This window comes from Nipponia nippon, unplaced genomic scaffold (genome assembly GCF_047370975.1).
Source record: "Nipponia nippon isolate SJK-2023a ecotype South Korea unplaced genomic scaffold, ASM4737097v1 scaffold_26, whole genome shotgun sequence".
Classification (NCBI taxonomy): domain Eukaryota; kingdom Metazoa; phylum Chordata; class Aves; order Pelecaniformes; family Threskiornithidae; genus Nipponia; species Nipponia nippon.
The window spans coordinates 1,701,868-1,956,710 of NW_028262343.1; the positions used below are offsets into that span (position 1 = coordinate 1,701,868).

At 42.5% G+C, this 254,843-nt stretch overlaps 1 protein-coding gene and 2 pseudogenes across 1 annotated transcript; 1 reads left to right on the plus strand and 2 right to left on the minus strand.

Moving 5' to 3' along the window:
* Positions 1-20,186: 20,186 nt before the first annotated feature.
* Positions 20,187-21,402, minus strand: LOC148055141 (uncharacterized; annotated as a pseudogene).
* A 19,848-nt stretch (positions 21,403-41,250) lies between these two features.
* LOC104022969 (synaptic vesicle glycoprotein 2C-like) lies at positions 41,251-152,040 on the plus strand. Its single transcript, XM_087762468.1, has 16 exons — positions 41,251-41,363; positions 45,279-45,336; positions 46,460-46,600; positions 59,777-59,832; positions 64,976-65,679; positions 83,718-83,898; positions 92,352-92,503; positions 110,077-110,210; positions 110,365-110,454; positions 114,832-114,942; positions 117,187-117,275; positions 118,412-118,576; positions 124,554-124,687; positions 125,962-126,165; positions 127,095-127,254; positions 146,976-152,040. The coding sequence occupies exons 5-16, from the start codon at positions 65,100-65,102 to the stop codon at positions 147,157-147,159; spliced, it is 2,184 nt and encodes a 727-aa protein (XP_087618594.1). The 5' UTR covers positions 41,251-41,363; positions 45,279-45,336; positions 46,460-46,600; positions 59,777-59,832; positions 64,976-65,099; the 3' UTR covers positions 147,160-152,040.
* Positions 152,041-221,512: 69,472 nt separating this feature from the next.
* Positions 221,513-233,007, minus strand: LOC148055142 (uncharacterized; annotated as a pseudogene).
* Between the last annotated feature and the right edge of the window lie 21,836 nt (positions 233,008-254,843).

The window sequence follows — 254,843 nt, forward strand, 5'->3', positions numbered from 1 at the left end:
CAACTGCCGGTGCTGGGCTGGATGTTCAAAGGGAGCATCCCCTGTACACATCATGCAACTGATGCTATGTGGAGTAAGTGGGTTGCACTCATCACACAACGGGCTCGAATAGGAAACCCCAGTCGCCCAGGAATCTTGGAAGTGATCATGGACTGGCCAGAAGGCAAAGATTTCAGAATATCGCCAGAGGAGGAGGTGACACATGCTGAGGAGGCCCCACTGTATAATAAACTGCCAGAAAATGAGAAGCAATATGCCCTGTTTGCTGATGGGTCCTGTCGTCTTGTGGGGAAGCATCGGAGGTGGAAGGCTGCTGTGTGGAGTCCTATACGAGAAGTCGCAGAAACTGCTGAAGGAGAAGGTGAATCGAGTCAGTTTGCAGAGGTGAAAGCCGTCCAGCTGGCTTTAGATATTGCTGAACGAGAGAAGTGGCCAATGCTCTATCTCTATACTGAATCATGGATGGTGGCAAACGCCCTGTGGGGGTGCTTACAGCAATGGAAGCAGAGCAACTGGCAGCGCAGAGGCAAACCCATCTGGGCTGCCACACTGTGGCAAGATATTGCTGCCCGGGCAGAGAACCTGGTTGTAAAAGTACGTCACGTAGATGCTCACGTACCCAAGAGTCGGGCCACTGAAGAACATCAAAACAACCAGCAGGTGGATCAGGCTGCTAAGATTGAAGTGGCTCAGGTGGGTCTGGACTGGCAACAGAAGGGTGAATTATTTCTAGCTCGGTGGGCCCATGACACCGCAGGCCATCAAGGAAGAGATGCAACATATAGATGGGCTCGTGATCGAGGGGTGGACTTGACCATGGACACTATTGCACAGGTTATCCATGAATGTGACACATGCGCTGCAATCAAGCAAGCCAAGCGGTTCAAGCCTCTCTGGTATGGAGGACGATGGCTGAAATATCAATATGGGGAGGCCTGGCAGATTGATTATATCACACTCCCACAAACCCGCCAAGGCAAGCGCCATGTGCTTACAATGGTGGAAGCAACCACCGGATGGCTGGAAACATATCCCGTGCCTCATGCCACTGCCCCGAATGCTATCCTGGGCCTTGAAAAGCAAGTCCTATGGTGACACGGCACCCCAGAAAGAATTGAGTCAGACAACAGGACTCATTTCCAAAACAGCCTCATAGACACCTGGGCCAAAGAGCGTGGCATTGAGTGGGTATATGACATCCCCTATCATGTACCAGCCTCCGGGAAAATAGAACGATACAATGGACTGTTAAAGACTACGCTGAGAGGAATGGGTGCTGGGACATTCAAACATTGGGATACACATTTAGGAAAGGCCACCTGGTTAGTCAACACTAGGAGATCTGCCAGTTGAGCTGGCCCTGCCCAGTCAAAACTTTTACGTACTGTAGAAGGGGATAAACAACAATCCAACACCACACACCATCTCTCCTGCCCTGAAAGAGTGTTATGACAGATGGAGCCCAAAGTCATGGACTGAATGAACTCAACGGACATTTTAGAGGGATGGCCCACAGACTAAGGGGATGATACCTGTGTGTATATACCAAAAGACAGGAGAGGTGGTGGTGATTAATTGGAATGTATTGGAAAGGGTAGGACCTGGACATGATGTCGATGGTATGGAATAAGGGGTGGATGCTGTCCTGGTTTCAGCTGGGATAGAGTTAATTTTCTTCCTAGTAGCTGGTATAGTGCTGTGTTTTGGATTTAGGATGAGAATAGTGTTGATAACACACTGACATTTTAGTTGTTGCTAAGTAGGGCTTACACTAGTCAAGGACTTTTCAGCTTCCCATGCTCTGCCAGGTGCACAAGAAGCTGGGAGGGAGCACAGCCAGGACAGCTGATCCAAACTGGCCAAAGGGCTATTCCATACCATATGACGTACTGGAGTTGGCCGGGGGCAGTGACCGCTGCTCGGGGATGGGCTGGGCATTGGTCAGCAGGTGGTGAGCAATTGCATTGTGCATCACTTGTTTTGTATAATCTTTTATCATTATTTTTTTTTTTCTTCCTCTGCTGTCCTATTAAACTGTCTTTATCTCAACCCACGGGTTTTACTTTTTTTTTCCAATTCTCTCCCCCATCCCACCGGGAGGGAAGAGGGTGAGCGAGCGGCTGTGTGGTGCTTAGTTGCCGACTGGTGTTAAACCACAACAGAAGTAAAAACAATAAATGATTTTCAGATCAACAGAGATCATAAATGTGTCTATTTGGTTCATTTTTGGTCCAGAGCAATTGTTCATTTTCACTCCAGAGCAATGGGGAGCAATCTTTACTTTTTGGTGAGTTCCACTGTTCTCAGAAGTTTTCATATCACTTCAAAATGTAGAGCAAGCAGGTCACCCTTCAAATCAAGAAAATAAACACTGTATCCTGACAGTCTGATAAAGAATCCAGAATACTCCCTACACCCCTTGTCACAGCTGTAAATGTAGCTTTATTTTTTTTTCTCTCAAGTAGTATGTTCTCCTTCCAAGTTCAGGGTGTTTAGTCTCCTTTTAAATAGAAAGATCTTTATGCATCTTGCAGAGCTGGAACTAAAACCAAATCTCAGAATATAATGGGAAATAATGTTTTTAATTCTTTATGTCAAAAGGGTATGTAGCCATTTCAATAAATAAATGACTGGCTTGGGATAAAGGAGCAATACACCGATTTAGAAGGCCAAAGTGGTTCTGTTCTTCTTTCCAGGCATACCTATAATTTAATACATATTTTGGACATGAGTATATCCGAGTAGATTTTTGTTCTTAAAAGCATTTTCTTTTATATTTTTTACAGACAGGTGGAACTTTTCTTACATTCCTTCAGATTTTCCAAAGCTTTTGGTTTTTTATTCCATGCTAGCTTCTGACATGTATTGATTTTGTTCTGATTTACAGTTCTCTGTAATTTGGGCCTTTGTATATACTTACTGTAAGCTACATACATTGTTTTCAAAGCAGTGATTTTTTTTCCTCTCCCATTTGTTTTCAGAAGAACTAATATTTAGAGCTAATATGGCTCTCACTAAAAGTAGACATTTGTGTGATGATTATGCGTTACTACGTCTTAATTTGGGAGAATCACCAGTCCTGACCACAATCTGTCTGTTTTTATTGAGAGATTAAATCCATTTTACTTGTCTTTGCTTTAGGGGACGACTTAGCCATCATGTTTTTCAGTCCTTTATTGGCTCTGCTAACCTTACAGTTTTCAGGGAGACACAAATGGTCTTTTTGAATGGTCTGCAGTGGAAGGTCATTATCCAGCCTCATAGGCAGCGTCACAAGCCACAAAAGCAAAATAAGCTGTCTTTTTAAACAAAATGTAGAGGGGAAATATCAGATGCTGAATCTGATGTCCTATGCATCTCTCAGCTCATTGACAACAGTAGGAGTTCCCTATGGATGCTTGAGGAGAGAATGTTTCTAGCTGTTATGACTACATTAGTATTAATAATTACAATAAATATTACAAAAAATCTTTTCCACCCTTGAGAAGCAGCTTTTGCAGTTGTTGTGTTTCAAAAAGCTGCAGATTCAGCATCTTAAAACTTCCAGTAGCTCCAGTTAGCCTATTCTGGTTCTCTTGTCCAGTACAAGAAATATGAATTATGAATAGGGCTAATCAATACATTAAGAAGTGACTGAATTAAAACATGCACTTCACCATGGTACAGGTTTGCAGTTTTGCAATCCTATAGCAAGTTATACTTGCGATTCTGAGTCTTCAGATAGAGAACTTCAAAAGATCTTTTCTGTGAGTAAAATATTGATGCGATCAGAGTCAGATGTAAAACCCTCACTGATTTGAGGAGGCAAGGATTTCACTTCACAAACACCATGTTAACATTAAAAAACAATGGGTGTTCTGCTTCCTAAGCTAAATCATCACTGTGGGCATGTTTCTAATGACTATAACATTTTTCATCTTTTTTTAAAATCGTCAGTCTGGTCAAAATGGTCCACTGGGAGGGGGGAGGGTGAGTGAGCAGCTGTGTGGTGCTTAGTTTTGGACTGGGGTTAAACCACGACAGAACAGATTACAAAACCAGAGTATACATACAATTCGCATTTGTGTAGCCCTTGCAAACCACTCTTTGTCTTCTACAGAAGACTAATTCAATACCATTTCATTTTTCTTTAAATTCCCACAGTCCTTCACACAGAAGAATGGGTTTTCCAGAGGGGCTGTCTGACTCGTCACAAAACACTGCTGCTATAAGGGTTGCTTTGGTTGACATTGTCTGAATGAGTATGGGCCACTAACTTGAAAAGAGCTTGAAAAGCCAGGGCACTATATAAAATCTTGATCTGCCTTAAAAATATTGTTTAAATGATTTTAAAACTTACAGTCTGAAGGAATGAAGAAAAATTAGCATGAGCATTTTACTTCTGTGTCCCCTGGCATATACCTCTGCCTCTTATCTTATGATTCCTTTATATTTAGTAAACCAGAGACAGATTCTGGACATTTTTACATCAAAAAACAGTCTGTGTCCCATTTTTAAACTGGATTATGTTGTCCCAATAAAGATTGCTTCTCTGCCCTGCTCCTGGGCCCTTCTTTATAACTTTGACTGCTTTGAGAAGAGCACGTAGGCATACTAAAGAATAAACAGTCTTTGCATTGTTTCCTACTTTATTGCCATTGTGGGTCAAGTGCCCAGGGAGCCTAAGCTGCTCCACAGAGGCGCAAAAAGCTGACCTTTCCCAGAGAAAAAGATCAACAAGGAAAGCTTTTTGATGTTCCATTCATTATACAGCAGTCCTAAAACAATGTCCTGCCCTTACTTAGAGAAGACTGTAAAGTTATGATCTACTCTAAAATATGAATCAGGGATTTTAACATGCAGAGGAAAAACTTTCATAAGAAGTCAAGAACTATCAAGTGGTTGATAATATGGGTGTTTGGGCTACATCTCGTTAATAAGGCCACAATAAGGAATTCTGTACATACTTGTGGGTTTTCTTATATATCGCTTACAAGCATACAAAGCTTGATTTTTAAACTATGAATGAGTATTCTGGAATATTCCAGAATTTTCCTGCTTCAATTTGCATTGCAGGCTTACCTTTTTCTATTTTCTGTTCCCATTACTTTATCTATCTGTGACTTTTCCAACAAAAATAATCCTGCTCCTCAGCAAAAGTTGCAGAACAATTTCCTCTTATCTTCCTCCCACTTCTTGGCTCAAGACCATCTGCTGGCATTTCTCCTCCGAAGTACTCTGTTTTAGTAGATACGACAGATATTGGTGAACAAGTATCATGGTAAGAGATATGCTGGAAAGGGACAACAAGATGGAAAATAAAGTTGTAATGATATTTGATTTGCTCCTCCTCATCTCTCCTGCATCATAAAGTGACAATATATACAAGGCAAGGAGGGTATTACAGATTAGGAACTACATTTTGTCTTTTGTGCACTCTTGTACTGATCCCCATGAAACCAAGGGAATTGCTATAACCTAAGAGTCAAAGGTCTGCTTTCCAACATGAGTTGTACTTGATACAGCACTGCATTGGGTTCCATCTTCTGTATAAGTACTTTAAGGGATTGAAGTACTGAGTCCTGGACTAAAGGAGGAGGTGATATGCAAGAAGAATTTCCCCATTAAGAGCAAGGAAGGTAGTGTTTCTCTGGCAAACAGAGCTTAAATAAATAGACCCTGCACAGTTTTTAATTCCAGTATGCAGTGCATAGAAGGGGTCAACTTAGATGTCAACTCTGAAGCCTTCTTTTAAATAAATCTTAGAGCTTTCTGTACATTCAAGGTTCTACTTAACATAGAGCACAACTCCTCCTCCTCTTCTTCCTTGCCTGTCTTTACGAAACAGCCTATAGCTATCCATTGCGATCCTCCAGTCATGTGAGTTGTCCCACCATGTTTCAGTTATTCCTATGATATCATAACTTTTTGACTGGGCGTGGAGCTCCAGTTCCTCCTGTTTGTTCCCCAGGCTGTGTGTATACACTTGAGGTGGTTGGTCTTCTGGTTCTTATCTTGTGAGGCAGCTAAGGAACATTTGTTGCTGCTCTGGTTGACCTGGCTTATTCCCCAGTTGGTTGCAATGGCATGAGCATTGCCACTTTGGACCCCGCTCCCCAAGTCCTTCAGTTTAAAGCCTGCCTCACCAAGTTGGCCAGTCTGCTGCCAAAGATTCCTTTGCCTCTTCTAGACAGATGGATCCCATCCCTCCCTAACAGGCTATAGTCATCAAAGAATGTCCTGTTGTCATAAAAGCCAAAACCCTCACGACGGCACCAGCCATGAAGCCAGAAGTTGATTTGCATTATATGTCTATTTCTGTCTGCACCCTTTCCTCTAACTGGTAAAACGGAAGAAAAGATAACTTGGGCACCAGTACTTTTTGCTTGCACCCCCAGGGCTTTGTAGTCTTCCTTGATTCTGCCCAGGTTCCAGCTTGCGGTGTCATTCGTGCCCACATGAAAGAGTAGCAATGGACAGTAAGTAGTCTGTGCTCTTGACAAGTTGTGGCACCCTCTCGGCAACATCTTGGACCTTAGCTCCCGGAAGGCAGCATACCTCTCATGACTCCCTGTCAGGCCGACAGATGGGCACCTCAGTGCCATTTAACAGAGAGTCACCCACTACAAGCACTCGTCATTTCTTTTTGTGGTATCCAGTGTGCTGCTGGTACAGTTTCTCCTTGCAGATCTTGCTCATGGGTGTCTACAGCTGTTAAAGCTTCATATCTGGGTTTGGTTGTAATGCTGGAGGGTGGGGACTGAAGCAGAGTCCTGCTTTTGTGGGTCACCAGGGTCCAAGGTGCCTCATTCTCTGTGGTGTCTGCCACAGGAGCATGGTTCTGAAACCTCTTATCTATCTCCATCTTAGCCACTCTAATACTGCACAGCCTTTTAACTGTTTCCTGCAACTCGGCCACCTGATGCAACATCATCAACCTGTGCACATCTTTTGCAGGTACTTACCTTTTCTCCAGGAGAAGGGTCTGGGCACTTGTTGCAACCTACCGTCTGTACTGAAGTCTCCTTCCTTACCAGTTCTGTCTGAGTGGAAGCATCAGACATCTCAGGGGCTTTCTCTGCAGAAACACTGGTTTTAACTCTGAGGCGAGTGCCCATCATCCTGGCAGAGACCTAGAACACTTCCCTGGGCTGTGGGCCTACAAGCAGGGTGCACGGCCCTTCTGCGTGAACTGCTGCGCAAACTGCGGCGCCCTCTCGATCCCTGTTTGCGCGCCCTGTTCACAGTGCTCCTGGTCGCTAGCGTTCCCTAGGGCCGTTTAAATCTCCCGCGGTTGCTCCTGGCAACGCCCAAGCCGCGTCAGCCTCTCTCGCGAGAGCTGCTGGCTCCTGGCGGGGCTCTCTGCTCTTCCTCGGGTTTCCCTGGCTCCGGGAACCCCCCTATACACCTCGATCTAGCTAGCGCTCAGCCACAGAATTTACCGTTGCCGCAGCTGCGTGCATCACCGACTGAGAGTTCTTTTCTTACGGGTATTGAGCCACTTCCAAGGGATCTGGACATTCGATAACAATGCATATGAATTTCCCCTCTTCTCTTCCTTTGTACTGTTATTTGATTTTGGAAGGGATGGATGTTTCTGGAAGAATAACCTTTGAAACATGAGCCTGCAATACAAAGGTAAGGTGGGTGAGGCAGAGCTGTACATTAAGGTAAGAAAGCTGAGTGATCAATGATGATCATTTTTATATGTTATTTTAGCTTATATGCAAGGCCCCCCCATATATAGTAAACACTTCTTTAAATAAGTCAGTGTTCTCCGTATACTCAGAGAGTGATATCTCAGTCAAGTACTGTCCACACAGTAACTGTAGAGGATTTCTGCCTAAACTGATTTACAGCTAAATACTACCAGGTCTGTGTGCTGGTTTTGGCTGGGATAGAGTTAGTTTTCTTCATAGTAGCTAGTATGTGGCTATGTTTTGGAATTGTGCTGAAAACAGTGTTAATAATAAAGGGATATTTTAGTTATTGCTAAGCAGTGCTTACACAGAGTCAAGGCCTTTTCTGCTTCTCACACCACCCCACCAGCAAGCAGGCTGGGGGTGCACAAGAAGTTGGGAGGGGACACAGCTGGGACAGCTGACCAAAACTGACCAAAAGGATATTCCATACCATATGACATCATGCTCAGCATATAAGCTGGGGGAAGAAGAAGGAAGGGGGGACGTTCGGAGTGATGGCGTTTGTCTTCCCAAGTAACCGTTATACGTGATGGAGCCCTGCTTTCCTGGGGATGGCTGAACACCTGCCTGCCAATGGGAAGTAGTGAATGAATTCCTTGTTTTGCTTTGCTTGCATGTGTGGCTTTTGCTTTACCTATTAAACTGTCTTTATCTCAACCCATGAGTTTTCTCACTTTTACTCTTCTGATTCTCCTCCCCATCCCACCAGGGAGGAGTGAGCGAGCAGCTGTGTGGTGCTTAGTTGCTGGCTGGGAAACTTGTACCTGCTATTCCAAAAACCTGGCTGACTTTTGAATATTGGAGTCACTAATGAAGAAGATACATTGACAATGTAAATATTTTTATAAGCCAGTTGAAGTCCTACTAGTCTGAGGCAAAATAACAGAAAAGCTGATACAGTGTTCAGATGACAAAGGATTAGAATACAATTATCTCCATAATTTTAATTTAATGAAAATATATTTTGTCAAGCACGATTTCTTTTTTGAAAAGGCTGTAAGTTAAATTAATAAAAGCAATGGCATAGTTGGCATAGTTGTAATAACTAAGCTTTTATAAAAGGTTAATTCATTATTGCATAGAATCCTGTTTAAAAATGTCACTATTCTTTAATATTGACAGTTCAAACATCAAAGAACTTTAGGAACTGACTGATGGATCTCAAAAAAATGTTGGGAGATTCATAATTTGAAAGGGTTCTATTTCTTTTCAACATTTCTATCAGTGACCTGGAAGTAGGTTATAAATGTTTAACATTATGGGATTATTTAAAGTGGGTGGAAGAGTAAATAATGAAAATAGAGTCACCTGCATCACTTGGTAAAGTATGTCCTTTCAAACAAAGTGTGGTTTCATACATCCAATCACAATGTCATGGAGCTGGAGACAGGGAGTGGGATTTATATATGCACTATGCAGTCTCTAATTGGGGAATTTGTACAGAGCATCCTATTCTTTTATTGTGAAGAAGGGTACGTAAGAATGCTGAAACAAACTGCCCTGCTCTTCCTGTGAAAACTGATGGAGATTTTAGTATAGATGGAAGTCTTAGCTTCAGGTGTAGGGCTTTTTTGGACCCGTGTATAAGCCAGAGGACAGAGAGGAAATCATGCCAAAACAGTGATGGTTTTCAAAATGTCTTCTTTAGTCATGGCTGGCTGTAGGCTGTTATCTGAAAAACTGCAATAATATTTATGACTTTTGAGCTTTGACAGCTTAAATTTAAACACTGTCTCTGAGCAAAAGAAAGTTCTTTTTTCATATTTTGATTTTCAAATGCAGTTTCAATTTTGTTCTACTTTACTTCAGTAGTACAGATTCTAATATTTAAATACTGTTCTCTGGCTGTTGGCCTATTGAGTCACCTTTACATCAGGACAGGATATTATACTGGCCTATAAAGTACAATCTGTAGTCCGTTGTCAGTCACTTATATCAATGAATGTTGTAACTCTAATTCAGGTTCTTTAGTCTGAAGTCAGCCATGTTACTTAATCTTTTAGAACAGCTGCACAATGAAACCTTCTCAGCTTAATGGATTCAGGCATATCTTTCCTTGGCTGATACCCAGAAATTGATTGTTAGTTTCTTTCTTCTTTTCTTCTCCCTTTAATTGAGAACTGTCTTAGAACAAAAAAATTGCAGAATTTTTGACCGAAATGAAGCCAAGTGTGTGCTTCTTTCCTCTCCTGCGTTGAAAAGCTGTGCCTTTTACCTTTGATCTCCCTTCCACTGGGAGTTATTTCTCCTTCATTATAGAGAGAGCACTTTCCTCTATTAGAATCACTCTCTCACCATTATCAAACTAATGGATTTTTCCTCTCTCTCACGTGCCTTCATAACTCCTCATGTTAATTTTTTCCATATATTTAGCCCCACTTTGTGCACCAATGCCTAGATCTACAAATAAAACTTAAGTGCTCAAGGGCAAAACATGGTTCCCCAAACTCCAGTTCAGCTACTTCTGAACTCATGAGTACCTGGTGGACTGGGCCACCAACGTTTTCCTCAGAAAACTGCAAAAATGCTTGAGTAGCTGTTAATGAGCATGCACAAAAGTACTTCAGGGCTTGCCAGTAGGAAGCAATTCAGTTTCTGGCTCTTACCCAAGCTCACTCAAATTTGAAAGTAAGTATTTCTCTGTCTTAGACTACACTTCTCCAGTTCAGCATAGTACCAAAGGGAGTGACCATACTTTTCCACAAGATCCATGATCACACTACTTATTGTGGATGTGTGGGACCCAATTTCAATTATTTTCTGTCTCTAGAGAGACTGAAGTTTATGTCTCCTACCTCTCAGATGAATTCTCTGCCTGTATGATTAGTAGGATGTTTGAGAGTAAATATCTCTAAATCCTTCTTGCTGCTTTTTTACAAGAAAGGAGGCCTCTTTCATCCTCACCTTTCAGTGCCACAAGCACTTGATTACAAAATCATTGTCTCATCAACTGAAGCCACTTCTGAAGGCCTAAGAGATGCCAAGTGTGCATCCAAATTCATACTTACTCTTTTAAGCTAAAACCAGTCTTCACAATTGCTCCTAAAACTTATGTACATTTTTTATTTTTTTATATAGGAAAATGTAGCATTGAGGAAGGAAATTTGGCAGTTTGGCTAGCTTTCCTTTTGGCCTGGTGCCTCCTAGAAACATCAAAGTTACACTGTGATTATATATATATATATATTTAAAAATTTAGACCAAAAGGGGCCTCTGGAGCTCATCTGATCCATCCTCCTGCTCAGTGCTTGAATCAGATTTTAACATAAATCCTATTTCTCATGTTGCAGAAGAAGACTCAGATAACTTCATCATGAGTTTCAACTGACAGTTATAGGGAAACAAGTATAATTGCAGATAGATTTGGATTCTTTATATAAAAAGTGATTAATAAATTAACTGTAGTGATTTTTCATGAACTAAATGAAATAGGAACACTGTGAACTGTTGTGTGTCACAAACATGAAAACACAGCCAGTGAACTGTGACTCCAGTGACTTGCTGGCTTTCCCACTTTGGAGTTAGTGTTTATTGCTTAAGTGTGACATATACTGAGTGTTTTCTAGTAATTTCTTCTAAACGATGAGAATATCCTAGCTCTCCCTCTTGATGACTGCAGACTGTAGCACCACTTTCCTGAGACTGGTGAGTTGTAGCACTGCCACTTCTCCATGCCTCAGGCTGTCCATAACTTGCTTCTTCCTTCATTATGAAATCCAGAATGACCAATGTGTGCTTAGGCAAACAATTTCATGGAAGACTTCTGTAACTTAAATAAGCATCCTTCCACAATAGCTTTGTGAAGGAAACTATTTTATTTAAAATATTAAATAAATTAAATATTAAATTAAAATATTATTCTTATTTTTATTGTGTTATTTTATTTTATTGCGTTTATTTTATTTTATTATTCTTATTTTATTGCGTTTATTTTATTTTATTATTCTTATTTTTGTTGCGTGGGCAAAATGCACACAATTACTTGAATTGATTTGGGGCTGGGTGTATGTAGAAGTTTTCATATGAAAATGAGAGATATATTATTCACTGTAATGTTTTAAATAATTTATTATGCACATTTATTTGCCCCTCTGTCTACAAAAGTCATGCCAGGTATAATTTAAAAAGTAATCTGCTCCAAGATTGCTCTAAGGCAAACAAGTTTTTATTGTATTAATGTAATTTAGAGTCTACCTGTTTTGATTTTTTTTCTTTTTTGGAAGGCTAACATTGATCAGTGAAATCTTAATGAACATTTGTAGAGTTTCGTGCTTGTATTACCATATAGCAAGCACATATTCAGATTAATCTGAATTGAATATATTCCCTGTTGTGCTGTGCATTCTTTCTAGAAATGAGAAATGTCATATACCCATCTGAAATTAGAAAAGGAAGAGATAACTGAGGGGTTCTTTCCTTCTGTCTTTCTTTCTTTACAAGTAGTAAGCAGAAATATGTTAAATGACTTAGAGATGAGATGAAACAAACCATCTGGCCATAATAAAAATCTAAGTCTGTCCTGAATTATTGCCAAATGTAAATGTGTGCATAGCCTCCATGTCTTGTTCTGTAGCTTTTCTGGTATCTTCTATACATCAATTTACTAAGGCAGGAATTCTATTTCATAGCATGGATCCTTCAGTGTCTGATAATTTGTAGGTGAAAATAGGCCATCTTTAAGGGGCATATCAGAAGCGAGAGATTTCTCTACTCCTTACTCCAAAACTGATAAAATCTGTTTTGCTAAATTTTCTTAATTCTTTACATGCAATTATTTGTTCTTATTTTGGGGAGGTGGATTTTTTTTTGTGGTAAAAAGACTAGTAATTCTTTCAAATGATGTCTCAAGCTTAGTTTTACTCTTTAATCAGTTTATATGGAGGCAATCAGAGCCATAAATATGTGTGTTTGTGTGCACACATGCACTCACACACACATACACACTCAAAGTACCAACTAAATTAATCTAATTTTTAGGAATTTCAAAGCAAAGTCTGGGATTAGCAAGATCTAGTGTTCTAAAATCATTAGGTGGAATATTATCACCACTGAAAGCTAAAGGATTTTAAAATATCTTCTCATTACAAGTTGCTCATTTCTGTAATAAGAATGCTGGACTGGAAAGACAGCTTGTACAGTGTCCAACTGCTTACAGTAACAGGTGGCCCTGTTATACAGGGCATCATTGTTACCATGCTTGGGCTACTCAGGAAAAGAAAATTCAGAGAATGATTTGTATATTTTTTTCCATTTCTTCAAATTATAAGGAAAAATGATTCAATGGCAAAATGAAGCACTGCCACCACTGTCTTTCCTTAACAGCTGTTAACTGCTAGCAATGGGTGGATAGGTTTCATCACTATGAATATTAAGCTTGTTCTAATTTATTCAGATCCTTGATTCCAAAATATTTAATTTTGTCTGGGGAAGTGAAGAATTTGACGTTTACTCTTTCAGATATGGTTAGATTTAGTTTGCCTCCAGGTAGTTGTATGTACTTTTGTATGCTGAGAGAATTAGGTAATAAAATTCAATAGGTCATCTGTGCAAAGTGTAACCTCACATTATTTTTCAGTGTTTTTTATGAGAATTTTGAGTTTTGCTGTTACTGCCACACATTATTATTGATGTGCAGGTGTATTATACTTCCAACTTCTGTAAGTTTTGGGTTGTATAGTCAAATATGTGTATTAAGGTGTCTGTTTAGTAAGTCCCTAAGCCTTTAAGTAGTTAGATGTTTCTGGACATGCAATAAGAAGTTTGGAAAGGCTTCATATGCATCACCCCCTAGCCTAAATTTCAGGGATTGTATTAATAAAGGGAGCATTGAATTTCAAACAGAAGCATTTTAATCTCACCTTATTGGAAGGTGAAATGTGGTTGTGCTACAAATTTTTTCCATATTACAAAACTTGTTATTGAAATAAAATGTAGAGAATAGTGGTTTATCACTCTGAGAAAGAGCCTGTGACCAATATTCATCTTGGGTTTTTTGGAATAAATTCTTTTTTCTATAAATAATATATTCTGTCCTTTGTACTTATGTAAAATGTTGTACCACTTGAACAGTGATTGTCCCATTGTCACTGAAGGCATATTTTAGTGTAATGTAGAGCTCTGAAGCTACACCATTCTGCATTGGTTGTCTGTGCCACCAAGTTCACTTTTATCCTCATCGTTTTGCAAAATTTAGTTTGCCTGCATCAGCTGACCAATGCTTCTGAGCTGCTTTCAATAATCTTTCTTTAGACTGATATTTTGATCTGCATCAAGAAAAGGCAACTAATCAGATGACTGTGGAAAATGGAACCCTATATGTGAAGAGTATCTTAAAGTTGTATTTCTGTAATATTTGCAGTTAGTATGAGAACTTTGAGATTTTAGATCATTTTGTTGCCTTTCTATTCAGTTTTGATTGAATAATGTACATTGTAGCATCGATTATTTTGGAAGTAAATGTCTCAGAATTCTTTTGAATTTGAATAGTTGGGCTCACTATCCTTATTTGAATTTTATTTTATTCATCATCTTAAGAGACTTCACCATCTTTATCATAACATCTTGAAGAAAATGTCTAAATATTCCTTTCCTCATTCACTTCTTACAGATTTCCTGTTATCCGTATGTCTGTGTATTCTGCCCATTGTAACGTGCCTTTATATTAAATCTCTACATATGAGCCATTTATCTCTACACGGCCTTTTTCTTGAAGAGCCATAGTAAATTAGTAGGGCTTCTCCAGCTAAAAAAGACTTAACAAGTACCTGATCTTGGGCTAAGGATTACATTAGATTCCAATAATGCACTGCAGGGTAGATAGACACAATCTATAAATCAAAGTGTTGAAGATGTGGGGTGGTACTGTATGGATTTCTCTGAGGTACTGTGCCAGAGGTAGGCAAAAGGATGCAAGTGTAAAACTAAAGGAAAAGCAGACAATGCAATACAGAAATTGCTTAAGCCTATGCAAAGTTTCCATTCACAGAGAAATTTTGTCTCTGCTTTCAGAGAAGATGTTAAATTATGTCCTGAAGAGGGGGCTAAGTAAATTCATTAAACCAGAAATCCTGCAATCCACAGGAAAGACCCAAAGTCCATTTGCTGAAAAGATCATCCACATTCAGGAAGATGCTTGGAACATAAGGAGCCAAATTTCCTAAGCCAATAATCTTCTACAAGTAATCTTTGAGGAAGATGCTGTCTCTCTCTCTTTCCTTACAAGTGAGATTAAAACAAGTGATGCTCCTTCCCACTGAAATAGCTAACTATATCATTCAGACAAACAGTGATCAATCCAGAAGAAACCTGACTTAACTACTGCCCATTGTCAAATCCTTCTTTTCCCAAGCAAGCTCATGAAAAGGGATCTGAAGTTGTTTCCAAACATTTCTAATTACAGAAAATATCCTAGACCTGGCACAATCTGGATTTAGGTCAAGACATAGAACAGGAACAACATTGTCTCACTGTTGGATGGTCTCCTGCAATTGGTAAACAGTACACAAACCTTTTTGAATCAGTCAGTCATTCCTGAGCTATTAATAACATGTCTGAGGGAGATGGAGGACTTCAGGGAAACAAATTGCCTAATGTTCTTAGTGAAGAAGAGATGTGCTAGTTGTGCTGAGAAACTGTATCTCCCTTACCTCTGGAGCCCCATAAAGATTAATTTGCTGTCTGGCCCTATTAAACATTCATATACACAAAAATTACTGATTCAGCACTATAGGTTGAGTGTGAAGTTGCATGCTTCTTTCTATCTTGTATAACACAGACAATACCACACCACCAATATAGCCCAATACTTTGCCAAGAAATATAGGAGGATACAGATCAACTGGTTAAAACAGAAGCCACAAAAGACAGACTATGCTGATTGTCAGAAGAAAGTGCTCAGAGTTTGTTTTGGCCACAGGATTCTCTCTTTTGATGGAAGAGACATAATTAACTCCTTGGTTTCTTGCTTACTGGTAGACATTCTTCTGCTGACCTTAGTCTAGCATGACCTGTCAATGGTGAGTAGACTACATCCTATCTTGAAAAACAATGGCTACTTCAATGGTATATCTAACTTTGCTATTTCCCAGCTAAATTTTAGCAATATAGTATGAAGCTGTTAGAGCATGTGACACACAGGAAAACATTTCATTTTAACAGCTGCAGCACATCATGCCTGACCTATGTTCTCCATGCTGATTCTCCACAGCATACTGAGAAATCACTTGAATGTTAAGTAAAAGCTTGTGATGCTCAGATTACTAGGGATGTGAAGTGACAGATATTCTTCTCCTTAGAAATAATGGGATGGGCATCAGCAGAGATAATGTCCCTGCATGCAGAAATTAGAAGTTCCTCAGTGAGAGCATAGGAATGACTGCAAAGTTTTGCTTGCTCTTGCTCAGATTGTATGCTGCTATGAAGATGTGGGGCAAGCAAGAGAAACTGTAAAAGTTCAGCATCTGAAAATTTCTTATACCCCTGGTGCTAGCTGATCCTCATGATGCATTGCAACAACAGGAAGAAACCTTCTCTATCCCATGGAGTAGCTATTACCCTTGGGTTTGTCAGCAGGTAGTAATCTGAAAATCTTCCAGATATCTGTGCCACACTGCAGATAATATTTGAAATGGCATGTAAATAATGTGGTGGTCATTGCACCCTAAAGAAATAGTAGTGAGATGTTATTTGATTCTTGGAGCATACACAGGTGAAGTGCAGGAAGCCACCACTTCAAAAGACCTAGCACCTTTCAAAAACTGGAGCCAGTTTACATTGATGTTCCATTCCTTGTACAATTTGGAGGGGGGCTGATTTCTGCTGTGTCCATGGCTAGGTGAACTTGTCCTAGTGTATGCAACAATTTTAATGTATGTTAGCTGAGACAATTGCAGGATAATGGCAGAATGTGCTGTAGGAAGATTGAAAGCAAGGTGCAGATCTCTGATCAGCAATAGCAGTTCAGTGACAAATATAGCAATTATAATCCCTGTCTGCTGTATATTGCATAACATATATGAAACTAAGTCAATTATTTCTGCTTCCATGATATATTTTCAGACTAAGGTCAGGCAATTATAAAGGTTGATTTTCATAAATGAGTAGAAAAAGCACAAAAAGAACCTGGCAATGGAAAAGAAGAAAGAAAAAGGCCCTATAAATTGTTTCTTCCCTTGACTGTTGATTTTGGTATATATATATATGCATATATGTATATATGAATTCTGTGCAATTTAAGTTAGTCCTGTAGGAGAGAGAGGGTAACACAGGCATAGGCCATGTCCTCATGTTTCATTGTGCTAACTTATTAAGTTTTCAGAGAGTTTTGGCAGACTTTGTGTGAAACTTTTATAATCACAATAGGGATAAAATTAAGTTTCTGAAGTGGTACGCTTCAGATTTCACTAAAGATTTGCTCAGTCACTTATTTCTCAAGATGTTGCTGATTACAGTCCTATAATTCTGAGAGGACTTTTGGGCTTGGATGACCTATGAACTCTCTTTCCATGGGGATATGCCACAGTAGAAGTCAAAAAAAAGCCTTAGCAAAATAGCAATAAACAGGAAGATTTATGAAGTTGCTACATTTCTTCTAGTTTCCAGTATATGGAAAGAATACTTCTCCAATCTCACAGGGATTGTTTTGCTTAGATTAGCATATTTATCATATATATACGAAGATTAAACCAAATCCATGCTTTCTGAATGTGTTTAAGAGAGAGTTGTGAAAGGATGTTAATATAACAGGTACTGAGAATTTCAAAAAGTAAATAGAATGCAAAATGTTGACTTTTAATTATATCTATAAGTGCATTCTCTAATGAAAAAGATACAATTTTGATCATAACTAGAAAGTTAGTGAAAAAAAAGCCTTTTATTTCAAGGAATTATTGAACCAATTTCAGTATTCATAGTTAGACACAGAGACTATGCAATATATACTATAAACTGTTGGCGGGAAAAGAATTTGGAATTAATTCCTTTTGCATTTTTACAGCACTTGAATAGATTGTGAAATAGCTCTGAGAAGATTAAATGTTTCCTGCAAGTAAACTCTATCTATTTACATATATAATTGCTTTTTTCATTACCAAGCCTCTATATAAAGGAACACCCAGCAAAGATATAATGGAGTTAATTTCAACTTTGCTTTGTGCATGCCTTTTCAGAAAAGCACACTGAAAAATCCAATTTAGATATTTTATTGCATTTTTCCTAAAAAATACAATGGCAAGGCAACACTAATAAAGTATAAGGTGTCCTTCATTGTGGCTTTCTAGCTTTTCTCCAACTCTGCTGTTTTGATATTAGCAACAATACCGCTGAACCTATAGTGATGAAGTAAATCATGACAGTATTGGGTATGCATGGCAAGGTTTTGGTAGCAGGGGAACTATGGGGGTGGCTTGTGTGAGAAGCTGCTAGAAGCTTACCCTGTGTCCAATAGAGCCAATGCCAGCTGGCTCCAAGATGGACCCACCACTGGCCAAGGCTGAGCCAATCAGCGACGGTGATAGCGCCTCTGTGATAACGTATTTAAGAAGGGGAAAAAAACTGCTGCACAACAGCAGCTGGGAGAGAGGAGTGAGAATATGTGAGAGGAACAACTCTGCAGACATCAAGGTCAGTGAGGAAGGAGGGGGAGGAGGTGTTCCAGGCACCAGAGCAGAGATTCCCCTGCAGCCTGTGGTGAAGACCATGGTGAGGCAGGCTGTCCCCTTGCAGCCCATGGAGGTTAACGGTGGAGTAGATATCCACCTGCAGCTCATGGAGGACCCCATGCCGGAGCAGGTGGATGTTCCCAAAGGAGGCTATGACCCCGTGGAGAGCCCACGCTGGAGCAAGCTCCTGGCAAGACCTGTAACCCTGTGGAGAGAGGAGCCCATGCTGGAGCAGGTTTTCTGGCAGAGCTTCTGGCCCTGTAGGTGACCCATGCTGGAGCAGTCTGTTCCTGAAGGACTGCACCCCGTGAAAAGGACCCACACTGGAGAAGTTCCTGAAGAACTGCAGTCTGTGAGGAGGACACATGTTGGAGAAGTTCATGAAGGACTGTCTCCCATGGGAGGGACACCACGCTGGAGCAGGGGAAGAGAGTGAGGAGGAAGGAGCAGCAGAGACAACCTGTGATGAACTGACTGCAACCCCCATTCCCTGTCCCCCTGCGCCGCTTGGGGGGAGGAGTTAGAGAAATCGGGGTGCAGTTGAGCCCGGGAAGAAGGGAGGGGTGGGGGAAAGGTGTTTTAAGATTTGGTTTTATTTCTCATTACCCTGCTCTGATTTGATTGGCAATAAATTAAATTAATTTGTCTAAGTCAAGTCTGTTTTGCCCATGACAGTAATTGCTGAGTGATCTCCCTGCCCTTATCTTGACCCAGGAGCCTTTTGTTATATTTTCTCCCCTGTCCAGCTGAGGAGGGGGAGTGATAGAGCAGCTTGGCAGGCACCTGGCATCCAGCCAAGGTCAACCCACCACAATGACATACTTTAGTATGTAATTGGGATGACCTTGGGAGCAACTCCTGTTAAGGGAGCAGCAACTGCACGAGCATTCACACACCATTCAGGGAGTCGCACACACACCACCGGAGACTTTAACTGCTAGGACCGGAGTCCCTTCGCAGCGGGCAGCTCCACTGAGCTGATGGGTGCCCCTTTTCGACTCCTTGCTCACACACACACTCACCCTCGGGCGCTTTCTCTCCCCTCTGGCTTGACCCTAGGTTTCTCCAAAGCAGAGTCTCCGATATGATGTACGCCAGGCAACTTTATTGAGTGGTACAGCAGTGAAGAGCAGCTCGAGCTGGGTGCCTCTGGAGAGGGACCCCGAACAAAGAAATCCCTGGGCAATTATACCCTTACAGTCTAAGTTCCCCTCCCCTCATGCGACGGTTTGGTCCAATAGTAATATTTGGGTCTGGGGTCTTCTTGTTCCTTATTGGATCCTTTCCCTGTCTCCAGGCAGGACATTCCTTTTCTTGTCTTGAAGAGTTGCAGCTTCTGCCGATGGTTTCGGCTACCTTATCTTCCTGGTTTGCACTGGTTTCAGGGCCTTCCTTCATGTAGCTAAGTAAGAGTTCAGCGTACGGTCAGCGTATCTAGATGAAAGTTCACAGCTTGCAGTCTAAGGCTTCAACAGGCCTTTAGATCCTTATTTGGGCTAAAAAGGACTTCTACAACAGTCCTCCCTTTGTTTTTTTTTATTAAGCATTCCTGCCTAATATGTCAGACAAAGGTCATTGATCAGTCCCTAATGCTAATAGCGAGGATCCTAAGGGGTGTCCACTTTGTCAGCTGGTTGGCTATCCCTCACTCATTCAACATGCGAGTGGTGTATCCGATTTTCTTTTCCTGAAACTTTAACAGCAAAGTAAGAGCATAGTAAAACAGTATATGTCCCTTCCCATTTTGGTTCTAGCTTAGACTTTCAAGAAAATATCTTTATTAGAACTTTATCCCCAGGCTGTATAGCATGTACCTGTACTTCAGGTGGTGCTGACTGGTACCATTTCAGCATTTTTTTTTTTTTTTATGGTCTGCAAACTGTTTATGCACACTTATAACATACTGGGTCAATCGTTCATCTCCATCCAACAGGCTGGTGTTAGCTGGGATATAAGTCCCTGGTATGGCCAAATGTCTCCCAAAGAGAATTTCTGCTGGTGTTAGTCCTATGGGTTGTCACGAGGCATTTCGCACATCCCATAGAGCTAAGTGCAATGCGTCCGGCCACTTCAAACCAGTGTTTGTGGATATTTTTGCTATCTTTTCTTTTAAGGTTCTGTTCATTCTTTCTACCTGTCCCCCTGTCTGATTCAATTGATTTGGGAATTCCATATTTGGGTATAATTTCCTTTAATAATGCTTTTACTACTCCCCCTGTGTCTGCTTTTCTTGTGGAGAAAGCTTCTACCCAACCTGACAATTGGTCTACTATAACTACTAAATGTTTGTATCCACTGGCGGATAGCATATCTGTGTGATCTATTTGTCATCCCTGAGAAGAGAAGTAGGCCCATGGTCATCCCCCTAACTCTGAGGTCGGCTTGATACTTGAAAAATTTTGGCAGGTTGCGCAGCTACTTATGATACTTTTTGTGGCGGCATGAATTCCTGATGCTGTCCATATTTTTTGCACCTGGTTAGCCACTGCCTCTGCTCCTCCATGAGCTTTGTCGTGAAACCACCTGGCCACGGTAATTAAATATTTCTTTGGCAAACTGGTTTTCCTCCAATCATCCATGTTCCGCTGTCATCTTGTTTTGCTTCCCACTTCTCCCATTGTTTTGGGGTCTCTCAAATTTGGTCATTCATTCTGATTTTTCATTGAGATTGCAACCATACACTCTCTCAGAGATTGCCGGGCTGCAGCCTTCACAGCTGCATCAGCTAAGGCGTTTCCTTTACTAATTTCTGTAGTGTCCTTGGTATGGGCTGGGCAATGTATCACAACAATTTCTTTGGGTAGTTGGACCGATTCCAGCAAATTGCTTATTTCCTCTCTGTTGGATACCCTTTTCCCTGATGATGTGAGATATCCTCGTTCTTTCCATAGCATTCCTATCGCATGGCACACCCCGAAGGCATACTGAGAGTCCATGTAGATATCGACTCGTTTTCTCTTTCCTAGATGAGCTGTGTGCATCAAAGCTGCCAGTTCCACTCCTTGTGTGCTCAGCCTTGTCGGGAGTGGTTCAGCTTCCATCACTTGTCCTTGGCTGACCATGGCGTACCCAGTCCGTCATTGTCCATGCAAATAGTAGGATGAGCCATTTACAAACAAAGCCAAATCTCGATTCTGCAAAGGAACATCAGTTAAATTTGTTCATGGTTTGCTAGAAGTAAGCATTACCCATTCACACTGATGATGTTCTTCCCCTTCATCAGGCAATGGTAACAACATTGCAGGATTCAGGGTATTGCATCTCCTCAGAATAAAATTATCTGCCACTAGGAGAATTAGTTCATACCTATGTGTCCATTGTGGTGACAATGCTTAGGTCACATATTGCTTCAGTAGTATTTCTGCTTCATGTGGGACATAAACTGTCACTGAATGTCCTAAGATAAGTGGGTGACTTTTCTCCAATATAGCCGCTGTTGCCACTGCTGATTTAATACAAGCTGGTGCTCCTGCCGCCACTGGATCAAGCTGCGTTGAATGATAGGCGACTGGCCTGTGATGCAGACCCAATTTCTGCATTATCACTCCACTGGCTATCCCTTTTCACTCATGTACATACAAATTAAAGGGTTTTGTATAGTCTGAGAGTCCAAAAGCGGGAGCTGATGCCAAATCTCCTTTTATTGTTTTAAAAGCTTGCTCCTTTTCCGGACCCTATGCAATAGGTTCTACCGACTCATTACTTGTTGCTTTTGTCAGTGATCTTGTTAATTCTCCCAACACAGGAATCCATATGCAACAAAATCCCACAGCTCCAAGGAACCCTCGCAACTCTTTCTTTGTGACTGGACGTGGAAGCTTTATTACAGCTTCTATTATTTTCTGTGTCTGTTACTCGCTGCCCTTCCCTTAGGATAAACCCTAAATATTTAACTTCCTTCTGACACAGCTGAAGTTTGGATGGAGATGCTGTTAAGTCCCGGTCTGATTGTCAGGCTCAGGGAAGGTTTGTAATGATCCCAAGGGCGAAATTAAGACACAAACGAGGTCCTATGCTGCCAATCAGACGTTTTATTGGGTAAATATAAAAGAGTAAAGCGATAGGAAAGGCAGGAAATATTAGGAGGAAATTAAGCAAGCATTCAGAGAGATAAGCAAAGGATAGCCACCACCATGGATCCAGCGGCGTCCCGTTGGTCCTCAGTCTTCAGTTTTTCGGTGGTGGATGGCCACACTCAGGTTTTGTTGTGCCGTCTTTTATCTGGTGTTGGAGAGGGAGTTTGCCCTCTCGTTTCCGTTTGGTTACCCAGGGCAACATCACATACCCAACACATGCATATCTAATATATTGCTGGTGGGGCAAGCGGCCGGACCCGGATACCAGTTGGTGTCCTATTCTTGGTGCTACCTGATAAGCCAAAGAATGGCCTGCTGCTTCAGCAAGTTTGCACAAGTTTCCTTGCCAGATGGTGGTACTTGATAAGCCAAAGAGTGGTCTGCCCTCGGGTCTTATCAGACAAAAGAGCTGTCTACTGTCCGGTCTTATCAGATAAACACACACAAGCAAGCTTTGAGACAATTGTTCTTAACACTTCAGTCTCTTACAGATGCACAATGACTTTTCTCTGCTAAGGCAGTACATAGATGTATACTTTCTTTTATACAGGCATCCTCATCTTTACTCTGTATTAGCAAATCATCTACATATTGTACAAGAGCCAATTCACCCGGTAATTTTATATCACTCAAATCATTTATCAGTATTCGTGAAAAAATTGTAGGAGACCCTCCAAACCCTTGTGGGAGATGAGTCCAGGTTAATTGCTGTCCTTTCCACGTAAAGACAAACAAAAGCTGGCTGTCCTCACCTAAAGGGATGCTAAAGAAGGCAGCGGTTAGATCAGTCACAGTAAAATCTCTTGCCCAATGCGGTATTTCATAGAATCATAGAATCATAGAATGTCCTGAGTTGGAAGGGACCCACAAGGATCATCGAGTCCAACTCCTGTCCCTGCATAGGACAACCCCAAAAATCATACCATATGTCTGAGGGCGCTGTCCAAATGCTTCTTGAATGTTGTCAGGCTTGGCACCATGACTACCTCCCAGGGGAGCTTGTTCCAGTGCTCCACTACCCTTTGGGTGAAGAACCTTTTCCTAATGTCCAACCTATACCTCCTCTGGTATACCTTCCTGCCATTCCCTCGGGTCCTATCATTGGTCGTCAGGGGTAAGAGATCAGCACCTGTCCCTCCTCCTTCCCTTGTGAGGAAGCTGTAGACCGTGATGAGGTCTCCCCTCAGTCTCCTCCAGGCTGAACAGACCAAGTGACTTCAGCCGCTCCTCGTAGGGCTTCCCCTCTAAACCCTTCACCATCTTTGTGGCTCTCCTTGTAAAAGTGTGGTAGAGGGATGGGGCGCTACTGGATGAGGAGTCACTATGTACTGATTAACTACCCGTACATCTTGTACAAAACGATATTCCAGGTCCCCATCTTCACCTAATCTATTCTTTTTTTTTTCGGGGAGTATAGGAGTATTATACACACTTTCAGAATCCCTTGGGCTAAATACCGGTCTATTTGCTTTTGAATGCTCTTCTCAGCTTCTTGAGGAATCAGATACTGTTTTGCAGCTGGAGGGGGGTCTCCTCCCTTTGTTTTTTTTTGTTTACGGGTTGAGCTGAAACTAGTAATCCTAGTCAGTGCTAATTTTACTCCACAGCTTTGTTGGTACCGATTTCAATACTTCCGGTATTTTTAGCTCATTATTTGGGCTTCCAGTGACTACAGTCATTCCCATGATTATTAAATCTTTTCCTTCAGGTGACAAGTGTAATTCTGCACCTAGAGTCTGTAAGAGATCTCTCCCTAACAGGCACGCTGGGGAGTCCCCCGCCAATACAAATTGAAAGGGTTAAAGCCAAGATAGACAAAGCCACTGCATCAAAATGCCTCCTGAAAGAATTAAAGCCTAGGGGCAAGGAGGATATTTAAATATCTTAGTCACTTAACTAAACAAAAGAAAGGCCTTTGTGATTTAGAGAGTAGTTAGAATGGTTGTAAGATAAGGGGGCTCCGGGATAATCCCATCTCAGACAACTGGGCCTTGGGAGAACAAATGCATGGAAGATAGGAGGTCACAAAAGAATGACTATAACAGCCTTGAAGGACACCGTTTACGTGATCCTAGGACTGAGTTTGCCCAGAAGCAAAGGTCAATCAGTGAACACAGTGAAGAAGACTAGGAGCCTTCATCTGAAGACCCCCCAAAGACCACCTGAAGACCACCACGGGAGACGACTGCGCATGCGGATCGGACATTTGCATATGTTAATGAGTTCCAGGAAACCTCATGTTCATGTAAATGATTTCTCGGAAATCCTGGGAATATGTGGGACTTTATAGTATATAATCTCTGAAAGTCCACCAAATCGGTGGAGCACTTATGGTGGAGAATCCCCAGTGCTGCCCAGCGCTGCAATAAAGGGTACCTGCTTAATAGTAACTTTGTTGCTATTGAGTTTCATTTCAGGGACTCTCTGAATACTCCGTTTCTCCCTTGGGGAGATTCGGACTGTGAGGAGAAGCATCCGTGAATTTTTGTATCAAAATCACCCCCATATACTCTTGTTTCCTATGGTTACTAATAGGGGTTTACTCAGATTCTGCTGTCTTTGTCTTGTGACTCCATATATGAAAATTCTGTCTGTGGTCTGAGACCGTCTCGGGGTAAAATGCAAAAGGGATAATGTAGCTCCTGTATCCACCAAGAATTCGACTTCACGACCTTCAACTTTACCTATAATATGTCTCTGCTGATCCAATTGGGTTACCCGCATATTAAAAATTTCTAATCTTTCTGCTTCAAGATCCGCAGGGTCTCTTTCTTCCAGTCATTGTGATTGCAAATCTTCCCGAGGCAATTCTTCCCGGTGACAATTTCCTTCTTTTGTCCTTTCCCGTGGCCAGAGTGGGCATTCCCACTCTATATGCCCTAAGTTCCCACAATAATAACACTCCTTTCAAGCATTCCTTCCCGTTCCCCTTTCTTCTTTTCCTGGTCTTATCTCAGACCTCGTATCCAGTCTTCTTCCCCCCAGCTCCCATCTCTCACTTGCAAATTCCTTACTAAAGGGTCTTCTTCCCCCCTCAGCCCCTGTCTCTCTCTTGCAAATTCCTTACTAAAGCCGCAGCCAGTAAACTTGCCTCCTGTTCTTTTGCCTTTTTTTAATCTTCTTTTTTTTTTTCTCAACAATTCCCAACTTCTAGGTCTACATCCAGCTGCCTCCTGATGGAATGCTGGGATGGGACCTGGATGGGAAGTGTGCTGTGCCTGCATGATGCTTTTCACGGAAGGCCCGCAGACGAAGAGCTATTCTGTGTTCTGACAGTACCTTCATGGTCTACCTGGGGGCCAGCAATGCTAAACATGTTTGCCTTACAATTTACACTCAATTTTATCGTTCTAGTATTTCAGTAGCAATAACTGATGTGGCAGACAGGCGGTCACCCTTGCTATCATCATTACTATCAAATACTTATGTTGCCTGGCAACTTTATTCAAGGATTAAGCATATATTAGCAAATATTTTGAGTATCATTCTTAGATGTGGGGGATATAGAGCTTGATATACAAAATGTGGACTCACTTTGGAAGTCCAGACTAATCTGACACAGGAAAAAAGCCAAATAGGTAAGCCATATTAAATGAATAAATACAAATAGAGGGTACAGTAAATAATGGTGGCAGGGGGGAGGGGGGGATGTCCTTGTTTTCAGCAGCATGAGAAGTCTTAGAGTATCTTATGTTACAGTGAAATTTTGTGCAAAGACAGGTATGATGACACTACACAGAAGGAAAGAGTCAAAATATGAGTGATAAAGTAATGCTGTTTTCTAGTACTCTTCAGAATATGGCTGACCGTCCTACTACATAGATCCCTGCTACACACATGACACACATCACAGCCTCTTTACACTGCCACCACAGGACTGAGTCCTTGGTATGACCTTTTTTTCAAAAAGCATTTGGACAAATTTAAGAACGAAACATCCATCAAAGTAACTATCCACAAAGAGGCAACCTCTAATTCAAAAGATTCCTAAGCCACAGATTGCTTGGAGTAGGAAAAATGTATTGAAAGGAAATATCACCATACATTTGCCTGTTGTATCCTTCCTCACAGAATCACAGAATGGTTGAGGTTGGAAGGGACCTCTGGAGGTCATCTAGTCCAACCTCCCTGCTCAAGCAGGGTCACATAGAGTTGATTGCCCAGGACCATGTCCAGACAGCTTTTGAATATCTCCTAGGATGGAGACTCCACAACCTCTCTGGGCAACCTGTGCCAGTGCTCGGTCACTCTCACAGTTTTTACTTTAAAAAACTTAAACTTAAAAACCTTTTTAAAGTTCCTAAGCATCCACTTCTGAGCACTGCCCAAATTAGTAGGCTAGGTGGACCTTTGGTCTGACAGCTATGTAATGTGCTTTCTTATGTTTTGTTGCAGAGGTTTTCTTTGCAGGGTAAAGAAAAGGTAAGTTGTTCACCAACACAAGAGATCTCCTCTACAGAGTCTTCTAATCGAAGCACTCCAGAACTCTAGAATTCATCCTGTTTCTCATCCATCAAGCTGCCCCCTAACCTTGAACGTCTCTGTGATTTACAATGTCAGCCTTTTCTCTCTTGCATCTGATTTGCAGATCAAATACAGAGCTGTTTAGCTTTTGTTTTTTTCAAGCTTATTATTAGCTTATCAGGAATCACATTTTAGAGCAGCATTTTGGAACAATACCAAACTGCAATAATCAGATACTGAGGAAAAAACAGTCTAGACTAATAAGCTGAAACTTCCATGCATAAATTGTACATAGAGTTATACATATATGGAATATTGAGTTACTGTATCTTTGATAACTATGTAATACAAGTTCACCAGTTAAAACTGATAAAAGAGGCTGCAATTTCCTTTAGCCTTCTAGAATCTTTTCCTCATAAATTATCATCACTGTAAACAAACCCCTCAAATGCATGAATATAACTTCAGTATAATACTTCAGTAAATTACGGTTCTAATAGTCTTCCAGTGACACAAATGATAGTTTTATTGTAAGCATGTAGCAAGTTTGGCAAATTTCTTAAGTGGCCTACATTTTAGAGTTCAGAAACCAACTTTTCCTCCTCATATGTTCAGCACCAACCCTCCCCCTTTTGACAGTAAAAGAGCATTAGGAAGTGTCAACTTTTTCAGCTTTTGTCTTTGTAGAAACCCATTAGAATTCTGTTTTTCATGACTCTAATCACTACTTAAGGTTTAATAGTAACCAGATGCAGCACTCTGTGATGGATAGCAGTCCCATTTAATCAGTGCTCTTGTAATACTTTCGGTTAATGCATTGTGACTGCTGTTGCCTAACACAAGCATAAAATCCAGTTGAAGAGTGACTATATAGAGTTGGCAGCTTCTTAGCTCCTCTTCTGTATATTCTGGGTTACAACTTCTGGCTTTATATACTAGGGTGTGTTTTCTCTCCTTTTTTTTTTTAACCCATTGAAAATAATATAAATGCCATTGTTGTGTTTTGCATGGACTTAGGTCTATCCAGAGTGTGAATGAAGGGCGAAAGGAGAGCAACTGTACCATGTGGCCATGAATTTTTCTGCTGCTGCTGATACTGCTGGTGGGAAGACTACCATCTCCTTCAGACTTTCAATATTTCTATAGTTGACTTTGCTTATGTATTATAATAGGCCTTGTTTGATTCAAAGAATCTTTATTAAGGGTTATTAGAGGGGCACAAGAATGACCCATTTGATTCTTGAATCTTGCACTATTTTGAAGGCCTGGCAGATTTCGAGTAGACTGGGATATTATTGCAGTTTAAACAGGGTCCAACAATGCTGTTTATACTCTAGTTTTAAAAGTCCAATGTCAGTGACTTCTAGTGATTTCCCTGGAGTGCTTCACAGTATATCAGACCATAATATGGAAGTTTTAAAAGATCAGGCTAAATTTTCTTTTCTAAATTATCTCTCATTGATATAATTAACATGCAGCTGCTTATATATTGCAATACATTATTTTTATTTTACTTTAGGATTAATTGTTCTTCTAGTATTTGCAATCTGGTATGGTGTTAGAGGTGAGTAAATTTTTCACATTTCATCAAACATTTTTAAAGCTGAATTAAAGTGCTACTAAGTTTAAACTCTTTTTGTATTTGCTTCTGCAAGTGTTAGAGCAAGTAAGATTGCTGGCTGAAATGTTCATGAAAACAGCAAATATTAAGTAAATACTAGAGACTACTGGCAAAAAGTAAATTCTGATTGTATGAACTCAAATAACCTTCATAGAAACATGACCCTGAGTACCTCCAGTCAGTTAGGAAACAGAAAGTGGTTGTGATGCTTCCTCCTTGCACTTTGACTTACATTTTAAATATCAGCAATGGAAAAATATTTGTGAAAAATCTTAAGAAATGCAAGACACATACAACATCAACAAATTATGTATAATTAAAACCAACATAGTTGTAGTTACATCAAAAGATGTAATTCTGTACCTGCCACCCCATTTGTTCTCAGTCTTCCTTTAATTTATGTTTACCTTATCTTCTTCTTCTTTGTGGCATGATTTATGGTTTAATCGTAGGATAGTGAAGCCCTCCAGTAGCTTGTGTGGAGGGCATGAAGTCTCAGTCACTGTTGGTCTTTAAGAACAAGTTAGATTCATATGCATATTTTGCTAATGAGATAAATATAATTGACCCTGCTCTGTGGTAGGCAAGATTAGATGTCCTCTTGAGGTTGCTTCCAGACCTGTTTTTCTAGGTTTCCAAACTACTTCTTGAGTAAACAACTCATCAGTGTTATCTCTGAGGAAAAGATTAGATTTTTATTTGCATGTAGTAATTTTAGGTCATTCAATAAATAAATAGCATTAATAAATTACAAAAATGGAAACTTTTAGATTCAGAAAATCTACTTTATTGCATAAAAAAGTTTTTACATTTAGTTCATCGTGAGCAACCTTGACTGCTGTCTTCTGAGAAACAGCATCCAATTTAAACAACTTTTATTGAGAACAAAATAAAGTGTGATAAAAAATTATCCTTGCAATGTTCCTCAGTGTCTAGTAACTATGTATCAAAGAAAGTGCCAGTGAAGTTGGGATGTAGGAGAACATGATGTTTACTTCATTCTCAGTCTGCTCTAGCAGTTCTATCTATTAACCAAATGAAAAGAGTGTGACCTTGCTTGTCTCTGTATTTAAGCTCTCAAAATACTTCCCATGACTCTGCCCATTGTGAAAATAAAAAAGGTCATGTTTTATTTTTAGATTCATATTAGGTAATGATATTATGTTGGCGTCTTTCTACTGTTCAGTGCTTGCCTTGAAATGAGCATACTTACCAAAGTTCCTACTAAAGCTACTTCATTTCTAAGCATGTAGGTCAAGGTCTTCGAAATGTTTTGGTTTTGTCAATATTTTAGCATTCAGCACTTTCTGAACACTGGCCCTCTTTGTGGTATTTCAATACACAAATATTTATACTCAATACACAGCGATCCTTTTTTGAATGCCATTATGATTATTAAAGATGTTTTATGACTGGACAGTAAGTCTGTGATTACATATAGTCATGTAAACATAAGCAGATTACATTTAGTGAGGACTGAGGAAACACACACATGCACACACCTGTTATATGTGTGCTCAGTGCTTCTAAAGGCTCATTTTCATAGACCGAGGACTATATTGATGACTTGGAAAAGTTGAGACAGAAATATGCTGGTTTTCTGCTAAGCCAATTTGAAAATATGATCTGTATTTTATTTGTCATAGAATTATTATTATCCAGATAGTCTACAGATGATATATTGACATTTAAAATGTATGGTGTTATTTTTAACTGTATTATGCCATTTATAAATTTATGCTATTCAAAACTCTTCAGAAGAGGTTCAAGTTAGGCAAGGTAAGTTAAGCCATTTCTGATTTTCAAGAGTATGAAGTCTCACCGCTTACTCTACAGACATCCTTTGTATGGTGTCTTACGAACCACAGTGCTACATCTTAGCCCATTCTTTTTTTTTTTTCCAAGAGCGTGAATGTTTCTAATATTTTGGGACCCAAATCCTTCACCTCAACATGGCACATTAGACTAGCTGAGTTTCTATAGGGAATGAAGTTTAAAAGTTATTGAAGTGCGAAAGTGCTTTGATATGAAAAATACTATTCAAAAGATAGGTATTGGTCATTGAAGGAATATCATAATGTTAAAGAGGAGTATATTTATTAATTTATTCTCAGTGTCATCTCAGATCTCTGTCAGCTTCTTAGACTGACCTGCCTAATAAGTTGTTCATGTCTTTAGGAAAAAAAAAAGCATTTAGGATGAGCTTAATAAATTATGAACAGCTATTATGCTTGTAATTGGAGTCATGTTACCCAAGACCTTACTGGTCCCTAATGAACCCAGCTGTTTTGACATAATTAGCTGGTGACACAACAACATTTTAACTACAGTTAGACAAAATGGAGACACCGTATACCTTGAATATCCAATGATGCTTAGGCTGTGGGGGTAATCCTGTGTGGGTAATCTCACAACAGACGTTTTAATATAGCATGTGCCTGGTCATAGATAAACTTGCTAGTTTATGGCAAAATTAAATCCATTTTCTATCCTGTTTTTTAATAGAATCACAAATATTCTGTTGTCCAGACTTGAATATATTTGACTTACAGCATTTTCCATTGATATAGGTATATAGGTCTACCCATTCTTCCTTAGACCACTTATGCCATATTCACAAACTCTGCAGCTTTGTTTTAAGGATTTTACTAAATTGCTTTTATTGCAATGGATTTTTTTTCTACAACTGTGTAAACATCTTTATAATCTCATTCAGCAATTAACCCTACACTGCAGCATTAATGTTTGTTTTAAGAGTATCTGTGGATTATATGCTATAACTATTAAAACTGAGTAGAATTAGAAAAAAACCTGTTCATTATTCCAACAAAAGTGTAAATTGGGATCTGGGTTCATTAATCTGCTGTGAACTGTACGTGATCTTACAAAAAAGAGGAAAAATAAGAAGGATCTATGATCTTTGGCTTTAATTTTTTCTCAAATTCTTTTTGATATTGTTTGTTGATAAATGCAAGACATATGAGAAAGGCAGTCTTCAGAATTACATAACAATACCAAAGCTGCTAATACTATAAAGAGTAAGACTGAATTTTCACTGAATATGTGTATAGTATGGTGTCTCTAAATATTCTGAAGTAAGAACAGTGGCCTTTCATAATCCATCAAACATTATCACAGTACTATATCATTAGCAATCTGTAACAAAGGAATGTAGTAGTTATGTCCAAGGCTAGCAGAGCTTGTTAGGGAAGTACAAAGCAATCAGAATTTGGCCTCAAATCTTCTCTCTTATACAGCCCATTCTTTATGGTATCTGGATGTCTCAATCACTACTGTACCAACACTTCCTTAACCCACTCAAGTAGGGAAGTACTATAGTCTCCATTTTGGAGATACAAAGCAGATGAAGACTTACTTGCCAGGTGTCACAGGGAAATTTGTAATGTGCTTCTGTAACTGGATTACAGACTTCAGTTCTGTAATCAAATCTCTCGCAGCCTACCCTACCCAGGTAATATTAGCTCCTCATTTTCCTTGTGCAGAAATACTGCTCAAAGAAATGTTACTCTACTCCTGGTGTTTGGGATTCTCAGGGGCTTGAGTGTAGCCTTTCCACTACCCTGCAATGGTCAGTTTAAGGGCTGCTAACATTAAAATCTGAGTTAGTGGAAATAAGTAAGTCTTCCTTGACTGTCATAACCATTCCCAATTTGACAAGCAATAAGCAGCAGAGAGACAGATGCTGCTGAGGTTGAGGAAACAAAATATAAAAAGGCATCTAGAAACATCAGAGATGCATATAGTTTACACACATGAGACCTCAGTGACAGCTATCTATGAAATGATGCATTAGAATTCAGTGCTCCAAGCAGAAGTCCAGTTGGCTGTGATTTTTTCTAAATTCAAGAGACACTTTTTAAAATTTTTAGTCCAGAAAACATGCCTGATGCTTTTTGTTACAAAAAAGATATTTCACAACTGTTTCCAAGTCTTCCCCTTTGGCTCCTTTTCTTTGAATTCAACTTTACTCTGAAAAGTGAAGAAAAAGTGTAACCAAAATTAGATTTTTAATAGGAGAGATTCTTTTAAATATGCTTTTGCATTTTAATTACATGTATTTCTGTCTGTTAGGCTTTTGAATTCTATAGTATTTTGAAAGCATTATTAGCAATCCTTTTTTCTGTTTTTGTTGCTCCTTTCCAGTTTCTAAACAGGGTACATTTAGGAAAAAAAGATCACTTTCACAAAATAAACAGTTGGGTTATTTTCATCATAATTAACCTAATGTTGTACTTATATCATTCCCACTCTTCTGCAATGCCTTACTAATTACACTTAAAGGATAGCTTTTCCCTTTTGTGTTGGTATAGTGATTCACAACTCCATAGTTTTCTGCCAGTACTGCCAGCTGCTCCTTTAAACTTTTACTATGCAAAGAACTCATATTTTCTGTGAAATGTCAAGAAATGCAATTAACCTTGCTTTGACCTTTTATCCTCCTTAAGTATACTGCTTTGGATTCTGTGAATAACAAAGGGTTGTCTTTCACGTTGTAAAAACATGTAACAACTTGAAATACTGAGAATAAGCCTTAACACAAATAGGATATGTCAGGTTATGCATTGACATATGTGTGTGTGTTTGTACATGTTTGTATGTGTAATATTAAAAAAAAGTATGTATTTGTATGAATGTGTATATAATATAATGAATATAAAGGTGACGTGTATCACATATATAAAAACTGCCAATATATTCATAGCATCTGTTAGTACAGGGAAGCATGCTTCAGAAATTTCTCCCCAAATGCTCCATGTCTGTTACTGTGCAAATCTTTTTTCACTCAAAACATATCCTAAACCAGCAAAGTAGATCATAAGTGTTACATTATGAAATACAAGGGACTGCATATTGTGCAGTGGGTCAGCAGAAACCCCACTTTCCTGGTAAGGATGGGAATTAGGTGCCAGGGACCTGAACGCACCTTCCCTTCTGGAGGAGTTGGCTGTTTGGGCTCAGGGCCAGCCTTGGTAGTGCAGCTGCCCAGCCTTGCATCAGGGAGCTGTCTGGAATCCACTGTGTGAGAAAAAGCTGTGAGACATAGGGGCCCTCCCCCTTTGCTTGGGAACTGCTTTTAAGCCCAGGCCCTTGCCCTCGGTCTCCACAATAGCTACCCTGCAGCTGTGCCCGTGCTTGGCTGTGTGCCTCCCTGATCCCAGCCCTGAACTGCTGACCTGCCTTCATCTCAGACCTGCCTTATTTCTGTGGACTTGTCTGGCTGTCACTGGACTGTGGCTGGTCTTGTTTACTGTCTCCAGACCTGGTCCTGTCATTGACTTGCTGACTCGGCTTCCTGGCTTGACCTTGGACCTGCCTCGTGGCTGTGGACTTGTCTGAGAATCAGGATTTTTGGCTGAACCTCGTTACCATCACTGGACCTGTCCTGATCACCTTGTTTGGGTGCTGTGAGCCTGTGCTGCTTCTCAGCAAGTTCACTTCCCCTGCCTGCCTTGCTGTCACGCTTAGCTCCCAGCTTCCCTCACTGAGCAGCCTGCTTCTGCTGCTCCCTGACATTAGCATATAATGATTTTTTTTTAAACCCAGACCTAACCACAGACATAATTTACCTTCATTTGGATTTATGGGTGCTCAACTTGATGATCAGATTCCTAGAAGCATTTCAAGTTGGGCATCCAAACATGGGAAATCCCATTTAGACCAAGTTCTATCCTTTAACATATATGAAGCTCCTTATGTACCTAAACTTTTCTAATAAATTCATGGCTAATAACTAACTAATAACATGGCTAACTTTTCTAATAAGTACCTGATATAAATCAGGTAGCTAGAGGCAGAGGTAATCAGATTTATGCCTATTTTGCAAGTACAAAAGATGTAGGTGAACATCATTTTACCTATTGGTGACTTCATCTCCAGAAGGTTCAGCGATCCCCATTTTCTTATGGTGGCTGTCTCTACGTACTCAGGCAATGAGCTCTTGAATGTGTACTCATTCATCACATGTTTGCCAACATACTCAATGTTGGTCAAAAGCCCCTCCACCCTAGAGTCAGAAAATTTCAAATTGAAGCATACAGGTGCTATTTTTAGTGTCCTGGGAAACAACATTTAGCATTAACTAAACTCTGGTATTTTCTACCTCTCTCTTCTCTGACATCATCCCACTTCCAGACATGTTACTGGAACAAAACAACTATTTGAATGATGTCTCTGTGGGCTTTCTGGAAGAAATGGTTGACTTGGAACAAAATTAGTACAATGAGAACAAAATTAGTAGTGAGTACATTACATGTAAAGAATACACATGATGATAAGTAGATGAAGCTGTAATAACTGAGGCAGCTGGGAGAATACATTGTATGGTGTTGCTCCTAGCAACAAAATTCTCAATTTGGATGTTGTGGTCATTATGTGTATTCAGAAAAATATCATGAGATGAAGAAAAACGAATCCTCTCTTCCTGTCATCTCCTTCCTTATGTACTACTATATTTTATGTATGTGATCTAAGGCAAAAATAAAATTAGCACAATAATTTATAAATTGATAAGTAGAAGATAAGATCAACTGGAGCTGCATATCTTTGTAAAAACAGTGATTAATTTAAATCAAATCCTTGACTTGTTTATGAAACAGCACAAGTCAGAAATCTTTCAGGAGAATATTTCCTATATGGTGCTTTCTATGCAAATTTTTATTATTTTGCATTAGTATTTTGATGTTCTTTGTAAAAAATAGATACATATGTAAAATTCTAATACCCCATTACAACTTGATCAGCTTTGGTTCTAAAAGCTATGCCACCCTAAAGGTAAAATAAATTTGACTTCAGGCAGGCTTTTTATGCAGGTTTTCCATTCTGGGAACTAAGCATTCTTAATATTAAAAATAATATCAGAGAAAGAAAACTAATTGAAGAGCTGCAAAGGACAATTGGAAAAATTATTCAAGACAAACATTAAATAAATTATATTGCCCAGAAAAGTGAATAATCTTAATACATTTATTGTGAACATTGTGATGAAAAGTTAATTATCTGACATTGGAAAAGGCTTGCTGACCATTTTTAGATTTGTTTTGCAAATTATTTAACTGGCCATAGTTTTATAATTTAGATATGACAGGACATCATTAGGGGAGGAAGAGTGAAAAATAAACATCCTTCAGAAACTCCAATGTGAAGTATCTAGTCATATTGGTGACTTGTTAGTCACATGAATACTTACTTAGAGCTCCTTATGTGAATAACTGATCACTGGGAGGAACAAACTGTTTCAAATCTGGCTTTGAAAGATTACATTATAATTATGGGCTTGTGAATGTTTATAAATCACCAAAATGGTATCTCTTTGTGTGTAGGTATTTGATATAGCTGATTCAGATAATTCTAAGATGGGGGGGGGGAGAGTCAGAGTTTAGACTTACCCCTTCTCCAGCTGTGGCCACATTTGCTTCACACTAGAGGATATTTGAATGTTTTGGATTTATGTTGGTGACGCAGCTAGAATTCTAGATAAACCATTAGAAGCCTCCTTATTCTTTGAACCAAAAGTAAGTTAATGGATGGACTCTACAGGAATTCCTAACTTAATTCTATTTTTGAAATGTTTAATAAATTATATTTTAAATGAGACAGTCTCTTGGAACATATTATTTGCACAGAGCCACCTGTACTCTTTAGCAGATTTGAAGCTCAACTTTACTCCTGCCAAAATGCAAAATCTCTGCTAGTTTCAGTGACATCAAGATTTGGCTCCTGATCCTTAAGTATAAAGCAACTCAAGGGTTGCTCTCCTTTACACCACTCATAGCTTGCTCATAACTTACTGTAAACTGATGTGCCTTTCTCCTGGCATGCTGTAAAGTAGTTGGATACGGGGCTCACGATTGCACTTAGAATGTTTGCAAACTGGATGTAACTTACAAAGCAAGGAGGATAGAAGGGAATCTCCTACTAGGAAGGCTGAAAATAGGATGTGATGACCCTTATTTACAGTTTCACTGTGATTTCAGCTTTTGCTCATATGCATGAACTTTCAATGCTAATTTGACTGATTGAACGTACCATGTACATTATTTACCATATTTTCCAGCAGCATGTGGAAACCAGTCACCTCAGAACACCATTGTGCAGGTGTTGTACAAGTATATAAACAAAAGCAACTCTAATACAGAGATTTTGTGTCTTGCTGCATAATTTAGTATTGATTTTCACCCACTTGTTCCAGATCTGTGAGTTTTTTACTTCCCTTTGTACTGAGAAAAGAAGAACAATTCAGTTCTATAAATACTGTTAGGTGCAACACAGGGTTAAAGGCCTGTTTCAAGGATTCATTTTACTCTTACATCTGGAAATCCTAAACCCTTATGTTCTTTTCTGTATCTTTTGACTACTACAGTTTGTTGGAGTGCTGCCCTTCAATGTGAATAGCAATAAGGTCTTTGCCTTTATGCTGGAGAAATTTCCTCCAGTTCCAGGTGATGAGTAGTCTAAGAAGAACAAAATTTGGCCCATATGTTTTATTCCTTTGGACTGAATTGCCTTTTCTAAAAGCAGCATTCAACAAAAATGCATTCTACAGCAGATACACCAGTGTACAAAAGGACAACTAGGCTCAGTGTGAGTCAGTTGGTGTCAATGGAGATACTCCAGTGAGAAGTGATATCAAGAGGGAGTTTGGCCTTTACTTTTAGGAGCAAATAAAGTTATGTGGTCCATGGGGTGGCCAGATAGCCCAATTGCAACATGCTAGCTGAGGTTAAACCACAACAGTGAGTACCGCAAGCAACTAAGCACCATGCAGCTGCTTGCTCACTCCCCCCTTGGTGGGATGGGGGAGAGAATCGGAAAGGTAAAAGGGAGAAAACTCGTGGGTTGACATAAAGACAGTTTAATAATGGAAGTAAAATGAAATAGAAATGAAATAGGTGTTCAGCCATCCCCAGGAAAGCAGGGCTCCATCACGCATAGCGTGGGTCTTCCCAAGTAACCATTATCATGCCAAATGCCCCCCCTCTTCCTTCTTCTTCCCCCAGCTTATATACCGAGCATGACATCATATGGTATGGAATAACCCTTTGGCCAGTCTGGGTCAGCCGTCTTGGCTGTGCCCCCTCCCAGCCCCCCCATGCACCCGGCAGAGCATGGGAAGCTGAAAAGTCCTTGACCAGTGTAAGCACTACTTAGCAACAGCTTAGCACTACTTAGCAAAAACCAAAACATCAGTGTGTTAACATTATTCTCATCCTAAACCCAAAACACAGCACTCTACCAGCTACTAAGAAGAAAATTAACTCTATCCCAGCTGAAACCAGGACAGTATCCACCCCTTATTCCATACCATTTACTTCATGCTCAGGTCCCACAGTATCCAATACATCCTCTTTAACCACCACCCCCCTTCCCATCCTTTGATACAATACACAGGTATCATTCCCTCAGTCTATGGACCACCCCTGTGAAATGTCTGTAAAATGTCCATAAACATCCACAAATGTCCACATAATGTCCACTGAGTTCATTTAGTCCACGACTTTGGGCTCCATCTGTGATGGTGGTCGCTCAGGACAGGAGAGGTGGTGTGTTGCGTGGAGTTATTGGGCACCAAAGCCAGCTCAGGTCGGGTCGCTGCTGCACTTGCACTGCTGCTTGTAAGGCTTCTTCTCCATTGGTTCAGGTGGTTCCTGCTATGGTAATTCCTATAACATGCAACTCAGATCATGGGTTACAACAATTTAAAGGTATTTCCATTACAATCTCCACCCCCGGCCCCTTTGGGCCAGGTTAGAGGGTTTAATGTTGCAATGAACTCCTCCCCTTGCTCCTTAGCCTGGCTAGCAACAAGGGGTTCCTGCTATAGTAATTCCCATAACATGCAACTCAAATCCCGGGTCACAACAATTTAAAGGTATTTCCATTACAGTCTCCACCCCTGGCCCCTTTGGACCAGACCATCGGGTTTAACACTGCAATGGGCTCCTCCCCTTGCCCCTGCTCCATTGTGGGGTCCCTCCCACGGCAGACAGTCCTCCATGAACTTCTGTAATGTGAGTCCTTCCCACGGGCTGCAGTTCTTCACAAACTGCTCCAGCGTGGGTCCCTTCCACGGGGTCACAAGTCCTGCTAGCAAACCTGCTCCAGCGTGGGCTCCTCTCTCCACGGGTCCACAGGTCCTGCCAGGAGCCTGCTCCAGCGTGGTCTTCCCATGGGGCCACAGCCTCCTTCGGGAATCCACCTGCTCCAGCATGAGGTCCTCCACAGACTGCAGGTGGATCTCTGCTCCACCCTTAACTTCCATGGGCTGCTCTGGCATGGGATTACATGGGATTTGGCGTGTCCTGCTCCCACATGGACTCATCCACATTTCACAGTCCCTTTGACTTGAGTTCACACTGGAGTTCCAGCCTATCCAGTACAGCAGCACAGAAAAACAGCAGCGATGCCCTAGCCCTCTGCCAGCCCAGGCGCATGGCCATTGCTGTTATCAAAATGTTCCCAGGCACAGCAGAGTCAGATGATGAGTAGTTCAGCAAGCAGCAAAAGCAAAAAGCAGCCACTAACGAGCACTAGACTCTAATAAGTAAGTAAGTAAGTAAGTAAGTAAGGCAAGCAAGCTCCGTGGCAAGCACAGAAGCCTGCCGATTAACAGGTAAACAGCAATAACAGCTATAAATTCAGTCTAGCACATTCCAATCAAATCTGTCATTATCTCAAACCCTTCGAGCCCCATGTTGGGCACCAAAAAGGACTGTCGTGGTTTAACCTCAGCTAGCAACTAAGCACCATGCAGCCGCTCGCTCACTCCCCCCTTAGTGGGATGGGGGAAAGAATCAGAAGGGTAAAAGGGAGAAAACTCGTGGGTTGAGATAAGAACAGTTTAATAATTGAAGTAAAATAAAAAAAGAACAGTTAAATAGGTAAAGCAAAAGCTGCGCACGCAAACCAAGCAAAACAAGGAATTCATTCACTACTTCCCATCGGCAGGCAGGTGTTCAGCCATCCCCAGGAAAGCAGGGCTCCATCACACATAATGGTTACTTGGGAAGACAAACACCATTACACTGAACGTTCCCCCCCTTCCTTCTTCTTCCCCCAGTTTATATACTGAGCATGATGTCATGTGGTATGGAATAGCCCTTGGGCCAGTCTGGGTCAGCTGTCCTGGCTGTGCCCCCTCCCAGCTTCTTGTGTACCTGGCAGAGCATGGGAAGCTGAAAAGTCCTTGACCAGTGTAAGCACTACTTAGCAACTACTTAGCAACAGCTTAGCACTACTTAGCAAGAACCAAAACATCAGTGTGTTATCAACATTATTCTCATCCTAAACCCAAAACACAGCACTATACCAGCTACTAAGAAGAAAATTAACTCTATCCCAGCTGAAACCAGGACACTCACTAACTTCATGAACTCTTGCTTCTTTGTTTTGTAGAGCATTTTATATTTTAAGTGGCAATGTTTTTAAGCTTATGAACAAGTAGAATGTGTTCTCTCTATAAATACAGTTTCTTACATTTAAAATCACTGCAATCCAATATATTCTTTCTTGGTGATTTAGTACTGTTAGTGTTTGATAAGTGCATAAGGAGAGGAGAGGAGAGGCGAGGAGAGGGAAAGGGAGAAGGAGAGGGAGAGGGAGAAGAGCTGATGAGTTCCTGAAGCACCAAATAATCATCAAATAACTTGTCTTCTGATATAGATTAGGTTGCCCAAATGAAAATACTTCCAGAAATTCGGTCCCAAAAGAACCTTTTAGATACGGATTTATTAAAGGTTCAAAACCTGTCAAGATGGCTCTGAAGATATAATAGAAAAGAAGCCGGTCCAGGATTTGAAGTCCTTTATGCTCAGAGTGTTAAAAAATCAAGGAAAGACTCCTATTGCTGCTGAGCTGATTAGAACAATTCTAGGAAAATCAGATTCTTTCAATCAACTTAATCCAGAATGAGCAATGCCTGTGCAAAGCACACTTGATGTGTTTACTGATGTTTATTTTCTTCCATTTCTTATAAAATACTTTATTGTAGTCCACAGTTAGTCATCCATTTGCACTGCTGTGTATTTTGTATAAACCTACTTGTTAAATCCTGTTATTATTTTATCTTCAGAATTTAAGTTTCTTATGGCTTGATTCTGGTCTCTGATTGATACAAAAATTCACGGATGCTTGTCTTCACAGTCCAAATCTCCCCAAGGGAGAAACGGAGTATTCAGAGAGTCCCTGAAATGAAACTCAATAGCAACAAAGTTACTATTAAGCAGGTATTCTTTATTGCAGCGCTGGGCAGCACTGGGGATTCTCCACCATAAGTGCTCCACCGATTTGGTGGACTTTCAGAGATTATATACTATAAAGTCCTACATATTCCCAGGATTTCCGAGAAATCATTTACATAAACATGAGATTTCTTGGAACTCATTAACATATGCAAATGTCCGATCCGCATGCGCAGTCGTCTCCCGTGGTGGTCTTCAGGTGGTCTTTGGGGGTCTTCAGATGAAGGCTCGTAGTCGTCTTCACTGTGTTCGCTGACTGACCTTTGCTTCAGTTCTGGGACCATGTCCTTCAAGGCTATTGTTGTCATCCCCTTGCCTCCTCCTCGCCCCGCTCTGGCCGCTGCCTGTAGCGGGGATCTACCTCCCCGCACTGCCACGCTTTCAATTATTGATGGTGGCGGCCGCCGCCCGCGCCGCGCCTCGCTCGCCCGCTCGCTCCCTCCCTCTCTCTCCGGCACTGCAGCAGAGGCTTCACCGCAACGCGAAGCCCACGCAGCAACTCCGGTCCGCCCCTCCTCTGGTCTGTCACGCTTGGCGGCTGCTCCGGGGGGCTCCTCGCTCCCTCCCGCAGCCTGGCCGCGCCGCAGCTCCTGGCTGCACCGCCGGTAAGTGATGCTCCGGGCAGTGAGGCGGCCGCTACTGCTACCGGGCAACTTTTTTTTTTTTTATGCTTGAGGCGGGGAGGACTTCAACTTTTCCACAGAACTTATAGGGATTTTGCTTGCTGGGGAGGGGAGGGAGGTGAGCTCTCTTCGGGACAGGTCGAGCATTACATGGAGCGCGGGGTTCCCGCAGTGAGCGGGAGCAGTCTGCTTGGCTGCTGCTCACTCCAGCTCTATCCAGAGCTCGCTTGCTCCTTTGCACAGAGAGAGCAGGTTGCACAGATCTGAGGCGGTATGAGTGTCTAATCTCTGCTTTTGAAGCTGAGTAGCATATTAAGGCTGGCAGAACTTTTGCACGCTAGGGGAGCAAAACCAAAGGGTGTTAAGGTTTGCAGAGACTCCAGATGTTTGAAGAAAACAAGCTTGCAGATGTCCTAGCGGTAAGGCTGGCGAGGAAAATCAAAGATGCAGGAAGGGTGTCGAGATTCCAGCTCCTTAGAGAACCAACACTTTCTAAGATGGGTTTAGAAGGGAACAGGCAGGGTTTCAGACCCTGCAACAGGGAAAAAAAAAAAGAAAGAAAATAAACAATTTAAGTGCTTTTGAAAACTATGTTCCTTTTCTCAGTATAGGTTGCCTTCAAGGATCATGACTCACATTGACTATGTGCGAAGAATGGTTTAACATTTATGACCCATAACAGAGAGGAGGGACTCCCTTACAGCTTCAGGAAAGGACTTTTCCAAAACACACTAAGTTACTGCTTTCCTGGTGCTTTGGGGATTTAGATCCCAATATGCTTACAGCAGTACATGGGGAGGGGAGCATGGAGAAAGGTTGGTTTCTTGGACACAACCTTTACTGAATTCACAGTGGGGAAAATTATAGTCCAGGTCCCGGGGTTAGGAAGAGTCATGGGATGGCAAGGTTTTTTGAGGTGATCACCATCTAATTTAACAAGGATTGCAGGGCAGAAGAGCCTGAGGGATGCAAAGAGGCAAAGGGGATGGTCCAGCAGTACTGAGTGGAGGCAGGACACCCCAGGGACCTGAAGGCCAGGTGACACGGGGGTAATTGAACATGGAGGTCACTGATGAGTCTTGGGTGCCTAATCCTGCAAAGCACTGTGGGTGCGGTGTGAGTGGGGGGCAAGGGTGGGAGCTGAGTCATGCTGGCTGGGGCAGCCATGGCACATCTGTACAGAAAGGGGAGGCCGAGGAGAGAAGGAAGTGATGAGGAAGAAGCATATAAAGATAGGTGGAGAGGAGGGAGATCATCTCATCGAAAGATGCTGAAATCATACAGCAGCTCCTTCATGACTGATAGTATCTGGCTCTCCTTCCCATAAAGGGTTAGGAGGCTCATGAGTGTATCTCTGATGGAGGCGGGGTGTGTGTGTGTGTGGGGGGGGGGGGGGTGTGGGTGGATTGCAGAGGTTAGAACAACACAAGGGAAACCTACCCGTAGACAAACACAATTGGTACTGCTGGTACTTGGGCTGCATTGCACTGCAGTGCAGGGAGCTCACAGCAACTTTTGTCTTAGAAGAAAGGGAGATGCTGAATTGATCCGTAGAGATGTCACAAACTATGTCAAAGATTATTGCTTTGCAAGAGAAATGCAGATAGAACTGGAAGTAGAACTATAAGGAGATTTTGGAAGGAATTCCTGATGAATTTACAATTAACCACAAAGGATTTTAGGGGAAAAAAACCCCAAACCAAATAAAGTTCTCTGATTAGAATAATTGTAAATAGTATACTTCTGTCAGAAGTGTTTTTCCTCCGAGTTCTCTATGGGAAAAAGCCCTGTTTTAACTATGCCATATGTCCTCCTGAATTATTGAAGTTTTACAATGGATTATCTTTTAATGGATTGAGGTCCTTGTGGGAATGAAAACTACCATTGTGCTGTTTCATGCAATAGTCAGCATTTTTTCGCCTATAATTAAGCATTTATTCAGCATTTTCATAGAGAATAAGGCACCGTGGTAAACTGGAGACACTATTCCTTCCTCCTCAGCTAGTCATTTTCTGCAGTTTTACTGAATGATAGCATGCATTAAATATTACTGTTTCGGTGCTTATTTTGTGAGTTTTTTACCTGTTTCTGTAATGTGAGAACAGGAAGCATTGCTTTTCTGAATTCCAAAGAAATGCAGAATTCTCTAAAATATAGTCACAGTGCATTCCAAGTGGACTTTTATATATATTTGGAGGAAAGCTTTGCATAGGCCAAATATTGCAAAAAGACAGTCTGTCAATTAACATTATTGACACACATGGTGCCTCCAAACATCTTCAAACAATACTCGAAGAAAAAGAAGAAACAATGGTTTAATGTCTATATTTCTGAAGCTGTATTCCTACTGCTAATTCAATAAAGATGACCCTGAATATCTGGTACAGACTAGACATAGCCTTTCTCTGATGTCAACTTGATGTAAAAATCACATGTCATTGCATTCTGGAAAAACAGATTTGTATTTGGCCAAATAAGATCAAGCCAAGTGTTTTCTGATTATATATTTGAGAAATCCAATTAATTTTTAATAATAGTAAAATGAAAGAGTTTTAGTTAGTTTTTTCGCAGTTCTGAGCAACATGCAAGAAAGATGTTTGCAACAAAGGAAGATCGCATGAAGCATCCAATTATATTTGCAAACTATGGTGTTACTGCAGGTGACAACATGAAATCTATAATCGAGATTATATGTACCTGATTATATAAACTTGTATAAGTTGCTTGCAGTAATGGCTGATTTCAAATGAATTTTTAAAATGATGTGTTCCAAAGCACAGAGGACAAACATTTATCCACAGTGGTCCTGATCCTCCCATTAAAATCAGTGTGAATTTTATTGTACATTTCAGTGGGAACCAGAATGAATCCAGCTATATAATTATATTTTAAAAATGAAATTAATATTAATATTAATGAAGATATTTCACATTCTCAGTCATATAAAAGTTGTTTCAGCCTCACAGGCAAATCACTTGGGCTGTATGTTGCTGTGGATCTTTGCAACCCATATGCATCACAGGATGCATATCAATGCTTGTTTAAACAAAAGCTCATCAATTAGATTAAATGTGTTTGCAAACCTGTGATAGGGAACCCATAGCTGCTGCCACTGCCTTCGTATTATGTAGTGCATAATATTTTCCTCTTAAAACATATCAGAGTCCTTTTTAAAATGATACAGAGGACTGGATTTAGAGCTTGTTTTCTTTTAAGTGATTGTAAGCAGTTAAATGGAAAAATTAATTGAAACTATGCTCAAAGTATTGACACCAGGAAGAAAACAGATATTTAAATTTTCCTTTTAAATTAGCAAACTGTTTCAGTTTTAAGTTAAATGTGATATATTCTCTGGTAACTATGTTACAAAACATGGTGGGCCTTTTTTCCATAAAACACTGGTTGACAGCTGCAAAAATGAGCCTCACAGGCTTTTAATTTATCTTTGATTTTGTGTATTGCTATGTGGTCCTTCTAAAGACATTCTAAACATGCAGAGTACCTATTCTCCTGTAAATATATATGTTGCCAGTCTGTGATATGTTAGTCAGGCTTGGTCTCAAATTACCATTTTTATGTCAATGAAAGATAAATACATGTGCATTAAATACAATCAAATGCAGATTTCTTTAGTATGATTATTATTGAAGCTATTGTCCCCTTATTAAAAAACCAAACAGAGGGGGTAAAGCAATACCAAGCACATCCTTTCCTTCTCTGTGGTTCAAACTCTCAGTCACTTCCCCACCCAGAAAGGATAATAAAAGTTTAAATGCTGCAGACATAACAATCAAATTGCTTAAGGTGTAATACAGTTTATTGATTAAGATATTCTAACGTCATTTTGTTTTTAAGGCTGAATTCTTACCTCTGTTTGTCTGCATTTCCCCTGACCAGCTGCTGACAGTAAAGACTTGCCACGCATCAACAAAACATCAGAGACTTTCATGATTAGGTGGGCATTCCATTCAAATATTTCTAACTGAACTAAAAATGCACCATAATGAAAATATGAATGATACCTACCATGTAATGTAGCTGTTTCAGCACCCAAGGCATATAGCTTTATATTGATCTGAGACTCGTGAAAAATATGGTGGTGTTGCAGCTTCATGTTTCCTTGCCAGCAGCAAGATTTTTTTTAAAGATAAAGCAGCATCCCTGTAGCTGGCTCTCTCCTTCTCAGTAGGTTATTTTTGTGGTCATGGCTGTATGGGTCTAGTTATGTGCTTTGTTCCAGGATGGTAATCTGCATCTCACAAGCATATCTAGATTTTTGACTGAAAATTCAAGTTACAATGAATGCAGTTGATAGCAGCATTAAAGCGTCCTGTAGGCTTTTTTTCCCCTTTAATGATCATACGAGTTGTGTATAGGGAAGAGCTTCAGGAAATACATCATGAAAACTGATTATTTAAATACAGGTAACCATGGAACTGAGAGGTGACTTTGCTCATAGCATCTCATAGGGCCTCTGGGTCTTTAAGTGGCACCATTTTCATGCCATGTAAAGCTGGAGAATAAACTTCCCTTTCTGTAAGAGTAACAGTGCTAATGCCAAGAAGATGTTTTTTCAAACTGGATTCTACCCTTTCCCCCAACACCACCCCCCGATCATGTCAGTATTTGCTTTTTTTCTGGGAATCCCAGCCATTGCTGCAGCCTTACAAATGAAGTGGTCCACTGAGCTGCTCCCAAGGCAGAGAAATGAGTGGTTCCTCAGAGCAGCACTTCCAGCTGGAAGTCACTCCTCTCAAACATGTAGCTTTTTGTTGTTTCTTTTTTATCTGTGTGTATTCTTGAAATCTTGCCTCTTGGACAGTTGATGGTATGTCTCAGATCCTTGCTGTCTATAAAAATGGGACAAAATACATATTTATTTTCATTAAAAAGTAACGCACTTGAAAATTCTGTCACAAAATATATCTAAGCACCACAACAATAAAGATAAGATCAACCGTATATTTTTCCATTTCCTGGTCATATTGAAAGCTCTCTGCAGGGCATTTGTGATATCTTTCTTGTACAGATATGAAGGCACCAGATGCTATTTGGCATTTTTCTTTTTAACTCTCAAGCCAATGAAGTAAATTGCTTGGTACTGATTATGGAAGATCCTATAGTGATGGCTCGTTGGCGCTCTTTGAGGGAATTTATGGATCTGTGAATGATTGGGGTGCTTCTTCATAAGTCATACAAGGCTGGTCCTGAAAGGAAAGGTAAGACCAAGTATTACCATGGTCTCCTATGATTCTAGAAAACAAGTATTCCTTATTTTACAGAGCAAAGTTCTCATTTTTTACTGAGCTGCATTTGACCTGGTTTTAATTAACAAGATAAAAGAGGATAATTCTAAATGCAATAGGTGAAGATACCACATGTTAACATTTCATGTGTCTTGGCCTCCTACTTTTCATATTGGCATATAGCTGTGCAGTTGATGGTGGCTTTTGCTTTTGGACAGTATTCTTGGTGTCTAGATGTCACCTCTTGTGAGCAGGACTCAGTCTCTCTTCATGTGTAGCTGGTGCACAGACTGCCACTCACACCAGATTCACTTATCGTTTTAACATTCTTTCTCAGCATGTGAGCAGCACCTTATTTTCAAATAACTCAACTGTTATTTCCTCTCAGCTTTCTTAAACAAATCAAGCTCTGACAATAGGGAGAGTATCGAAGAAAAATGCACTTAATGATGTCAGACATATAACCTCATTTCTGTGCCTGGAAATCTTGTAAGGGTGATATGTTCAGAAAAAAAAAAAAAAGAGTATTAAGGCTTGTGGGAGTCTCCTCTATGCAGATGGAGTCTTTCCATCAGCATGCCTTCTCATCACTGGCTGCAGTATGCTGTAGAAAAAATGAAGATGTTTAAAATAGCAGTTTCTGTTGCAGTCTAGTACACCAGTATGATGCTCTGAATGAACCACAAACATGCTTGAGATTATCCTACAGCATGGACCGTGATGCAGATTGATTGCCCTCCATTCAAAGCTAGCTAGCTTAAAGCTTGCAAGAGGGTTTCTGCACAACACTGCGACAATGCAAAAGAATAATGGAATAATTTACATTTGAAGGGACTCCTTCAGGTAATTTCATGTCCCCTTCTAAAAGTAGGGCCAACTTTTATAGTTAGATCAAGTTGCTCAGGGCCTTGTCCAGTCAAGGTTTGAATATCTCCAGGGATGGGGATCCCAGAGCTTCTCTGTGCAACCATTCCCATACTTCACCGGCTTCATCGTGAAGAATTTCTTCCTTATAACTAGGTGGTGGTGAGGGGGGCAAAATTGGACATACTAATCTAGATGTGGCTTCACAAGCAGAGGGGAATAATTACTGCAGATAAAACTTGCTAATGCATCCCAGGATGTGGTTATCCTTTGTCACCACAGGGTGCACTATAGCAGCATAAGTTAAAATAGGGTCCCTTTGCCATAATACTGGTGTTGGTACAGAGGCCCTGATTTTTCTTGTAGAAAACATTTCCCATTATCTCTTAGAAAGATGTTACTGTGCGTGATTTTTGGAGTGTATTAATCCATGAGAAATATTTTGAGACATGTAATACTGAATGCCTATAAAGAGTGTAAAACTAAGTGTCCCACTGAGCTATCGAGTATTATGTAGGGGCTCAAGTGCCAGTTAACAGATGTCTTCCACAGGTGGCTTCACCTCAGTTGTGAGAGGTAGGAAACCACATTAAATTATTACAGATCTACATATATACATATATTGACTAGCTTAGGTTCCAATACACCCCACTGTAATTCAAATGAGGTGAATGGAATTGCATTCGATGTGAATTTGGCTCAGAATCTGTCAGTCTAGAGGTTTTGTTGGATAAAAAGGATTATATAAGTCAATGATCTTTTTTTCTCTGATAATTATTTTCTCTTTGATTTTAAATAATGTCTTGACTACATTGATAAATAAATAAACATTTGACCAGAAAATGTATATCCTCCTAAGATACCATGTATCCAGAGATATCTAAAACTTGAATTTAAATAGAATCTACATGATTAGCCTTGGCAGATATTGTCATGTCAGCATGGAAGAACTCAGATGGATGTGTTTCTCAGTACCATAAATTAAAAAAATCACATTGTGTCCTCTTTGTGAGTGTAATCCTACCTTATAAAACCTTACAAAGGTTATAAAGGCATACATCCAGCTTTAAAGATAAAAAACTATACTTTCTATATGTACTTTTTTATCCTTTTGTAATTGTTTATTATGTCTAGAAGGACTGAAGTTGAAAATGACCAAAGGAAAAATTACTTTTAAAGGAATTAAAAGCCTTTTCCCATATATTTTATGCATTGCACACCATTTCATATGTAGCTGCTCTCACAGATTTCCCCACATATCTTGTCACTTAGAAGGGTTGTGCACTTGCATGGATATGAAGTAAAAATAGGAGCGAGGAAAGCATAAAAAACCAAAGCTACATACATTGTGGTAGTAATGTCAATGAAAACTGGTAGGAAGATCAGTGGTATATCTGCAGTCACTTTCAAACACTTTTTAAAACAGAATGTTGTTCTAGTTGAAGGCATCCCTTTAGTTCCATTTATCATCATGGTCTCATCTGGCCTCATTAGAATTTATGAGGTGTTGCTCCTATCAGTTGCATAAATTGACTATTTACATGTAAAATTCAGAACAAAGCTTTTCCTTATAGCATAACCTCTATATGGAGTGAGTAGTCAGAAGAATTGAAGTTTTGTAGCATTAGAGATATTTTTTAAATGTTAGGATTGTCCTGGTTTCAGCTGGGATAGAGTTAATTTTCTTCCTAGTAGCTGGTATAGTGCTGTGTTTTGGATTTAGGATGAGAATAATGTTGATAACACACTGATGTTTTAGTTGTTGCTAAGTAGTGCTTACACTAGTCAAGGACTTTTCAGCTTCCCATGCTCTGCCAGGTGCACAAGAAGCTGGGAGGGGGCACAGCCAGGACAGCTGACCCAGACTGGCCCAAGGGCTATTCCATACCACATGACCTCATGCTCAGTATATAAACTGGGGGGAGTTGGCTGGGGGGCAGTGACTGCTGCTCAGGTGGTGAGCAATTGCATTGTGCATCACTTGTTTTGTATATTCTTTTATCATTATTATTATTATTTTTCTTCTTCTGTTATCCTGTTAAACTGTCTTTATCTCAACCCACGGGTTTTACTTTTTTTTTTTTTTTTATTCTCTCCCCCATCCACCGGGGGGGCGGAGAGGGTGAGTGAGTGGCTGTGTGGTGCTTAGTTGCCGAGTGGGGTTAAACCACGACAGGATACACAGTGTAAAGGAGGAATGTTATTTCATTTTGTACATGTATATATGTACTTCTTGTGTAAAGAACAGAAAAATATCAAACCAAATCACACTCAGACTTAAAAAATATACATCTTCTGTAAGCGTACAACATCCAGATTTCTAAATGAGTTGAAGTCTCTACATTTGCATATTGAGAGGATAGTCTCTTGAGACCAACTCAAGGGTAACCCATGTCAGAGTGCCGCCTTCTGTTTCATTAAAGGCTTATCAATCACTTTAGAAAATATTAGTGTACTTTGATTTGTGAAAATTCAGGAAATCTTTCTCAAATCCCTGTCTGGGATTGAAATTCATAACACCTTTGAGTAATGGTTCTTTTTCCTATTTGGCTCACCCTCTTCCCTAGGAAGAAGACTGAATTGCTACTTGTGTGATGTTCACTCTCCCTCATAGCATGACAAACTTTCTATGACTTCATGATAACTTATAAATGCTAAGTATCATATACACAGTACTTTGATAATCTTATCATTTCAGATATGGTGAGGATTTCTGTAGAGATCACAAATCACATCTTAGTAATACAGATGACCAACTTGGCACCTGGTGTTGTTTCTGTTCTACCTTCACTCCTTCCTTCTCAATTTTAAACTTTCAGGTTCATTCCAGCTATAGCTTCATGGCAGAAAACTACCAAAAGGCACAGGATTTTTTTTTTTTCAGTATTTAGTAAATGTTTATCCTTCATGTGTTCTTGGAGCACAATATAGAAGATTCCTTGCTATGACCAGCTGTACAAAATGATTAAGTAGAATGATACTCTGGATAGGGAAACTGTTTCTTCCTGGGGAATTAGATATCTCTGAGAAGAACAAATTTTCACTGGAGAAAATGCTTGCTAATTTCTGCATTTATAGTAACAAATGAGTATGGTGACTCCCTGCTCCATAGTCCAAAGGAAACAAAGCTATTTTCCAGTATTTGAGAAACTATTGTAAATCAACTTCTTTCAATGATGTCGGTGATGTGACTTCTCTCTAAAGTAAATGTTGCTCGTAGAAATCACTGAAGAGTCATTTTATTGTGTATATTTGCTGAAGTATAAGTAACTCAAGGGTATGACCTGAAATGTGCTTAACATCCCACTTGGTGTTTTAAGGGATGTGTGTTATTCTGGTAGGGATAGGAAGAAAATATTTACTAAATGTTCTAGACTTTCCTAGTGCTTGGTCCATGTACAGTCTTTCAGAATAGAAGAACTGCACTGTCCACCCAGTGAAGAAAGACACTGACAGACAGTTTATCAGGTGTTTGGGACCCGCGATCCACAAGGAGAGTCTGTGGGTTTGCTCAGCTGGGAAGAGAAAGCCAAGGGAAGTGGGAGGATCTAATTGTTATCTTCCATCATCTAATGAGTGATTAAAAAGAAGATGGAGTCAGAAAAGGGAACGGAAATTTGAACGAGATATAAGGAAGAAATTCTTCACTATGCGGGTGGTGCACAGAGAAGCTGTGGTTCACTAGAGCAGGTGCACAGAGAAGCTGTGGCATCTCCATCCTTGGAGATACTCAAAACTTGCCTGGACATGGCCCTGAGCAACCTGATTTAATTTTGAAGCTAGTCTGGCTTTGAACAGGAGGCTGGAGCAGAAGACCTCCAGAAGTCAAGCTCGAGAAGTGGGCCCATGTGAACCTCACGGGCAAGTGCAAGGTCCTGCACCTGGGTCAGGGCAACCCCCAGTATCAATACAGGCTGGAGGATGAAGGGATTGAGAGCAGCCCTGAGGAGAAGGACTTGGGGGTACTGGTGGATGAAAAGCTAGACACAAGCCGGCAATGTGCTCTCACAGCCCAGAAAGCCAACCGTATCCTGGGCCACATCAAAAGAAGCATGGCCAGCAGGCTGAGGGAAGTGATTCTGCCCCTCTACTCTGCTCTGGTGAGACCCCACCTGGAGTGCTGCGTCCAGCTCTGGAGCCCTCAGTACAGGAAAGACATGGACCTGTTGGAACGGGTCCAGAGGAGGGCCACGAAGATGATCAGAGGGATGGAACACCTCTCCTATGAGGACAGGCTGAGAGAGTTGGGGTTGTTTTTTTTTTTACGCTGAGGGTGGTGAAACACTGGAGCGGGTTGCCCAGAGAGGCTGTAGATGCCCCATCCCTGGAAACATTCAAGGTCAGGCTGGACAGGGCTCTGAGCAACCTGATCTAGTTGAAGATGTTCCTGCTCATTGCAGGGGGATTGGACTAGATGACCTTCAAAGGTCCCTTCCAACCCAAACTATTCTATGATTCTATGATTCTATTATTCTAAGTCCCTTCACACCTTCATTATTCTATGATTCTATGAATCTACTGATATGAGGGGTTACTGGTATAAAGACCTTATATTACTGAAACTTAATAAATCATGGAATTCAGTCTCCCTCTCCTGTGAGCCCTTCTACTCACATCAGAATAGTAGCTGGTCAAGATCAGGGCCTCTTTTTACATTTGCTTATAAATTCAGAAGATGTATGCCTAGGAGTGAAGAATTTATGATCTGAGAGAGAATTTGATTACTCACAGCAAAATACTCCCTGTCGTTAAACTGTATTCCATAAAATCTCATTTTTTGGCTAGAAAATCTTGTACTGGCATAGACTGAGAGGCAAAATCAAGATAATGACCTTGATCAAAAAACTGGTTTTAATGATAAATGAGGCTATTTGTTCTCTTCTTAAAGGGCCAAATTGTAGAACTGCTGAATCATTTCATTCTCTATTTGTGGAGATGCAGTAGCTCATAGTGTCAGCTCATAGCTGGCCATGATTTGACTTTCAGATCTCTTTTCCTAGGGAACTGTACTTCGGAGTACACAGAGAAGATTTGAGTAAAAGTTACTGCACTTTATATTTAAATACAGTTATTCTAAGGCTGAAATAAAATGTTTTGAATAAATCTCATCGCATGGCATCAGAAAACATGGAGACTGTAGGGCTTTTTTACCAGTCTAAGCTGCTTTGTGCTAGTACTTGTTCATAAGATACAAAGTTTACCTGCATTATCCAAGTTCACATCTGACAGGCATAGTTAATTCTTTCCTTTTCTTGGAACGGCATAAGGGTTTTTGTATGCTAGGCTTCTGAGTTTATTCTGACTCATAGGGGCACAAGAGCTCTGGCATATCTTCCTTGAGATTTTCTCATATGGTTTATCTTAAAAATAATGCAGTCAGATGCCCTATTTCATTTTTACCAATATTCACTTTTATAAGCTCGATGGCCAATGTTGTACAGAAGCAGCTTGTGAGAATTCAAAACACAGAAATGTCATTTCTAAAAAACATCTAGTGGAGGCTGTTCCCCACCATTGCCATCCTCTGAGGCTAGGTGATTTACAGGAGTGATCTCTTGTAGTTTGTGCACTTAGCTCCTGTCCCAGAGGAGGGTAGAGGAATATATTGGTGTTCTTACAAATATTTATATATATATATAATCTAATTTATTGCAATAGGGTTGTTTATATGAATTATTTTACTCAAGGGCATAAGTTCTTGCAGAATAAAATCACTTGGCTGATAAAGTGGAAATCTTGTAGCAAATGGCATTGGAACAGGCATTTCAGGCATTGGAACAGGCTGCCCAGGGAAGTGGTTGAGTCTCCATCCCTGGAGGTATTTAAAAGAAGGGTAGACGTGGTGCTCGAGGACATGGTTTAGTGGTGGACTTGGCAGTGATAGGTTAACAGTTGGACTCGATGATCTTAAGGGTCTTTTCCAACCTTAATGATTCTATGATTCTATGAAATGGGTTTTGACAGTATAAGTCCCTGCCAGGAGACAGGTAGGAAATGGAACTGAATTACTGATTAAAACTTTTTCAGTCAAATGTTGATGATTCTTTATTAAATGTGTAATGTGCTTTTGGGTCCATTTTATTTCTGGCTATTGGGTAAAAATGTATTTTTTCCTAGTTGAGAGAAATTGTTGTATATTGTACCTCTTATAAATAAAATAAATGGAAGCTGTTATATATGTCTGTATTTCAATATCTAGTAACAAGAGTGAGATACCAGTTCCAATATACTGCCTTCCTCCATTCCTGTGACTGGGAAAACTAATTTCTGTGATCAGAAGTATCCTGTCATGGTTGAACTCTATGCCAGCATTTTTCTTTAAACTATTGCTTCTGTTAAAATATTAAATTCAACTTTATTTAATATTCTAAAACAGTGGAAGTAAGAATTCTGTGATCCCTTTGGTCTTTAATATTTCAGTAATGTGCATTTTTAATTAGGAAGATCTTTTAATTCAATAAAACTTTCTGAGAAAGTGTATGGCATAACTGGAATAGGGTTGATAAAAAGGGAACTGTTGCTGTACTTCAAAAGGGCTCTGTAAACATGTAGAGGTTTTTTAAAAAAATAAGTTGTTAAAAATACAATTAAGAAAACCTGTTACACGTTCGTTTAACAGTTCTATTAAAAACTGCCTTTCCTTAACAGGAATGTCCTTTTCTCTAGGAGTGCAAGCACTGAACATTGCATCAGCTATACAATCTGCAATACTATAAGTATTTTTCAATGAAAGCTGATACACGTACATTCAAGGAACTAAGCACTTAAACAATGTGATGTATATCCTGAGGCCACCACAACGTGATGCTTTTAAAAAGTTAATTGTAAGCTATAATCAAGAACTAATTGGCTGATGAAGCAAGAATTTCTTTTCTAAAATTGCTTTGCTTATTACATGTCCTGGTTTCGGCTGGGATAGAGTTAATTGTCTTTCTAGTGGCTGGTATAGAGTATAAACCATGACATTACATGTTAACATTTATGACATCTGATTGGGGTTTTTTTTTGTTGTTTTGTTTTTTTTTTTTTTTCCTAAAAAAGGAAAATAACTTTTAGAGCTCGGGTGCTGTGTTTTACTGGGACTTAATTTGTTGTTTATTTTGCCTACTTTGAAGCTATGCCTTTACACACACACACAAGTGAGTTGTTTCTTCTTATACTCTCTTCAGAGTCCCCAGCCACAGAGTAGGCAAGAAGCCTGTTTGGAGCATAACATCAATTTCCTTCGTCAGCTGGCACTGCTAGCGTACAGATCATTTTCTGTCCTTGAATCAAAAGTATTATCTGATATGAGTCATCCAGGGCCCCCCTTGCAGGTGGGTAAGGGGAGTCTTAATGTTTCTTTTGAAAAAAAAAAAGTGATAATAATAGGCTTTTAAATTAAAAAAAAAATGTTTAGGAAACAACTATGAAATTCTAAAAAAGGATTTTGTTTTCTATAGTGGGTTGACCTTGGCTGGACACCAGGTGCCCACCAAGCTGCTCTATCATTCCCCCTCCTCAACTGGACAGGGGGAGAGAAAATACAACAAAAGGCTCGTGGGTCGAGATAAGGACAGGGAGATCACTCACCAATTACTGTCACGGGCAAAACAGACTCGGCTTGGGGAAAAATTAATTTAATTTATTGCCAGTCAAATCAGAGTAGGATAATGAGAAATTAAACCAAATCTTAAAACACCTTCCCCCCACCCCTCCCTTCTTCCCAGGCTCGACTTCACTTCCGACTTCTCTACCTCCTCCCACCGAGCAGTGCAGGGGGATGGGGAATGGGGGTTGCAGTCAGTTCATCACACGTTGTCTCTGCTGCTCCTTCCTCCTCACACTCTTCCCCTGCTCCAGCGTGGGGTCCCTCCCACGTGAGACAGTCCTCCACAGACTTCTCCAACATGGGTCCTTCCCATGGGCTGCAGTTCTTCATGAACTGCTCCAGCGCGGGTCCTTTCCACATGTCTTTTTCATGGGGTGCAGTCCTTCAGGAACAGACTGCTCCAGTGCGGGCTCTCTACGGGGTCACAGCCTGCTTCAGGCGCATCCACCTGCTGTGGCGTGGAGTCCTCCATGGGCTGCAGGTAGATATCTGCTCCACTGTGGACCTCCATGGGCTGCCTCACCATGTCTTCACCAGGGGCTGCAGGGGAATCTCTGCTTGGAGCACCTCCTCCCGCTCCTTCTTCACTGACCTTGGTGTCTGCAGAGTTGTTTCTCTCGCATGTTCTCACTCCTCTCTCCGGCTGCTATTGCGCAGCAGTTTTTTCCCCTTCTTAAATATGTTATCACAGAGGTGCTACTACCGTTGCTGAGTGGCTCAGCCTTGGCCAGCGGTGGGTCTGTCTTGGAGCTGGCTGCCACTGGCTCTGTCGGACATGGGGGAAGCTTCTGGCATCTTCTCACAGAAGCCACCCCTGTAGCCCCTCCACTACCAAAACCTTGCCATGCAAACCCAATACATTTTCCAACTTTTTATATCCTCTTATAAACCATAAAAAGTAACAGGTGTTAAAGATAAAAAAGAAAGAATATGTGTGTTGAGTGAATAGCAAAATGCCTGGAAGGCAGTGGGGTTAAAAAGCAGGGCGTTAAAGTATCTTTTAACATTATGCCAACAAACCGCTACTGTCTTATCAAGGTTTATTGGCCACAGCAGCTCATTCCCCACAAGGAGGGTAATATAAACCAACAGCAGACAATGAGGGAGTTGGCAGACCATATTAGCTCAGAACTGAGAACAGTCTTTGGACTCTAATTCTGCAGGCACAGGGATGACGTGCCCCCGCAGAAAGCCGGCAGCACAGAAAGCTGATTCTTTTAAGAAAGTTTTTCCCAGTGGGAGCTGAGACTGTGACCCTGTATTTCCTCCTGAAATGTAAAGAACGCTTGCCTGTTTTATTGCAGGAAGAAAGGAAAGGCGCTTAATTCCAACTTGTAATACAGGACTGTTGTGGTTTAACCCCAGCCAGCAACTAAGCACCACACAGCCGCTCGCTCACTCCCCCCACCCTGGTGGGATGGGGGAGAGAATTGGAAGGGTGAAAGGGAGAAAACTCATGGGTTGAGATAAGAACAGTTTAATAATTGAAGTAAAATAAAATAGAATAGTAGTAGTAATAATAATAATATAATAATACAATAATAATATACAAAGCAAGTGATACACTATGCAATTGCTCACCACCCGCTGACTGATGCCCAGCCCATCCCCAAGAAGCAGTCACTGCCCCCTGGCCAACTCCCCCCAGTTTATATACTGAGCATGAGGTCATGTGGTATGGAATAGCCCTTGGGCCAGTCTGGGTCAGCTGTCCTGGCTGTGCCCCCTCCCAGCTTCTTGTGCACCTGGCAGAGCATGGGAAGCTGAAAAGTCCTTGACTAGTATAAACACTACTTAGGAACAACTAAAACATCAGTGTGTTATCAACATTATTCTCATCCTAAATCCAAAACACAGCACTATACCAGCTACTAGGAAGAAAATTAACTCTATCCCAGCCAAAACCAGGACACCATGGCAGATGCAAGAAAGTGCTGGTTGTTTTTTGGGTTTTTTTTTGTTTGTTTTGTTTTGTTTTTAATTGGCAATGTTGAGCAATGAGAACTTGCTTGTCCACCTGCTTTGTGCTATTCCCTCTCTACTGAAATGCGGGATAATTGTTTTCACTGTGATTCTGACAACTGAAAATGACAAAATATATTGGATGCACATACCCCGATGAAGAAATTGAATTTTCAAGAGAAGGGGGATAGCTCTCGGCTCCAGTGGGAAATGCAATTTTCTTTTACTGTGACAGTCTGAAAACTGCAGAAATATGTTTAAATGTTTGGTTAAAATGAAAGTTTTTAAATAATGAAATTTCAACTTCCCCAAGATTTGGGTAGTCAGTGCAGGTAGTGTGGGTACAATACGCAATCTCATTAGCTTTCATTGAAGAGACTTGGTTTATGTCATCCAGTCTGGCTTAAATTTCTCCTTGCTTGATTCTTGTCAACACTTATTGAACATGTTCATGCATTTTAGTAACCACCACTCAACACAGGTCCTGGAAATGCTTATTTAAGAGGTCCACAGGAAGCATGGAAGAGTGCTCAAAGTGCAAATTTAAAACCACAGTGCTGGAAGAGCATTCCAAAGGTATTGCCTTTTTGCAGTCACTCATTAAATGAGAACCACATTTTCAGTGTTTGCCATGTGAAAAAAGCAAGTAGAATCTTCAAGTAACCAGACTGTGATCAGACTGATTGCAAAACCAACAACAGCAATTAAAACTCCAGTATTTAGAATCATAGAATCAAAGAATTGTTTAGGTTGGAAAAGACCCTTAAGATCATCAAGTCCAACTATTAACCTAGCACTGCCAAGTCCACCACTAAACCATGTCCCTAAGCACCACATCTACCTGTCTTTTAAATACCTCCAGGGATGGGGACTCAACCACTTCCCTGGGCAGCCTGTTCCAGTGCCTGACTACCCTTTTGGTGAAGAAATTTTCCCTAATATCCAATCTAAACCTCCCCTGGCACAACTTGAGGCCATTTCCTCTCATCCTTTCACTTGTGACTTGGGAGAAGAGACCGACCCCCCACCTCGCTACAACCTCCTTTCAGGTAGTTGTAGAGAGCGATAAGGTCTCCCCTCGGCCTCCTCTTCTCCAGACTAAACAACCCCAGCTCCCTCAGCTGCTCCTCATAAGACTTGTGCTCTAGACCCTTCACCAGCTTCGTTGCCCTTCTTTGGACATGCTCCAGCACCTCATTGTCCTTCTTGTAGTGAGGGGCCCAAAGCTGAACACAGTACTCAAGGTGCAGCCTCACCAGTGCCAAGTACAGGGGGATGGTCACTCCCCTAGTCCTGCTGGCCACACTATTTCTGATACAAGCCAGGATGCTATTGGCCTTCTTGGCCACCTGGGCACACTGCCAGCTCATATTCAGCCAGATGTTGACCACCACCCCTAGGTCCTTTTCCGCCGGACAGCTTTCCAGCCGCTCTTCCCCCAAGCCTGTAGCGTTGCATGGGGTTGTTGTGACCCAAGTGCAGGACCTGGCACTCTAGCCTATTTGAACCTCATACAGTTGGCCTCAGCCCATCAATCCAGCCTGTCCAGGTCCCTCTGTAGAGCCTTCCTACCCTCCAGCAGATCAACACTCCTGCCGAACTTTTGGATTTAACTCCATTCACCACAACTCTTTGGGCCCAACCATCCAGCCAGATTTTTACCCAGCAAAGAGTATGCCCATCCAAGCCATGAGCAGCCAGTTTCTCCATGAGAATGCTGTGGGAAACGGTGTCAAAGGCTTTACTAAAGTCCAGGTAGACAACATCCACAGCCTTCCCCTCATCCACTAAGCGTTTCACCTTGTCATAGAAGGAGATCTGGTTAGTTAAGCAGAACCTGCCTTTCATAAACCCATGCTGACTGGGCCTGATCCGCTGGTTGTCCCGTACCTGTCTCGTGATGGTACTCAAGATGATCTGCTCCATAACCTTCCCTGGCACCGAGGTCAGACTGACAGGCCTGTAGTTCCCCAAATCTGTGGGAATAAATGAGATTGTGTTTTACTTTGACGAGATGCAGCTGTGCCCTTGAGGCTTGTTACAAACAGGTTCACAGGGATGCAGCTATGGCCTTGAGGCTTGTTACAAACAAGTTTGTGAAACTGAGAGGCAGACAAATAAGGATGAGATTGGATACATCCCTGAAAGAGGAATTCGCGTGCACCAACTTGAAGAACCAATAAGTAACGCTGAAGAGACGCGTGGACGCAAGACAGTAACCAATGAAATAAGTTTTGCTTGCTCGTGAACACTAGATCATATTATAAAAGGGATAGATTGTAAAAATAAAGTCATAATCGCTTGTCTTCACTTGTCTTCGCTTGTCTTCGCCTAAACTCATATGCGGAGTCCGTGTTTAATTGCCACACGGATCCTCCTTCCGGCCCTTCTTGTAGATGGGCATCACGTTTGCTAACCTCCAGTCAACTGGGATTTAAGCACAATAAGGCAAATCAAGGATGCAGGCAATTAGCATTAGATTTTTAAAAACTTACTATTAAAGTTGTTTTCTTTGTATGTGTTATTCTCTGTGTTATTAGTTTACTGTGTAAAAGATACCAAGAAATTTGAAAGTATCTCCTATTTTTTGTTCAGTCATCTTTTCCTAGAAAAGTAAGCTTTTTATTAAAAAAATTCAAAGGAAATGATCACTCCACTATAGAGTCCTTACAGTTTTGCTGCTGTAATTTAATTAATATATATGACTATTTCAGTTTTGTTACATTTTCTAGTCCTTCTGTTGGGGGGACATCGAGCTGAATCTACTTCTGAGGAATTAAACGGGTTGGTAAGTATTACAACCAAATAGTAGATAGAATCTTCCTTTGCTGTCAGTAATGAAGCTATTTTGTAGGTCAAAAGAAAGCGTGAAAAGAGCTTAATAAGAGAGGGTAGACCATAGATGAATCCTAAATCCAGATTCTGACCTTAGGTGGAAATGTGGATCAGAGGGGTTTAAAAGCCTGAGTGTATTTAATGACGGCCAGCTGAATTAGACATATTTATGTCACTATTTAAAAGGATGGTGTTGCTCATAAAACTTATCAGCATTGTGGCACCCTTCTTCAGGATATTCTTTGAAAGATATTCAGAGCATAGAAATAATACAGGGAGGAGTAATATAGTGCAAGTATAAAGTGAAGAATGGCCCTCCTCCTGACTTTGCAGTGGAGCATGTACCTATCATTTTCTACACCAGCTCCCTTGGTTAAAGGAGAATTCATTTTTACATTATTGAATTTTTATCACAGATGATTCAGTTTAAGTTAAGGTTTCCTGATTTTCATTGGGTAGACTTTTTCATTTTTTGGTCTCACATATGCATTCAGTCTGAGTTCATTGCGCCAGTAATGGGATTTGTACTGTTTTAAGCAGAGCTTTTGCAGATCCTGTTTCTGTGCTTATATATCCATCTGTAAGTGAGGAAGAATTAGGCCTGTGATCAAAAGCACTGTGAAAAAAGAATTAGTAATTTTGCTTTTTGTGATATTTTAAGGCCCAAGAGGCAGTTAGTGTTTTTTGTTAATGGTTGATGTACACAGAAAAAATGGGCAATCTTTCAGGCAAAAATGTTCCTTTTTTGGCTGATAAAGGCTGTCAAATTTCAAGCAAAAACAGGTTAAAAGCCATTCCTCTGGTTTTATTCTAATTAGGTGAATTAGTTAAATAGTTTAAGAGAAGCTGGGCAGATAGAGCATATAGTGCAGAGAGAGAAACTGTTATCTCTGCTGCTTTAATGAGGAATGAAAGGAATAAAATGGGAAGGGAGAGATTGCAGTGTACTCCGTCTCTGCTGAGCTCATGATCTTTGATATGCACTAGACTAATGAATTCCCAGGCTCATTTTGTGTATGTGTTTTGTAGATGCTCTGAGGATGAATAGTGAAAAGCGCTAGTACAGGACAAGTGGTGAGAATCCTGTCACAACTGGAAGAGGGTTGGGGACTGCCACTGTTGGTGGCACTGCAGCCTTACAGTGATTTACACTGCTTTGGCAACTGCAGCCTGAGATAGAAGAGTTGCAGCCTGGGTGTGTGTCTCTCTGACTAGAAGAGGCTGAGAAAATTTGCTTAGACTATAGATGCCTATCTTTTAATCAACTAATGTTGGCTGAAAAGAATCCCACCCTCATCAGCTTTGGTGCCAGCTCTTATTTATGTGTTGAAATGAAGGTATCTATTCTTTATCAGGGCATACTGAAGCAAGTACTATCCCAGGACAATAAAAGAACAGCTCTTCTAGGACAGTTTTGTGCATGGAGAGATGGGGAGGAAGTCCATAGGTATCCCAGTAAATTCAAGGATGAGTTGTACCTCTGTATATGGCTCAGGTCTGTGGTGACTTGTAGGATTGTATCCTTTGTGTTATTTGAAGTGTCCCATGTAAAAATTGTTGGAGAACTTCAGTAAAATTTGAATACAAATTCAAAAAAAAGCAGATGCTATACTAGGTCCCTAAGTGTGTCATAAATGCCATAGCTCTATTTGAGTGTGACTTCCAGTTCTATTCTGAAAAATTTATTATCTGAAGATATGCATATAGTTAATATCATGTGTTGTTAGTAACCCATAGTCTTCAGTGAGTCTTCTCACAGCTTATGTTAAGCAAAGATGTAAGCCTTTGTGGGAATGGGATTTCTGACATCTCATAAATTTACATTTTCATGGGACCTCATTGATTTAGTTTGTAATGTCCAACCTTTATTTTAGATGTAGCACAATGTGTACCAAGTGGTAACTATACAGAAATTTGTAAATATAATGGAATGGAAAAGAATATACATTAAAGCAACCAAATAATTTTTTTTTGTTGTGCATGCATCTTTGAGTGTTCTGGAAAAATTATTTGTAGGTATTACTTGAAATAGTGTTTTTATGTCAGGTGAAATCACTATTTTCCTGGGAAAATATTATTTTTTTTTTTTTTTAATTAAAGGAATTGAATAGGAATGTGGTGTTTAGTTTAGTGAAAGTAAGCAGGCTTGTTGGGTAAGACAGATGCCACAAACGAGTATATGGCTAGACTGTGCTTTAGCTGCTTTATGCTACTCAGGTAGTCATTAATCCTCACTCTTTCAGACTTTCCAGTTGCTTACTTGTAGTTGATCAGTCCAACATAATTAAAAGGGTGGGGAGCTATCATGCATGAGCTGTAAATAATTCCTTTTTGTACTTATCACCCTTAAGGCAGGGATTTCAGTTCATTGAGAAAGCAAAGCTCTTTAAAAGAATAGTGTTCAAACCAGGTATGCTGCTTGGAAACTAAAGATAAATTTCTCATTTCATACTCAGTACATCTTTCTCTCTGCCCAGATAGAAATCTGACTTGGTTTATGTGCAGTTTTTTTGCTGGTAGAGTTATGCTGTTAATGAATTTGAACAGGTATAATTCCTTATCGACATACTTGATCTATCATAAACTACAGTTACACTACAGTATAAGCTCAGTCGCTTTTTAGAGTCTGCTGAATTCATGAGATAAGTGTACTGTAGGAGTGCAAAGCACGGTTTTGCCAGTGTTGGCATTTAGACTTTACTTTCATTCAGTATTCCTAAACTGCTGTCTTCCCTCCATAGACATACCCTACAATAAAATTGAATTTGACAATATCAATACAACTAAAAATCCTTAAAAGAAGGCTGTAATCACTGAAAAAAACAGTAATCTAAGAATCAGAGCAATTCAGAGTTTAGGTTAAATAGGGTGCATGCACACCCTAAAATAATCTAAAATGGTCAAAATCTAGGAACACTTTGTAATCATTAAGCCTCACAAGAGTACCTGTTAGGAGTTCATGAAGTTCTTGAAAGTATTTGTAGAAGGCTACAGCAGACCCAGTGAATTTTTTTATGCATTGTATGTTCAATAACAGCTAGTAGATACTGTAGTCCACACACAGGTAACAGTAAGGATCAGATGCTTAATTCAGTACACAAACAATAACTTCTAAGGAGCACCTTGAAAACTGAAAAGCTGTAATTAGAGAAACTGCCTTAGCATAAAAGGTTCACCAAGACGACCTACTTAGAAGGATCATCATGTACTTAAAATCAGGCTACAGTTTTCAGTCATAAATATGCATCCCAGCTTTTTTAAGGCTGCATTTCTCTTCCAGTAAATGCTTCAGTTTGCATTGAATAGTTGAAGCATGCTATCACATCTGATTTTTTGAGAAACATTCAGAGTGTATGAAATTAATCTAGAGGAAGGGACTAAAAATAAAGACATTAATCACTATAGGTGAATTTCTATAGTCATTATAAAAAAAGAGCTAGGGAAATATCTTTTTGCTTCTTAAGTCATATTACCTGCATGTTTGTGTGATTTTTTTTTTTTTTTTTTAGGGTTGGTTTTCTTTTATCAGAAGTACACCATATCCTTAGTTTATCTGATGCAGTCTGTAATTCTTTCTATCCCTCAAAACGGTATCAGTCTTAAAACTGATGTCTGGAATATGCTTCTGGGGACAGTATTTACAACTGAATGAGTAAAGGGCAGCTTCTCAAAGCACTACCCTGGTCTTCTCCCATGGAGCTCGGGGGACAGTTCACAATACTTTAGCAAGGGGAATAGGATTTGCTTCAGAAATTTCAAGCCATTTATTCTTACTCCTGCATTACATCTCACTGCAGTAGCTGTGCTACTGCAGCTTTTTCTGAGGTTATGTTGGAAAATAGATCATTAAAATGGTCATGGTTAAAAAATAACCTTTTCCCCAAGCTGGAAGCAGGTGGTGTTTTCTTGGAAGCACTGTTACAGAAATTTTAGCCTGCTTTTTCCCAGAGGTGAGACTTCTGCAATCCTGTTGCAGTGACCAGACTCACCCCCGCTTAACTTTAGACACATGAGTAATGTTGCAGTTTTGTAATTGATTTCAGCTGTTCTAACTATGGACTGTTGCCAAAGAAGGATCCTGCATTTCTTCCCTCCTTCTGCTTATATGCTGCTGCCATTTCTTTCTGCTACCCCTAGTGATTGTGCAGATGTGTGATGAGCCAAGTTGCCTTGCTGATATGCCTGAAAACTGTCCAGAAAAAAAGGGAATAGTTAGTGTTCAGTCAAATAAGCAAGATGCTCTTGACTTGTTGTGTCAGCATTTGTGATCCTGGGGTTACATAAAGGAAGAGATGAAAAGGTACAGCAGGGGAGCAGGAAGGGGGACTGGGATGAAATGTCTTGGTGCTTTCATGCAGTTAGATTGGTGTGAGCTCATGCTGGATGTATTAGCTAAAGATATACAATTGCTCCAGGCTTCCTCTACTGTCACTATGGACAGGGGAGAGAGTGATGTGTCCGTCCATGATTTAGGTATTGGAAATCTCCAGAGTGTGAAAGTGCCACCACTTCAATCCACCCACCTCCCTGCGCTGATATTTTTTTTTTTTTTAGAGTGGGAGTACACATTGCTAAGACTCAGTGTGAATGCACTGTGAATTCATTGGCCAAGCTGAGTTAGCTTTGAAAGGCTGGTACATATCTCAGGGATATTAACTACCTACAAGATTTATGTATGTGGGAGGCTGGACAGGGGACAGAGATTTAATAGTAACTCATTGAGAGAAAAGCTAATATTTGTAGCCTTTTATTACATAGCAGGGATTTCAAATGGGGAATGACACTGGAGACAGTCAATACGATGTATGGTGCATGGAATTGCTTGTTTTCTTTCAGAATAAAACCCAGTATCCATTGAAAGACTAGAGTGTAATAAATTTCATTCTGAAAATATGTAGAGATATTAGATTTCTCTTTAGAGTATTTTCCTTGTAACCTGGGATATTTGCATCTCTGAAGAAAATCCATGTTTGTATATTTGAAGTCCTGAATTATGGTGTCCAGTGCTTAAATGAAGATTGGTATGGTATTGTATCAGTATGAAGAAGCAAATAAGAAGGAGCAAAGTATAAACTTTTTTCTCTCATATTTTGCAGGTCGCATATTACAGCTTCACATGTTCTTGGGCTTTTTCTATTGATGTCCAACACGCAATAGGTATTGAAAACGGTATTCGGCAGGTCCCTCTGCAGCAGAACAGCAATCTTTCTTTGATACAAAATGGAGGAAACATACAAAGATAGGACTTCATTAGTGAAAGGGGCAAAAGATATTGCCAAAGAGGTGAAGAGGCAAGCGGTGAAAAAAGTGAATAAAGCTGTTGACAAAGCTCAGGATGGCTACACACAGAGATCCTACAACCGATTCCAGGATGAGGAAGATGACGACGATTACTACATCCAAGGAGGAAATTATGGTGTAGAAGCTAATGATGATGAAGAATCAAGTGAAGCAACTGAAGGACATGACGAAGATGATGAAATTTATGAAGGGGAGTATCAGGGAATCCCTAACATGGGGCAGGGCAAGATTGGCATGGTGGCCCTCGAGCAGCCTATGCGTGATGAATATAAGGATCGTCATGAACTGGAAACAAAGAGGAAAGCTGATGAAGAAGAGCTAGCACAGCAGTATGAACTGATAATACAAGAATGTGGCCATGGTCGTTTCCAGTGGGCCCTCTTCTTTGTGTTGGGAATGGCTCTAATGGCTGATGGGGTTGAAGTTTTTGTAGTTGGATTTGTGTTGCCCAGTGCTGAAACAGATATGTGTATACCCAATTCTGGATCGGGATGGCTCGGTGAGTAAAGTCTTTGCTCTGTCTTTGTGCTGTTACAAGTGTTGCTTATAATATGCCTAAATATGAATTTGCCAACACTAATGCTTATATAAAAATATGTTTGTATTGAATATAAATTAGAAAGCCACAAAGTGCATTAACAGCTATTATTAAATTCATTAATTTAATGAAGATTATAATTTTCTTTTTAGATAATTTTCTTTTTCAGTCAGCACGTACGTGGATCCATGCTGACCTCTTGGGCTCTGGCACTGATGAGGCAGAACTGTACCTTCATGAGACAGGTTGTAGGCTCAGGCCTAAAGACGTTGTTTTAGCTCTTTGCCTGCCTGCATCTTATCCCTTTGGTTTTACATGCAGCTCAGAACTGGACTGATTTTTGGTTAATTCTCTGGGCTCTGATTTGGGTGTACCTTTCTACATAACTTCGTTTCTATGTCTTCGCATGCAGACTGTTCTTAAGTTTTATAGATTTTTTTTTCTATAAAATTTAAATTACAGCCTTTTCTTTCCTCAGCATCTCTGCATCTGAAATAATGAAACATTCTTTTCCCTAAGCTAGGCAAAGCTAGCCTTTCCCAGCTATATCTGTTCAGAATGCCATGCCACTGCTGACCATCTCCTCACTGGTTCCCCCATGGGACCTGTAAGTGCTCACCTTCATGTGCAAGACTCTTGACGGCTGCACTGCTGTCACCATTGCTAGCAGTGGGTACAGGCTGACTCCTGCTTCTGACTGCCCCATGATGCCAGTCTTTGAGGCCCCAGTTGGCACACTTTTTCAGACAGATACCTCCATCCCTTTTTTGTACTTTATCCCCTCAGCACTAGAAAAAAATTCATATAAAGGTCCCAGGATTAAGTGATTATCTTCTTTAAACCTTTTTTTGCATTCATGCCAACAAAACTGGACAACTGGTTAACCACTCATATGCTATGACTACCATCCTTTCCAGAGGCCAATGGTTCCTCATTGCTTCATCATATTCTCCCTGGTCTGTTTTGAATCCATATATCATCCCCCATATAAAGTTTAGACTGAATGATCTCTTGAGCATGAATAGCCTTTTTTGTTCTGTGTTACTTAACACATTGCTTAACACAATGGTATCCAAGTCCTTGATAAGGGCTCACAGATAGTACAGTAACAAAAACAGAAATAATCTTTATATGTAAAAGATATTCTTAGTTGATTAGCCATACAGACAGTTTCTTCTATCTAAAAAACTCAAGTATCATGGTAAATCACTGGGCTGATAACACAGGTATTGTGAATATGAAGAGCAACAAACAGCTTGCTTCGGAAATCAAAGGATTTTCTGAAATCCCATGTTTAGTGTCAAATAATGCCTTGATGCAATAGTTTTCTCTGATATCAGAATATAATAATCACATTTTGTATAATGTTTGTAGGAAGAGGAGTATCAGAGGCATCAACTAGGTCTTTTGGGCTAAAGTAGTTTTCATTTGGGACAACAGGCATGTGCCTACTACTTCTGCATTGATTGCCAATTTCCATGTTAGCTGGTTTGATGCAATGCTTTCTACATCTGCTCCATCATAAAACCTACTAAATGTAATCTAACATAGTTCTAATCTACACAGTCTTTCCTCTTACATGGGAGGAAGTGCTCCCCAGAGGCTAATTGATGTGAAGTGCTTATAAACTCTGCTAAGAATACCAGACTGAAATTTTTTCCCCTGTAGTTTAAAAAAGTACTGGCTTGCCAGATCTTTGCTACTTAATTTCATTGTCTGTTTTTTGCACTGATCTTCTGCAACAACTTTTTTTGATATTCACCAACAAATGCCTTCCATGAAATTTATCAATGATGAAAAATACAAGTCCTTCACATGGGACAGAATGACTCAAATCACAGGCTAGGCACTGACCTGCTTGGTAGAAAAATAGCTCTGCAGAAGAGGATCTAGGGCTCCTAGTAGGAAACAACTTGAACATGGGTCGGTGAGCAGTGCCTTGCAGCAATGAAGGCTAACTGCATTCTGAGCTGCATTAGCAAGTGTGGCCAGTAAGTAGAGGGAAGTGATTATTTTCCTTTCTCAACACTAGTGAGGCCACATGTGTCCTGTTGTGGAGCCACCTGGTAGAAGAGATGAACAAATTAATGCAAATCCAGTAAAGGACCACTAAGGTGGTTAGAGGGCTGGAATACATGGCATATAAGAAGAAGCTAAAGGAACTGGGCTCATTTAGCATGGAGAAAAGAGGTCTAAGAGGGGATCTGACTGTAGTATTTGGCTACATAACTGTCCCTTGCCTGGTTATGTAGGGATGGGGTCAGGAAGGCCAAGGCGCAGCTGGAGCTGAACTTGGCAAGGGATGCAAAGAAGGGCTTCTATAGGTATGTCAGCCAGAAAAGGAAGGTCAAAGAAAGTGTACCCCCCTGATGAACATGACTGGCAAACTGGTAACAATGGACGAGGAGAAGGCTGAGGTACTCAACAACTTTTTTGCCTCAGTCTTCAATGGCAATCTCTCTTCCCACACCTTTTGAGTGGATGGACCTCAAGGCAGGGACTGGGGGAGCAAAGTCCTTCCCACTGTAAGAGAAGATCAGATTCGCGACCACCTGAGGAACCTGAACACACATAAGTCCTGTATCAACAGGAGCACAGCCAGGAAATCAAGGGACCTGATGACTTTTATCAGACTTCATGTTTTTCTGGCCACCATCCAGTTTGGTGCCAAGATGTTCCCTTTTATCAGTCCAGTAGCTCTTCTTCAAGGGTATAGCTGTTAGTTTTCCACGGTTTGTTAATTAAGCAAATACTCTTATATCTTTTAGCTCCCTCCCAAATTCCTTTCCCAGAGCACAGGTGGTTCGTAGTTTTGCTCAATGGAAAATTTTCACTTTCTGCAGGATATCACCTGCAACAGAACAAATATTACAGCATCCCCTGGTATATGAGCACAACACTGGTTTCTTTTCTTCTCTTTATTTGGGATAGGAGGGACAACAGATGAAACATAATAACTGTTTTGTTTGTATGCTGAATTTGCTGATTTTGTTGCATTTACTTCTAGAGATTCTCTTAAGTAGCTATGTTATCAAACGTATCCTGGAGAAACTTGCCCTTAGACCTACTAGCATAGTAATAGTTTCTCTAAGCCAATAGCATAAGCCTGAATTTATTACACAATACAGGTTTTCTGCTCTCTGTTCTAGCTATATTAACCCATAGTGGGAAGACTACAGTGGCCAGTAAAAGATCTAACTCTGCTGAGAATATTTTTACTGTAGGTATGTTCATATTGGAGGCAGTGAAAAGAACAGCAGTGTAAATTAAACTAGCTTTAAAATATTAGTCTGGTAACAGTGTAGCCACCACAGGAAGTAAAACAGACATGAAGCAAGGTAAATAAATGTGTCCTGTAACTTCACTGTGGATCTATGGAATTAGACTCCCTACAATGGCATTTAACACAGCTCTATCATCTATATTCACTGTGATGTCTAATTTTAAGAGAGCTTATGGTGTTCATAGAGTAAGGTACAGCTCTCTAGTAGGTAGACAACAGGACCCAAAACCTAGCAACACTGAACAGCTGTCAGTAGATGATATGAATTCTTCATTGCTCTGTCAGATTGTGGGACCTAAGTCCACCTTGCCTGTCCATAGTAGTCAGTCTAAATGTGGTCTTTTGATTATCTCACTCTGCGTAGGACAGACTCGTGTTGTAGGGGAATAAATAAAAGGAAAGATGGAAAATATTTTCTTCTCATCTCAAAAATTTGAAGGAAAATTCCTCATCCTTTTTGGGAGACAGAAAGAGCAAGATCTTGGAGTGGCTTCTCCACAGCTGTTTGTGGTAGACTTGTCATTAGTGTTGAGTTTCTCTTCATGGGTTCCCGATATCATCATTTTCTTTAAAGAAATTGTCTATCTTGGGAATTACAACATAACTTCTAGAGGCTTGTGCCTATATGTAACACCAAAATCTGTCTCTTTTCCAGAATTAGCATTTCTTGAAATACTTAGTTGCATTAATGGCATTAGGTCCTTCCATAAATGGTGAGAAAATAACAACAGTGAATTCTCACTCTGAATTCCCACTCTGAGTTAATTTCCACTTTGAATCACCTTCCTTGCAGGTAGTCTGTTTAATGCCAGATACTATCCCCTGTCCTTTAAAGGTCAAGAAATCTGCAATGTAACTTTACCGCTTTTGACTTTTGATTCTGTCCTGTGTTAGAGGACTCATGAAGATTCATTGCAAATGCAGAGAAAGGAAAATTATATTTATATAACTTAATATAAGTTATATACTCTACTTCTATAAGTTATATACTCTACACTAATGCACGCAGCATGGGCAACAAACAGGAGGACCTGGAAGCTACCGTGCTGCTAGAAAGTTATGACCTAGTTGCCATCACTGAAACTTGGTGGGACGAATCCCATGACTGGAGTGCAGCTATCGAAGGCTACAGGCTGTTCAGAAGGGACAGGCGAGGTAGGAGGGGCGGAGGCGTTGCCCTCTACATCAAGAAATGGATAGATTGTCAAGAGCTGTCCCTGAAGAATAGCCATGAGCAGGTTGAAAGCATATGGGTAAGAATTAGAGACCAAGGCAACAAAGGAAACCTTGTGGTTGGTGTCTACTACAGGCCGCCTGATCAAGACGAAGCCTTTTTTCTCCAGCTACAGGAGGCTTCGCACTCACAGGCTCTTGTCCTGCTGGGGGTTTTCAACCACCCCGACATCTGCTGGAAAAGTAGCATGGCAGGCGGTAGGCAATCTAGGAGACTCCTGGAGTGCATGGAGGACAACTACTTAAGCCAGGTAATAGATAGCCCTACCAGATGGGGATGTGTTACTGGACCTCTTGGTCACCAATGCAAGTGAGCTCATTGGTGATGTCAAGACTGGAGGCAGCCTTGGCTGCAGTGATCATGCACTGGTGGAGTTCACAGTCCGGAGAGATAAGGGTCAGGTGAAGAGTATAGTCAGGACCCTGAATTTTAGGAAAGCAAATGCCCAGCTGTTCAAGGAATTAATCAACAGGACCCCCTGGGAAATGGCCCTCAGGGACAGGGGAGCAGAACAGAGCTGGCAGATCTTTAAGGACGCTTTCCATAGAGCACAAGAGCTCTCGATCCCCAGGTGCAAGAAATCAGGCAAGGAAGGGAAGAGGCCAGCATGGCTGAGCCATGACCTGTGGGTCAAACTAAAGGGCAAGAAGAGAATGCACAGACAGTGGAAGCAGGGACTGGTATCTTGGGAAGAATACAGGGACACTGCCCGGTTGTGTAAGGATGGGATCAGGAAGGCCAAGGCTCAGCTGGAGCTGAACCTGGCGAGGGACACAAAGAATAATAAGAAGGGCTTCTACAGGTATGTCAACCAGAAAAGACAGGTTAAAGAAAGCGTACCCCCTCTGATGAGCAAAACTGGCAAGCTGGTAACAACGGACGAGGAGAAGGCTGAGGTACTCAACAACTTTTTTGCCTCAGTCTTCACTGGCAACCTCTCTCCTCACACCTCCCGAGTCAATGGGCCATTTGACGGGGATCAGGGGGGAAAAGATCCTCCCACTGTAAGTGAAGATCAGGTTCGCGACCACCTGAGGAACCTGAACATACATAAGTCTATGCCAGCTACTAAGAAGAAAATTTACTCTATCCCAGCTGAAACCAGGACAGGTCCTGACGAGATGCATCCCAGAGTCCTGAGGGAATTGGCTGATGTAGTTGCCAAGCCACTCTCCATGATATTTGAAAAATCATGGCAGTCAGGTGAAGTCCCTGGGGACTGGAAAAAGGGAAACATTGCACCCATTTTTAAAAAGGGTAGAAAGGAGGACCCTGGGAACTACCGACCTGTCACCCTCACCTCTGTGCCTGGGAAGATCATGGAACAGATCCTCCTAGAAGCTATGCTAAGGCACATGGAGGACAGGGAGGTGATTCGAGACAGCCAGCACGGCTTCACCGAGGGCAAGTCCTGCCTGACCAACCTTGTGGCCTTCTATGATGGAGTGACTACATCAGTGGACAAGGGAAGAGCTGTGGATGTCATCTATCTGGACTTCTGTAAGGCCTTTGACACGGTCCCCCACACCATCCTTCTCTCTAAATTGGAAGGATATGGATTTTATGGGTGGACTGTTCGGTGGATAGCTAACTGGCTGGATGGTCGCATCCAGAGGGTAGTGGTCAATGGCTCGATGTCCGGATGGAGATCAGTGACGAGTGGTGTCCCTCAGGGGTCTGTACAGGGACCAGTGCTGTTCAATATCTTCATCAATGACATAGACAGTGGGATTGAGTGCACCCTCAGCAAGTTTGCAGATGACACCAAGCTGAGTGGTGCAGTTGACACGCCGGAGGGACGGGATGCCATCCAGAGGGACCTGGACAAGTTGGAGAAGTGGGCCCGTGTGAACCTCATGAGGTTCAACAAGGCCAAGTGCAAGGTCCTGCACCTGGGTCGGGGCAACCCCTGGTATCAATACAGGCTGGGGGATGAAGGGACTGAGAGCAGCCCTGTGGACAAGGACCTGGGGGTACTGGCAGATGAAAAGCTGGACATGAGCCGGCAACATGCTCTCACAGCCCAGAAAGCCAACTGTATCCTGGGCCGCATCAAAAGAAGCATGGCCAGCAGGTTGAGGGTAGTGATTCTGCCCCTCTACTCTGCTCTGGTGAGACCCCACCTGGAGTACTGCATCCAGCTCTGGGGTCCTCAGCACAGGAAAGACATGGACCTGTTGGAACGGGTCCAGAGGAGGGCCACGAAGATGATCAGAGGGATGGAACACCTCTCCTATGAGGACAGGCTGAGAGAGTTGGGGTTGTTCAGCCTGGAGAAGAGAAGGCTCCGGGGAGACCTTATTGCAGCCTTTCAGTACTTAAAGGGGGCTTATAAGAAAGATGGGGACAGACTTTTTAGTAGGGCCTGTTGTGATAGGACAGAGGGTAATGGTTTTAAACTAAAGGAGGGTAGATTCAGACTAGATATAAGGAAGAAATTTTTTACGGTGAGAGTGGTGAAACACTGGAACGGGTTGCCCAGAGAGGTGGTAGATGCCCCATCCCTGGAAACATTCAAGGTCAGGCTGGACAGGGTTCTGAGCAACCTGATCTAGTTGAAGATGTTCCTGCTCTTTGCAGGGGGATTGGACTAGATGACCTTCAAAGGTCCCTTCCAACCCAAACCATTCTGTGATTCTGTGATTCTATGACATATCTAAATTTTTTAAACTATTAATGCAAATACTTGTTTAACAATAGCTATAGTGACTGTTAACTCTTCGTCCAGGACACTGTTATTTACCAACAATTATAAAAGTTGGGTTTTTTTCATTTATTCTTATCCGTTTTTCAACACTGTCTGCCCTATACAGAATGGGAAGGATTGTTAGGAGTGGATGATATAAATGTAAGGTTTTGCAGTTTCACATACTAGAACAAACTAACAGGCCACTGGAATCCAGGGGGAATTACTTGCAGATTTATTACATGTCTGGAACTGTGAGTAATTTAGGGAAGTTCTGTCCATATTTTTTTTTATTGAAGAATCTCAGATTTTACACCCAACCCAATTCTACTTACTACTCAGACTTCTAGATGGGCAAGAGAATAAACTATTCTCTTCCCTACCACTAACTGTAAAATGTTCATGGAATTGTTCCCTGGCTATGTTAAACCAATGACACTTTTACCCAACATCTACCAGTTTTTGTTCCAGCTAGTGGAAACAAACCCAAGAGTTTTTGATGACACATTACATATGTCAAGTTCTCCTATCTTTTCTTAACAAGTAAGCTTTCGTTAGGATAAATGTGTGATGGGCAAAGTGTCTTCAAAGACTCACAGAAACCAGTTTATCAGGCAGATAGACATTTTTATCTGACTTCTTTTGGGATGATAGAAAGTTGGGAGAGTAACGTAAACTAGGAAAATTAAGAAAATGGTGTAAAGTGACAGTGTCTTTACATCCATAGTATTAAAGGTCTACATTCTCAAGGACAGGCAAACATGGACAGTTTGCAAATTTCTTCATGTCATGTTAGCTGGACTGAAATTATTTGCTGTATACTGGTTAGCAGTGGAGAGCCTCATATGAAGTTGAGGGAGTATGGATGAACATAACCCATGTGATATGTCACTCTCTGTGCTGTGTATTGCTTTTGTCTGGCATTTGTCAGACCTGCTCATTTTCACAGTGCACAAATATTTTCCTTATTCACTAGAATTCAGAGTGATATTTCAAGGTTGATTCTGAAGTTGCCACTAGCAAGTCTTGTTAAATGGAGATCATGAACTGATAGACAGAGTCATCTAAACAATTTTCCATTTAGACTTTATAACAGTGCCTCCTGGCACTATTGTAAATACATAATTAAAAAGCCTGTTTAGCATCACCAGCACCTGCAGGTGTATTGACACTGTACAGAGGATTATTCTGATCCATTATTCCTAATTCTGATGTTGGATTAGTTAATCTGTTTCATTGACTCTAAATGGGAAAGCAGAAAGAAGTGGGACCATTAGCAAAGGAAGTTTCCTTTTTCACTCGTATGCTGTTGTGTGCTAGGTGAGGAAGACCAGGTCTCTTGTCAGATGCTATGAGAGATGTGTGGGTTAGACCCTTATTAATTTTGGTAACCTGTTCCTGATGAGTTTAGGCCTAATTCAGTGTCTTTTTCTGAAGCCAGTGGAACGTCTTTGGTTTTGTTTTTTCTTTTTTTAGCATAATTTCTCTTCCCCCACCCTTTCACTTCATTGGAACAAAGGTGGTACCAGCCACTGTATAGATGAAGGAAAATGAAAAAGTTATTTCCTCCCATTTACAAGGAAAGAAGTTTGCACAGTACTGGAATATAGTTGCAGTAAGGACAGTTAATGGCTGATTAAACACTGAAGAAATAATCAACTGTTAGCTTTAATATTGTACAGATGCCTTCATTAGGAGCATAGTTTTATTAATTAGTTCTTAGTATCACGTTCTTTGATTTGCCGAATTAGATACATCTGCTGTTAATGTAGATGTAGATACTTTGGGCTTTTTGTTTTAATTCGGCACTAATTAAAAGTTAGTGATATTCATGGACTGCTCTGTTTTGAGTCAGAAGCAGGACTAGGCAAATAAGAAATTAACATTCAGGCGACAGAACATGAAGCCAAGATGAACAGTTTTGGTATGAAATGAGATGATTAATGTTGATGACTGTGTGGGCAATTTAAGCTTTAGTGAAATATATTTTTTTGCTTTGAAATTTAATTAATGCTAGCACATTGTACAGTAAGTGCTGTGCACTGTTCAATCATATGCATCATTTATAATCATTCTGATTCTCAGGATTGCCATGGAAGTGCATTTCAAATTGCAAAGTCACAGCAATTTCTAGCATGACAGGGTCAATTCAGAGCTGGGCAAAGAGTGCATTGAATTTAGCATCTAAATCTGAAAGGAGAAAAATCCAGAGGAACCTCCGCAGTTGCAGTGGAAGAAAACAGGAATTAGGGGCATTAGGACAGCTTAACTAGGTGTGTTTTATCCAAAGCTTGTCTGTTAGGATTTTCTCTCTAATGCCAGAAGGAGCTGTTGGATCAAAGGAGAAGATAGCATGAAAATATGTTCAGTGATAGCACCTAGAGAATCTGTCAACAGCTTCACATCATCACCTAGGAATGCCTGGGTTTTTGATAAGGTCTGTGCTCTATATATTGCATAATGGTAACAACAGTCTTTTAAAAATATTGTTTATATGGGAAGACAAATACCACATATTGGCTGGTTCTTACAGCCCCATGTTGCTAAATTTGAATGCTGATCGATTGTGTTGTGAGTATCAAGGAAGCAGTGCTTTGGTCTTTTTCTCTGTAATGCATTGTTGATTTAGCTAGCCAAGCAATAGCAGTATAAAATAGTGTGATGCCATTTTCTGCAATAATCACTACAAGTATTCAGTTTGTAAATGATTCTAATGAAGAAAATGGAATAACTCTGATCTGAGAAATCTGTTACAGAATAAATAAAAATGATGCTAGCATCTGGTAGTAGATTGCACTTTTTTAAAGACAATTATTGACATGATAACTTTCTTAAGGCAGAAGTGATGATGACAATGTACTGCAAAGGTACTGGTTTGCTATATTCTCTGTTTTGCTGCCTTATCAGAAAATACAGCTGTGAAGAAAATGCCCCATCCTAGCAAGTAATCTATTACCTGTCACAGTCTCTGCAGTTACTGAGCTTCTTCTATGCATTTATTAATTTATCTAATTTGGATCTGAGGAAAAGCAGGAGCAGTTATTCCTTTTGTTATTACAGTGTTTTAATTAAAATAATATCTGAGTACACAGGAAACTCATCTGTTAAGATAGAGTATTATTTAATTATTTAAAAAATATGTATCAACATGCCTGCTTGTGTAAATTTTAGATATCTTATAAGGTGAATGTCCCTGGAACTGTAAGGAGATTTAATAGCATACATACTCTTAAAGCAACAACATATTTTGTTTTTCTAAATTGACAGGTAATGTAAAGGTCCAGAGCTAAATCATCTTGTTCTGTACTTACTACATAAAACAGAATTAGTCTCATAAGCCCAATGAGAGAAAACATGGAGGCAAAATGCCATTTTTTTCCCTCTTGGAATTAAAGTGAGCCTTACACCACAAACACCTCAGGTTGTAAAGCACACACTTGAGCTACAGGAAACAAATCAAAAGTAGACATATTAGCCACATAAACTTAACACAAGCATGCCAGACGAAACAAAAAAAATTAACTAATACCTGAATGAAATCTGTGCAAATGATTGTTTTGGGACTCTTTGACTTTCATGTGAGTGATATTTCTGATATAGCACTGGAAAAGCTTTGGTCAAACCTCTCCAGCTATGGGTTTTCATCTCTGGAATTTCTGCTAGAATGGACACACACTGGAGTAGATTAATGATATGGAAATATATGCAAGTTGTTTTCCTGAACAAACTGCTTTTTTTAAAAAAAATTTCATGGAGAGGACAGAACTGTTCTCACTTCTTTCCTCCCAGGAAAAGAAATTGTCTTCCTGGCTCAACTTTGACCTTTGTAAGAGCACAACTGGGTGATGAGTTTGGGTAGCCATGCTGTGAGACCATTTTCACTTCAGTCTCAATGTTAAATCAGGACAAATATACTGTAGGTATTTGTTGATCTAAAATTGTGTTGTCAAATTTTGTCTTGTATTATGTGCTTTCTGCTTTCTGAGTATGCCATAAGTCCCATTCACTTAGTTTCAGTTGTCTTCCAACTATTTTGGAGGTTCCTTAGTGGGCTTCTACATCCGCTTTCCTTTTGAATTCAGTTCTCTGGAAAATTTGGACTTGATCCTTTTGAAAGGTTAAAAATATGGAAAAAATGTGCTTGTTTTTTTAAATGTACATTTAATATTTTGTACTTTTTCTAGGCTCTATCTTTGTTTAGTATTTGTGAGGCTTCTCTTTAGAGGTACAGTACTTGTCCACCTCACGACAGTTTTCCTTTGACTAAATCAATCATCAAATTATGCCTTTCATACTACTACAAACCTGTGTTGTTTGTTGTCTGTGTTGCTGATCATGTTTTTTCCCCTATTATCTTAAAGACACACATTATCTTAAAGCTTTGCACATAGAACTGTTGAGTTACTTTCTCTTTCATTTTCCCATCTATGCTGGTCAACTGAATGTGATCTTGCTTTTGCTCAGCTTTGCTTTCAGTCCCATTTTCCTGACTTTCATGGTTGAGTTCCTCTATCAAATATTGCAGTTCATCAGTATTGTCTGAGAACAGGATCATTTTGTCTGAGAACCAGATACGTTCACTTGATTTCTATTTATGTGAAGTTTCTGGATTGGTATCAGATTGAATGTCATCAGATGTTTTGTAGGTATGTCTGAAAGTGGTATAAGGAGGTAGTCTGTGCTTGTTTTCTTCTTTCTGTTGATGGAGTAGAGGGACTATTTGTTGTATTGTTTTTATTTGATCAATTTGAGCTATGAATTATATACTATGTATTTTGGTAGCCTTTACATCAGAGCATTTCCCTGAGTTATTTTCTTATGTAAATACTAGGGAAATAGACTTTTAGAAATTAATAAACATTTTTAAAAATTGATTTGGATTGAAATAATGTTTTTTAGTTTTCTTCCCTTCATGAAGACATTAATATTTCTGTATTGATCAGAATGTTTCAGAAGAGGAGATGAGGTGGTCTTTTTTTCGCTGATCTCACTGGGATTCAGTGTCTTCCTTTCTCTCAATGAGTGTGAATTTGTATCTTTCTTTAGTTATTATGGAGATAAAGTTGTCCTTTTTTACTGACTGTGAAGGATATCCAGAATGTCTTGTGCACCAAGCAGCTAAAAAATATGCAAAAGCTAAATGGTCTGTCATGCAAAGACTTGCCTCTTAGGAATTATTACTATTGGAGAACTAAGCAAACTAAGCATACAGGTTACTCAGTTGCAAGTCACACTTGAAGGTCCAAGAATCACTGCAGTGTGATAGACACTATACAAACTTTTATATTGAGACTGAAGAGCTTCAGCGTTCGTTTTAAAATAGCTTTATACCTTTCATGTATTTAAACAGATAAACCCTATTACCACCATCATTGCTAAAAATAATTCTAATAATGTAATAGTAAGAAAAACTTGTCTGTTTGTAAATATATACTAAGTAGAAGAGCAAAAAGCTTCAAAATGAATGTGTAATTAAGCATCTGCACTAGAGAGTATGAAATTGCAGATTGAAGTCTGTCGGCAGCTGTCCTGAAAGGGAATGCAGGAGGAATGGATAGTCTGAAGAGTAGTAATAGAAAAAGAGCCTGATTGGGGATTTGCATATATTGCATATTATTAGGTAAGAGCAATCATTCAACATCTGAAGTTAAGACAAAATGATTGCTGTGGGAAACGGATAGTATTTGGATAAAGGAAATATATGGCTAGAGAAGTCTTGAATTTGCAAAGACTCATGCAAAATTTTAATTTTAATTAATATGGTTGCTGGCTCACACATTTGTTGGAAAGCAGTACCTATCATCTTTTTCAGATGGCTGAACAATTAATGTATTACTCCTTTAACCATTTAGATCTACACCTTAAAACTTTACTGTTCCATGAATGCAGTTTGTTGTTCCACCACTTCAAGCACTGTTTAGAGAAAAGAAGAAATGGTTGTTATGTAGGAATATTCATTTGTGGCAGTTCTTTATGTAAGAATGTTTGAGTGTTAGTACCTCCGAGGAGGTGAATGGCATAATATAATAAATAAGAACTGAAGATCTAATATTCTGACTATACAGATGGTTCTAGACATCCAAAGACAATGGCTTTAGAAAACTGAGTTCTTCTGCCAATTCTGGAGTTATTACAGTTTTCTTATATTTATCTTCTTAATGCAAGACTCTCTGACCTCGAGAGTGTCCACGGCTCCTCCCAATTTTGTGTCATCGGCAAACTTTGATAACAAACCTTCAAGTCCTGCATCCAAGACATTTATGAAGATATTGAAGAGCACTGGCCCCAAGATGGATCCCTGCAGAACCCCGCTAGTGACTGGTCACCAGCCCGATGTAACCCCATTTACTGTAACCCTTTGAGCCCGATCCGTCAGCCAATTGCTCACCCATTGCATGATGTGTTTATCCAGCTGTGTGCTGGACATTTTGTCCAGGAGGATACTGTGAGAGACAGTATCGAAGTCCAAAAAGATTACATCGACTGGCTTCCCTTGGTCAACTAGGTGGGTAACCTTGTCATAGAAGGAAATCAAGTTTGTTAAGCAGGACTTTCCCCTCATGAACCCGTGCTGGCTGGGACCAATGACTGTGTTGTCTTTCAGGTGTTTTTCAATAACTCCCAGAATAACCTTCTCCATAATTTTACCAGGCACAGAGATGAGACTGACAGGCCTGTAGTTACCAGGGTCATCCCTGTTGCCCTTCTTGAAGACTGGGACAAAGTTTGCCAGCTTCCAGTCAACTGGGACCTCCCCAGATTCCCAAGAGCATTGAAAATTCATTGAGAGAGCTCTCGCTATGACATCAGCCAGCTCTTTCAGTACCCTGGGATGAATCCCATCGGGTCCCATTGACTTACAGGGATCCAGCTGTAGCAGCAAATCCCACACAAGTGGGATGGGGGGGTAGAATCAGAAAAGTAAAAGTGAGAAAACTCATGGGTTGAGATAAAGACAGTTTAACAGGTAAAGCAAAAGCCACACATGCAAGCAAAGCAAAACAAGGAATTCATTCACTCCTTCCCATTGGCAGGCAGGTGTTCAGCCATCTCCAGGAAAGCAGGGCTCCATCACGTATAACGGTTACTTGGGAAGACAAACGCCATCTCTCTGAATGTCCCCCCCTTCCTTCTTCTTCTCCCAGCTTTATATGCTGAGCATGACGTCATATGGTATGGAATATCCCTTTGGTCAGTTGGGGTCAGCTGTCCCAGCTGTGTCCCCTCCCAACTTCTTGTGCACCCCCAGCCTACTTGCTGGTGGGGTGGTGTGAGAAGCAGAAAAGGCCTTGACTCTGTGTAAGCACTGCTCAGCAATAACAAAAACATCTCTGTGTTATCAACACTGTTTTCGGCAGAAATCCAAAACATAGCCCCATACTAGCTACTATGAAGAAAATTAACTCTATCCTAGCCAAAACCAGCGCAGTGGGGGAGAGGGATTGTGGAGGATCTGCAAGGCATTTAGGAAAAAATTCAAAGTTAATATGATGGGAAAGAATGAGCTAATGGTGGAGCTCAGAAAGCAGCTTATTTATAGCAGTTTATTGATAGGAGGAGAATATTATTTTAGCAGCTATCTTTTGAATGCTCTTCAGGGGAATTATAGGGGTATAAGAAAGGCCAAAGCACAATACGATGACCAAAGGACTTTTAATCAAAAAGAAAGGTTAATGTTTTTAAACTCTGAAGACTTGGAAACTTTTTTCTTTTCTTGTTCAGAGTGTCTGATATTTCTATGCATCACAAGGAAAGTAGCTACTTGGTAAAATTAAGATCATTTGCATACAATATTTCAAAGTTATCTATATAAAGAAATGCCAAAATATTTGACTGTCCTTCTGTGAGTATTTCTAATATTAGAGTGTTGACTGGGAAAGCCCAACATTTATGTATGTCATATACAATAGTAAAGAATTTTGCTTCAAGAGTAAAAATTAACCATTTTAGTTGCCTTTTTGAAATCAGTCTGCTGGCAATGCAGCTATTGAACTATTTTTGCTAAGATCTTTCAACTAATATTGACAAGTAAGTGCCAGCTCTGCTGGATGGAGTTTCCAAACTGCTTGTGAGTACTGGTCTACCTGAAGCGTGGTACAGTAACCTTGCCCACAGGAGAGATCTTAAAGCAGGCTGAGTGAATGTGCCAAGCCACTCACCAATCTTTGTCTCTTTAGGACCAGAAAATTTAAGAGATCCGTGTGTGTGTGCTCTCAGGAAAATCCCAAGTATTGGAAAAACAATTTCTGATCAGAATGAAGGAGCTATCTGATAAAGATCTGTTGCTAAACACCTCTAAACCAAAGAGAATATTGTAGTGTCTGTGTCCTTCCTGGGCTAAGAAGAATGAGAACAAAGATATCTTAGGACTTCTGCAAATTCTGGATTTACCTACATTCTCATCAATATCCTTTGATGAAAGACTAAGATCCCAGTAATAGCTAGAAAATGTCCATTGACAAAAGGTGTTTTGAGAAGACATTTAACTGTTGTTCTTAAGGAGCTTGTTGGTCTTACTTAGGTAAAGAAATAGTTAATGCTCCTGTGATGAGCAACAATAGATCTGTCATCCTGTCCTTAGGGACTCAAGGAGAAGACAGTCTAGAAATATCCTGTTCTTATTTTCTGTTGGCTAAAAAGGCAGCTGCAGAAAAAATTGATTTGCTGGTATTGGTCACAATCAATGGCAAAGGAGATGATAGCTGTTTTCCTCTACTTCAGATTGCCCAGGTTGAGGACTGACAGATATTCTTTTGGTCCATATAACTGAGCATGTGGAATTCATTATTTGAACCAGAGATTGTTATAGGCTGCTTTCTTTTCAATAAGGAAGTTGAGATAGGAATGGACCAACAAGAATAATCTGCTCTAGCTACTGCTTCTGTATAAAAGGTGTATATATACATATATATACATATACATATATATATATGTGGGTTTACATTGTACCTGGTGGAAGCACTGCTCTTTGGTTTCAGAAGTTGTCTGAATCATGCAGAGAATGAAAAAAATACAAAAGGTAGAAATTTGGTCAGAGACAACATCAAATGGTGGTTACTCTGTAGGGACCTTGAATTTACAAACAACTGATGGATACTGATCATCTTCATACTATTGTTTTCTAGTCAATATTTGAAATATAAATAACATTTTTATTAAAAAAATTCTAAAATGTAAGAAAGCCTTCAGGGATTGTGGTCCAACATTTGTATATCACTGAGGCATCCGATGTGAAAGTACACACAGGTGTTTGTGATAAATGCAATAGAAGCAGCATACTCACCTAACCAAGATATAACTCTGTATATCTTGCTAATATACGTTTAACACGATGTGTGTTATATCAAATGTTTTAAAATGGTACCTCATAAGGAAGCAGCACAGTGGAAACTGTACAAAACATGAGAGGGAACAGGGACATTTTTGTGGTGCATGAGACCCTGCAGATGTCTGCACTTCAGATGTTAACATATGGATTTCCAAGCATGGAAATACTGATGAGCGACCTCTGTGTTTATATTCAGTTAACCAAGCCCAAGCATTTAATTATTTTTTCAGCTTGCTTTCCCTTCCAACTACCTTCTGCAGGGCAGAGGTGATTCTTTTGGAGGACAGAATTTTACACAACAGCAATTGAAGCCCAGCAGAGCTGCTGGGGAATTTGTCAGTACTTGTGGCTGATCGAAAAGAGACACAGGACAAAGCTTGCTAATATTTTAACTGCTTCCAGCTACTCTATATTTAAATCTTGCTCTGTAGTAGACTTACAAGATGGTAGCAACTGCTAGATAGATAGATAAAATCCAATCTGGGAAGCTCAATAAGAAAGTAGGCAGAAGAAGAAATAATACGTGTATCAAATAAAATACAGATCTGGTTGGGTCTGTCCAAAGCTTGGGAACTATTTTTGCTTCTGACAATCTGCTCAATGTGTTGTGCATCTTTGCCAAGTGTCCTACAGAGGGTTTGTCCCTGTAAAGGAAATAATGTACAGTATGATAAGATGTGAATGGTAAGTGTTAAATATTTCAACTTACCTTTCTGTGGGAAAGTACTTAACTTTGAAAAAATCATGAAATTAAAAAAAAATCCACCCCAAAATAACTTTTCTCCATCTCATTTTAATGTATTCAGATAAACTGTAATGTATCTGTTCAAAATTCTTTGCAAACAAAACCGTTCCTCTGCTTTTCTTTGTATACAGGACAATACCTTTTAAAATAAAGCATTACACCGAAGCAGGAGGGAGAAAAAAACAATCAACCTGGACATCTTTGATTCTGTAGATCTCAAATGGAAAGTGTCTGTTGTTTCATAATCAGCTTTCTTTAGACTTAGCACATCTTACTCCCAGTGATTAATCCCAGGACTGCTCATATTCTAGAGGTGTTCAGACAATTTGTTTCTGTAGAGGAAGTTTTAATTTTTGCAGTATTTAACATGAATGCAGTTTATTACTGAGAAAATGGTGGCATTCTTTCTCCCATTCAGTCTTATTTGCCTGTATTTTAATTGTTTTAGCTAGAGGCACCTCATTTAATAATTATATCAAGCTTCAGTGTGTCTGCTAACAGATGACAGACACAATAGGAAATCTGTTCTCCCTAAGTACATTTACAAAGCTATGCATACAATTTCTACTAACTGAGAAAGGAGAAAATAGTCTCTATGCTATTTTGTAAACATAGAAGATATTGCTGAAAGCAAATCACTCAAGTACATGTGACTATTTTTGGTGTGGTCAATTGTGGTCAGTTATGTAGCTCACAAAGCAACATCTTTTTTGTGTATTGCAGGTAGCATAGTGTACCTTGGGATGATGGTGGGGGCGTTCTTCTGGGGAGGCTTGGCAGACAAGGTGGGAAGGAGACAGTCACTCCTGATATGCATGTCTGTCAATGGATTCTTTGCCTTCCTTTCATCATTTGTCCAGGGCTATGGTTTCTTCCTCTTCTGTCGCTTGTTTTCTGGATTTGGGTAAGCTCCTCTGGTTTTTTTCATTTCTACAATTCTGTGTGTTAATAAAACTTTCCTGTTTGGAAAAGTTCATTATTTAATGTAGGAATATAGTCTGTGTCAGGGGCAAGAGAATTAAACAAGGTAGCTACTACACTCCTAAATCACAACCTGAAGGGAAAGAATAATGATTTTAGATGAAAGACACAGACTGCAAATTGTAAGATTGAGTTCTGTTCTTATTTTGCAACAGACTTGCTTAACTTCTTTATGCCTCAGCTTCTCTATGTATTGCTTGTTCAGTCAGCAAAATAATACCCTTCTCACAGGTGTACTGTAAGATTTCAGTAATATTTGTAAAGTTTCTAATGTCTTTGTGTGCATAATGTTGTTTATAATACCACTGCAGTCAAGACTATCAAATTTAAAATGGGTTCCTAGAGCATGCCAAATGTTATTGCTCTTTTCAGAAGAATGGTGTTTGTGGCCCTGTGTTTTGCTTTACTTTTCTTTTAATTTAAATAGCTTCTCAGTTGTTGGAAAAGTTTAAGATATTGGTAATGGTTGATTAAGTTTATTATTTTAAACTTACATGAGCAGAGATTGAGATACACAAGTAAACTAATATGAGAAAGCTTCTACCTTTACTGTACCCTTGGATAATCAAGAGCTCTGTTCTGTAGAGCAGTTAGTTTAGCATTTCTGGTAGTTGCTTGATTCAGATCAAAACTCCCAATTACAATTCCATTTCAGGTCACTATCAATCTTTAGAATGCTGAACAGGCAGGAGCTGCTGAAAGCACAGTATGTTGTGTTGTAAAGCCGTGCACATGAAGTCCATTGCTTGTATGGTTTGTTGGCTGTAGTTTATGCAGCTATAGTACACTAACACTGTTGTGTGATGTTTGCAGTTTTAGCAATCCCTTGAACTGGTCTGAAGTAGGATAGTGCTAGACAGTCATACCAAAAAGAAATTGCCATAGCACTAAGTACTATTAAACTGATTTAGGAAGGGGGATAGAAGGGTAAGGGGAGCGAGGAAGGAGATGTGAAGAGTCCTCTTGCTAGAAGAATCTCCTCAGTCTGTCACCAAATTGTCAGATATGACTGTAAAAGGTTAAAAGGAAATCGCAACTGTTCTACTTCTTAAAAAAAAAAAACCCAAAACTTAGAAAAACAAAACATCCCATCCAGCTTCTCTACATGTTTTTCATTTCATAGGCCACTATCAGTTCCAGGTGCTATGTTTTGTCTCTCTATAGTTCTGCATTTTCATCAGAGTCCTGACACTAGTTACAAGCTGTCTTCACTACAAAGGGATTTTTCTGTTCCTGTACCTCTATGGCTGGTTAATGGACCGTTGTTCTGAGAAAACAATTTTTTTATCATGTTGCATGACACTTTCACTCTTTCATGATTCTGTCAAAGTTCAGAAGCTTGTTGTATTCCTGCTTAGCCTGTCCAATTCATGAGGGCAGTACTGGACCCTTGTGCCACAAAGGTTTGTCTTTTGGCAGACAGGTTTGTGACACTGTTGGCTTTCACCCAGATTGTCCCTCTTGGGGCATATGGCAAAATATGTGTTTGTCATGCCAAACTTGCCTGCAAGGTCTCCTCCTCACCTGTAGCAGTAGCTTTTCCAGTAACTTACAGTGCCTGTAGCTTTACTCATAATAGATGTATGTCCTGGATTGGGAAGCATGTTCAGTTGTGTACCCAGCTTATGATTAATGGTCTTTGAAGGAGCAGGCCCTTCATATCCATATCTTACACCTCCATGTGGGTGCCTGCTGTGTCCAAAGTCCTCCTACCTCATCTCTCAGAACTGCATGAACAGATGATGATAGATAATTTGCCACCATGTACTACATTAAAAAAAAATCCAACAAACAACAACACAAACCCAAGACTGCATGAGCTGCAGAGTCATTCCTCATATCTGTTACTGCAGGGAAAGATTCATGGCTGACTCACATTTGCTATTTTCTTCAAAGACAGGGTTTCTCTCCAGAAGAACCTCCTTCAGCTGGTATCAGAGTTGCATTTTATCCTAGATATCAGCCATCATAAAAGCCATGAGTTCTCTAGAACTGAATCTGTCCTTCATACCCTCAAGATGAGGGAACGCTCTTCCTTTTTCTGTTTGCCTGTGATGATATAGTTTTTCCACCAGACTTTGCATGTTTGGAGCCCTTCTTTTTCAGAATGTTCATCTGCTCACTTGCTCTCAGAGAAAGCTTACTTTTCACTTAAGAGTGGTATTCAAGATGGTATTTGTGTCACATCTGCCTTTCCTCTGTTTTTTAATCCCCTTTTGGCTATGATCTTATGTTGGGAGCAGCTGTAATAGCAACAGATACATCATATGCCAAACACCAAGAAAGAAGGGAGAGGCTAGAACGTTTCAACTGCAGAGGCAGCAAAGTAAAATCTTTCCACTTTTAGACAGCTGTGCACAAATATACCCACTGTTAGAGCATACATCTTACAGTTCTCTATTTCCAGATACTTTGCAACAGCCGCTGTGCAAGAAGGCAAACTCTTTTTGGTATCACTCACTGAAGAACTTCCAGATGTTTGTGCCAGCTTTGAAGTCATATCTTCTTGCAGTATGACAGGAAATTTGCTTAAAGGGTTTGAATTAAATCTGGAACATTTATTGCATTCCTTACTACATCCCACATCTTGCTCAAATGAAAAGGAAGTTGTGTCAGTTGAATGGGAATAGAAATTCAACTTAATTTCTTTTCATAACCTCTCCTTATTTTAGAGGTCCTGTCTTTGGACAGTAGATGTCAGTTCCCCTTTCTTAGTGAAAGACACTGAATATATATCTGTTATCATGGGAGGAGGCTTTGTTCCAGTAATTTTGTGTGAATCAGAGCCCAAATATGAAATATGAATAATTTTAAGCAAAGAACTGAATTATATGTTTTAAAGGCAAAATAGTATTGCTACTAGATTGGAGAAGAGCTTTCTGAAGGGGCAGAGAGTTATCTGGACAATTTCATATAACTAAAAGTCAATAAAATTTTAAGTAGTATTCATAAGATAAAATTTTTTAGGTGTATAGAGTTTAAACTGGTCTGTTATCTTCTAGAAAATATAAAATAGATTAAGAAGCATGAACAATAAAACCAGCATCTGATAGAAGATTTTATTTATAAAAAAATACTATAAAATAGATTCTCCTCAGCTTCTCTTGTAGTCAAAATGAGTTTATAGAAGTAAACTGCTCAGGGAAAAAAAAAAAAATCCCTTCTGATCATTTTTTTGCATCTGGAAAACCTAAAACTAGTAAAAATTTTGCATTGCAAAAAAGTGATTTGGAATACAAAACAGTATAAATAATATTGATATTGCTGGGTAAAGGGCATTGACGGATATGAAAGCCTAAAAGGTTTAACCTCTATTACAAAAAAAAAAAAAAGTATTTATTTCATCTAAGCGATTAGTTTACTGGTTTTGGTACTTTTAGATTGGTTTAGATGCAGTTTTTCTAAGTACAACAACTCAATTTAGAATAAAGTGCTTAAAAAAAGCACTAAATATTATCCCAGCAAATTTAATTTTGGTTGCCTTGAAAGAACCAAAGATGATACAATTTGGAAAAATGTATCATGCTTATCCAGCCCAAATGTTACTTCTAAAAGTAATCAAAGTTCTCATGTAGTAAAAAGCTAGATGAAATAAACATATATATAACTGAGACCAACCGCAGTTTAGAAATTCTTCAGACAACCTCATATGTTTGTTCCCAGGTGAAATTGATTCTTTTTCATGAGCAAAGTAAAAAAGGTTAAATAAACGTGTCCTATTTTACAAACCAAACATTATGTCCAGACTACAGAGATTTCTTTTAATTTGCCAAAACTTCCAGTTTGGCCAAATTTCTTCTCCAAACCCACAGAAATATTAGGAAATATAGATTAGATTTGGTTAACTTATGTAACCAATGTAAGCTATTAAGAACCTTTTCCCTGCCTGTTGCTCCCTGTGAATAAGAGTTTCTCTCAAGAGGTACTATCATATAGTGAGTGTTTCTTTTCCAAAAGACTTTAGACTATACTTCATTAAATCTGAGACTCACTTTCAGACAGCTTGCTTAGCCCTTCCTCAGAAAATATCTTTAAAGCTACCTGCAGTACTCCTTCCACATTACTGGGATCTAACAAAAAGTACTGGTGTCAATGTAGTAGCACTAGACTTGTCATTTAGATCTTGCTCAAATCAATCACACTCTCCTGAGGAATCAACAGTTAGCTAAAATCCAAAACTGTGAAGTTTCTTGTAACTAATAGTCTTGAGGTGATTGCCTGTGCAAATCCACCCAAGATGACTTTTAGCACCACTTTTGTACATTACGTATAGTGGCAAGAAACTCTTACAGTTTTGTAGATCTGCCTTCTCTTAATGGCCAAGACAGGAAGGACATGCAAGTAGTTTGTATGCGTAACAACTTTCAAAATGTTCCAGCAGAGATATGGACCATGTGGACACAGCACAAGGTAGTTGGTCTACACAAGCAGTTGCCTTCAGGAACTTCAGATCTAGACCAACAGGCTGCTTTTATAATTGCAGAATACAATAGAATAGTTCAGTTGGAAGGGACCTACAACGATCATCTAGTCAAACTGCCTGACCACTTCAGGGATGACCAAAAGTTAAAGCATGTTATTAAGGGCATTGTCCAAATGCCTATTAAAAACTGACAGGCACAGAGCATCGACCACCTCTCTAGGAAGACTGTTCCAGTATTTGACCACCCTCTCAGTAAAGAAATGCTTCCTAATGTCCAGTCTAACCTCCCCTGGTGCAACTTTGAACCATTCCCACACATCCTGTCACTGGATACCAGGGAGAAGAGATCAGTACCTCCCTCTCCACTTCCCTTCCTCAGGAGGCTGTAGAGAGCAATGAGGTTGCCCCTCACCATCCTTTTCCCCAAACTAGACAAACCCAGATTCCTTATCTGTTCATCATAGGACTTGCCTTCCAGCCCTCTCACCAGCTTTGTTGCCCTCCTCTGGATGCATTCAAGGACCTTCACATCCTTCTTAAATTGTAGGGCCCAGAACTGCACACGATACTCAAGGTGAGGCCACACCAATGCTAAATACAGCAGGATAACCACCTCTCCTGACCAGCTGGTTATACTGTGTTTGATGCACCCCAGGATGTGGTTTGCCCTCTTGGCTGCCAGGGCATGCTGCTGACTCATCTTGAGCCTGCTGTCAACCAGCACCCCCAGGTCCCTTTCTGCAGGGCTGCTCTCCAGCCACTCCTCTCCTAATTTATATTTGTGCCTGACATTGCTCCATCCCAGGTGCGGAATCATAGAATCATAGAATTGTTTAGGTTGGAAAAGACCCTTAAGATCATCAAGTCCAACCATTAACCTAGCACTGCCAAGTCCACCACTAAACCATGTCCCTAAGCACCACGTCTACGCATCTTTTAAATATCTCCAGGGATGGGGACTCAACCACTTCCCTGGGCAGCCTGTTCCAGTGCCTGACTACCCTTTCAGTGAAGAAATAATATCCAATCTAAACCTCTCCTGGCGCAACTTGAGGCCATTTCCTCTTGTCCTATCACTTGCTACTTGGGAAAAGAGACCAACACCCACCTCGCTACAACCTCCTTTCAGGTAGTTGTAGAGAGCGATAAGGTCTCCCCTCGGCCTCCTCTTCTCCAGACTAAACAACCCCAGTTCCCTCAGCTGCTCCTCGTATGACTTGTTCTCTAGACCCTTTCACCAGCTTCGTTGCCCTTCTTTGGACATGCTCCAGTACCTCAATGTCTTTCTTGTAGTGAGGGGCCCAAAGCTGAACACAGTGCTCGAGGTGCGGCCTCACCAGTGCTGAGTACAGGGGCACTATCACCTCCCTGGTCCTGCTGGCCACACTATTCTTGATACAGGCCAGGATGCTATTGGCCTTCTTGGCCACCTGGGCACACTGCTGGCTCATATTCAGCTGGCTGTCGACCACCACCCCCAGGTCCTTTTCCGCCAGGCAGCTCTCCAGCCACTCTTCCTGAAGCCTGTAGCGTTGCATGGGGTTGTTGTGACTCAAGCACAGGACCTGGCACTTAGCCTTTTTGAACCTCATACAGTTGGCCTCAGCCCATCGATCCAGCCTGTCCAGATCCCTCTGTAGAGCCTTTCTACCCTCCAGAAGATCAACACTCATTTCATCCCATTAATCATTGCCCAATGCTCCAATCTATCTAGATCCCTCTGCAAGGCCTCTCACCCTCGAGAGAGTCAACAGCACCTCCCAGTTTGGTATCATCAGCAAACTTGCTAAGGGTGCATTCAACTCCTGCATCCAGATCGTTGATAAATATATTGAACAGAACTGGCCCTAGAATTGATCCCTGAGGAACACCGCACTGGTGGCTGGTCAGCAGCCAGATGTAGCCCTATTCACTAGAACCCTTTGAGCCCTGCCCTTCAACCAGTTCTTCACCCAGCACACTGCATACCTGCTCATCCCACAAGTGGACAACTTTTCAGAAAGATGCTGTGAGGGACAGTATCAAAAGCCTTACCAAAATCCAGAAAACCCACATCTACCACCTTCCCTTCACCCACTAGGTGGGTGACCTTATCATAGAAGGATATCAAATTAGTTAAACAGGACTTTCCCTTTGTGAACCCATGCTGACTGTGTCTGATGACTGAATTGTTCTTTAAATGCCTTTCAATAGCACCCAGTATGATCTTCTCCATAATTTTTCCAGGTACTGAGGTTAGACTAACCCGTCTGTAGTTCCCTGGGTCTTCCCTCATGCACTTCTTGTAAATTGGAATAATGTTGGCTAGCTTCCAGTCAGCGGGGACCTCCCCAGACCACACACCTTTAGGTAGGGTGTTATTGCATGAATGATACTGTCCTGCATACCATGAGCAATGTATTAAATTAGGGCTTCTTGAAAGTGGGCACCTATAACTCCTCATCAGCACTTTCCAGCTTAGGCAGGAAAGAGGAAGACCTTGTTTCTGATTCTGCTAGTGAATTTTCAACATTAGAAAAAGAACTTAATTAGATCCACGAGTATTGTATTCAGGGAATATTGTGAGAGTGCAATTCAATGCTGCGCCTGAGCCCTGGAGGGTAAGAAATCCTAGCTATAATCTGCTTGTACTTTGGGAACTGGAGAGCCCCCAATTCATAGCACCACTGAGCTAGCAGGGCTTCCCCATCACAGCAAAATGAGCTGTGATTCCACCTTTGGCCATGCCCCTTCCACTGTTCCTCACCCTGGGCTTCCAGGAGAACCTTTGAGGACGATCCGCCCCCATTGCCTGTGACAGGGCAATTCACTAGTGAAGCCTTTTAGTGTTTTCACCCACAAGAAGAAATGAGATACAGCTCTTGTTAGCTGTATACCTAACAAGAATTCATGAATGTATGAACCTTTGCAGAACTGGCAGAGAGTATAAGAGCTAGCAGTCTCAACTATGGGAAACATTAATTTTAAAGCTAAGAGTAGACTGGCAGTACTTCATGAAGAGCTGTCTAGAAGGAAGTGACAAAACAGCAGACCCCTAAACAAGTGTAACAGCTCAAGCCAGTATTTCATAGCTGTACTTGAAGACATCTTAAAATAAACCATATTGCTATGGCACTGAAATTTCTTAGGACTGAAATACCATTTCTGTATTCATGTTTTCCTTTTAAATATTTGTTTTAATCTGTTTTAAGCCTCCTTCTTTTTGCTCCCAGTTTGGCAGTCATTGAGATGACAGCATAAATATGCATTTATCTTTAAAGTTCAGTTAAAAATCCAAAGCATTCAAGATATTGCTTTAAAGTATGTAATCTGGTATGTGAGAATATCTCTTCAAGCTTCACAGGTATTTTCTTCAGCAGGAAAAATAAAACCCACAGGGACTTGTTTGTTCTGTTGTGGAACATTTGACAGCTTGCATTGGTAATGAAGAGGTAAAGACAGTAAAATATAATCTGGAATATGATACTGAAATGTACTGAAAATGATACATAATTTGAGTTAGACTAAGTTTTGTAAAACCAAGTTAAACTTTTTTTTGTCCAACTAACCTTCAGACTATTATTCTTTGGGAAAATTACTAATATTTTCAGTTAAAAGAATTGTATTTTGACACTTGTCAGTAGACTGCTATGATATTACAGGATTTTTGTAATGGTGAAAGTCAATGCTTTGTACTGGTTTCTGTTCCAGCAGCCACTTGACAATCCACTTGAATCACTAAACATATCAAATTGTACATAGAGTTTTCAAGGAAATCTTTGACAAAAATTGTGTCCAAACTGGTGAAAGTGTCCTCAAGAATTCTCCAATACATGGTGCAATTTGAGAAAAAACCACTCTTACTGGAAAAGCTACTTGTAGTTTGGGCTTTAAATGACTATAACTATGGGCTTGTTCAAACTTTAACTAGCTGTTACGGTCTGCCTTAACCCATGATATATATCTCCTTTTAGGATTGGTGGAGCTGTGCCGACAGTCTTCTCCTATTTTTCGGAAGTGCTTGCTCGGGAGAAACGAGGTGAACACCTGAGTTGGCTCTGTATGTTTTGGATGATTGGTGGCATCTATGCTTCTGCAATGGCTTGGACAATAATTCCTCATTATGGTAAGAAAAACATCTCTTTGTGATTTGTGGCTCTTCTAGTGTAAAAGTAAACTCTTAAAGTATATTTTAAAGAGGGGACTTGATGTCTGTTCTCAAAATACTGATCCTGCCGTTAAGAAAAAATCTATTCCTTTTGGGGGAAGTAAGGAGAATAAATTGTACCCTAAATAACAATATATTAAATATATTATAAAAATATAATATATTATATATAAAATATATATAAAAGACATTTTATATAATATAATATATAATATATATAATATAATTTTAATAATATATAAAATTAGCCAATCCCCTTGCTTAATCAGATTCTTTAAATTACTGGAAACCCAGACACATGAACATACAATTGAACATACACTTGAACATACACATGAACATGACACATGAACATACAATTGGTGTTATTGTTGAAACTGGAGAAAATAGGTGATATGGAGACTTGCATGAGAGAAAAATAGTTTTTAAAATGCCAGATGTCAAATTCGTGCTAGATTTTTTTGTTTGTTTGAAACAGAGATAAAATGTCAATTATACACTCTTGAGAAAGAAGAGAAAGGACCATCTTAATGTTTGCAGTGCTAGTTCTGAATATAAAGCTGTGCTGAATGTTTTGTTCTTAGTAGATCTTTTTAAGTGGTATAGAAATACAGAAATCGAACAGAGTGCACTTAAATGCTGTAGGGGTGAATGAGGGCGAATAAGACAGAAAGCTTGCAATGGTTGAAGTTCTATGAACATGCAATATATGCCACTTTGTGAAAAAACTCTTTACTGCCCCGATATGGTGAAACATTATGTGGAGGAACAGATTCAATTCTTAGTGTCTCGGGCTTGCCTTTTAGAAGAGTTAAGTGTTCATGTCTCTCAAGGGTTGCTGAGACTGCTCAGTGGTCCTTAAAAATCAGCGTCTGCAAGCACTTCTCCCTGGTACTCTTCAAGTAAAGCAATGTTGTGAGTTAGCTGGCATCCAAAGCAGCTTTCTTAAGCCAAGCAATGAGGTTTATTGCAGTTGGATTGTGAAAGAGAGGAAAACTTCATAAGGTTTGCCCAAAGTGATTGGAACATTTAGCAAGTGGTAATGCCCGGAAATAAATTATAATCACACAGACTAATCAAATATCTAGACTGATTTATTAAGATTAGATTAATTAATTTGATTTTTTGATTTTAGAGTGCTGTACACACAGCCTGAATCTATGTCTTTAACCTTGCCTTTTGGCTTTGAATTGCTGGAATGAGAGAGGAACTTCTGCTGACAAGACACAATGTGGATAATTTTTTACCAATTAGTAAATTCCTCTGGAAGCCAAGTATTTTTTTCTTTCCTATGTATTTTTATTTTCTTTATCTTTCAGTGGAAAATGCAAACATTATGACAGACTGATTTAAATAGGTTGTCTAATATCATTATAGATTTTATAAATAACTCAATATCCTTTACTGAGGTGCTTTAAAAATGTCACATGGCAGTATATCTCAATGAATAATAATACACATCCTTATACCAAAGCAGTGGCAGTAGAGGGAATAATTTTTTTTCTTTGGCAGTGGAAGAATATCAGCAACAAAAAGCCATGCCACACTGATTTTTTTTTGTGTCCTGCAAAAATATCTGCGAAATCACTTAAGACAAAAGAATGTAAAAACAGAATTTAAAAGACAATATTCTTCAGTGTTAGCCATATAAAGTCATAATAGCCAAAAGGAGGGCTAAAAATGGAGCTATAAACAGCAGAAGCAATCCTTTCTCACAGGAAAAGAATTGGGTTTACACATCATTTTGTCAAAATTAAACAGAATCTATTTATGGGGTTTGAGGAGGTCTTAAAATTGTCTTCACTTTAAATTAGACTTTTTCATTATGTTGTGAAGTTTAAAACCTGTGTCAGTTCCTAGTACAAATGTGGAATCACTCCAGCTCAGGACCAGGGGCAAACTGCTTTGTTTTTATGATGCTGTGCCGAGCTGTCAGGCACCAAGTACTCCCAGGGCAAACCCTGCACATTGCTGTATTCTCCTGGAAACATTCCATGTCAGGTTAAAACCAGCTCAGATGTCTGCACCATTTGTATCACATGCATCTATGAGGAGACTTTTGAAGTGGTATTTTCTGTTTTACAATTTCTACGTGGTTTCCATGGAATTATTTTGCCAGAATTAAGCAAAGATACAGATTTTTCTCCAAATCACTTTCAGTCCTTCTCATCATTCACATCTCCATTGACTAGGAAGCAAAACATTAATTTTGTAGATTTTTTTTCTCTCCCTCTTCTACAAATGTATTCCTTTCATTCGTACTGGCTCTTATATAAGCCACTTTAAAAAGTTGCAGATTCACAACCAGTTTACATTATCTAGCCCAAGGCAACCAGTGAAGCTGAGTTTACCAGTTGAACATTTAGCTCTAATGAGAAAACAAAGATTACATTCTCTATATGTAACAGTTTATCTCTGTTTCTGTTCAAGAAGCATGAGAGTGTCTGAAACCTGAGTAACGCTCCGAAACATAAAATAAAGGGAAGCTAACAGTTGCCTTGGCACCAGCGTGTTGTCAAGAGAAGACTCAGTGTGATGTAGTGCTGCAGTGACCACATACTGAAAAATTAATTTCATCTGGAAGACAAGCATCTCTGTTTCAGGGCTTCTTTAAGTATATAGCTGTTGGCTTGTGTTTCAAAACTGAAAATGGATGTAGACTTGTTCAGGGTTTCTGAAACAGGAATTCAGGTCATGGAGAAGCTATTATTAGAAGAAACATCTGCAGAGAAATGTTTCTAACTGCTGCCAATAAAAAAAGTCCCAGATTAGGCTGCTACAAAGAAATTGCTTTATGCACTACTTAGGCCAGGCTGGATACGAAGGATAATTACTGTTTTATAATCCATTTTGCAAGTGCAACTTTTAAATTTAGCATAATGTTTCAAGGTAGATTAGTTCAAAGACTGTCAAATGCATCAAACGTGTATCACAGTATTGTATAAAAGGTTAATTTTTCAAATAATGAAGAACCTTAAGAGTGAGGAATTACATTTCAGTTTAAAATCCAGGTAGTGCTATATTACCATTTTGTTACACCAAGTTTATGTATTAGTTTGAGGACGGGAACCAAAAAGAATCATCCAAGTTGTTCTAGCCATTTTACTCCTTTATTAAAAAACACAAAAGAAAGTTATAAAATTATCAATTCTACATTAAAAAAAAAGTATGTTGCCTGCAATACACATGTATTATTTTAAAAATCAGTCTAGATTTTTATTGTGCCATATCTCCAAATTAAAAATCAGGGAAAGGTGGATAAGGATTTCAGTGTACTTCAACTATCACGTTTGGTATTCTGTGTACTTTTATGTTTTGCATATATGATGTATATAAGCCTTTTCTGGCTTCATAAATTACAGAACAAAACTTTTGGAATTCAAAACATTCCCTAGAGATTTTGCTTAGGACAAACAAATATTGACCTTAGTGATTCATAAATCTTATTCCTGAACAAGGGGGGGAATACAGGGCCTAAAAGAAATTATATTGCAAGGCAAAGAACTGGAGGTGATGGGGAGTATGACCAGTATGGTGCAGGTGTCAAGGCTGCTACAGCATAAACTGCAGTTAAAAATTGAAGCCTGGGAACCACAGGATTGTGTGACAGCAATCAGAAGACCACATCAAGTATAAAACAAGATTGCATGTTCCTTTTCTTTATATCACTTTCTAAACAATGACATTTGGGTTTCAGTCTTAAAAAAATCAGTAAAAAAAATAAATCAAATGTTCATATCTTTTTAAGCCCATTCCTAAATTATGAGAAGGGGCCTTCATCGGCATTAATTTTTACCACTTTCTTGGCTGACTTTTGCAACTCAGCAGGAATTTATACAACTGGTTACCAAGGAAACAGATTTGCAATAATAGCTGGGCAGATCTTTGGAGAGCAATAGGTAATCACGAACGGATTAATTTGTAAATTCAACCCTATCATAGAATCATAGAATGGTTTGGGTTGGAAGGGACCTTTGAAGGTCATCTAGTCCAATCCCTCTGCAAAGAGCAGGAACATCTTCAACTAGATCAGGTTGCTCAGAACCCTGTCCAGCCTGACCTTCAATGTTTCCAAGGATGGGGCATCTACCACCTCTCTGGGCAACCTGTTCCAGTGTTTCACCACCCTCAGCGTAAAAAAATTCTCCCTTATATCTAGTCTGAATCTACCCTCTTGTAGTTTAAAACCATTACCTCTGTCCTATCACCATTGGCCCTGCTAAAAAGTCTGTCCCCATCTTTCTTATAAGCCCCCTTTAAGTACTGAAAGGCTGCAATAAGGTCTCCCCGGAGCCTTCTCTTCTCCAGGCTGAACAACCACAGCTCTCTCAGCCTGTCCTCATAGGAGAGGTGTTCCAGCCCTCTGATCATCTTCGTGGCCCTCCTCTGGACCCGTTCCAACAGGTCCATGTCTTTCCTGTGCTGAGGGCTCCAGAGCTGGATGCAGTACTCCAGGTGGGGTCTCACCAGAGCAGAGTAGAGGGGCAGAATCACTACCCTCAACCTGCTGGCCATGCTTTTGATGCGGCCCAGGATACGGTTGGCTTTCTGGGCTGCGAGAGCACATTGCCGGCTCATGTCCAGCTTTTCATCTGCCAGTACCCCCAAGTCCTTGTCCACAGGGCTGCTCTCAATCCCTTCATCCCCCAGCCTGCATTGATACCAGGGATTGCCCTGACCCAGGTGCAGGACCTTGCACTTCTCCTTGTTGAACCTCATGAGGTTCACACAGGCCCACGTGTCCAACTTGTCCAGGTCCCTCTGGATGGCATCCCGTCCCTCAGGCGTGTCAACTGCACCACTCAGCTTGGTGTCATCTGCAAACTTGCTGAGGGTGCGCTCAATCCCACTGTCTGTGTCATTGATGAAGATATTAAACAGTACTGGCCCCAGTATGGACCCCTGAGGGACACCACTCGTCACTGATCTCCATCCGGACATCGAGCTGTTGACCACTACCCTCTGGATGTGACCATCCAGCCAATTCCTTATCCACCAAATAGTCCACCCATCAAATCCATCTCTCTCCAATTTAGAGAGAAGGATGTTGTGGGGGACCGTGTCAAAGGCCTTACAGAAGTCCAGATAGATGACATCCACAGCTCTTCCCTTGTCCACTGATGTAGTCACTCCATTATAGAAGGCCACTAGGTTGGTTCAGGCAGGACTTGCCCTTGGTGAAGCCGTGCTGGCTGTCTTGAATCACCTCCCTGTCCTCCATGTGCCTTAGCATAGCTTCTAGGAGGATCTGTTCCATGATCTTCCCAGGCACAGAGGTGAGGGTGACAGGTCGGTAGTTCCCAGGGTCCTCTTTTCTACCTTTTTTAAAAATGGGTGCAATGTTTCCCTTTTTCCAGTCCCCAGGGACTTCACCTGACTGCCATGACTTTTCAAATATCATGGAGAGTGGCTCGGCAACTACATCAGCCAATTCCCTCAGGACTCTGGGATGCATCTCATCAGGTCCCATAGACTTATGTATGTTCAGATTCCTCAGGTGGTCTCGAACCTGATCTTCTCATACAGTGGGAGGGACTTTGCTCCCCCAGTCCCTGCCTTGAGGTCCATCCACTTGAGAGGTGTGGGAAGAGCGACTGCCATTGAAGACTGAGGCAAAAAAGTTGTTGAGTACCTCAGCCTTCTCCTCGTCCGTTGTTACCAGTTTGCCAGTCACGTTCATCGGGGGGGTACACTTTCTTTAACCTGTCTTTTCTGGTTGACATACCTATAGAAGCCCTTCTTTGCATCCCTTGCCAAGTTCAGCTCCAGCTGCACCTTGGCCTTCCTGACCCCATCCCTAGACAACTGGGCAGCGTCCCTATACTCTTCCCAGGATACCTGTCCCTGCTTCCACTGCCTGCCCATTTCCTTCTTGCCCTTTAGTTTGACCAGGTGGTCTTGACTCAGCCATGCCAGTCTCTTCCCTTCCTTTCCTGATTTCTTACACCTGGGGATCGAGAGCTCTTGTGCTCTATGGAAAGCATCCTTAAAGATCTGCCAGCTCTGTTCTGCTGCTCCCCTGTCCCTGAGGGCAGTTTCCCAGGGGGTCCCATTGACTAACTCCTTGAACAGCTGGATGTTTGCTTTCCTAAAATTCAGGGTCCTGACTTTACTCTTCGCCTGTCCCATATCCCTCAGGACTGCGAGCTCCACCAGTGCATGATCACTGCAGCCCAGGCTGCCTCCAATCTTGATGTCTCTGATTAGCTCACTTGCATTGGTGACCAAGAAGTCCAGTAACACATCCCCATCTGGTAGGGCTATCTATTACCTGGCTTAAGAAGTTATCCTCGATGCACTCCAGGAGTCTCCTGGTTTGCCTACAGCTTGCCATGCTACTTTTCCAGCAGATGTCGGGGTGGCTGAAATCCCCCAGCAGGATGAGAGCCTGCGAGCGCGATGCCTCCTGTAGCTGAAGTAAGAAGGCTTCGTCAATAGGCTCCCCTTGATCGGGCGGCCTGTAGTAAACACCAACCACAAGGTTCCCTGTGTTGGCTCAGTCTCTACTTCTTACCCATAAGTTTTCAACGTGCTCGTGATTATTCTTCAGAGACAGCTCTTGACAATCTATCCATTTCTTGATGTAGAGGGCAATGCCTCCGCCCCTCCTTCCTCGCCTGTTCCTTCTGAACAGCCTGTAGCCATTGATAGCTGCACTCCAGCAATAACGGGTAATAGTCCGAGAGCCGTACCAGGCTAGGAAGTTTCCTAGTGATGTCCTTAACCGGGGCCCCAGGGAGGCAGCAGACTTCCCTATGAGGAGGGTCTGTCTGACGTATTGGACCCTCTGTTCCCTTCAGAAGGGAGTCACCTACAACTATAACCCATCTTTTCTTCCTCGTGGAGGTGGTTGTGATACAGGGGGTAGGCCTTTCTAACCTTGGCAACACCTCTGGTGTACATGGACCATCATCCACATCATCAATTGACTGACCTTCCAGATCCAGAGCCTCATACCTGTTATACAGAGTCACCTGGGAAGGCGAGGTAGGCAGGGAGGGGAATCGCCTGCCGCCCTGAGCATGGACTTGCCTCCATTCGCTCCTTTCCTTTAAGTTACTGCCTTCTGCCTGGCAGGGGGAAGGATACAGGATCCCCTTGATCTTGTGTTTTTTCTGGTGGATGTTCCTGTTTCTGTCTCAGGGAGGGCAGAGCATGGTTCCACCAGTCTCTGTCTTTCTCAGATTCCCTGATGCTCCTTAACCTTTCTATTTCCTCTCATAGCTCTGCTACCAGGCTGAGCAGATCATCTACTTTGTCACACCTCACACAGGTGTTCTCACTACTGCCATCAGGCACTAGTGAAAGGCTCTGGCACTCCCTGCAGCCTGCGATCTGGGTGGCTGCATGTTTTTGTGGGAGCTCTGTTTGGGTAGCCATATCAGTTCTGGTGAGTGCAGAGGACATATTGCTTTCTGCTGGGTAGTTACCATAGCTAAGCTCCTTCTGGGAGGGTGATGACCACCAATTGAACTGACCTATGGTAGCAGGAACCCGGCACAAGGGGATTATGCTACTGACTAAGGTCCAAAAGTCCTAATAATAACAGGATTGGAAATAGGTGGGATTTTTCATTTTGCAGAGTAAACAACTCTTAAAACTTTAAGCCAGTGGTCTCTAATGTCCCTCACTCACTGCCAACACAGCGTTCACTACCTTCCTAAGGCCTTAGCCTCAGGAATCCTCCTTACAGTTACGTTTCTGTATTTTCTGATGGTTTTAGGATGAGGTGATGATACCTTCCCCCCACTCTAGCACCCCGCTTCTGGTATTTACCAGGGGAGAGAGGAGAGAACCATGTCAAATGGCTTTCATGAACAAATCTCCATGGTATGGTCTGAGGCAGAGACATTACTTCTTTATATACGTCCATCAAATTCCAATTAAATTAGGCTAGATTATTCACTAAAATACTACAAAATTACTCTCTTAATAATACAGAATCAAGGAAATAGGAAACATACTACTTTCTAAAACATTCAATGCAAAAAGCAGATTTAAGTCTTTAGTCTTGTCATGGTCTGTTTGGATCTCTCAAATTTACAGGACAACATACTCTGTGATTTAAACTTTATTTCATGAGCTCATTAAGAAATACAGCAAACAAATACAAGCGGGCTCAGTCCCCTTTTGCCCAGACTAGTCTATCAATCATGTGAATTCACTTATTTACCATTCAAGTCATAAGGTTTCATAATTTATAATCCGTAACTCTTAATTTGTGCACCTATGAGCAAGGAAAAGAATTAGTTACCTAGCCAAGGGTGAGAGTGCTCATCCTTCCTCCTCCATCACAGTGCAGGCATACCCTGTATCACCAGGAAGCATGAAAGCCTCAGCAGTCCAGCTGCTGTTGGATCCACTTCAAAAGCTTTTTGGGTAAGATGATGTTTTATACCTTCCAGCTTGGAGGTATGGTCTATACAATTTCTATAAATTAGCAGATTCTGATGAAACTGCCAGACAAAAGACAGCAATTTGCAGGTGATAATAGCTGTATAATGCCCCTTTTGCTCTTTCTGGCCATCTGTCCTGCCTACGTGGTGCTCTCACTTTGACCTAATGGTGCTGCTCCCATCATACATCAGGCCTTAGCATGAGCTGTGTTAGCCAAAATCTAAGCAGGAGCTGAGTGAACAGTTCCAAGTCTAAACATTTTATTCAGACCAGTGTAATCACATTACATAACAGATCTTCATCTGAACTCTACGCCCATCTACAAGAAGGGTCAGAAGGAGGATCTGGGTTATGGAGCAGATCATCTTGAGTGCCATCACACAGCACATATGGGACAACCAGGGCATCAGGCCCAGTCAGCATGGGTTTATGAAAGGGAGATCCTGTTTCACTAACCTGATCTCCTTCTATGACAAGGTGACGCACTTAGTGGACAAGGGAAAGGCTGTGGATGTTGTCTACCTGGACTTTAGTAAGGCCTTTGACACTGTCTCCCACAGCATTCTCCTGGAGAAGCTGGCTGCTCACAGCTTGGATAAGTGCGCTCTCCGCTGGGTTAAAAACTGGCTGGACGGCCGACCCCAGAGAGTGGTGGTGAATGGAGTCAAATCCAGTTGGCAGCCAGTCACGAGTGGTGTTCCCCAGGGCTCAGTGTTGGGGCCGGTCCTGTTCAATATCTTCATTGATGATCTGGATGAGGGGATTGAGTGCAGCCTCAGTAAGTTTGCAGATGACACCAACTTGGGTGGGAGTGTTGATCTGCTGGAGGATAGGAAGGCTCTACAGAGGGATCTGGACAGGCTGGATTGATGGGCTGAGGCCAATTGTATGAGGTTCAAAAAGGCTAAGTGCTGGGTCCTGCACTTGGGTCACAACAACCCCATGCAACACTACAGGCTTGGGGAAGAGCGGCTGGAGAGCTGCCCGGCGGAAAAGGACCTGGGGGTGGTGGTCGACAGCCAGCTGAATATGAACCGGCAGTGTGCCCAGGTGGCCAAGAAGGCCAATAGCATCCTGGCTTGTATCAGAAATAGTGTGGCCAGCAGGACCAGGGAAGAGATCATCCCCCTGTACTCGGCACTGGTGAGGCTGCACCTTGAGTACTGTGTTCAGCTTTGGGCCCCTCACTACAAGAAGGACAATGAGGTGCTGGAGCATGTCCAAAGAAGGGCAACGAAGCTGGTGAAGGGTCTAGAGCACAAGTCTTATGAGGAGCAGCTGAGGGAACTGGGGTTGTTTAGTCTGGAGAAGAGGAGGCTGAGGGGAGACCTTATCGCTCTCTGCAACTACCTGCAAGGAGGTTGTAGGGAGGTGGGTGTTGGTCATCATTTAAAAGATGTGTAGACGTGGTGCTTGAGGACATGGTTTAGTGGTGGACTTGGCAGTGCTAGGTTAATGGTTGGACTCAATGATCTTAAGGGTCTTTTCCAACCTAAACGATTCTATGATTCTATGGAATGTGAACTGCTAATGAGTGATTTTCCTTTATTCATTTCTGTGTTTTGTTTAGTTGGCCCAATATCCTTTCCAGTAAAGAAAATTGATCTGCAAGAATAACTTCCATTGCTAAGTCAAGATACAGACATGCCATTCCCATTAGGCTCAGTACTGACAACAGACTACTTCAAGTCTCTACCTGTATTCATGTTTCTCTAGCTAGAAAGGCAAGTGAGATCCTATGTTTCCTAGTCTTAAATAGATGACTAATTAAACATCCTTTGCTACCTCTAGCATCTGCCAAGATTAGACAATGATACGACCAGGCTGTTTGGTACCTGCATTTCTCTTATTAGGAGTTGTTGCTTTAATTCTCTAACATGATTACATCTGTTCATCACCTCTGCCATTTCAGAGATGAAATTCTTCCCTATATTGTCTCTTGTGAGTCACAGCATCTTGATACAGCCATATTTTAGGGCCAAATGAAAGTCAGATTTCAGACAGACCATCGCAGTCCACATGTGCAATGACTTAAAAGCTTCCCATGTCCTTTTTTACCCCCAGCATTGTTAGATAGTGTGACTTAAATCTATTTTTTATGGTTTTTCTATCAAGCCTGTCACAGATGCATTAGCATTTCCATAGCAAGGAGACAGAAACCTAATACATTCATAGCTCTATATTCTTCACAGAGTACGTGTATAGTTAAGTGAAAGGCTGACATATCATGACTAAACCTCAATGGACTTTGGGCATATCATATACCATAGTATCATATCACTGACTGAGGTATGGGTATACACAAACTTCCTTCTCAATGAAAAGTAAAACTGGGCAGTACTACAGCAGGTATTAGAAACATTAAAAAAGCGGATTATTGATGTCACTGTTCAGAGTTACTACAGCTGGAGGCCTCACTGGGATACTGGATACAGAAATTGTGTCTGATGTTATTAGAGAGCAAATAATTTTCTATGCGAGGTCAGCCCTCCTTACAGCTGTCCCGGGGCTCGTCTAAATGGCAGATAATGTTACTGGAGCGATGGGAAACCTTATAATCTCAGGTCTTCAGATGAAGATCAATACTAGCACAGGGAAGTGATGAGTGTCAGTGGCTGACAACCCCCTCCTCTGCCGGAGAGGGGAAATGTGTCTTTAGAAAACGCCTCATTCCTTTTAATCACAGTTTTAAGTGTCAGCAGACTAAATCTGAGTTTAATATATTTATAAAATATATCTGTTTAACACTATTACTTTCTTCTTCCATTGAAGCGTTGATCCTTATGGCTCCCAGGGACTAATAGCATCAGCTAGAAAGCCAGACAGATGCGGATGAGAATTAGAGAGTCTTCTACAGGCAGCTTTGTTAAGGTACCTCCATCATGGTCTGCCACACTTCAGCTATTTTATTTCCAGATTCCTTCTGCAAAAATTACCAGCAGCTGACCTGCTGAGCTAGTGGGTAGTGGGTTTATAGATTATCTATCTATCTATACAGGCTAAAAACATCATTGCCTTTCCCATGTGATATTAATAATCTAATCACAGGAAAGACAATACAACTTTGTGTTACTGGAATTTCATATTAATACAATTAAAGAATAATTCTGAAAACATTATTTTCGCATTTGTGAGAAACCATATATTTCACTCAGTCTCATAAAACCATCTAACCACGCTTCCTCAGCTATATAACTTACCTGAACTCATTTTTTTCAGTTTCAGTGATGTTTTACCATTATTACAATCAGTACCACTAAAATATATGGGCTCAAATCCTAGGTATTACTCACAGTTAAACTCAGTAATGCCAGGACAGACTAAATATAAGTGCAATAATAATGTATTTCAGTGCTGCCAGCTGCAAAATATTTCCAGTCATCCTCCTAATTTTGATTTAGCTTAGATTTGGGAAATACTCAACATAACATTTAATAGTAGAACTCTTTGTGCAGACTTTGTTTTAAACTTATTTTTGTATGAAGTGTGGTAACAGTGCCACCATGTGGCAATTTAGATCATAGAATCATAGAATTAGAAGCACAGAATCATAGAATATCTCAAGTTGGAAGGGACCCATAAGGATCATTGAGTCCAACTCCCTGTTCCTCGCAGGGCTACCTAACACTAAACCATATGACTAAGAGTGTCATCCAGACGCTCCTTGAACTCTGACAGGCTTGGTGCTGTGACCACTTCCCTGGGGAGACTGTTCCAGTGACCGACCACCCCCTCAGTGAAGAACGTTTTCCTAATATCCAACCTGAACTTCCCCTGATGCAGCTTCATTCCATTTCCATGTGTCCTATCGCTGGTCACCAGAGAGAGGAGATCAGCACCTCCCCCTCCACTGCCCCCCTTAAGGAAGTTGTAGACTGCGATGAGATCACCCCTCAGCCTTCTCTTCTCCAAGCTGAACAAGCCAAGTGACCTCAGCCGCTCCTCATAAGTCTTGCCCTCGAGACCTTTCACCATCTTGGTCGCCCTCCTCTGGACACACTCTAATAGCTTGATGTCCTTCTTATACTGAGGCACCCAAAACTGCACACAGTACTCGAGGTGGGGCCGCACCAGTGCATTGTAGAGGGGGACAATCACCTCCTTCGACCAGCTAGCTATGCTGTGCTTGATGCACCCCAGGACCCGGTTGGCCCTTTTGGCTGCCAGGGCACACTGTTGACTCATGTTCAACTTGCCATCCACCCAAACCCCCAGATCTCTTTCTGCGGGGCTTGTCTCCAGCCTCTCATCCCCCAATTTGTATGTATAACCAGGATTACCCCATCCCAGGTGGAGAATCCAGCACTTGCTCTTGTTAAATTTCATACGGTTGGTGATTGCCCAGCTCTCTAGTCTATCCAGATCTCTCTGTAAGGCCTCTCTACCCTCGAGGGAGTCCACAGCTCCCCCTAGTTTAGTATCATTAGCAAACTTACTTAATGTACATTGGATTCCTGCGTCCAGATCATTTATAAAAACATTAAAGAGCGCTGGTCCTAAAATTGAGCCCTGGGGAACCCCACTGGTGACTGGCCACCAGCCTGATGTAACCCCATTTACTATAACTCTTTGAGCCCAACCCATCAGCCAATTGTTCACCCAACATATTATGGATCAATCACACATCTTAGTTATTGGATATTTCTCAAATTTAAGACATTAAAAATTGAGGCTAGAGAGCTGAGTTCTGACCAAAGATCGTGTGTTAAAACAGAAATAAGCAACGTTAGAAAATTATAGAAAGGATTCTGCAGAAGCAGCTATGGAATCTATGAATTCCTATAAACTCCTTGGTGATGTTTCTCCTCTGACCCTAATTTTAGGGATATTCTTGCGTCTACTCCCTCCCTTGATCTACCAAAAGACAAGAGTTTATGCAAACTTGGCTTTTGACAATTTCTGACACTGCCATGAATCCAGTTCCTCCAATTCCTGCTGAATGACTAACGAAAATTGTTATCACGACGGGTCAGTCTTTAGCTAACCATGCCATAAAATTCTTATATTCGGTTAGGCTTTCTTTGCTCACATTAGTCTCTTAGAAAGGTGTTCCACAACTTTATTCCTCTGGTATTTAGAAACCTTCCCCTTGCCAGCCAGTATTTATACAGATCCTGTAGTCACCCATTTTTTTCATTGCCCACATTGCACTTCAGTGTAACCCTTATGGATTTGTAGAGAGCTATCAAGTTCCCTATCCGTCCTCATTTTGAAAAGTTAAGCAAACCATCCCCATTAGTCTGCTCTCATTGGGTAGACTCTCATCACCTAACCACTGTAAAAGATGATCTTTGTCCTTGAAGATACCCACTGTTTCTCAGGTAACATACATGTGTCCAGCTCTGGGGTCCTCAGTACAAGAAGGACATGGAACTGTTGGAAAGGGTCCAGAGGAGGGCCACACAAATGATCAGAGGGATGAAACACCTCTGCTGTGAGGAAAGGCTGAAAGAGCTGGGGTTGTTCAGCCTGGAGAAGAGAAGGCTCTGGGGAGACCTGATTGCAGCCTTTCAGTACTTAAAGGGGGCTTATAAGAAAGATGGGGACAGACTTTTTAGCAGGGCCAATGGCAATAGGACAAGGGGTAATGGTTTTAAACTACAAGAGGGTAGATTCAGACTAGATATAAGGGAGAATTTTTTTACGCTGAGGGTGGTGAAACACTGGAACAGGTTGCCCAGAGAGGTGGTAGATGCCCCATCCTTGGAAACATTCAAGGTCAGGCTGGATGGGGCTCTGAGCAACCTGATCTAGTTGTAGATGTTCCTGCCAATTGCAGGGGGGATTGACTAGATGACCTTCAAAGGTCCCTTCCATCCAAAAGCATTCTATGATTCTATAAAATTCAGCATAATATGGACAAGTCTACCTCTATATTTATTCAGAAAGTCTATGACAGAAATGGTCTTTTCTTTCCTTTGGAGCAAGAACTTTTTTATAATATCCTTTTAATTTATTAATATTATGGAGTAGATGAAATGCTGAGTTGGGAGGGAAGATTTTGTTGACATTGAATTCAACATATAAATTGGTGATTAGATATAGATTAGCATCTTGGTACATTTTGCTTTTGCTCTGCTCCATTCACTATTATCATTAATTCGTCAGATATGTTAAATCATGAGATAAATTGCAGCAGCTAATACAATGCATAGAGAAAAAGATGGAATAACAGTAATAAAACCCATACTGAACATTTCACTTGACAAGCCCCTCAGACATTTTGAGGAGTAGCAAAGATGTTTTGCAGGTTGTCAGGATGACAGCAGGATGAATGGTGCACTCGTTGCTTTTAATTAAGTGCAGTATGGTTCACTTACATTAATAAATGACACCTTAAAATAAATTATTACCAGTGTTTTCCAGGACTGGCTACAGAGCACAAGATGTTGCTGTTGTTTTATAACAGACATAAAGCCAGGTTGATTTCATTTACCACAGAAGTGCTCTTTCTACAGCTCAGTCTTACAAAACATAAGCCAGAGTGATAAAAGGCAGATTGTCTAAATATACTAGTGGCTCTGTGTATTTCTGGGACAGTTTCTAATGACAACAAGAGCCAGTACCTTGATCGTACTGTTCTGAGAGATGAAAACCCCAGTCCTGTGCCTCCTTTCCCATGACACTAGCAGTTGCACCACTGCCCAGCAAGTCAGATGAGCTCACTGCTCTGATCGAAAATTAATCTAACTAAAAGGAAATAATTTTGCAAGTTCTATACCAGGTGATTTTGTACTATAGTTTAAAATATATAATGAAGAGTATAATTCTAATGATTATAATAGAATGCGTACACAATACCCAAAACATAGGTATGGTTTCTAATTGCCTCATTAACTCACTGTAAACCTTTCCTTCTTTATTTCCTTCCCTTCCCAATTTAGATGAAAAGTATGCCCATATTATTTAAGATTTGGAATTCCATAAGATTAAAAGTTAACATTTTCCAAAAGTCAGTAAAAGCAAATTTTTAATACACTTTTACATCCTTTTCTGTTTGGTTTTTTTTTAAATCTTAAATTTTCATTCCAAGTTCTATTTTGGAATAAAATTTAACATGACATTTTAGACAGCTTCTTTGGACAGCTTCCTTCTGTTGGAGGGAACTTTGGAGGGGAGAGGTATGTTTATCTGGAGCCTTACTTATAAAAGTCTGCAGATCAAAATGTTTCACCGAGCTGTTGATAAAGGGCAAATGACTGTATTTTTTCATATTGTAGCATGTAAGTACTTTGATAAGAGAAAGGATTTTTGTTTTCTAAGAATGTATTTATGATCCATAGCATGAGATCTTTAAATTCCAAAATACACTATACACTTAAGAGATTAATACCTCCTTTGAAGAACTATTTAATAGGCCCTTTGGTACCATGTTGTACCAGTTGTTTACTGACATCCAGACAGATTTAATTTACCATGTCTTTTGTCTAGAAAAATCAGTTAGCAAAGAAATATATCAGATGAATCCAATGTCAGCTCTTTCATTAGCCAGGATTCCATTTTCTTCCAGTAACCACTTCTGTCATTTATCATTATTCTTATCTTCCACTCTGCTTTTAATAAGTTTTCCTTGAAAATTTTACTTGAAAGATTCTGCTGTATTGAAGCCAGACTAAAAGGTCAGGTAGCTACCCAAATCATATTTTTCTCTTTCTTAAGAGAAATTCTTAAAGTTCTTAAAATTCTAGCATTTCAATAGTCCAGTCATAATATACCACCCAATCAGATATTTTATTAAAAAGCTGAACTACCAGCCCTGCAGTTTCACATGCAGGTTTTCCAGTATTTCCTTTTACGTTCTTCTCAGTATATTTTAACAATGGCTTCTACTTCATGTTATTAGTCAGCACTCAGATATATCTCAAGAAAAATTTTTTGGATGAGGAGAGGTTTTTTCCTGTAGTACTTTTTTCTTAACCTCTTTATATAATTATAATTCTCTCTCTACTTCAGTGTTAAGGTTGTCCATCTAAGATATAAGTTTAAATACTGAATATTTTTTCCTGAGCATCTAGTTATGGAGCAGGGGGACGGCTGTCGGTCTACTTTTAACAGAATTGAAGGAGTGGTATAGTGCTCTGGAAGAAGATGGAAACCAAAGTTGGGCACTGTAAATGCTTTATGTGTTGCACTGTATTACATTAGGAGACTTATTAAGAGTATTGAAATTAACTCTTTGTTAATAATAATGACAGAATTGCAAACCTTAAAATTCCAGTTGTCATATTTTGTAATCAAATATATAGATTGGCCTCAACCATCCATGCTACCAATGGAAGGGAAACACTAATTCAGAAACAACTCAACCAAAAAAAAAAATTGAAAGAAAATTAGATCAGATGTAAACCATATCCCCATGCTTTAGTGCTGAGTTACAAGATGCCTGCTTATTTGAAGAAGGTCCAAGAGCATAGAGATTTTGAGTACTTTGTTTTTAGCATTTCCGTTTCTAGCAGTCTGTAGACTTAACTGTACTGTTTGAATGCTTTTCTCATATTTTTACTGTTTCTTCCTTTCTTATTGATTGCTAATGATTTTCTATGAGAATTCAACACCCAATACTCATTACTACTTTGAATAGCTTCTAAGAGGAAGACTTGAAGAAGCCAATTAGGTTTCGATTTTGTCAGTGTTGGTGAAAGCTAATAGATTGATGGATTTTTTTTTTAAAGCCTTTACTTTAATAGACACACAGATGCAGCATTCTCAGAGGTCATAAAATTCCATAAAATATATCATCTGAGTGTAGATTGTTAATTCTCCCTTCTTCCAGTATTCATACAAAACTTTTTCTTTGTATGTATAGTCTTATGTATGATGATGGTGTCCCTGTTTTCACGTAACTACCTTCATGCAGATTTTGCCAAAAGGCTTGAAAGAGGCTTCTTCATCTCTGTGTAAGGAAGTCTCCCAACCTGCATTATATGGCCATTTTCCAGCATGATGAGTCACATGCAAGAGGCTGAAATTCATAATGTAAGATTATTTGTGAAATCATTGATATTTGTGGAAATAGAAGAGATCTATCAGGCATCATTTAGATACAGGTATCGTTTTGCATCTCCAAAAAGCTGCAGACTCCCACATACAATAGTCCTTATTTCTCTATATTTTGTGAATTTCTTCTTTCATAGGATGGAGTTTCAGCATGGGCTCTGCCTACCAGTTTCACAGCTGGCGAGTATTTGTGATCATCTGTGCACTGCCCTGTGTCTCTTCTGTGGTAGCTCTCACCTTTATGCCAGAAAGTCCACGGTTCTTGCTGGAGGTATAACTTTCAAAATGGTTTTTAAATTCCAGTCAAAATTATTTCTGTGTTTACATCACAACATCTGTATAACAGGCATTAAGATTGTTCAGTGACTATAGAATATCTTAATCTGAATATATGTTTTGTTTAAATTATTTGATCAAATGTTTAGGTTGGAAAACATGATGAAGCTTGGATGATACTCAAGCAAATTCATGACACAAACATGCGAGCTCGTAGTCAGCCTGAGAAAGTCTTCACAGTGAGTATTGCTTTTAAAGCTAATAGCTTAGCACATCAGCCAGCTTGCTGACTGGCAAGGTCTGGAGTGCTTAAGCAATCAATATTAATGCTCTGCATGACAAAGCCAATCATTTGCACTCTAAATATAAGAACTGAATTCCTACTGAGATTGTTATATATTCAGCAGATGTTACGATATCAGCCTTTGGCCAGCATATTCTTGAGCATACGAACCCATGGTGTGATCATTTTTTCTGTTGTACTGAGATACTTAATAGACTCCATCTGTGTTTTTTTATTGTTTACTCATCCTTAATAATAACAGCAAGCACATAGTAGAAGTCCAAATTAGTTGTCTGTTGTGTCTTTAAAGCTTTTGAATTTATTTTTCATTTTTATTAGCTACAATGGTAATTGTTAAAAATTTGTTTTCATTTCTGTGAAATAGTAATTTTTCAGACATTTAATTTTCTCAAAATATCTTGGAAGCTCAACTGCATCTTGTTGTTGACTTGCAGGTCTAATGATAAGACCATATTCAAAGTATTGATGGGTTGTTTCTATTTGGAGGAGAAATTGGCAGTTCAGATGTGGGGCTTTTTTATGGCATCTTCCTTATTTATAAAGAATACACACAACATTTTTGTCTTCCTGAATACAGTAGGACCAAACAGCAGAAGGCATTTTCTTGCTTTGAAATCCAGTCTGCCTTTCCAGCTTGTGCTGTGCCGTGGGAGTGCTGTCACTCTGCTCCCTCTCAGAGCCATGTGTGGGATTTTTTTTCCTCTTCCAGAGGCTTTCTCTGTGCTTTAATGCACATATAACTCAATTAAGAAATCCTCTTAAAGGTTCTGCATTTGCAGGCAGTCTCAAGGAATGACCATCTGACCGTATAACATTATTCCATTGAGACTTGCAATTTATTGCCTTGGATGCCGTTTCTGTTGCCTCCATTTAATTTTTTCCACAAAGAAGCTCAAGAACTCCTATATTTATCCTGAAAGAAGGCTGGTTAGCATATCTATCATGTTAAATCTACATTTATTGATACACCAGTGACCTACCCCATATCCTGTCTAATCTAAAATGTTATTTTTTATTTCATTTACACATTTACAAGTAAAGGGATTTGCCTAACACTGTACAGCTAGGGTCTAATTTCACACATGCTGATCTGAGCTGCTTTCAGACAGAGTATTCCTGCCCCCAGTCACTTTGTTTTTCTTCTGCCAGCATTGATATTCATTGATTGATTGCACAGTCAGCCGTAACATAGACCCTATCCCCCTATGGTGTTAGTTTAGGCATGAGGAAGAAGACAGAAATATGCTGGGACAAAAAGTGGGAGGAAGGACCAGCTACAGTCTCACATCAGTTTGATGTAATTGTAATCGCATCATAAAGCAGCTATGGAGAAGAAAACAAAACACGTGCTTGTTGTTTCCAGTTCTTCTGATCTAACAAGTCTTTCTCTCTACGGTTGTTAAAATGTAACACTGAACAATGTTAAACTCAGCAGTTTATTTATAACTATTTTCGTTAATTGGCCAGCCATGAATAAGGAAAAAAACACCACTCGGGATTTTTTTGCTAGTTTCCACCATGAGCATTGGGAAGACTCAACTCTTGATATCAAGGAGTTGCAGGATTAGAAATACTGTACTGTATGTCAAGGTTACACACTGATAGAAGTCCCTAATTTTAGCTTCCATTAATATCATTAAAAAATGCATCATTGTCTCCTCTTTGGACACTATTAGCACTTTATTTTATAAAACCCAGAATGCAAAGAAAGTCTTCATAATCTGGGACATCCTTTTAGCCTCTCTTTTTTTTTTTAAATTTAAATTAGTCCTGGATATTGTGGCATTTTGTCTCAGCAATTTATTCACATAGCTCTCCTAAGCCCCATTGCTTCATCCAGTATCATTCTATGACTAATGTGTTAATATTTTCCTCCACTTCATGTCACTAGTTCCATCAAACAGATACCCTTTGACAGTGTGTTTTCTAATTCTACAGCTGATGCAACTTTTTCTCCATTACTGCTATAGTTTTAGTGTGCTTTCCCTTGATATAATTTCCTATTTATATTGATGTCATCTTTTCCTAGAAGCTTTTTTCACAAGTCATGTTTATTCTTGTTGCTCATATTATTGAGGATTTTATCTTCAAACCTTTAGAACAGAAAAAGCATCAACTAATGAACAGTTGGTTTCAGAGTTAGAAACTCCAAAATGGATGTATTCTAGTGACTGACCGTGAAATTTGTGGAGGTGGTGGCTCTTAATACTTTTGAAAATCTCTCCTGAGAGCAGTGACACTAACAGAGCCAGTAGTAAGTTGACAGTATCTTCCATTATGGGACTACCTATGATAAATGTTTGTGTACATGCTTAATTGCCTTCCTGGGTTCTTAAAATATGCATTCATTAGATCAGTTGGTTTAAATGTTTTAAGTAAAAAAAAATCTTTGTATCCCTAAAACCAAAATTCTCTCTGCTCTTTCATTGCCATGTATTAATTAATCATTTTTTCTACAAACGTTTTCCTTTGCAGCATGTCTTGATTTTGTAAAATTTAAAACATTGCATATTTCTAGCCATCGCTTTTAAACAGAAGTTCCATTTTCATTGAAATAGGTATTCTTTATTGTTTCTTCTTTAATTCTTCATATACTGACAGCTGAATTTGCATGGTCCAGATGGACCATTGTCCTGATTCAATAGGACTTTTCTTATGTTAAAGGACCATCAAGGCCATGGGCTTTTTGTCCCCAGTAAAATACAGTGGTCCTAGGATATATATGATTACCCCAACCTTCACAGCTCCAAACAAGTCAGGTGGCCAGGACAGTGAAAAGGCTGCCTCAGCCTACAAGTGTTGTTCTTGCTTATACGGTGTGATTCAAAAGGCATGCCCTTTCTGCCAGGAGGTGTGGCATGAGAGCATGTGAGGATGTCTGTATGTATGAGGTCTTAAATAATCTTGGAGGACTCAACTCAGTCTTTTGTATAAAATGTTTCATAAAAGCAGTTTAAGAAAAGCTTAAAATCAACTGAATGATGCAGACAGGATTATTGCTATTGGAAGAGGCATGACGAGAAGGGTACAGGCTTTAGATATAGTCATGGTTTGGCAAGACGGTGAGCTGCAGTGTTTCAGAAATGAAGGTGGTTACAGCTAAAACCACTTAGTGGGCTTTTGTTTGCTTTTGTTCACGGGATGAGGCTGCTGGTGCATCTTAAACGGTGTACATCTGTAAAAGCAGTGGGCTGAAAACTAGAGCTTTACCATCAATACTGCTATTCCTTGATGTCCTGTAATCCACTATGATACATCTGTGGGTGGTGGTGTCCTCATTCTGTTAAGAAGAAACACAAGCTATTGCTACCTTCAGAAATTGCAGCCAAACATTGAACACTCAGTCTGTTGCTCTCTCCCTTCTTATATGTCAGTCCCTTTCCCCATTTTATTTATTTTCTTTCCATTCTCTTTCTATTTGACATCTTTTTAAACAAACTGTGGATGAATACACTGCCTTTTGTGATATTGCTATGATCCTAGAACCAGAGTGGAAGCCAAAACAAAACCATACAAAAGTATAAGTTTGTCAGGTCCTGAAGTGGCTGAGAAGACCATATAACATATTCTTGTTCTGCTACACAGGAGAGTGCAAGTGAAAATTAGCACTGTAGACAACATCACATTCTCTGTCACTGGTATTTCTGTATTTTTCCCTGATGTTTGTTTATCTCATTTCACTTTAGACGAAGTAGATGATTGCCCATAACAGCAATAACATGCATGGTTCCAGATAATTTCTCATAACTTTTTCTCTCTTCATTAAAAAGAATAGTTAAAGTTGACATCCAAAAGACAAGGAGAGTTCCCTGTCTACCACTACAGGAAATAAGAACAAAAGAAAAATGTTATTCAGCTATTAATTCTTGACATTTCAAATGCTTCTATTTTCATAATGTATCTTTAATCAATTTCAACAATGTTGTGATAGCAAGTCAGAAACAACTTGATAGCAAACTCTGGACATGCTTAACTGAGGGTTTAAACAATGTTTTATCCTTTGTGGCATTAGATATATGTACAGCAACACTCTAGCAAAACCTGACAGTAACAGCTTGTTTTATTCAGAGGAAATGGATTTCCTGCATGGTTTGAAAGTAGAGCTTTTCAATACAGTTGCATCCATAATGAACTTTGGCATTATAGCATGCTACTATTCTTTTATATTTCTAAAGCATTCCTAGTGTGGACATAGGTTTAATATCTGCTCATTTTTAGTTTATGGGATTTATTAAAACCTTCTAATACTCCTCAATAGGCAGTTAATGATTCAAGAAAATGCAAATATTTGCTGTTCTGTTTTTATTTCTAGGTTAACAGAATCAAAACTCCGAAGCAGATAGATGAGCTCATAGAAATAGAGAGCGATACAGGAACTTGGTACAGGAGGTGTTTTGTTAGAATTCGCACAGAGCTATATGGTGTAAGTAACATCATCTCTGTTCATTCTGTAATTACCTTTCTCTTTTTTAATTAGTGTTCAGAAATGGGATGAATTGATTGAGCTCATGCTGGTGATAGCTGCAATGCTACATTTTCCATGCAACTGGGAGATTCGGGAATCAGTGTAAGATTCTGGTTTCCCGACCCAGAAGAGTCACAGGTGAATCACAGAGGTTGGTTCCGACTTCTGAGGAGGAAAATGCTGCGTTGGCCTTTACACAACTGATGGCTAATAGTTACACAGCCATATGCCCAAGCATCATGATATAATATGTAGTGGGAATGCATATTAACATATACCTATGGAAAGAGGTGATGCATGATGAGATGAAAAATTATCAGCAGGAACTTGAGGCGGACACATTACTTACAAATGGTAAAGCCGTGAATAAATTGTGTAAATGAATGTCAATAAAACCTTTATAAGGCATCATATCTGCATGTATTTTTAGTCATATCGAACGTTTTACCAGAAAACTACTTTAGGGCTATTTCAGAGAACTTAATACAAGCTCACTGGGACTGTGCTCCATATCTTTTTTTACAAGACCAAAATTATGCAGTATCTTTGAACCTCATAATGAAAATTGGGAAAAGTTTCATTAATTCAAAAAAACACTAAAAATGTCAAAAATAGCTTTTCACAGCTGTTAAAAATCTGGCATCTTAAAGCTCTCCAGAGCTATGATGAAGTGTTGTAAACTAAGGTTTGTCACATATTTCCAATATCAAAATTGCTTTGCTTGTAAAAATAGCATTTTCCCTATGAAAAAAAAATCCAGAAAGTGTCTACTTTTAAAGTTATTTGTCCAAAAATAGAGTAGTTGAATATTGAAATGTTATGATTTTACCTTCTTACTAAAGCAGCTTTAAAGGAGTTGCAGCTTGGTTGTCTCACATCCTTGTTATCTCACTGGACTAGCCCCTGGGTCAGAGTGTCTTCCCTGTTGCATGATGTGTGCTAAAAAATCCTAGGACAGACTGCCTCTTCTCTTCAAAAGGAGATAATCTTGAGATGGGGGGGGGGGGGGTGAACACCATTGTCAGTCAGCTCTGCTGTAGCATCTCTGACCTGGGGGTAGTCCCAGCTTTTCCTCATATAGTTAAAGTACCAATTTCTATCTGTGATAGGTTATGACAGATCAGACTCTGAGTGTGTCCCTGTTGAATTATGGAATATAGTTTGTCTAAACTTAAAGCAGTGTAATACTGGGAAATGAGAAGGAAACATTTCTGACAACCTCTGGTTTATTTGAGATAGTGAAATGAAGCTGCCTAGAGATTAAGAAAGTTTGAGGTAATCAGAGCAGGGGTGAATTAATGACACAGTCCACACTGATGGATAAAAAATTGGACATGAGCCGGCAATGTGCACTCGCAGCCCAGAAAGCCAACCATATCCTGGGCTGCATAAAAAGAAGCGTGGCCAGCAGGTTGAGGGAGGTGATTCTCCCCCTCTACTCTGCTCTCGTGAGACCCCACCTGGAGTGTTGCATCCAGCTCTGGAGTCCTCAGCACAGGAAAGACATGGACCTGTTGGAGCAGGTCCAGAGGAGGGCCACGAAGATGATCAGAGGGATGGAACACCTCTCCTATGAGGACAGGCTGAGAGAGTTGGGGTTGTTCAGCCTGGAGAAGAGAAGGCTCCGGGGAGACCTTATTGTGGCCTTTCAATACTTAAAGGGGGCTTATAAGAAAGATGGGGACAGACTTTTTAGCAGGGCCTGTAGCAATAGGACAAGGGGTAATGGTTTTAAACTAAAAGAGGGTAGATTCAGACTAGATATAAGGAAGAAATTCTTTAAACCCTCATGGGTGGTGAGGCACTGGAACAGGTTGCCCAGAGAAGTTGTGGATGCCCCATCCCTGGAAATGTTCAAGGTCAGGCTGGATGGGGCTCTGAGCAACCTGATCTAGTGAAAGATGTCCCTGCCAATTGCAGGGGGGGATGGACTAGATGAACTTTAAAGGTCCCTTCCAACCCAAACCATTCTATGAATCTATGAAAAGAAGCCGGAAAGACACAGAACACGCACAACCTGGCTATAGCTGCAGATTAACATACTTGTATCAGAAGTACAGCTATGACCTCAGTAGCAAAGAGTTGATCTGCTCTCTCTGATGCCCTGAAGAAGCAAGTAAATCAGAATCAAAAAGCTTCTATCATTTAACAAAATTGTTCAAAATGCGATTTAGAATAAATTTATTTCCTAATGATTTACAGATTTGGTTGACGTTTATGAGATGCTTCAACTACCCGGTGAAGGATAATACGATCAAACTTACAGCTGTATGGTTCACCCTGTCTTTTGGGTAAGAGTGGTTCAGATCCTAAACCATTTTTGATAGACTTTGACAGAAGAATCATCTGCATGCAAATCTCTGTTACTATGATTACCTTCTTTGTTTGGAAAGGTTTTATTCAGTAATTATATTTATACATTATATTTATCAGTCAGTCTATTCTTGGTTGCAAGCCTAACTCATCAAGAACATCTGCTTCAGAAAAACTGTCATCTTCTTTGGTCAGCATCTTTCAATATTTTTATATAGTCAATCAGCAAACACAGAGGAACTGTGCCTGCCTCAACATTTTAAAAATGTGAGCTTGGTACTCTACCTGAGCTAACTTGAAAAGAAGTACGTGTTTTATCCAGGGAGGTCAGACTTCATTCGTACAAGGTTTAGAAGATGTACTGGATGTTGTCACCCATTGTTCCCAAGCCCACCGTTGTCATTGCAGGCACATGCTGCTGTAGTTCACCTGTTTGTATCTAATTGTGCTGTGTGGATTTTTTTTGTATTTTTAAAACTAATTTAAGTTTAAAGCAGATTCTAGAAAAGATTTCTTCTTTGTACCTCTCATGGTCTGCAGTCTATGGAAAACTCCATTCTTTGTGTCTGGGCACTGCAGGGGCTCCCCAGTGTCTCGCAGGGCAGGGCCTGGCAGCTGGGGCCCATCCCACCGCCCCAGCCAGGAGCAGGGCAGATGGGGGCACTCGGGCATCGGGCACCTCCCTGGGGACGGGAACGGGCTGAGGCCGGGCTGAGGCCAGGCCAGGATATGGGCCTGCGGATGGGTCCAGTTCAGTAGGGCCCAAGGCTGGCCAGGGCAGGGCAGGGCAGGGCTGTGGGGACCAGCCCTGTTGTGGTGTCACTGGGGCAGGGGATGACGGCCTCAGGGGTCCTGGGCTGTGGGCAGGGTGGAGGAGCCCTGGGGGGGTGTGCAGGGCTGTCAGGGCTGGGAATGCTCTCAGGGCCCAGACACATTGGTTTCATGCAGAAGTGAATTCCACTTTGGATCTACTCTTTATACATGATATGTGGAGACCATGATATGGGGCACAACAGCTCCATCATGTAAGTGGCTGAGGGAGCTGTTCATCCTCACTTTGCACAGGTTTTCAAACCAGTGAGATTGGCAAATGAGCGTTTTCTGTTTTTCACAGCTACTATGGCTTATCTGTCTGGTTTCCTGACGCCATTAAACATCTGCAGTCAGACAAGTACGCATCCCGAGTGAAACATTTCCACAATGAGGAGGTTTCACATTTTGTCTTCAACTTCACACTGGAAAATCAGATTCACAGCAATGGAGAATACATCAATGACAGGTTTACAGATTTCCTAATGTCCTGACTTGGCTGGAATAAATAAATGCATGTTTTAAAGCATGTCTTAATAATCTAATATTTTTCTTCATTAACTAATTGTCATGGTTTAACCCCAGCTGGCAACTAAGCACCACACAGCCGCTCGCTTGCTCACTCCTCCCCAGTGAGATGGGGGAGAGAATCAGAAGAGTAAAAGTGAAAAAAAACTCTTGGGTTGAGATAAAAACAGTTTAATAGGTAAAGCAAAAGCTGCGCACGCAAGCAAAGCAAAGCAAGGAATTCATTCACTACTTCCCATTGGCAGGCAGGTGTTCAGCCATCCTCAGGAAAGCACGGCTCCATCATGCATAACGGTTACTCGGGAAGACAAACGCCATCGCTCTGAACGTCCCCCCCTTCCTTCTTCTTCCCCCAGCTTTTTATGCTGAGCATGAAATCATATGGTATGGAATATCCCTTTGGTCAGTTGGGGTCAGCTGTCCCAGCTGTGTCCCCTCCCAACTTCTTGTGCACCCCCAGCCTACTTGCTGGTGGGGTGGTGTGAGAAGCAGAAAAGGCCTTGACTCTGTGTAAGCACTGCTCAGCAATAACAAAAACATCTCTGTGTTATCAACACTGTTTTCAGCAGAAATCCAAAACATAGCCCCATACTAGCTACTATGAAGAAAATTAACTCTACCCCAGCCAAAACCAGTACATTCTCCACCTCTTATTCCATACCATTTACGTCATGCTCAGGATCCACATTGTCCAATACATCCTCATTAACCACCACCACCCTTCCCATCCTTTGATACAATACACAGGTATCATTCCCTTAGTCTATGGACCACCCCTGTGAAATGTCCATAAAATGTCCATTGAGTTCATTTAGTCCATGACTTTGGGCTCCATCTGTGATGGTGGTCACTCAGGACAGGAGAGGTGGTGTGTTGCATGGAGTTATTGGGCACCAAAGCCAGCTCAGGGTTGGGTCACTGCTGCACTCGCACTGCTTCTTGTAAGGCTTGTCCTCCATTGGTTCAGGTGGTTCCTGTTATGGTAATTCCTATAACATGCAACTCAGATCATGGGTTACAACAATTTAAAGGTATTTCCATTACAGTCTCCACCCCTGGCCCCTTTGGACCAGACCATAGGGTTTAACATTGCAATGAACTCCTCCCCTTGCCCTCTGCTCTGGCTTGGACTTATCCACAGACTGAAGTCCCTTAGGGGTTTACCTGCTCCAAGTGGAGCCTTATCTATGAGGCATAGTCTCTCCAGGGGTATACCTGCTGCGGCATAGACTTACCCACAGCCACAGTCGCTTTAGGGTGCACCTGTTCCAGCATGGCCTTCTCCATGGGCCACAATGCCTTCAGCGATATACCTGCTCCAGCGTGGCCTTACCCACAGCCACAGTGCCTTCAGAAGTAAACCTGCTCCAACATGGCCTTACCCATGGCTGCAGTCCCTCCGGGGAGTACCCTGCTCTGTTGTGGGCTTATCCATGGCCACACGCTTTGAGGTGCTCCAGCATGACCTCATGCACAGCCACTGATGCTTCAAGATGTACCTTCTCCAGCGTGGACATATCCTTGGGCCACAATCCCTTCAGAGGTACACCTGCTGCGGCACAGACATAACCATGGCCACAGATGCTTCAAGATATACCTGCTTCGGCGTGGACTTATCCATGGCCAGAGACGCTTCGGGATGTCCTGCTCCCACATGGAATCATCCACATTTCACAGTCCCTTTGACTCGAGTTCACACTGGAGTTCCAGCCTGTCCACTACAGCAGCACAGAAACAGCAGCAATGCCCTGGCCATCTGCCAGCCCAGGCGCATGGCCATTGCTGTTATCAGAATGTTCTCAGGCACAGCAGAGTAAGATGACAAGCAGTACAGCACTACATCAAGCAGCAAAAACAAAAAGCAGCCACTAACGAGCGCTAGACTTGTCGTGGTTTAATCCCAGCCGGCAACTAAGCACCACACAGCTGCTCGCTCCCCCTCCTGGTGGGATAGGGGAGAGAATCGGAAGGGTAAAAGTGAGAAAACTAGTGGGTTGAGATAAGAACAGTTTAATAACTGAAATGAAATAAAGTAAAATAGTAAGAATAATAATATACAAAGCAAGTGATGCACAATGCAATTGCTCACCACCTGCTGACCAATGCCCAGCCAGTCCCTGAGCAGCGATTGCTGCCCCCTGACCAGCTCCCCCAGTTTATATACTGAGCATGATGTCATGTGGTATGGAATAGCCCTTTGGCCACTCTGGGTCAGCTGTCCTGGCTGTGCCCCCTCCCAGCTTCTTGTGCACCTGGCAGAGCATGGGAAGCTGAAAAGTCCTTGACTAGTGTAAGCCCTACTTAGCAACAACTAAAACATCAGTGTGTTATCAACATTATTCTCAACCTAAATCCAAAACACAGCACTATACCAGCTACTAGGAAGAAAATTAACTCTATCTAAGCCAAAACCAGGACAAGACTCTAATATACAGTAAGGCAAGCAAGCTCCATGGCAAGCACAGAAGCCTGTCAATTAATAGCTAAACAGCAATAACAGCTATAAATTCAATATCTAGCACATTCCAATCAAATCTGTTGTTATCTTGAACCCTTCGAGCCCCATGTTGGGTGCCAAAAAGGACTGTCGTGGTTTAACCCCAGCCAGCAACTAAGCACCACACAGCTGCTCACTCACTCCCCTCACAGCGGGATGGGGGAGAGAATCAGAAGACTAAAAGGGAGAAAACTCATGGGTTGAGATAAAGACAGTTTAATAGGTAAAGCAAAAGTTGTGCACGCAAGCAAAGCAAAACAAGGAATTCATTCACTACTTCCCATCGGCAGGGAGGTGTTCAGCCATCTCCAGGAAAGCAGGGCTTCATCATGTATAACGGTTACTCGGGAAGACAAACGCCATCGCTCTGAACGTCCCCCCCTTCCTTCTTCTTCCCTCAGTTTTTATTGCTGAGCATGACATATGGTATGGAATATCCCTTTGGTCAGTTGGGGTCAGCTGTCCCAGCTGTGTCCCCTCCCAACTTCTTGTGCACCCCCAGCCTACTTGCTGGTGGGATGGTGTGAGAAGCAGAAAAGGCCTGACTCTGTGTAAGCACTGCTCAGCAATAACGAAAACATACCTGTGTTATTAACACTGTTTTCAGTACAAATCCAAAACATAGCCCCATACTAGCTACTATGAAGACCGTTAACTCTATCCCAGCCAAAAACAGCACACTAATAATAGATGGTTTTGTGACTTTTTAATGGGAATTTATTTCTCTTCTTGATTTCTTATGACTTGATCTTGAATGGTGCTGTGGAGCATGGGGAGAAGTGGACCTGTACATGCCCTGGTGGTTCCTGTGTGCAGATCCTCCATGCAAACCCAGCTTCCTTGCCCTCCCGAAAAACAGACTGAAAAGCCTAAGTTAATGATGCCTCCTTTCACAGTGGGATTCAAAGGTTCTCGGACCCAACATGTGCAGCATATTGTAGGGGGCTGGATGTACTTTCATCTCTGTTGCTGGTTCTTTTCTTGTATTGATGAAAGATGCTTCTGTGAAAACGTTGAGCATTGAGAGGATAGGATTTTATCACAGAAAAATAAAAGCTAAACATTACGGTAAATCAATAAAAAGTATGAACAGCTCTAAAATGGGAAACAATACGTTTGCAATGCCTTTTGTGTTTTTTAACTGAATCTGTACATATTAAGGATCTATCTAGACATTACAGATAACTAGATAACTTAAGGGGAAATTAAACACAGCTGGTTTAGGTATCTGGATTCTCTTAAGAAATATACAGAACAACCATGTAAATGGTCTCCTGGATGTTATGGTGCTAATTATTACTTCCATAGGAAAATGTATATCTAAGTGAATAAAATTAATGATTTTGGTAATTCAGTTTTTTTTTTTTTAATAAGAATTTGAGTTTGATGCAGTTAAAAGTCTATGCATTGCAGACAAACATGAACAGTTATCTCGTTTTTAAACTAGCCATAGCTTCCCAGTTCCATTCCTTTCCAGGAGGTAGATGTTCTCCTAAAAGCAAAGAACCATTTACTGTCATTAAGTTTTAGTTGTTTTGCACTCTGTCAACTGAGATCTTATCAATTTAAACTGAAAATTCTTGTAAAACACTAAATCACACTAATCTCCTCTAAAACACTAGTTTACTTTCAGATGTGCAAATTTAATATGCCTCTGACAGTTATTTGAGATTCACAAAACATTTTCCACAGTAATATGAACTCTTTTGATATTCTTCCTCCACAAATGTTTCAATGCTCCACTCACTCCTAATTTCAGTGTTTCCTTCATGTCCTTTTTTAACTAGAAGATCCATCAATACTTTTTACTTCATTACATTTCTGTTGGGTTTGAATTCAAATAATTGCAACACCAATTTTAATATAGTCACAAGATATTTCCTGTCCAAAGGTAAAAAATGCATCAGAAGAATGTAGGACATATAGTCTGTCATTTCTGTTCCAACTGACTAATCTAATTGCTAAATTCTCTTTGTTCTCCTCTGGAATTAAGCTACATTTTAAAATGGAAATTGCTATATGAAAAATGATAATGAGTTGACACTGAACACCAGCCTGATTTTAATCAGTCTGTCATAAATGAGAAATTATATAGTAACTAAAACTAATGGGCTGAAAACACCATTTTTCTGACCAATACGCAAAGAGAATTCATTAGCTAATAAGCCTTTTCCTGTGATAAACACAATTAGCTTTTGCTCTCCTTTCTCATAAAGATGTGATTCCAACAACTGCATTGGTGAGAGAGTTTAATTCCTACTATTTCGTAGGTAGCATATTTTGTGTGTTCTTATTCCTACTATTAGTCTTGTTATAAGAAAAATATTTAGCTAGTCACGCCAGGTTTAATTAGAGTAGAGCCAGGTCTGTGTTCAGAAGGCTTTGCCATTTTAACAGTTCTTACTGTCATATAACTATTAAAGCACTGCTTTTCAAAGTGTTGCCACTTTGGGTGAAGTCTGCCAGAAAAACTGCCCTTTTTTAGTTGTAGCTTTTTCCACACCCTCATGTGAAATAAAAGACATCACAAAAATAATGATATATTGCTACATTTGTCTTTTTTTTGTTGGCATAATGTTAGTTGATATGAGTATACTAGAAAAGGCTTACAGCATTGTTTTAGTCTAGTAATGTTGAGGTAGAAATTTACTGCTAGTAATACACTTTGTCCTTGACTTTTTCTATGAATGACTTGATTTACAGTTATGATCAAAGACCTAGGATTTAAATGAGAGTCAGTAGGATGTTTAGAAATAAGAAAAGCTACTGACAATTTGTTTGTGCATGTTTTACGTACACAGTAATTGCAATTGCATCCACAGACATAGGAGTAACAAACACATACTTCCAGTTAGATACCTAGCCAATGTAATTGTTGTGTCTGTGTTAAACCATTTTGTGAAACCATTTTTAAACACTTGGACCAGTGTGTTTTGGCTTTGAATCTGACACAGTGCCCAGTGTGTTCATCTGGAGAAATAAAGGTTCTTTCAAAAATTCTTTCTTTCCAGCTTGTTGGTACCAGCAGGTGCTTGTTTGTTCCAAGAGACCGGGTTTCTAGAGCCTGAGCTCCCAATTTCCAACTGTAATATCAAATTACAAGTAATAGTGATTTTACAAAGCTATTCCATGAATGTCATGACATTGGCTTTCATTAATGATTAAGGGCAAGTAATAACTGAAATACTATCAAAGAAATTGTATTACTGGTTATGGTCAGCAGCTATGTGGAGCTATTTGTCTTATTAATGCTTTTTCTGAACAACAGTATTATAGAATCAGCTAATTGTTAATTATGTTTCCAGAATGCCTTTAAGGAATCACTGTTTCTGGGGTTAGACCTGTGTAGCTGTGTCAGCTTGACCTGTTGCTCTTTCTAACCTATGAAGGTAGACTGACAGAAATTATTTGTATTGAACAGGTTTATTATGATGAAATTTAAATCAGTAACCTTTGAAGATTCCCTTTTTAAGAATTGTGTGTTTGAAGACATTACTTCACTGAACACCTACTTCAGGAACTGTACTTTCGTGAATACCACCTTCTACAACACAGGTATTACAAGAAAAAACCCTGAACACCCATTGTTTAGCTGCATGTTCTCATCTTACTATTTTGGACTGTTTATAATTTCTTGTTTTCTAATAGAAACAAGAAGCCTTCTTGTAGGGAATAAAAAACCTACAAAAAGCAACAGTCCTCAGTAATGTAATACCAGAAAAGAGAAAGGATCACACCCCATTAGAGATACCGCAGGCCTAATATTGACTCAGATAATAAACATCTCTTTAATTTTAATAATCCCTAAAGAGATTCAGTCTGGAGAGGAGAAAATATGTTTACTGCTTTACTGATAGCTTTAACTAGGTGTATTTTTATTTTGTCTAAATGAGACTGGTGAAATACATTGTTCTATTGTGCTTGCTGTGGCATGGGGATTTGAGTTCAGGATTCAAACTACCTTATCTATAATCATTCCCAGTCTACTAAGTATTCTACCAAAAATAGGAATGCATATTTTCATATGTGTGAACAGAGGACTCATTTTTTTCAGTTTAATACAACGTAAGTGAAAATAGAATATGGCCAACTAAGCTTGTTGGAAAGATGCAGCACTTCTTATTGCTTTTCTGTAACTCCAGCAATCATAATAATAATAGGGTTATGTTTCAGAACAAGCAGTGCCCAGCTTGCTTTGCCTGGAAGGAAAGTATTCTTGATCCAGGGTTAAAAGGCTAACAGGAGGAACAGAAAGAGGAAAGTATAAGGGGAGATCTTTGAAATGGCATTCGAAGAAGAATGGCCTGAACTGTTGCATGTAGTAACTCATTCATGTTCAAGCTAAAGACAAAGTGGCCTGCTCAGAAATGAAAATGGGTTTAATCTGAATTCCATAGGAACATTTCCCTTTAAAAGAAGTCAAACCAAACTGGGCATAATCAACAGTCTCATCTGAAAGGCTATCTGGTGTGGGAATAGAAGGTCTGATACCAAGCAAGACCAAGTGATAGAAACTTGCAGATATCCGGTGCTTTTTATGCAAAACCAGCTGGTGCTGAGAGGTCTTAACCAAATACAGTCCAAGCAGAGCTGAAATACATTAATATAATTTGCCTAATTCCAGGCCTTAGTTGCTCTTTTTCATGAACTTTGCATATTTTTCTATTAAGATTAAAAGGTATCAAAATTAACAGCAATAACTAGTCCCATTTTACAAAGCAGTGAAAGCTCCTAGTTGTCATTAAAGTTGCCTAAACTTGAAATGTTTTTAATCAAAAGCTGCACATTGAGTCAGCCGTTAGCTGAAATCTTTCTTTTTCTTTCCACAGATCTCGAGCAATATAAATTTGTTGACAGCAAATTGATAAATTGCACATTTTTCCACATCAGGACAGGATGCCAGATTTCTTTCAATGACGACTACAGTGCCTACTGGCTCTACTTTGTCAATTTCCTGGGAACTTTGGCAGTGTTACCAGGGAATATTGTGTCCGCTCTCCTGATGGATAGAATTGGACGGTTAACAATGCTAGGTAGGGGCTTCACTTTAAAACAGAGAACACCACCAACACCTAAAGTTCTCCTGATAAAGTAACATGTTCTCTTTTTAAAGGATTCGGTTCAAAGAAATACAGAACATTCCTTCTGCAGATACTTCATTTATGTGGTATTCTAAGCGCAGTTTTAAAAAACCCCCAATTTAGAAACTCTAGGAACAAAGGGGTCTGTAACTAGTTCTGCTATGTCATGTAGTCAGTCATTGCTCTTTCACACTGATATTACAAGACTGCAATTTAGGCATTTGGGATGAGATTTTTGGAGAGTGCTGACCATTGGCTTGTTTTTGCTCTAGCTGAAAGGAAAGCAAGATGTATGCAGGTGATCCTCAGTTTGTGAAGCAGCTCCTAGGAACAGTCAGCAGTCCTTTGCCTGTTATCTACTTTGCAAAGTAACACAGCTGAAAGATATCTACTGTGGAATATCTGCAATCACAAATCTGTTTTCATTTTACTTAAATAACTATGTGGTAATTTATTACGTTCATTTTCTAGGAGAATATCTCTATATAAATGCAGTTCCCACTCACTGTTTTTATTACTACAATATATGAATGAGTTTCATGTGATTACAGAAGATGATGAAGGAAGAAGAATAAGGGTAGTTTTCCCCACACAGATTGCTTTGGTAGTTTAGAGGAGGTTCTAGCTTAATACTTTAATATATATACTAATGTTTGAGGAGTTACTTTTTTGTCTTTCTGTCTTCTTCCCCCTGAGCCCCTTATAATATTTGTCTGCCTGACTGGTCTTACCAGCAGAGAATGTCTCTTTAGTTTTTAACTCAAATATATGGGTAAGTTATTTGATTACACTATGTGAATAGAAATATTTAACACAACAAACACAGACTGTTCTTTAAATACAACTCCACTTAGTGTTCATTTCATCTGTCTTGTACCTAGGTGGTTCCATGGTTCTTTCTGGTATAAGCTGTTTTTTCCTGTGGTTTGGGACCAGTGAATCCATGATGATAGGTATGTTGTGCCTCTACAATGGTCTCACCATCTCAGCTTGGAACTCTCTTGATGTCATTACTGTGGAGCTGTATCCTACAGACAGAAGGTATGTGCAGATGCATCTCTATTAACTTTGCTGACTCTATCTCTATGTACCAGCAGAAATGGTAAATAGAAATGGTTAAGTATGAGCTTTACAGTGGTAGTGATGTTTTAAGTGGGCTGAATGAATAGTTTGTCTTATGAACAATGGGGGGGATATAATAAAAAATATTTTTTTGAGCTATTTGGTATGTATTTTGCATCAAATATCATCTAATCAGGGAAATACCACAAATGTAGTTTCATATGAAGAAAAAAAAAAGAGAAGGTCTAACTGCTACTCTCATTTAAAACACAGCTTATGAGTAGTATTTCTGAAAACAGTAATGAAATATTTCTGGGTTTCCCCTAGTGTAACTAGCTATGATGGCAATAGTTGGTCCAAAATAGCAATATAGCTGCATTTGTCTGTTGACTGTGAGATAGTGGGAATGATAATAAAAAAATCACTCTCTGGAGCTGAAGAGCATCTTCTGGAAGAGATTGTGGGCTTGAACCATGCTGAGCTGTTAATTAGTCTGCTACGAATTTGTATGCAGGGTCACTAGGAGTCTATATGTACTCATCCTTAAGCAGACACAAAAATGTCTCAGGCACTGCTCCTGACCCTTCAAGGCTCTTGCAGAAAAGCTCAGGACAGTTTTCATGTCCTGCAAGCATTGCTGCTAGATGACATGGGGTTGTTTTTTGTTTTGTTTTGGGGTTTTTTTGAGATACAGGGTACTCTTTAACACTGATCTTATGTCACTGAATGGACTGAAGGAAGAACAGTCGAGTCATATGCCGTTGTATGTCAAGTGTAAAAATATAAAAGCCACACTTCCTTGAATAGACTGGGATCTCTCCCCCCCTCCCCCCCTCCTTAAAAATTCTGTGTAAAATTGCCCAGATTCCTGCCAAGGGATGGTGTGTCCTTTCTCTTATCACAGTGCTATTCATTATGGCATTTACTATAAGTTTCAAATATGGTGAAAAAAATTTCCAGTTTATAAATGTGTGATGCCTTGCTGGCAAGTCTGTTTTTGGACATGGGTGCAACAGGCTTTGGTATTTTCCATTGGGAGAGGAAGACTGTAGACTGGCTTCTCTGTTGTCTTTTGACTGGCATTTAAAAAAAATATGCTGCTTCACACAAGAAATAGATCTCCGTTGTTGTGGTTGTATCAAATTACCATACTAGGCTACTTATGAATCCAAAGCACTAAGCTTTAATATTAAGCACTACTGTTTTTATTACACCTCAGGAAATTGCTCTTCTGGCAAGAATTATTCTATCAGCCATACTCTATGATATAATTCTAATAACTATTTCTAAAGGATATTTATCTTCTTGACATTTCTGAACATAGTAGGCACAAATATTTTCTTAAAATGAAGTAAAAAAAATAATTGAAAAAGCCATTGATGTTAATGGAAGAAAAAATTATTACTAGAAATGATAAAAAGAATGTAACTGATATCTATTCTAGGGCATCTGAATTTTGTAGATAATAGTTGGTTTTAAGTTTCTGCTAGCTTTGGAATTGTAGCAAATTTTTCCCCGTTTTCCTTTTTTAAAAAGCTTGTGTGTGCAAACAATAGCTGTATTGAATTCCACCTCAAAAATTTACTTGCAGCTGAGTTGTTGGGTTTGGTTTGGTTTTTTTTTGTTTTTGCAACAACTTGGACAGAAAACTTGTCATTTTATATTATCAATATAAAAAGGCTGATAGGCCAAATCTACCTTTGTCAGGAAAGACACTGCTGACATATACTGAAGATGAGATTTTTTTTTTTTTTTTTTCCCCCCTAAAAGTTCTGGTTCCATCACTGCCAGTTTTTGCCAGTTGAGTTATAAGGAAACAAGCAATTCTAGAAGTCTCTTCCTATACATTTTGTTTGTTTTTTAGATTGGGGCAAAGCTTCTTCATGTTTCGTAGAACTATTTGAAAATGAATACCTTCAGGGACTCAAATAGGCTGTTTCCCACAGTTTTTTCTCTGATTTTTTTTTTTTTTTTTTTTTTTGTCCAGACCGGCTGCAGTTTAACAGCCACCATTCCCCACCTCTGATGGTCCTGTCTTTCCTTCTAAGACTCCTCTGATCTCCATAGCCTGGCATGACTTGCCATAGTTTGCTGGGAATTTCCAGGTTCTGCAAGTAGCTGTAGGGCTGAACAGCCTTTCCAGGCATATATGGTAAATGAAGCTGCCTGATCTGTTTTTGCATATGAGGTCCTTCATACTTAAGATGATGTGCTCCACTTTCATTTTAAAGCTGCATCCAGAATTAATCTGGTCCTGAAACTGGCTTCCAGTTTTCCCTCAAAAGGTGATCTAGGCACAACAATTTTGCTCACTGTGTCACCATTTTACTGTTCCAATATGTACTTTTTCCTTACTCCCAACCAGTGAAATGACCACAAACCAGCAGCAAAGTGCAGCTGGCGGTTGGGCTGGAAGAAATGTGTGTGGAAGGAGGCCAGTTCACACTACCATGCACAAGAGACCAGGCTGGCCAGCCCACCCTTTTCCTCCTGCACTACTCCTCATGGAAACCAGCCAGTTGCCAAACCACTGGGGCTTTGCCAGTGTCGTGCAGGGTAGTATAAAAGGTGTTTCATAAATCACACTCCAGGTTATTTATGGATCATACTGGATTTTTGCCAGGTAGGGGTGTGGTGAGCAATTTGGAAATGTGCAGGGTATATGATACACAGGACACATTTGTTTCTTCTTCATCAGCTGCCTGCAGGTCAGAGGTAAAGTTGCTTCAAAATCTTAACAGATTTGGATTCTGTATGCATTCAAACTCACCTACATATTAACATTTTAATTTACTTATGCTTGGATTTGAGGTAATTAAGTAGTTTGTCCTGAATTCTTGATAATTCTTTCAAACTTTATGCCATTGTAGCATAGCTTTTGTCTGCATATTCTTTATAAAACCTCAGTTGATTTGCACAACTACTAAAATAAGAGATATTAAAGACTGTATAGATTTCAAATGATTCTCAGGTAGATGAAGAAGTTATGTTAAAAGGTGATGATATGTTATCAATGCTAGTCATAGGTAGGTTTCTGTCTTCCAGATGATATGCATGGTGGTAACAAATAATCATTTAATAATATTTATTTTTTTTTTTTTACTTTTCAATACACAAATTTTAATGGACACCCATGATGACTAGCTATAAACTAGCTAATTTCCAATAAGCAAGTAAATTAATCCAGCTCCACAATGTAAAGAACTTGTATTATCTCATCTTTTGTCTTGTCTTAATGGCCTGTGCTATCCTGGATTGCTCAGCAGTCAGCTGGTTCAGAAAAGTGGTTGGTTGTGACCCTCTTGAAAGCCAAACCAAACTATTCCATAGCCATGGAAGCTCTGCTCTGAAGGAGAGTTATTAAACATCTTGAAAACATTTCTGAGTGCTCCTAGAGTGATTTCCTACTCTTAAACTTTCTGTATTTTCAGAACACTACTCTGAAAGAAGGTGATGTAGAAATTGAGGCACAGAGGAAAAAGATATTTTTAAAAATTACTTTAGGTGCCCAATTTGACACGTGGTACCTATGATACCAGTCACTGAGCATTTTAGAAGAGGGAATGGGCTGAAAGTGTAACTTCCACTGCAGCTATAAGCACTCAGCACTTCAGCAACACAAACCTGAAGGTGCTAAGCGGAGCACACAGAAAATGTGAAATGCATACTTAATGACCATTTAGTTAGCTTTAAGTGACTTGCTAACATTGAGGAATTCTGTGGCAGGAGCAGGGATTGTATCCTTTCTCCTGACAGCACTCAAGTACCTTAACCATGAGACTCTGTTTTCTCATCTTGCAGTCCCCAACCTTATTCACGGTGTGCCTTTCAACTTCTGCAACAGATGAGGGAAACAGTTTCCTTCACTACATACATGTTTTATCCCTCAAGCTCTCTTTGTTCTGTGCATTGGCAGAGTGATGCAGAAAAAAATAGTGTGTGATGAGGTAATTATAGAATGCATTGTAATGTGTGTGCCCAAGGGGCTTGCAATAACATTGCACAATTTCCTAGCTCTGCCTGTAATATAAATATGAATGGAAGAGAGTTAAAATTCTCTGAAGAAGTAACATTTAAGAGATTTTTATGACTTTAAAATGCAACAGTTACTGTCACATAAATGATAAATATCTTTTTGTGAACTAACTTGGGAAGCACCAACTTTATAAGCCAAGACTCTTGTCAAGGAGTGGATACAACAAATAAGCCAAACAGAAACAAAGTGGAATAGAAATAGGTCATCTCCTTGTATCTCCTGCAGAGTAAATTAAAGTCAGATTGCATCATAACCAACAATTCATCAGTTTTACTACAGCTGCCAGACATCTGGGTTTGAATCTTGGCCAGGAATATTTAGAATTCAAGGTGTGCTATAAAATGAAGTCATCCTGGTTTGCCTTTTTTAATACCTCTGAAATAAGTTCATAAGGGTTTGGTCATAATTAAGAAGTCAGTCACCTATCTTCAGTTCATTATATTTATCTTTTGCTCCTCTTCTTGAGCCCAGAGAATTTGTCCCCAGAGTAATAAACACTATTCATGGGGTGTCTTAAGTCCAAGTTTTTATTGTTGTGGCTGTCAGAAGTTTTCTATTCTTTTGAGTCATAACAGCAGTCATGAACTTATAATAGACTTCCTGACAGCTATTTTCTACTGCCATCCTGTATATGTGGTTCAACTGCATTTTGCTGAAATTTCATGGTGTTTTTAAGGCATGAAATGCTGAACCTATGCAATTCCTTAGGCAGTAGGCCAAGGCAGGAAGGCAAACTCCATGATTTTACTTGCATGCCGAGTGCTGTAATAGGTCAGGCTATAATATGCATGTGTGTACTTATTTTTTTAAAAGATCTGAAAATGTCTGGACATTAGAAAATTATCCATATAACTTTCAGAAACTCTGTTTTCATAGCCTTTGCATATTATCAACATCCACAACAATGGGATTCAGAGTCTTTTGTAAAGTGCTGGATAGGCTTGGCACTAGCTCTGGCAAGAAGGTTATGAAATATCTGTGCTACACATTCAGTAGCACTCCACTGCAGGACAATGAAGTTGTTGGGTGCTCTGACTATCAACAATGGAAAAGCAGGCCTGAAATATTATATGTAGGAATATGCTCTTTCTTAGACCAGGTGCTTATACATGGCAACCAGGAAACAAGCTCTTTTAATCTAAAAGCTTGGATAATCCCTCTATTTTTAACTGTTTGGATTCTTGCTATTTGTTATGTGGGGCTTACGTGAAAGGAAGCTAAGCACTTTAATTTGTCATAGCTTTCCCAGCACCAGAAGTAAAATACATTTGGGAAAATTCCTTTTCTCTAACATCCAGCTTTCTCTCAGACCTGACATTTTTATAGGACTTCTGCATTTTTCTTCAATCAATACTAAAATCTGTAACTTTTTTTTTCTTAAGGCAAGCCCAAATTGATTCATCAGCACTGTCTTACTGATGTGCTTGAAGGATTTATTGACATTCTCTAGCTGGCCAAGGGATTCTTGCTACCAAACTCCCTTGGCCAGTAATGAGGATTGCTCATAGAGTCAAAAAGACATTTTTTGTGCTAGTGCTTTGCTCAGTAACTGATCAACATAATGGAAATCGGTGTATATAGTAATAATGGCCTTATGACTTTGGATTCTCTTCACTTCATTCATGATGCTGAGATGACACATCACATATCTTTGATCATTTGCAGACTTTCCATACATTCTAGCACTCTCCTGAAACACTGTAGCAAAGACTGTATTTGGGCTGCAAGAGAAAACTGTGCTCGTATATGCTGTGATACAAATACATATATATTGCATGGCTATTTTTACTCCTTGGATTCAGTAGACTGACTTATGAAGGTGTGAATTAATACAGATTTTAGCCGATTTGAATTGCAAACACTGTTCTAAAAGATGTTTATAAACCAACAGGTCTGAATTTGCTATCCCTAGAGCTCAACAGTTTGCTCCATGACTTTGTTCTGAGTATTAATGCACAACAAATTCACAGTCAAACGCAGTATTAAAATTGAAGGATATGAAGGCAGAAGGTTGAACAGTGACAATGCTTTTCAGGTACAGGTCGCAACACCATTTTACTTAAGCCTGTAAAAATCTTACTGTTCCTGCCGATGATGTGCATATTTTAGGCAAAAGGACATGCCTGAAAACTGCTGAAGATCAAAAGATTGAACTGCTGGGCTGTTGATTTTGTATCAGCAGGACAGCCAAGGGCAATAAAAATGGGCTTACTTTGTCTTACTCTTCTTTACCCCTTACAATTGGAAAAATTGAATAAGTCCATTTTAGAAAGCAGAACTGTTTTTTCAGTGCCAACAACTTACCTTAATTTTGCTCAGATATAAGAGATATTGTATTACAAAATTACTTTAAACCTTAATAAGGCAATCTTGGGTAGATAACCTATAACAGATCTAGATCACAGTGGCAGCCCTGAATGTGCTATCTGTAGACCCCAGCACATGAAAATAAATGGTCCAAATTGCTCAAAAAAAAAAAATTCAGACCCCTGTTATAACTATTGATATAGGCAAATAGCATCTGTGAAACAGCTTACTTTTCTAATGTAGTATAAAACAACACTGAATATAAGTAAAGCATCCACATACGTTTTGTACTATTGCCTTTCCAAAGATTTCCTGCCTGTATCTGTCCAAATTTGCATTAGCTAGATCTATGTATTCCTTGAGGAGTTCTGGTATCTCTTTGAATATATTGAGGCTGTTGATGACTAAGTGTCTGTTTTCTCTATGTGAATATTGGGGTTTTTTACTGTATTTTGGGAGCAAGTTTGGTTTTACATCAGTACTGGCAGCTGAAGAAACTGTTTACATGTGCAGACATTGATCACAACCAGTTACCACTACAAATTTAGAAATACTTTCTGTGCATAAACAAGGCTGAAATTGGAACAGTTCTGACTCTTCCTCTCCTTCTTTGCCTGACTTGTTCAAAAAAGCTGCAGCCTGTTATTACCCTATCAGATAGACTGTTTTCCAGGCTAGCTGTGTTGTCTTTAACCTTTTCCTACCTGGTTGGGATAAAGTCTACTTCCATAGAATTGTTTAGGTTGGAAAAAACCCTTAAGATCGAGTCCAACTGCAAACCTAACACTGCCAAGTCCACCACTAAACCATGTCCTCAAGCACCACGTCTACCCGTCTTTTAAATACCTCCAGGGATGGGGACTCAACCACTTCCCTGGGCAGCCTGTTCCAGTGCCTGACTACCCTTTCAGCGAAGAAGTTTTTCCTAATATCCAATCTAAACCTCCCCTGGCGCAACTTGAGGCCATTTCCTCTTGTCCTATCACTTGTTACTAGGGAAAAGAGACTGACCCCTCACCTTGCTACAACCTCCTTTCAGGTAGTTGTAGAGAGCAATAAGGTCTCTTCTCCAGGCTTAACAACCCCAGCTCCCTCAGCTGCACCTCATAAGACCTGTTCTCTACACCCTTCACCAGCTTCGTTGCCCTTCTTTGGACATGCTCCAGCACCTCAATGTCTTTCTTGTAGTGAGGGACCCAAAACTGAACACAGTATTTGAGGTGTGGCCTCACCAGTGCCGAGTACAGAGGGATGATCACTTCCCTAGTGCTGCTGGCCACGCTATTTCTGATACAAGCCAGGATGCTATTGGCCTTCTTGGCCACCTGGGCACATTGCTGGCCCATATTCAGCCAGCTGCCAACCAGTCTTTCTTCTTCCTGCTCCTCCTTCCTACCTGCACTCTCATTCACCCTAGAAGATGCGTCAGTCTGGAGCTCCTTTCCTGTCAGGAGCTTCTTCCTGTGCTGATCAGCTTCCCCCAAGTATTCTTCTGATGCTCTGCTTTTTCTGCCTTTGCAGTACAAATGTTTCTGTGGTAGGGACTTGATCTTCTCATATGCTTTGAAAGATTACTCCAGTAGGGTGGCTCTTTGTTGCTTCCTTCAGTGTATCTTCCACTCCTCCTTTGGACTGATTTCTCCAAAAGTCTTCCTAAAACTTGCTCGTTCCTTCTCTGAGGAAGGAATTTTCAAGGAACTGCTGCAAATGTTTCTCTGTCAGAAAAGCTTCACAAGCAACACTTCCAAAGTTTCCTCATCTGCTGCTCTCAGGCAGCCCTCACTGGTCTGCACTGTTGGGCAGCAGAGCATGTCACTGTGAAGATGGTCACTTCCAGGATGTGCACATTTAGCTTTTTAGGCACTAAATATTATGTAAAAGTACTGCAAGTTTAATTAAATTTAGAAAAAATAAGCAAGTAAGGGCTTTGACCATTCAAGAAGCATATCTGAGTCTCTTCTACTTGTTTTTTCAACCAGTGTTTCTGGGTAGTTTCTGCTCTGCCATCCAAATGATCTTTCTCTCCTTCCTTAAATATCACTGATATTTCTTGTCATGCAATATCTGGATGGGTACCATGTTTTACGAAAAGAGGAATTACAATTACTTCAGGCAAAATCATAATTACTTTGCTAAATCTCAGGTATTTTAGAGACTGAAACACTGCTATCCATTGCAAGAGACATATAGCTGAAGTTCTACTATATTTATTATGGTTATAATCACCCAGCAAAAGAGACTAATTTGTGTCTTATCCTGGGGTCAGAAAAGGCATGTAATACATAGAGCTGACACTGGAACAGTAAGTATTGACTCTTATGATTTTACTTCCATAAGAAATGTTTTAGAGGGTTAACTTTGGTCTGCAACCATGGACAAATGAATATTTAATGTTAATGGAAAAAGACCTTTTTGAAGGTAAACTAACTAGTCTGTTCCATGACTTAATTCTGTCCTGCAAACATTCTGTTAACTGATTCAAGAATTTGACAGTCAAAGTACCATTACTTCAAATTAGCACATTTCTGAATCTTGTTCAGATTCTGAAGTTGGCTCTGTGGGTTAACTAGAGTTCAGCTTCTTATAGCGAACTAGAGCCCTGTAGAAATATGCAAGAAGGATCTATACCTACCTTCATCATTCTTTTGGTTCAGGGTCCTCAAATATACCAGGACTGGTATAATTCTGAAGCACAGCATGTCGGATACAGTCAGGGCATGGACAGTGCTGAAAACACCTATATCCCCATCAACTGTACTACACAGAAGCTTTTACCTCTCTCCTGATATAAGACTTGGATGTAGGACACTGAAGGGCCTGACTGATTCTCACTATTGAGATCCAGTGACCAGATTTGCAGAAGAGCAGTGTAGGTGAACTAGTGATACTCTGCACTGTGGATATGTCCACTGGTTGCTTGAGGGAGAGGATCTCTTATCCCTTGATACCATGGTTTGCTGTTTTCAGAATCAAAAAATAGTTCTGTGAAGAACCTCAAGAGTTTATATCCTTGGTCTCAGTTGGGATCAAGTCTGCTTACTTCAAGTTTATTCTCTGGGCTGCTCTTCAGGATCTCCACTAGAAGTTCCTCAAATTAGGAATTCAGGCAGCATCTGAGCACAAGACTTCCTTTCCCTCATATGTACCTCAGTACAATAACTAGGGCTATTCTTAGTCACTCAGTCCATTAGTATTTCTGTTAACCCCTGCTGTTTAGACTGGGGGCTTTTTCCTTCTAATGGCAGTACTTAATATTAACAAGAAATATTTTGTTCTGAAAAGAAGTTTCTATCCTCCTGATTGTACTTAATTTATCCCAGTGAGCTCACTGTAGTCCTTCTCTTGCTTCTAAGAGATTTGAGAAATGTTAGAAATTCTAATATTGTACAAAAATTTAAGACACTTTTGTTGGGACAAGGTTATTCCTGCAGCTATGAATTACACAGTCATGTCAAAACACAATTTATGCAAACTTCTATCATTTTAATAATACATCTGCACACAGGTTACCAAATATCTAAAATACTAAATCCAGATTACTAAAATCATGCCTCTGCAATGCAAAAGCCCCTCTGAGTTACCAGTGTCATAATTTCTGTTGGCAATCTAGTTCCTTTCCCTTTTCTCTAAAGTGTCTCGGATACCTCTTCTGCACCAAGAAGTTTGTTTGTTTTTTTTTTTCTATGCCCCATTCTCTTTACCCCTAAGAGATAGCCATTAATTATTGTTGGAGGTCTAATTAGCCTTTTAAGAAAGCACTGGTTGAACATGTATACCACCTGTAAGAAATAAATTTCTATTCAGTACTCCAAGATGATCATCCTTTTAGTCTGATGACTTCCCAAATCACAAACCAGTTCTCAAAAGATTCCCCACCTCCTGTCTCCCAATCCAACACTGTCCTGGTTTCAGCTGGGATAGAGTTAATTTTCTTCTTAGTAGCTGGTATAGTGCTGTGTTTTGGATTTAGGATGAGAATAATGTTGATAACACACTGACGTTTTAGTTGTTGTTAAGTAGTGCCTACACCAGTCAAGGACTTTTCAGCTTCCCATGCTCTGCCAGGTGCACAAGAAGCTGGGAGGGAGCACAGCCAGGACAGCTGACCCAGAGTGGCCAAAGGGCTATTCCATACCGTATGACATCATGCTTAGTATATAAACTGGGGAGAGTTGGCCAGGGGGCAGCGATTGCTGCTCGGGGATGTGCTGGGCATTGGTCGGCAGGTGGTGAGCAATTGTATGGCATATCACTTGCTTTGCATATTATTATTGTATTATTATTATTACTACTATTCTGTTTCATTTTACTTCAATTATTAAACTGTTCTTATCTCAACCCATGAGTTTTCTGACTTTCACCCTTCTGATTCTTTCCCCCATCCCACTGGGGTGGGGGGAGTAAGCGAGCAGCTGTGTGGTGCTTAGTTGCTGGCTGGGATTAAACAATGACAGACCTTTTTGGCGCCCAACATGGGGCACGAAGGGTTTGAGATAATAACAGATTAACCAGAGTGTATTAAGGAATTCGTTAAGAGTTGCCGGTCATAATATTGATTCATCTGTCCTCGGTATTAGTCTACCTGATTTGCACCATGCTCTTGATTTTGCAGTACGTGTTAAAGGTTGGTGTTGGGTTTTGCAGTTTGCTGTGCTCTGCAGTGATTAGTGATGTTTTGCCTGGGAGACTTATTTATTAGTAAAACACTGGCCTTGAGCATTATCTGATATTTGGGTTCTGTAGTGAAGCCATTACTGTACTTTGGGTACCACCTCATGGAGACAATTAGCAATTATACCTCTTCTGAGAGGTTTTTTTATGGAGGAAACACAGAATGGCACCTTTGTTGTTTTCTATGATGTTTTTTCCTTCATTACAACAACTTTTCAGGATCTTGAACATCCTTGGGTAGTTAAGAAATTTCTATTGGTAGTTCTTGGGAATATTGTTTTGGTTTTGTCTAAGGTTAATAAGCACTTTAAGAATATCATCCAGAGATCTGCTCCAAGACTGGATAGTTAGGAGTGGCAGGGTGTGTGGGAGAGTATGGGCAAATGCCTTGGACGGTGGGCCCCTCCAGTATTTTGGAACTTCACCCCTGAACAAGTGCAGAAGCCTGAAAAATTAGTAGAACATTTGGAAAAAGTATGCTGTCACCCTGGCAACTTGAGAGAGACACAAATCACTGCAACGTGCTGGGGCCTGGCCCGTTCCTACCGAGCCCTATTCAACACTATCCAGAATGCTCAAGGGGAAGAGGTGGTCTCTGGATCTGACGACGAAATGACAGGCACTGCGGCTATACCAGCTCTGGTGACATGTACTGCAGCTGAACCAGAGAACCAACCTGTGCCAGTATCACTTGCCCCTATACAGAAGAAAAAATACACAAGAAAATCAACTCGTTTAGTAAGGGCTGATGATGAACCAGGGCCATCACGAGAACAGGAGGGGGAAGAGGCAGAACCCACAAATGAGATGGTAACAACCCAATCCCTGTCCCTGAGTGAGCTGTGAGATATGTGAAAAGATTTCAGTTGTTATCCAGGCAAGCACATCGTCACCTGGCTGCTCCGATGCTGGGATAATGGGGCCAGTAGCCTGGAATTAGAGGGTAGGGAAGCCAAGCAGCTGGGATCCCTTTCTAGGGAAGAGGGCATTGACAAAGCGATTGGAAAAGGGGCAAAAGCCCTCAGCCTCTGGAGGCGACTCCTGTCAGGCGTGAAGGAAAGGTATCCCTTCAAGGCAGATGTTCTATGTCACCCAGGCAAGTGGACCACCATGGGGAGAGGTATTCAGTACCTGAGGGAATTAGCTGTGCTGGAGGTGATTCATAGTGACCTGGACAACGAGCAGTTACCCAAAGATCCAGATGAAGTCCAGTGCACACGACCCATGTGGCGGAAGTTTGTACGGAGCGCACCATCATCGCACGCAAACTCATTGGCAGTAATGACCTGGAAAGATGAAGAGGGACCAACGGTGGATGAATTGGCTGGCCAACTCTGACAATACAAAGGAAGTCTCTCTTCCTCCCTACGGGCCTGCGTCTCAGCTGTGGAGAAACTGCCTGATGTGCTAGCTGAGAAATTATCCCGGGAGTTCCAATGATTCAGAGGACATGTCCTGCTCCTCACCTGTACGGACCAGTATCTCGGCCATTAGGAGTAAGCGTCCCTCTGCTCAAGAGAGGGGATATAGTGGACACACACCACGGGCCACCCTGTGGTTTTATCTGCGTGACCATGGAGAGGACATGAGGAAATGGGATGGAAAATCTACCTCGACCCTAGAGGCACGGGTACATGAGTTACAAGGAAAAACAATCACAAAAGGTGGCTCTTCCAGGAAAATTGCTGCTCCAGTTTCCAGTGAGCAGTTCCCTAGACAGGATAAAAGGGCTGATTTTGCTCCTGATCTTAATAAAGGGCCTTTTGATTTGCATTTACAAGAAGTGAGTAACGAATGCTATGACCAGGGCTAGAGGAGCCCTGCCTCCAGCCAGGTGGAGGAAAGGGACAACTGGGTGTACTGGACTGTGTGGATTCAATGGCCTGGCACATCAGACCCACAGGAGTAGAAGGCTTTAGGAGACACCGGTGCACAGTGTACCCTCATGCCATCAAGCTATAAAGGGGCAGAACCCATCTGTGTTTCTGGAGTGACAGGGGGATCCCAAGAGCTGACTGTATTGGAGGCTGAAGTGAGCTTAACTGGGAAGGAGTGGCAGAAGGACCCCATTCTGACTGGCCCAGAGGCTCCGTGCATCTTTGGCATAGACTACCTCAGGAGAGGGTATTTCAGGACCCAAAAGGGTACCGGTGGGCTTTTGGTATAGTTGCCTTGGAGACAGAGGAAATTAAACAACTGTCTACCCTGCCCGGTCTCTCAAAGGACCCTTCTGTTGTGGGGTTGCTGAGGGTCAAAGAACAACAGGTGCCAATTGCTACCACAGCAGTGCACCGGTGGCAATACTGCACCAACCGAGACTCCCTGATTCCCATCCATAAGCTGATTCATCAACTGGAGAGCCAAGGAGTGATCAGCAAGACTCGCTCACCTTTTAACATTCCCATATGGCCAGTGCAAAAGTCCAATGGAGAGTGGAGACTAACAGTAGTCTATCGAGGCTTGAACAAAGTCATGCCGCAGCTGAGCACTGCCGTGCCGGACATGCTAGAACTTCAATACGAACTGGAGTCAAAGGCAGCCAAGTGGTATGCCGCAATTGACATTGCTAATGCCTTTTTCTCTATCCCTTTGGTGGCAGAGTGCAGGCCACAGTTTGCTTTCACTTGGAGGGGTTTCCAGTATACCTGCAATCGACTGGAATTGGATAATAAGGCAGATATCCTGGTGGGAGTTATAGACCACCCAACCGGGATGAGGAAACAGACGAAGTTTTCTACAAGCAGCTGGGAGAAGTCTCACAATCTCTAGCCCTTGTTCTCGTGGGAGACTTCAACTTACCAGATATCTGTTGGAACTACAACATAGCAGAGAGAAAGCAGTCTTGGAGGTTCCTGGAGTGTGTGGGAGAGAACTTCCTGACGCAGCTGGTAAGCGAGCCAACCAGGGGAGGTGCCCTGCTGGACCTGCTGTTTACGAACAGAGAGGGCCTGGTGGGCGATGTGGTGGTTGGACGCTGTCTTGGGCTCAGTGACCATGACAAGGTAGAGTTTTCAGTTCTTGGATAAGTAAGGAAGGGGTGTCAGCAAAACTGCTACCCCGAACTTTGGAGAGGCAGACTTTGGCTTGTTTAGGAGCCTGGTTAACAGAGTCCCTTGGGAGGCAGTCCTGAAGGGCAAAGGAGTTCAGGAAGGCTGGATGTTATTCCAGAAGGAAGTCTCAAAGGCACAGGAGCAGGCTGTCCCCATGTGCCGAAAGACAAGCAGGCAGGGGAGAAGGCTGGCCTGGCTGAACAGAGAGCTTTGGCTGGAACTCAGGAAAAAAGGAGAGCTTACCGCCTCTGGAAGAAGGGGCAGGCCACTCAGGAGGACAAAGATGTTGTGAGGTTATACAGGGAGAAAATGAGGAAGGCGAAGGCCCAGCTAGAACTTAAACTGGCCACTGCTGTTAAAGATAACAAAAGAAGTTTTTATAAATATATCAGCGACAAAAGGAGGGCCAGGGAGAATCTCCCTCCTTTGTTGGATGTGGAAGGTAACTTTGCCACGAAGGATGAGAAGGCAGAGGTACTTAATGCCTTCTTTGCCTCAGTCTTTAATAGTCAAGCTAGTCATCCTTGGGGTTTTCAGCTCCCTGAGCTGGGAGATGGAGATAGGAAGCAGAATGAAGCCCCAGTTATAGAAGTGGTAACAGTCACTGACCTGCTCCTCCACCTGGATGCCCACAAGTCCATGGGGCCAGATGGGATCCACCTGAGGATACCAAGGGAGCTGGCAGAGGAGCTGGCCAAGCCACTCTCCATCACTTACCAGCAGTCCTGGTCAATCAGGGAGGTCCCAGATGACTGGAAGTTAGCTAATGTGACGCCCCTCTACAAGAAGGGTCAGAAGGAGGATCTGGAGAACTACAGGCCTGTCAGCCTGACCTCTGTGCTAGAAAAGGTCATGGAGCACGCCATCTTGAGTGCCATTATGCAGTGTGTACGGGACAATTGGGGGATCAGGCTTAGCCAGCATGGGTTTATGAAAGGCAGGTCCTGCTTGACTAACCTGATCTCCTTCTATGACAAGGTGACCCACTTAGTGGATGAGGGAAAGGCTGTGGATGTTGTCTACTTGGACTTTAGTAAGGCCTTTGACAGTCTCCCACAGCATTCTCCTGGAGAAGCTGGCTGCTCGTGGCTTAGGTAAGTGCACTCTCCGCTGGGTTAAAAACTGGCTGAATGACTGAGCCCAGAGAGTGGTGGTGAATGGAGTCAAATCCAGTTGGCGGCCGGTCACGAGTGGTGTTCCCCAGGGCTCAGTGTTGGGGCTGGTCCTGTTCAACATCTTCATTGATGATCTGGATGAGGGGATTGAGTGCAGCCTCAGTAAGTTTGCAGATGACACCAAGTTGGGTGGGAGTGTTGATCTGCTGGAGGGTAGGAAGGCCCTGCAGAGGGACCTGGACAGGCTAGATCGTTGGGCCAGGGCCAACTGTATGAGATTCAACAAGGCTAAGTGCCGGGTCCTGCACTTGGGTCACAACAACCCCATGCAATGCTACAGGCTGGGGGAAGAGTGGCTGGAGAGCTGCCTGGTGGAAAAAGACCCGGGGGTGTTGGTTGACAGCCGCCTGAACATGAGCCAGCAGTGTGGTCAGGTGGCCAAGAAGGCCAATGGCATCCTGGCTTGTATCAGGAATAGTGTGGCCAGCAGGACCAGGGAGGTGATAGTGCCCCTGTACTCGGCCCTGGTGAGGCTGCACCTCGACTACTGTCTTCAGTTTTGGGCCCCTCACTACAAGAAGGACACTGAGGTGCTGGAGCATGTCCAAAGAAGGGCAATGAAGCTGGTGAAGGGTCTAGAGCACAAGTCTTATGAGGAGCGGCTGAGGGAGCTGGGGTTGTTTAGTCTGGAGAAGAGGAGGCTGAGGGGAGACCTTATCGCTCTCTACAACTACCTGAAAGGAGGTTGTAGCGAGGTGGGCGTTGGTCTCCTCTCCCAAGTAACAAGTGATAGGACATGAGGAAACATCCTCAAGTTGCGCCAGGGGAGGTTTAGGTTGGATATTAGGAAAAACTTCTTCACCGAAAGGGTCGTCAGACATTGGAACAGGCTTCCTAGGGAAGTGGTTGAGTCTCCATTACTGGAGGTATTTAAAAGAAGGGTAGATGTGGTGCTTGAGGACATGGTTTAGTGGTGGACTTGGCAGTGATAGGTTAACGGTTGGACTCGATCTTAAAGGTCTTTTCCAACCTGAACAATTCTATGACTGCCCCAGGGGTGGAAACGCAGCCCCACCATTTGCCATGGACTGATCCAGAATGCACTGGAACAGGGTGGGGCTCCAGAACACCTGCAATACGTTGATGACATCGTGTGGGGCAACACAGCAGCAGAAGTTTTTGAGAAAGGGAAGAAAATAGTCCAAATCCCTCTGGAGGCCAGCTTTGCCATAAAACAAAGTAAGGTCAAGGGACCTGCACAGGAGATCCAGTTTTTAGGAATAAAATGGCAAGATGGACGTCGTCAGATCCCAATGGATGTGATCAACAAAATAACAGCCATGTCCCCACCAACCAGCAAAAAGGAAACACAAGCTTTCTTGGGCGTTGTGGGTTTTTGGAGAATGCATATTCCAAATTACAGTCTCATCGTAAGCCCTCTCTATCAAGTGACCTGGAAGAAGAATTATTTCAAATGGGGCCCTGAGCAACGACAAGCCTTTGAACAAGTTAAACGGGAGATCGTCCATGCAGTATCCCTTGGGCCAGTCCGGGCAGGACAAGATGTAAAAAAATGTGCTCTACACTGCAGCCGGGGCGAATGGCCCTACCTGGAGCCTCTGGCAGAAAGCACCAGGGGAGACTCGAGGTCGACCCCTGGGGTTTTGGAGCCAGGGATACAGAGGATCCGAGGCTGGCTATATTCCAACTGAAAAAGAGATATTGGCAGCAGATGGGTTTGAGTCATTTTGGAAGTGATTGGTACTGAAGCACAGCTCCTCCTGGCACTGCTGGTGCTGGGCTGGATGTTCAAAGGGAGGATCCCCTCTACACATCATGCAACTGATACTACATGGAGTAAGTGGGTTGCACTCATCACACAACGGGCTCGAATAGGAAACCCCAGTTGCCCAGGAATCTTGGAAGTGATCATGGACTGGCCAGAAGGCAGAGGTTTTGGAATATCGCCAGAGGAGGAGGTGATGCATGCTGAGGAGGCCCCACCATATAATCTACCAGAAAGTGAGAAGCAATATGCCCTGTTCACTGATGGGTCCTGTCGTCTTGTGGGGAAGCATCGGAGGTGGAAGGCTGCTGTGTGGAGTCCTATACGACAAGTCGCAGAAACTGCTGAAGGAGAAGGTGAATCGAGTCAGTTTGCAGAGGTGAAAGCCATCCAGCTGGCTTTAGATACTGCCGAACGAGAAGAGTGGCCAATGCTCTGTCTCTATACTGATTCATGGATGGTGGCAAAGGCCCTGTGGGGGTGGTTGCAGCAACGGAAGCAGAGCAACTGGCAGCGCAGAGGCAAACCCATCTGGGCTGCCACACTGTGGCAAGATATTGCTGCCCGGGTAGAGAACCTGGTTGTAAAAGTACGTTAACGTAGATGCTCACGTACCCAAGAGTCGGGCCACTGAAGAACATCAAAACAACCAGCAGGTGGATCAGGCTGCTAAGATTGAAGTGGCTCAGGTGGATCTGGACTGGCAACAGAAGGGTGAATTAGTTCTAGCTCGGTGGGCCCATGACACCGCAGGCCATCAAGGAAGAGATGCAACATATAGATGGGCTCGTGATCGAGGGGTGGACTTGACCATGGACACTATTGCACAGGTTATCCATGAATGTGACACATGCGCTGCAATCAAGCAAGCCAAGCAGTTCAAGCCTCTCTGGTATGGAGGACGATGGCTGAAATATCAGTATGGGGAGGCCTGGCAGATATTGATTATATCACACTCCCACAAACCCGCCAAGGCAAGCGCCATGTGCTTACAAAGGTGGAAGCAACCACCGGATGGCTGGAAACATATCCCGTGTCCCATACCACCGCCCAGAACACGATCCTGGGCCTTGAAAAGCAAGTCCTATGGCGACATGGCACCCCAGAAAGAATTGAGTCAGACAACAGGACTCATTTCCAAAACAGCCTCATAGACACCTGGGCCAAAGAGCATGGCATTGAGTGGGTATATCACATCCCCTATCGTGCACCAGCCTCTGGGAAAATCGAACGATACAATGGACTGTTAAAGACTACACTGAGAGCAATGGGAGGTGGGACATTCAAACAGTGGGATACACATTTAGCAAAGGTCACTAGTCAACACTAGGGGATCTGCCAGTCGATCTGGCCCTGCCCAGTCAAGACTTTTTTACATACTGTAGGGGGGATAAAGTCCCTGTAGTGCACCTTAAAAAATATGTTGGGGAAGACAGTCTGGCTTCTTCCTGTCTCAGGCAGAGGTAAACACATTCATGGGATTGCTTTTGCTCAAGGACCTGAGTATGACTGGTGGGTAATGCGGGAGGATGGGGAAGTCTGGTGTCTACATCAAAGGGATTTGATTTTGGGGTGTACTGAATTGTATGATGTTAATTGCTATATAATGCTGGATGTCATCAATTATATGGTGGCTATATGCCATATCAACAGTATACAGTAAGAATCACCCAGACCAATGAAGCATGAACTTTGAGGAAACCAAGTGAAGTGCAGCGGTGATGGAACTAGAACTGGCTTCAGCATGCAACAATCCAGTACCACACACTGTTTCTCCTACCGTGAAAGACTGTTATGATGGATGAAGTCCAAAGTCCTGGACTAAATGAACTCAACAAATGTTCTAGAGGGACACCCTTTGGGGTGTGGGGAGTGAGCGAGCGGCCTAGTTGTTGGCAATTAAGCACCTCACAGCTGCTCGCTCACTCGCCTCACAGTGGGATGGGGGAGAGAATTGGAAGGGTGAAAGGGAGAAAACTCGTGGGTTGAGATAAGAACGGTTTAATAGTTAGAGTAGAAGTTGCACATGCAAGGAATTCATTCACTACTTCCCAGGGGTAGGCACATGTTCAGCCATCCCCAGGAAAGCAGTGCTCCATCACACATAACTGTTACTTGTGAAGACAAACACCATCACTCTGAACGTCCCCCCCTTCCTTCTTTTTCCCTAGCTTATATACTGAGCATGACGTCATACGGTATGGGATAGCCCTTTGGCCATTCTGGGTCAGCTGTCCTGGCTGTGCCCCCTCCCAACTTCTTGTGCACCCGGCAGAGCATGGGAAGCTGAAAAGTCCTTGACTGGTGTAGGCACTACTTAACAACAACTAAAATGTCAGTGTGTTATCAACATTATTCTCATCCTAAATCCAAAACACAGCACTATACCAGCTACTAAGAAGAAAATTAACTCTATCCCAGCTGAAACCAGGACAAACATTTTAAATATTTAGTTTCCTTTTGCAAGTCCTTTGCTCTAGTGTAGAGGTGCAAAGTTACCTATTCAGTCATTCATTTCGCATTTTGGTCCCTGAGGCAATAGAATGAATTTGCCTTAATAAAATGCTATAGCAGCTGAGCTTTGATTTCACATTATAAAGAAAAGGTGCAGAATCCTTTTTGGCATAAATTCTGTTTAAGATACTGGGGCTGTACTGATTTATTCCCTTTGAGGGTTTGTCTCAAAGGCTTTACTTTTTCACCCATTTTAAACTTTATTCTGTTTTCTCTTCTAGGGCAACAGGCTTTGGCTTTTTGAATGCACTATGCAAAGCAGCAGCTGTACTTGGAAACTTAATATTTGGTTCCCTTGTTGGTATTGCCAAAGCAGTCCCTCTTTTCCTTGCTTCTACTGTTCTAGTATGTGGAGGTCTGGTAGGACTTCAGCTTCCTGACACAAGAACCCAGGTGTTGATGTAACTGGAAAAAGCCATTTAGTATTTATTTCCTCCTTCATACTTTGTCAACTCTTCTGACTGACGGTGCAAAGGCTTCAGATTTTCAACACTTAGTAGAGTGCTCAGATGTCAGAAATCAAACTCAAAAGATAATTTGGAGTGGCAGAGATTTAGAAATCTCTGTATGAAAGTTCTCAGTTTTGTTTGCTTTTGCATACTTCAAACTGCAAAGCTAACTCTTAAAACACTTTCAGTGACATGTCCAGGAAGCTTAAAACCATACTGATAATTAGATATTTAAAATGCAAGCAGTCATATTATTTAAAAATACATGCTAAATTTGGCCATGGCATTGTGAGCTTTTGTAACAGTACAGACATGCAAGTCAATTAACAGTATTGGCACAGAGAATGTTAATCTTACATGTATCAATGCATGCAGCATTAATCAGGAAACTGTATAGACTTCATCAGTACTGAGAGTGCTGACCTTCTGTGGCTGTGCTTAGATGGTAAAAATTTGTGGCAATGCCTCTTTCTTTGGAAACCTTTTTAGGTAGATTCAATCTAAAGTAAAGATTACCAACTATACCCCGTATTTGCTGAGGAGAAGGCAACAGTTACTGCAGGGAGATGAAAAGCCCATAATCAGTGAGCAGTAAAGAGAATAATAAAATAAGCACTTTCACTCTTTGTTGCTGATCCTCCAGAATTTTTTTTTTTTATTTCTTCTCACTTGTGGCATCTGGAATATTTTTGCCATTTTAAAACAGTGAATTTGTCTTACTCCAGGAGTGAATCAATGCAAACCAGTATTTATGTTGTTGTAAGTATGAATAAAGGAAGAATCAGGCCAGTGAACTATATGAAAAGTAAGATGTTTTCAGAAAAGTTTGTTTTGTATTTATACTTCTAATACATATTTCTTTGTCATAGAATGATTATAAAAATATGTGGCTGTAGAATGCCACTTACTAAATTTAATCAGGTTATAATTTCAATATCGAGTATAATGTAATTTAAACTTCTCAAAAGATTTTTTTAAACAATATCGAAACAAAGCAATAATAAAAACCACCTTAATTATTTTCAAAGTTTATATACTCTTTCATATAACCATTTACTTGGCTGATTTTAATAGTTTTAGAGATATCTCACTATTTAACACTTTCAAACATTTCTCTGAAAGGCCATTAAAGAAGAAGGCTGCCAAGGCTGTAGGGAGTGGTAATGTATTTATTAGACTAAGTGTAAGGATGGAGAGTAAATGGTAATGAAGATATTCCTTCTAAGCCATATGCTGTGGACTGTTCTGGATTACGGTAAAGTGTTTCCCACTAGTCCTACTGCTCTGTAAAAGGTTTTGAGATCTCTTAATTTTTAATGCTAACATTTTAATATAGACACATCTATAAAACTGGTAGACAAAAGGGGCAGATCCTGTAATGACAGAAACTGGCATTGCTTTCAGTGGAGCTAAGACAACTTGTATCAGCTGATGAACTATCTGCAGTTTCAAGTTTCAAAAACTTGGTATAAAACATAAGGGAAAACTTATCAGTATTTTTTTCTAATTATGTCTGACAACATTTATTAGGTGGTTGAATCATTGCTAAAGAAATTAGGCTTTCAGACAAGGTCATCATGTAGTAAGATAGATTCCCCCCCCCCCCCCAATTTCTCTCTTGCTCATATATGTGAACTACTTACCTTTTGGTAGTAATATCTATCGCTGTATTCTGTGTCAGTCATTGTCTTAGTTGTATTGAAAGAGTCAGTAAAAGATAGTCCATGTAAGATGACCATTCATTACATTTAAAGTTCACTGTTTAATTTACTGAATCTAGAAGTTACATTTTTCAGTTATTAAATGCCCGTGCTACACATTGTAGCACCAAAATGTAAGCCCAAGATGTGGTTTTCCGCTATTAACAAATGAGAAAAGAGGCTAAATTAAAAAAGCATGAGTGCAAAAAACTAGTGTGTTTTTATTTTTATGTTGGTAATTTAAACATGATATAGTAAGAAAAAGTTTAGGAAGTGTGTTTATTTTGTAATATAAACAGTCAAAATATTTGAGATAAAATATTTTATATTTAAATTTGATTTAAGCATGTCTTAAATTTTTAAACTACTTTAAAAAAAAAAAAAGGAGGAAGAATTATTTTTCACCAAGTTCCAAGTTAAGAACAAAATGCTGGCCTTAGTTTTGTATCTGTGGCTTTTGTCAACTAGTCATAGTCCTAATATTATTTCAAGGCTGTTTTCTCTGATGAGAATTGTATTTGAGCCCTGCTTCTCTGTGCCATTCATTAGTAGCACATGTTCACCTCCTTGTACTTACTGTACATCTTTTTTGAAATCTGAAGCCTCTGTATATGTTTAGAGTAAATATCAAGAGCAATGCTAAAAATATTACATTGTCTTGCTACGCACTGTCTACTTAAAGTAGTATATTCTGTCCATTCTCTGTATGCAGTTCCAAAGAACATCCAGATCCAATACTTCATGCCACCTGACCAGTGTGGAGAAAATGGGCCACAGGAAAATAAGGTTCAGCTTTTGAGGCCTCTGGTTTAAGGCTAACATGCTAAAATCTCATTACATGTAAAATTAGGCCGATTTCAATGCTGGTTCTTATCCTGAATCCTGCCCACATCGTAAGTATATGATTAAGTTTGGATGTAGAGAAGTGAGCGGCATGAGAGCCTACGTTGTGCTTTGAATATAGCAAGAGCAGGGATTAATAAAGATGAACAAAATGCCCAACAACATGGACCTTGCATGGTTTGAGATTAGAGTGAATGTTCCAAGGTAGGAAAAGGGGGGAAAAAAGGAGAATAGTGGGTAGGAAAGGGGAGAAAAAGCAAGCAAATTGAAGAGAAGGACAAAGAGGAAAAAAATCCATGAACAATGATCATCTAGTCCAACTGCCTGACCACTTCAGGGATGACCAAAAGTTAAAGCATGTTAAGGGCATTGTCCAAATGCCTCTTAAACACTGACAGGCATGGGGCATTGACCACCTCTCTAGGAAGCCTGTTCCAGTGTCTGACCACCCTCTCTGTAAAGAAATGCTTCCTTGGGTCCTAAGGATCTGCTTTTTTGCTCAGCCTCTTACTTTCTAATTTTGGACATCTACCACCTGCCACTCAGTTTTCCCCAGTAGTTTTGACCAAGCAAGCTGAAGCTACTTGCTGCTAACAGACAGCACTCATAACTCATTGCAAACATGGTATTCTGTAAGAGTCCAATGTCTTATATGTTGTTCCAGTGTCACCTAGCATTTCTCTCTGATAATGCTGCATGTTTTCTAACCATGTATTTCTGATAATACATGTCTTTTGTCCTCTTAATGTCTGCCTTGTAAATATACACCTGTCCCCCACTCACTGGCTATGTGATAGAAATAATTTGTGAACCTCATGTAGGCCTGTCTTAACCAGTTAAAAGGTGATCCTTCAAAAGAAGGAGAAGGAATAATGAAATGGAATCAAATTAAATGCAAACCATGAAGAGTAATATTTCAAGGCCTAGGGTTCAATTATTTTTAATTTTGGCAGCTGTTTTCTTTAAATCCTAGCCTGCAGCTATATAATACTGTAGATTGTAAAGAATAAGTATTACACAGTTAGAGGTGAATACATATACAGACACATGTGGGTGAGTATACATGCATACATACACACACCCCTATAACACAGGTGGATGTAAGACTTACAAACCATATTCTCAAAAATATTAAGTACGTGATTGTGTATACTGTCATGTTGGAATTGCTGATGTGAGAGAAATGTGTTCATTTAGCCCATTTTTTTAACATGAATAATTTTAGCCTGGCTTTTTCCTATGAATGCAATGTTTCCCAAACAGTAAAAGGGTTTTAAATAGCGTTCCATGCTGCAAGACTAATAAATCAACTGACAGCTTATTTTAGCCTTTTTTCTATAGAATGTTGTATTAAAAATACCAATTAAAACTTTCCCAAAAATTGCTGTATTACCCTCAGCTGCATAACATTGTGACAACTAAATTGTATCTTATCCTTGTGACAATTTACTGTACATAAGTAGATTTTTTTTAAGTGGGCAGTTTCCTTTGCAGTGTAATAATGTATGTGCAGAAGTCAGGCAGCAAGGATGAGGTGCTGAAAATAGAGCTCTTTGCCTTCATTGTAATTTATTGGCATTGTCAGGTTACTGATTTTCTTAAAAACATGTTAGCATCTTCTAATGCTGAGCAACAGAAGGAAAAAGTGTATTCTTTCTTTGTTTTTCATGAGCTATTTTCTGCTTCCAGTTTCTCCTACTAAACTTCCACTCAAATTGCCAACTGTTCTGAGCCAACTAGGAGTATAATTTTTCAAACTGTCTTTAGTGTACAAAAGCGCAGGCGTGTTAGTGTGCATACATTTTCAAGAAAACCATAACCATTTCTGACAGTCTCCATTTCTTAATGTGAGGAAACGTACATATTGTATATACGGTAATGAGATACTTTGAAGTCAAATCCCTATTTATACATGCTTACTTCCAGATCTACTAATCTGCAACAAGATCTTGTCAATGGTCCTGACCTCTCTGTTTCTTTCTTTGTTTTCTTTACTGCTGTGTGTGATCTCCTGTAATGCAGTTTACAGTCATCACTATTGTATATGTGTGTTCATTGATAAATTATCTTTTTTGAAATTCTGAATTTTTCATTTCAAGTCCAGATGGTACAACTGTGAACTCATCTTTCCAGTATGCTACTCTATGTCAGATTGCCAACTTCCGAAATGTTTGATCAAGTGTTTTAAGGCCCCTGAGGAAAGCTGTCTGTGTACTTGTGAAAGGGCATGGTCTGCGTAGGATGACTGTGTACGGTATAAATCTATAAAATGTGGAAGTGTTTATAAATTTATCTGCTAAATATTTATCATCCATGTAACAAATTGAAAGGTATTTAGTGTACATCAGATTAATAAAGGGGCATTTTTTCTCCACTATATTCAAATAAAGATTTGTTCTCTGTAATGAATGCATCAGGTGTGTGTGAGATGATAGCCAGAACATCATTCTTCACTACCCACAAAATACTGAAAACAGTTGTTTTACCTTAATTAGTTCTTTTACAAAGGCTCTCTATATATCTCATCTTTAGTGCCTGTAATAGAGGTTGAACATGTATTAAAAGAAAACATGGAACAAGTTAATAAAGCTAAAGAAATGTAAATGACCATAAAAAAAGAAAGAGTAAAAGTTGCTATGGTTGCAAGAGACAAAGTTCTCCTTCAGGTAACTATCTGGGATACATATTTTTATGGTATATAATTGCACAAAACAGAAATCTGGCCTTTCACTGGGTAACTGCACTGCAGGTTATCACTCAAAGGGTCTAATCTAACTTTATCATAGAATCATAGAATGCTTTGGGATGGAAGGGACCTTTAAAGGTCATCTAGTCCATCCCCCCTGCAATTGGCAGGGACATCTACAACTAGATCAGGTTGCTCAGAGCCCCATCCAGCCTGTCCTTGAATGTTTCCAAGGATGGGGTATCTACCACCTCTCTGGGCAACCTGTTCCAGTGTTTCACTACCCTCAGCGTAAAAAAATTCTCCCTTATATCTAGTCTGAATCTACCCTCTTTTAGTTTAAAACCATTGCCCCTTGTCCTATTGCCATTGGCCCTGCTAAAAAGTCTGTCCCCATCTTTCTTATAAGCCCCCTTTAAGTATTGAAAGGCTGCAATAAGGTCTCCCCAGAGCCTTCTCTTCTCCAGGCTGAACAACCCCAGTTATCTCAGCCTGTCCTCATAGCAGAGGTATTCCAGCCCTCTGATCATTTTTGTGGCCCTCCTCTGGGCCCTCTCCAACAAGTCTATGTCCTTCTTATACTGAGGACCCCAGAGCTGGATGCAGTACTCCAGGTGGGGGTCTCACCTGAGCAGAGTAGAGGGGCAGAATCACTACCCTCAACCTGCTGGCCACGCTTCTTTTGATGCAGCCCGGGATACGGTTGGCTTTCTGGGCTGCAAGCGCACATTGCCGGCTCATGTCCAGCTTTTCATCTATCAGTACCCCCAAGTCCTTGTCTGCAGGGCTGCTCTCAGTCCCTTCATCCCCCAGCCTGCATTGATACCAGGGATTGCCCTGACCCAGGTGCAGGACCTTGCACTTGGCCTTGTTGAACCTCATGAGGTTCACGCAGGCCCATTTCTCCAGCTTGTCCAGGTCCCTCTGGATGGCATCCCATCCTTCAGGCGTGTCAACTGCACCACTCAGCTTGGTGTCATCTGCAAATTTGCTGAGGGTGCACTCGATCCTGCTGTCTATGTCATTGATGAAGATATTGAACAGCACTGGCCCCAGTACGGACCCCTGAGGGACACCACTCATCACTGATCTCCATCCGGACATCGAGCCGTTGACCACTACCTTCTGGATGTGACCATCCAGCCAATTCCTTATCCACCAAATAGTCCACCCATCGAATCCATCTCTCTCCAATTTAGAGAGAAGGATGTTGTGGGGGACCATGTCAAAGGCCTTACAGAAGTCCAGATAGATGACATCCACAGCTCTTCCCTTGTCCACTGATGCAGTCACTCCATCATAGAAGGCCACTAGGTTGGTCAGGCAGGACTTGCCCTCGGTGAAGCCGTGCTGGCTGTCTTGAATCACCTCCCTGTCCTCCATGTGCCTTAGCATAGCTTCTAGGAGGATCTGTTCCATGATCTTCCCAGGCACAGAGGTGAGGGTGACAGGTCGGTAGTTCCCAGGGTCCTCTTTTCTACCCTTTTTAAAAATGGGTGCAATGTTTCCCTTTTTCCAGTCGCCGGGGACTTCACCTGACTGCCATGACTTTTCAAATATCATGGAGAGTGGCTCGGCAACTACATCAGCCAATTCCCTCAGGACTCTGGGATGCATCTCATCAGGTCCCATAGACTTATGTATGTTCAGATTCCTCAGGTGGTCTCGAACCTGATCTTCTCTTACAGTGGGAGGACCTTTATGTGCAAAGCATACTGCTGCAAGGTATAATGATCCATGCATCCGAAAGGCCGATGGGAATTTATACAGTAAACTATGGTTCCATAAGAACTTAGTATCAAAAAAACCCAACCAAACAAAAAAACTGAAACAGTACTGCAATGACATTAGTTCTTCATTGCATTTGTGCACTAAGGGCCTCAGAAAAGCTTCAACTGATCAAATGTGGTAGCTTTAAAATAACAAAAAACTGCTGAGTTATATTCTGCCATCTCCATGGCTGGATCAGAAATACAGTTCCAAATATAGGTTATTCCAAACAGATGATGGACTAAATAAAGCACATGAGCCTCTTCAGCTGTGTCACCAATAAGGAAAAGTTAAGCGACATATAAATTGAAGTGTTTTTCAGCTCATGCAAGAGCACTGCAAAACCCAACAACCAAGGACACGTGATTTTTGTGACTGTCCTTTGGCAAGCAGAGTTTTTTCTATTTGTGGTACAATATAGAAAAAACATTCTTCATTTACTAAGCATAGCTAACAGAAGTACTAATCCATATTTTAAGTCTACTTAGATCTATACCCTCATCTACCTGTGTTTGAAGGGTTTTTTAGTATAACTATACTGCTCTCTTCCTCTAGTGGAGATGAAGCTTTTATGCTTGTGTCTCCTAGTCTCATTCTGGGAAGAAATCAACCTCTTTTGTGAGAAGATAAGATAGATATATCTTATATACCTTATAGACAACACAAGTACATGGAGACTGGATGCAAATGTAAGAGGAGGAGGCAGCATTTTGTGGTATGTGGCATTGTCTATACATGAGACCAAATGTTAAGACATCATGTGCATCCTCCATATGTCTTGCTTTCCACTAGGATGCAAACTAGACTATGATTATTATTTAATCCATTGCAATTGTAAAGTTATGCACATGATATATTAGGCTGATGTGAGATCAGTATCTAATCCAAACTGCTCCCCATCCCATTTAGTCATATCTGGAAGGTTTTTATGGCGCTTTATATCGACAACAGAGAAAAAAAACATTGGCTCAAAGTTCTCCATAGACTTTCCTAAGAATCTTAAACTGAACTGAAAATCATGCCATTCTATTGTTTTCTGGTAGCACTGTATGTAAACTTTCACAGTATTCAGGTGAATCCACTCATTCTGCAGAAAGCATACAGATGCATTACATAGATTCATACAATCATTTAGGTTGTAAAAGACCCTTAAGATCATTGAGTCCAACCATTAACGTAACACTGCCAAGTGCACCACTATACCATGTCCCTAAACACCATGTCTACATGTCTTTTAAATACCTCCAGGGATGGGGACTCAACCACTTCCCTGGGTAACCTGTTCCAATGCCTGACAACCCTTTTGGTGAAGAAATTTTTCCTGATATCCAATCTAAACCTCCCCTGGCGCAACTTGAGGCTGTTTCTTCTCGTCCTATCACTTGTTACTAGGGAGAAGAGACTGACCCCCACCTTGGTACAACCTCCTTTCAGGTAGTTGTAGAGAGCAATAAGGTCTCCCCTCAGCCTCCTCTTCTCCAGGCTAAACAACCCCAGCTCCCTCAGCTGCACCTCATAAGACCTGTTCTCTAGACCCTTCACCAGCTTTGTTGCTCTTCTTTGTACATGCTCCAGCACCTCAATGTCTTTCTTGTAGTGAGGGTCCCAAAGCTGGGCCAGTATTCGAGGTGCGGTCTCACCAGTGCCGAGCACAAATGGACAATCACTTCCCTCCTCCTGCTGGCCACACTATTCCTGATACAAGCCAGGATGCCATTGGCCTTCTTGGCCATCTGGGCACATTTCTGGCTCATGTTCAGGCGGCTGTCGACCACCACCCCCAGGTCCTTTTCCACTGGGCAGCTCTCCAGCCACTCTTCCCCCAAGACTGTAGCGTTGCATGGGGTTGTTGTGACCCAAGTGCAGGACCTGACACTTAGCCTTGTTGAACCTCATACAATTGGCCTCGGCCCATTGATCCAGCCTGTCCAGATCCCTCTATAGGGTCTTCCTACCCTCCAGCAGATCAACGCTCCCGCCCAACTTGGTGTCATCTGCAAAATTACTGAGGGTGCACTCGATCCCCTCGTCCAGATCATCGATAAAGATATTGAACAGAACTGGCCCCAATACTGAATCCTGGGCAACATCACTTGTGACCGGCCACCAACTGGATTTAACTCCTTTCACTACCACTCTTTGGGCCTGGCCATACAGCCAGTTTTTTACCCAGCAAAGAGTACACCCGTCCAAGTCATGAGCAGCCAGTTTCTCCAGGAGAATGCTGTAGGAAACGGTGTCAAAGGCTTTACTAAAGTCCAGGCAGACAACATCCACAGCCTTTCCCTTGTCCACAAAGCGGGTCACCTTGTCATAGAAGGAGATCAGGTTAGTCAAGCAGGACCTGCCTTTCATAAACCCATGCTGACTGGGCCTGATCACCTTATTGTTGTGTATGTGCTGTGTGATGGCACTCAAAATGATCTGCTCCATAACCTTCCCCAGCACCAAGGTCAGGCTGACAGGCCTGTAGTTTCCTGGATCCTCCTTCCGACCCTTCTTGTAGATGGGCGTCACATTTGCTAACCTCCAGTCTATTGGGACCTCCCCGGTTTGCCAGGACTGCTGATAGATGATGGAAAGTGGCTTGGTGAGCACTTCTGCCAGCTCCCTCAGTACCCTTGGGTGGATCCCATCCGTCCCCATAGACTTGTGTGTGTCTAAGTGGTGTAGCAGGTTGCTAACCATTTCCCCTTGGATTATGGGGGCTTCATTCTGCTTCCCGTCCCTGTCTTCCAGCTCAGGGGGCAGGGTACTCCCAGAACAACTGGTCTGAGTATTAAAGACTGAGTCAAAGAGGGCATTAAGTACCTCAGCCTTTTCCTCGTCCTTTGTCACTGTTTCCCCCCGCATCCAATAAAGGATGGATATTCTCCTTAGCCCTCCTCTTGTTGCTTATATATTTATAGAAACATTTTTTGTTTTCTTTTTTATGGCAGTAGCCAGATTAATTCCTAGTTGGGCTTTGGCCCTTCTAATTTTCTCCTTGCATAACCTCATGACATCCTTGTAGTCCTCCTGAGTGGCCTGACCATTCTTCCAAAGGTCATAAACTCTCCTTTTATTCCTGAGTTCCAGCCAAAGCTCTCTGTTCAGCCAGACCAGTCGTCTTCCCTGCCAGCTCATCTTTCGGCACATAGGGACGGCCTGCTCCTGTGCCTTTAAGACTTCCTTCTTGAAGAACATCCAGCCTTCCTGGACTCCTTTGCCCTTCAGGACTGCCTCCCAAGGGACTCTGTCAACCAGGCCCCTAAACAGGCCAAAGTCTGCCCTCCAGAAGTCCAAGGTAGCAGTTCTGCTGAGCCCCCTCCTTACTTCTCCGAAAATTGAAAACTGTATCATTTCATGATTTCTATGCCCAAGACAGCCTCCAACCATCACATCACCCACCAGGCCTTCTCTGTTCACAAACAACAGGTCCAGCAGGGCACCTTCCCTACCTGGCTCCCTCACCAGCTGTGTCAGGAAGTTATCTTCCACATGCTCAAGGAACCTCCTAGACTGTTTCCTCTCTGCTGTATTGTATTTCCAGCAGGCATCTGGTAAGTTGAAGTCCCCCACAAGAACAAGGGCTAGCAATCGTGAGACTTCTCCCACATCATGTTACTTCTTGCTCTTGGAGTGGACCTAACTGGTGTGATTAGGACTGTAGTAATGATTTTGTATTACTATAGCAGACTAATGTTATGTGTGCAAAATAACCTGGGAAGACACCAAGAGCCCTATTACAGAGACCTCCTGTTAGATCATTGAAGTAGGGGCCTGACCACATCAATTGCTGAATTATGCAAACACAGAGATTTGTCAGCTGTGATCTCTGTACCACTATTGACTGCACTATGGTACACTGCCTTCTTCAAAATGCCGTATTAATTCTGCTCAGAAAGCTGAATGCCGTCCCTACGTTTAGATCTGGAGGCAGAAGCTGCAGCTGCTGCCATCAGTGGTAATACCTGAACAAACTACATCTGGAAATGCCTGTGCTAACCAATCCAGGCAATGTTTCCAGCCTTGAAAATGAGAAGACAAACCAGTATCAGCCTTATCAATTCATGTGTTACTTCTGTTATCCTTCAGAAAAGCCAGACTGTGGCACTTATAACCACAGAATGGGAAATTGTCAAAGTATTCCTCAAACTCACCATCCAATGCTGAAAAAATAGGTACTTAAGAATCATTAGCTACAAGAATGAAGTGTGAAATGCCTGCTGTAACCACCTAAAATATTGGTTGGATATCCAGATAGTTTGGCTGAATTCTGGTCAGATACAGGCTAAGCTAAACTCAAGTCTCCCACAGGCAAATGGCACTTTTATTAAAAAAGTTTCATGATAATGCAGAGAGTTGTATTATTGCAGAACAACAGTGGCTTTGTCAGTGGTTACAATAGCTCCAAATTGTGGATTTTACAATAGGTTGCATCATAACATATTTAATTGCATTTTCCCTTATTCATCATCCAACACTGACAATTCATTAAATAAGAAGAGAAATTCCCAAATACACCTGAAAGAGAGAAAGGAGAGAATGGGAGCATAGGGATGAGCCATTTTTATGTTCTTTTCCTCCAGGACTTTCTTTTTCTCCTCACCCAAGGAACCCAAAACTGAGACTAGAATCGTGCAATTTTCACCCGATTATTTTGAGCACTTCATCTAAGGCCACATGTTTCTTTCAGGTGCTCTCCTACTAGCCACTGCCTTTAAACTACTGCAACAACCACAAATTCTGTCAGAGAAGGAAAATGTTGATCTTCAGGACCTGTGTGCCCATACAGACTGCAAACCACTTAATCCCGGGAATCTCACGACGTTCCTGACTTGAAATAAAAACATCCTTTGCTTTGCAGTCAGACCAGCTGGCAGACTTTACAGAGAGTAGGAATGAGAAATCAGATAAAACTAAGAGTAATTCACCTTCTCCAGCATCCTGGAAGTGAAGCCATTAGTGGACTCTTATATTTGCTACATCATTTAGCTTTGAGCAGCTGTCCTTGCACACACTCCCCCAAGGACTCCCTTGCAAACTCTGGATTCTGCCTACAGTGTTTTGCAGTGTTGGTGGTAGAGCTAGACCATTTGAAAGGCAATCCTCCTGGTATGTAGGATTACACAGCTGTTAGGATCTTTTTGCCCAGGTTTATTTCCCAGGTCCAGGGCCTTGGCGAACTGCTACCTATTGATATGTTCCCCTGCTATTCTGTTCATAATGCGTTACATTTTTTTATTAGTGTCCAGTAAAATTATATGGAAAATGAGCTCAGGCTCCTTGAGCACAATTACTCAGCAGCCCAATTCTCAGTATGCAGGAGGAGTTTGACTTCGCCTTTTCAGTTTTTAGCTAAAATCAGAGATTTTAAATTCGAATAAAATGGTGAATCTGTTCAGAAAAAGAGGTCGCTAGCTATTAGTAAAGATGTTGAAGTAGGACCAAGGAACAAAAAGATATTGCTATACTCTTGAGTTACAGGAATATCAGTATTACACCACTAATGTGAACTCTAATCAGTCTTTGGTAGGACTGTCATACTGTGTTTTGTGAGCTAAAATACATATAAAATACATAATTGCTAAGGACAGGAATACATGGGTATATGGAACCCAATTCCCAGGGAAAAACTCTGGACTTTGCCTGGCAAAAACATAGCAGAACTATTGACTGATCATACCCCCCCCAAAAAAGGTAGATAATAGCGCATATCTGTTTAAGAAGTCATCTGTAATTAAATATGTTGCTTTGCATTGTTATTGTTACATGAATGTTGAAACCAAGGAAAAATATCTGTTCACTACGACACAGGACCCTCCCTATGTGGAAACACTAACATTGGCCATGTCAGGGGAGCGAATTTTATTGCAGAAGCCAGTATTTGGGTATAGAAAATAAACAGGTCTACACTGATGTAATGCAATTGCCAATTTGACTTACATGTGGAGTAGGGGTGAGCAATATGTCCTGAGCCAGGGACTAGCTCACCTCTGCCCACAGGCAGTCAGCACTCAGGGAGAGCATCGTGCAGCCCCGAGTCACCCTGACTACTTCAACCAGGGCATTTTCAGGGTCTTTGCAATCACCACAAAGTTTGGCTCCATAATGAAACTTTGCATATAGCACCATGGAAAGCTTCCAGCAGAAAAGAGACATTTAATAAGTTCTAGAGGTACAAACCAAAAGTGATTTCACATCCTTTTTTTGCTTGCCTGCTGTAGTAAAGATAAGGGCTGGCGACCGCAAGATCACGTGCTGTACGGAAAGAGTTAAGGGTTGACCCTCCCTTGTCTCCGTCCCTTATAACATGACATGCCTACTGCTGGGAGTATAAAGGTAAACTACTGCGCAATAAACGTTGAAGCTGAACACCCACACTGTGTGTGCTGACTGTTCCTTCCCCAGCCCGGGTCGGCTGGAGATCAGCCAGTATAACCTTGATATGTAACGAACGCTACAGCCTGCCACAAGAATTAGCTATGTGTTTTGGTGGGGCCTTGAGAAGGGCAGTTGATGAGGACCCGAGCTGGCCCCTCTCCACTTGTTATTGACAGATAGCTGACAAAATAGTTTCAAGGTTAAAAGGGGCATGAGAATCCAGCTGGACATTTCCCTGGCAAGGTGGCCTGTTAGTATCGCTCTGAGGCACTGCATGGGAGCTGGTGGCCACGCTTCTCCGAAGGGGTCTCTTGCGTAGCAGCCTCCACCAGGCTGTGCGCTGCCAGTCCAGGAAGCCTTGGGGCACATGCTTTCCAAGGGAGGCTCAGACTGTGTCTGACCCAGGCTCCTTCTGTCAAGTCTCAAGCAGAGGGTGGCTCTGAGCCTCTCTGCAAGTGGTGCTGCCATAACCCAATAAACCAGCATCAGGATCCCAGCACTCCCTGACCTACACAGGCTTCTGCTTAATTTTTATGTGGAATTTCAGATACTGATTTTAATTCTACAGCTGCAACTGATGTGGGATCTGGTTATCTGAGGAATACCCTTTTTCCCTTAGAAAAACAACAAAGCTGCTTCCAGGAGCATAATTCAAACTGAAGCCATTTTGATTTAAGTAAGAGGAGGCTGCTGACACTGTGTTCTTTGTGAAGGGTCCTGAATGCTGGCATTAGCTCTCCTCGTTTAGCCTCCCGGAGCCTGAATTTGTCAGTCTTTTAGACATGTTCTTCATTTTTACATTAATGTGAACAATGAGGAGCTTTTCAAAAGGCTGGAGCTGTGCCAGCGGAAAAGTGGTGGAAGTAAGAAGACAAGAATTAGTCTGGTGGAAATCCATGGGAGTTCAGCCTGTGCTTTATCTGTGGGGCAACTGTTGGCAGGCAAGAAATAGTTGTAGGGTTGCGTTAGCTGTCACTTGGTACACTGTAAATGTAAAGCTCCTAGTGCTCTGCCTCGAGAGCAATAAATAAATAATACATTAATGAGTGAATAATGCATAGACTTTTAGCGGAGTGGAAACATTGCTAAGCACATGCAATCACTAAGCACAGAGATGCTGTATTACAAAACCAACCCCCACCCAAACCAAAAATGCCCCCCCCAAACAAACATTGCCACAAGCAGACCACTTCTAGCTTGTGGATAACATGAGGAAACAATCAAGATTTTACTTTTGCTACATCCAAACTGGTGAAGAATGCTTTTTGCTGAATCTGCGAGCTGCAGCCGGGCACAGATGTTCCCTGTTTTCGAACAGTTCTGAATTCATTTTTATGGTCATTCATTATGTCTAGACAAGGAGGGTCCCTCCACTCCAAAGTACTCTGTTAAATGAATAAATATTTATTCCAAGAGACAAATGGAAAAAGCTCTTTTCTGGCAAAGTTCTTGCAGAAAGATTTCCACCTCTGTCTTGCTAAACTCTTGTCACTTTTGCAGGATCCAGAGCATTTGTCCAAGACATTTTGAACAAATACTTTTTTTTAAAAGCCTGTTCAAGCAGAGAAACTGGTTTCTTAGGTACCTTGGCAGGCAGGATTTAACCAGGCCTTGCCAGGATGGGAAAAGCGAAGGGACCCCTCAACTGACAGGAAAGGACATAAAAGTACACTTTAGAAAAGTACCTTAGGTAAGGCTATGATGCACAGAAAGAAATAATTAGTGGTAGACGCAGCAAAGTATGGTATAGCATGGTATTCCCACCCAACCATTGCTTCTCATTTTCCGCACAAGACATACCACTCCCCCTCATTTATACTTAAGCAGCTCTTTGGGAGCTGAGCTGGCTTCTTCAGAATCACATCTTTTGGGGAGGGAAGAGGAACTTTAAGTCAGCTCAGTCCCACGACTTAGTTAATGGTGTGGCTCCACAGATAGCCATGCAAGCACAACAACATCAGTGTGAGCGGTGCATCTCCGATTTGTAACGCACAATTTGGGACCTGGGAAGAGTCACGCTATTGTTGTCACCAAGGGGTCAGTGTTTGAAATCAAAATCCTTGGATTCATGGCACTAACTTAGAAATCATGAGGTTTTACTGACAAAAAATACTGGGGGGTATATGGCTTTTGATATTTTCAGGTCTGTATTTGCAGGTTTTCCCTCAAAACACAAGGTCTAGAAAGGCTCTTGTCCTTAGAACAATGTAAGTGCAGGTGCTTAAGCACCTTCTCACTTAGAAGCAGTAGAAAGATGAAAGATTTCTGACTCTGAAGTAATTTCTCTACAATTTTCTTTTTCAGGTGTCAGTGCTATACAAAAACACTCTTCTGTGCACATTTTTATACACGTCTGGTTTCTTTCTCTAAAAGTTTGGCTCAATCAAAGTTACCCACATGTTTGTTTTCCCTCCATCCCACGGACTATTTCTTTTGTTTTTAAAAACTGGGTTTTCAATTTCAAGATAAATAACAACATCATTATTTTTTATTTAGATTGATGCCCAATAGAGCTCAGTTAGGCCTACTTCTGGTTACCTTTGCTCTCCCTAGAAACCGTTATAAAATCTGAGGAACATATTCCTCTAGACATTGAGTTTTGGTATTCAGTGTTGCCTTCAACTGTACACCAGGATAGTTCAGAAGTTAAAATAACTTCCTCAGTGGAAAGGAACCATTGCTGCTGAGATCAAAAAGTGCTTTTTTCACTTCTGCTCTGGGTCTCCATTTTACCCATCCATTCAATTTGCCACAGTATTTTGAATTACTGCCACAGTTCACCCTCTCATATTTCTTTAGGATGCTTCTGGCTGATATACCTCTGGTCTAGCTTGAGCTTAATCTACTTTTTTAATTGGAGTTTCTGCTGCGATCACAGGTGCTCACCTGTTGGAAGGGAAGAGCTGACAGGGCAATTGGGGAAGCGCTGGATTGCACTGTCGCCTTTCTGCTCCGGGTGCACAAGGAAGGGAGCGGAGGCAAGCGAAGTCCCTCGCTTGCTTTTCCCAACCAGGGGAGTTATAGCCTCCCCACTGACGCTAGCTGTGGTTTTTTCAGGGATCCCTGAGGCCAGTTATGTGATGACTTATTTGTTTATGTACCTCATGACAATAAATAATGCATAACATGAGTACCGTGCTGAGTGGGAGGCTGTAACCCAGCCCAGTTCCCAGTGCTAATCCCCGCAGCTGATTCCCTTCCCCACGGAAGAGGCCACTTGCAAGATCCACCACAGACAGTAGCGCTGCTGTAGCACCGCATGGCAGCTGTGCTGGGGGGGTGGTTCCTGATTTTGTGTTTCCTAATGTTGCCTTGAGCACCTCTTGACCTTCTGGTTTGATTCATAAACACAGTGATCATGGTCTTTTCACTGCAATCTATGCAAAATTATAAATCTGGGTTCACCTGGTGCTCCTGCTGAAATCCTTGTCAGTGTACAGGGGGCCCAGTTCTGCCACCATGGCCCCTGTGAGTCACCGTCCCTTTGGCCACCTCTGATGTCCAGCAGGGCTGAGGTGGCCCTCCCCTCATGCTGAGGCACCTGGGGTCCACCTCACCAGTCAGGGAAAGATCTGCTCCCTGCACCGGGAACGTAAAAGATAGATAGCCAGAGTTTTTTGGTTATGACATACTGCCATTCGATCTGCACAAGCACCAGTGTGGCAAGTCCAGCTTGAGCTTGTCAGCCTTTAATTAGCTGTGTGAAGGAAATAATTGAAAAGGTCCTTGCCGTAACTGGGAGCCTGCCTGGAGTTAATCTCCTTCCGTATTGTGCTGCACAGATTCAGGCTGCCCCACCTGAGGAGCAGCTCCCCGTTCCCGTTTATTGGGGTGATCTCTCTAGACCAGGCTTTCTCTCCTGCAAAAATTAAAAAGATACAGACTTTCTCTGTTATACCTAATAGGAAAAAAAAAAAAAGCCTCTTTTATATTAGCAAATGCAGTTTTCCTTTCTGTAGGACAAATGCAGCCTGCCAAACCATATGATTTACCAATAAAATAAAGGTACTGTCACAGAAAAAGTGACATTAGAGCTGCTGTTTCCAACAAAATGCCTAGTGTCTCTAATTACCTGCATGTATTTGCATCACTGCTACATAAGCCACCCAAGAATTTCAAATATCAATATCCTTTGCCATATAAAATCCCTTTGTACACAACAGGACCGTCAGGAAACATGAAGTAGCAGAGGCCTCTGCAGTTTTTTGATCCAAGTGCAGGCAATGAGATGTAGGAAGGGTACATTTTTATTCCTCCCTCCTCTCAGTTTTCCTTCAGCTTGTTTCCCTGTTAGGTCTGGAGTTGTCCATAGCTGCCTCTGAAAATACATTTAGAGTATATAAATACAGCCTGTTCATCCGGAGCGTACTCCCATGTTTGCTCCCTATGGGTGTGCGTTGCTTCATTCATGGGCAGGTGCGGAGGTTGGAGCTGGACTGTTAGCAAGAATGCAGTGAGAAATACATTATCCACAGCACGATGTCCTTGATAATATGGTGAGGACGTTGATCTTAAGCTCCATTAAAGGACTCAGAGTGCAAACAGGAAACGTTCACATTCAAACATTTACTCTAGATAGCTGACTGCACTGATTTCTTAAGTGCGCGCTTCTTAGTAACTATAAAAGCGGAGCACTTGAGTGCTTAAAAGAGAATATGGTCCATAGACTTAGGTCTGGTGTAGAATGACTAAAAGTCTGTGGTTGATTTTATATCATTTACTGCAATCAGGTTCCTGTAACACAGTGGGAGAACGCATGGTGTGCTGCCTCTCTTGCAGGGAAACTTTCCAGTGAGCCAAGTGGGCACTGAGCGCAGCTGCGGTGGCACTTGGTAAGGGGAATAAGGAGGAAGGAAAGGAGGGAGGTGCAGAAGGGCTGCTCCCCCGCACGACGTGAAGCACCCAGCAGCTTGCAGGGGCAGGCTGCCATCCCTCCGCCTTGTTCCTACCAGAGGTGTCTAAATCTTCATGCCACGAACAGCTGATGGAACTTGCCTTTCAAGTTGGAAAACCAGGGATTAAGAAATCTAATGCAAAAGGTCATGAGCAGGCCCACATGACTGCTGCTTATTACTCCAATATTCTTTTACCTGTCTCATCTCCTGCTGAGAGCATTTGGTTCCTGTCATGCCTGTTGTTCTGTGAGCATTATGGAGGTTATCACTGCCAAAAAAGCAATCTCACTTCTCCCTACCCTGGCCTTTTGTTTCTCCTCCCCAGGCTGCCCCCTGTTCTGTGCTGGCACTCACATTTGAGAGGCTGCTGGGTGAAAGAGACTGAGGAATTGCTGGCCTAAGAAATAACCCTACTGAAAGAAAAAAGTTAGTTTTGCATCTGGATCAATTTCCTGAGTCCCCATCCAGTGACACAAACACCTGTACCAGCCCAGGGCAAAGGGAGCCACAGGGTGGAGGAGGGAGAGGACACATTGCAGGTACAGAGGCTGAGAGACAAGGATGAACATTTTCTCAGCAGCAGTGTCAATGTACATGCATGTGATGCTATGACTGCACACACCCTTGTCTTTCCAACCACAGCGAGTGAGGGAGCAAGAAAACACACCAGACTGGCACCATCTCACAGAGACCCTCTGGGACTTTGCCAGACAGTTCCTCTGGGAGACCCCCCCTGCCACCATGTTATGCATGGCTGAGCACTTTTCAAGAGAGAAGTTTTGTCATTTAAAATGTGATGCAGCTCTGCCAAAATTAAGCTTTTTCGGGGGAAAAAGCCACATGATTTTAGTCAGAAAAAATATTTTAAAGAAAACTTTGAAATGTCTGATTCTGACTAAAGGATAAAAGAAATGGAGGGAGAAAGTGTTCTTCAATATTTTCTTGACTTAGACTAAGTATAACAGTATAAAAGACAGTAAAAATAGTCATTTAAAGTAAAGGTAATGTTTTCAATCAACTCGAATGCACTTTAAACTGTGAAAGCCAATCTCTTAATTTCCATGTTGGGTTTGGTCACCCACTTTCTTTCTTTAATAAGAGGAGAAGCAAGTAAATGGGTGATTGTTTAAAATTCAAGAAAGCATTCAGAAAGCCAAGTGCAGAATGTGGCTCTACCTGATATACAAAAATTCACGGATGCTTCTGCTCACAGTCCGAATCCCCCAAGGGAGAAACGGAGTATTCAGAGAGTCCCTGAAATGAAACTCAATAGCAACAAAGTTACTATTAAGCAGGTATTCTTTATTGCAGCGCTGGGCAGCACTGGGGATTCTCCACCATAAGTGCTCCACCGATTTGGTAGACTTTCAGAGATTATATACTATAAAATCCTACATATTCACAGGATTTCCGAGAAATCATTTACATAAACATGAGATTTCCTGGAACTCATTAACATATGCAAATATCCGATCCGCATGCGCAGTCGTCTCCCGTGGTGGTCTTCAGGTGGTCTTTGGGGGTCTTCAGATGAAGGCTCGTAGTCTTCTTCACCGTGTTCGCTGATTGACCTTTGCTTCTGTGGAAACTCAGTCCTAGGATCACGTAAACGGTGTCCTTCAAGGCTGTTGTTGTCATTCTTTTGTGACTTCCTATCTTCTGTGCATTTGTTCTCCCAAGGCCCTGAGATGGGATTATCCCGGAGCCCCCTTATCTTACAACCATTCTAACTACTCTCTAAATCACAAAGGCCTTTCTTTTGTTTAGTTAAGTGACTAAGATATTTAAAATATCCTCCTTGCCCCTAGGCTTTAATTCTTTCAGGAGGCATTTTGATGCAGTGGCTTTGTCTATCTTGGCTTTAACCCTTTCACACTTGGCAGGATAGAAGAATTTTTTTGCTGTGCTGGTTCTTTAAGTCATATGGTGGTGGGGTTTTTGGTGCTAGGTGCTATAAGCCAGACTCGATATACCATTGACCTGTTGCCTTTGAATCAAGTGGTGTCCCAATAGCTCACTTTTTTCAGTCCGTGATATCTTGTCTGGTGACTGGCAGGCTCTTGGTTGATTAAGTATTTCTGGAACCTCTCTTACTGTCTTGAGTAACCTGAATACTGGGGCATAGATGGTAGTAGATTTTTATCACCTGGTGATTACTCAGATTGATAGGGATATTGCGCTGTTTGTTCTTGGAGACTAGATTGTCTTGCGAGCATGAATGTTGGGAATGGTGATCTCAAAGACCTTAAACTGAAGTGCTGTCACCAGACAATTCACTTGAATTTCAACTGTATGAGATACTATTAATTACACTGTTAAACTTTTACCATACTGATTGGGATCAGTTTTTTCTTCCTAGCCTTGTCTTTAAACTACAGCTCTGCTTTCGCTCTGTCCTATCACTACCTATGTGCATTAATATAAGCTGTTCCACGGGAAGATTTTAATTTTGTAGCTAAATCAGCTTGTTCTAACACTTAGTTTCTCAGGTCCATTTTATTAAAGAAATGTTTTCATTACTGACTCTTTAAATACTGTCTAGAAAGATATGTTTGAGATGCTTGTGACTATTTTATGCTGCTTTTAATCATATGTCCACAATAAAAATTCAACTTGCACTGACAAAATTGTAGCTAGGTCTTCACCAAGAGCTCATATCTACATATTGTATAGGAATTTTGGATATCACCCTTAGTGTAAATCAGTGTTAACTGGCTGCCTCAGATCTCTGTAGAAAACACTATCCAGTTTTCAAACTGGAATAATTGAAAGGGTTAAATCCAAGATAGACAAAGCCACTGCCTCACTGTCTACCAAATCGGTGGAGCACTTATGGTGGAGAATCCCCAGTGCTGTCCAGCGCTGCAATAAAGGGTACCTGCTTAATAGTAACTTTGTTGCTATTGAGTTTCATTTCAGGGACTCTCTGAATACTCCATTTCTCCCTTGGGGAGATTCGGACTGTGAGGAGACGCATCCGTGAATTTTTGTATCATAATGAGATGGTCCTGGAGGATCCAAAGCTTTCTACAATTCTTAGTTTATATTGTGATAAATGTCAGGCTGCAGAGCACTTTTGATTTTTTTCTATTTTCTGCTATAGAAAGATTGCTCATCTTCACCAGTATAAAGCCAATACCATGAATTTCTTGGTTTTTCATTTCTTTATGGGATTATTAAATGTTGTTGTACTGCTGCCTACATATTTTTTTATTGCAGGCCTGATTTGTATGCATATGCTTCACAAAATTTTATAGATATGTCATTGAGTAGGTAGGGAAGTACTGTGTTTCTAGCCATTGGAAGTGGGAATGGTGAAGAGTATTGCTTGCATAAGCATGGGAAAAAGAAAACAGAAAAAGGTAATTGTAGGTGCTGTGCGTGGAGTTTCTCACCTAAATGTCTTGGTTTAAACTTTGTTCATTGGTCTTGTGGGGTTTTTTGACATCGGACAAAGTTTAAACTTTGCAAACTCCCTTGTGTTGCTGTTTTGCAGTGTTTACATACCACTAAATGCTTTTAACAACTGTTCAGCCTTTCACAAGCTGGCTCTTTTAGTCTCTTCTTTAACATTTTGTTCTCTCATCCGTGTCTTAATTCTTACTTGGCTGCTGTCCTGCACCTTTCTTTGAGTCCTAGCTACCTGTCTAGTAGCTGTACTTCTTGGGTCCTTTTTGTGGTCTCTGTATATGCATACTTTCTGCTAGTTGCTCTCACAAAAGTAGCCTTTGTCAGATGGTAGACAGTAAAATATAAATACCCAAATTTGATCCAATGGACTTGAACTGGTCAAGGAGTCAGAACAGCACCCTGCATCTTGCCATGTTTGAGTTTGGTTTCTTGCTCTGCCATAGGTACCCTGTGTGGCCTTGACATGCTCTTTAGTCTGCACATCCTTTGGGGATTTCTGCTGACCCAGCTGTATTAGTCACCAAGTAAATACACAGGTCTGCAAGTAGAGCCGTGTCTTTCTGTTGCTGGTCTTGAACTATGGGCTTGGCTTTAACACCTATACAATGATCAAGCTTTTATGCTGAATGTACACTGGAGATACTTCCCCAGTTCACTCTCTTATCCTAGAAAAGTGTTGATTATAGACATGCTGGTAATGTTTATGCCTGTCTTGCCTGCAAAGGTAATAGCATATCCCTCTGGACAGCTGAGGACTAATACTTCCATGGATGGCACTGTGTAGTGGTAACAGGCAAACACACAAAATATCAGATCTCAGTGTAAAAATGACTGTGCCATTTTGATGTTTCTTTTATAATCTTTGGATTATAAAATTAAAAATTTGCTTTCTAATTTTATATCTTTGGCTTAGAACTTTGTATCTTTAAAAGATGGGGTGAGGTGAGAAGTAGTGCAGGTACCAGGCATCTCCTTTCAGATGAGGTGTGTTGCTTCTCAAAAGTATATTTAAGAAAAGCCCTGAAGCACCTTCCCTCCTCCTGCTGCATGGCTCTCTCAGCATTGCTGTGCTGTGCTGGGATCCTGCATGGGGTTGTGCTTTCTCCTGGTTCCTTTGGGCAGAGCAGTGCAAGCCCTTGGCTTTGCCATCCCTGTAAGGAACGTTTCTGATACTTTAGGCATCACAAAATGTGAACATGCAAATTATTTGCAAAGCTCACAACAACCCTGGCATCCTGTGTTCTGATGAGCAGCTTTCCAGGTCTTAGCATAGCAGTTTTGTTTAAAACCAGTTCTGAAACCTCTTTTTTGGAAGAAGTATGAAAACCCTTGACAATATGTTAGGGGTCACCAATGAGCCCATCAGCTTGGAGGATGCTGCACCCTCCTGAGCATTTTCCTCTACTGATGCCTGCCAGTTGGGGCAGTCTATGGACCCTGCCTGTAGGCTTCATTTTTCATTTGTACTATCTGGTAGGTAGATGAGAGACTTTTAAAGGTGTGTTCACAGTTGTTAGTACTGATAATATTTTTTGCAGTGGTTACTAGAGATATAGGCTGGGTGTCCACACTAGCGTGTTAGCAATGATGAAGAGTTTGCTTGTGAAGCCAATCTCCTGGTCATCCTGGCTTGCTGTGCTGTTGCCCACATGGTGGGGCAGTGTCTGGGCAGGTGAATGGGGCCTGGGAGGATACAGTGCTGAGGGCATGCTCTGTGCTGAATGGTGCTCTGGCCCCAGGTTGGCACTTTTTCTGCTTGCCTGATGTGCAGAAACCCCTTGGATGTATGTGGTATGCCTATTGGGGCCCCAGCAAAAGGGGCTTTGTTGTACAGATCTGGTCTGACTGGTCTCAGGATGTGTGACATTGGACATGTGGCACTTGCTAGTCTGCCATAAAGTCCAATATGGTCGAAGATGAGGCTTTGACTTTAAGCAAAGGGCTCATCCTTTGTTCCTGGTTTCTGCCTGGGTGCTAAGGATGATTTACCTTGTTGTCAGAGCTGCTCAGAGTATTTTTAAGAATTTCAGGCCCTTATTTATTGTGGGGAAAGAATGACCATGTTAAGCATGCTTAGGTTGGATATTAGGAAAAACTTCTTCACTGAAAGAGTAGTCAGGCACTGGAACAGGCTGCCCAGGGAAGTGGTTGAGTCCCCGTCCCTGGAGGTATTTAAAAGACAGGTAGACGTGGTGCTTGAGGACATGGTTTAGTGGTGGACTTGGCAGTGCTAGGCTAACAGGTTGGACTCAATGATCTTAAGGGTCTTTTCCAACCTTAATGATTCTATGATTCTAGCTACAAATACAAAGCACAGCACTATGAGGGCTGCTATGTGGAAAGTTAACTTCATCCCAGCCAGACCAATACATTGACTTTGGCTTCAGGCTTCTGGCAGAGTTTGTCTTGCTCTGAAGAAGGTTAGCGTTTTACTATGATAATTCTCTGCTAGGAAATACATGAACCAGTCTGTGTGGTTATATCAGTGGTATTTCATTTTGATAACTAGAGAAGACATATGCAAATCTTGGCTATGTTTTGTAGCCTGATGGATACTACTGGGAGAAAAGTGTCCCTGGGCATAAGACCTTGTAGCACAAAGGGAGAGTAACTGGGAAGACATACCCCTAACTTAAAAACTAGTTTTGCATTACAAGTCTTGCTGTTGTAGTAACTCAAAGGTGTGCATCCAAAATCCTCAGAGCTGATCACTTTCATCTCTAAAGTCAGGAAACAGCTGAATGAAACCAAACAAGAGGATCCCTTTTTGGGTGCTAGTTCAGGGTGAATGCTGTTTGTGGGAGAAACAGGACCTCAGAACAAAGTCTTTGAGCCTTCTCTTAGCCTATTAGGGCCAAACCCTTGTGGCTTCATGGACTGCTTATTGAAAGGTCCCTCCAACTCTGCATGCTGTCAATAGCTTAAAGATGTGGAAGAGATTTCCATTGGTGCTCCATTCGAGTCTTTCAGATATTCATGTCCAGCACTAACTCAAGTGAGATCATACAAGTACAAGGAAGCAGCTTATACAGCAGAAACAGTGTTAACAGGCGCACTGCAACTGAATTTACATAGCTTGTTTCTGGTCTGGCTATAGCTGTTGCCCATCTTATTCCTCAGTCCCAGCACAATCAGTTGCAGAGGTTTGCAGAATTGCAGAGAACTGGGACTTGTAATAAAATTCAAGGTATGAGCCATTTTTAAGACAAAATGCTTGGTAGATTACAAAGAAAAGTGTAAGTCTTGGATGTGCTTCACAGATTAAATGTGAAGTTTTGAACATAGGAAGATAGCAAATCAGGCAGCAGTGTATCTTTGAGAGCCTTTTTCCGTAATACTTTCAGGTCCTTTATAGCTAGATCTCTCTGAAACTTGTGTGCAGAAACAAATACTTATGTTCTGTAAGAAATGTCTGAATGGCTTCACCATGCTTCCAAGAATGTAATAAAGCTACAGTAAGTGAGGCTATGAAGGTCTGGAGTTGCAAAGGATTTTGGGCATTTCCATGCTCAGAGTAGCTGAATTAGCATATGCCCCAGGTCCCTGTGTACAGAGTGGGAGAAAAATTAGATGCTTTCAGCATCATCAAACATGTTGAAAAGGAGGTGTGAGGAAACCTGTCAGAAAGGAATATCATGCAGGCTCATCCCTGAAATGCTTCTGTCTGGCGCTAGGAGTTAGGAGGTGAGACAGAAGCAACATGAAGCTTTGTGAGGGAGAGCTGCCCTGCCTGTGGAGGCAGGGAGAGCTGCCCTGCCTGTGGTGGCAGGCAGAGCAAACAAAGTGAGACACAGCCTATGCCTCTCTATGAAATTGCACCTAGCTTCTTTGGCAAGATATGAAAGCTTGCAAACTGGTGGCTTTTCAAAAAGTGTGTAACTTCAGAAACTATACATTTGTTTGCATGTATGTATTGAGTGTGGGGAAATAAATGGCTGTTTTTCAACTGAAGAAAAAATCTTTTGGTAGAAGTTCCGTAGGATTTTTTGAAGTGAAAACAGATGGGTTTTTTAAAGCTGAAAAAAACCCAAAACTTAACTGTGTCCTATGCATATATATTATTTTGGGTATATACTTTCTGTAGCACTTGTAGCTTATGTGAACACTTTTTTTTATTGAGGGGTGTAATTTGGCAACCAAATATACTGTTTATATCTTCCACTCTTTTGTAGGCTGCTAATAATTAAACTGCTGAATGAGAACTTGAAAAGTTTAACTGCTTTGTTTAACCAAGTGCACGTAATTCATTTGGTAGGAGTGGTTCTCTATGTGCTTTTTGTACAAAGCAGGCTCATCTCCCCTGAAGTCCCTTGGTAAAGAAAGGATGGAGCTATGTTTGTTACAGCATGCTTAAAGCTACTTGAATGCTGTTGAAATAGGAAATATTAATATTGTGCTGGAAATGGGATTTATAGCACACACACGTGTGCTAGATCAACTCTAATACTTGAGGCAGGGAATAGGAAGTATGCAGATTTGCAACTTGCCTCTTTAAGTGGTGTTTCAAATACATAGTTCTAGCTTAAGATTTGCTTGATACTGTTGCTGATTCAAGTTGTCTATGATTTACTAGGAATAATCTTACATGTGAGGTGGAAAAAATGCTTGGCAGTGATAAGCAGGACTGGTGGGTCATATTTCACTGAGATGAGTGTGCTCTCCTGTTCTCCACTCCTTGCAGGAAATAATTAACCTGCTGTGTTTGCTTCACTTGTTCAGGCTGTTTTGGTGGGTTTTTTGGAATAGGTATCTTTGAACCGCTGCATGTTGTGGAATGAAAGTGCAGGTGCTAGACAGAGGGGAAGTGGTTCCCACCCTGGCCTGGGGAGGGCAGGGTCCAGGTGCCCCCTCCCTGGGGAGGGGAGGTAAGTGGGGAGGACTGCCTGCTGTGGAAACCTCATTTGCCAATCCTTGATGAGATGAGCTGGGGCAGGAGCTGGGCCCTGCATGGCTCATTCATGGGTCAGCACTTCCTGTACTTTGATGCTTGTGTTCACCTTCAGAAAACAACAATGTCATCTTCAGGCTGGTGCCAGCTGCGCTTTGAGGAGGGTTGTCTGCAGGATGTATACTGCCTTATCTTCAGAGCTGGGGGGAAGAAGGGGGGAGTGGGGAGCTGCTGAGCACCTGGCACAGAGGCAGGTTTGTGTTGGTGACCAACACCTTGCCCTGGTACTGCTCCAGCTGTGTTTTGCCAGCTGCTGTGGCACTGGCTAGGGTACCCTGGTCCATGGGGGTGATGGGCTGGCAGGGGCAGGCAGTGCCTGCAGGGTGCTGTGTGATGGCCAAGGGCCTTGGCAGAGTGTTGGGGTGGGCAGGAGAGGGAGGGGATGGGGCCATGGTCCTTGCACAGAGGTCTGTGGAGTGGAGAAAAGGGATGCTTTGGTTTGGAGATCAACTTCCCTGCTACCCATCAAAGGAGATACTAAACCAGGTGGTATTCATACAAACTCTGCATGGTACCCTTCTCTTGCTCCTAAATACCTTTTGAAATGTATAAGCAAATAAATAACCATTCAGAGCCTGTGCTGGTGGCTGATTCCAGTGTTAAATTCCTGTTTTGTTCAAATGCAAGTTCCTGTTTTTCACTAGCAAGAAACACTTACCTAGAGGAATTATGTTAGTTCTTTGTTATCACTTGTTGCCCAATTTAAGAAGTCAGCCAGGTATAAATTTTTCAGGAGTCCGATTCAAGGAGCACCTTATGGCTCTGACTTGCAACCACTGGCAAACAGCTGCCATCCCCGAAGGAGCTGCTGCCTCAAGGTGTGGTGCCTGCCAGCCAAGCTCTAGAGCTGGCAGAAACTGTCCTGATCCCAGGGGCTTATCTTGGCTTGGGTCTATCAGGCTAAGTGTCCTGTGGCTTCAGCTGAAGTAGGTGATGAAGGATGTGGTCTCTGCCAGTCCTCCCCTGTGGACTCTGACCTGCTCCAAAGTGCAGCAAAAGCTCTCATGGCCTCCAGCAAGGTATTTAAACTGATTGTTAACAGGCTCCAAAGTCTGCTGGGAAATATGTAGTCATGCATGCTAGCTATCCTCTATTGGCTGTTCCTTCTGAAAATTAAGGGTATCCTCTTGCATTTGTGCTTGATTTGTAAAGCTGCTCAATACACTGGTTATATTTGCAGGATCAGAGCCTCACAGCTTCTAGGAGTGCAGCACAGATTAATCAAGGGGGAGTTGGAATGGGAAATGCCCAAACTCTGTACAGAAATATGCTTCATTAAAGCAACCACTCTTCTATGGGGTTGTAATGTGGAAATACAGACCAGTAAATGTTTTAATTGTGTTTCTAATGGGATGTTTCAATCATAGATAAGTACAGGGGATATCTGTGCCTAATAGTCTGAAGTAATTAGAAACAAAGTAAAAAGCTTGAAAACTTAACAAGGACACAGGTTTGCTTTGTGGAAAACATGATCCTGTATCTAGGGTCATCTTATTTCATGAGAGAAGCTGCTGTTTTTAACTGGTATTAATTAATTGGGATCCCAGCTCCTGTCTTGCTGCAGACTATTGCAACTGGTGAGGCTTCAGCAGCCTGAACTTGCTGAGGTGCCTTCAGCTGCTTTGTCAGGCTGCTACAGTCTTCACCTCTTGCCAATGCTCATACGATGGCACAGAGACCTAATCTGTCAGGAAGCTAATAGCTCCTTGCAGAGCTGATTTGCATTGCTGGATTTCCAGTCACTTCAGGCCTCTGAAGGGGCTGGCTGCAGATCTCAGCTGTATGTGCTGGCCTGAGGTGGGGGAAACATGATATGATGACACATGACACTTTCTGGCCAGGTGGGACTGTGGCAGCCAAAATTTAAATGTGTTTAAATGGCTCTGGAAAGGTACCCTGAAGCTGTGGTTTCGCACATGCTTGCAGTCAGCTCTGGTGGAAGAGGCAACCTCAACTCCTTCCACATGATTATTTTTGACTGGATTAGGTCCCGGGTCTGGCTTGCAGCATGAACCTGCAGGCAGGTCTGCCAATGTGACATAGTAGCAGGGATAAGCACAAGCAGCTGGGGGAACAGCAGGTCAAGGTGATTTAAACTGTTACTGCTGCACAGAGAGATCTGGAAGATGTGTGCAATGGGGCAGCAAAACGTGCGGGTGGCACATAAGTGTGGAGGTGAACCAGGGCATGTGGGAAGGAGCAGTGTGAGTCGCCATGGTCTCCCCCTGGGTGCACGTGCTGTGGTGCTGCTGCCACCCTGGCGCTCTGCCTGCCTGCTAGGGCTGGGGCTGCTCTCAGCTCTCCTGCTGCCAAGGGAGTTAAGAGTTACAGAAATGTTTGAGGAAATTTGGTCTCTAATGCTGTAGTTCCATAAAGCTGTAAGCGTCAGTAAAGGCATTGCAGTGTTTGCCAGGCACTGCTGCAATGGTAAGAAAAGAGTAAGGAACTGTCTAAATACTAGACTACTTGAACAAGAAAGAAAAATAAATGCTTCTTGTACATAAAGTAAGATTCAAGATGCTTTTCCAACCCTTTTCTGCTGGTAAAGTTACTCTTGACTTGCAGGGCCTCAGAACTGTAAGGATGAGATGTGACTTATGGTATGTGCTACTTATTTCTGGGATTTTTAGTTTTTTGAGGCTGACTTACCCAATCAATAGCTGGCTGGCCTCCGTTCAGTGGTAAACAAGTCTTAAATTCCATATGTTTTCAATAAAACGTAGCAGAAATAATCAGCATGGATATGTGGTGGTATAACTGAAACGGAACACAAGAGTCATTTAGATAAATCTGGGACAGAGCTTTTACCAAGGAAAAATGGTCAGCTGTTTTTATAGAACCAGGCACACAGTAAACATGATTTCACTATATCTGAGCTCAGAAGTTGTTTTGAATATTGCTTTTCAGACCACAGCAGAACAGATTTCTTCACTGTGATTTCGTGGAGGCTGGGAGATGAACCAGCCTTGGTTTGGTGTTTGAAGTTGCATGGCAGCTGACTACTGAAAGTAAGCAGACAGCTTACCTGCAAGTATCAGATGTGACTTCCTGCTGCTTTGAATTTATATCACCTCTGCCCATGGTAATGTTGTCTAATAAATGGGTTAGAATGCTCCAGAAAATATACAGTTTTTATATATAAAGCAAGCTGCTTGCTTGTGGTCTAATTTCTATCTTCATCCATATCATGAGAAGTAAGACCACGTGGTTTTGCTGAAGACTTCACTGATGTGAGTTATTCTAGTACAAAATGAATCAAATTTATATTGTAGATAGTAACAGGCAAAACAAGGACTGGTGTTTCCCCTAACACTGAACCATGACAATAACGCTCAGTAGTTTCCCCTTTTTTGCCACACTTAAACAAAATTAAGTAGCTCCATAAATGTTTATGGAGGCTTCTGATAAAAAGAGAGGTGTATTTCTGTAACATTCATCTGGATCCTTTTTCCTAAAACCATGGTGGGAGGGTGCTGATTGGCAGTAGGCTGCTTCTGTTCAGGCTGCAAATGCTGCCCATTGATGTTTGTATCTGGAATCCCTGAAAGGATGAAGAAATGAGCAGTTGAGATTTTTCGGCTCCTATAGCAGTAGCAGAATTGGTCTGCACTAGCTTCTTTGGCACACTTGAGATGCAAATTTACATTCAATCAAGTTATTTAAATTTATTTAATCAAGTTATAAAATATTATGCTTTTTTGGAAGTTGACAATTTGCATGAAAACTGTTAGCAATTAAGTATTTTACTGGAGCCCACTCTTGAAAGTCTTTAGTCTTCAGGCCAGGAGAAGCAGAAAAAACTGCTGATGGTAAGAGAACAAGCCTTGTTGTGACACTGGGTCTCTACAAAAAGAGTTCCCATGTAGTATAGAGAAATGGCAGAGACTCACCTGGGCAAGATACTACTGATGGAGTAGCTATTTTTCAGACTGCTCTCTTTCCTGTAGCAGCTATAAATGCCTTATAAGGAGGCTGACCATAGAGTGTGAGTTGAAAACCAGGGCAAAGCTTGGAGGAAAAAACATTACATGTTCTAGCAAAAGTGTTAAATTTTGAAGTAGTGCTTTAACAAAGGAAACAGACTGCAGCTATGCAAAAGTTGATAAAAGTCAGTGCTCAGTCCTTGAGGATGTGAATTCCCTTGTTGGGTAGAGACTTCAAAACTTGCAAACTAATAGCTTTGATGCTAAGTTTGTATGTTGCTTGTGCTGTGGTTGCCATAACAGTGATTGAAAGCTAGTTATGCTTCCTGTATTTTAGTGATCTTGGTATTGCTGTTTCAAGCAGAATGCTTATTTTGAGGTGTTTACATAATGCTTCCAATATTATCCTGATATTTTATTCAAGATTGACATTTAATGTCATTGCAGTGCTTTCATTAGTGGAAATGGATTCAAGGCAGTGAGGAGGCTCTTATGGTCAATACTTGCTGCATTAATCCAAACTTTACTTTTTGGAGTGGGCTATAGAGTAGACACAAGCAAGTAACCTGAAAAATTAAGTTCTTCAAGATGAGACTGACAAAGTCTTGTGTCAGTTCAGAGGGAATTAAAATTTATTAGAACTAATACAGTTATACTTAAAAACTTGAGTGCATGGTTTGGGTGAAAACATATCTTGTGTGCGCAGCTGTCAGTGACTTGTTCTGGAAATGGAAGTACTCTGTTTATGGAGTGAGCCAGATGTTCCTCCTTACTTAATATCTGATGATTCTGCAGTGATATGTACAATGGTAGATGTGTCATTGTCATTCAGAGCAGTTTTGACTCAATATTTAGGTACTGGACCTATTGAATGAAAGGGTGGGGTTTTGTCCGCTCTTTTCAAACCTTGCTTGAAGGTCTGTGATTAAAGACTTTTTAAACTGTTGGTGCTTTTGTTTCTTCCTATGGTTCTAACTCCTGATGATGAAGGAAAAAGTTAATTCTTATTACTGGGTTAGTATGTAAATGATAAATAAGGGCCAGACAACTTGGAGTTGTTCAGAAACAGTGTGGGCAATTGCCCTGCAAGCAGTGTCTGCCTGCCTGTGCATTGTGCTCCTGAAGAGGCCTAGCAGGGAGTACTGGGAGGAGGTTACACTGGAGCCAGCAGTGCCAGCTCCAATAATTCTGCAAGCACTTGCCTGCCTACCATGGAGTAGAGGCAGCCAAGCAGGCTTCAGGTGATAACTGAGGTCATTGTTGATATGGGACTACCTCTGAACTGGTTACCTGCATGGATACACTGAGTTTGTCGTCTTCCTGCAAGAATGTATCGTCTTACCCATGAAGCAGGAACAAAGAAGGTGTCTCCATCCCCTCTGTCTTTCTGCACCTGTGCAGACCAGCAGGGCCAAGAGGTTGTAAGGGTAAGATCCTGGCTTGTGAGCCTGGTGCTGCACCTCCATCCTCCTTTTTTGGTGGTTCCTGCTTGTGCTGGGCCATCTTGGCTGGAGAAACAGCTGCTGAGTGCACTGCGGTCTGGGGGTTCCCGCTCATTGCCTAAACTTAACATGCCTATATGTTGATGTTCTGCATCATACAGCATTTCTTTACTTTCTTGTGAATTTTAAGCCTCTTTTTCTTGTATTAAAACTGTTCAATTTCATTCTTTGGGTCTGTAGGTGCAAACTAAATTGTTTCAGCTGTATTATCCCTAATGCTTCATTTTTTTCTCCCTACTAAGATTAAAAAAGCCATTGTGCCTGTAAATCAAAGAATTTGAAGTATGAACTTCAAAGATATTGTGATTGTAGTTATTTAGGAAGGAAAAGCAAGGCAGTTAGAGGGAAATGTCTTCTCCAAGTCTAAGGCTACAAACCTCATGGCATGCATATTTCTTTTTTTATTCACATGCTTGTGTTTGTATCTTTAAAGAAAAAAAAGTGCTGCAACATTTCAGGTGTTTTCTGGAGCTCCTTTCAGAGTATGGAGAGAGTGAAGTGGATGGCTTGTTTGGACTCTGGTAGAGGAAGGACTCTGCAACAGACTGGCTGGGGAAGGAGCAGGGGATGATGAATTGTCAAAGGAAGAATTAAGACAAGATGTAAGGGCTGAGGGTCTCTACACTGCAATCTTTCTCATGATGATTTCAAATTTACCCAGTGCTTAAGTGATGCTTTTGCTTATGGCTTTTCCTAGACAGATGTTTCAGTCCTCCAGAGTCTCATGGTTCAGACCCTGAGGCTCATAGCTCTTGTCTGAATTACTCAATGACACTCACAGGCACAGCTTTCTCAGGTTGTCTTTCTTTTTTACTCCAGCGTTCCTGCTTGTCATCCTCCTTTTCTGTTCTTTAAGCTATCTATACCTTACCACATTTCTTCCAGCTTGTTACTGTACTGTGAGTTTCCTGGTAGGAAGCTTTTTGATGTCAGCCTCCCAGTGAGCTGAATATTGAATTCATTTGGCAACTGTTCCCTCTCAAACAGAATATTGTGCTGGACTTTTTTCAGGAGATGTGAGGGGCTCTTTCCTTCCCCTCTTTCTCCCTTCCCCTCTTCCTGTTGTTCTTGTGTCGTCTTCCTTTCTCACAGCCAAGAGTAGCCCCTCCCTAACCAGCCTTCAGGTAGTAGGGGTTTACTACAAGTGTATCTACAAATTGCTGTTCTGGTCTGACTGTAACACAGATGAGCTTTTTGACACTTTAAATATTTAGAAAAAGTAATCAGACAAGGTTCTGATTTGGCCAAAAATCTTGTGTGGCATTTGTAGGGCATTATCTTAATTGGTTACTGTTTAAATAGCAAGCAGTCTTTTGAATTTATACCAAAGAATAAAAAAAGCTACTGAAAACCTTCATTTTATGCTTCTTGTAAACTTCAACTAGTTTGCCTTTTGGTGAAGCATCAGTGGCTCTTGTCAGAGGTGCTTATCTTCTTCAATCCCAGGGTCTCCCTTTGCCACAGTAAGCCTTGTACTTTATTCTGGTCCTACATGTGGGCTAAGATGTTTCAAACAATTAGGGTGATCTTAGCTACTGGTTGCACAGTGAAGCATCTAAACTGGCAGCAGTAGGAGCATGATAGAGCTGTGGGTCAACATCAATGTGTGAACAGATGAGGGGTGGACAAATGTGAATTTGGGTTTCCTGCTACCACTATGGTGAGTTCAGTCTGTGTTCTAACCTTCCTCCCAATGGTCTCCAGTCCTTCTTTCCTGTTCTTCCACTCTGCTTCCCCAGTGGCTTTCTGCCCTTGATCCACAAATGTTTACGGGTGAGGTTGTGGCCACAGGCAGTGGTGTGACTACATATAATGAAAGTTGCCTTTGGCATTCAGCAGAAAGCTGCAGGTATGTCTCCTCTTGCTGTTTACTTGTGCCTCTGCTTCTAGCTCCTTGCTTAGGGATGAGTGCCTTTCAGATGAGCTTGTCACCCTTTTTGGGAGGGTAAAATACTTTGAAGATTACCCAGTACACAGCTGGGACTGCCAAATGTGATTTAGTTAATATTTAATTCAAATGCTCTGGTGAAAAACTTATTCCAGCATTTTACAGTATTCACTCATGTGTCTCTTCTCCCTCAATCCTGACTTTATAAATTCTTTTCTGTCACCATAAGATGATCTTGTTCTCTCCATCCTCTTATGTCCTGTGCATTGAGCTTCCCTGTTGTGGTGCCAAAAGAGCCCTTCTCCTTGCTCATGTCTCGCTTTCTGTGGGGGAAAAGTCTCTGGTGGCAAGAAATTTGAGGGGGATTGGCCTTGGGAAATAAAAGCCTCTGCTCCTTTCTTTGCCTTCTGCAGTATAAGAAGTCTTTTGGTATGTCTGTGGCATACCCCTTATTAAAAGATCTGCCTGCTAGAAGCAGCCACGTGTTGTTCTTGAACTATTGCAAAAGTCATATATCAGTGCAAATTAATGACCAGGAAGCATTAAATGCTGCTGTATGTTTTGCAGTACTTTTTTTTTCTCCAGCCTCAGTTTTTAAAGATAACAAACAGTTTTGGGAATTGTTATTACTGAATAACTTGGAATTGTCTTGTATAGGGTTCCATAAATTTGCATTCAGAAATTAAAACAAATGTTATTTTCCTTGCATGCTCTGCAGTTATTTTTATAGAAGTTTCAATTCTAGCTTCATTTAAAAATACATGGGATCATTTGAAAATTGCTGCAAATTAGACATGTAAAAAAACCCTCTTATTTACTCTCATCTCAAGTATAAATATACTAATGTGAGATTCTGTAAGCTCGGTGTTGATGTGGATTATCTCTGTGACCCTGGGACCTCCAAAATTCTTGTCATGGTTATGATAAGAGGGTTAACTCTGAACTTGGGCAACATTTACATAGCTACCACTTGTTCTTAATATTCTTGTGTAAACTGAGCAGATATTTGGTGAACCTGAAGTTTTGAATCTCTTTCCAGACACCATTAGTAAGGTCATGGTTCCAGTGGCTCTTGCACACCTGGGCTGATCACTATTTCAGTAACGGTATTGCAGCTTCAGAAGTGGTGTCCCTATTTCTGAACACTTAATCAAATCCAGAAGGTAGAAATGCTTTTAGACTGAGTTAATAAATGCTTCTTGTGCCACGTTGACTGTAGGTACATGGAGCACCTTCCTTGGGCTATATTGGCAGCCCTGTGGCTGGCAGCTGACAGAGCTCCAAGTATTTGCCAACAGCTGGAGTGGCTGTCTTGGATTAGGGAGTAGGAGAAAGTTTTTGCAATCCATAAACAAATCCCAAATGTCCATTAGTCCTAGCTACTGCCTTGCCTGTTCTTCTGCTTCTTTCACGGTGGTGGTAAACAGTACAGAAATATTTCAAAGGTGAGGGTGGATACACGTGTCATATGTCAGCTGATGGAAGATGCTCAAGTCTCAATTCATGAACACTCACTGAAAAACAAATTTATATTTTGCAAGAAATGTGAAATGAGAATATGTAGGAAGTTGCTAGTAGAAAGTGACGTTTTTTCCATTTAATCAATATCCTGGTTTCAGCTGGGATAGATTTGATTTTCTTCCTAGTAGCTGGTATAGGGCTGTGTTTTGGATTTAGGATGAGAATAATGTTGATAACACACTGACGTTTTAGTTGTTGCTAAGTAGTGCTTACACTAGTCAAGGACTTTTCAGCTTCCCATGCTCTGCCAGGTGCACGAGAAGCTGGGAGGGGGCACAGCCAGGACAGCTGACCCAGAGTGGCCAAAGGGCTATTCCATACCGTATGACGTCATGCTCAGTATATTAACTGGGGGGAGTTGGCCAGGGGGCAGCAATTGCTGCTCGGGGACGTGCTGGGCATCGGTCGGCAGGTGGTGAGCAACTGTATCGTGTATCACTTGCTTTGTATATTATTATTGTATTATTATTATTACTACTATTCTGTTTCATTTTACTTCAATTATTAAACTGTTCTTATCTTAACCCACGAGTTTTCTGACTTTTGCCCTTCCAATTCTCTCCCCCATCCCACTGGGGTGGGGGGAGTGAGCGAGCGGCTGTGTGGTGCTTAGTTGCTGGCTGGGGTTAAACCACGACAGTCCTTTTTGGCACCCAACGTGGGGCTCAAAGGGTTTGAGATAATAACACATTAACCAGAGTGTATTAAGGAAATTGTATCTGTTAAGAGTTGCTGGTGATAATATGGATTCATCTTTTCTCGATATTAGTCTACCTGATTTGCACCATGCTCTTGATTTTGCAGTACGTGTTAAAGGTTGGTGTTGGGTTTTGCAGTTTGCTGTGCTCTGCAGTGATGTTTTGCCTGGGAGACTTATTAGTAAAACACTGACCATGAGCGTTATCTGATATTTGGGTTCTGTAGTGAAGCCATTACTGTACTTTGGGTACCTGTGGGAATAAATGAGATTGTGTTTTACTTTGATGAGATGCAGCTGTGCCCTTGAGGCTTGTTACAAACAAGTTTGTGAAACTTAGAGGCAGACAAATAAGGATGAGATTGGATACATCCCTGAAAGAGGAATTCGCGTGCACCAACTTGAAGAACCAATAAGTAACACTGAAGAGACGCGTGGACGCAAGACAGTAACCAATGAAATAAGTTTTGCTTGCTCGTGAACACTAGATCATATTAGAAAAGGGATAGATTGTAAAAATAAAGTGTCTTCGCTTCTCTTTGCTTGTCTTCACCTAAACTCATATGCGGAGTCCGTGATTAATTGCCACAGGTACCACCTCATGGAGACAATTAGCAATTATACCTCTTCTTCTGAGAGGTTTTTTATGGAGGAAACACAGAATGGCACCTTTGTTGTTTTCTTCTATGATGTTTCCTCCTTCATTACAACAACTTTTCAGGATCTTGAACATCCTTGGGTAGTTAAGAAATTTCTATTGGTAGTTCTTGGGAGTATTGTTTTGGTTTTGTCTAAGGTTAATAAGCACTTTAAGAATATCATCCAGAGATCTGCTCCAAGACTGGATAGTTAGGAGTGGCAGGGTGTGTGGGAGAGTATGGGCAAATGCCTTGGACGGTGGGCCCCTCCAGTATTTTGGAACTTCACCCCTGAACAAGTGCAGAAGCCTGAAAAATTAGTAGAACATTTGGAAAAAGTATGCTGTCACCCTGGCAACTTGAGAGAGACACAAATCACTGCAACGTGCTGGGGCCTGGCCCGTTCCTACCGAGCCCTATTCAACACTATCCAGAATGCTCAAGGGGAAGAGGTGGTCTCTGGATCTGACGACGAAATGACAGGCACTGCGGCTATACCAGCTCTGGTGACATGTACTGCAGCTGAACCAGAGAACCAACCTGTGCCAGTATCACTTGCCCCTATACAGAAGAAAAAATACACAAGAAAATCAACTCGTTTAGTAAGGGCTGATGATGAACCAGGGCCATCACGAGAACAGGAGGGGGAAGAGGCAGAACCCACAAATGAGATGGTAACCACCCGATCCCTGTCTCTGATGCGCACCATCCTCACATGCAAACTCATTGGCAGTAATGACCTGGAAAGATGAAGAGGGACCAACGGTGGATGAAATGGCTAGCCAACTCCGACAATTTGAGGAAAGTCTCTCTTCCTCCCTACGGGCCTGTGTCTCAGCTGTGGAGAAAACTGTCCCAGAAGGTCCAGCAACTCGAAGAGGATATATCCTACTCCTCACCTGTACGGACCGGTATCCCAGCCATTAGGAGTAAGCGTCCCTCTGCTCAAGAGAGACGATATAGTGGACACACACCACGGGCCACCCTGTGGTTTTATCTGCGTGACCATGGAGAGGACATGAGGAAATGGGATGGAAAATCTACCTCGACCCTAGAGGCACGGGTACATGAGTTACAAGGAAAAACAATCACAAAAGGGGGTTCTTCCAGGAAAATTGCTGTTCCAGTTTCCAGTGAGCAGTTCCCCAGACAGAGTAGAAGGGCTGATTTTGCTTCCGATCTCAATAAAGGGATTTTTAATTCGCATTGACAAGAAGTGAGTAACGAATGCTATGACCAGGACTAGAGGGGCCCTGCCTCCAGCCAGGTGGAGGAAAGGGACAACCGGGTCTACTGGACTGTGTGGATTCGATGGCCCGGCACATCAGACCCACAGGAGCATAAGGCTTTAGGAGACACCGGTGCACAGTGTACCCTCATGCCATCAAGCTATAAAGGGGCAGAACCCATCTGTGTTTCTGGAGTAACAGGGGGATCCCAAGAGCTGACTGTATTGGAGGCTGAAGTGAGCCTAACTGGGAAGGAGTGGCAGAAGCACCCCATTGTGGCTGGCCCAGAGGCTCCATGCATCCTTGGCATAGACTACCTCAGGAGAGGGTATTTCAGGACCCAAAAGGGTACCGGTGGGCTTTTGGTATAGCTGCCTTGGAGACGGAGGAAATTAAACAGCTGTCTACCCTGCCCGATCTCTCAAAGGACCCTTCTGTTGTGGGGTTGCTGAGGGTCAAAGAACAACAGGTACCAATTGCTACCACAACAGTGCACCGGCGGCAATATTGCACCAACCGAGACTCCCTGATTCCCATCCATAAGCTGATTCGTCAACTGGAGAGCCAAGGAGTGATCAGCAAGACTTGCTCACCCTTTAACATTCCCATATGGCCAGTGCGAAAGTCTAATGGAGAGTGGAGACTAACAGTAGACTATCAGGGCCTGAATGAAGTCACGCCGCCACTGAGCGCTGCCATGCCGGACGTGCTAGAACTTCAATACGAACTGGAGTCAAAGGCAGCCAAGTGGTATGCCACCACTGACATCGCTAATGCGTTTTTCTCAATCCCTTTGGCAGCAGAGCGCAGGCCACAGTTTGCTTTCACTTGGAGGGGCGTCCAGTATACCTGGAATCGACTGCCCCAGGGGTGGAAACACAGTCCCACCATTTGCCATGGACTGATCCAGAATGCACTGGAACAGGGTTGGGCTCCGGAACACCTGCATACATTGATGACATCATCGTGTGGGGCAACAGAGCAGAAGTTTTGCCATAAAACAAAGTAAGGTCAAGGGACCTGCACAGGAGATCCAGTTTTTAGGAATAAAATGGCAAGATGGACGTCGTCAGATCCCAATGGATGTGATCAACAAAATCACAGCCATGTCCCAACTAACCAGCAAAAAGGAAGCACAAGCTTTCTTGGGCATTGTAGGTTTTTGGAGAATGCATATTCCAAATTACAGTCTCATCGTAAGCCCTCTCTATGAAGTGACCTGGGAGAAGAACGATTTCAAATGGGGCCCTGAGCAACGACAAGCCTTTGAACAAGTTAAACGGGAGATCGTCCATGCAGTATCCCTTGGGCCAGTCCGGGCAGGACAAGATGTAAAAAAATTTGCTTTACACCGCAGCCAGGGAGTAATGGCCCTACCTGGAGCCTCTGGCAGAAAGCACCAGGGGAGACTCGAGGTCAGCCCCTAGGGTTTTGGAGTCGGGGATACAGAGAATCCGACACCTGCTATATTCTAACTGAGAAAGATATATTGGCAGCAGATGAAGGGGTTTGAGCTGCTTCAGAAGTGGTTGGTACTGAAGCACAGCTCCTCCTGGCACACCAACTGCCGGTGCTGGGCTGGATGTTCAAAGGGAGGGTCCCCTGTACACATCATGCAACTGATGCTACATGGAGTAAGTGGGTCGCACTGATCACACAACAGACTCGAATAGGAAACCCCAGTCGCCCAGGAATCTTGGAAGTGATCATGGACTGGCCAGAAGGCAAAGATTTCGGAATATCACCAGAGGAGGAGGTGACACGTGCTGAGGAGGCCCCACTGTATAATAAACTACCAGAAAGTGAGAAGCAATATGCCCTGTTCACTGATGGGTCCTGTCGTCTTGTGGGGAAGCATCGGAGGTGGAAGGCTGCTGTGTGGAGTCCTATACGACAAGTCGCAGAAACTGCTGAAGGAGAAGGTGAATCGAGTCAGTTTGCAGAGGTGAAAGCCATCCAGCTGGCTTTAGATACTGCCGAACGAGAAGAGTGGCCAATGCTCTGTCTCTATACTGATTCATGGATGGTGGCAAAGGCCCTGTGGGGGTGGTTGCAGCAACGGAAGCAGAGCAACTGGCAGCGCAGAGGCAAACCCATCTGGGCTGCCACACTGTGGCAAGATATTGCTGCCCGGGTAGAGAACCTGGTTGTAAAAGTACGTTAACGTAGATGCTCACGTACCCAAGAGTCGGGCCACTGAAGAACATCAAAACAACCAGCAGGTGGATCAGGCTGCTAAGATTCACGTGGGTCTGGACTGGCAATATAAGGGTGAATTATTTCTCGCTTGGTGGGCCCATGACACCTCAGGCCACCAAGGAAGAGATGCAACATATAGATGGGCTCGTGATCGAGGGGTGGACTTGACCATGGACACTATTGCACAGGTTATCCATGAATGCGAAACATGCGCTGCAGTCAAACAAGCCAAGCGGTTCAAGCCTCTCTGGTATGGAGGACGATGGCTGAAATATCAGTATGGGGAGGCCTGGCAGATTGATTATATCACACTCCCACAAACCCGCCAAGGCAAGTGACGTGTGCTTACAATGGTGGAAGCAACCACCGGATGGCTGGAAACATATCCTGTACCCCATGCCACCACCCGGAACACTATCCTGGGCCTTGAAAAGCAAGTCCTATGGCGACACGGCACCCCAGAAAGAATTGAGTCAGACAACAGGACTCATTTCCAAAACAACCTCATAGACACCTGGGCCAAAGAGCATGGCATTGAGTGGGTATATGACATCCCCTGTCACACACCAGCCTCTGGGAAAATCGAACGATACAATGACCTGTGAAAGACTACACTGAGAGCAATGGGAGGTGGGCCATTCAAACACTGGGATACACATTTAGCAAAGGCCACCTGGTTAGTCAACACTAGGAGATCTGCCAGTTGAGCTGGCCCTGCCCAATCAAGACTTTTTTACATACTGTAGGGGGGATAAAGTCCCTGTAGTGCACCTATAAAAATATTCTGGGGAAGACAGTCTGGGTTCTTCCTGCCTCAGGCAGAGGCAGACCCATTTGTGGGATTGCTATTGCTCAAGGACCTGGGTGAACCTGGTGGGTGATGCGGGAGGATGGGGAAGTCCGATGTGTACCTCAAGGAGATTTGATTTGGGGTGAAAATAGCCAATGAACTGAATTGTATGATGTTAGTTGCTATATAATACTTATGTCGTCACTTCTGTGATTACTGTGTGCCATATTAACAGTATACAGTAAGAATCACCCAGATTAATGAAGCGTGAACTTTGAGGAAACCAAGCAAAGTGCAGAGGTGATGGAACCAGAACTGGCTCCAGCATGCAACAATCCAACACCAGACACCATCTCTTCTGCCCTGAAAGACTGTTATGATGGATGGAGCCCAAAGTCCTGGACTAAATAAACTCAACAAATGTTTTAGAGGGATAGGCTATAGACTAAGGAAATGATGTCTGTGTGTGTCTGTGTGTCTCTCTCTCAAAAGACTGGAAAAGTGGTGGTGATTAAATGGAATGTATTGTCAAGTGTAAGACCTGGGCATGACGTATATGGTATGGAATAAGGGGTGGATATTGTCCTGGTTTCAGCTGGGATGGATAGAGTTGATTTTTCTTCCAAGTAGCTGGTATAGTGCTGTGTTTTGGATTTAGGATGAGAATAATGTTGATAACACACTGACGTTTTAGTTGTTGCTAAGTAGTGCCTACACTAGTCAAGGACTTTTCAGCTTTGCACAAGAAGCTGGGAGGGGGCACAGCCAGGACAGCTGACCCAGAGTGGCCAAACGGCTATTCCATACCATATGACGTCATGCTCAGTATATTAACTGGGGAGAGTTGGCCGGGGGGGGGCAGCGATCGCTGCTCGGGGACATGCTAGACATTGGTCGGCAGGTTGTGAGCCAATTGTATAGTGTATCACTTGCTTTGTATATTATAATTACTATTGCTACTATTCTATTTCATTTTACTTCAATTATTAAACTGTTCTTATCTCAACCCATGAGTTTTCTCACTGGGGTGGGGGGAGTGAGGGAGCAGCTGTGTGGTGCTTAGTTGCTGGCTGGGGTTAAACCACAACAGATGCGTATATCCCAGCTAAGTAGGATTCTTCCAAGAATTTAATCTCATGAAGCATTGTAATTTCAAACATTTATCCTAGCTTCAGTGTTTCACACAAGTTCCTGTCCTGTTGAATGGCTGAGTAAGAAAAGTAATAAGAAATAAAACAAATGCTGGCAGTTCTGGTTATGAAACTGCAGCATATATGTTTTGAAACAAATTGTATTCAGTTTCATGCAGAGAGAGACAAGGTTAGCAAAATGAAGCATCCCATGGTTCAAATTCAAGCTTAGCATAACGTATCATTTCCAAGAAGCCAAGAGAAATAGTGCCTGCTTAATTATGAATTATTGTAACCCTAGCCAGCCACAACAGTTTTACTGTAAACTTGATTTGCATTATATGCCAAAGCTTCATTCACAGTTTAAAAACCTTCAAATCTGTATTATTCACTGAGAGATAATTGCATATCTGTGAAGAGACAAGCAATAGCAAAAGCCAAGCTCAAGGCAGAACCTGATATTCTGGGTATTACAGAGATAATCTCTGAAAAAGAGGATTTTGTGGTAATTTTTTTTCTATTAAAATTAACCTCATCCAGTAAGACAGGGCTTGTGACACAGCTGTTACTGCCCACCTTAAGCCTTTATTATTTAAAGGAATTATTTAAAGGAAGAATTTCCCAAGCAGTACTGGAAATGTATTTGTGTAGTGTCTGGAGAGCTTCTGTTCTAGGCACCCATGGTTACATTGCTTGAAGGAAGAAAATATTATTAATTTCTTATTCTTGATTTTATTCTTATGAGAAGTTTAAGGATACTGGAGACTATCTGTTTTTCTTCACTTTTTTTGTAATATACAATAAGCTTTCATTAAAGACAAAAGTAATAAACCAAATAACATGTGAGCAACCAAAACATCAATTTATCAGATGTGTGATTTGGGGAGAAAGGTGCCAGGAATCCAAGAGTAAATTTTTTTTTCTTTCAATATCAAATATAAAACCCTATTTAAACATTACTGATCTCTGCAGATATTACAAGCTTGCTCATTGTGTTTAAAAAACATATTTCCTACACTGTGTACATATAATAGATACTGTGCCTAGCACAGAAGGTACTATTTGCAGAAGCATCAGCTACCAGTGGCAGGATTCTTCTTTCATGCTAAACTTGGAAAGTTTTTATTAAAGCTGGACTACAGGAAGTAAGTGTGCAAGCAGTGGTCTAAAAAACAGCTGAAAGTACACATTCTTCACCATTTTAATTAACTCTGGCATTTCAAAATGCAGAGCTGCTATAAAATATTTTTATTACAAATTTGGCCAGAAAGACTGCTGCCATAGTACTGCATATAAAGCCATCTTCTGCCCCAATCTTTTGCTATTTTATAGAATCATAAAAAAGATTGCAACTGTAAACAGAAATCTAATATCTAGATCAAATATGTCACAGAGGCAGTCCCCACTCCCAGGTTTCACCCAGGAGGGCACTGCCAGGAACAAGCAGGCAGCAGCTGCAGCACCCAGGGCCAAAGACACCATCCCACCTCCTCCAACCCAGCCCCACCACCACAAGCGTGCAACCCAGGAGGGGGCCCCCATGCAACGTGAGAGGACTGCTCTAGCACTGGGGAGCAGGGGCAAGCACCCAGCTGTGATCCCTCCCAGGCTGGCACCACCTGCAAATCTGCACCCCCAGCACAGCTGAAGCACACAAACTGCCATATGCTGTCAAGACAGCTTATGCCCTACATCCAAGCCTCCCAAGCTTGCGCTTGTCTCATTTTGCCACAGTTCAAATTACAACCCTGTTACCCCCTCCAAGTCTGCTATCTTGCTTTCCCTAGTTTTGTAACAACAGAACCTAAACAAAAGAAAATGCTACAACCACGCAAGTACAGAACAGAGGCCGCAGATCAATGTATTTCACCACTAATCAAGTATGTCAAGAGGGCGATAACTGTACAGAGAGACAAGATACAGCATTTTCTCATGCTGCTGTTTCACTAGGTCAGGGCTGGGGAGAGTGTGGCTGCACAGCTTCGCCACCCCAGCCAGTGTTACTCTCCTCCTGGGGAAGCAGGGCTACGGGCTATACAACTATGAGACAGAGGCATTTCTGCTTGTTTCTGCAAGGATTTTTGTACTTGTTCATTGCAGGGTTGTTTTCACATTAGTAAGAGTCCCTCTCAGGGCAAAGTCTCATTGTGCAATTGAATTATCCCAGCAGCTCACTGAAGGGAGAAGTTTCCCTTGCCCTCTCTTTTCCCCCCACAGCAGCTTCATCCATCTGAGAGCACCCCGAGAGAGCTTTCACCACCCCCACCATCACTCTCTCTTCCCTAATTAGCACTAGGGACAGTGCACTGAGGAAGAGGACATCCAGCAGCATCAGGCTGCCACATCATCTCCATCTGTGACAGCCCCACCCCTCAGCAGGGGAAGCACAAGGCCCCTTACACTGCAGCACTCATCCCCACCTTGCACAGTAGCAAGCATTGGCCATGAACATTATCAGCAAATTCCAAATTTCCAAACTGAGATCCAGAAATGCTTCCAAGGTAGCTAGAAGTCCTGGGAGTGATTGTTCTGGCTAAGGGCCTGCTGTGAATCCTATCACCTGCTAGCAGAGCTAAAGGAGTGTTTCTTCCAGAAAACCACTAATAGCACAAATCCATATTAAAATAAAAACAAGGAAGAGGAGGGGGTTACTCAACAGATGCTAATTTAAGTCACTAATTGTAAAAATAACTTCACATTTCCTTATGAAGTATCAGAGGAGACACTTGAAACAAAGAACTAGGGAACTTGAGTTCAAAGTGACAAGTAGCTCTGGGAATGGGTGAGGGTGGGGAAAAAGTCAGGAAGATTAATTAGTAATAAAAGTAATAACAGAAAAGGCTGGATTTGGAGACTAATTATTATTCCTATCTTATCAGAAGCCAGCAGGTTGCCAAGTTGCAACAAACTGAGGAAGAACCTTGAGTAAAATCACATCTTGACTCAGAGTGAGGTTTCCTGAAAAGGTAGAGCTGATTTAAAGTCTCAGAAAGTGAGATAGAAACCTGCTCCCTCCTCTGCAGCAGCACCCCATCCCAGCAATGATTCTCCTCTGACCCCTTGATCAGACTAGTCAGCTCACTAAACCACTCAAAAACTAACTTGGCAGAAGACCTACCAATTCCTGCCAGCACAGATAGCTGACTCAGTTGACAAAGGGCAATCTCTTGCAACTGAACAATAGAGGCAACAGGAGTGTGCAGAATAGGACAGTCTTCTCTAGCAACAGTAAGACACTTGCAATCTGTCATGGTTTGACCTCAACCAGCAACAAACAACCACACAGCTGCTCGCTCACTCCCCCTCCCCGGTGGGATGGGGGAGAGAATCAGAAGGGTAAAAGGGGAGAAAACTCATGGGCTGAGATAAGAACAGTTAAAAAATTCAAATAAAGTAAAATAGTAATAATAACATACAGATCAAGTGAAGCACGATGCAATTGCTCACCACCTGTGAACGGAAGCCCAGCCAGTTCCCAAGCAGCGATCACTGCCCCCCAGCCAACTCCCCACCAGTTTATATACTGAGCATGATGTCACATAGCCCTTTGGCCAGTTGGGGGTCAGCTGTCCTGGCTGTGCCCCCTCCCAGCTTCTTGTGCACCTGGCAAAGCATGGGAAGCTGAAAAGTCCTTGACTAGTGTAGGCACTACTTAGCAACAACTAAAACGTCAGTGTGTTATCAACATTATTCTCATCCTAAATCCAAAACACAGCACTATACCAGCTACTTGGAAGAAAAATCAACTCTATCCATCCCAGCTGAAACCAGGACAATATCCACCCCTTATTCCATACCATATACGTCATGCCCAGGTCTTACACTTGACAATACATTCCATTTAATCACCACCACTTTTCCAGTCTTTTGAGAGAGAGACACACAGACACACACAGACATCATTTCCTTAGTCTATAGCCTATCCCTCTAAAACATTTGTTGAGTTTATTTAGTCCAGGACTTTGGGCTCCATCCATCATAACAGTCTTTCAGGGCAGAAGAGATGGTGTCTGGTGTTGGACTGTTGCATGCTGGAGCCAGTTCTGGTTCCATCACCTCTGCACTTTGCTTGGTTTCCTCAAAGTTCACGCTTCATTAATCTGGGTGATTCTTACTGTATACTGTTAATATGGCACACAGTAATCACAGAAGTGACGACATAAGTATTATATAGCAACTAACATCATACAATTCAGTTCATTGGCTATTTTCACCCCAAATCAAATCTCCTTGAGGTACACATCGGACTTCCCCATCCTCCCGCATCACCCACCAGGTTCACCCAGGTCCTTGAGCAATAGCAATCCCACAAATGGGTCTGCCTCTGCCTGAGGCAGGAAGAACCCAGACTGTCTTCCCCAGAATATTTTTATAGGTGCACTACAGGGACTTTATCCCCCCTACAGTATGTAAAAAAGTCTTGATTGGGCAGGGCCAGTTCAACTGGCAGATCTCCTAGTGTTGACTAACCAGGTGGCCTTTGCTAAATGTGTATCCCAGTGTTTGAATGGCCCACCTCCCATTGCTCTCAGTGTAGTCTTTCACAGGTCATTGTATCGTTCGATTTTCCCAGAGGCTGGTGTGTGACAGGGGATGTCATATACCCACTCAATGCCATGCTCTTTGGCCCAGGTGTCTATGAGGTTGTTTTGGAAATGAGTCCTGTTGTCTGACTCAATTCTTTCTGGGGTGCCGTGTCGCCATAGGACTTGCTTTTCAAGGCCCAGGATAGTGTTCCGGGTGGTGGCATGGGGTACAGGATATGTTTCCAGCCATCCGGTGGTTGCTTCCACCATTGTAAGCACACGTCACTTGCCTTGGCGGGTTTGTGGGAGTGTGATATAATCAATCTGCCAGGCCTCCCCATACTGATATTTCAGCCATCGTCCTCCATACCAGAGAGGCTTGAACCGCTTGGCTTGTTTGACTGCAGCGCATGTTTCGCATTCATGGATAACCTGTGCAATAGTGTCCATGGTCAAGTCCACCCCTCGATCACGAGCCCATCTATATGTTGCATCTCTTCCTTGGTGGCCTGAGGTGTCATGGGCCCACCAAGCGAGAAATAATTCACCCTTATATTGCCAGTCCAGACCCACGTGAATCTTAGCAGCCTGATCCACCTGCTGGTTGTTTTGATGTTCTTCAGTGGCCCGACTCTTGGGTACGTGAGCATCTACGTTAACGTACTTTTACAACCAGGTTCTCTACCCGGGCAGCAATATCTTGCCACAGTGTGGCAGCCCAGATGGGTTTGCCTCTGCGCTGCCAGTTGCTCTGCTTCCGTTGCTGCAACCACCCCCACAGGGCCTTTGCCACCATCCATGAATCAGTATAGAGACAGAGCATTGGCCACTCTTCTCGTTCGGCAGTATCTAAAGCCAGCTGGATGGCTTTCACCTCTGCAAACTGACTCGATTCACCTTCTCCTTCAGCAGTTTCTGCGACTTGTCGTATAGGACTCCACACAGCAGCCTTCCACCTCCGATGCTTCCCCACAAGACGACAGGACCCATCAGTGAACAGGGCATATTGCTTCTCACTTTCTGGTAGTTTATTATACAGTGGGGCCTCCTCAGCACGTGTCACCTCCTCCTCTGGTGATATTCCGAAATCTTTGCCTTCTGGCCAGTCCATGATCACTTCCAAGATTCCTGGGCGACTGAGGTTTCCTATTCGAGTCTGTTGTGTGATCAGTGCGACCCACTTACTCCATGTAGCATCAGTTGCATGATGTGTACAGGGGACCCTCCCTTTGAACATCCAGCCCAGCACCGGCAGTTGGTGTGCCAGGAGGAGCTGTGCTTCAGTACCAACCACTTCTGAAGCAGCTCAAACCCCTTCATCTGCTGCCAATATATCTTTCTCAGTTAGAATATAGCAGGTGTCGGATTCTCTGTATCCCCGACTCCAAAACCCTAGGGGCTGACCTCGAGTCTCCCCTGGTGCTTTCTGCCAGAGGCTCCAGGTAGGGCCATTACTCCCTGGCTGCGGTGTAAAGCAAATTTTTTTACATCTTGTCCTGCCCGGACTGGCCCAAGGGATACTGCATGGACGATCTCCCGTTTAACTTGTTCAAAGGCTTGTCGTTGCTCAGGGCCCCATTTGAAATCGTTCTTCTCCCAGGTCACTTCATAGAGAGGGCTTACGATGAGACTGTAATTTGGAATATGCATTCTCCAAAAACCTACAATGCCCAAGAAAGCTTGTGCTTCCTTTTTGCTGGTTAGTTGGGACATGGCTGTGATTTTGTTGATCACATCCATTGGGATCTGACGACGTCCATCTTGCCATTTTATTCCTAAAAACTGGATCTCCTGTGCAGGTCCCTTGACCTTACTTTGTTTTATGGCAAAACTTCTGCTCTGTTGCCCCACACGATGATGTCATCAATGTATGCAGGTGTTCCGGAGCCCAACCCTGTTCCAGTGCATTCTGGATCAGTCCATGGCAAATGGTGGGACTGTGTTTCCACCCCTGGGGCAGTCGATTCCAGGTATACTGGACGCCCCTCCAAGTGAAAGCAAACTGTGGCCTGCGCTCTGCTGCCAAAGGGATTGAGAAAAACGCATTAGCGATGTCAGTGGTGGCATACCACTTGGCTGCCTTTGACTCCAGTTCGTATTGAAGTTCTAGCACGTCCGGCACGGCAGCGCTCAGTGGCGGCGTGACTTCATTCAGGCCCTGATAGTCTACTGTTAGTCTCCACTCTCCATTAGACTTTCGCACTGGCCATATGGGAATGTTAAAGGGTGAGCAAGTCTTGCTGATCACTCCTTGGCTCTCCAGTTGACGAATCAGCTTATGGATGGGAATCAGGGAGTCTCGGTTGGTGCAATATTGCCGCCGGTGCACTGTTGTGGTAGCAATTGGTACCTGTTGTTCTTTGACCCTCAGCAACCCCACAACAGAAGGGTCCTTTGAGAGATCGGGCAGGGTAGACAGCTGTTTAATTTCCTCCGTCTCCAAGGCAGCTATACCAAAAGCCCACCGGTACCCTTTTGGGTCCTGAAATACCCTCTCCTGAGGTAGTCTATGCCAAGGATGCATGGAGCCTCTGGGCCAGCCACAATGGGGTGCTTCTGCCACTCCTTCCCAGTTAGGCTCACTTCAGCCTCCAATACAGTCAGCTCTTGGGATCCCCCTGTTACTCCAGAAACACAGATGGGTTCTGCCCCTTTATAGCTTGATGGCATGAGGGTACACTGTGCACCGGTGTCTCCTAAAGCCTTATGCTCCTGTGGGTCTGATGTGCCGGGCCATCGAATCCACACAGTCCAGTAGACCCGGTTGTCCCTTTCCTCCACCTGGCTGGAGGCAGGGCCCCTCTAGTCCTGGTCATAGCATTCGTTACTCACTTCTTGTCAATGCGAATTAAAAATCCCTTTATTGAGATCGGAAGCAAAATCAGCCCTTCTACTCTGTCTGGGGAACTGCTCACTGGAAACTGGAACAGCAATTTTCCTGGAAGAACCCCCTTTTGTGATTGTTTTTCCTTGTAACTCATGTACCCGTGCCTCTAGGGTCGAGGTAGATTTTCCATCCCATTTCCTCATGTCCTCTCCATGGTCACGCAGATAAAACCACAGGGTGGCCCGTGGTGTGTGTCCACTATATCGTCTCTCTTGAGCAGAGGGACGCTTACTCCTAATGGCTGGGATACCGGTCCGTACAGGTGAGGAGTAGGATATATCCTCTTCGAGTTGCTGGACCTTCTGGGACAGTTTTCTCCACAGCTGAGACACAGGCCCGTAGGGAGGAAGAGAGACTTTCCTCAAATTGTCGGAGTTGGCTAGCCATTTCATCCACCGTTGGTCCCTCTTCATCTTTCCAGGTCATTACTGCCAATGAGTTTGCATGTGAGGATGGTGCGCATCAGAGACAGGGATCGGGTGGTTACCATCTCATTTGTGGGTTCTGCCTCTTCCCCCTCCTGTTCTCGTGATGGCCCTGGTTCATCATCAGCCCTTACTAAACGAGTTGATTTTCTTGTGTATTTTTTCTTCTGTATAGGGGCAAGTGATACTGGCACAGGTTGGTTCTCTGGTTCAGCTGCAGTACATGTCACCAGAGCTGGTATAGCCGCAGTGCCTGTCATTTCGTCGTCAGATCCAGAGACCACCTCTTCCCCTTGAGCATTCTGGATAGTGTTGAATAGGGCTCGGTAGGAACGGGCCAGGCCCCAGCACGTTGCAGTGATTTGTGTCTCTCTCAAGTTGCCAGGGTGACAGCATACTTTTTCCAAATGTTCTACTAATTTTTCAGGCTTCTGCACTTGTTCAGGGGTGAAGTTCCAAAATACTGGAGGGGCCCACCGTCCAAGGCATTTGCCCATACTCTCCCACACACCCTGCCACTCCTAACTATCCAGTCTTGGAGCAGATCTCTGGATGATATTCTTAAAGTGCTTATTAACCTTAGACAAAACCAAAACAATACTCCCAAGAACTACCAATAGAAATTTCTTAACTACCCAAGGATGTTCAAGATCCTGAAAAGTTGTTGTAATGAAGGAGGAAACATCATAGAAGAAAACAACAAAGGTGCCATTCTGTGTTTCCTCCATAAAAAACCTCTCAGAAGAAGAGGTATAATTGCTAATTGTCTCCATGAGGTGGTACCTGTGGCAATTAATCACGGACTCCGCATATGAGTTTAGGCGAAGACAAGCAAAGAGAAGCGAAGACACTTTATTTTTACAATCTATCCCTTTTCTAATATGATCTAGTGTTCACGAGCAAGCAAAACTTATTTCATTGGTTACTGTCTTGCGTCCACGCGTCTCTTCAGTGTTACTTATTGGTTCTTCAAGTTGGTGCACGCGAATTCCTCTTTCAGGGATGTATCCAATCTCATCCTTATTTGTCTGCCTCTAAGTTTCACAAACTTGTTTGTAACAAGCCTCAAGGGCACAGCTGCATCTCGTCAAAGTAAAACACAAACTCATTTATTCCCACATTTAAATACCTCCAGGGATGGAGACTCAACCACTTCCCTAGGAAGCCTGTTCCAATGCATGACAACCCTTTTGGTGAAGAAACTTTTTCTAATATCCAATCTAAACCTCCCCTTGCACAACTTGAGGCTGTTTCCTCTTGTCCTATCACTTGTTACTTGGGAGAAGAGATCAACACCCACCTCACTACAACCTCCTTTCAGGTAGTTGTAGAGAGCAATAAGGTCTCCCCTGAGCCTCCTTTTCTCCAGGTTAAACAACCCCAGTTCCCTCAGCTGCTCCTCATAAGACCTGTTCTCTAGACCCTTCACCAGCTTCATTGCCCTTCTTTGGACACGCTCCAGCACCTCGATGTCCTTCTTGTAGTGAGGGGCCCAAAACTGAACACAGTATTCGAGGTGCGGCCTCACCAGTGCCAAGTACAGGGGGACGATACCGTCCTAGTCCTGCTGGCCACACTATTTCTGATACAAGCCAGGATGCTATTGGCCTTCTTGGCCACCTGGGCACATTGCTGACTCATGTTCAGGCGGCTGTCGACCAACACCCCCAGGTCCTTTTCCACCAGGCAGCTCCCCAGCCACTTTTCCAAGCCTGTAGCGTTGCATGGGGTTGTTGTGACTCAAGTGCAGGACCCGGCACTTAGCCTTGTTGAACCTCATACAATTGGCCCATCGATCCAGCCTGTCCAGATCCCTCTGTAGAGCCTTCCTACCCTCCAGCAGATCAACACTTCCACCCAACTTGGTGTCATCTGCAAACTTACTGAGGGTGCAGTCAACCCCCTCGTCCAGATCATTGATAAAGATATTAAACAGAACTGGCCCCAATACTGAATCCTGTGCAACATCACTTGTGACCGGCCACCAACTGGATTTAACTCCTTTCACCACCACTCTTTGGGCCTGACCATCCAGCCAGTTTTTACCCAGCAAAGCGTACGCCCATCCAAGCCATGAGCAGCTAGATTCTCCATGAGAATGCTGTGGGAAACGGTGCCAAAGGCTTTACTAAAGTCCAGGCAGATAACATCCACAGCCTTTTCCTCATCCACTAAGCGGGTCACCTTGTCATAGAAGGAGATCAGGTTAGTCAAGTAGGACTCATGCTGACTGGGCCTGACCCCCTGGTGGTCCTGTACCTGCTAAGTGATGGCACTCAGGATGATCTGCTCCATAACCTTCCTGTCGTGGTTTAACCCCAGCCAGCAACTAAGCACCACACAGCCGCTTGCTCACTCCCCCCCCCAGTGGGGTGGGGGAGAGAATTGGAAGGGTGAAAGTCAGAAAACTCCTGGGTTGAGATAAGAACAGTTTAATAATTGAAGTAAAATGAAATAGAATGGTAGCAGTAGTAGTAGTAATAATAATAATATAATACAATAATAATATACAAAGCAAGTGATACACTGTGCAATTCCTCACCACCCACTGACTGATGCCCAGCCCGTTCCCGAGCAGCGATCGCTTCCCCCCCTGGCCAACTTGCCCCAGTTATATACTGAGCATGACGTCATATGGTATGGAATAGCCCTTTGGCCACTCTGGGTCAGCTGTCCTGGCTGTGCCCCCTCCCAGCTTCTTGTGCGCTGGGCAGAGCATGGGAAGCTGAAAAGTCCTTGACTAGTGTAGGCACTACTTAGCAACAACTAAAACGTCAGTGTGTTATCAACATTATTCTCATCCTAAATCCAAAACACAGCCCTATACCAGCTACTAGGAAAAAAATTAACTCTATCCCAGCTGAAACCAGGACAGTATCCACCCCCTATTCTATGCCATCTATGTCATGCCCAGGTCCCACACTTTCCAATACATTACAATTAATCACCACCACCTTTCCTGTCTTTTGATATATTTTATATATATATACACACAGATATATTGATATAATTTCCCTAGTCTATAGGCTATCCCTCTAAAATATTTGTTGAGTTCATTTAGTCCATGACTTTGGGCTCCATCTGTCATAACAGTCTTTCAGGGCAGGAGAGATGGTGTGTGGTGTTGGATTGTTGCATGCTGGAGCCAGTTCTGGTTCCATCACCACTGCACTTTGTTCTGTTTCCTCAAAGTTCACGCTTCATTAATTTGGGTGATTCTTACTGTATACTGTTGATATGGCACATAGTAATCATTGAAGTGATGACATCCAGTATTATATAGCAACTAACATTATACAATTCAGTTCATTGGCTATTTTCACCCAAAATCAAATCCCCTTGAGGTACACATCGGACTTACCCATCCTCCCGCATCACCCACCAAGTGCATCCAGGTCCTTGAGCAAAAGCAATCCCACGAATGGGTTTTCCTTTGCCTGAGGCAGGAGTAACCCAGACTGTCTTACCCAGCATACTTTTTATGTGCACTACAGGGACTTTATCCCCCTCTACAGTACATAAAAGTCTTGATTGGGCAGGGCCAGATCGACTGGCAGATCCCCTAGTGTTGACTAACCAGGTGGCCTTTGCTAAATGTGTATCCCACTGTTTGAATGTCCCACCACCCATTGCTCTCAGTGTAGTCTTTCACAGTCCATTGTATCGTTCGATTTTCCCGGAGGCTGGTGCATGATAGGGGATGTCATATACTCTTTGGCCCAGGTGTCTATGAGGTTGTTTTGGAAATGAGTCCTGTTGTCTGACTCAATTCTTTCTGGGGTGCCATGTCGCCATAGGACTTGCTTTTCAAGGCCCAGGATCGTGTTCTGGGCGGTGGTATGGGACACGGGATATGTTTCCAGCCATCCGGTGGTTGCTTCCACCTTTGTAAGCACATGGCGCTTGCCTTGGCGGGTTTGTGGGAGTGTGATATAATCAATATCTGCCAGGCCTCCCCATACTGATATTTCAGCCATCGTCCTCCATACCAGAGAGGCTTGAACTGCTTGGCTTGCTTGATTGCAGCGCATGTGTCACATTCATGGATAACCTGTGCAATAGTGTCCATGGTCAAGTCCACCCCTCGATCACGAGCCCATCTATATGTTGCATCTCTTCCTTGATGGCCTGAGGTGTCATGGGCCCACCGAGCTAGAAATAATTCACCCTTATGTTGCCAGTCCAGGTCCACTTGAGCCACTTCAATCTTAGCAGCCTGATCCACCTGCTGGTTGTTTTGATGTTCTTCAGTGGCCCGACTCTTGGGTACGTGAGCATCTACGTGACGTACTTTTACAACCAGGTTCTCTATCCGGGCAGCAATATATCTTGCCACAATGTGGCAGCCCAGATGGGTTTGCCTCTGCGCTGCCAGTTGCTCTGCTTCCATTGCTGTAAGCACCCCCACAGGGCATTTGCCACCATCCATGAATCAGTATAGAGACAGAGCATTGGCCACTTTTCTCGTTCTGCAATATCTAAAGCCAGCTGGATGGCTTTCACCTCTGCAAACTGACTCGATTCACCTTCTCCTTCAGCAGTTTCTGCGACTTGTCATACAGGACTCCACACAGCAGCGTTCCACCTCTGATGTTTCCCCACAAGACGACAGGACCCATCAGTGAACAGGGCATATTGCTTCTCACTTTCTGGTAGTTTATTATACAGTGGGGCCTCCTCAGCACGTGTCACCTCCTCCTCTGGTGATATTCCGAAATCTTTGCCTTCTGGCCAGTCCATGATCACTTCCAAGATTCCTGGGCGACTGGGGTTTCCTATTCGAGTCTGTTGTGTGATCAGTGCGACCCACTTACTCCATGTAGCATCAGTTGTATGATGTGTACAGGGGACCCTCCCTTTGAACATCCAGCCCAACACTGGCAGTCGGGGTGCCAGGAGGAGCTGTGCTTCAGTACCAACCACTTCCAAAGCGGCTCAAACCCCTTCATCTGCTGCCAATATATCTTTCTCAGTTAGAATATAGCAGGTGTCGGATTCTCTGTATCCCCGACTCCAAAACCCTAGTGGTCGACCTTGAGTCTCCCCTGGTGCTTTCTGCCAGAGGCTCCAGGTAGGCCCATTCTCCCCGGCTGCAGTGTAGAGCACATTTTTTACATCTTGTCCTGCCCGGACTGGCCCAAGGGATACTGCATGGACGATCTCCCGTTTAACTTGTTCAAAGGCTTGTCGTTGCTCAGGGCCCCATTTGAAATAATTCTTCTTCCAGGTCACTTGATAGAGAGGGCTTACGATGAGACTGTAATTTGGAATATGCATTCTCCAAAAACCCACAATGCCCAAGAAAGCCAGGGTTTCCTTCTTGCTGGTTGGTGGAGACATGGCTGTTATTTTGTTGATCACATCCATTGGGATCTGACGACGTCCATCTTGCCATTTTATTCCTAAAAACTGGATCTCCTGTGCAGGTCCCTTGACCTTTCTTTATTTTATGGCAAAGCCGGCCTCCAGAAGGATTTGGATTATTTGCTTCCCTTTCTCAAAAACTTCTGCTGCTGTGTTGCCCCACACGATGATATCATCAATGTATTGCAGGTGTTCTGGAGCCCCACCCTGTTCCAGTGCATTCTGGATCAGTCCATGGCAAATGGTGGGGCTCTGTTTCCACCCCTGGGGCAGTCGATTCCAGGTGTACTGGACGCCCCTCCAAGTGAAAGCAAACTGTGGCCTGCACTCTGCTGCCAAAGGGATTGAGAAAAACACATTGGCGATATCAGTGGTGGCATACCACTTGGCTGCCTTTGACTCCAGTTCATATTGAAGTTCTAGCACGTCCGGCATGGCAGCGCTCAGTGGCGGCATGACTTCATTCAGGCCCTGATAGTCTACTGTTAGTCTCCACTCTCCATTAGACTTTCGCACTGGCCATATGGGAATGTTAAAGGGTGAGCAAGTCTTGCTGATCACTCCTTGGCTCTCCAGTTGACGAATCAGCTTATGGATGGGAATCAGGGAGTCTCGGTTGGTGCAATATTGCCGCCGGTGCACTGTTGTGGTAGCAATTGGTACCTGTTGTTCTTTGACCCTCAGCAACCCCACAACAGAAGGGTCCTTTGAGAGACCGGGCAGGGTAGACAGCTGTTTAATTTCCTCCGTCTCCAAGGCAGCTATACCAAAAGCCCACCGGTACCCTTTTGAGTCCTGAAATACCCTCTCCTGAGGTAGTCTATGCCAAGGATGCACGGAGCCTCTGGGCCAGCCACAATGGGATGCTTCTGCCAGTCCTTCCCGGTTAAGCTTACTTCAGCCTCCAATACAGTCAGCTCTTGGGATCCCCCTGTTACTCCAGAAATACAGATGGGTTCTGCCCCTTTATAGCCTGATGGCATGAGGGTACACTGTGCACCGGTGTCTCCTAAAGCCTTATACTCCTGTGGGTCTGATGTGCCAGGCCATCGAATCCACACAGTCCAGTACACCCGGTTGTCCCTTTCCTCCACCTGGCTGAAGGCAGGGCCCCTCTAGTCCTGGTCATAGCATTCGTTACTCACTTCTTGTAAATGCAAATCAAAAGGCCCTTTATTAAGATCAGAAGCAAAATCAGCCCTTTTATCCTGTCTAGGGAACTGCTCACTGGAAACTGGAGCAGCAATTTTCCTGGAAGAGCCACCTTTTGTAATTGTTTTTCCTTGTAACTCATGTACCCGTGCCTCTAGGGTCGAGGTAGATTTTCCATCCCATTTCCTCATGTCCTCTCCATGGTCACGCAGATAAAACCACAGGGTGGCCCGTGGTGTGTGTCCACTATATCGTCTCTCTTGAGCAGAGGGATGCTTACTCCTAATGGCCGAGATACAGGTCCGTACAGGTGAGAAGTAGGACATGTCCTCTTTGAATCGCTGGAACTCCTGGGATAATTTCTCAGCTAGCACATCAGGCAGTTTCTCCACAGCCGAGATGCAGGCCCGTAGGGAGGAAGAGAGACTTCCTTTGTATTGTCGGAGTTGGCCAGCCAATTCATCCACCGTTGGTCCCTCTTCATCTTTCCAGGTCATTACTGCCAATGAGTTTGCGTGCGATGATGGTGCGCTCCGTACAAACTTCCGCCACATGGGTCGTGTGCACTGGACTTCATCTGGATCTTTGGGTAACTGCTCGTTGTCCAGGTCACTATGAATCACCTCCAGCACAGCTAATTCCCTCAGGTACTGGATACCTCTCTCCATGGTGGTCCACTTGCCTGGGTGACATAGAACATCTGCCTTGAAGGGATAGCTTTCCTTCACGGCTGCCAGAAGTCGCCTCCAGAGGCTGAGGACTTTCGCCCCTTTTCCAATCGCTTTCTCAATGCCCCCTTCCCTAGAAATGGATCCCAGCTGCTTGGCTTCCCTACCCTCTAATTCCAGGCTACTGGCCCCATTATCCCAGCATCGGAGCAGCCAAGTGATGATGTGCTCGCCTGGATGACGACTGAAATCTTTTCGCATATCTCGCAGCTCACTCGGGGACAGGGATTGGGTTGTTACCATCTCATTTGTGGGTTCTGCCTCTTCCTCCTCCTGTTCTTGTGATGGCCCTGGTTCATCATCAGCCCTTACTAAACGAGTTGATTTTCTTGTGTAGTTTTTCTTCTGTATAGGGGCAACTGATACTGGCACGGGTTGGTTCTCTGGTGTAGCCACAGTGCCTGTTACAGGGGCTGGCGTATCGGCAGCGCCAGTCGTTTTGTTGTCAGGTCCAGAGACCTTCTCTTCCCCTTGAGAGTTCTGAATGGTGTTTAATACGGCTCGGTAGGCATGGGCCAGGCCCCAGCACATTGCAGTGATTTGTGTCTCCCTAGAATTGTCAGGATGACAGCATACTTTTTCCAAATGTTCTACTAATTTTTCAGGATTCTGCACTTGTTCAGGGGTGAAATTCCAAAATACTGGAGGGGCCCACCATCCAAGGCATTTGCCCATACTCTCCCACATACCCTGACACTCCTAACTATCCAGCCTTGGAGCAGATCTCTGGATGATATTCTTAAAGTGCTTATTGTATTTGTTAGAAATCTCTGAAAAATTCTCATTAATCTAAATTTTACCACAGTGTCTCAGGACAGCAGGTCTCAGGCAGGGAAAGTCACAAGAGTCTTGAAGAGTCCCCTCATATACCTTCAGCATTTGTGTATGGCTATGCAGTGGGGAGGGAAGGAGGAGGCTTGCTTGTGTAACTCCAGAAGCTGAGGAGGAGCTGTAGGGGGCTGAAGAGTGATACAGCACAGCTGCAGTGACACTAATAAATTCAAGCACACCTAGGGACAGTCCTGGGGACACTTTCCCGGGACAGCACTCTCGCACATCACACCCACCATGACCACAGCTTCGCTTCTCCCATGCAGGAGAGCGGAACCCCGCTGGCCACCCTTCTCCTGGGGCAGTGGGCAGCTGGCAGAGGAGCTGGTGCCACTCGACTCTGGCCATGGCAGAAGTGGGAGCACAAGGGTCAGGGAGCCACCAGGGAGTTGCTCTTCCCTCCCCCATTTGATTTCTCCATGTGCAAGAGGCAGTCATGGGATTGTGCTGAGGCTGAGGGATGGAGCTGTGCAGGATGTAGCCACCGCTGCAGCTGTGGCCTCTGCCTGCTCTGTCAACTGCCCTGTTACCGCTGCGAGAGGGACTGCCTTTCCTTGCAGGCACCTTCCTGGTCACCACTGCTGAAGCAGTTGAGGAGGATCTGTCTTGGAGAGCAGACTTGTGCACTTGGTTGCATTTGCTGTGACCAAACCACAGCGATGGGGAAGGTGGCAACTTGCCCCATGCTCCGGTCAGTTGCTACACTAATATGCATTCCTGCTCCTTCTGCTTTGCTTGCCACAGTAGCCCTGGGACACTGTCACTTGAGAGCATAACAGGTTCCTCTTCCCCTCCCCTAAAGAACATTTCTTGCCTCCATGTAGCACCAGTTTCACCAAGGACCTGACCTCAGAAGATGCCATGTCCCATCTGGCCCCCTCTTCTTCCCATCAGGTAACCTCAGAGCCAGTTTTCACTCACCAAATCCAGGCTTGAGGGCCAGATTCGCGGTTGCTAACAATGACTTTCAAAGGGGCAAGCCCCTGGCCCCAGGTATCAGCCCTGAGGAATTTGGAGAAGGTCTTTTCCCTCAGTTGTCACCGCCCGTAGTCAGGCCTGGCAGTCCATCTCCAACTCCTTCACACAACTCTGTAGGGTACCAGAAAGACTGAAGAGAGATAAAGAATCAAAGTGGTCAGAAGAAAACTTCACAGCCCTGTGGCACAGAGTGCTCTGAGGGGCTTGATTATAAGGAAGAATTTGTGTGTTGTGAATTTTTCCAGATTTCTCTGGAGAGTCATTAAACAAGGGTGCATGTATCAAAGTCACAGACCTTTGCCATCGGCAGGCCATTTGGCAGCCATCTGTCCCCTCTGAGAGTTTTAATGGCTTGAGAATACATTTATTTTTCAGTACACTACAGCTGTTGAAAGAAGTTCCTAATTCTTACCCAGTTTCAAATGCAAAATTGCCCAAAGATTAAAGCTATATTATTATATCTCTGTCCCTGATGGCTACTCTGATAAAAGATAGATTATTTGTTATTAAAATATCTTGAAAAACCAAGCTAGCACAGGGCAGATTATTTCCTCTCAGCTGAAAAGCTATTACTATATTCCTCAGGGAACAGGCGATTAGTTTGTATTGGCAATGTAGTAAAAGAATTCTCCCCTAAGCCCTCTCATTAGGCAGAGGAAAATATAGAAGTTTGCCCCAGAATTATGATGCTGGGACTAGTTAATGACTAAGAAGTCATTTGAACAGAATCATAGAATCATAGAATTGTTTAGGTTGGAAAAGACCTTTAAGATCATCAAGTCCAACCGTTAACCTAGCACTGCCAAGTCCACCACTAAACCATGTCCCTAAGCACCACATCTACACATCTTTTAAATACCTCCAGGGACGGGGACTCAACCACTTCCCTGGGAAGCGTGTTCCAATGCTTGACAACCCTTTCAGTGAAGAAGTTTTTCCTAATATCCAACCTAAACCTCCCCTTGCACAACTTGAGGCCGTTTCCTCTCATCCTTTCACTTGTTACTTGGGAGAAGAGACTGACCCCCACCTCGCTACAACCTCCTTTCAGGTAGTTGTAGAGAGCAATAAGGTCTCCCCTCAGCCTCCTCTTCTCCAGGCTAAACAACCCCAGCTCCCTCAGCTGCTCCTCATAAGACCTGTTCTCTAGACCCTTCACCAGCCTCATTGCCCTTTGGACACGCTCCAGCACCTCAATGTCCTTCTTGTAGTGAGGGGCCCAAAACTGAAGACAGTATTCGAGGTGCAACCTCCCCAAGGGCCAAGTACAGGGGGGACGATCACTTCCCTGGTCCTGCTGGCCACACTATTTCTGATGCAAGCCACGATGCTATTGGCCTTCTTGGCCACCTGGACACATTGCTGGCTCATATTCAGCCAGCTGTCGACCAACACCCCCGGGTCCTTTTCCACCAGGCAGCTTTCCAGCCACTCTTCCCCAAGCCTGTAGCATTGCATGGGGTTGTTGTGACCCAAGTGCAGGACCCGGCACTTAGCCTTGTTGAATCTCATACAGTTGGCCTCGGCCCATCGATCCAGCCTGTCCAGATCCCTCTGCAGGGCCTTCCTACCCTCCAGCAGATCAACACTCCTGCCCAACTTGGTGTCATCTGCAAACTTCCTGAGGGTGCACTCGATCCCCTCATCCAGAACATTGATAAAGATATTAAACAGAACTGGCCCCAATACTGAGCCCTGGGGAACAACACTTGTGATCGGCCGCCAACTGGATTTAACTGCATTCACTACAACTCTTTGGGCCTGGCCATCCAGCCAGATTTTTACCCAGCAAAGAGTACACCCGTCCAAGTCATGAGCAGCCAGTTTCTCCAGGAGAATGCTGTGGGAAATGGTGTCAAAGGCTTTACTAAAGTCCAGGTAGACAACATCCACAGCCTTTCCCTCATCCACTAAGCAGGTCACCTCGTCATCGAAGATCAGGTTAGTCAAGCAGGACCTGCCTTTCATAAACCCATGCTGACTGGGCCTGATATCCTGTCCCCAGAGACCTGACAGCAAGTGGCATTACACTTTCATACTACAGCATTCCTGACATGAGCAGCTGGGTTATGAGCATTGTTACAGGTGTGAATAGCAACTTTTAGAAGGGTTTGTGGACCATCTGCAGTGAAAAAGAGGGCTGCTGAAAGATTCATCATAGTCAATGCTAGCAGCAGGGAACAGGAGAGTAAAGAAAGAGGGAGAAAAAAGCTAGTAGCATCATATATAATTTAGGCCTTCATTCAGTTTTGGTACTATTTCAAAGTTGTTTCATCATCACTAATTCAGTAGCTGGATCAGGTATTGAACACATCAGTAATGGTGAGAAGTTTGGTTTCCCGTTGGTCTCACTTGTAGCCAGTTTCTGAGCAAACATTCTCCTTCAAAAACTGGGCTTGCAAATTGGCATTCTGGAATTTGAACAAGAAGTCCAAAAAATGAGTTTTGGTGTGGTTAATAACAATTAGCTGCTGTAATGCTTTTTAGCTGATGGGGATCTTAACAGAAATTTTGTGGTAGACTTGTGTGTACAGAAAACACAATGGAGGTTTATGAGAACCATATAGTAGAAAACAAGCAGTATAGGTTATTCATTATCAAGATAATTCTAATGAAGGAATTTAGTGTTTCTGTGTTGGAAAAGAGAGAAAAGTGTCCATTACCACCTGGGGAACAACTTTCTCCTACATGTTCCTTTTCACCCTCATCCTGAGTTGCCAAGTAGAATGACTCAAAAAAATTGCATTTTGTATGATAAAAGCACTAAACCCTCTTACATTCATAGAATCATAGAATAGAATCATAGAATTGTTTAGGTTGGAAAGGACCTTTAAGATTATCAAGTCCAACCATTAGCCTAGCACTGCCATGTGCATACATTCAAACGTGTATGTGTGACATGCAAATACAACTCTACAGTTAAATGCAGAGACAAGTTTCTACAGTCCATCCACAAATACCTTTTGTAAGTTTATACTGAAAGACCTCATTTCAGAGGGAAAACTCTGAAAAAACTACAGCCTGAATGTTCTCTTCCAGGACACACCAGCCCCTAGAGGAGAAACCACAGGAGGATCATAGGGACATAATTGGGAACAGGATATCATGTTGAACATTGCTTATTTGACATAACTTTTATTCCGTTCCAAAGATATGGAGATTGTTCTGGATGTGAGGAATGAATCAGACTTGTGGCTGCTGAGAATAATAAAGAGCTAAAAAACCGCAATCATAAATGTTACTTTACCCCAGAATAAAAAGATAGCAATTTTTGCAGAAAAAAAAGTACATACTAGATAAAAATCAGATGTATTGCCTATGTCTCAGCCCAAAGAAATGTAAAAATTAAAAATTTAGCTTCATATCAAAACTGCTAACAGCCTAGACATTGAGTTCCATTTTGATCTCATTTTATTCTCTAATAATTTATAGTAAAAACTGAAAAATAATTAGGTTTTGTTTTAACTAGATTAATTCAGTTTGGCTCTTATTCAGATAATAAAGCTACTGAGATAATTTTAATTTATCAGGCTTCCAGTGGAAGATCAGGTAATTCATATGGCACACTTATTAAAACAGTTCACACCTGATTTGCTCTTAATTAGAGTCTCAACTTAATGCATTGTAATATGAATAGTTACATACATCTCTCCATAGCTATGACTACAGCAGTTTTCTGATCACTACTCCAGTTATTTTTTAACTAACTGATAATACACCTATAGAATTTCTTATGAAATATGAGTCAGCTGAATAAAGCTGCCAGTTTAATTAACCCCGTGATGAGATTGCTTCTTACCTTCTCTCGCAAAACCATTTCTAATTTTTTTTGCCACAATGACCCAGATAAAAAAGGACTGCATTTGCAAGAAAAATTCCTTTAAAGAGAGCCTTTTAATTGTCACCAATTTGTTTACAATGTGTTACAAGTTGACACTTGCACACCTTCCAATATTTCTGTGTTCCTTTTGATTCTTCATTAAAAATGGAATTTAAAAATTATGCAACCTGTAGCATGACCCTGATGGGTGGAAGTGGGAAGACAGCAACTTGTCCAGCTAATATTTAAGTACTGCAGATCAAATAGGTGTAATGCCCACACGTTCTCACAGTGTGATCAGTGTCATGGAGAGGTGGGCACGCTTTTCTGCCCAGGTATCACATGATAACTAAGACATAGGCAGTTTTCTTGCTTTTGAGCCATCTGCTTCTGTATTGGCCTGTGTGACTGTTTGTCTTCCCATAACAACCACAGTCATCTTGATTTCTGGGGCATGCTACAGGCAGAGAAAGGCCCTGTACACAGCTTGCAGCCATATCACATGTGTCTATGTCATTGCCTGGCCCTTGTTAGGTTAAGGTTTGCCAGTGGCCAGGGTGAGGAGCAGGAGGAGTGCCAGCTGGTGCAGAAGTGCAGATGGAGCTGATGGAAGTGGGACTGTGATGGATGTACCCACTCTGACTGAGTGAACAGTACTTTGGTTCAGGCATCACTGACAAGTAGGCCTGACTGAAGTCAGCCCTGCTGTGCAAACCTTGAGAATTGTGCTAGGCCTTATCTTCGCAGAAGTAAGGAGTCTAGGCCATGTCTTATCAGGAGCTAACAGTATCAGCCCAAGCTGGGACTAGACAAAACTAAAACTGCTACAGCTGCACAACTGCACATACACCAAAGGGGGGGGGGGTGTCTACGAGTCAATCACTTTATGCTATAAATATCTGTAGCCCCCCCGAGCCCATTGAGCTCTCCTGTACGGCAGCAGGCTGCACGGCAGTGATCTCCCCCTTGAGCAGGGATGCCTCTCAAGGTTACTCCCTGAGGCTGAGAGACCCCTTACCTGGCATCTGATATCTATAACAAGGTAAGTGACATTTGACATTAGGCCTAAAAGTATATTGTATGCTAGCGACATTTATATATCCAGCTATAGCTTAGTTATTAGAAGTGTAGTAAGTACTAGAGTGTTTGACCACCATCTAATCGCCATCTAAATTATCATTTAAATCATTGTCTAATCATTGTCAAATCAGTTTAATTACCATTCAATTATTGCTTAATCACCATTTGATTACCATTTGATTTTTATTCAATCATCGATTAACTACCATTTGGTCATTGTTTAATCATTAATAAAACCCTTTCAGTTAACCCCACAACGATGACTTCTCTTAATAATTCACCTGTGACAGACTGTGCATGGGTACCTGGAAAGAGCAGAGTGGGAAGGCATGTTCCTTGGGTGCAAACATACCGCAGGTGTTGGACACTGTAACACCATACCCCAAGAAGGGAAAGAACAATCTCTCCCACTGCTGCACTGACAAAGGGGCATGACACAAGCTAGCAAATCCACCATGATGGTCATGCTAGTGGCATCCTTGTTAGAGCAGGCTGTAGTATCCCAGAGAGGGTTAGCTGCAATAATTTTGCCATTGTTAGCAGCAGATGTTCTTCATTCTGGGATCTCCAGCCTGAACCCCTGGTACTGAGCTCTGCTCTCTTCAGAGAACAGCCTACATTTACCACTCTGACACTTGCCTGCATTAATCTATTTTTGCCTTTGCAACTGAGCAAAGTTGTCAGAGTTTATTTGTAATCACTAAGCGAAGATTCCAGATGTTTGTCAGCTTTATGCCATGGGAACAAAGTGGAATAGCCTTTATAAAACATGGAACCAGAGTGAGCATCTAACTTGGACACCTGCGTTAAGGTGTCTGTTCACTCTACAGCACTAGAGATATGGATATCTCCTAGCAGCAGCGATTCCTAAGGAGAAGGGTATAAAGAAGCTGACTCTTAGATGCAGGTGACACTCTCTCTAGGGTACCAATTACTATAGAGGCAACAGGCAAGCCTTGCTCTATTACTGTGCTAGCGCCCCTTAGATCAGATCATCTCAAGGGACAGCAACAAGCCAGTTTTGGTGGCTGTCTCCAGCACCAGTTGATTCAACAAAGCTAAGATTTGCTATTTTTTTGCATGCACTGCTTTTGTCCAGCTCTTTAAGAAAACTTTGGTGAGATTGAGGAGCGTAAGGCAGGCTTCCACAACTCATTTAAGTCAACTTTATAGCCCTGTTTGTGTGCTTCTATATTGATAACTCACTTGTGTGCCCAAGCCCAAATTGTGTGGGGAGAGGAAGAAAATTAGGTTAGAAATCCATCATTTTGCCTAGTTAGGCAGTTTTCAGGACTGTTGCAGGGCATTTTAAAAAACAATCCTTAAATGCCATCTAGTGGTAAAAGCTACTTTCTTTTTACGTTTCTGCTTTACAGTTCTGCAACTGGAAAAGGAGCACTGTGCAAAGTCATGGTTAGACCTGTTTAGATTTTTTGAGTTTCCTTCAGATTCTGGTCCTTCAATGTAGTAAGGTCAGAAGCACTAAGAATATTGGAAATATGATCACAGGACTTAAGCTCTGCAGTGACGTGTACTGTGGTGTCTCACTTTCAAGTGCCTCTACATGGGAGCAGGACCCCTAGTTGTTGTCCTTGCAGTAGGACAACAGGTAGGTCTCTTTCATGCAGTAGGTCTCCATGTGAACCCAGAAGCCTCAGGATGCTGGGAGTGTTGATGGCTACACACTATGCAGGGACAAAAGGAACCTCACATACAGAAACTTTAAAGCCAAGATATGCTTTATGGTATCTTAAAACTGATTCAGAGATGCTGCAGCAAGACTGTAGCAAGCAATACCTAGCAAAGCACCAAGATGTAGTTTGCTGATTCTATTTAAAATCCCTGTGCTGGCTCAAAATGAGCTGTCAATGTCGGCTGAAACAGTCTATATAGCATGAATTCCAACCAAAATTACTGACCTCTTGGTGGTACCTTGCAGCCTTTTGCACACACTTCCTGGTCCTGCTTGCCCCAATGTCCTTAGTGCCCATCAGAAGAGAGGTCACTGACCAGCTGCCTCCTGTTTGAATACACAGTGTTTTGGGGCTGCATTTCTGCAGAAATACTCCTTGCGTCTCTGAGAGGATGCCACTGGGACCCCTGCAAGGGGAAACTGTACCAGCAACACACAGTGGACACCATAAAAAGAAACGACGAGTACTCATAGTGGGTGACTCTCTGTTGAAGGGTACTGAGGCACCCATCTGCCGACCTGACAGGGAGTCATGAGAGGTATGCTGCCTTCCGGGAGCTAAGGTTCAAGACGTGACAGAGAGGGTGCCACAACTCATCAAGAAAATGGATTACTATCCGTTGTTACTATTTCATGTAGGCATGAACGACACTGAAAGCTGAAACCTGGGTAAAATCAAGGAAGACTTTCAAGCCCTGGGGGTGCAAGTGAAAAACATTGGTGCCCAAGTTATCTTTTCCTCCATCTTGCTAGTTTGAGGGAAGGAGATAGCCAGAAATGGGCGCATAATGCATATCAACTCCTGGCTACGTGGCTGGTGCCGTCGTGAGGGTTTTGGCTTTTACGACAATGAGGCGTTCTTCGATGACTATAACATGCTAGGGAGGGACGGAATCCACCTGTCTAGAAGGGGCAAGGGAATCTTCAGCAACAGGCTGGCCAACTTGGTGAGGCGGGCTTTAAACTGAAGGACTCGGGGGGTGGGGTCCAAAACAGAAATGCTCGTGCCACCACATCCAACTGGGGAGTAAGTCAGGCCAACCAGAGTGGCGACAAATGTTCCTTAACTGTCTCCCAAGATGTGTACCAGAAGAGCAACCACCTCAAGTGTATGTATACAAATGCACACAGTCTGGGAAACAAACAGGAGGAACTGGAGCTCCGTGCCCAGTCAGAAGGTTATGATATCATAGGAGTAACTGAGACATGGTGGGACAACTCACATGACTGGGGAATCGCGATGGACGGTTATAGGCTGTTTCGCAAAGACAGGCAGGGAAGAAGAGGTGGAGGAGTCGCACTCTATATTAAGGAAAACCTCGAATGTATCGAAGTCAACTACGGTGATTGTGAGTGCTCTATTGAATGCTTCTGGGTTAAAATCAGAGGGGTCATCTCCAAGCAGGACCTTACAGTGGGCATCTGCTACCGACCTCCAAACCACGATGATAAAGCCGATGAAGCAATATTTGGGACACTAAGGCAAGCTTCTGGTCAACAGAACCTGGTTCTCATGGGTGACTTCAACTACCCAGACATTTGCTGGAAGAACAATACAGCACCTCGCATGTCATCCATCAAGTTCCTGGAATGTGTAGAGGACTGTTTCCTCTTACAAATGTTAGATGTGCCAACCAGGAAGGAGGCACTGCTGGATTTGCTATTCACAAACCAAGAAAACCTGCTTTGCAATATCTCGGTCAGTAACAACCTTGGCTGCAGTGATCAAAATATTGTGGAGTTCGGGATCCTGCTGAGCATGCTGAAGGTTAGCACCAAGACAAGGGTTCTAGATTTTAGAAGAGCAAACTTCAGCTCGCTCAGAGCTCAGCTGGGAGGGATTCTGTGGGAAGCTTCCATGGAGGATAAAGGAGCCAGCGAGTGCTGGGAGTTCTTCAAGAATGCTCTCTTGGAAGCACAAAACCAGTTTATCCCCTATAAAAGAAAGGGAAGGAAGCGGAGCAAGAGGCCCCCTTGGCTCAACCATGAGCTCCTGAGTCTGCTTAAAACCAAGAGATGCATACCAGAGATGGAGAAGTGGAAGATTATCCATTGAGAACTACAAGGGCATTGCCAGAGTGTGCAGAGATGCAGTTAGAAAGGCAAAAGCTCAGCTTGAATTGGAACTGGCCAGAGATGGCAAAAATAACAAGAAAGGGTTCTTCAGGTATGTAAGTTGCAAGCAGAAACAGAAGGAAAACATAGGCTCACTGTTAAACAGTAGAGGTGAATCAGTCACCAACAATGCTGAAAAGGCAGAGGTTCTCAACACTTTCTTCACCTCTGTCTTTACCACACTGTTGGATCGCAGGCGTTGGGAACGAAAATCCAGGATGATCCAAACATAGACTCACCATCAGTGAAGAAGCCCAAGACCATAGAATCATAGAATCAAGGCTGGGCCAGTGATCTGCCCACACTTTGAGGAATTAGATGGAGAACTCTGGCATGACACAGGCATACTGCTCTCCTGTACTTTCAACTCCACATTACAGCAGAGGAGCCTTTAATCCACCCCCAGGCAATTTGCCTCCTCCAAAGCAGAACCATGGCAAGAGGTAGACAATGTGATCCCAGTGGATTCGCTAATGTCAAGCACTTTTTCTCTGAGCAGTGTCGCTTTATCCAATGCCCCCACCCTTAAGAAAGCTTGGGATGACACCAGAGAGCCTAGATCAGGTTTGGGGGTGTCTATTTTTCAAGCAATGTACATCCAGATGAAAAGGAGGGTGGCGGGAGGGGAGAACAAGCCAGTCTCTGGATTCCCTGCTGAAAAGAACTGCAGCTTGATCTGCTGCAACTGATTTTCTCTTTCATTTCTTTTCCCTGTACCTGAGTTCTCTTTAAGACATGTGCATAGATGGTGGTGTGTGCAGTAGTGTTTCTATTATTAAAATAGGTTGTCAAGGCACTGAACTTGGCATATGTCATTGCCTGATCAATTGTGATATGCTGATGAAAGAATCATTAAGTTCCAGAAGGAAGTCTGAGGATTTCCTTGTGAAAATGCACAGGTCAAGGCATGTCATCACCACCTGAACAACTTTTTTGAGAACCTCCATGTCGCTGCAAGGCTAGAAACAAGTAGCAGTAAGGCCCATAATCATCACTTCCTAAGAAACCCAGGAACAGAAAAGAGCAGCCAGAGATCTGCCCCCAAAACCTGCAATGCAGTGGGGCTGGCTCCAGCAACCCACATGGAGAAGGAGATGCACAAGGATACGGGATAATGAGCATCAAACCTACAAATTGCATGAAACTGGAAATCACTATGTTTAAGCTCACTTCTATGACAGAGAACATGTGCGTTGGCACACACATGATATGACACAGAAGCCTTGAACATCTCAGATTGCCTCAGTCAAAAGAGGCACCTGATTGGCACATGACCCTCTACTTGAAACACCAAACAAAATCATGAAGACCCATTTCTCTTCAGAGATTCCCTCATTTTCCTCAACCCGAAGCAGCATAGGGCACAGTCAGAGCAGCTAATTTGAGCCGGCGGGGAAGACCACCGGCCTGGCTGAACAGAGAGCTTTGGCTGGAATTCAGGAAAATAAGGAGAGTTTATGACCCTTGAAAGAAGGGGCAGGCAACTCGGGAGGAGTACAAGGATGTCGTGAGGTTATGCAAGGAGAAAATTAGAAGGGCCAAAGCCCAACTAGGAATTAATCTGGCTACTGCCATAAAAAAGAGAACAAAAAATGTTTCTACAAATACATTAACAACTACAGGAGAGCTAAGGAGAATCTCCATCCTTTATTGGATGCGGGGGGGAAACATAGTGACAGAGGACAAGGAAAAGGCTGAGGTACTTAATGCCTTCTTTGCCTCAGTCTTTGATAGTCAGACCAGTTGTTCTTGGGGTACCCAGCCCCCTGAGCTGGAAGACAGGGACGGGGAGCAGAATGAAGCCCCCAGAACCCAAGGGGAAATGGTTAGCAACCTGCTACACCACTTAGACACACACAAGTCTATGGGGACGGATGGGATCCACCCAAGGGTACTGAGGGAGCTGGCAGAAGTGCTCACCAAGCCACTTTCCATCATTTACCAGCAGTCCTGGCTAACCGGGGAGGTCCCAATCGACTGGAGGTTAGCAAATGTGACACCCATCTACAAGAAGGGCCGGAAGGAGGATCTGGACAACTACAGGCCTGTCAGTCTGACCTCGGTGCTGGGGAAGGTCATGGAGCAGATCATCCTGAGTGGCATCACGCGGCACGTACAGGACAACCAGGGGATCGGGCCCAGTCAGCATGGGTTCATGAAAGGCAGGTCCTGCTTGACTAACCTGATCTCCTTCTATGACAAGGTGACCTGCTTAGTGGACGAGGGAAAGGCTGTGGATGTTATCTGCCTGGACTGTAGTAAAGCCTTTGACACCATTTCCTGCAGCATTCTCCTGGAGAAACTGGCTGCTCATGACTTGGACGAGTGTACTCTTTGCTGGGTAAAAATCTGGCTGGATGGCCAGGCCCAAAGAGCTGTAGTGAATGCAGTTAAATCCAGTTGGTGGCCAGTCACGAGTGGTGTTCCCCAGGGGCCAGTTCTGTTTAATATCTTTATCAATGTTCTGGACAAGGGGATCGAGCGCACCCTCAGGAAGCTTGCAGATGACACCAAGTTGGGCGGGAGTGTTGATCTGCTGGAGGGTAGGAAGACTCTACAGAGGGATCTGGACAGGCTGGATCGATGGGCCAATTGTATGAGGTTCAACAAGGCTAAGTGTCAGGTCCTGCACTTGAGTCACAACAACCCCATGCAATGCTGCACGCTTGGGGAAGAGTGGCTGGAAAGCTGCCTGGCGGAAAAGGACCCGGGGGTGTTGGTCGACAGCTGGCTGAATATGAGCCAGCAATGTGTCCAGGTGGCCACAAAGGCCAGTAGCATCCTGGCTTGCATCAGAAATAGTGTGGCCAGCAGGACTAGGGAAGTGATCTCCCAAGTACCAAGTGATAGGACAAGAGGAAACAGCCTCTAGTTGCGCCAGGGGAGGTTTAGGTTGGATATTAGGAAAAATTTCTTCACTGAAAGGGTAGTCAGGCACTGGAACAGGCTGCCCAGGGAAGTGGTTGAGTCCCCATCCCTGGAGGTATTTAAAAGAGGTGTAGATGTGGTGCTTAGGGACATGGTTTAGTGGTGGACTTAGCAGTGTTAGGTTAACAGTTGGACTTGATCTTAAAGGTCTTTTCCAACCTAAATGATTCTATGATGTCACACATAAAGTGACAGATACTGCAGGCAAGCAAGCTGCACCTGCATGAGTGAACAGAATGTGTGGAGGGACAGAATGTGCTGAGCAAAGCAGCCGAGCTGCGAGGGAGCAGCGGAAGGTCCACGGTTCATTGGCAAAGGCAGATTGTATGAGACGTGCAGTGGCAGACAGCAAGAGAGGACCAAGCAGGTCCGTTTTTACAGCTCACCGTAGAGGAAGATGAGAAGGCCTTAATAATTCACTGCTGCAGAACACTGCCTTGTTTGTCTCCTTGCACTGCCCCTCAGGAGAAGCAGGAACCTGGAAACAGCCACAGATGAGGACCACATACTCCACTGGGGTAGGGGAATGAGGAAGCAGGGAGAGCAACCCTGGAGCCATGCATGCTGCGCTGACACATCTCCCTGCAGCTCTTGGTTGTTCCTGCATGCCATCAGCCTGGGGAAAGAGCAGGCAATGTTATAGCTCTGTGTCTTCACCCTTCCTACCCCTACAGGCCCTCCCCACAGTCTTTGGGCTCCCATATCTTGCTTGTGCAGCATGCACAATGGAGTTTCCTTTCATGCAGGTTTGGGCTTGAGATAAACGTGTGGGGAGGAGAGCTCTCCTGAACATCTTGCCCTTAGCCAAACAGTCTGTGTTTCTGCAGCCTTCCTGTACATGCCTCCTACAAGCCATTTCACCTTCCTTACACTATCCCCTGCCTTTTGGTGGCAAACACCCCTGTGACTGAAGTCCTCCCCTCCCTTTAATACAGAAGGTGCAGGAACCAGGCATCTGTTTTCTGTTTAGCTGGATTGGGATGCCACCTATACTTGCAAGCGTAACTACCGCATTCCAGAGGACCAAGGAGGATGGACAGGGGAAGCTGTGACAGCAGCTCATTGGTCCATATCAAGAGCCCACTGAGAACATGGGCAGCAAAGGAGCAGGCACCAATCGGCCAGACTTTGGCTTTGTCATGAGATCAAACAAGAGCAGGACTGAGACCTTATACCTGTGGCTGAACCATTCACCAAGAGGTCTGTCTGGTAGTTGGCTAGTTGTGGTGACAGCTGCCACCTCCTCCTCCTTCAAAATTAATGCCACTGCACATGGATGCAAATTACACTCTGCATATCCCATTCCTCCACCTGGTCTGCTGCTATTCCCTTCTGCTGCTTCCTGACAGCAGGGCATGGTGGAACAACAGCTTGTGGTGACAGCCAAGGCATTCCAACACATTTCCCCCAGCTGGCAGGGATATAGATCTCCTCCACTCCCTCAATCTTCATCTGCTGTAAATCTTTAGGAACACGCACTGTTTTAAGTGCTGGCATAATTTTTCATCCTCTTTTCTCTCTGCTTAAACTTTATAATCCATTATTTTTTACAATGAAATATATAACTTGCAGACCAATGGCTTGTGATTAGGCCAATCTTTTAATAAGAAAATAGTGCAATTCTCTGCACTGAATACAATTTAGTACAAGAGAGTGGATGAAATCTCTGCTCTTTCAGAAAGTATCTTCCTCCAACTTGGCTCTCTTGTTTATTTACACACATTAAGTGAAACCATCTGTATACAAAAAGAAGAATTACCTGAAATGAAACAGTTTTTGATACAGACAATACACTAATTCTCAGCTGGTAAGACACACCTTTCCAATGAGAAACTATGGAGGAGCAAAACTGAGCTCTGAAACTGTGATTTTGGTTTTCACATCTCTTAGGACCTACAGTCCACACTGGAGCATTACCTTCTCTTACAAAAATGCTTTAAAGCAAACAAACTACATATATGTTTTGCCCATTTCCTTTCGGTTAGGATATGAATAGATGCAGATTTGCCTGCTCATGTAGGCCACTCTCTGGATTTCAAGGATTTGGTTCTGGCAGTTTATGGTCAGAATGGTACTTAATGAGCTGTGCATGACCCAATTGCCTTTGCAGTAAAAAGTAGCGTTCATGCTAAAATAACACTGCAACACACTGATTTTCTATCATGCATGTCTTTGGGCTTATTATTTATTGGAAATGGGTCATTTTAACCACTTGCAAGAAGCAAGTGAATAAAGATACCTTTATTCACTACCTCAGCTTCTAACTCACAGACCGAAAGTGTTGTATTATCTGCTCTCCACAAGAGCTACATAAGGTTCAAGCTTGCTTGTGTTGAGTGAGGTCTAACCTGAAACCTATTGTAGTCCCATGTTGCTACCAAGCTTTAGTAAGTAGTGGCATGATGCCAAACTAAAAAAATTTCAGAAGTGCCTAGATAGATTGCAGTGGCAAAAATAATCACTATTTTGATGCCAAGCCAAAAGTTTGACAGGCAATAAGCCACCCCTTTGTATACAGCAGCCAAAAAGCAGGCCACAGAAGCATGGCTACAACTTCGTGGCCTGCACCATTACACACTGGAAACTTTAAAGCCCTCATCCCTTTGGAGACTCTTTCAGCACAGCAAGAACCAGCAGTCAATGAAAGGCCAAAACAAACAAACAAACAAAGTTATGCCTTGTGTATATATGAAATGTATACATTACTTCAAGTAGCCAGGCAAACACTTCTTCTAAAGGTGGTGCATTATTCAGGACATAGCTGCTAGCAGGACTGGGTATCCACATATGTAACACATTCACTATTGTCAGGTCTAAAAACTATTAGGCTGTGACCTACCATGATGTGCTTCCTGTTTCTGGAGCAAGGCACAAAAGTGACAAAGGATACCACGTTTACTGTTTGTTAACAACTGAGAAGCATTGTCCTCATCAACAGCAAAGCCCAGTTAAGAAACAGAAGCCTCTGAGGTAAAGGTTTGAATATTATTGTTGTCCCAAATGTGGGGTCATTAGCCCGGTGTGCAGACGCCAGTTAACACACAGAGACGGGGTATTTTATTTCCTTCATATTTGTGCAAAGATGGGTGCTAGGTGGCAGTTCCACAAATCTAGCACACCTCCGTACAAAACTACAGCATATTTGTCCTGCTACATGATTAATATAAACCCACCCAAATTTATACTTAGTGGTTAGTGATTAACAGTTCATACACTATTGGTTTACTGTATTTAAAGTAGCCTCGCTTGCTATGTAAATTAGCACGCATGCTCCTTTCAAGTGTGTGGGGGGCAAGTCTTTTCGGTCCTGAATTGAGTCGGTGGTTCCGATCTCCCCTCACCGCATCTACCTTTCACCCAGTTACTGCAGTTTTATCAGACTTCCTGTTTTTCTGGCCACCATCCAGTTTTTGGTGCCAAGATGTTCCCTTTTATCAGTCTGTTAGCTCTTCTTCAAGGGTATAGTTGTTAGTTTTCCACGGTTCGTTGATTAAACAAATACTTTCTTATCTTTTAGCTCCTTCCCAGATTCCTTTCTCAGAGCACAGATGGTTCGTAGTTTTGCTCAGTGGGAAAATTCCACTTTCTGCGGGATATCATTTCCCCCCTTTGAGACTATGAGACCCTATCACGAGTCTCATATGTCTCACTTTCTTTTCATCCACAATACATAATTTCCCGTGACTTGTCTTACTATCATACTCTTAATGCAGCCAAGTAAAATACAAGCAATTATAACTACAATTATAACAATGATTAAATTTTGCAATAAACTCTGCAACCATCCAGTAAGGGAGAATCCAAGTCCATGTAATATTTTGTTTAACCATCCCACTTCCATTGAGGCCCTCAGGTCACGACTTGACTTTGCCACTTGTTTTATTTTGTCCAATTGATCATCTAGATTTTCAGTAATGTTTGGGATGTGAACACAGCAGTCCTTTATTATTTAAATCTAAATATCCGCAAACCCCATGTTCATGTAGTAACATTAGGTCTAACGCTAATCTATTTTGTAAGCCATTTTGGATGTAGCTTGTAGTTGGGTATTCAAATCTTGTAACCCTCTTCTTGTTGCATTAGCTAATATTTCTATTTGTCCTGTTAAATTATATAGCCACATGCGATTTTGAAATGATGTAATTTGAGGACTAAAAATTGCCTCCAATATCTATCCTGTAGCGAACACTACACATCAAGGTTATCCCGCCAGATCTCCAGCCGACCCAGGCTTTATAACCCCAGCAGTAGGCGTGTCATGTTATAAGGGGCGGAGACAAGGGAGGGTCAACCCTTAACTCTTTCTGTACAGCACGTGATCTTCCGGTCGCCAGCCCTTATCTTTACTACATTTCCCCCTCCCTTAGCTCCAGTAGTTCTGGATCTTGCTGGGGAAGCTGCGTGTAAAATAATCGATATATGGTAAGACTTATACAGACACGCATCCGTTACGTTCATGGATTTTGCCCAGTCCAGCCAGTAGTTCGTTGCGGCTCCCTCATTACTCCCCCACACCATCAGGATGCATAGGGAAATGGTAACCTGTCAAGATAAGACTCAATAGATTGATTAATGTCTATACGGTCGAATATTTCAACTTGGTACCCATTCTAGCGTCCCTTTCTCGGTTTGCACACACGCATACCCACGTCCCAGGCAACCCCCCCCCATTCACGGGTTTGCAGGTCCCGTACTTGAACCAAAGGGTAAGGCCCTTCGTTCTCATCGAGCCGGAAATGTGCCTGGGTTGCAGTCTGGGTTTTATAGGTGTTCCCTCGAATGGTATGATTTAAGGTAATTAGTGCCGTCGTCAACAGACGCTGTGCCCGAAATAAGGGAGGGTCAAGGGGAGGGGGAACCCCTGTTCCTGGGCTTATCTTTTCCCCCTCCCTAAGTCGGTCGAGTAACTCTTTTAATGTGCGGTGCGCGCGTTCTACAATGCTTTGGCCCGTACTGTTATAGGGAATGCCATGACTCAACTGAATATCCCAGTGCGCACAAAAGTCCTTTGTCTTCTTGCTGACATATGCCGCTCCATTATCTGTTTTAATTTTTTGTGGAATGCCAAGTTGCGCCATACAGTCCTGCCAATGTAAAATAACTGCGAGAGCATTTTGTTTAGCATGCATAGTCGCTAAAATAACTCCACTGCAGGTATCAACTGTGGCATGCAGATACTTACGTGGATTAAAGGGTTCATAAATCGTAACATGAGACTGCCATATTTGGTTGGGCTGCAACCCTCAAGGGTTTACCCCTGCCTCCCAGAGGGGACCTTTGGAACACACAGGACAAGCAGCAATCACAGAGCGAGCATCTTGCAACGTAATGCCAGCGAGCCTAGCTAAACCGCGAGCTCCACAGTGGAGGAGCTCGTGCAGGCGGAAAGCTCGCCTTAGGTCAGAAGTTTCTTCAAGCGCCAGTACGCTCTTTGCTAAGCTGTCCACTACTTCATTCCCAGCAGAAAGAAAACTCGGTATGGAACTATGACTATTAACATGGATAGGACAGACAGGGGCGGTTCTCATTTGCAGTGCGGTGAGCAACATTCCGGCAATCTCCGACGTTGCCCCAAGTGCCCATCGGCACTTCTTCAGTAACTTATATACATAGCAAGAGTCTGTGATTAGATCCAAGGCCTCTTTGGGCCATTGAGTGAGAGCCATCCATACTGCTTTGGCCTCAAGATACTGCACGGATTGCCCTTGATCTTGATAACTAATGTGGGCCCACTGACCATCCTCCTGCCATGTAACGACAGCTTTCCCAGTAATCGATGACGCGTCGGTAAAAACCGTGCGGCCTCCGGTGGGTTGTTCAACTATGGCACTAGCTGGCAAAAAATGGAGTACCTGGATTATCTCCCCACAGGGGTGTGGTCTTAGACCTTCAATACGACCCGTAAATTCAGCTATCGCCGCTTGCAGGAGCCCCACTTGTGGAAGTACCAACTCCCACTGTGCCAAAGAACAGGGCAACGCGATGACCTCCGGGTCCTTCCCTGTTAAGTGTTGAGTTTGCCTCCGACAGCGGAGAATAAGCTGGGATAATAATGTTGGCCAAGAAATTAAAGCCGTCTTTGGTTTGCCTTGATACAACCAAGCAAAAGGCCAGCCTTTTTCACCATTATTTTGAATTAGTAAACCATGGCCAGCGGTATCGGTCATGTAAATCAGGGCAGCGACCGGTTGTTCAGGTGTAAATCGAGCGAGACCCCAATGCTGGGCCCACTCCATAATTGTCCTAAGAATCTCCTGATGGTTTCTTGAAAGAGTCCTTGGACCTAGGGCGGAATCTCCTCCTTTCAGGAGTTGATATAAGGTACTCATTTCTGCCTCAGATATTGGAATAAAGTTTCTAAGCCACAATAGTTGTCCAATTAATTTTTGTGCCTCATGGAGTGTTGTCACTGTAGTCCGAATTTCAAATGATTGTGCTGTCACGCTTTGTGGCCTCAGTTGAGTACCTAAATACTTTACTGCACGCCCTACCTGTGTTTTCCGAGGTTCAATGTGCAACCCATGTCGCTCCAAACTATCAGCTGCACGCGTGCCTTTTCCAGTAACTCCTCTTGGTTGGACGCCAATAACACGTCATCCATGTAATGGAAAATGATGACCGTAGGGAAATTTTCTCGAATAGGACGTATCGCAGCAGCTACAGCAATTTGACACAAGACTGGTGAGTTTTTCATGCCCTGGGGTAACACCTTCCATTGATATCTGGCGCACGGGTGTTGATTGTTAGGCTCAGGAACAGTAAAGGCAAAGCGTACTCTATCTTCTTCATGCAAGGGAACACTAAAAAAGCAATCTCTAATATCCATAACCACTATTTGATAGTCAGGTGGAATCATGGCCGGAGAAGGGAGGCCCGCTTGTAGCGGGCCCATGTCTTGTATACATGCATTAACTGCGCGTAGATCATGTAGCAGTCGCCACGCTCCCGATTTTTTCGTTATCACGAAAACGGGGGTGTTCCAGGGACTTGTAGAGGGTTCGATGTGTCCTGCGTCAAGTTCTCGTTGTACCAATTGTCGAACAGCCGCCCTCTTTTCCTCTGTCAATGGCCACTGCTCTACCCACACTGGTTTATCTGTCAACCAGGTGAGTTTTAATGGGCGGACACCGGCAGTGGCCATTATGATAAATTTGTACGCAGCACTATATTCATCTTCTGCAAGCAACATCGTCCCAAGATGACAATGGGTAACTCAGCAATGGCGGGGTTACACCATGCTACCCTAGCTTGTCCGGATTCCGGATCCTTCAACATAATTTGCATTGGGTTCCTGCTTTGATGTGAGGTCTGCATGCCTCCCACGCCTTGCAGTGAACCTCTCGGTTCGAGTGGCCAATCATCTGGCCATAGATGTGATGGGATTACTGTAACGTCCGCCCCTGTATCCAAAAGGGCTCTTAATACGAGGCGTGGTGTTCCCCCCAACTCTGGGAGCCATGGGGTAACTATAATATCTACTTCTGGTCGTGTGGTCATGTTTAGGGTGAGTGCCACATATGGCGAGGCTCTATCCCCAGCCTCCTTTATTGCACGCTCCCATCTCCCCAAGGCAGCTGAGTTGGATATTGCATCATTGGAACCGCAGGCGACTGTGCTGGTCCCGGGGAAGGAGAGACTCCCTGTGCCATACATTGCGCTGCTGTCGTCGGGCCTGTTGAGCTGATCACTGGGGCAGGTGGGGATGGCACGGCCCTCAGCCATCCCCTCTTCTCGTTTCCCCAGCCCGGTCTCCTTTGCTGACTCCCCGATTTGCACTGTCGAGCTCTGTGGCCTAGTCGCCCGCAGCACTAGCATCGTAGGTCTCTCTCTCCTTCCCCTGTTCCGGGGGTGTTTATTTTTGAAGGGCATTGTCGCGCCATGTGTCCTTGCCCCCCACACTTATGGCACGTAAGTCGTGCGCCGCGGCAGGCCGCATGGACCGCAGCCACTACCGGTTGCATACTTTGCACCTGTTCCTGTTCCAGCACGTAACGAATCATCTGTGAAAGCGTGGTCCCTATGGGTAACTGTCTTAGCAACACTGCAGTTTGTGGGTTTGCTTGCGTACGTGCGCAGTCAAGCAATATCGCCTCCTTAGCCTGCTCAGGAAGTCGAGCAACCTGGAGCGCTGCTTGCAGCCGGTCTAAAAACTTTGTGAAGGGCTCACTTAACGATTGCCGTATTTGGACCCATGGAGGCTCCCTTTTATCAAGAGCCGCGATGATGCGTATCGCTTCCTGGGCAGCATTCGAAGATGCAGCAAAATCACGCCCCCGCATTCGCTGAGCCTGTGCCTGAGGAGTTGCGAACTGCCCTTCACCCATCAGCTGCTCTAAAGTCACTCCTGCCATGGGATGGTCGGCCTGTTGCACCTCGATAACAACTTGGGTGCACCGATTCGTCCACTCCTCCCTAAACAATACCATCATCGAGGGGGTCAATACGGCCCACATCAACTGAATGATATCAAAAGGTGCAAGCGGCGTTGCAAAAACAGTCTAGTAGGACTTGGGTTTCTGGGGAATTTAATCCATGACTTTTCACCGTTGTGACCAATTCTTTCACCAACTTCGCATCTAACGGTTGCCATTCATATCCTCCACCTGGGGCTGCTCGGATAGGAAATGCTTGAATCGGAGGGGCCTGGAATCGCACTCCTTCCAAGACACAATTTTTTGCAATCATCCGCCAATCCGTCCCATTTGCCCTCTCTTTCGGAATTCCCCCTGGCATAAGACTTTCCGCATTTGCCACCACCCCTCTCAATCGGCTGATCAATGCCTCGAGTTCCCTTGAAACCTCGTTAGTCCGTCTCAGAAGCGGGGGCGGATGAGCAACAATCGAGGATCCCTCGTCACCCCCTTCGCCCTCACTGCTATCAGAGCTCACGGGGTAATCGTGTACAGGCTCCCTCCACTGTGAGGGAATACCAGTTTGATTTCCCATTGCCCCAGGGATAGGGGTTCCCTCTGGTGGCTCAGGTATCACTGGCAGTGCCGGGGGAGCCCTACCACCCCCCCCCCCCCGATGTCCTGCGCTCCGCTCTCTGTGTGTCCAGCACTCGTCGATCACTGGGATACAACGGGGCGTACTCAGGTGTTTTGCCTTCTTTTTCTCCTTCCCGCCATCTTCCTTCACGTAGTTCGCGATACCGCTGGGATCCCACATCGGCCCCCGGGACCCAATCCAGCAACCTATCAGTCAGCTCCTTTTCCACACATTGTTGCAACTCGCCCCAGGGGTATTGAGGAAGTGGCAGATCCACCTGTGCAGGAGGTGCCAAAGGTTCCGTGGGCGGCCGCTCTAAACTCCCCACTCGTATCGGGAACACCTTTCCCGACTCCTTTGTTCCCGCTGCGCCATAGTCTCCCTGCACCTCCCCTTCCTCCGTTGGCTCAGCTCCCAGTAACAACGGTTCCGTCTGTGTCCCACAGGCCACTCCTTCCCAGCCAGCCTGTGTCCCCTCCGAAACTAAACTTGTTGGCTTTTCGTTCCCAGGAGATTCATGCCCCATCAGCGCACCACGTGCGGCAGGCCGGCGCCGCCTTGCCGCAAACCCCCTCTTGAGCACCCTTGTCGTTACCGACTTTAGTACCTTTATGAGTTCCGCGAGCTCCATCACTGTTGCCTGATCACGTCGGGGTCACCACTGTGTAGCAAACACTACACATCAAGGTTATCCCCCCAGATCTCCAGCCGACCCGGGCTTTATACCCCCAGCAGTAGGCGTGTCATGTTATAAGGGGCGGAGACAAGGGAGGGTCGACCCTTAACTCTTTCCGTACAGCACGTGATCTTCCGGTCGCCAGCCCTTATCTTTACTACACTATCCTACTGTTGTTCCTGTAGAGGGGTATCTCCATGGGTCTGTTTCATCTTGCTTCAATTTTCCCCATAATTGGAACCCTAACGGTCTTTTTCTTCATAGGAGGCACAAGGTTAACATACCTAAAGTATGCTGACACACCTTTCCTTTTAAAGGTAATTGATTAGTCCAAGTTCCATCACTACTAACCCAAACAGTATGGCCCATGGAAGGCATTGTCGTTTTATTACAATTAACAGAACTATTTTGAATCATGGTTCCGGTCCAAGTATCATTTATATGAGTGGTATAATTTCTACAAAGACACCCTAATTGTAAAGCTCTGGCAACTGGACCCAATCATTGGACTTCATAATCAATCATGGAACAATTAAAAACTCGTGTACAGTTCCATCTAGGATATTGGGGTTCTCTACTGTTTGTGTCCTTTGACTTCTCCTCTCCAGTCCATTCAATACACCAGGACACACCTTGCATATAATGCCACTCGCCTTCCTCGGGGTTGATCCATACTTGAGGTAAATCCATTCTCCATGGGAATCTATTACATCCCTCTCCTGGTCTTGGGTGGTTTCCCTTTTTTGGAAGGTCTGAAACTTTTAGACAAGTAATATTTTGTCCTCGGCCTATTGCCAGAGCATCATGACCAAGATTTCTTGAGCCGTTGCCAATTATGGTCTCAAATGTTCAGTTTAAATCTATAGTTAGGACTCCCCATTCTAGGGGGTTTGCAGTGGATTTTGGTAGTGGAAGACATGCAGTCAAACTGCTGATATTGTGAATTCTCCCGAATGACTGGATAAGTTGTAAGACTAAATTTCCTTCACAGACAGCAAATACTAAATATACAACTATAATATTTACAATTTTCATCTCAGCAAAGTTAGATTAACAACGCTGCGGGGGATGTTCTATAACTATGGGCATTCAATTTCTACATAGGCCAGTCCTGTTTTCCAGACCAATTTATTGAAGGTTTCTAGTCAATCAAAGTCAGTGTGAAAGACTATTTATCTTGATCAGGCCTCAGCGCTCTTTTTACTCGTGTATAATGAATCCAGGAATTAATTCCCTCTACCTTGACCACAGTATGTTTTCAATAGCACGGTATAAGGTCCTTTCCACTTTTCTTTCAACAGTTCGTCTTTCCAGGTTCGTACATAGACCGCGTCTCCTGGCTGGAATGGGTGAACCGGTGCATCCAAGGGAAGAGAAGTCTTTTTTTGGGCTTTTCTACCCCATTTTGGATTCCATATAGAATTAGTTTTTGATACTCTTTCACACTCTCTAATCCTTTGCTTGTATTAGGGTTCCACCCTGGATCTTCCCTTGGGAGATATGTGTCAGCACTGGGTACTCCTCCTTACTGTTGGTCCAGTCCCTCTCAAGCCTTTTCTAGGACTACCCTCCTTTCCTCATAGGTAAACAAAAATTCCAAAAGGGCTTGTATATCTCCCCAATTAGGATTGTGAGTCATCATTACGGTCTTAATATACAACCCCTCAGGATTATTCCGATAAGACCCAACTGCCTGTTTCCAATTTAATAAATCCGAAGTAGTAAATGGTACATGTACATACACCGGTGTTCCTTCAGGTCCTACAGCCTGCCTAAGACAAGCCTGGATTATAGGTCTCCATCCCCTACTTTTTCCAGCTACAGGGCTAGCAGTTTCATTTTCCTCCCCACTCAATTCTAATTGTTTCGGAGGGGCTACCAATAGCTGAGTATCTTCCTCCGTGTCTTCTGACCTGGGTTTTTTCATCTTACAATTGGCACAGCACAAACCCTTTTTCTTTTTTTTGTTTTTTTTTCCTTCAAATCCACCAGACCACATTTCTTTCTAACATCCCAGTCGTTTCTTAAAGCAAAGAACAAATCGACATATGGTACCCCATCCCATTTCTCCGACAAAACAATATTAATTGTAATATAGCGTTGTATTTCAAAGACCCATTTTCAGGCCATATTTCACCATCATCCAGTTGATATTGTGGCCACCATTGATTACAATACCGTTTTAATTTATTCCTGGTCATGGGGTCCCCTCCAAATTTACTCCAATTATTTAGGATGCATCCTAAGGGAGAACAAAGAGGAGCCTCCGTGGAAGCAGTGGAACCCATTTCGGTACTGAAAAACCTAAACCAGCATTTCATACACACCAAAATTCTAAATACAAAACAAGGGATTTCCTCCCTACGTTACAAAAACCAATGTGTAGAAACAAACCAACGCTGCTGCTGCTCCTTTCAGGTGTGGGGGGGCAAGTCTTTTCGGTCCTGAATTGAGTCGGTGGTCCCAATCTCCCCTCGCCGCATCTACCTTTCACCCAGTTACTGCAGTTTTATCAGACTTCCTGTTTTTCTGGCCACCATCCAGTTTTTGGTGCCAAGATGTTCCCTTTTATCAGTCTGTTAGCTCTTCTTCAAGGGTATAGTTGTTAGTTTTCCACGGTTCGTTGATTAAACAAATACTTTCTTATCTTTTAGCTCCTTCCCAGATTCCTTTCTCAGAGCACAGATGGTTCGTAGTTTTGCTCAGTGGGAAAATTCCACTTTCTGCGGGATATCATTAGGGCATGTGCATATGTGTGTAGACTTCTGCATCAACACCCATGCTGTTATCTATTTACTAACACTAGCCTATGAACATCTGGGGCCAGATCATTAGCCAATATAAGTTAGCATGCACTTTCTGAAGACACGGTGACATCCCAGTTGAGACTCCTGCCCTTATATTCCACAATTTGTAGGCTGCTCTTCTGAGCTTTCAAACCCAGGTATACTGTCTGTATCCATGTCTGCATAACAAAAACTTCTTCCTTTCAAAGCAAAACAAATAAAAACTAAGTTGAACAAAATGACATAACTCATTAGTTAAAATACCCCAAGAAAACAGTCTTTACCTAAATCAGTTGTGGTGTTGGAGATATGCGAGAAATAAGGCAAAGGATGTTAAGGCAGAGGACGTTAATCAACCTCCCTAAACAGTTAACAAGACCTGGCCTGAGAGAAGAAACAGGAGGACACCACAAAACAGTCTAGCAAGGAAATACCAAGATAAGCACGAGAAAACAAGGCCGCTGATGATAAAGCCGAAGTGAGAATCACTTGAACCATGAGTGAACTATCCTAATTAACATAGTAAAAACCACACCTCCAGCAATGAAGCCCCGGCCCAAGCAAAGACCCCCTACCCACTGAGCATGCTCTGTAAATTTAAAACACACTGTACCTTTAAGTGGAGACGAGGCTTGTGAGAACCAATAGAAGTAAGGATGAATAAGTGGAATTGTGAAAATACTGATAACAACTACTCAGACTGTATAAAATGTCACTGCATGTTAACCAAGGGATGCTAGCTTTGTGGCGTTACCACCTAGCACCCATCTCTGCGCAGACATGAAATAAACAAATATCTCGACTCTGTGTGTTATTCGGGTTTTTTTTGCACACCGGGTAAAAGAACCCTGCTTTTTGGGACAACAGTGGCAGCTATTAATAATCCTGCCAGCTGTTACAGGAGGCCTCTTCAGGTATACGGAGATCTCAAAACTTAAAGTCTGACAATGCATCTACTGAAGCATTTTAAAAATCAGCCTTGCACTCAGTTAAACCTTCTTAATCTTTATTTGTAACAACTAAAGTGATTTATCTAGGCTTCAACAGTTCATTAGTTTTAATGGTGAATACTGGGAATTGGAATATTACCATAGCCAGGTGTTAGCAATGTCTAGAGGAAAGTAAACACTTTCCTGAATGCAGGTCATAGGACAGCAAGGAAACAGGTGACAAGCTTAAACAAGCTTAAAACCACATTCAGTTTTCACTCAATTCTGACTGTAGCAAAATTCAACATAAATGAGCGTTTGAGCAAGTAAGGTGCCGATTTCAACCGTCAGCCCGGTGTCAGGATCTCTACAGGGTGCCACATGTACAGACATATGGGAAAGCAGATAAAGCTGAAACTCACGGTCATCTTTCACATATATGTCTCCATCAAGTCAAAACATACATTGAATATCTCAATCCATAATAGACCCCAAATATTGCAAATTCACCAGAAGAGCTATCCTTCTTTAAATACCTCCAAAATTTGACACTAAAGACATGTACCGGATAAAGCTATTTTGAGGTACTTGTGATTTTCCTCCTGATGTGTGCTGTGAGCAATTTCCAAGTCGAGTCTTTGTTGTATAAAGACAGATGTCTAAAATGAAGCATTTTTATGGTAAAATGAAAAATAGAACAACAGTCTCCAAAAAAACATACTTTTCAAAAACATCCCAACATCCCTTCTTGTGAAGTGCTTTAAACAAGCTCTAAAAAGCTGGGCAGGGCCCTCGATCACCCAATTATCTTGTACTCAACCAGAACAAACACAAGAAGCCCATCTCTAGTGCTTCCTGGCTATCATTTCCACATCACACAGACCTCCTCATCAGAAAGTTTAACAACTGCTCATGATCAAATAACCCACCCAGTCAGAAGCCCTGCTTTCCCACAGCAATCACGATCAAAAAAACCCCAACCTCTTGGCTGACACGGATCAGAAAATCTCTCCAAAAAATCTCCAAACAGAAAACATAACTCAGAAACACCTCAGCGATGTTTTCCTTGCCACTGCCTTTGCGGAGGATCAGTGCACCTACGTCACACAAAGCAATCATCTATGAATAGAGAGTCCTATTCGGACCTGCCTCTGAGCAAAAGTTCAGGAACACCAGGACTTTGCACAACCTCGGGCAACGGAGAATTGCTCTTTATAAAGCATGTGACAATGTTTCAAAAAGCCGAAATGGCCCAGCGCTGTGCCACATATTTGTGCATTGTATTCCTTTTTTTTTTTTTTTTTACCCTATTGTTTCTTTGTTATGCTGTGCAGAGGAATGATAGATTTGCCAAGCTGGAGGAGGGTGGTTGGCCTACAGCGCCTGCCCACCGTGGCAGCACAAACTGCTTCACGCAAGGTTTGTCGGAGTTCCATTCTAGCCTTTCCAATCTGTAGGCTGGCATTTACACTAAAGAATAACCACTTGTGTACTTTCCAAAACTCCTATTTAATATTTACCATTCAAACTCATCATGTGCTTGCTGTTCTTCTCACAGCTTAACCTCTTCTGGGTCATGAATCCTAACCTCAAGGATGACTGGTAGAAGCAAGTTCCTCTGGTGAAGGGTAGGCTGGACAGCAGATTGTTTCTTTCCATTAAGTCCTGAATTGGCCACTCTCCTTAGGCTCTTTGTTGGTTTTCTTGCTAGCGTTAGTTCAAGACTTCGTTTTGCCTGCCTAGATATGTCTATGGCCTCCATCCCTGTAGCATCCAACTGCCAATCAGTTCTTCACTGCACCTTCTGTGGTAATCACAGTATCTCAGAGTGGCTGAGGTTTGAAGGGACTTCTGCAGGTCATATTGTCCAACCCCCTGCTTAAGCTGGGTCACCTAGAGTCAGTTGCCCAGGACCATGTCTAGACATTTTTTGAATATTTCTAAAGAGGGAGAAAAAACAAGTATTATTATTCCCACTGTGCAGATAAAGAATCAAACAGAAAGATCAGAAGTTTGTCAAAGAAGTTAAGGAACTGCAACTATAATTTTAATTCATGCTAAGCCTTACTCAACATCGCTGGGCACTTTAGAGACTATTCCTGCCCTGTGGTATTACAGGCTGAATAAACAAGATAAAAGGCTGAAAAAAAAAACAAATCCAGTTGATATTGGTAAAGATTAACTTAGCTGATTTTTCCCTAACAATACTATGGCATCGTGAAACAGGATATCTGTCTCAGGACAAAGAACCCCAAAGTGAATGATAGTCTGCTTCGTTAATGGCCCGTGAAGGACTGCTTAGTGTTGCCAAAGGTAAGTGAAACTAGGGGAAAGGTAATTCCGGCAGGGGGAGATCACGACCACCGACTCAAAGACCACCCACTCAAGAAACCTGTCGACCCAAAAGGTTAAGGAAGTAAAGGTCTCAAAAATCATAGCAGGCATGCGTAGTTATATACATGGTAGGCAAAGAATTTTAACCAATCATTTAACAGAATAACAACAAATATGTATTAGATTATTAAATATGTTAAAAACTTGTGTATAAACAACTGTTAGTTTACACCAACAGTGTGCTGGTTTGTACCACGCACATATATCTGCGCATTTACGTAATAAAGGAAAATACCTCGACTCTGTGTGTAAATTGGGCGACGCACACCAGGTAACAGACCCAAGTTTTTGGGACAACAGTTTTCTGGAGACCCAGATGGGACAGCGCTGACAGCCTTGCCTGGTTCGTCTTGCTGCACCCAATGGGGAGAAGGGAACTGAGTGGATTCCAGTGCGCACCGACCTGTTGATCAGGGATTGCATCAGCTCCTCTCCTGCGGTTGGGCGGTAAGCGACACAACGGTGCAACGCTACTGAAAAGAGGTATTTTCAAAGACTGGGAAAAGGGGGGACAGGTGAAATTGTTATCAGGGGCCTCAGACAAGAATGCAGATTGTTATCAGGGGCCTCGGACAAGAATGCACCCAAGGACGTGACTTTCCAACTGTGACTGGCATATCCTGGGGGAGTGGAGATAAAGCTATTGAAACCAAGACAAGGAACCTGAGAAGACAAGACCACATCTGGAAGAAAAGACTCAGAGTTCATGAAAAGAACACTAAGAGACACCTCTTCAATAACCACTAGGAACCACCAGGGACCATCAAAGACCCCCCATGGAAGCCCTCAGAGACTCAGGCCGCATGTGTAAAGACTATGCAAATATGATAATTAGTTCCAGGAAATAGAATGAATATGTATAGTAATTCTGGGAAATCCAATGCGTATGTATGTAACAGGGGGATATAAGCTTTGACCGATGCAACATACGGCATGCATGTTAGGTGGAACTATCCCCTGTGCATCCAGCGCTGCAATAAAGAGAATGCCTGCTTCTTAATGCTACATTGGTGTTAAGAGGTTTACTCCCAATTTCGGTGACAGTTTTGGCGACCCAGGTGGGACACTGCTTCTGAATCTCGATGGATCCGTGGGATCGCAGGACCTCCAGCTGACACCGAGGGATTCTCGGGGAGAACCTCCGATCCCCGGACCGAAGAGCTCTGAGCAAGACCCCTGGGAAGGTAAAGGCATTCCTTTCTCTAAAAAAGAAAAAAAAAAAAAAAAAAGGGTGGTTGCCTGCCCGTAAGGCACAGCGAAAGCCTCACAGGGTTGGGCTATAAAGGTACCTAAGGGAAGGGTTTGATCCTATCGGACAAAACTCTGTAGGACACCCAGGTTTGGTGGGTTGGAGTCCCACTGAAAGTGGTACAAGGGGTTTGAGTCCCCAACGCCTTGTTAGAGGCCCACTGAAGGTGGTGTAAGGGGTTCAGTCCCCAATGCCTTGTTATTTTGTGTTAAGTCATTGCCTTTGTGTCTTTGTGTTAAGTCATTGCCTTTGTGTTTTTGTGTTGCCTTTTGTGTTTTTGTGATGGGTAATAAACCCTTGGCAGAAGGGGGGATTCTGAAAAAATGTCCCCTAGGATGTATATTGAAACATTGGAGAAAAGTGTGGGAGGGGGACCCTCTCACTAGAAAACAGCTTATAGAGTACTGTAATAATTGGTGGCAACTGTATACTCTTGAAGATCAGGAAAAGTGGCCAAGGAATGGAACTCTAAGATATAACACTGTATTACAATTTATGTTATTTTGTAGGTGGGAGGGTAAATGGGATGAGGTACCATATGTGGACCTATTTTTCACACTAAGAAACCATTCAGAATGGCAGAAGGAATGTGGAATGATCCCACAGGACCCTATGGTTTTCGCCATAGAGAAGTAGGGGAAGGGGAAAATCACTTCCTTTTGTGCAACCCCATCTTACGGTAGATCAGTGCATGATCTGCAAAGAAAAGGGGCAAGACCGGAGGAAGAAATTCCTGCAGAAGTAGAGGATGCAGTAACACCCTTAGTATGGGCTAGTGGAATCCCAGGTCGGTCTAAATTGGCGGAACCAGTAAAAGTTGTTCTAAAATCTGGAACTAATCCGGTAAGACAAAACAGTACCCTATTAAGTGGGAGGCTAGAAAGGGGTTGGAAGAATTAATAATGAAATTTTTGAATTATGGATTATTAATAGAGTGTGAATCAGAATATAACACCCCAATATTGCCAGTGAAGAAACAAAATAGCAAGGGATACAGATTATTTCAGGATTTAAGAGCCGTGAATCAGATTGTTCAAGATATTCACCCAGTAGTGGCTAACCCATATACCTTGCTGACATACTGTACTTGATCTCAAGGATGCTTTCTTCTGCGTACCTCTAGACAAAGACAGTCAGACGATATTCGCCTTTGAATGGGAAAGTCCCACCACTGGATGCAAAACACAACTTACCTGGATGGTGCTACCTCAGGGGTTCAAAAATAGTTCAACAATATTTGCAACTGGCTGGCAAAGGAACTGGAATTATGGAAAAAGGAAAACCCAGAAGGAACAATACTGCAATATGTAGATGACATCCTGCTGGCTGCAGAGACTCTGGGAGAGTGTTTACAGATGGCTATAAGCATGTTGAATTTCTTAGGACAAGGAGGATATCGTGTATCAAAGAGCAAAGCTCGGGCAGGAAAAGAAACTGGGATTTATTTAGGTTTTGAGATTTCACAAGGTCAACAGAGGCTGGGAGCCAACAGAAAAGAAGCAATCTGCCAAACCCCAGAACCAAGAACTGTACAAGAGCTGAGAGCATTTCTGGGTATGGTCGGATGGTGCAGACTGTGGATTCTCAACTATGGACTATTGGTAAAACCCCTTTATGAAACTTTGAAGGGGTCAAAAGAGAACAACCTACTATGGACCCCTGAATGCCAAGTAGCCCTTAAGGACTTGAACAAGGCTTCGATGTCAGTACCTACATTGCGACTGCCTGATTTGTCTAAAACTTTTGAGCTATTTGTACATTGTCGTGGTTTAACCCGAGCCAGCAACTAAGCACCACACAGTCGCTTGCTCACTCCCCCTCACTGGTGGGATGGGGGAGAGAATCGGAAGGGCAAAAGGGAGAAAACTCATGGGTTGACATAAGAAGAGTTTAATAATTGAAGTAAAATAAAATAGAATAGTAGTAATAATAATAACCAATAATAATACAATAATAATACAATAATAATATACAAAGCAAGTGATACACTCTATAATTGCTCACCACCCACCGACCGATGCCCACCACGTCCCCAAGCAGCGATAACTGCTCCCCGGCCAACTCCCCCAGTTTATATACTGAGCATGATGTCATGTGGTATGGAATAGCCCTTTGGCCACTCTGGGTCAGCTGTCCTGGCTGTGCCCCCTCCCAGCTTCTTGTGCGCCAGGCAGAGCATGGGAAGCTGAAAAGTCCTTCACTGGTGTAAGCACTACTTAGCAACAACTAAAACATCAGTGTGTTATCAACATTATTCTCCTACTAAATCCAAAACACAGCACTATACCAGCTACTAGGAAGAAAATTAACTCTATCCCAGCCGAAACCAGGACAGTGTCCACCCCTTATTCCATACCATATACGTCATGCCCAGGTCTTACACCTTCCAATACATTCCAATTAATCACCACCACTTTTCCAGTCTTTTGAGATAGATAGATATACACACAGAGACACACACATACATATCATTTCCTTAGTCTATAGGCTATCCCTCTAGAACATTTGCTGAGTTCATTTAGTTCATGACTTTGGGCTTCATCCATCATAACAGTCTTTCAGGGCAGGAGAGATGGTGTGTGCTGTTGGACTGTTGCATGCTGGAGCCAGTTCTGGTTCCATCACCTCTGCACTTTGCTCAGTTTCCTAAGAGTTCATTCTTCATTAATTTGGGTGATTCTTACTGTAATACTGTTGATATGGCACATAGTAATCACAGAAGTGATGACATCCAGTATTATATAGCAACTAACACTATATAATTCAGTTCATTGGCTATTTTCACCCAAAATCAAATCCCCTTGAGGTACACATCGGACTTCCACATCCTCCTGCATCACCCACCAAGTGCACCCACGTCCTTGAGCAAAAGCAATCCAACAAATGGGTTTACCTTTGCCTAAGGCAGGAGTAACCCAGACTGTCTTCCCCAGCATATTTTTTACATGCACTACAGGGACTTTATCCCCCTCTACAGTATGTAAAAATTCTGACTGGGCAAGGCCAGCTCGATTGGCAGATCCCCTAGTGTTGATTGACCAGGTGGCCTTTGCTAAATGTGTATCCCAGTGTTTGAATGTCCCAGCACCCATTGCTCTCAGTGTAGTCTTTCACAGTCCATTGTATCGTTCGATTTTCCCGGAGGCTGCTGCATGATAGGGGATGTGATATACCCACTCAGTTCCATGCTCTGTGGCCCAGGTGTCTATGAGGCTGTTTCAGAAAGGAGTCCTGTTGTCTGACTCAATTCTTTCTGGAGTGCCATGTCAACATAGGACTTGCTTTTCAAGACCGAGGATAGTGTTCCGGGCGGTGGCATGGGGCACGGGATATGTTTCCAGCCATCCAGTGGTTGCTTCCACCATTGTAAGCACATGGCGCTTGCCTTGGCGGGTTTGTGGGAGTGTGATATAATCAATCTGCCAGGCCTCCCCATACTGATATTTCAGCCATCGTCCTCCATACCAGAGAGGCTTGAACTGCTTGGCTTGCTTGATTGCAGTGCATGTTTCGCATTCATGGATAACCTGTGCAATAGTGTCCATGGTCAAGTCCACCCCTCGATCACGAGCCCATCTATATTGTTGCATCTCTTCCTTGATGGCCTGAGGTGTCATGGGCCCACCAACCTAGAACTAATTCACCCTTCTGTTGCCAGTCCAGATCCAGCTGAGCCACTTCAATCTTAGCAGCCTGATCCACCTGCTGGTTGTTTTGATGTTCTTCAGTGGCCCGACTCTTGGGTACGTGAGCATCTACGTGACGTACTTTTACAACCAGGTTCTCTGCCCGGGCAGCAATATCTTGCCACAATGCGGCAGCCCAGATGGGTTTGCCTCTGCGCTGCCAGTTGCTCTGCTTCCGTTGCTGCAACCACCCCCACAGGGCCTTTGCCACCATCCATGAATCAGTATAGAGACAGAGCATTGGCCACTTTTCTCGTTCTGCAATATCTAAAGCCAGCTGGATGGCTTTCACCTCTGCAAACTGACTCGATTCACCTTCTCCTTCAGCAGTTTCTGCGACTTGTCGTATAGGACTCCACACAGCAGCCTTCCACCTCCGATGTTTCCCCACAAGACGACAGGACCCATCAGTGAACAGGGCATATTGCTTCTCATTTTCTGGTAGTTTATTATACAGTGGGGCCTCTTCAGCACGCGTACCTCCTCCTCTGGCGATACTCCGAAATCTTTGCCTTCTGGGCAGTCCATGATCACTTCCAAGATTCCTGGGCAACTGGGGTTTCCTATTCGAGTCTGTTGTGTGATCAGTATGACCCACTTACTCCGTGTAGCATCAGTTGCATGATGTGTACAGGGGATCCTCCCTTTGAACATCCAGCCCAGCACCAGCAGTCGGGGTGCCAGGAGGAGCTGTGCTTCAGTACCAACCAATTCCAAAGCAGCTCGAACCCCTTCATATGCTGCCAATATCTCTTTTTCAGTTGGAGTATAGCCAGCCTCAGCTTCTCTGTATCCCCGACTCCAAAACCCTAGGGGTCGACCTCGAGTCTCCCCTGGTGCTTTCTGCCAGAGGCTCCAGGTAGGGCCATTCTCCCTGGCTGCAGTGTAGAGTATGTTTTTTACATCTTGCCCTGCCTGGACTGGCCCAAGGGCTACTGCATGGACTATCTCCTGTTTAATTTGTTCAAAGGCTTGTTGTTGCTCAGGGCCCCATTTGAAATCGTTCTTCTTCCGGGTCACTTGACTGATAGAGAGGGCTTACGATCAGACTGTAATTTGGAATATGCATTCTCCAAAAACCCACAGCGCCCAAGAAAGCCAGTGTTTCCTTTTTGCTGGTTGGTGGAGACATGGCTGTTATTTTGTTGATTACATCCATTGGGATCTGACGACATCCATCTTGCCATTTTATTCCTGAAAACTGGACATCCTGTGCAGGTCCCCCACTGTTCCAATGTAGTCTGGATCAGTCCATGGCAAATGGTGGGGCTGTGTTTCCACCCCTGGGGCAGTCGATTCCAGGTATACTGGACGCCCCTCCAAGTGAAAGCAAACTGTGGCCTGCATTCTGCTGCCAAAGGAACTGAGAAAAACGCATTAGCGATGTCAGTGGTGGCATACCACTTGGCTGCCTTTGACTCCAGTTCGTATTGAAGATCTAGCACGTCTGGCACGGTAGTGCTCAGCTGCAGCATGACTTCGTTCAGCCCCCGATAGTCTACTGTTAGTCTCCACTCTCCATTAGACTTTTGCACTGGCCATATGGGACTGTTAAAAGGTGAGCAAGTCTTGCTGATCACTCCTTGGCTCTCCAGTTGACGAATCAGCTTATGGATGGGAATCAGGGAGTCTCTGTTGGTGCGATATTGTCGCTGGTGCACTGTTGTGGTAGCGATTGGTACCTGTTGTTCTTTGACCCTCAGCAACCCCACAACAGAAGGGTCCTTTGAGAGATCGGGCAGGGTAGACAGCTGTTTAATTTCCTCCGTCTCCAAGGCAGCTATGCCAAAAGCCCACTGGTACCCTTTTGGGTCCTGAAATATCCTCTCCTGAGGTAGTCTATGCCAAGGATATGCCATGGAGCCACTGTGCTAGCCTCAATGGGGTGCTTCTGCCACTCATTCCCGGTTAGGCTCACTTCAGCCTCCAATACAGTCAGCTCTTGGGATCCCCCCGTCACTCCAGAAATACAGATGGGTTCTGCCCCTTTATAGCTTGATGGCATTAGGGTACACTGTGCACTAGTGTCTACTAAAGCCTTATGCTCCTGTGGGTCTGATGTGCCAAAATCAGCCCTTATACTCTGTCTAGAGAACTGCTCACTAGAAACTGGAGCAGCAATTTTCCTGGAAGAACCCCCTTTTGTGATTGTTTTTCCTTGCAACTCACATACCCATGCCTCTAGGGTCAAGGTAGATTTTCCATCCCACTTCCTCATGTCCTCTCCGTGGTCACACAGGTAAAACCACAGGGTGCCCCATGGTGTGTATTCACTATATCTTCTCTCTTGAGCAGAGGGACGCTTACTCCTAATGGCTGAGATACTGGTCCATACAGGTGAGGAGTAGGACATGTCCTCTTCGAGTTGCCGGACCTTCTGGGACAGTTTTCTCCACAGCTGAGACACAGACCCATAGGGAGGAAGAGAGACTTTCCTCATATTGTCGGAGTTGGCTAGCCATTTCATCCACCGTTGGTCCCTCTTCATTACTGCCAATGAGTTTGCATACGATGATGGCGCGCTCTGTACAAACTTCTGCCACATGGGTCGTGTGCACTGGACTTCATCTGGATCTTTGGATAACTGCTCGTTGTCCAGGCCACCATAAATCACCTCCAGCACAGCTTATTCCCTCAGGTACTGGATGGTGGTCCACTTGCCTGGGTGACATATAACATCTGCCTTGAAGGGATACCTTTCCTTCACACCTGACAGGAGTCGCCTCCAGAGGCTGAGGGCTTTTGCCCCTTTTCCAATCGCTTTGTCAATGCCCCTTCCCTAGAAAGGGATTCCCAGCTGCTCGGCTTCCCTACCCTCTAATTCCAGGCTACTGGCCCTGTTATCCCAGCATCGGAGCAGCCAGGTGACGATGTGCTCGCCTGGACAACGACTGAAACCTTTTCGCATATCTCGCAGCTCACTCAGGGACAGGGATTGGGTGGTTACCATCTCATTTATGGGTTCTGCTTCTTCCTCCTCCTGTTCTTGTGATGGCCCTGGCTCATCATCAGCCCGTACTAAACGAGTTGATTTTCTCATGTATTTTTTCTTCTGTATAGGGGCAACTGATACTGGCACGGGCTGGTTCTCTGGTTCAGCCGCAGTGCCTGTCGTGGGGGCTGGTGCAGCCGCAGCGCCTGTGGCGGAGACTGGTGTAGCCGCAGCGTCTGTCACAGGGGCTGACGCAGCCGCAGCGCCTGTGGCGGGGACTGGTGTAGCCGCGGGGGCTGTCATTTTGTCGTCAGATCCAGAGACCTTCTCTTCCCCTTGAGGGTTCTGAATAGTGTTTAATAGGGCTCGGTAGGCATGGGCCAGGCCCCAGCACGTTGCAATGATCTGTGTCTCTCTGGAGTTGCCAGGGTGACAGCATACTTTTTCCAAATACTTTACTAGTTTTTCAGGATTCTGCACTTGTTCAGGGGTGAAGTTCCAAAACACTGGAGGTGCCCACTGTCCTAGGTACTTGCCCATACTCTCCCACACACCCTGCCACTCCTAACTATCCAGCCTTGGAGGAGATCGCTGGATGATATTCTTAAACTGCTTATTAACCTTAGACAAAACGAAAACAATGTTCCCAAGACATATCAACAGATATATCTTAACTACCCAAGGATGTTCAAGATCCTGAAAAGTTGTTGTAATGAAGGAGGAAACATCATAGAAGAAAGCAGCGAAGGTGCTATTCTGTATTTCCTCCATAAAAAACCTCTCAGAGGAAGAGGTATAATTGCTAATTGTCTCCATGAGGTGGTACCCAAAGTACAGTAATGGCTTCGCTACAGAACCCAAATACCAGATATCGGTCAAGGCCAGTGTTTTAATAACAAGTCTCCCAGGCAAAACATCACTAATCACTGCAGAGCACAGCAAACTGCAAAACCCAACACCAACCTTTAACATGTACAGCAAAAACAAGAGCATGGTGCAGATCAGGTAGATTAGTACCGAGAACAGATGAATCAATATTGTGACTGGCAACTGTTAACAGATACAAATTCCTTAGTACACTCTGGTTAATGTGTTATTATCTCAAACCCTTCGAGCCCCACGTTGGGTGCCAAAAAGGACTGTAGTGGTTTAACCCCAGCCAGCAACTAAGCACCACACAGCTGCTCACTCACTCCCCCCACCCCAGTGGGATGTGGGAGAGAATCGGAAGTGTAAAAGTGGGAAAACTCGTGGGTTGAGATAGGAACAGTTTAATATTTGAAGTAAAATGAAATAGAATAGTAGTAATAGTAATAGTAGTAGTAGTAGTAGTAATAATAATAACAAACAATAATAATACAATAATAATATACAAAGCAAGTGATATGCTATACAATTGGCTTACCACCCACCAACCGATGCCCAGCATGTCCCCAAGCAGCGATCGCTGCCCCCCGGCCAACTCCCCCAGTTTATATACTGAGCATGATGTCATGTGGTCTGGAATAGCCCTTTGGCCAGTCTGGGTCAGCTGTCCTGGCTGTGCCCCCTCCCAGCTTCTTGTGCACCTGGCAGAGCATGGGAAGCTGAAAAGTCCTTGACTAGTGTAAGCACTACTTAGCAACAACTAAACCATCAGCACATTATCAACATTATTCTCATCCTAAATCCAAAACACAGCACTATACCAGCTACTAGGAAGAAAATTAACTCTATCCTAGCTGAAACCAGGACATACATGAACGACAACATCTTGCCCTGGGCATGCTGACTCAAAAAATAGGAGCATGGAGAAGAGCCGTGGGATATTTCTCCAAACAATTGGACAATGTGAGTAGAGGATAGCCAGGATGTTTGTGTGCTGTAGCCGCAACTGTTCTTTTAATCCAAGAAGCTAGAAAGTTAACAATAGGACAAAGAATCATGGTGTATGTTCCACATATGGTTATTTCTGTCTTAGAACAAAAGGGGGGACATTGACTGTCTCCAAGCCGCATGCTCAAGTATCAAGTTATCTTGTTGGAACAGGATGATGTGGAACTTAAAACCACCACAGCAACCAACCCAGCAATGTTTTTGAACTCAGAAGTAAGGGACTCTGAACCTTTGCACCATGACTGTCTGCAAGCCATCGAGCACGTATATTCGAGAAGACAGGATCTAAGAGATGAACCATTAACGAATCCCGATTTGGAGCTGTTTACAGATGGTAGCAGCTTTGTACGATATGGGAAACGGATGGCCGGATATGCAGTGGTTACAACTACACAGGTAATAGAGGCTGGGGTGCTACCCATTAACACGTCAGCCCAGAAGGCGGAATTGGTAACATTGAGACGAGCCTTGAAGATAGCTGAAAGGAAAAAGGTAAATATATGGACTGATTCAAAGTATGCATTTGGAATAAGTCCATGCACATGGGGCTACCTGGAAAGAAAGAGGATTGTTGTCGGCTCAAGGGTCACCTATTAAATACAAGGAAGAAATTCTCCAACTTCTACAGGCTGATTAAACTGCTAAGGATGTGGCAGAACAAGGCAGCCTTGCACTGATACCAGTAAAACAGGTGAAACTCCCAATTCTGAAACATAATTATAGGGAGGCAGATCGCCATTTGGCATCACTGTTGAAAGCAACCACAAACGGAGAGGGTTGGTTAATAACTCCCATGAAACAAGTCATAGTTCCACCGCAGGTAATGACTGAGATTGTAGAAAAGAGACACAAGGAGACACACTGGGGTAGTGAGGCTATACTTTCTAGCCTTCAAAATTCAATTATATGTGTAGGGATGACTGGGATAGTAAAGTCTGTAATAGCAAAATGCCCCATTTTTTTAAAAAAATAATCCCATGAACAGGAAAAGACCGCCCCCAGGGACTACTAGGCAAGGAAATTCCCTCGGGGATTATTGGCAAATTGATATCTCCTGGTATTGGTTGATACCTTCTCAGGATGGCTGGAAGCTTTCCCCTGTCGCATCAACAAAGCTAGGGAAGCAACTAAGCTATTACCCAAACAAATAATACCAAGGTTTGGGGTACCGATAGGAATGTCCTTTGATCGGGGCCTGCATTTCATGGAAGATATGGTCCAACAGTTAAGTAAGATCCTCGGTATCAAGTGGGATTTACATACCCCATGGAGGCCTCAATCGAGTGGGAAGGTAGAAAGAACGAATCAAACCTTGAAGCAGCAGATTAGTAAAATATGTCAAGAAACTTCTTTAAAGTGGCCACAGACCCTTCCACTAGCTCTTTTGAGAATCAGAATACAACCGAGGTCTAGGAGTAAAATTAGTCCTTATGAGGTATTATATGGAAAACCATACCAAGCACCACTGATTCCAGGGGGAATCAGTAAAGGGGAAAACAGATTTAAAGTTATATCTGATTTCTCTAGGGAAAATCCTTGTGGCTCTCCGACAACACATTGTTTTGACAGGACCACTCACATTGGACACTCCTGTCCATCAGCATCAATCAGGAAACTTTGTATACATAAAACCGTGGAACTCTGAACCTCTGCAAGAAAAGTGGAAAGGACCCTTTCAGGTACTCCTAACAACCTACACTGCAATCAAGGTAGGAGAAACTGAACCTTGGATCCATTACACTCGAGTAAAATCAGCGTTAGAGCCGAAGAAACCTCAGTGGAAGGTGGAATCAGTAGGAGATCTACAAATAAAGCTGATGACTAAACAACTACCGATGATAATAATTTTATTAATCCTATATGTGAGCCAAGTCCAGACAATGAAAACCCCTTGGGATGAAAATCTGCACCTCACAATGACTCAAAACCAAATAACATCACTTTATGGGTCAATACATCCTTTAACACTGGTGGTACTGAGCAAGAGTGGGATATAACTCTCCCCTCCCTCACGTATAATGTCACTTGCGTACAAAGGTGCGTCCTAAACAGCACCGGCCCAAATATGGGAGGAAACAGTTCTGACTGTTGGTGTGGACCCAAAATTGAAGTAGGAATATTTCCTCAGTGTAATAATTATCATCACACATATGCAGGGGCTAACGCCTTTTCTCTTAGCCAAATGAGAAAAAGGAACAACACATTTGCTGGATGGCCAGTACCTACAAGGACAGGATGATATTGGCTTTGTGGGAATAAGGCTAGAAAGTCCTTACCCCTGGGGTGGACAGGAGCTTGTACGTTGGGAGCAGTAATACCCAACATAACGGTCATGAAGATATGGAAAGAACAACAATCAGTATGGATTAGAACTTATCTAAGAAGAAGCAAGAGAACCAATAATCCCTTAGTGGAGAGGCCCACAGGGTTTCATAGTTTTGTTCGATGGCTCTTCCCTCAGCTAGGTGTAAGCGAATTTGAAAAAGCAATAGTTAATATCTCTGCTGTGATGGAAACTATTGGAAACAAAACAGCAGATGCTATAGGAGCTATTCAAACAGAAGTTAATAGTTTATCTAAAATAGCACTCCAAAACAGGATGGCCTTAGATTTAATTATAGCATCAAAAGGAGGGGTCTGCACAGTAATTAATACAAGCTGCTGTGTATATATTGATGAGGGTGGAAGAATCACTACAGATTTAAATGAGCTATGGAAGCAAACCAAAATATTACACGAAATACAAAAGGATGATACCTCATGGGGATTTTCTGAAGTTTGGAACTGGCTCACATCATGGTTACCCAACTTCCAATGGTAAAGGAATTGTTTGTAATAATTATAGCCATAGTTGTTATATGTATAATGTGTTGTATTATGATTCAATGTCTACCTTTAATCACGTCATGCTGTACCCAAATGTGTGTACCAGAGAGTCGAAAATATTATCGAAATTATGCTATATAGGTGAGACTCCCAAAGAGATCTTACTTTGGAAGTCTCAAAGGGGGGAATTGTTATCAGGGGCCTCGGACAAGAATGCACCCAAGGACGTGACTTTCCAACTGTGACTGGCATATCCTGGGGGAGTGGAGATAAAGCTATTGAAACCAAGACAAGGAACCTGAGAAGACAAGACCACATCTGGAAGAAAAGACTCAGAGTTCATGAAAAGAACACTAAGAGACACCTCTTCAATAACCACTAGGAACCACCAGGGACCATCAAAGACCCCCCATGGAAGCCCTCAGAGACTCAGGCCGCATGTGTAAAGACTATGCAAATATGATAATTAGTTCCAGGAAATAGAATGAATATGTATAGTAATTCTGGGAAATCCAATGCGTATGTATGTAACAGGGGGATATAAGCTTTGACCGATGCAACATACGGCATGCATGTTAGGTGGAACTATCCCCTGTGCATCCAGCGCTGCAATAAAGAGAATGCCTGCTTCTTAATGCTACATTGGTGTTAAGAGGTTTACTCCCAATTTCGGTGACAAAAATCTCCTGGGAAGCAGTAAGCTGCTGGAAATCTGTTTAAGCCCTGTAAGGTGCATCAGAAAGGACACGCAGCAGTGGCATAATTGTTTCGCCCTGCATAAGACGCATCAGAAAGGATACGCAGCAGTGGCATAACTCTTTTGTTTCTACACGCTGTTCTGGTAACGAAGGGAGACGTCCCTCGTTCTGTTCTGTATTTGAATTAGTAAATTGTGTATGAAATTCTGTGCTAGGAAATTCTTTTCAGTGCCGAAATGGGCTCTGCTGCTTCTCAGGAGGCACCCCTTTGTTCTCCTCTAGGATGCATCCTAAAACATTGGAATAAATTTGGTGGGGACCCCATAACAAAAGATAAATTGAAAAGATATTGTAATCAATGGTAGGCACAATATCGTTTGGAAGATGGTGAGAAGTGTTCTGAAAATGGGTACAAATTTAGATCCGGATGATGCTAGTAATATGAAATTGTTTAATATGTTGTTTATTGGCCAATCGCTGTCAGATATTAGGAAGAAATTGCAAAAAGTGGATGGTGCAGATGGAATGACAATTTCACAGTTGATGTCAATTGCATATAAAGTTTATAATAATCAGGATGAAGTGGAAGAAAAAGAAAAGAAAACCCAAAGCTACAGGCTTCCTTGTTAGCTGCTTTGGCAGAAGGACAAGGGAGAAGTAAAGGAAGAGGCAGAGGAAATTCACCAAGTGGATTTAGGGGGCCGAGGAGGAGGCCGTGGAAATTCAAGGGGGATACCCCTTTAGGACCTAATCAATGTGCTTATTGTAAGCAGGGTGGTCATTGGAAAAAAAAAAAATTGTTAGCATCGGTTGAATAGTCAGGAAAAAGGGACAGAGACAGCCGCTGAGGTACTGGCAGAAATAGGATTAGATTGAAGGGGACCGGAGGAATCTATTAAAGTTTCCCCAGCCGATCCTCTGGTTCCAGTGAAGCTGGGGAATGAAACAATAGATTTTTTTAATAGATAGCAGGGCAACACATTCCGTACTTACAGACTGTAAGGGACCATTAAGTAAAATCAAAACTAGTGCAATTGGTGCCACCGGGAAAAGGACTCTAAAATAATTTCTGCAACCAATGGAGTGCACAATTGGAAATACTACGGTATCTCATTCCTTTCTCTATATGCTGGAGTGTCCCCTGCCACTGTTGGGGGTGAGATTTGTTATGTAAATTAAATGTGCAAATAACTTTCTCTGAGAAGTCTGTACAGTTACGTATTCCCCCAGAAAATGCTTGGAAGGCACAGATATGTTTGCTGACTCAATGCGAGAACGATGAAGATGCAAACATTCCTGAAGAAATATTTAATGCAGTAATACTGTTGGCATGGGCATTGGGAAATCCAGGACGAGCAATGAATAAGACTCTAATTAGAATTGAATTGAAACCTGGAGCACAACCGATAAGAAAAAACAATGCCCTATACAATTGGAAGCAAGGAGAAAACTGGAACCACTTATCAACTCCTTCTTAGACTATGGACTGTTACGAGAATGTCAATTGGAATTTAATACCCCCATCTTACCAGTAAGAAAACCTAATTCTCAAGAATATAGACTAGTGCAAGACTTGTGAGAAATTAACATTTGGACAGTCGATGCCCACCCTGTGGTACCAAACCCGTATATGCTGCTCGCTTCTATTCCTGAAAATAACATGTATTTTACAGTTCTAGATTTGAAAGATGCTTTCTTTTGCATCCCAGTGGATGAAGAGAGTCAACTCATTTTTGCTTTCGAATAGGAAAACCCAACTACCGGACAGAAAACCCAGTTATGTTGGACTGTACTGCCACAAGGATTCAAGAATAGCCCCACGTTATTTGGTAACATATTGGCAAAAGAATTGGAACAATGGCAAGGTGATAATGAACATATAACTTTGTTACAGTATGTTGATGATTTATTAATTGGTTCAAATAATTACAGCGAGTGCCTTGAAGTTACAATTAGTTTATTGAATTTCTTAGGACTTGCAGGATATCGTTTCTCCAAGAAAAAGGCACAAATTGTAAAAGACAGAGTTCAATATTTGGGATTTGACATAATGCAGGGACAGAGGGAGTTAAGTGCAGAACGAAAAGAAGCAATTTGTAGAATTGCGATACCCGCCTCAAAGAAACAATTAAGAGGATTCTTGGGTATGGCCGGATGGTGTCGGCTGTGGATCCCTAATTTTGGACTGATTGCTAAACCATTATATGCTGCTATTAAAGGGCCAGAAGGGCTGTTGGAATGGACTGCCGAATGCCAAAAAGGGTTTGATGAAATCAAGAAAAGACTAATGGAAGCTCCTGCATTAGGACTTCCAAATTTGAAGAAACCCTTTGAGCTATATGTATATGAGAGGCAGCAAGTAGCCCTAGGAGTCCTAACCCAAATGTTGGGAAGTTGGAAGAGACCTGTGGGGTGTTTTTCTAAACAGTTGGATGAAGTCAGTAAAGGATGGCCTGCTTGCCTGAGAGCTGTTGCTGCAGCAGTGATTTTGATTGAAGAGGCCAGGAAACTGACTTTGGGACAACATATAACTGTATTTGTACCCCATGCTGTGATCTCTCTCATAGAAAATAAAGAAAATCATTGGGTTTCTCCTAGCAGATTGGGTAAATACCAGGCTGTCTTGCTGGAGCAGGACGATGTCACCCTTTCAATATCTACTACCTTAAATCCTGCGGCTTTACTGCCTATTTCAGAACAAAACGAATTACAGCATGATTGCTTGACAACAATTGAACAAGTTTATTCTAGCAGACCAGATTTACAAGATACTACTCTTTCAGATTCTGATTTAGAATTATATACAGATGGGAGTAGTTTTATGTCTGAAGGAAAGCAGTGTGCTGGACATGCAACGGTGACTAGAAACCGTATTCTGGAAGCTGAGTCTTTACCTCATAATACTTCAGCCCAGAAAGCTGAACTGATTGCTCTGATTCGAGCTTTAGAAATAAGTACTGGAAAGAAAGTTAATATATACACTGACTCAAAATATGCCTTTGGAGTTGTCCATGCTCATGGGGCAATTTGGAAAGAAAGAGGCCTCCTGAACTCACAAGGAACTCCTGTCAAATCTGGCGCTGAAATAATGAAATTGCTACAAGTTGTTTTACAGCCAGAAAAAGTTGCAATAATCCATTGTAAAGCACACCAGAAGGGAAACAATGAGGTAATCAGAGGAAATTGGAGAGCAGATGCAGCTGCCAAAGAGGCAGCCCTAAAAAAACTAAAGATAGAAGGAGCTCTAATTCCAGAACGTTGCCTAGATTTAACTCCTCCACAATACACAGAAAGAGAAGATCAACTGGCTGAACAACTAGACTGTACCAAAATCAAACAAGGATGGTGGAGGACATCTTTAAAACCTTCCCGTCACAAGTGAGGTACCCCAGGGATCAATATTGGGCCCAACGTTATTCAATATCTTCATAAGTGATCTGGATAACGGGATCAAGTGTAGCCTGATGAAATTCGCAGATGACACCAAATTGAGTGGGGAAGTAGACACTCTGGAAGGGAGAGCCACCCTGCAGGAAGATCTGGATAGGCTGGAAGAGTGGGCTAACAGGAACCTTATGGAGTTTAACAAGGACAAGTGTAAGGTCTTGCACCTGGGAAAACATAATCCAGGAGTGCAGCTCAGACTGGGATCCACCTGGCTAGAGAGCAGCTCTGTGGAAAGGGACCTGGGGGTCCTGGTGGACAGGAAGCTCAACATGAGTGAACAGTGTGCTGCTGCGGCCAAGAAGGCCAATAGGATGCTGGGTTGCATCAACAAGGGCATCACCAGCAGAGATAAAGAAGTCATTACCCCACTCTACTCGGTGCTTGTCAGGCCACACCTGGAATACTGTGTACAGTTCTGGTCCCCGTTATACAAAAAAGATGTGGACAGGCTGGAGGGGGTCCAGAGAAGGGCCACCAAGATGATCAAGGGTCTGGGAAGCCTGCCATATGAGGATAGGCTGAGAGAGCTGGGCTTGTTCAGCCTTGAGAAAAGGAGGCTTAGAGGTGATCTCATCACCTTGTACCAGTACTTAAAGGGGAGCTACAAAGAAGATGGAGACTCCCTTTTTACAAGGAATCACATGATAAGGACAAGGGGTAACGGGTACAAGTTACTCCCAGGGATATTCCGATTGGACACGAGAGGTAAATTTTTCACAATGAGAACAGTCAATCATTGGAATAATCTTCCCAGGGAAGTGGTTGATTCCGCTACGCTGAACATGTTTAAGACTCATCTGGACAGGGTGCTGGGCCATCTCGTCTAGATTGTGCTAGAAAGGTTGGACCAGATGATCCTTGAGGTCCCTTCTAACCTGGTATTCTATGATTCTATGATAAAACAACTCCTAATTCCTGAAAGGACAATGGAATTTGTACTGAAGAAATTACACCAGGAAACAGATATGGGCTCTGATGCATTGGTTCTTGTTGCAAAAAAATATGTCATAGGACCAAAAATGCAAAGCCTTGCAGATTGTCGTGGTTTAACCCCAGCCAGCAACTGTGCACCACACAGCTGCTCGCTCACTCTCCCCCCAGTGGGATGGGGGAGAGAATCGGAAGAATAAAAGGGAGAAAACGCATGGGTTGAGATAAAGACAGTTTAATAGGTAAAGCAAAAGCCGCGCGCACAAGCAAAGCAAAGGAAGGAATTCATTCACTACTTCCCATCGGCAGGCAGGTGTTCAGTCATCTCCAGGAAAGCAGGGCTCCATCACGTGTAACAGTTACTTGGGAAGACAAACGCCATCACTCCGAACGTCCCCCCCCTTCCTTTTCCTTCCCCCAGCTTATACACTGAGCATGACATCATATGGTATGGAATAGCCCTTTGGCCAGTCTGGGTCAGCTGTCCTAGCTATGCTCCCTCCCAGCTTCTTATGCGCTTGGCAGAACACGAGAAGCTGAAAAGTCCTTGACTAGTGTCAAGGACCTTCAAATTTAACTGAACTACCTTGAACTACCTTCAAATTTAACTGAAAATAGAAATCCCTAAAGCTTGCAATGGGAATTGTACTTGAATCTAGCTTTAGACAAATGTTGTATCCATACTCTGAATGTGACTGAGAATTTAGAAAAACAACTTGATGTTATTCAACAAGTAGCCAAATTGACTCGTGACTTCAGAGAAGGAATGGAAACTGGGTGGCTTAATAAAATTTTACATGGCCTAGGATTCTCCCTGACAGGATAGTTACAAAGCCTGTTGCAAAATTATGATTATTTTTTTTATTATTATGATAATTGTCTGTATCATGTTTGGATGTTTAAAAACCCTTATCACTAGACAACTATCTCAGTCATATGTATTAGTGGTACAAAATGGAGGTGAGACTTGTCGAAGATTAGAACTTCAATAAGTCTCAAAGGGGGGAATTGGTAAAGATTAACTTAGCTCATTTTACCCTAACAATACTATGGCATCGTGAAACAGGATATCTCTGTCTCAGAACAAAAACCCCAAAGTGAATGGTAGTCTGCTTTGTTAATGGTCCGTGAAGGACTGCTTAGTGTTGCCAAAGGTAAGTGAAACTAGGGGAAAGGTAATTCCGGCAGGGGGAGATCACGACCACTGACTCAAAGACCACCCACTCAAGAAACCTGTCGACCCAAAAGGTTAAGGAAGTAAAGGTCTCAAAAATCATAGCAGGCATGCGTAGTTATATACATGGTAGGCAAAGAATTTTAACCAATCATTTAACAGAATAACAACAAATATGTATTAGATTATTAAATATGTTAAAATCTTGTGCATAAACAACTGTTAGTTTACACCAACAGTGTGCTGGTTTGTACCGCGCACCCATATCTGCGCATTTACGTAATAAAGGAAAATACCTCGACTCTGTGTGTAAATTGGGCGACGCACACCGGGTAACAGACCCGAGTTTTTGGGACAACACAGTGACGAGTGTGATGGTGGCAACTCAAGTAAGTATCACAGTTTTATTTAATCAGCAGTTTGTTTGATATTTTTTTCAGTGGTGTCGTGGTTTAACCCCAGCCAGCAACTAAGTGCCACACAGCCGCTTGCTCACTCCCCCCTCCCCGGTGGGATGGGGAAGAGAGTCAGAAGAGTAAAAGTGAGAAAACTCGTGGGTTGAGATAAGAACAGTTTAATAATTGAAATAAAATAAGGTAAAACAGTAGTAGTAGCAATAGTAGTAATAATAATACTACTACTATACAAAGCAAGTGATGCACGATGCAATTGCTCACCACCCGCTGACTGATGCCCAGCATGTCCCTGAGCAGCAGTCTCCCCCCTCCCGGCCAACTCCCCCCAGATTATATACTGAGCATGATGTCATATGGTATGGAATAGCCCTTTGGCCAGTTTGGATCAGCTGTCCTGGCTGTGCTCCCTCCCAGCTTCTTGTGCACCTGGCAGGGCATGAGAAGCTGAAAAGTCCTTGACTAGTGTAAGCACTACTTAGCAACAACTAAAACGTCAGTGTGTTATCAACATTATTCTCATCCTAAATCCAAAACACAGCACTATACCAGCTACTAAGAAGAAAATTAACTCTATCCCAGCCGAAACCAGGACAGGTGGGTAGAAAGTAGCTAAATGAAAAAACCTGATGATTTAAAAGAAAAAAAAAGAGCTGGGGGGGGAAGAAAGTATAGGACTGCAGGGGTAAAAGGTTGAAGATGAACAAATTTTAGTGCAAGACTCAAGTTGCTACAAATTCTAGTCTTATCACCTGTGCAGACTTTTTAGTCTCACATAGTCCAACAGTTGAGGTTTGGCCAAAGCATACTGTCTGCAGTAGCAATCAGGCTTGACCTAAGCATATTAAGACAAGGCAAATCCACCATTGTCCTTGGTTAGAAAAGGAAGGAAACATGAAGGGTGAGCAGAGGGAGGCTGAGGAGTAGGGGCTGTAAGACATTTACAACAGAAGGGCAGGGAACAACATATTGAGTCAGATCTTCACAAGATGAGGCACTCTGCTGGCCCACGAATTGGCTGAGGCTACTTCTATGCTGGCTCCTCCCATGCTGGCTTCTCCCTGGCATTTCTTTCTCAGGATCACTCCTGAGACTCCACCCATTCTTTCGTAGGATCATTTCTGATCCTAAATATTCAAAAAAGTCATTTAGATGTAATTTTAAAGTAGTATCTATGGATCTCGTTTTCTTTTGTGGCTGTTTGGCCTCTGGTCATGTTGTCCTCCTGTGATGGATTCCCTACTCGTTATGCTCCTCCCAAGCTGCAAGGTAGCACATCAGCTGCCAACTCAGGGTAACATCCCAATTCTTTGCCTTTCCCGGAGCTCCCGAGCACACGGCAAAACTGGGCAGCCCATGTGCGGCCCCGGCGGGAGGCAGGCAGGGAAGGGGAGGTGGAGAGGAAGAAGGTGTTTTAAGACGGAACGGTGAGAGCGCAGCGCCGCGGCCGCTTGTGGGATGGGACGGGACAGGACGGGACGAGACGGCGGCGGACCCAGCAAGGAGGTAAAGGCCGCTCGTCGCGGGCCGGGCCGGCGCCGGGGCCGCGCGGCTCCCAGGGACCCGACGGGGGCTGAGGCGGGCGGCTGGCTCGGCGCAGGGGAAGCGCTGCCGGGCTCGGCCCGCTGCCCGGCCTCCCTGGCACAGAGCCGCGTGTGCGCGCAGGAAGGGCCACGCCGGTGGGACGGCCAGGCAGGCCCTAACGCCCCCTCCCCCCCCCCCGCCTTAACCAAGGAGCTTGAGGAGCAGCAGAAGAGACGGCGTGTGCCCTGTTTGCAGTGCTGAAATAACACCGAGACACTTAAGCACAAACGGATACTAGTGGATGGTGCCCTGCTATACTGTAGGGCTGTACCAAGATTAATGCTAGCTGTGTGACAGAAACTGGTATGCAGGCATGTTCATCAACAGAGAGGTATTGCCAGATTAAAATAAGATGCAGATGAAAAACATTTATAAGGCAGCAACTGGATG

Coding starts and splice junctions, on each gene's coding strand:
- LOC104022969 (XM_087762468.1), top strand. CDS start 65,100: ATGGAGGAAACATACAAAGATAGGACTTCATTAGTGAAAGGGGCAAAA. Junction 110,455..114,831: donor AGCCTGAGAAAGTCTTCACA/GTGAGTATTGCT, acceptor TTTTATTTCTAG/GTTAACAGAATCAAAACTCC. Junction 117,276..118,411: donor TGGTTCACCCTGTCTTTTGG/GTAAGAGTGGTT, acceptor TGTTTTTCACAG/CTACTATGGCTTATCTGTCT.